The following is a 233,141-nucleotide window of genomic DNA, read 5'->3' as shown; positions in this document are numbered from 1 at the left end:
AGCAAACTCCAGACCTCGCCCTCCCCTTGAACTAAGCCGCTGTAAGACTCTTCCTTTCATTAACGCTGCAAGGATAACAAGGAAAAGAAAATTAGCGTTGGAAAAAAATGCTGTATCTACAGCCTCTAAGCCCAGTTCTGAGGAAATTAATTGGAATCAGGTCATTTAGAGGGGATTTCAGGGCTGCTGGCTGCCCCACCACGGAGTTTGAAAAATAGATTGTCTCTTCTGTTAACCCTTTGGCTGAGTGATTTTTCATTTTCTTAAATGTTTTTTTTCTGAGTAAATCTGACTGCTTTCTACATTGACCAATGAGCATGAATGTGCTGGAATTAATCAAGGTCCAATAGTTGGGTTACATCTGCTCTCCGTTGAAGTTGATCGCTTCTAGGAGTATTTTCCGTGTGTTTCCACTCCTATAGGAACTGTAGTGTTCATTCCCTGCACCAGGAAGAACATGGTCCTAGGAAAAGTGTGCATAGTCATTACTGTTGGTTCAAGTGGGGTGGCAGGAAGGTAAGTTGATTAACATTTAGATTACACATTATGTAAAGAAAACAATGGGCGGTTCAATTTTTTAAAAAATGTTGTTTTATAGCACACTCCCCAATAGCTCACTATGTTTCAATCATGAAACAGTGGAAAACGTAATCTTGGAATCTGAACTAGATTCTACCTTCACCTCTTCTGACCCAAAGTCCTCCTTCATACCAGAAGATGCGATTTTGCAACACTACAGACTCTTAGATAATTGAACTCTTTCCAAGGAAAATAGTCAAAGATAACCAGGTCTTATTTTTTAGCTGCTGTTAAGAGCTGTGGGTAAGAGATGATCTTGGATTATTCTTTCCTTTTGTTTCTTGACAGACTCCATTTCGCATGATTCTTCAAGCACTGTGGTCAGGCTTTCTCCAGAAGTTAATGTAAGAGCCACTTAAGAGACTTTTTTGCAAATCATCTGTCTTATTGTCTTCTGAGGGAAATGTTTTTTTAAAGCATAGAAAGCTACTTTGAAATGCTGTAAGTTATATATGATAATATGTGAAAAGAGGCAGTCCACACATAACATTGATAAATTGTACATTGAGCACGTATGGTGTATTATATTTAATCAAGTGAGGGGGGAAAAGACTGCACTTTGAAAAAAATATTTATCAATATATTAATGAGATGATTTATTTGTTTTAATTTTCACATTTACTCCTTTTTAGTGCAGACTTTAACCAGAAAGCCAGGACACTGCTAAATACCTGTTCAGCTCCAAACACATCCCCAGTGTGGAGTTATTCTCTTACCATACCTGGAACCCTGTTCGTTTCCAATTTCTATTTTTTCAACGCCTGGAGGAAAGAGCTCTCACACACACCTCTTTTCCCCATTAGAGAGATCAGTGACATCTCTTTTATTTTTTTAGTTTTATTTTTTTGTGCAGGAATAATGGAAGCCAACAAGTACTGAAAGATAACACAAAAATGCTTAAAGGGAATTAAACATCAATCATTTAATAGGTTAATGGTGAGGTTATACTTGGAACATTTGAGACAAAACAGTAAGCTGATTTATTTTGTGCTGTCTGACTACCATGCAGCTTACTAAAGGTATCTCATTTTGCATTTGGATAGCTTTAAAGAGAGCAGGGAAAGCATCTTCTTAATACATATCAAGCAAGAAACTGAAGTTTAATTAAATGCATGTTTTATGATGCTTAGCTTACTGTGTTTGGCCTTTCATCTCTCTGCCTTAGTGACTTGCCATGGGGACCAGCAGGGAGCTGGAGAGGAGGAGGTGAACCAACCCATAAATTGGGAATAAACCAGTTTATTCTAAAAAAAATACTTTTCATTTTCTCTTCACTGGGTGCAGTTGTTTTCTACCTACTGCCTAGAGTCATGTGTAGAGAAATAACTCTGGCACAAGTGCCGTGCTTTGTTAGTTTACAGTATACTACGGCAGTGCTATATGCCTGTACCAACAAAGTGTATTTACAAGGATAAAAGGTGAGTGGAAGGGCACATTAATTTGAAGTTTTTTCCTTTCATTAGCTTTTTTTTAATGGAGTTTGTAACAGAAAATCGGGAGGAAGAAAATCTTGCACTCTTAGGTTTGCCAATGGATATACGTCACACATCTCTTACTTCTCCTGCCACCCCACCTACACCCCTACAGTAACTCCCTGCCTTGGCCCACACACTTTCAGATAGGAATTAAGCTGCTTCAAAATTGAATAAGAAGAAAGAATTCTTATTCTTTCCTCTTATTCAATTAATAAGCCTACAGGGAGGCCTACAGGGAGGAGGTCAATCTCCTTACAACATGGTGTGATGACAACAACCTCACCCTCAACGTCAGCAAAACCAAGAAGCTGATTGTTGATTTCAGGAAACTGCAAACCGGACATGCCCCTATCCACATCAACGGGACTGAAATGGAAAGGGTCAGTAACTTTAAATTCCTTGGTGTCCATATCACCGAGGACCTCACATGGTCTCTCAACACCACCTGTCCGATCAAGAAAGCGCAACAGATGCACTACAGAAAGCACACTGACAGGCTGCATCACAGTGTGGTATGGCAACTGCAGTGCTGCTGACCGCAAAGCCCTACAGCGGGTGGTGAAAACTGCCCAGTCCATCACTGGGGTTACCCTCCCATCTATCCAGGACATTTATGACAGACGGTGCTTGAGGAAAGCTCTAAGCATAATCAAAGACCCCACACACCCCAGCTACAGACTTTATGATCTGCTACCATCTGGAAAACGGTACCTGAGCATTCGGGCCCGGACTACCAGACTCAGAGACAGTTTTTACCCCCGCACTATCAAACTGTTAAATTCCCAGCCTCTCTCACTCTCACCTCACCTCTCACCTATGATCTGAACCTCACAGTGCCTTCTTCCTTCCTTTCTTTCTTACCAAAAACCCAAACACACATTGAAAATCTTCCTCTACCATACATGTCAAAAGCTCACTCCCCATAATTTCTATCCCTTTATTTTATTCTGTTGATGCATATGAACTTGAACTTGAACTTGAACTTTATTGCCATATGTAACCGGTACTGGTACAATGGAATTCTTACTTACAGAAAGTCTCTCGTTTGTAAAACAAGTGTAAAAAACAAAACAAAGTGCAAAGAGTGCATCAAGACAATGTACAAACAAACAATAGACAATGTGCAAGTAAACATGCAGACAGTCTGAATGTAAGTAAACATGCAAACAGTTTGAATGTAAGTAAACATGCAGACATTTTTGCACATAACCTGTTACCTTTTTGTTGTTTTGCACATTGCCTGTTGTTTTTTGCACATTGCCTGTTGTTGGTTTTTTGCACATCGTCTGTTGTTGTTTTTTGCACACTGGCTGTTGTCTCTGTCTTTATTTTGCTACACAATTGTATTGTTGTTGTTGTTGTTGTTTTTTCTCTTTGTACTACTTATGTCCGAGAGCTACCTAAATAGCATTTCGTTATACCATAAACTATGTATATAAGTGTAATGACAATAAACTTGAAACTTGAAACTTGAAAACTTGAGAATGTAGTGGTTTGGAGATTCTTAATAGATAAGATACTGGCAAATTGGATGCATACTGTTCTTTTTTTACAAGATCAGCTTTTTTCTTTGGCAGAGAGTTTCTGATTTCCCGTTTGATCTTGGAAGTCAGTGTGAGACAGCTACTTGCAGGGATGAGTCAGTCCTTTGAAAGACAGCTGCCTGCTTTGCTTTCCAGTAGTGTGTGATTGCAATTATAAATATTTACTAGTCCATTCGGTAATTTGTAACAGCAGCTGACGACAAACCTGGTTCTAGACATAATGACGGAGAGCAGGCATGACGATTGTGTTAATGTGTGCAGGAGTGTCTATTTAAAGAAGCACAATAGGGCTTCTGAAATGTACAACAAGACCGCTATTGTCTCTAACATATTTTTGTTTACAGGAGTGGGTGATCAAGAGCGCCCACAGGGTTCTGGGGTGCATAAGGATCTTAAGGTTACAGATGCACAGTCTAAAAGGACCACTATCAGACCCTCTTCTTTAAGTGTAGACTTGGGAAGTGCTGCTTTTTAAGAACTAAAAGCTTGGGTCATGCCAAGTGTCAGCTCTGACTAGGAGTCCATGAGGGGCACTACACAACTTGCATCTGAGCTTTCTCCTGTGTTTTGCCATGTATCTACCTATGTATCTGCAGTGACATCAGTGACACACAAATGCTCCAATTAGCACTAACTCTCCCGTCAGGCACTCTGGAACTTACACTGTGCCAAATCACACATTACTCAAATGCTTCTCTGAAATTCTTCTCTTTGTTTGCTGGAGAGCACAACAGTTAACAGTTTCGCATGGGGTGGATGGAAATTAGAAGATAGATTTTCCCCTCAAAAAAATCCAAATTCAAGCATCGAATGTAACACCTTTTCTGACATCCGAAATTTTATTTTGGATGGTGTAGAAATATACAAAAATTGACATCTCTTCCTGTAGCTACAGCACAACAGCCTACTGTATAAAAGCTAGATTACATCACTGCCCGTGGGTTCAAGCTCTCTCATTCTTGGAAAGGTCAGAGAATCCTAGGCTTGTTATTCAGGGGGCAGGAGTCTAGATGTTGAGAGGTAGGTTTGTATGTGCAGTGAGCTGTTCTGCAGAATCTCTTGGACAGCCCAAGCAGTTTTGAAAGTACAGTAGGTATTGTCTACAAATTAAATATCAATTTCCTAAAATTGCAAAAATCGCAAAATTACATCCGGTAAATCAGATATTTTTAGGACTCACTTGGAGTTTTAAAAAGCCTCACCTAAAGCCTTTGCAACTCAGATTCAAACAGGTCTGAAAAGCATTTAAGTTTTGTCAGAATATGGAGAAACCAGGATAATATGCGATACTCCAATTCTTGGCACAGAAATCATAGTTTTCCTTGAAATATTCTTTTATCTCACGATCATTACCCAGCACCTTATTCATGAAGGACTAATCTGACTTTTTTAATTCACAGGCTGGGGATTTCCAGTGTTGAAGAAAGCAACTTTTGTTCCAGCAAGGTGGAACAGCTTTCTAGCTACATGGAGAATAGGAGAATATTTAATTTCTTCACCAAATGCATTTATTTAACCTGGCTTTAGATCATTAATACTCATGACACATGTTTGATTCATATCTGTTTGTAATATCCAAATATTCTACTACAGTAATTCCCAGAGGTTACAAAATGCTGTTTTGCACTTGTTCGTTTCTCAGTGTGTTAGTCTCTTGCTATTTTCTGCAACATTCTCTTTACCTTTCCAGACCTTCAGAATCAAGCAGAGGAGCTTTTTGCGACTTAGTACAAGGCAACACGTTAGTAGCCCAAAAGGCTCTGAATTACTGAATATAATTTATACTATATCTCTATTACATTATTTGGTATTTATTAGTAACAAAGGAGTTCTTGTTGCTCCTTTGGCTGCATGGTCTTGTAACTGCAGGCAACCAGTCAAAGGAATGCTACAATTTGAAAAAATTGATTTGCTTCAGACTTTCTGTAGGCTAAATTCAGAGGCCTCTTTCTTATCTACATATTATCTTGGTTGGAATCTAATGAGTATAAATTTACTCGATCACTTGGAGCCACATGTTGAAAACCACTAATGAATGGCTGTGTTGCTTGTTTTTGAGGTATGTGATATGGGAGTAGAAAAAAAATAGAAAAAAATGTTGATTGCTGTTGGCAAAGACACATTTATTGGCTGTAAATACCACATACATGCAGACTCCCTGACAACTTGTAAATACATGTTTCCACAGCTGTCAAGAGTGTGTTACAACCAAAGGTTAGATTTTTTCCTTAGCCTTTAAAAATGTTTAAAATTAAATGCTTAAAAATTTAACCTAGATGTTAAAGACACTTAGAAGGTGAGTGGATGACAAATCCTGCTAGCTACTAAAGTTTTGTCTGAAATCAAAAAGTGCAGTTGATAAAATCCAATTCCTAGCTCAGGTCATTCTTCAGCACTGTGAAAATAATATTTATTCATTATTATTACCCCTCTACAATTTCTTGCATTAGGAATTCATCTTTTTGCATACCCCTGCTTGCTCTCCATGAGACACAGACAGGGAGAGAAACTGGGGGTCAAAACACAGTGTCAGCCATTGTACAGCACCCCCAGAGCAGTTGGGGTTAACGGCCTTGCTTAGGGGCCCAACAGAGTAGGATTCCTCTGCTGGCTGTGGGATTTGAACCAGCAACCTCCCAGCCATTGCCACAGATCCTTAGCCACCACTCCGCCCTAACAGAAATAGTTCTGTTCTTAACTATGCCATGTTGTTGTGATCAGGTGAGTACTCTAATCTATCTACTCAGCTAGATGTCTGAAGAAGGCCAGGTCCATTCTCAAGGACCCCAGTCATCCCAGTCACAAACTGTTTTCACTCCTACTGTCTGGTAAACGGTACCAAAGCATTCGGTCCAAGTCCAACAGACTACGGAACAGCTTCTACCTCCAGGCAATAAGACTGCTAAATAGCCAACCTGTACAGTAGCTCCTTTAGCAAATCACCTGTAATGGCTACATGGACACACAGTTTTCACTGTATTCAGTATAACCGCACTACTTGTATATATTGCATACACCATGGACACATAGCAGCTCTACTCATATTGAGTTTTATTCCATTTCTATGACATCTATTATTATGTAACCTTATTTTCATAATCTCAATTTTGTGATTTTTGTGATTCTTGTGATTTCTGTGATTCTTGTGATTTTTGTGAGCTCGCAGAAAAGACATTTCATTGCCAGCAACTACTGCTGCACGCTATATTGTTGTGCATTTGATAAATAAACTTTGATTTGATTTGATTTAATCCTCTTTGAAAATTATTTACTAAGCACTGACATAACAGGCCAAAATAATCATTTTCATGAATTTGCCATTTAGCTCAGCCTTTGTCTGAGAGCGAAATTTCAGAACATTAGTATTAGTATTTTCCGATTAATTATAAATCAGTGGCAATGGGTGACAGAGCATTCAAACAATAATGACGCAAAATAAGAAACAGGAATATTAATTATTTTTCTCACATTTAAAATGATTAATTTGTGTTAGCCAGTTTGAGCTGTGGCTGTACAAACATTAATCCATGAATAAGCTGTTCATCATGGTGAGGGTCACCAACCCATAAAAACATGACACCCCTGGTGGGTGAGCATGTGACTGTTGTCCCACAGGACAGCACCTCCATCCACCCAAGGATCACAAAGAAAGGAAAAATCAAGCTGACAGCAAAAAACCAGAGCACCTGCCAAAACTCTACATAGACAGGTCAAGACCAAACCCAAAAGCTGAGAGGCAGCACTGTTAATAATGTCAAAGCATTAAAGATGCCTCACTTGAAACAAAACTTTTACATTTTATTAAACCTTACATATCACATATGACTTGGGACTTCTCCATATTGTTAATTTATTACTGAAAAAGTAATGCATTTTTATACAGGTAAAAATTAACCATGGGAAACATGAAAATGAATTGCTGCAAAAAACGTAAATTAGTAATATTTCACTAATTGTTCAATGCTTAATCACACTTCATGATACAGCATATATTGATATGCTATGACTTGTAATTATACACCTATATACACTATTAAGATTTGTCATACTTTCTCTTGTTCAGGTTGTCCAGGTTTAATATTTAATAGATTTTCGTTTTTTTTCTTGAGTGTTCCTGCTGAAATATTTCCACTTGTAATTACCTCAGGGTCTGGATTCCATCAGTCTAGAACTGCTGACTTTAAACACACTGTGCCACACATTCTCACTTCTCCTGGACTGCTGTGTGGAACAGTGGCTGGAGCCCCTAAACACAAACGGAAGTCACATTGGATAAAACCATTAGCTTTAATAAGTTAAGAAGGAGTTGTCCTTCAAGGATGTCCACTCCTGTACAGACACGTTTTTCTGCCCTAATGACGAGCAATGACATCTGTAATTCATTTCAAAAGGAACCATGTGAGACATGACTCAGTAGGTTTAATGTAATGCCAGTGCTGATTTTTTTTTCTGTCGCAGATTTTGTAATGAGGCATCATGGTAGCACAGTGGTTAGCATTGCTGCCTCTCAGTGCTGGAGGTGCTATTTGAGTCCAGTTTGTATGGGCTTACTGTGGTTGCATGAGTTTCTTCCAGGTGATTAACACATACTAATGGGCTAATTGGATTCTGGGAAAATTGGTGCTGGTGGGTGTGTCTGTGTGTGTCCTACGATGGACTGGAGTCCCATCCAGGGGGTGTACTCGACTATTGCTGGCCAAAATAGGATCTGGTTCCTCAGTGGCATTCTATTGGATGAAAACGGGATATTGATATAATGGTGGATACTTTGCAACATTCAGCATTGACTGTATTTTTGCAATGACTGAAATTCTCGTATGGCCACTTTGCTACAATACAAATTGTTTTAAAAAATTTCGTGATTAGTCCTGTTCTACTGTGCCACAGTTGAGTAATAACCGTGAAACAGTGAAACAACACATGCAAATCACGAGAATGTTAGAAAGAAAGCACATTTTCTCTTAATCAGTTTATGATTAATGTTGGGAGGTGTCAGAATATAGTAATATAATCACTGTAATCAGATTACAAAACTTCAATAACAGGAAAGTTACTCACATTATAATCCGTAACCAGATTACTGCCACCATGAAAAGTTTAAAGATTATAAATATCACAGGAATTTTGCCAGGGAAATATATATATATATCAAAGATTCAGGAATATGTAGTATTTTACAAAACTATGTTATCCATATGCCTTTGCAACAAGGTGAACCAACAGAAACATTCCAAGTGGCACTCAAAGATGATTGAACACTCATGTCTTTATCCGTGTTATCTCATACCAATATTCACAGTACATCACCATCTTGTAAAGTATTTCAACAAGTTAGAGTGCTTCATTCCTACAACTCTCACAATGTGAAAACTGCATCCCCTCTTCATTGACTAAGCATAAAAAAGCAAAACACATGGGCATCAAGTCTGACACTCAAGAAATATGAACTACAAACCAGTCTGCCAAAACAAAAAAATCCCATGAACCACTTTGATATGTAAACTAAAACAGGTGTAGACAGAAGTCGTATAACATAAAAGTATTATTCATCTGAAATGGTTATTCACACATATCTTAATAAATATTATTATACTATGCTTATCTACAGTATATCTTTTAAACATTTTTAAAACTAACCGATGTTTGTTATTATTATGGTAATGAAACTCAAGAGTTTCTACAGCCAGTAGAAATTGGATATGCTGATTATTTTCTGATGCTTTTTTTGCAGCTCTTACAGGACACATTTCTGGGAGTGAAGTGAAAAACGTACTCAGACATCAAAGGCAGATAAAATAGTTGGCTTCACACTTTCTTGTTGTGATAAGAAGGCCCAACATTCTTTGGTCTACACATTAGTGTCTCATTACTGTCTCCAAACCTGGTTCTGGAGAACCCCAGTTCCACTCTCATAGGTCACCCTAAAATCTCCTGTTTTTCAAGAGGAGAAACATGTAATGTCAAGATAGTCACCAATTAACCAGATTTGTTAATTTAAGGGAATCCTGGTCCTTGAGGGGAATTACTTAATAAAACAATTCACATATTTCACCTACAAATGGCTTGGCACCATTGTTGAATACAAACTAACCTTGGAGGAAAACACAGATGCAATAATGTAGAAAGAGCCAACAATTGTTTTTCCTAAGAAAACTCTGCTTTTTTTAAAGTGTGAAGTTCAAGGGTGACTTTATTTAAAACTTCCACTGAAACTGTCCTTACATTCTCTGTGGTAGCCTAGTTTCGTAACCTTAATACGTGCAATAAAACCAGACTGAGCAGGATTGTGAAGCTAGCCAGCAAAATTAGAGCTGCACAAAAACTACAGCTTCAGACATCTATGTTAAGCAAATAGTGCAGAAGGCCAATGTGATCATTGACTGTTGAGACCACCCCTTGCACAATGTGACCTCCTTCCTTGTGGGCATCGATTTAGACTGCCTAGATTCTGGAGCAATAGAACTAAATGATGTTTTATTCCCACAGAAATTAGCCTGCTTAATTGACTGTATATTTTACTTTATATATATATATTTTCTTTCTCATCTAACAAGTATGGCTCTTAGTTGTTAATGGGTTCATGTTGCGTTAAATGTATTGTGTAATGTGTCACATCTTTACTACCTGCAACCAATTAAAATATTTTAATAGATCACAACCTGTTCCAGATCTCTAGAAATTGATACATTAATGGTGGCCTATAACATCTGAAGGAATGAGGTTCTCCGGACGCAAGGTTGGAGACACCTGCTTTTAACATCAACTGCATCAAGAGCAGTGGAGACCAGCAAAATTGTCCTTTTACAGCGTTCAGTCAGACTCGTTTTTCCTATTAAACTAGAGCAATATAGTATTGTTACACTAAAGCAAGGAGATTTCTCCGAGACCAAATGAGGAAAAAACGACAAAGTGGAAAAAAAAAGGAGCCGCTATTTATCAGTATCCCTTGACAAAAGTGATTAAGCAGGGCTGGTTCACATTCCCTCCTCTTTCAACCACTTCTTGCCTGATCACCGGGGAAGGAGCACATTAAGGCCTGTCACAATAAGAGTTTGCCTTTGTTCCCCCAGCCAAAGAAATAAACGACCCTTTTGTGACATGAATTTATCATCGTCATAATTTATCTTCTTTCACAGTATTGTCCCCTTCCTACTGCTTTCAGGCTGGTCTCGGTTTTCATCTGGCCAAGGACTGTCCTTCAGAGCTGCTCACAGGCGGGGAAGAGAGCTGGGGGCAGGTGAGGCAGGGTGATGAATGATGTCTGCAGGAGACGAGGAAAGACCCACACTGCACAGATGGCAGATGAATAAAGAGGCAGCAGGCAACCTTAGGAGGGAGATATTTTCTACTTGGGTTCTTAACCTCATTGAATGATTGTGCTGGTCGAATGCTGAGTTATCAGGGACTGCTCCTCTGATTTAACAAGCGGGTACTGACATTTACAAGAGAGCTTAGACTGTGACCTGTGATTCTACTGCCCGCCCCAGATCAGATGGTGCTGAACTGGAGAAAGCAGAGCGGTTTATTATGAGTCACTGTGTGAAGCACTCAACCTATTCACATCCATCCAAGTGAATCCTGAATCCCTTCATCCAATACAGGGTTGCAGGGAAAACTGTCTTGGCGAGCAATGGGTGCAAGGCAGGTTACACCCTGGACGGGACACCAGTCCTTTGTAAGGCATACACAGGCACAAACACATTAAAGGTTAATCAATTCATTCATTTTTGGACTGTGGGTGGAAACCAGAGCACCCAAAGGAAACCCATGCAAACATGGGAAGAACATACAAACTCCACACAGACAGCACCGCAGGAATTGAACCCAGGGCCCCAGGTCTTGTGACACAGAAATGCTAACCAATACCACCACGCCACCACAAAGCCATTGTTGAGTCGGTCAATCATTCAGTTAAAATTAGCCAGCTATACCTTTAAAGCTTATTTTCACAGTGAATATTTACTGGAAGAACGCAATATAACAATGTGTTCATTCTCTGGTAGTGTTTTCCTCTGGGAAATGCCACTGTCCTTTCATTAGAAAGCAGCGACAGATGAGAAGTGGCCATTTCCCCCCCGTCTTCCTTGGCTGGTTACTGTGAAATCTTACTAACCTGAGGATTTCATCCAGCCGCTTCTTGAAGGATCTCTGGAAGTCAGGGCTTTAGTTGGCTGCATGGTCCATTCTCCCACAAACCTTATGGGCCCTTTACAAGCCCAAGGCGTGAAAACAATGCAGTCAATACAATTTTGAAAACTCTTGTGCTCTTCATATAATAATGCTTTAGAATTCTAATACTTATATATCCAAGTGCCAGGTTCTTAATTACCACCTCAATCTCAAAAGCAAAGGGCTACAGGCATATTCACACCGAACAAAATATGAACCCAAATATTAAACCTGAGAAGAGCCAGATTGCTCCAGGGAGAGATCGTTTGCTATTCCGTTGTCCCTTTGTGCCATCTTTTACAGTGAGCAGAAACTACTGTACACACCCCAATAGAATGAGCTGTCAACACAAGTGCCATTCAGTTATCAATGACTGATGTTCAGACCCTTTTTAGTTGTGGTGAAAAATTGGTTCAGGAGAAAAAAAATTGAAAAGAAAAGAGGAATGTTCAGTTCAGATAACCGCAACAGGCAGTCCATCTTTGTGAGTTCAGTTCAGCTTTATCTGTGAAAGAAAAACAAAGATGAATGCCTAGTTGCAAACAGAAACAATGGTCGCCACTCTGGGTCTGTGAAGCCTTGATTTGAATGCATCTGTTTTGATTTATGTCTTTGGAAAGCTGCAAGATAATATTAAGGCTTTCTGTTGGTATTGCTGCAATCCATTGTCCTTTTATATACTTCAGCAGACTCTGTCTAACCTTCAAGCAGAAGAATGTGCGGAGAAACTTGTTCATGCACTATTATACCATGGCATAGTTTCATCTTTCTTTTCCACAGCATGTGCTTGAACATCAGGAGGTCCTCTGTTTTATTGATTTTTTTCAATCTGTTAAACTCAGCAAATAGAAATTGTGCGTTAAGATGTGCAGAAATATGTCATGTGTACCTTTGTACCCTCCAGAGACTGTGTTAATTTCTTTTCACTTAAGAGATTCTGTGAAACGTGGGATTTGACCTGTGCCCAAACTTTCGCATCCAACTGTACATGGATAACTTGGTTTGAAACAAAAACCGTCTTCTTGCAGGGTTTTGTTAAGGACATCTTACACTTGCTCTTGTTGTGTTTAAATTGTGTCGGAAGATTTGCCAGGCTACAGCCGATTTGTGATGCGGTGATGCTCATTGCCTGAGGAGAGATGAGGACCCAGTCTTTACAGAAGTGGCGTCTCCACAGAAGTATCTGTTGTCGGAACATATAATCATTTGTACTGATAAGGGCCCATCGGACACTCCTGACGTATCAAGTGGAAGTTCCAGTTACTTTGCTCAACGCCAGCTGTCCAGAAATGAAATGCAGAGCTGGTACATTAAAACCCTGCCCTGGCACATCATCCTAAATGAGTCTTCTTTCCTGCTTATGTATCCTCCACCCATCAATTGAGTTTGTGTGTCAGGAAAGGGCGTAAGGCAACACAGCAGTGAATCCAAAACAATAAGGAGATGAGACATCTCTATACTCATGTCTAGATCTTGAACATACCAAGATTCAATAAGACTCAGACATTGCAATTGTGATCACAATGTTCAGAACCTACTTTAGATTATTATAGGTAATTCCTGAGCTGAGATACAGAGATTTATTCATACAGTATGTGCATAAATACAAAAAAGAGAACATTTTTTAAAAAGTAGAGTCGATTTTATCTAAATGCTGTTTTAGCCTGTGGCACTCTGGCTGGTAATTCACATTTTCTTCATCTAGCTGCTAATCAGAGAGCAATCACATTGACGGTACAGACGATTGCCTTTATTTCCTTAATTTGAGAAAGAAAACAAATTACACAGACGCCTGACTACACTGCTTCAGTTGTACGGCTTTGTGAGAATCCTGGCAAGATATCTGGGAGCACAAAGAAGAAGAAGGTGACAAAGCATAAAACAACCAACAATAAAAGTTACGCGTGGTCCAAAAATGAAATCAGTCACATCGTTTTGTTTTACTTTAAGGGACTTCAAACTTGAGAGGCAGAGAAACTGACTTCTGTTTACTCAGTGCAAACTTCATTCCAGGATTTATTTAGACACAACTTATAAATCAATCCTGTTTAAAGGGGGGAAAAATAAAGAAGCAGAGAAGCAAGTTGAGTTTTTAAAACAGTTTAGAGTTTGAGAACATACCTACAATTCAAGTGGGAACACCTTGTATACCACAAATACATTACATCTTGAGGGGAATTTATTTCAAAGAAAAAAAATGTTCCAGTAAATTTTGGCTGGGTTTCTTGGAATTAGTCATGTTCTTGCTACTGTTGAACAAAAAACAAAGTGCAAATCAGTGCAGAGGTACAGTTTAAGATTGACATTACACTCCCCTCTCATCTAAAACATTAACACACACCTAGGTTACTGACTCATATCCTCAGATTAAATCCGTGAAAGACAGCAAGTCAGGGGCATCATCTAGCTTTGCAATTACTTCTGCTTAGAATGGTTTTCTGAAAACCATTACACAAGGCTGGTGATTCATAGTACTTTAGTATCTCCTAAAGCTGTTTCTTTTGTGCATGCCTTCAAGCATTCCAACTCAAAACACTGCAAGATCAAAGCAGGCCGTGGCAGACAGAAAGACACACAACTGGAAAACTGCAACACAGCAAAGTTGACGACTTTGCAGGCTGAGATCAGAAAATAAATTTCCTATAGAAAAACACACCTGCTAATGCACTCTTCCTCTTCCTTTTCGATTAACTGTCACTTGTCTTATTAAACTACTAATCATTAAAAATGTGATTTTGTTGTAACATATACTATTCTTTTCAGTTAAATGCACGGAGAATGATTTAGAAAAACTTACGTCCAGATATCACTGTATATGGCAATCTGAACCCGAATATCATTCAGAGTGGTACATGATCTTCAGTGGTGCATGAGCCTGTACAAGACATCCTGAGGTCCTGTACTAAAACTTACCAAAGATAATTTTTTGAAACATATGAAAATATCTGCTAATCAATCATACCTTTTTGAGCATGCAAACAGATGTTAATTTGCAATGGGCATTTCTGAGTGCTTAAATTACTTTTAGGTCTAGGTATACCTCTATCACTTGGATATGGCAGACCTGAACGAGCATTTAATGGAATTACAACCACCTGCAAGTTTGCACTTTTGAAATGACAAAGCTGTTGCTTTGTTTTCAGCTTATTGTGTATCGGTGTTCTCTATATGTAGTGAAGAATCTACGAATGTACTCTAAATTCTTCATCAAGTATGAAATGGGAGATTACTAGAATACGCACTTCCCGAATACTATTATATATATGTGGTTCAAGTAGGTAGCTGTGTCAGCATGCGTAGGCTACAAAAGAACAAATCAAAGTTTAATCCATGCTGAAAGAGATCCAAAGAAACACAGCGTTTCGACTGTGGAGTCTGACATCCGCAAAAGGCTCCACAGCCGAAACGTTGTGTTTCTTTTCTTCTCCTTTCAGCATGGAATAAACCTTTATACTTGTTTCTTATATATACTGTATGTGTGTGTATCACTCTGTTACTGAAGAGAGTCTGCGAGGCTCAGAAACAGATCTTAACCTCAGTCAATATATTTGCCATGGCACCCTGCACTAAAGTTTGACACAGATGAGTATTTACAGTTAACAATATAATAGCAGATGACCTTGAGGAAAACAAAAACTTGGGAGAAAATAAATCTCTTGGGGTCCCAGGGCTAATAGTTGCCCAACACCCCCCATCCCTGGCTACTGATTGTAAGAGATCTTGCTCTGTGCAGCCCAGTGTACCCTGCTTTCCTGGGTCTGTCACCATGGATACCTGAGTAATGCAGCAGAGATTTATTGTGTAGGCCATCTTGGTCCAGCGTTCAGGGTTCCAATGTCATGGGCCATGAGAATATGCATATCTGTTTTCTGAATCCCCTTTTTAATGTCTTCATGTCTGTTTTCAGCTGAATTACTTAATGGCTTTGGAAATGGAAAACCCAACAGACCTCTAAATTACTGTATGTATTAAATGTAAGCATTTAACACTGCAATCTCTTTCATTTGCATTTCTTGTGCTTTTAACCCCTTGAGAATAGCCACATTTAAACAAGCTTAAAATACAAACAGACATTTTCTTGGAAGATTTAACATTTTTATTTATCCCAAAGATGAAAAATACAGTTTGGGGCTACACTCAAGAGAATTTCCAAGTATTCTGAACAGATTCAAAATTATGATACGTGGCTAAAATATATATTCCAGTTCAGAAGCTATTTAGGTAAAGAGGACACTCCATCCAAACTCACTCAGGTTGAAATATCTTACAGAAAAATGAACGCTTATTGTTTTCCCAGATCGGGTCAGAAAGCTTAGTGACATTCAAGTCCTGCACAATAGTGACGCCATGTGGTAAAAACGGTCCATACTGATGTTCTTAAATCGGGGTCATCCATTCTCTTGTCGACTCAAGACAAATGTATCAGACCTGTCACAATACTAGACCTACACTGCACTCCTTATATTAATGTTATTACCGTTGTTAACTCTTTCTGCCATATTTTTAAAAAGGTTTTCGGTTTTCAGTTTAGAATCACATAGTATCACAAATCAGCAGAATGTTTGGCAAATAAGAACTGAATCTAATTTACATCATAACTGCAGGTCGTATCTGCGTGGTGCCTATTTTTATATTCTTTAATCAATTGAGCGGCACGTACGAAACTGATCATGCCTTCTTACACCTACCGCTCGCGTGCGTCCAACAGGTGGCTCCGTGGCGCAATGGATAGCGCATTGGACTTCTAGAGGCGTGAAGTGATTCAAAGGTTCCGGGTTCGAGTCCCGGCGGAGTCGAATTTTGACCTTTTGTTTCTGGTAAACTCTCTTTGCTGTTTGCTGTAAACTAAAATATCAGTTCACAGATCAAAACCTTAAATACACTGACTTTTTTTTCATATCGATAAATAAAATCTGTTATTTAAAACAAATCTTAATTGAATGCGCCTGTTTTGCTTTAATCCAGGATGTTTCCGTACAAATAATGAAATAAAACAGTTTCCATATCTGAGAGACCCGTCAGGGAACTGTCCGGTCGCCATTTTTGTTTTTAGAATGAATTAAACAACTACCCAATAGAACTATATTTTCGAAATTAGAACAACTAAATAAATTATCCATCTTGATGTTTTCAAACGATTGCTTAAGTTGTACCAAAGAAACAAACGATTGTTAAATGTCAGCACCCAATCGCGCCTTTCCAGCAAAAATTAACCTACATACAGTATACCTCCCATCCGTCTCTCTCCGGCACTAACGTTTCCCGACGAGAGATGGCAGTATCCAGGCAAAAGACTCATTCATTTAGGACAAACCTTTTTTTTCTATATCGGCACTTGATTGCAGTGGTGCAGACCCCGGTCATTTTAAAGTCCTTATTTACTCGAAAATATGGTTCGGGAAAAAAAAAATCTTGCGTTGCTTGCGATATAACAGTTCGCTGTCTCGCTTCCTTGTTTCTGCGGCAAATGAGGTCCGAAGTCCGTCCTCATCACTGCACCCAGCAGTAACGTCACAGCAGAGGAACGCGCCAGACAGGGATGTGTGCGTTGTTCAGCACAGAAAAGTTACTCAAGTCGCAGTCAGTGCAGCCCTTACTCCACCGTTTGCTCTGTCCGGCACCTCAAGGAGCACGTCCACACCTTCTTTTCGTCAGACACGCACGTGAAACACGAGGAAGGTCCGCCTGGGTGCGAGTTGCTATGACTAAGAGCCAACACCTGGAAGAGAAACACTTTACATAAATCCGGCTACATACCGCCTTTTTCCACCGGAAATACCAAATATAGAACTGCATGCAAACATTAAGTGTAATCATGTCAGAAGAGTACTTTTCCTCTTTAATAATAGCTCACGTCGTGCCAAGAAACAACGGTTTGTAAAGTGTTAAGGATTGATCGAGAGGTGAGCGACGTCGGCGTACAGGTTGAAAAGTATGAGGTGGTTAATTCCACACAGGCAAAAATAACGTTTACGCTGTGAAGCCTTCTCCGCTCTTTCCACTGTTTATTATTCATTAATATGTTTTTTTTTAAACTTATTATAGTCAGAACTGAACCTCCAGAACTCACGGAAGTTATTATTTTATCAGACCTACAGTACAAGGAAATCCAGTTTTCTGCGACAATGGAATCCATTTGCACACTTCTGTGTTAATTGTTCTTCCGTAAATGACGGACTGATGACTTTTTGCAAGAAAGATTGTGTCTGTTTGAGGAGAAATGGGGAACTATTGGTTTGGAGAGATCTTTGATACTCACAGCTCTGACATGTTCCTTAAATGTATTAAAATTCAGACTCTTATTGAAATAACCTATGGATTACACTATTGCCAAAGCATTAATATTTAACTAAACATCGACAAATCTAGTACAATAAATCTACTAAACTAAACTATTTGGAGGTTTATTCCCCAGTAGGATTGATAGCTGTTCTGATTTTGGGGAAGAACTGTATGTTTCTCTACCAGTGTAGCAGCAAGTTTCTTTCCATCTCTGCTTCTCTCTGCCAGCAGTGGAAGCACTAAACATCTTCTTGCACTACGGCTACAATTAACCATTTTATTGCATCTCAATATATAATACAAGAAAAGTCAACCATGCAGGACTCAGACAGGGTGCATGGTTCCATTTAGCATGTTGTGGAAGGAATATTACTGAATGAAAATCCATTGTTTTGCCTCATAATTCATTCATAATATCGACAAAAGCAGGCTATTTCTGGTTAACCTTACCAGATTTTACAGTACAATAAGGGTTTTTCCTTAACTTTTGCATCATACTTTATAAATGCATAATTATCTCATCTGATTGGTACTGTACACATGTGTACAAATTATTTATTTTATTAGCCCATTTAAAATAAAGTTATGGAACTATTTTTTACAGAGAATGATGACAATGTTATGTAATGTATTTTTATTTAATCTTTTATATCAAGCCACATGTCATTGTGCTTGTGCAAATGTCATTTGTTTTAAGGCAATAAATGCCTTAGAACGACAGTTATATGTTTTTAAATGTTTATTTTTTTCTTTTCACTGATTACAAATTCTTTGCACAGTATGTAAAATAAACTTTCAGATGATACTTCAAAGTTGTTCTTTTCTATTTCTCTGTGCATATCCTGCTTCTATACAGTATGTGATTATATCTAATTTCTTTGTAGCCTCTGAGGGATGTTACATTTACCAAAAGGATTTTTGACACTTAATAAAAATGTAAACATATTATATACACCATATTGATCGACATTTTTGAAAACCTACACCTATATTGAGCAGTAGTGCTACATAAAATATTGAGTTCCAACATTTAAACATTGGACTCCTTTAAGCGATACACATAAAAATGAAATATTCCAAAAAGCTGAAAGGTTTAACTACTAAAATAGAATTGTCCAATATACACATCATAGTATTAATATTCAAATATGTTTTCCACGCTGAAAACATCCAGCATCTACACTCATTTTTTGTATCAAGACTGATTTTGCTGGACATTGCAGTTAAATACAAGCAAAGTTAATATTGTGTGAAATCTAAGGTATAGTAACATAATGTTACTTTTTACTCCACTGTGTAATTTGAGCTTTAGAATTCTGAATCCTGCAGTTTTTAGATATTCTAAGTATTGCAGTATGGTTTTAGCTTCACGTGAATTTAATAGTACTGTACTATTTATTATGAATAGTTATGCATTAAGCCTAATTAATACAGCTTCTAAACAACTTAAACAGCTTCCTTACTGGGTATTAATAGTTGAAAGCAAATTTAAAAATATGACACAAAAAAAATAGAATTCGGCAGAACTCAGCTAACCTGTGATTAAGACCTTGGGTTCTTCCAGGACAAGGGAAGACAACCACTCTATTTAGTCAGCTATTGCTGTGCTTTTATATTTGCTGAATATCAGTAGAAGGAAAGAACTCTTGTACTATTTGGATTATGTTCTGGGAAAAGCAGCAGTTTGAGACTCTAGGAAAACCAATCCAACGCTGTGAAAAGCCACAACCTTTTTAATCATACACAGTACCAGTGTAATTAAAAGCAGCACCAAATTGCCTCTTTCAAACTGCTTAATCCATCTAATTAAAATCTGCTTTGAATTTCTCTTGCTTTTAGTCTGCCATGTCTTATATTTTGTATACCTGTAATTACTGTTTTCATTATAGTAGGATATTAACACTCTCCATAAAGAGGCAGCACGTTGCAGCTGTTGATGTGGACTAAAGGAGTGCCGGTCAGATTGAGAGAACCTTCCTCGCTCACAGACATCACTCTTCATCTGTTCATCAAGGCAGTGTTCTTGCACAGACCTGAAGCTATGCGGGGTGGTGCCACTACTCCACTGAGCCCATCACAGTATCCATTCTGGTAGTGATGAGCCCAACTAAGCTTGTGAGAGTCCTGTAGCTACTATATATTCGGCCCAATTACAGAAATATGAACACTTTTAAAAGGTTGAGGTGCACAACTCTAGTCATCAGGAACCACAATGCAACAGATTTTCCAGGCATTCTTAAATCAACAGCTGGAGACCTTGCTGGAGCAGTTATTATCCGAATGTTGAATCCTGCATCATATTTTGAGATGTCTAAAGTCAGAGCATGTTTTGAAGTTGAGAAGGGAAGGGAGTTACACAGCACTAAGATGAAATAATACATCTTGCATACATTAAAATAATCCACTTTATTGAACTTTACCTCTTTTAGATTTACAACACTTAGAACTGTGTCCATGACAGTATCTTCTTGAAGGTTAAAAGAAAAACAAGGCAGTGAAACAGTGTAATAACCACAGTACGTAACGGAAAGGAAAATAAAAACATTTGAGCTTACGATATTTTACACGCTAGTAATATCTTTCAAGGAATCATTCAAATATATTGAGCACACAAAAATATACCATTTCAGAGAATTTCACATCTGATGTTCTATTATTTGGTACATTAGCATGTTCTTGCGAATATCCTTACTGAAAAAGGCCACTTAGAAAAATGCACGTCTTTCAAGTTGAGGCCACAAAACTCATTTCATATTCTGAGGCCCTCTAATAAATATAACAGTTCAAAAAAGGCATATTCACACCAGGTCATTATCTTGTCACTACTATGCCCTAGTTTGAACAGCATATTTTTTGGTCCTGTGCACTTTGTCTTGAGCTTCACAGTTGCATGATGCTGCACAACGCCTAGCTCAATGTTCAGATAAAGGTTCTTGAGACACAAACTACATGAGCCCCCAGCAATCCCCACCCTCTTGGTGGGCAGAAGCTTACTTGCAACTGAAACTGTGAAAATCGGAAGGTAGTCAGAAACTGAGACAGCACTGCATGCTGCAACTGCTTGATATGAACAGAAAAATGAAGATGTGTAGAACAAGCGAAGTTCCAAGTCCTTTTCACTTTTCAATGATAACAAAGCCGCAAAAGAATGAACTGTTTTTGACCCACTGCATGTTGCTTTTGCACCCAAGAGCATCTATTAAGGCCTTGTCATGTACAAGCTTAAGAGGCCACACCACTTTTTCTGTACATCATTCTGACTTTTAATAAAGTCTGTCTTGGGTCAAAAGAGGAAAAGAGGTAAAGCTCTTAATGGGCTGAGTGTTCTCTAGTGAACCGATTGCACTTCAACCCATATTATCACACCTCTTCAAAGCAGGATGACTGACAAACACACTGTGTTCAGTAACATTCCAGTTCTACAAGGCACAAGTCCCTGGGTAAGCCATGCCGATGTAGACTTTATGACAAAAATGTATAAAAAATCCTCTCTAACTATATTGAATTCAATAAATAGAGCTATTGCAATAGTGCCTTTGGACAATTCTTAAATATATTACAAAATGGTACTCTTAACACTCGTGTTGAATTTCCATTACCTGGCATCTCCATAAATACATAAAAAATGGCCGAATGATGTATCTAGAAACCGCCTGAGAAGCAACAGTGGTCATACGTTGCTGTCTTGTAAGAGTGGCTCCTTGGCCTCCCGAGGTGCCAGGGGGTTGTGGGGGTGGCTGTGGGCTGACAGATGCTTCTTCCAGGTGCTGCTCCGCGGGGCCATGTTAGTGTGCTCAGGGATGAACAGCGCCACCAGCAGGGCAAGCAGCACAGCACATGCCCCAAACAGGAACGGAGGACCAGGGATTATTGAACTCTGCGTGGACAGAAATAAATCACAAAGGAACGGTAATTAAAAAGTGCAGAATGAAGCCCGCCAAACCCAGGATTTTTAGGGGTATATATCTTAATCTTGAGACATTCAACGTGCTATGTGAAATGAAATATCCCCTGAAGACGTCTCAGCAGCTGAAATGTTGGATGTACCCCTATTTCAGGCTGGGATTAACCAATACATGTCTCCTTGCAGCTAACACATACCAACGCAGCTACTCACTTGACCACAGTTTAGGCAAGACTGCACAGGGGGACCATGAAAATGTGACCTATACCCATACACTCCACAGACATCACATTTATAACTCTTGATACCAGCTATTAGTTGGCCATCATCAACTGCAAAAAAATGTTAGTGCCTCACTAAAAGTATCTGAAGATCAACAGCAAAATCTGCATCCAAGTGTGTTAACCTAACCATTCTTACAATGTACTGCAAGTCATGAAAGACTCCTCTGGGATACTGGCATGACAGGTAACATGTCCTGCGAAGAATGATATTCCCTTTTATAAGATAGAGACAAGTTCTATGGTTACATAGAAACTGAACATCAAAATCCTACCTGTCTGGTTTCATATTTGTTTCACCATCTCATACCATTTTGACTACATTTCACATTCCAGAGCATAATTCTGAGAGACTGACACCCAAACCTAAAGATGACGAGTTTCAATGACAATTCCATGAAGCTGGACACTGTACGTTACCTGATGATTGTGTTGAGAGTGATGTGATGATTCAGACTCAGCTCCCAGGCCACTGTTACTCACTGGGAGTTCATTAAGCTCCACATGGAATATGTAGAAAATTAACCCGTACAGCGCCGGTCCCAGGCCATTACACAGCCCTCGAATCCCAGTGATCATCCCCTGAACCACACCTATAAGAGAACGAGACCGTCAGCCTTCCACACGCCATTCACAAGACGACTTAGGTAAGCAGAAATCTAGCAGGATCACATGAAGATACGTACAGGACAAACATGTAGAGTACATTTTAGTTTATTTTAAAAAGACTTAACCCCCAATGCTGGCATTTAGCACAGGAGAAGACATGGAACATGACTAAAACTGCACCTAACCTCACTGACTGACTGCAAACATGTTGTGCTTCTCTTCACTGTCTCGCCAGTTCTAATGAGTAGAGAGAGACCAGCTAAGAACGCACAAGCACAGCACAAACATTAGATTAGCTAGTGCAATGATCAAGACAAGATCTTCTGCTCCAGCTCTCAAGGCCAAAAAGATTTCTGGGTTTTAGATCCCTAAAACTCCTAGTTACTGTACTTAACAACTAATTACTAGCTTAAACTAATTTAATTAGTTTCACAGGCCAATCTTTTGACAATCAAGAACCACACTGGATGCCCTCTAATCTAGCCATTACACTTAAGACTACTGAGCTCTCTCTTAGTGGATGGAGCATTGGATATTTATGAGCTTTTCAAACAGAACTGTCAAACCAAATGGGTGAAAGAATAGATCTGTCTGACATCACGACACAGCTTTGTGGCGTAACAGAGAAGTTGCAAGATTACAAGTACAAGAAATACATAGTGCTTTCATTTTCAGATGGATGACAGGAACCAACAGCTGAGTTTCTGTACAAAGTGACTTTTTTCTTGCCCTGGGTACCTTGCTGGTCTGCTTCTGCTTCAGCACTGACTGCTGGGAAGGTATAGCTGCATACAGTAGCTGCAACTGCACCAGCAGCCCACATCATCCTGAGGAGAAACCAAGAAGGAAAACTAGTATCAAACTAGAAATATGCATAAAACAATGACTGTATTTCAGGTTTATAAGATTAAATGTTTGGTTTAATAGTGACAGTACCTGCTTAATAATTTTAAATAACTCAGAATAGGACTGATATTAAAGGTTCACAAATTATGCTTGATGATCTGTGACCTACAGTGTCTGTTAGGAAAAGCTCCTGGGTTTTCTACTCCTACAGAATACAAGGCACATACCAGGGTTCTGATCCAAAGCCGTACCAAGCAAGTTGCAGAATCTGGAAGCCCAGGCCAAGTAAAATAGTGTTCTTGTTCCCAATGGACCGCATCAGTAAACTCAAGACTACAGTCTGTGAAGATAAAGAGGCAAGAAATCAATACTTTTTTACCTTGTTGAGCCACATGTTTGCAGAGGAAACCTCATGTTTTACCTGTGTTTCAGTGCTACTGCTCTGTGAGGAATGCTAAACTGAAGCCATGATTTCATTAAAGGGAACCTCTTATTGCATCCACCCCTGAGAGGGGGGAGAAATACACATTCACTTGTTCTCAGTTTCAGTTTGACGTTTTGGTAGCTAGTGCACTTCCTGTTTTTGGTTGGGTAGAAAGTGTGCCTGGGACAGATTCTAACATAGAACCTGTGACACTGTTCCATTTCAGATCTCTATTCAGGTTTGCTGGTTAACTATTTAGGAGACGACTTCTTTGCCAAAAGCTGGGGGAAGCTTCATCAGCCTCTGCCGTCAAATTGCTCTGTGGCGCACAAGGTGTACAACGTGAAGACTATGCAGCTGCCAGAGGCCAGGCCTTTCCGCATCATGGTGGACCACTCCAAGTGGTGTGTGACGAAGGGTGGGGGTCAGCACTGGACCTGCATCGCGGACACGAACCGAGAGATCAGTCAAACGAGAAGAGGAGGCGGGGCTGTGTGCACAAGCAGGCCTGGAGTGTGGAAGGCCTTCCTCACAGTAGTTGACACATTTGAGGACTGCCAGTAACACGTGGCTGGCAGAAATAGACAAAGGGCTGTTTTTCAAAAGATACTGCATAGTTTTTCCAAGTCAAAGCAAATGGTGGTAAGTAATATGTAAGAAAACTCTGCAGTAGCTCAAGTAGGTACTGCGTCAACACGCATAGGCTGCAAAGGAACAAGTAAAGGTTTATTCCATGCTGAAAAGAGAAGAAAAGAAACTCAATGTTTCAGCTGTAGAGTCTTCTTCAGGTGTCAGTTCTTGTTTCTTTTCTTCTCTTTTCAGCATGGAATAAACCTTTACTTGTTCTTAAACTATTCAGTACTGACCTTAATAGCAAAAGTGAAATGTATTTAGAAAGGATATTTATCATGAGGAAGTCATGCATCTAAAAAAACATTTTTTAAATGAAGTACTGAATTTATGACCCTCACTGTTGCTTAAGATCCAAAAGTCAGGAAACAACTTTGAACCTATACAGTCAAAGCCTAAAGTGGAGGGGGGGGAAAAAGTCCAATTATTTTTGCTGAGGCGATATACAATTATTTCAAATCATAAAAGTACATTCTGTTTGTGTTTCTTTAAAGGCTTGTTTGTAATAAAAGTGCTGGATCTGACCTGCCTTCAATTATTCCTGTGGCCCCATTAGGCAGTTCATATCAAGCACAAAAACTGACACTGACGTTATATTGATACTAGTATTCCTGTTCGGCACATATCTGCGACTTCTGTTTCTGTGGATGCGGCTAAAGGGTTTGTTTATCAGGAGTACTGACATCGCGCAGTTTAATAATGGAATGGTTATGCTGTATTTTGATTTTATGACTCAAATCCGACTCCTTGGAGTTAACAGTATACACCCATGGATAGGTATATCCAACTACACGTGTGTATTAGCTTTCAACGCTACACTTTTCTCAAAATATGGCAAATCCAAGTGATCTCCAGTGTCTTTTAAACATAATCATTCAGTTTGTTTTCACAGCAGTTTTGTAATAAATTAATAGTGTAATGCTGACAACACTTTACACAGAAACCACGCAATGGATGAATGTTAAATATATATTTTTACTAGCTAAATCAATAACACCACAGACTACGTATTGCAAAACACAAGACAGCCTATGCTTTTCAGAACAGGTGGTTAAGGTTAAATAAAAACACTCACCACATCTTCATATACAGTATAGTTACTACATTATTGATCAACTTGAAGCATTGGATTTTATGACTGTTTACTCTGTGGAGCTGTCCACTTTGACTGGCTTTGTTATAGGCCTGTACAGTTTAAAAGAGAGAGTTTATGGTCACATTTCTATAAAGAATAAGGTTACAGTGCCATGCTGGTGTTTCGATCTGGTAAGAATATCTTAATTCTATTAAACCTTCCAGCATTCCTTAATGATTTACTGATTTTTAAGTCAAAGGCCATACGCCTAGCTGAAGTTAAAAAATATCTGAGGAACTTAAACCATTATCAAGATGGCACTTGAAAAAATAGAAATGTCTCTAATGTTGGGTAGTATTGAGTTTCCCCTTGAAGTCTTGATTTTCTGACCTGCTCAATGCCTATGACCTCACAGTGATGTCACTCACAGTCGTGTTCTTCTCCAGTGGGTAATCTCTCTTTATAAGCTCAAAGCATGTCAAGTGGGAAAAGACTCTCTCATGAGTATGTCAGAGGAGTGTGTGCACATTTCCTCACCCTGTTTCAATTGTGTCATTTTAACCTTTGCTAATCCGATAGGTAAATATTAACGCACATATAACCGTGCCCCGGAATGTAGACAGTGGAAACTGAAAAATGAACTTTTCATGGCATAATTTACCATTCTAGACTATTTTAGACAATAGTCTAGTTTTTATATAAATAAAGGTAAATGTAAAGGTGCTTTTTTTCCTGCACGAAACTGTCTTTCATAATGTAATATTATGCTGTGGATTAAAAACAAAAGATTCTTTAAGTATAAGTTGTTATAATTAGATGCCATTGTATGCTATATTCGTTTATAGCAGTGCAGATGGGTAGCTGTGTCAGCATGCGTAGTCTGTAAAGGAACAATAGGTTTATCCCATGCTGAAAAGAGAAGAGAGAAAACACAAAGTTTCGGCTGTGAAGCCTTCTTCAGGTGTGTCTCACAGACCTTAAGAAGGCTTCACAGCCGAAACATCATATTAGTTTATAGCTGTATCTTTAATTTGTAAAAAGACGTTTTTGAGCAAAAAATATGTATTTCTAATATCACACTTAAAGAGGGAGTAGAAACTCCATTGAAACAGATGCCCACAGCCACAATTTAACGGCAGCTGATTGTCAGAGCCACCTGAGAAGTGACAGAGAAAAGCCTAATTTCGCAGGGAAATGGTTGTTCTCTTTGAAAGATTCAATTGAATATATGGAATTAATATTCTGTTTGAATGTATCTCATGAATGCTGTTAAATGATAGTACCTACACAGTACTAACTACATGCTTCAAGACTAACATTGAGCAAATTAAATTCTAGAGGCTAAATACTGTATGCAGTACAGTGGGAAATATTGAATTGTTTTGGGAAATAAAAGACAAATTATATTTACAGTGACTACTGTTCAGGGGATAAAGTGAGCTCCTGAAGTGATTATCCAGAAATAACTAATTTATATACCATAAATATAGTGTTGCCAAAGCAGGACAGTTTAGTCCAAAAACCTACTGTTCCCCCTAGTGGAAATATAATGTTTGTACCGCTTCCCTTGTGCTACAAGAATATTTGCCAGTATTAAATGATCATAATGTATCTCTTCCAGGCTAAAATAAGGTCACTAGTCACTAGTCAGCTAGTAATAATAATAATTAATAATTGCTTATACACTTATATAGTGCTTTTCTGGACACTCCACTCAAAGCACTTTACAGGTAATAGGGACTCCCCTCCACCACCACCAATGTGCAGTATACACCTGGATGATGCGACAGCAGCCATAGTGCGCCAAAACGCTCACCACACATCAGCGGGGAGGAGAGCAGAGTAATGAAGCCATTTCATAGATGGGGATTTATTAGGAGGCCATGATTGGTAAGGGCCAATGGGAACTTTGGCCAGGACGCCAGGGTTACACCCCTACTCTTTTCGAGAAACGCCCTGGGATTTTTAATGACCAGAGAGAGCAAGGACCTCGGTTTTATGTCTCATCCGAAGGACGGTGCCTGTTTACAGTATAGTGTCCCTGCTTAGCTTTAGTGGGTTGCCAGTTGTGAGTTGCAGAGTGATAAAATGGATTGTATGCTCTCTTTTTACTAGGGATGTGAATTTGAAGGACTGTATCCACATCTTCTTGCACCCAGCCTGACCGTGTGGCTCTGCAGATCAATCAGTGAACACAAATTTAGTTAGCAAATTTGATCCCTCTGTCATCCACTGAGTGTTTTTCAGACGTTCCAATCTTTGGCATTTGTATGATGTAATCTTGGTCACAAATCCGAATGCAGATTATGTCCAAAAGAAAGGATAATCCTCTTGCAGCTAAACAGATAAGCAGTATAATTGTTGATGACTGTAATTTTCTTTGCTCTCACACTGCAACAGAAATGAAGAAACTGACCTCTGGTAATTGCAGAGCCCTTCTCCACAGCATTGAATTGGATCAAGTGATTAGACAATGGATGGATAATATTCCATGTGTCATGCTGCTGTGATTGAGAATATTGAGGACAACACCTGTATAACTATAAATGGCTACAATACCATAATTTACCATGATTAAAATTGCATTTCTACACTTCTTTTCCATCCCAAAGGATCCCAAAGTCCGTCACGCATTGTTCACCATTATACCAGCAGTTCCTCGGAGCTACAGATGAAAAGTGGTTGAAAAGTGAGAAATTTCTTTACCAATTATTTTAAGGAAAAACTTTAGGTAGGCCAGATTAAGAATTCCTGAGTGAAATCTAGCCAGAATATAGAGGGGTTAACACACCTATTCATATAATCGGGGATCTTAAATAACCAAGTATGAAATTTAAAGCACGGCATTGCTACCGTACAAATACCTTCAGCCAAACCGAAAACAACCAGAACACATCTGGAGGCTGAGGAATTAGGAACCTCGTGAAATGGCCGTTCCGTTGTGACGTCATCCTACCGTCGCACCCAAAATGATGTCTGTACGTTTTCAATCCCTTTCTGCAGCTACCCAGCTACAGATACCAGCTTACCAATTTAACAGCTTCTTCCTGCATATTAGGTGTCGTTTTAGACATATCTAGAAAAGACACATACAGACACATCAACCGCCAAAAAGCAAGACTGGGCAGAGAGAGGATGTTTTCATCCTTATTTCACCGGTGAAGCCCAACTGAAAGGAACTAGGAGACAGCAGAGTGCAAGAGTAGCATTATAAAACGCTTTAAAAAAAGGGTTTATAAGACTATAAAACCTACTGTATATACAATATACTTCTAAAAGAAATTAAGTCTGAAGGTGAACCGGACCCCTCGTCACATTACGAACACTACAAAAAAGTAGTTATTTTTAGGATATTTTCTGCCATCAGCTCTGCTTGTTTTGGGACGTGTGACCACACAGGTTTGATACCGTGAAGGCTTTGAGTTAGAATGGCGACATTCAAATTAAACTTTAAATCGGACATGGCCTTTTTGTCTGGATTTTCTAATTAAAACCTAATTATAAATATATATATAAAAAACAAGTCCGTCCTGGGACGAATACTGTAGCTTCCCTGCTGCAGCTTTTAATGACGTCTTTACTTAACTTGTACACGCTGGATACGTCAGATAAGGCAACTGCTTTGCAGATCTGACGTTATAATAGACAACATTTTGGTTATACAGTGGTTTATGCTCAAGTCCGTATTATACAAAATAAAGTCTAAACGCTCACGAACACGACGGAATTGTTTTCTCAAAATAGATTAATTGATTAATGAATTAATGGAACGAGATCAGGGTTAAAATGGAGAGAAAGAAACCCGGATCTGGAGCTGTGAGTGTACTATCCATACGTTTAAATATTTGAACTTTTAGGTAGTGAATCGTAAAAAAAATCAGCATTAGTTTAGCTTTAAAATGTAAGGTTTAGTAAAACAGTTAAAACGTACACCTCGTAGTAATATTTCTAATACTGTTTTAAAAGCTCTAGAAGGTAAAATAAATGGAACGTGATTTTAAAATTCCAGCTATGTGTTCTATTTCTGAAATCGTGGGTTAATAATTTATTGTTAACCCTTTCTGTATTTTATGGGAATATACGTACTGTACTTGGGTGAGAATATGCCTTCCCAATCTAAAACTCTAAACAGACTTAGAGAATCAACTCGTTTGTGCAGAAGAAAAAAAAAGAATGTTATGAACTGATTTAGCCCTCTGAACACCCTAGGGTAACTCTTCTTACCTATCTATAAAAAGATATGTCAGGAACCGTGGCCTTTAAATGCAGGGACTGCTTTTAAAAGTTAGTTTTGTAGCTGATTATGCCACCTAGCAATTCTAAAGACCTTTTCCCCCAGCAACAAGTTCTTTTTATCTTCCAGAGCCACTAGTGCATCCACAGACCAGAGAACACAGTCATCCTACATCATTTCCATTTTTATTACAGTACTTTGCAATTCCAGTATCTATTATAGCCTAATCCACAGAACACATATTACAACGTATCCACTAGAGGTACTTACTTACTCACAGAACACATTGCAGACCAGCTCAAGAGCCCCATTTGACCCCAGTTACCAAAACCAGAGTTCCAAAGGAAAAGTCCAGCTGCAAATATTCTCCCAAACCCAGCCCCAGTTGGAGACCTGGTGTGCCTGCTTCTGTCATAGCAAAGAAACTCTGTGTAGTCTTAGGGATCCTCCTCAGTCCTGGCTGAGTCTGTTTTTTAATATGCCCCCCCCATTTGTCTCTGAGTCAATTTTTTGAGTAGAGAGGGGAGGAAGACAATGCTAAAGCCTTCCTCCCTTGCTCACTGTAGAGAGTCCCTGGTGTCCAAACCCTCTCCTGGGTGCTGTGGTACAAATTGGTTATTCCTGTTTCTTCTGTTTTTGTGTGCTCTGTCACTGGGGTTATTAAAGCCCCCCTACCTTTCTTGGGGGGGGGGGGGTTTGATAGTTTTGGGTGTAAGCAGAGCTAACTTCTTGGGGCTCATTGATCAAATGGCTATATACAGATGGCCAGGTGTAAGATTGCTCTAGAACATTCTAGATTTTCTAGAATTGTTATGTTCTAGATCCACCTCCTCAGTCTGAGGCTCGGCTAGGCCAGTTTTGACATGCCATGTGTCTTGTCTGAACTGTGTGGTAATTAACAATGTTTGCAATAGCATCTTTGATCAGTAGGAAGCCCCAGAACAAAGAAAGACACATATTACCACCCTCATTGAAGTCACTGGTCATTCTATACAAACTTCTATGCAAAGTCAACATTGTCCTTGATACCTGCTGTTGCCCCCACACCCATTTTATTTCACTCTGTGAAAGATGAAATCATTTCTGCCATCAGCTCTGCTTGTTTTTTTCTGGCGTTTTGGCTGTGGTTCTGTGAGGTACGATAGCTATGTTCTGTGTTTCAGGGCTGCTACACCATGCTGTATGCACTGCAGGGAGAGCAGCAGCTGTTGGAGAGACCCGTTGGCACTAAACTGCCGTTAATCCCAGGGTCTAAGCCTCAATTTTGCAGGACTGCTCTTTCGGAGAAAGTAAGTGTGACCTAAACTGAAAAGCATTAATACATTTATTCTTATTTAAATCTAAACATTTAAATTGTAAAAAATGACATGTTTATTCATGGTTTTCTTTCTTTTTAGGGGTAAACCAACATGTAAAATTGTATAATATGAAATGATACCTGGGACACATTAACACATTTCTGTGTGTGTTAGTATAATGTGGTTGCTGTAGTGATTAAACTGTAAGCTAACTGTCTTCCCTTGACACCTTTGTGCGTATAACATCAGGAGTAAGGTTATATATTTTTCTAGACGCAGTATATTGATCACATTATTGAAATTCAGCTGTACTGTATGCCTTAAAGCTTATTGTGCTTACTGTCTTTTTGCAATGTAGTCATTTTTAGTTGGCTACAATGACTGAGAAATTGGAATTTGATGTTCAAGAACGTAGGAAAAAATGATAACAGCGATTCTGGAGTAGTCTTCCAAGAAACTGGCGACAGCCTTCGGAGGGGGGAGAAAAAAAATATTCTCATTTTTATGTTCAGAAACATAGGGGGATACATATCTGTGTTTACCTATACATATCATGTTTTAATAAAATACTTACCTTCTATTTCAGCTGCACCAGCCATCTCCTGACTTCACTCTGACTGATCCCCGTGGTTTCCTTTTGGATTCGAAGTACAACAGCCTCCATGACCCCCACCTGCGCACCTATTACCATCGCAAGGGCATGCAGGAGTCTCTGCAGAACAGAGGCTTAATCAATGAGCAGAAGAAAGTAAGGCTGTTTGGAGTTTGTGCAAAGAATGAGGCTTTTTTGGTACGGTGAAGGAGTGAGGTGTTGTCAAAACAAATAGACCAGGTTCTAGCTCATTTAGCTGTAATAGTTTCCAGTAGCGTGATTTAACTCATGTCTGCACTCCAGCATAGATGTATTCGGTGGGCAGGCCTTTGGTTGTAATCAAAGCATGTAATAGTAGATGTAATCAAAGCAGGCCTATGGTTTGTGCTAAAGTCCTTATGCTCAATAAATATTCAAACACAGAGTACTTGACTGTGCTCTAGATTTGTAAAATAAAAATAAAAACATTTAACCTCCTAGACAGTACTTGGAACATGGTTTGTCTGTTTTCAGGTCCTCTGCTCTTTGAAAGAATACAATCAGTATCATAACTACCTTAGCAATGTGAAGTTGCAGTATGACAAAAATTATGTGACTAAACAGGTAAGTGTGATGTTTTTAAACAACCGTCCATCTGATTCTGACTCTTCATCATAGACTTCTGCCTTTATCCAGCCCTAAATCAGTAACGTTTCTGGATGAAGGCTTCCATAAGATCTCTCCATTATGCACTTTTGAATATACTGCTGTCATCATGTCATCTTCAAGGAAGTCTCTACCTTGACTGTGTTTGTATTCTAAGGATCAATTTCAATGTTTTCTTTCAGTTTCTTCTCTAATTGCTATGAAGCTCATTTCTGTTTTAGTGTTTTGACGCTGATGATGTTGTTGCTTATGTTTGTCACTGCTCTAGCCTATTTTAGCTTCTTCTTGTTAGTTCAGCCATACTGTACATCTTTTCATGCTACTTTGTATTGTTTATAGCCCATATAGTCCTTTCTGCATGCAGGATATGGGTTTCATATCATAAGAAAAGTTACGAATGAGAGGAAGCTCTTTAGCCTGTTTGGTAATTACTTGCTAATTGGTCTGTGAGTCTCATCCAGCTGTTTCTTGAAAGAAGTCAGTGTTCAACAAGCAGACTTGACTGTGAGGATTTTGAATATTTGAAACAGGTCGCCTTGTAATCTTCTCTGTTCACGATAACAGAGTTAAAAAAAGATAGTTTTTTTATTCATTGAGGCTGGGCAATATATCTGGATGTTTTTCTTTGTGGTAAACCACTAATTGTACCACCCCAATCGGAGCATTCAATGCTTATCTGTACTGCTCTGTAGACTTTAATCCATTTTCAGTGCAAACAAATGTATTTTTCCAAACACATGTTAATACAGGCAGCTTTTGTGTGTAGTCCAAAACAGAATTTATAAGTCTTCTTTGCCAGACAAGGCTGAAAAACGACTTGAACTTCCATCCATCCCTTTCCATCCACGTCATCTAATCTTACCGCCTCATCTAAGGGCTGCAGGGAGCCGGGGCCTATCCCAGAAAGCAACGGGCTTAAGGCGATATACACTCTTGACCAGAATTTAGTCCATTGCAAGGCACACACAGACACAAATTCACACTAGAACCAATTTTCCTAGAAACCTTTTTTTCTACCAGTATAGTATGGCTTTGGACTGTGGGAGCAAACCAGAGCAAACCGTGAAAAACCCATGTGAATATGGGGAGACCATACAAACTCCACACAGACAAATCACCTCAGGCCCAGAATAGAGCCCCTGGCACCAGTGTTGCGAGATAACAAGGTTAACCACTGTATCCAAGATATACATCTTAAATTGAAATGTTTAGATCAACAAACTACAGTAGCTCAGCCTTCACTCTTATACATATACAAACACATTCTATCTGTGTGAGTTCAAATTAAAAATCTAATGGAAAAAGTCAGTGTTGGTTTTGAAGTGCACACTCGGCTATAATAGTGCTTAGGAGAACCTTGCAATGAAGGGAGTGTGGCACTCTATTAAAAGGCTGTGCTGGCTTTCAGAAAACAATAGTGAAGAAGTTCTTGGAGCTCCAGGAGCAGAACGAGATTCCCAGGGATATCAGCTTCACCGATGTGAGGGAATGGCTCCTGGAGGAAGGATCCAAGAATATTTCAGACCAGTTTATGGCTAACAGAGACAGGTAATAACATACGGAAGCTCCTCACTCTTTAACAGCAAGTTCCTGCCTTTTGGATTCCTGATTTGTTATATTTGTATCACTTTTTTTTTTGCTTCGCTGTAAATATGTGTAAATATTTTACTGTTATGTTTAAACATTAGATGTCAAGAATACAACTGTAAGTAAAGGTTTGCCTTAAGTTAATTAATTGTCCAAGCAAGTGGAAGTCTTGACTGAGTCAAAGTTTTCCAAAAGATGAACATTTGCTCTACGGAAATACCACATTCACAAATTCCTCTGCTGCTGTCTGACATTGCCTTGTGGATTAAGCTTTCTTTGCTGTTTATGAAGGCACCAGGCAGGAGCTCCGAAAACAGAGGAGATATGCAGTGGTGAAATACAGCATATGAAAGGTCTGCAGTACAGCAGACAGGCTGAGGTATGAGAATACAGTTTGATTTATTTTGACCCAGGGCTGCTCCTGGTCATCACCTGGATGGGAGATCTTTAATAGCTGGTTTCCTTCTGCATCTTAAACTGATTAGAGACATTTATATCCACTCTGGCAAGTGACCTTGTGACACCTCTGTAAATACAGCTTGATTGGGGAACAAGCAAAAGATAACAGGATCTCTAGCATAACTGTTTTAAAATATGTTGTGTTTCTGACAAGTAATTAAGCATTTATGTTGCAAAATGCTTATTAAAAAAATTATCTCACCTTATAGTGTATACGCCTCTTCCAGCCGAACAGATTTCTGCAGAGTGGATACCCTTAGTGAATCATGTTACTGTATTGTCACACTTAGACTTCAGACACTTTTCATACGCTTTTATGAATCTTACATTTCACACTGTAGCTTAACTCACTTTTGAAACACATAGTTTATTCACCCCTTTCATTGATTTATCAGCTTTCAGATCACCAGCATTATCAATATACAGTATTTAGCCTCATCAGTTTTCTACATCAGCTTAATCATGTTTCTTGTTTTTTTTTCACATTCTCACTGTACATTGCTGTATGGTATGTTATTTTCCCAGTTATTTTGTCTTTGGGCTTCCCAGACCACATTCAGCTGCTGAATGCTCCTAATATGCTGAAAAATGCCCAAAGGCCTCATTTGCTAGATTGTAAAAAGGGGAGAGATTCAGCTCCACATGATCTAACAGATTCCTCAATATTTAATGTACCACCTATAAGCAGGTGACATATATAAATATAAATGTCTAGTAGCGTAGCTGTTCTGTGCTCAACACAATCTAGCTTTCTGCTGTTTCTCATCGGCTTTGCCTTTTCACTGACGGCTCTACAGATGTGGAAAATCAGAGAAAGGGCTTTACAGATGAGAATAGAGGAAGATGCCCGGAGGGAGGTGCGACAGGCCCAGCTGAAGAATCAGACCAGAGCTAGAAGGCACAAAAAGGTACTGGAGTAATGAATGTTTGGATTCATCCTCTTAAGGTGAACTTTTCTTCATGCAAATTCCCGACTTGACACTGACCTTGCAGCTATATTTTGTTGTATTTCCAAGATGAGCACCTATAGGTTTAAATTAATAACCTAAACTAATACCTTTGGATCCTCGGTGACCACAATGAGCATGGTATGTTGGCACCTCTTATATTGTGCATCTACTCTAGGGTGGTTATGCCAAGATATGCTACAGAAGTGCCAAAACACCATATTCTGGTAGTGTTTGGGGCCTCCAATTCATGGTTATAGCACTGCATCTCCAAAGCCCATGGTTTATCTCCAGCCTTGGGCACCTCCCTGTGTGGCATTTATTCTGCGTGTTGTGGGTTTTAATTCCAAGTAACATCCCAGAGACATGCTGCTTTGCATAATTGGCTGTTCTAAAGTATCCCTCAGGGGTATCTCCCCAAGAGGATCCAAGAGGGTGGTTGATGATCTCTCCTCTTCATTACCTAAGCATTAGAGGAGAGACATTGCTGCTTCAATCTCTTATACCCAGCCTGCAAGGTTCTGAACTACACACAGAGTCTTTCATCCAAGTAATGTCGGACCCAGCCTTTCTTCTTCTGAGCTCTGACCAGACCCAGCTTCCCAGCTTCAGGGTGCTGTAGATTGAGATGAGATTGGAGTCTCCTGTAGTGACCTTATGGACGGGAAGTTTTCTACTAGCAACAAGATGTTCAACAATGAGATGGACCTTTTCATCTTTTGTTGAGAGGCTTTCCTTTTTCATTAAAGAATAGCCACTTGTGAAAGGTTTTCTGTCATTCTCAGGCATTTGAATATTATAAAAGGAAGGTTGCTCTCCAGCAGCAAAAGCTAAATGAGAGTTTACAGGAAAGGAAGGATTTTGAGAGAGAAATGCAAGACCGTATTAAAAGGCAATATTTTAATGAAATACTTCAGTCTGGAAAACAGGGTAAGCTTCTAGATCCAATAATTTGCAGTGGTGCAACTATGATTAAGTTCACAATTTAATGTGTTTTAGTTTGTTGGCTAGAAGGAATGATGCAGGTTGACAACATCTTCAGGTTTACTACTGATTACAGAACTGTAGAATTTGTTTAATAAACACCTACAATTACAAAATTCCAAATCTTTTCAATCATATGGCTGTATGAAAAGAATAATATGTATGTACTGAGATCAAAACTTTTTAAAGGGAAACACGCAATAAGTTGCAGGTATCATAAAATAATACATTAAGAAGGAATCCTTCATTATCTTCAGATTGTTTAATTTCCAGCCACAACATGTACATACATTATATTCAACATTTCTGTAATCCACATTTTGTTATAAAAACATTTACAGTATCTATTGATCTAAACTATCTGAAATAACTATTCAACTAAAAGGATGTTTTCTTTGTGGCACAGCTTCTACTGAGATCATTAGCACGGAGAATAGAGATGTTACCTTTGCTAATGAGAAAAGTTCTAAAATCACCAAAGGTCAGTATTTTCATTTGTTTCTAGAAAAAATAAAGGTTTTGAAAAAAGTTATGTTTTGACAAATATTCCAATGCAGCTGCAGAGAAATTCAGTGGGTGCTGAGATACTGAAAGATATTGTGAAAGACAATGGAACATATAATCCAAAAAATCAGTTTAGTTCAATTCAGTTTTATTTGTATAGCTAATTCAGATAAAAACATGTCAATGATTAATGCACAAGTGTTGGGTTTTGAAAGCTTTGGTAACATCTATTGTTAAGGCTGAAAAAGGTTCCAATTAAGTCTGGGGATCTCTGGGCAGCCATTGTGCCACAGTCTGGTGCAGTAAAAGTGTTGTGAGCTAAGGTGTGAAAATGATTTAAATTATATGGGTAAACAGATAAATAAATCTTAATCAGCATCCTAATTGTATCTATGAATAAATACATGTTTTCTGCCTTTTTTGGATGTTAATTGGATTGATCACTTTTTTATGCATGCCATGAGAATTCTAATGCGACAATAATTCTTTTCTCTTGGGTCAGTTCATATTTCACCTGACTCCACTGAAGAGGTGACTACTGATTCCAAATGGTTTCATGAAGTCCCTCTGATCAGTCAGCTGTCTGATGGGTAAGTCCTACATTCTGCAGTTGTGGTATGTTAAGCATCAGTGCTTACATAAAGTTTTTATTTTAAGCATTTTAAGTATGGTGATACGTAAATGTTTAAAGAGCAACTGTTTTCTATTTTGAGCTCACTTCCCCAGCTGAGTTCGTGAAATTGCTTTTTCTCTCTTTGCGAATGCATGAATCAGTCTGTTAACAGTACAGAACATGTGCATATTTTTGTGTTAGCTCATGTGCATTTTTCCAAATCCTAGATATAGTTTACCATAGACTGACTTTGTTGTAATGACTAGAACATTGACATTGAACACTGAACCTTCGCAAAAATAAACTGTTGTATTGTACTTATGTATAACTCTGATCATACTGCATTACAACAATAATATATTAGTCATATTAAAACAAATTTCTATCATAATAACAATTTGTTGTGGCACCGGTATAAAATGTGAAGTTTTGCTGAAGTATTGACAGTGGGAGAAATGTCTGGTCGTGTTTGAATGGATGTTATGTTTCAATCAACAACCACCAGAGGGCAGTAACAACTAAGTAACACTAAGTCATCAAATGTGTTGGAAACGCATTTTGGGCTTTGTCCTGAATGATGCAGCAACAACATACAGTTGTATGCAAACGTTTGGGCACCTCTGGTCAAACTGCCTGTTTCACAGAATCTTTAAATTCTCTAAGGTCTAATCTCTATGAAGTTAACAGGGTACAAACATAAACATGACATATTTCTGCACATTTCAATGCAGAATTACTATTTATTTTCTGAATTTAACTGTATTTGTCATGTGTCAATTATGAGGTACCCAGTATGAAACTGGTTAGATACATTGCGCCTGACCAAGTAGTTGTTGTTGAAAACACAATGATGTAAATTACCAGTGATCTTGTTTCACATAGGAACACGATTGTACCATACTCGCTAAAGTGTTATGGAACAGTTGCAGTTTGAAGTTTAAGATTTATCATTTCCAATGTGCTATTTTGTTGTGGTGATTTTTATTTTATAAGCCTCTCATATTAAAGTAAAAACCTAAGCAAGTTTTAGACATCCAGTAGGTAAATTGAAAAAGTACGAACACAATCGTGGTTAGGAGGCCATCTTTTTTACACAGGAATATGCTTTAAAATAGATTAATTGTTCTGCAACTAGAAAATATGCCTATATATTGTTAATTAGTCACCATTTTTTAATATTGCAAAATATAGTTCGTATTTTGTCCATGTAGTAGCAATGTCACACTAATTAATTTTTATCATAATGTTTTTTAGTGAAAGGAAGGTGATTGAGAAAAGTTTATATGGACAGGTAAGGTACACTGCTTATCTGAATGTAATGGATGCATTTTATTTTTCCAGATAGCTCCTTGAGGTTAAAATGCACAGTGTCATAACTAAAGAACAAATGTAAAGAAATATGTTAATTTGTTCCTTCAGTACAGTAAATCCTGAAATGTAGTCCACCTAGCTGTTGCTTAGTGGTTCCTTCCCTGACATGTTCAGCTCAGCTCCCACTAGGTTTTGATTGTGGCTGCCCTGGCGTCAGAGCCACATAGCCACTCCTCAGAGCAGAGATATTCCACTATGCCAAAGGTCTGCGCCTCTTTGCCAGAGAATATTAAGCTGTCCAGGTTCTAAGGGGGTGACTTCACTTTCTACCATAGACTCGATGCCAAAAGAACCCTTTGATACTGCCTCCTCTGGAATGAAACAGGGGTCTGCACATTTAATTATTTATAAATTAAGGGATCCACTTAAAATATGCAATACTGACCATTCTATTTCTTTGGTTAGACTGGTATTCTGTTGTTCTTGCTTCATTTATATATTAGAAATACTGTACTGTATATATTTTTCTAGACATACAACAGTATATCTATAATAGAATTTTACTATACTGTATAGACAACAGTATATTTGTATTAGTTGCGTCTGTGCTGGCATTCAAAATTTGGTTGCAAATTTCTAAATGTTAACATGGGAAACAATGAACCCTGACAAGTAAGTAAAAGTAGGTCTTATATTGATAGGTGTACTGTATATTGAACATTTTTCGTGCTCTGTGGTTACTTTTGTACTATTGCTTTAAAACAGATAACAACGGAAGAGCTTAACGAAATGGCGGAGAATATAGTAGTGTGGGTGGCAGCGTCTATCATCAGAGTGCTGCTTCCAGCCATCTCGCTTTACAGTGAAGAGAGGAGCAGGAGCGTGTCTCACTGCTCCTTTGAGTCCCCGGTTTACTTCAGCAGTAGTGAGGAGGCCACCTTGAGTTCTCATTCTCTGCTTGGTACTGAGTCAGGGTCCACATGGCAGTCCCAGAGTAGGAGCAGTAGCTTCTGGTCAACGAGATGCAGGATCTCCACTCCCTTCCCTTCACCCCTCTCGTCCTCGGGTAGTTCAGGAGAAGAAACAGGGAAAAATACACCCTGCTTAAAATCCAGAACACCCTCGAAGGAGATTGTGGTTGCTGATGGAGGAGAAGATGCTGGAAAGCCCCTCTCAGAACCTTTGAAGGACCTTTTTGGAATCACTAAGTCAAGTATAATTACAAAAGCAGAACGTATAGTACAGGATGTCCTTAGCAGAGCCCTCATTGAAGCACAGCTTCCTGCTCAGCTGATGGAACCCCAGTGTTGTGCGTTAGGTGTCTTGATTACCCGCTGCAGATCGAATAACCTTGCCACTGAACTTGTGGATGGTGTTCTTGGACTTGTCATCTCTGCCTTGTCAGAAAATAAGCAAAGAATTCCCACCCCTAAGACTGTGCGTGTTAATCTAGAAGCACAGACAGAATCTGTAGCCTCAGAGGTTGCCAGTGAGATTATACAAGTTGTCTCTGAAAGACTCCAGCCTTTTTTCACAAGCGCTGTTGAGTCAGGGTCAACCTGTAGACTCCTGGGTGGCCATGGTGGTGACCTACATGCCATAGGACAATCCCAGAGACTCCACTCAGAACAATATGATGAGGCGGAGTTAGCTGTCACGGCAACAGAAATAATCAGTACTGTCTTACAAGAAGTCAAGAGTGAATTCTGCAAAGCAAATACTGAAAATAAGATGAGTGACGTGAAAGAAACATATTCAGGCGATAACCAATCAATGAGTGACTTTGTGTCAGCAATTCTGAAAAATTTAGAAACGATTTCACCCTCCTCCAGCTTATCTGTGGAGAAGAACTACCTTCTTCAGAGTCCTGATGCCCTGCAGAATGAGAGAGATGAGACTAAAGTGACTAAGAAAAGAACAAATGGCAGTAGCCCCCCATCTTTCAAATTAAAGTCTCACTCCTCGGAATCAAGTGTGGGAATGAAAAGAGCAAACAGTGATATTGCTTTTGGGATCTCTAAAGCCAAAATCATTGAAATTGCTGAGCAGATAGTATCTCAGATCGTCGAAAAAACAAAGTGGGATTTCACCCCTGTGGGTAACAATTTACATGAGAGTAACTCAAAAGAGTCATTATTGCTGCCAGAAGCTGCAGAAATCTCCATTTTGGAAAACATAAGTCCAAAATCTCAGATTCCCAACAATAGGGTCACTGTTATTGCCAAGGACATTGTAAATTCTGTTTTTGAAAATGTTTTGTTTGCACTGAATTGTATTGAAACAAATAAATATCTGCAAGAATCCAATAAAAATGTTGCTGCTGCTCCTCAAACTTCTAGAGGCAGCACAGAAAGAGGATCCATTGATCATACTTTTGACTTTAGTTCAGTTGCAAAAGGCATCGTAAGGACTATATTTGGAAAGCTCAAATCTTTACTCACCCAGACTAAAGAAGATGTATCTAGTTCCAGTTCTCCTGCTCAAATCAATGCAAAGAGCTCAAGTGTCAGCTCTTCATCAAAAACTTCAGTGTTTTCTGATTCTGTGTCAGATATTTCAGATTTGTGCACCTATACAGTAGAAACTGCTGGAGCCATTTGTGAAGCAATGAAAAAAGAGTTAGACCAGGAGATTTATTGCACAACAGTGGCAAAGAAGGCTTCAGATGAAAGCCTTCTGGCTAGAGAGGTTGTTACTTCAGTTTTGGAGTACCTTGAAGAGCAATATATTTTAGACACCATTAAAAGCCCTTCACCATATCCTAAAGACTGGGAGAGAGATGCTTCTACATTTATAAGAGAGGAGAGTATTCAAGATCAATCAAAATCCCAGATATCTCCTGTTGAAGAAATCATATTATCTGATATTGATAAGGCAACAGGACAAGTCCCTAATCAAATTACAATGGAGATTTGTAGATATCCTCCAAAGGTGGTGTCATCTGAGAACATTTCTTCAAAACAGCAAATTGGGCAAATGGACATGAACTTGGTTGAGGACAATTTGAGTGTTTCCTCTTCTGGAGAGAGCATCATATCAGATGGAGAAGGTGAAGGATCAGAGAAGATGCCGAGGACCTCCAGCTCTGTATTCCATCGTACAGCAACAAGGATAATAAGTGAAATTATTGAAAAAGCAGCTGCAAAATTTATATCTTCTGGACTTGCCCATCTCCCAGAGCAACCAAACAGTACAGCTGATGATGTCTGTAAAACACCCGATGCAATAAAACATGCTCAAGAAGCAATGTCCTCAGACTCTTCTTCTCATGTGCAAACCACTGAACTGGCTTCAGATATTGTTGTTGATGTTTTAGAAAAACTACATTACGCTACATGCTTTGAGAAGATTTCTTTCTCAACAGACTACAAAGATAAATTAGAACGTTCTGATACAGCCCTGTTACCAGGAACATCAGAAATTAAAACTGATACTAGAAGAGCTGAGCACCTTAGGACAATGACTGAGGAACTCTTCAAAACTGTGAAGAACAAACTGAAACACTTTTGGAATCAGAAGAGCCTGTCTTTGTTCAAAGCAAGGAAAGTTTTATCTGCTAAAGAGCAGAGATCAGCAGATTCACTTGAGATGTTTCCTCCTTCAGTCCAGGTTTCACACCTGAGCTTTAGTGAACCACACTTGACTAAGAAAAGCATGTCAGTAACAAACTCGGCAACCCGTAAGCATCTTAGTGAAGATTCAGAACCTTTAGGTGTGTTAATGAACGTTGATTTCTCAAGGCAAAGCAGGACTACTCAGGAAAATCAGGCAAATTTAATCATCTGTGCCAAGGATGTTGGCAGTCAGATATTGCAAACAATCAGGAGTGAAATAAATAGGGGTGATGACAAAGGATGTTGCTCAGGAGCAAGAGCAAAACCCTCAGAAGAAACCCTTCAAGCAAGTGAACTGGTGGATTCTGTTTTATCTACATTTGAAAATCTTAAAGTTTCAGATGTGGTCTTAAAGCCAGATTATGAAACAATGCACCTCTCTGGTGAACAATATGGGAAAGACAGGATGTCTAGTGCAGAAGACACTGTCCATAAAGAATACACTAAAAGTAACCGTAGAGAATATTCTGTTCAACGTTTCCCACCCATAAATGTGCCTGGGATGGTGATTGATTCTTATACAGATGACACAGAAGTTATGACTCGGGACACTCCCTATAGAGCCTTGACTGATGCTTCATCAAAGCTTCAGGATCAACCTACACCTACAGCAGAACAAGAAAATGAATTGACATGTAAAAGCAATCGAGTTCCCCGGTCCCGTGTTTGGAAGAAACCCTCTACTGCAAATGACATGGGACTAGGTGAACAAGAGTTCATGGAACTTCCTTGCAGAAGCAATGTGATAGAAGATTCATTTACAGCTCAAAACAGCTTAAATGCTGCAGAACAAAAGAGAGGCTCAGAGAAAACAACAGTTGACAATGTTGAGGAAGGAGACCAGCCAAGCCCTCTCATTTCACCAAAGCTTGACTTCTCAGCAGAACACATAGCCCGTGCAGAGTGTGCAGTGTCTGACATTGAAATTGTTGCCATGGGTATTGTTGACATTATTATGGGCAAACTTGATGTAACGGTGGGCTCAGATACAAAAAGCAAGTCTAGAGCAAGCCAAAAGAAATCGGAGTGTGCTGCTGGTCTCGTCACTGAGAATATAGCATTTCAAACCCACTCCAATAATGTTAATTTGAACATTGAAAAGCTTTCAGTTGAAGAGGCGTCCTGGGCATCTCAAGTACCAGGAGCCACAGCAAAGCACAATCTCCCCCCACTGCAGACAAGGGTTTCAGACGAGCCTAAGGACCAAGTCAGGACCTCCACAGAGAGTCCTACAATGAGTCCTATTGAAAGGAAAGTGGAACAACTTGTCTCGAGTGGATCTCTGCGTGTATTTTCAGAAGAACTTGTCAAAAATGTTTTCCATTTAATTTTGAAATCGGGAATTGCAGTACAATTGGGCACAGCTCACAAATCTAATTCAGATCCAATTTTAAAGAGCCCCCTAGTAGTTCAGGATTTATCCCATCCAAAGTCCCCGGAGCTTTCTATGCAGTTGTTGTATTCATTTACTGAGAAATCAGTGAAAAGGCTGTTGAAGCAGTGTCTCAGTTTTCCCGATTCTCCAACGTTTGACACAAATGAGAAGGATGTTTCACTTTTTCAAGACTGTGATACAAATACGGAATTGAAGTCTTCCCAAAGGATTTCAGAGAAAGTGTCTCTGACTGTCAAGGATCACAGACCACAGAAAAGTACTGAACCATCAGTGCCCAGTTCACAGATGTACCATGATGCAATTAATCAGCTTTCCAGCTTGCTTGTAAAGTCTGTCATGGATGTTTTGTCTGCTGCATGTGATTTATCAATGGAGTCTGAAGAGAGTGAAAATCAAGGTAAGAAGGAAATCAAATCAAATCATTTAAAAGTGTATTAACATTTTAGTTGCTATGAAGTACAAGTTAAAAACTGTAGTGACTGTATATAAATATACAGTACCTTGATTTTCTATCTGTTGTATCTTTTAAAAGTTTTTGACGTATTTAGACCAATATAGTGTAGGCCATGACTATGAATGAGAGAATGAGTGAATATAGCCATATATTCAGAAGCCATATATAATGTATCTGTGAATATGGCTGCTTCTTTGTAGTTATCTGAGCTCCAAGATGTAATAGTTTTACAGGAACATGAAGCTTTATACTCAAATATTTTGTGATGCCTGTCATTCGTTACTTCTCAATATAATTTAGTTTTTGTTTCATGCTTTCTGATATTTTGCTTCACTATCATTAAATGAAAAGCTCTTTGTTAACATAGGTAATATACCAGCAGCCAGGGTGACATCAGAAATTGAGAAGAGTTCTTCTGAGGAACTGAAAAGAGACTCCCACCTTGAAAACAATTCTGAAATCAAACCACTCAGTGTCCCTGTAGAAATGTTGAATATTGAACCGGTTTCCTCAGTTGGGCTCCAGGAAATTTCTATGGCTAAATCAACAGAATCACTTAATATGACTTTAGTGTGTACTGAGACTGTGGAAAACATCATAACACAGCTGCTATTGCAGATATACCCTACTTTGATAAAAGAGGAAACTTCTACAGAAATCCCAGGGAAGATGTCTGTGTCTTTGCTGAGTCAGATAGCTGTGGACCTCTTTGACAGTGTGTTGCAGGACTTGTCCAAAAACCAGGAGATAACAGTTGTGAAACAGGATAATGATGTGTTTCATGAACCACACAAGATTCAGCAGGTTGCCAGCTCTGTTCACAATGAATTGCTATGTCAGACTGGATCCCAACAGGTTCTACAGAAAGCTGTAGCCACCAGAAATGAGACAGTGGTCAAAACCATAATCAGTTCTATGGTGACCAACATTTCCAAGCTGACACATTCAGCTTCCCAATGTTCATCCCTTTCACCAGAGACCAGTATTAGCAGAGAAGCAAGTGACATCATTGATAAGGTGATGGGTGATATTAAAATAACTAGTGAGCACAACATAAAGGCAACACCCAGTGCTCAGTCTTCTGAAATTTCTCTTGTTTCTTCTGAAATAGTACATGGAGTCACAGATAATCTGCTAAAGAAAATTCAGTGTTCTAATAAGAAAAAAGATTGCTTAGCTTCTGAGACCCCAGAGAAGCCTGGAGATTATCTGGTTCAAAGAGTCCAGGGTCTAGAAGGAGTACAGCAGTGTAAGGCTTCAGGGAAGACAGTTAAGAAGACTAAGAAGAGCTCCTCAAGCCCAGACTGTATGAAAACACAACCTCTGGAGTCCTCTTCGCATGATGTGAAGGTTGATGAACTGATGAGTGATATTAGAATCGCTAGTGAGCACAACAAAGAGGCAACACCCAGTGCTCAGTCTTCTGAAGTTTCCCTTGTTTCTTCTGAAATAGTACATGGAGTCACAGATAATCTGCTAAAGAAAATTCAGCTAAACTGTTCCAGCCCTGAGTCCAGTACTCCTCAAGCTGCCATTGATATGGAAACCCGGAGCACTGAGCAGCTCATGTGCACCAAAATGGACCAGTTAGAACCTTCACCTGTTATTGGTCGAACAGTCAAAAGTAAAAAACTGCAGTCTTCTATGACAAAGTCTCCAAAAGGCTTTTCTCCAACAGTTCCAAGTGGGTTTGAAAACAGTTTCCAGCCAGAAGACACTATGGATAAGCCCTGCTCATCACGTTCCCTAGGAGAAGCTGTTGGTGTGACACCTTGTTCTAATAAGAAAAAAGATTGCTTAGCTTCTGAGACCCCAGAGAAGCCTGGAGATTATCTGGTTCAAAGAGTCCAGGGTCTAGAAGGACTACAGCATTGTAAGGCTTCAGGGAAGACAGTTAAGAAGACTAAAAAGAGCTCCTCAAGCCCAGACTGTATGAAAACACAACCTCTGGAGTCCTCTTCGCATGATGTGAAGGTTGATGAGCTGATGAGTGATATTAGAATTGCTAGAGAGCACAACAAAGAGGCAACACCCAGTGCTCAGTCTTCTGAAGTTTCCCTTGTTTCTTCTGAAATAGTACATGGAGTCACAGAAAGTCTGCTAAAGAAATTTCAGCTAAACTGTTCCAGCCCTGAGTCCAGTACTCCTCAAGCTGCCATTGATATGGAAACCCGGAGCACTGGGCAGCTCATGTGCACCAAAATGGACCAGTTAGAACCTTCACCTGTTATTGGTCGAACAGTCAGAAGTAAAAAACTGCAGTCTTCTATGACAAAGTCTCCAAAAGGATTTTCTCCAACAGTTCCAAGTGGGTTTGATAACAGTTTCCAGCCAGAAGACACTATGGATAAGCCCTGCTCATCACGTTCCCTAGGAGAAGCTGTTGGTGTGACACCTTGTTCTAATAAGAAAAAAGATTGCTTAGCTTCTGAGACCCCAGAGAAGCCTGGAGATTATCTGGTTCAAAGAGTCCAGGGTCTAGAAGGAGTACAGCATTGTAAGGCTTCAGGGAAGACAGTTAAGAAGACTAAGAAGAGCTCCTCAAGCCCAGACTGTATGAAAACACAACCTCTGGAGTCCTCTTCGCATGATGTGAAGGTTGATGAGCTGATGAGTGATATTAGAATTGCTAGAGAGCACAACAAAGAGGCAACACCCAGTGCTCAGTCTTCTGAAGTTTCCCTTGTTTCTTCTGAAATAGTACATGGAGTCACAGATAATCTGCTAAAGAAAATTCAGCTAAACTGTTCCAGCCCTGAGTCCAGTACTCCTCAAGCTGCCATTGATATGGAAACCCGGAGCACTGAGCAGCTCATGTGCACCAAAATGGACCAGTTAGAACCTTCACCTGTTATTGGTCGAACAGTCAGAAGTAAAAAACTGCAGTCTCCTATGACAAAGTCTCCAAAAGGCTTTTCTCCAACAGTTCCAAGTGGGTTTAAAAACAGTTTCCAGCCAGAATACACTATGGATAAGCCCTGCTCATCATGTTCCCTAGGAGAAGCTGTTGGTGTGACACCTTGTTCTAATAAGAGAAAAGATTGCTTAGCTTCTGAGACCCCAGAGAAGCCTGGAGATTATCTGGTTCAAAGAGTCCAGGGTCTAGAAGGAGTACAGCATTGTAATGCTTCAGGGAAGACATTTAAGAAGACTAAGAAGAGCTCCTCAAGCCCAGACTGTATGAAAACACAACCTCTGGAGTCCTCTACGCATGATGTGAAGGTTGATGAGCTGATGAGTTATATTAGAATCGGTAGTGAGCACAACAAAGAGGCAACACCCAGAGCTCAGTCTTCTGAAGTTTCCCTTGTTTCTTCTGAAATAGTACATGGAGTCACAGATAGTCTGCTAAAGAAAATTCAGCTAAACTGTTCCAGCCCTGAGTCCAGTACTCCTCAAGCTGCCATTGATATGGAATCCTGGAGCACTGAGCAGCTCATGTGCACCAAAATGGACCAGTTAGAACCTTCACCTGTTATTGGTCGAACAGTCAGAAGTAAAAAACTGCAGTCTTCTATGACAAAGTCTCCAAAAGGATTTTCTCCAACAGTTCCAAGTGGGTTTGATAACAGTTTCCAGCCAGAAGACACTATGGATAAGCCCTGCTCATCACGTTCCCTAGGAGAAGCTGTTGGTGTGACACCTTGTTCTAATAAGAAAAAAGATTGCTTAGCTTCTGAGACCCCAGAGAAGCCTGGAGATTATCTGGTTCAAAGAGTCCAGGGTCTAGAAGGAGTACAGCATTGTAAGGCTTCAGGGAAGACAGTTAAGAAGACTAAGAAGAGCTCCTCAAGCCCAGACTGTATGAAAACACAACCTCTGGAGTCCTCTTCGCATGATGTGAAGGTTGATGAGCTGATGAGTGATATTAGAATTGCTAGAGAGCACAACAAAGAGGCAACACCCAGTGCTCAGTCTTCTGAAGTTTCCCTTGTTTCTTCTGAAATAGTACATGGAGTCACAGATAATCTGCTAAAGAAAATTCAGCTAAACTGTTCCAGCCCTGAGTCCAGTACTCCTCAAGCTGCCATTGATATGGAAACCCGGAGCACTGAGCAGCTCATGTGCACCAAAATGGACCAGTTAGAACCTTCACCTGTTATTGGTCGAACAGTCAGAAGTAAAAAACTGCAGTCTCCTATGACAAAGTCTCCAAAAGGCTTTTCTCCAACAGTTCCAAGTGGGTTTGATAACAGTTTCCAGCCAGAAGACACTATGGATAAGCCCTGCTCATCACGTTCCCTAGGAGAAGCTGTTGGTGTGACACCTTGTTCTAATAAGAGAAAAGATTGCTTAGCTTCTGAGACCCCTGAGAAGCCTGGAGATTATCTGGTTCAAAGAGTCCAGGGTCTAGAAGGACTACAGCATTGTAAGGCTTCAGGGAAGACAGTAAAGAAGACTAAGAAGAGCTCCTCAAGCCCAGACTGTATGAAAACACAACTTCTGGAGTCCTCGTCGCATGATGTGAAGGTTGATGAGCTGATGAGTGATATTAGAATCGCTAGTGAGCACAACAAAGAGGCAACACCCAGTGCTCAGTCTTCTGAAGTTTCTCTTGTTTCTTCTGAAATAGTACATGGAGTCACAGATAATCTGCTAAAGAAAATTCAGCTAAACTGTTCCAGCCCTGAGTCCAGTGCTGAAGATCTGAAGAGACCTCTGCAAACCTTGAGTGAAATGGTTATAAGTATTACTGAATCTGTGATCATGCAGTTATCAGCTGTTCCAGGAATTACTATAGGCACACCTGACCATGACAGATGCATCTTTATTCAGCCTTCGGATGCAGACCAAATGATTGAAAAAGTGTACAATGACTTGCTGCAAGAAAGTGGCTCCCTTATTGCATTATACGATGCAATAATGTCCAAAAATCAGGAAGTGTCCAATGCCATTATTGTATCTTTGGTTAAAGAGCTCTCAAAGCTCTACTTTTCAACAGCTGAGTCTTCAGCCTTAGGTCCTTCTCCTTCCTTCATTACAAACGAAGCCACTAATGATGTGAACAGCAGTGAAAATGACACCTTTAACCTTGGTTGCCAAGAAAAGGGAATGTCACCTCCAGAGCCCGCTTCTGATATTCAACCACTTTCTGATATTCCCCTACCATATTCAGATATTGTGAAAAAAATTGTAACTAAACTGCTCTTAAGAATTCATCCTATTTCTCCAAAGAGGGAGAAGAAACAAGAACAGATTATGGATAGTTTATCTTGTTGGGAGCTCAGTGAATTTGCTGTGGGCATTATTGACAATGTGCTGAAGAAACTATTTACAGCCCCAGATACCTCAGAATGTAATCCAACAATGGGAAGCAATATCCAATGTGAGCTGGTTTCTGTCAAACAAGTGGCCAGCTGTATTTACAGAGAACTGCTGCAGAGTGCTGGTTCCAAAGACAACTTACAACAAGCAGTAGCAGCCAAGAGTGAGGCCCTGGCCCAAAAGATAGTTGATTCTCTTGTGAGAGAAATTATGAAGTTCCAACATTCAGATATCGAGTCTTCAGATGCTCCTCAAGCTGCCATTGATATGGAAACCCTGAGCACTGAGCAGCTCATGTGCACCAAAATGGTCCAGTTAGAACCTTCACCTGTTATGTGTCAAACAGATGCAGTGAAAAATATCATGGCAAAACTGCTTTTGAAAATTCGCCCTGGATTCCCCAACCCAGAAAATTATTCTGGGGAACTGGAAGAGCTGTCCGAGTCTCAGGTCAGGGACCTGGCACTGAAACTCACCAAAGATGCGCTGAAGGAATTGACAAAGGTTTCCACTCTAACCATCAGTGAACCAAAGGCTGAAGAACATCTTCCATTACAGCAAGCCATCAAGAAAACCGTTAGCTCTGTTTACAGCAAACTGATGGAATCCATTGGCAGCAAGAAAGTATTACAAGTAGGAATTGCCTCACAGAATCCAGAAATGATCAAGGAAGTGGCGTGTTGTGTGGCTAAAGAAACTATTGCAAATTATGGTTTACGAAGCGGGTGTTCAATTCCATCTTCACAATCTCTCATTTCTCAGAAAACCACACAGGACAAAATTGTGGACACAAACGTAACTACAGTCAGAAGTAAAAAACTACAGTCTTCTATGAAAAAGTCTCCAAAGGGCTTTTCTCCAACAGTCCAAAGTGTTTTTGAAAACAGTTTCCAGCCAGAAGACACTATGGATAAGCCCTGCTCATCACGTTCCGTAGGAGAAGCTGTTGGTGTGACACCTTGTTCTAATAAGAAAAAAGGTTGTTCTGCTTCTGAGACCCCAGAGAAGCCTGGAGATTATTTGGCTCAAGGAGTCCAGGATGTAGAAGGAGTACAGCAGTGTAAGGCTTCAGGGAAGACAGTTAAGAAAACTATGAAGAGCTCCTCGAGGCCAGACTGTATGAAAACACGACTTCTGGAGTCCTCTTCGCTTGATGTGGTTGATGAGGTATGACCAACAGTTCCAAACCTGTAAAAATGTCTCTTATCAAAGTAGGATGGACCTGTTCTGTACCTAATTAACAGACATTTGTGTAGAAAGTACTGGAAAATGTAACTCTTATTTTGTAAATATGATGATAGTTTTGTTGTGCATTTTCCTTTACAATAAAACTACAAATCCAGATTTGTTTTCCCTAATACTGTATAACATCTCAGAAATATCCCTATTGTCAGTTCATAGCATACGTACTAAACTCACCTGTCTGTGGATGTCAGTTTTATCACTCAATTAGTACAAGAGCAATCAGGTGAGTTAATGCTACTATGGAGAGACTTGCTCACAGTATTGTCTACATTTCCAAACTGATATCTGCATCATAAAAAAAATTGAGATGCATTATTTTCTATACATGCAATTGTAAACATTCACATTGATTTCTTATTTTATATTTCATTGTCTGCCTTTATTCTAGTGTTAACGTCAGTGCTAAAAACATATACACACCCCATAATCCTTATCTTCTTTTCCGTAAGAGAAGTGTTACTTGTTTTGATTTACTTTTAAAAATGAAACAACAATCACTGAACTGTAACTTTTTCTATTTTTTTGTGACAGGAGTTGCCCGGACACTCATCTTGGTATGTGTACACTCCCAGCCTTAATAAGGACAAAAATCTCAGTCCAGCCCAAAGCAAGAGTGGTCTGCGCATTGACATAGCAAAACATTACATGACCCCAGTGCAACTGACCAAAACATCTGAGAGCGAAGGGCTTCTCTTGCACAGCAACATCCCCTTTGCAGTTAATACACCGGATGAAGATGTGAATGTGAGCCAGAAAGTCAAGAAACATCCTTTGAAAACGTTTGGCTCCATGCTAAAGCATAAGATCATGGGTAATAGGTCAAAAGACGTCAGAATTCAGAATGAAACAAATCCATCTTTGGAAAACTTAAGAGCCCAGGGAACATCCAGTGGACGCGGGAGCTGTGAAAGCTTTGGACCATTTAAAGTGCCTGATGAGTACACCGAGCCTCAAAAACACAAGGTATGGATGAGATACCCAAACTTTAATTATTAATTAATTTGGGCATTATTGTATTTTTAATATTAGCACTACAGAAAGTATTTGAATAGAATGCTCATTTGTACATCAAATAACATTCTAGAAGACATTCCTATTAATTGCAATCAACAAGAATAGCAACTGCTATGTTGGCCAATGCTGAATGTTCTATGTGAATAATGACTACAAATTTATCAAGATCAATACAGTACGTAACAGTTCAAGTATAATACCTGTGGAAGAAATATTCCTAAATTGTTTTCTTTGTGTGCTCATAGTTCTTCAAAAAAGAAGTTTTTAGTTTGGACAGATTCAGTAGGAACAAGCCTCAGAACACTCCAGATGGTGAGTATTTAGTTTGTGACTGTGATTTTATTTTGTGTAGCACATTAGTGACAAGTGTGGTTCAGAATTAGACATTGGATGGAATTTATGTAGAATGGGGGAATTCATCTAAATTTAGAATCCATTAAAAAACAAACTGATTTTTATACAAATTGGCCTTAAACTTCTGCAAACGTCACTTTTTATTGACACTGCTACCTCCATAGGAATGGTGAGGCAGAACTCCAAACACCACTCTGATCAAGTGGTTAACTGTGCACCTCTACTCTTCCCTGATCTCTCTTCTTCTAAATAGTCCATTGTCCAGTGCATCAATCTTTGGCAGTCCTCTTCAACAGTACTCTATTTTCTCCATTTTCAGTGCCCTCCCTCATTCCCTTCTACAGTATCTCTCGGTTTAGTAAATATGACTAAATGTGACTTATATGACAAGATATAAGCTAATACATCTTCTTTTACAAGTAAAGTTATGAAAACCACTTTAGAACTAAACAACAGGATCGCTCATATGAAAATAAGACCCTAGCAGTAGTCAATATGGTTTTAGAAAAGGTCATTCTTCCTTTACCAACTTGTTAAAATTCTTCAAACAAGTCACAGCAGTAAACACACAGAACGTACAAAATTATATGATTAGATTTTAAAGATGCTTTTGGTAATGTTCTTCTTAAATTAAAGGCAATAGGCATTTAGGGAAATTTGTGTATTGAACTGGTTAAGGGACAGGTAATAGTACAGATCAGGGGTGAATAGTCCAATAGAAGATGACAGGAATAATAGTTATGAATGTGATTGAAATGACTGAAAAACAGTTGTCTAATAGCCAAATTACCACACACCTTTAATCAAATAGCTTCTTATTGAATAAACCTGACATTAAGATGCCTCTGGGTAGAACTGTATCCAAAGTCTATCTGACCTGCTGCCATGGAATAAAGAAACTCGAACAGTGACATGTCAAACCACTCTGTGTTTCCAGGGATCCCTGTAATTCCAAACTCCAGGAAGATGCCAAAAAAACCATCTTTGCTGTCGAAGATGTCGACTGCTTTATCCAGAGCCTTTCTGTAATAATCCATCTGCCACCATCAAACATGTTTAACATGGAGGGGAAACTCCTTGCAATGCCAAATCAAAAAAGGAGTTTTAATGATGGGAACTACTGTTTCTGAAATAAAAATAATTGCATTCATGTTTTTGTATAAAGTTGTGTTATTCAAATAGGTGAGCACACTACCACATCCATGACCAGACACTTTTCAACTAAATCACAAAATGGTATGTTAGTTTTAATGTTGTCTGTAAATATCTTATTGGTGTACTACACCATTAAAAAAATAAGACATTCTTAGCCTTCATAATTCTATTCATAGTTATAGCAAGACCTGATTTACTGTAAGCATTCAAAATCCTCAAAGCTACTGACCTAGTGCACTTCATAAGATTGAGTAGTGAAACACGAACTAGGGGAAACTATTTGGATTTTTTAAAAAATATAAGAGGTTTAAATAATCTACCAAACAGGGAAATGCATATTTTTATTCAAAGGGTTTGGGGCCTGGAACAAACATCCCAACTATGATGTGGACGCCGATATCCTGACGTCCTCAAAGAAAGGGTTATAACCTCATAGTTATTGTTTCATTTCAAATCCAATGTGTTGGAAAAGAGCCAAAACAGCAAAAAGTGTGTCACTGTCCAAATACTTATGAACTACACTGTATATTAGTTTTCTTTCTCACCGTACATCAGTTAAATATATAGTGTTTAAATGTCTTGGGTAATGTGTTGTGTCTATAAATGTATTATGTGTTATGTCTTTACCAGCCTGCAAAGCAAATTTCCCATCTGTGATTAAGTAAGAGACAGAAATCAAATTGGTTTCCGTAATGAACAAGTGCATTACTGGGACAAGTAATAGGTTTATTCCATGCTGAAAAGAGAAGAAAGAAAACAACATTTCGACCCTGAAGCCTTCTTTAGGTGTGACTTCAGGTGTGAGCAGGTAGCACCTGAAGAAGGCTCCACGGCCAAAATGTTGTTTTCTTTCTTCTCTTTTCAGCATGGAATAAACCTATTACTTGTTCCTTTGCAGCCTACGCATGCTGACGCAGTTACCCACCTGAACTACTTCCAGTACATTACTGTATGCACAAAAATCTTTCTTTAGAAAATAAAATCATGTTTATTTAACGGTTTATGTATATAGTGCCTTTTTCCCTCCAGTGAATGAGAAAAGAAAAAGATGATCACTTTATGTGGAATGTCTCCTCCGTGAATTTTTGTTTTTCAGTGAAATTAAATGTTCATTTTTGTACCTAAGAGCAAGGCTCCCTGAAATGGCATTAACTTCCATTTTAACAGTAACATTAGCAAATTACAGGACAGCTACTTTCATAGACTTTTTCTGAACAATACAATAATACATCATAATAGCCAAATGAAACATGCTTAATTGAACTAATTATTTCTAGTTTAATTCAATTTCAATATTTCATTCATTTTTAGTTCAATTTAGTTTATTTTAGTTTATTTAAAGAGATCTCTAAAAATGCCTGAGCTGTATCACACAACAGGAGTGAACCTGGCTGAGTGGGGAAGATCCAACCTTTCCAGCGCAGGTTTTGCCAGCAGGTGGCAGTAAGTCACAAGACATGAAAACAATGTTTAACTACAGCAAAACACATTAACAATAGTAATGACAGAAAGACTTAAAACTATTGCTTAGATTCTCTGAGACCCATGATGTGATTTGACTTCATTTGGCTGGTGTCTTAATTTCAAAGTAACAATTTTACATTTCAAAATGAAAAACTAATTGAATACAGATGCAGCCATTCAAAGTTTGCGGTACAAACCCCATACCTCACGCAACTATGCACAAGCCCCCGCGCCGTACCGCGGTACGTGATTGGCTGGCCAAAATGATGACAGGGGCACTCGTGGTGCATTGGTCTGTAGTGAAAAGATTTAATCATTTAATCTCTTTACTATGCACGTTTCAATCCGCTTAGTATTGAATATTTATATGGAATTTTACAACTAAAGGGAAATTTTAGTAGCTGAGCATAAAAAGAATAGGAGCATAACGCATCTGAATGTCATAAACGATATTAATTTAGTAACATAAACATATTATGTAAACTGTATATTGCAGGTATTGGTAGTTTAAAGAAAAAATACACAGCAGTATTCCATTTCTCCCTAAACATTTTAAGCATCAAAGTCTTACATGTGGTTATTTCGGAAATGTTTTTACGTCCTCCTTCTGACCATATTGCTGTGTGTTTATGTACTTTGTGAAAATGGATTGTTTTAACCTTTTCTGAGAATACGCTCGTTTCGGAGTAAACAAAAGCATACTTTTAGAATTTGATTAATAGGGAATATAATATGAAATCGGATAGCTAGCTAAAGAAATTAATGGAGTTTTTAATGAAAGTTTGGGAGGAATGAAGGCAGCCGCGCTCATTCGACACAGCTGCTGCAATTCTCACTAATCCTGCCGTAAGCAACGGGTCTCCATAAATATCAAACGTCACCCTCTCCTCTTCCTCGTTCGTTTTCTGCATCCCTCCTCCACCCCCTCTCTACCTTTGCAGCTACCCAATTGGTCACATGGGGGTCCTATCCTCCCCGTCCAACGGCCGGGAGGTTGGCCCTCAGCCAAGCGGGTCACGCCAAATCTCCACATCACAATAAACAATTCTAATTTCTCCCAAGCTTTCGGCTGCTGTCATTCCTCGTGAAATAATAATATAACTATATTCATGTACTGTTGCACAAACAGTAGTATAAGACTTTCTATTGATATGTGTATGGCTGTTTCAGTACATGATACGTGTCTGTTTCTTTTGCGTGATGGCTGAAGTGACTGGCTTATAAGCCTGAGGGTGAGTGTTCAAATCCAGCTGTTGCCGTGAATTTTCTCTTAACAAATAAACATTTATGAAAAACTAAAATATCAAATATTATGGGCACTATATTGTCTCTGTCTCTATCTCTGTCTGTCTCTCTGTGCTGGCTGTGCCAAATTTCAATCCACAGTCTGAGTCTCTGTGTCTACATTGTTTGTTAACAAACTGGTTTCACAAGTCTTTTCTCAACTTATTCATTTTCAAGGTAGAATAGGGCAAGTCTTCCAATGAAAGACAGTCCACTTTCCCCCCACGGACAGACTGACACATGTTTTCTTAGAAAAATAGATCACAACGTGAACCTCTGTCAGTCTTCTGTGTAAAAAAAAATCGTCTTGAACAACGTGGGTGCTGTTTTTAATAAGCTGCTGAGTAAAGAATAGGAATTTTCCTGCTGTCAGCAGTATTGTGTATATAGCTTTATGTACAGGCTGTGAAAAGTTTCACAAGTAGAGGTCTTTAAAATTACATGGGTTTGCGCCCTACACCCTGCAGTACCACTGTGTACATACTGTACAGTATGAACATGTTGTGATATTTAGAAATATAAAAAAAATCAATATAATGACAATAATATTTGCTATTTTAGTTTTCCAAAGAAATGTTTATTTGTTAAAAGAAAATTCATGTTGACAGCTGGGATCATACCTCCAACCTTAGCCTTATAAGTCAGTTATTAAGCCATCACACCACAGAAAGTGACAGGTCATGCAGTGTAACAGCAATACAGATATCAATGGAAAGTCTTATACTACTTTTTGTGCAACAGTACATTAATATAATTATATCGTTATTAATTTATTTAGATATGCGATTCCATATTCTATTCCCTATTGATCAAATTCTAAAAGTATGCTTTTGTTTACTCAGATAACGAGCTTATTCGCAGAAAAGGTTAAAACGATCAATTTTCACAAAGTATATAAAACTACAATAATATGGTCAGAAGCAGCACATAAAACCGTTTCTGAAATAACCACATGTAAGACTTTGATGCTTAAAATGTTTAGGGAGAAATGGAATACTGGTGTGTATTTGTTCTTTAAACTACCAAGACCAGCCATATACAGTATAGTTTACATACAGTGATCTGTTTATGTTCCTAAATTAGTATCTTTTATGAGCACGTGAAAGGCATAGTGAATCGGTGATTCTCAAGACTTTGTATGATTGAAAACGAATGTGTGATCGGATCAACGAAATGCTGTGGTGTTACTTTTTGTCAATGAAAAAATAAAGTCTTTTCGTTTACAAAGACGATTACAAAGAATGTGGACCAGGGTAATACTTTGAGTTTAAAGCTTGTCCGAAGTCATTCATTATTAATACTATTAGTAATATCTTGGTAAAGACTTTGATTAATAAAATATTTCTGCATAATTAAAATATTTATTATAAAGGTGGTAGGCTGCGTTCTCTTGTCCAACTGACCTATCTTGCTTTCAAAAAATATACCAACTTTTTAATGTCTAATGATTAACATGCTGTAATACACAGTTTAAATTTGAAAGTCTAAAGAGTATACAACTGAAATTCTTAACTGAGTAAAGATTGTCCTTCAGCAGTGAGCAGGATTCGAAACCAGTTTTTTTCTGGTGACAACTCAAATGCTGTACATGAAAGTTTTATTAGCTCCACCTGCCAGTTTTACAAGGTGATTCTGGCTACTATTAACATAATATAATTTGCATACGGTAAAGGGCGGTATGACGCGAAATGACGTGTTATGACGGTATTTGATGCGATATGCCCACCGCGTTGTACCGCAGCGTACCCCGCTCATTTTGAATGGCTGCATCTGTAGTTATATAAATCACCTTTTGTCATGTGCCATAGTCCATTAGGATTGTATTGCCTTTTGAGCACTATTTAATTTTGTTTTACAAAAAGGAACAATAAAAACAAAAAAAAGTTCTGGAGCTCAGTTTTAAAAAAGCAAAATGTTCTATTCTATGAGAACCAATGTAGACAAAAAATATACAAATTAGTCACATTGTGCAATGAAGTTCAGATAGCACTTAGTGATATACTGTATACTGCACATCAAAAGAAAAATATGATAAATTGCATGTTTTAGAAAAAGTGTATAGAATTTGGATATTGAATAAATCTTTTGTATTATCGACTTCAGTGATCATGAGTAACCGTGAACACAGTTGAATCATGGTGACTGCTGCATAACCATTAAGTTGTCTCTATCTGAAAAAAACATATATAAAAGAACCACTGTGTCTAGCTTATGAAATTTATTGACAAGCTGGGCATAATGCCGAAGTACAGAGGCACCTTTGTGTCAGCAGTTTATTGGGAGATGGATTAAGTAAGTGCATTTTAAACTGTAAGTAAACAAAAGGTATCTAACCTGGCAAGATCTTACAGTGAAATGAAGTCCATACAGTGATAGGCTACCATCATGCAGACTATGAGTCACACATCTTGCCAAGAGTTGCTCATCACTATCAACTGTGCTGGTCTGGAGAGGAGTGTCTAGTCACTACAGAACTCCACTTGTAGGAACTGATGCCAGCTTGACTACATGGACATGATACAGCATTGATGAAGTCCTGGCATCACACTTGCTTCCCCTCCAGTGACCTCAATCTGATGCGATCTGTTGTCCTGCTGGAATGTCATGTCCTCGTGCTGCTCAGGGAGCGTCTGTTTTCTCAAGTGCTGGGAATTGGACTGTTATTCTGTGGATGCCTTTCTCCCCAGACCCATGGAGCCCCATGGAACATCTGTGGGATGACTTTAGCATCCATGGCAACAAAGATCAATGAACGGGCACATGCTTTTCCAGGTATTATGTGAGGAATGGGACAAAATCCCACAACACACCACCAGGAGCTGGAGCAAAGCATTGTCTTCAGCTCATTTTGCTTTCAACAGCACCAACACTCCTGTATCCCGAGGCTTAACAGTAGACACCCTGTTGATCAACCCAATTGGTTACAAATATTAAACAGCATAATTTGTAAATCCATAAATTGTCATTTTACTTAATACAGAATTTTTGCAATAACTTTAACATGAAAGTGTACATTCCAAAAAATATATATACAGTCGTTATCTACAACAAAAGCCATGAACATGACAAATGAATATTACAAAGACAACAACCCAGTGGTGTCAGATTCATTACTGTAGTGGGCTAGATTTGATTGATGTGCTTCAAGCAGGTCACACATACAATACATTAATGAAGTACTAGGCACCATTACATTATATTTGTCATGTTTTGTGGTTTTAGTGTTTATACAATGACATACCCACCTTTTAAATCCTATTAGACGTCAGTGTTTGTTACATGCTAATTTAGAAAAAGTTACTCATTCTTCAGGTATGAGTAACTGAAGTTTTTTTAGCTTTATTCACTGTAATTATTTTAAGTGTTAAAGTCATGATAAAGTTTGGTAATTCAGGAGCCTCATTCACAGTGCTTTAGTGTTGAAGTCAACGGTTTCTGTGACATGAAGACATATACAGAGGTTTGTCGTTTCCAGCATTTTTCCTGGAGATGACATGTGGTGAAGATAGATAGATATGACTTTATTGAACCCAAAGGGAAATTGATGTGTTACAGCAGTCCAGCCCAAGACAAGCAAAAACAGACATCAGAATAGTTATAAAACAAAAGACAACAAAATCAATAAATAAAAAATAAATACATAGGTGTGTGCAAAATGTGATGATCATAGTCACTGTAAAAACAATAAAATATGTGCAAAATGTGCATAGGTTTATACAGACTGATTGTCCAAAAAGTACAATGGAGCAAACATGCTGTCCATAGACGAGCAAATGAAGGGCTAACAGTCCTACCCTAGGGCAGCGTTATACACCCTGACAGCCGCCGACCTGCGGAAACGTTCCCTTGAACACCGTAGCTGGAGCAGTCTTTTGCTAAAAGTACTCCGCTTTTAATAACAGTCCCATGAAGCTGATGAGAGGCGTCGTTCATGATGGCTGTGAGCTTGGTCAGCATTCTCCTCTCAGCCACCACCTCCATGGGGTCAAGGCTCATCCCCAACACAGAGCCAGCCTTCTTGATAAGTTGATAAGATCAAGTCAGTTGTGCCTCTTGATGTTATAACTCTACACTGAAGCTCAACCAGGCATATTGTGAGTAAAGGTGTAGTGCTAGGGTGCACAACTACTAGCTGGAGATCCACAGTCCACCTGTTCTTTTTCAGTAGGTCTCTTTAAATCACCACCGAAACACCTGGGCACAGGGGTTAATCTGGTTTGTTTAGGCAAATAATTATGGCAATTTGCTAGTTAGGAAATGAAAGCCTTTAGACATTTCAAACCTTCAAGGCTGGAATTGTGCTCCCCTGGCACTGAAACTTAAGTGTTATAAGGAGAAAATGAAAACAAGCATTTTGAAAAACAAAAAAGGTTCCCTCTTATTTGGATTAATAGTTTCAAATACAAATGTTTTACCTTTGTAGTTTTTAGCCTGATTGAAAACTAGATATTTAGGAAAACATGAGACGTGTTACTGGAGTGCCGGGAATACTCTTTCTCTGGAACAGGCTGCCCTGCCAGATTAATGAGGCTGCTAAGCAAATAAATGCTCTGGGTGGGCCAAATGATTTCCTCATATTTGTGACTTTCCTTACATTGTCCAGAACCTGATGAAAACCATTAACATTTCCTAGGTGCCCAATTCAAAATCTTATTAGCCTGAGTAAAGCATTCTGCATTTAAAAGAGAGAATAGAAGAAAACGTTTTAGCCCAAGAGTCAATACATGTATTACAATGTATTTTTTTAATCAAAGGGTTGCTATAAGAAGAGATCTGTCACAATAGTAAGGTTCTTAAATAACAGTAGGTTTTACATAGTTCTGAATATAGGGATCTATCCTCTTTCTCTATCACAAGTGTGTGTGCAGCCTGGGCATTTTTGTTCCTTTCCATTCCCTAGTCCTTGTTGATGCAGATCCTTAATTCTTTAAGCAGTGAGTTAAAGAGTTAATCAATGGTCAGCTAAGTAAATCAAACAGGATGCAGTTGTTCATCCTTTCTATAGAAAGGAGGGGCACAATAGCTGCAAACCACAGTGATGCTGATAAGTCTTTAACACCTAGTCTTATTGTTAATGAGACCAAAATACCTGTAAATGTAACAAGAACCCACAAAAGAATGCATTAAACAGAAAGGTCTCCAGTTAAAAATGATTTTGCATCAGGTGGTTTCACCCTCAAATGACAGCTTGGAATCACTGGGCTTTGGAGGATCCCTTGGTGGTCTGTGATTAAAACAAAACACAACCACCCAAAACAACAGTCACAAGTGTGCTCTTTACATACCAAACTGCCCCCTGCGTGGGCTGATGGGATTTCATTGCTCATCAGCCCTCCTGTCAGAGAGAGATCCTTTGTGGTGAAGCTCCCTCCCACCCTCTGGGAACCCCTGACCACCTGCAAACACAGCCCACTCACCTGACACCAGGCTGCCTCCTGACTCCCTTTGCCACTGAACGCAATTAACACTCTCCTAATCTCCTGCCTGCTGTATGATTGTGCCTGTCGAACACAATTAGCATCTACAGGTCTTTGTCCTGACCAGAGCTATAAGGCTGGGGGCTTGCTGACAGAGTGTTGTGCTGTCAGGTCGCAGGGACGGTACACATTTCCTCCCCAGCCGATCAGAACCTGGCCGTTTTTCTTCTTGACCTGTTAACAGATTGACGTTATCTGTAGAGGCCCAAACAGAGGAAAAGGTGTAAATGCATTGTGCAGGTTCAGTAATTCACCTGTTAAATCTCAACGAAGTTCACCTTGGCGGATTTATTGTGGTTTTTGCACTTGCACTTTGGTTTTAAATCGTTTTGCTTCTGTTTCCTGTGGTTCTGACAAGGTTTCACAGTGCTTTATTATATTGGTCCATGGTATTACTACAGAGCACATTCCTTAAAAAAGTATACTGTAGCATGGTATTCCCATAGTTCTGTGCAGGAAAGCACCATTCCGCATATTAAAACTACTCCAAAACTATAGTGAAGCCATTATTCTATTACAGCCTCTCTCATTTAATGCTAACCCTCCGCATTATGTCTGAACAATATTTCTTAAAATCAAAGTTTTAGTGAGAACTAATTAACCTTGTTTAATGGTTGCTTCTCTCAGCACTAGACTCACACAGAAGTCAGGAATATTCCTGACAGGAATACAATATTAGGCATAAAATGTATATTGATGGAGTTGTGTTGACGTTGACAGAGCTATGAAAATTATGTTGCGTCCACATGTTGCGGCACATATTGTTTAATCCACTATACAGTATATATATAAAAACATGAATGGAAACAGATACCATTGTGAAATAACTTATGTTTATGTAACATTGTTTATTATACTTTATAAATTAGAGAATAACATTGCTGGAGGTGGAAGGGAACGATGATAATGTGAATGACGGTGACTGGGTGTCTATCTTTCTCTGGCATATAGATGACAGTTGCTAGGGGAAAATTGTATTTGTTTAAAAGTTAGCTAGGACACAACCTGTTATTTTCTGTACCGTCGTGCTGGCACAGAGTAAAAACAAATGGATGCAGTCTCTTTCTCTGTCTGAGGATGCATACTCGAAGTTATTTATCAAGAAGTCCCAATAATGATGTCTCTGAAGTGCTGACTTGTAGAGTAGAAGCAGGGTAGTTCAGATTTTGATCCAGAGGAAGATGAGGGAACATCAGTAAGCCGTGAAGTTAAAACCTTTTCTGGATTCTTCCTTTGCTTGAGGGCTAACCCCCACATTTGTAAATGGTAATATATGAATCTGTGGTGCCCAAAATGTGGGTCGGTCCTTGGTTTAAAGTCTCATCCAAAATACGGCTTCTTCTGCAGCGTTGTACCTTGCAAATCTGTGAAGAAAAGGGTTTGGAATTTCTGAACCAGAAGAGTGCATCACAGTGCATCACACCATCAGCAGTGGTGGATCGATCCCAGTATTGTCTAGTTGGATCCTTGCTTGCTTTAAGAGATCTGAGGATATCTGGCTCTATAACAGAATAAGCTGATGACTACTGTAGTTGTGTGTGATGTCTCCAGGTACACGCATGGTAGAAACATGCTACAGAAACGCCCTCTGCTTGCGATTCTGAAGGTTTTGAGGAAGTGCTTTGAGTCTCCTTCTTTCAGTTGTGTTGAGCAACTGCCTTGTTGTCATGCATGCTTGGGCTTGCTTTCATTTAGAGCTTTGCTTTGAAATCATTTATCCGGTAAATTATTCACCATTATTATAACAGCTTCTCACCTCAGACTGGCGATACAGTAACAGCTGACAATTATACAGTTACAGGAAAGGAGCAGAGGCTCAGAAAATAAAGAATGACGCTTTGCTTCTCGTTTTCCATTCCAGCAGCCGGAGTGGGTGCTTTTGTGAACAGTGGGCCACAGACACAATAGACTGAATGAATTTCACTGCCATTGTGCTTGAGTTGTGTTTCTTTGGTGTTATTGAGGTGTAAAGTTGTAAATGGATATTTTTGGAATGCCACATGAGGGATATGGAAAAAGGGTCTGAAAACAAAGATCTAATTTCAGATCGGTGACTGCTATAGCAATGGATTTGTTTTGATTTTTGCCCCAGAAAAGTAGAGGGGAATTTTCCCCTAGAAAGATACAGTTCCAGGATCAACTTTAAAAGATCACAGTGTCCTTACCACCACATCATGTCGTCCATTTTTGTCTTTTAACAGTTTTTCAGTTATGCCTTTGTGCTATGTTCAGTGAACTGAATTTGAGATAATGATGTCAATATAAATATACTCAACATATTGAATGCATAATGTTATTTTAATTTGTTAATTTAAAAAAGGTGTATTGAAACACCTCTTATTCATATTCATTAATGAAACCCTATACTGACTTTAGAAGACCTTGCCACTCATTTCAGGATACTGTTAAGAAATGCATTTATCTGCATCCCAGCCTGAAGTGGTGAATGGACATTGATGTAAAGCATTTAGACATAATGCCAAAAACAATTGAAGACTTAAGTACTGTATCTAAGTCCTACTGTCATCTGAACTGTGCCATGCTTCTAAGCCTGCAAAACTTTGCACGGGTATGGTAGTTCAGGCTTTGACTCTGTCTGCATTACCTTTGGAATACATCATTCCTGTGAATTTCAATTTCTATGCTGCCCAAGAATGCATTGATCTAATTTGGTGCATTATATTATGCATTATATGCACCAAATAATGATACATGTTCTTCCAACAGTCCTGTTTGTTGTGGTAATTTCCAGGCAATGATTGGCAATCCACCCTGAAGCTTTTTCTATGTATTATTTCGCTTATATATTAGATATAAGCAGTTAGTCCGTTACAGCCAGTGCTAATTAGTGCTTATTTTCACAGATAGAAGCATAAACATCTTAAGTTGTAAACTAGGGCTCAGATTAAGTGAAAGCATTATGTTTGAGACTTGGTGGTCCTAAATTTGTTGTAATCTGCACTCAGTGGTACACAAAATCACTAGACGTAGTTTTAACTAACATTTAAAATTGACATCCCTTAATGTGACCTTTACCGTTGCTGGCGCAACTCGGGTTTTATTTCCACTTCTACCAGCAGGTGGCAGTAGCCATAACAGACAGGAGTGAGATCTGCAGATACCAACTGCAAGGATTCATTGTACCAAGGCAACAGGTATTTCTTTTTTCCGTGTTGTTGTTGTTGTTGTGTGTTCCTTGTGGATGCCTATATTTTTGCTCCTTTATCTACATGTATAGTGATGCTATCCTTTTTGTAATTGTGAGTAGCTATCGGAGTAATTCTGCATTTTTGACGAGCTGACTTTTTTGTCCGTAGTTGCATTGTTTACACGTTTAGGAGTCCCAAAAAAGGAATTATTAGTCTTTGGGCATAATGTAAACGTTCTTTCCTGTGTGCTGACCTCAAACTGCGCCTCTTCAGACGTTTTATCTGTACAGCTGATGATTTCCTGCGGTCTCTGTACCGTCCATCTCTATTTTTGGAATAAGTGTGTGTGGTATTAGTTGAAATGTACAGCTCCAGCATTCAGGTCTAAGCACTAGTGTTAAAAGTCCCTAGAAATAGGGTTTCATTCTTCCTTTTCTTTTCTCCTTTCTTCAGCCTGGACAACGGCTTCCACGTTTTCTCGCAGAGCTGCACACTATGGAACATCCTGTGGTCTACATCGTCGTTGGGAAACACAATTCCGGGATGTTTTAGGACGTTTATGCACTGGTCACACCTGCACTTTACATGAAATCTGTGTTTTTATTTATGTTTTGCATGTATTTCTGCTCGATTTCGTTACGTTTTCTGTGACAATGGAATCTATTCGCACACTTCTGTGTTAATTGTTCTTTCACAAATGGACTGATGACTTTGCAAGCTTTTCATTTTGCTTGCCTTTTGGAAGTTTCTATCTCTGATACATCGAGAAAGACCTTTATTTTTTAACATAAACCAGGAATCTTGTATGCCTACTAAATTCTGTCTCTAATAATTTCTTCCAACGACAGATTCGTTTACAGTGGTTTTCAGGTTTACTGTGTGCAGATAGGTAATGCTCTCCGCCTTCTTTCAGCGTTTATTAAACTTGGCATGTTCATGTACTGTAACATTGTGTTTTACTCACAAGGCGTTGAAAGGCCTTTAATTCATTGTCATACCTTTGTTTTATTTTTCTTCAGACAATATGAGTTTATGCAGGATACAGGAGCATTATCCTTCCTGATGTGAATAATGGTGGTGTGTGTGGAACCTGTTAACCATGCCTGTTGCAATTCTAAATAATTTAAAACAATACACCACTATAGAGCGGTGGCTCTGTGGCTAAGGATCTGCGCCTGTGACCGGAAGGTTGCCGGTTCAAATCCCGCGGCCGGCAGAGGAATCCTACTCCCTTGGGCCCCTGAGCAAGGCCCTTAACCCCAACTGCTCCAGGGGCGCCGTACAATGGCAGACCCTGTGCTCTGACCCCAAGCTTCTCTCCCTGTGTCTGTGTCTCTCCCTGGAGAAAAGCTGGGGTATGCGAAAAGACGCATTCCTAATGCAAGAAATTGTATAGGGCTAATAAAGAAACATTATATAGCCAAGGATCTTGGCTCAGAAAAATTAAGACTGCCCAAAAATATATGCTCCTTTTCATTTGTTTTGTATGTTATGACAGTTTATTAATGCCACTAACCTGCAGGTTTGCAGGAATCCTTTATTTTGTATTTAGTTTCAGTATAATTTAGTTTCAGGCTTTATCATTTGTGGTGTGTTTATTTTTTCTCCTCTGGCTCCTCTTCTTCTTGCCATATTTTACCTATGTAATTTTGCTGACCTTGCCTCTGCTAATTAAATGGCAACCATCTTCAGCATTCTCTCATACAACTGTTGGTCAGGCTTGTATTTTAGAGGTGCTGACATTCAAATTCAAAGTAACAGGGAAATGTTAATTCCATCAAGAAAGGTAAAGAAAAGAAACACAAGGTTTCAGCTGTGGAGCCTTCTTAAGATGTGAGGGAGAGAGGGAAAGTAGCAGATAAATGAGGCGCAGGAGAAAACAAGACAGAGTAGGCACAAAGGGGTAGACAGCTGAGGGAAAATGAGCACAAAGCAGGTGAAAAACAGTGTCCAAACTCAGGTATAACAAGAGGAGATGTGTGGAAAGCCAAAATCTGCAAATTAATAATTTTGGTTTTGGGTATTTTCTGCAATAGAAGTTCTAAAACATAAAACTGAAAGATTGTGTCTGTTTGAGGAGAAATGGGGAACTATTGGTTTGGAGAGATCTTTGATACTCACAGCTCTGACATGTTCCTTAAATGTATTAAAATTCAGACTCTTATTGAAATAACCTATGGATTATACTATTGCCAAAGCATTAATATTTAACTAAACATCGACAAATCTAGTACAATAAATCTACTAAACTAAACTATTTGGAGGTTTATTCCCCAGTAGGATTGATAGCTGTTCTGATTTTGGGGAAGTACTGTATGTTTCTCTACCAGTGTAGCAGCAAGTTTCTCTCCATCTCTGCTTCTCTCTGCCAGCAGTGGGAGCACTAAACATCTTCTTGCACTATGGCTACAATTAACCATTTTATTGCATCTCAATACACAATACAAGAAAAGTCAACCACACAGGACTCAGACAGGGTGTATTGCTCCATTTAGAATGTTGTGGAAGGAATATTACTGAATGAAAATCCATTGTTTTGCCTCATAATTCATTCATAATATAGACAAAAGCAGGCTATTTCTGGTTAACCTTACCAGATTTTACAGTACAATAAGGGTTTTTCCTTAACTTTTGCATCATACTTTGTAAATGCATAATTATCTCATCTGATTGGTACTGTACATGTGTACAAATTATTTATTTTATTAGCCTATTTAAAGTAAAAAAAAAGTTATGAAACATTTTTACAGAGAATGATGACAATGTTATGTAATGTATTTTTATTTAATCTTTTATATCAAGCCACAAAAATGTCATTTATTTTAAGGCAATAAATGCCTTAGAAAGACAGTTATATGTTTTTTTTCCTGTTAACTGATTACAAATTCTTTGCACAGTATGTAAAATAAACTTTCAGATGATAATTCAAAGTTGTTCTTTTCTATTTCTCTGTGAATATCCTGCTTCTATATGTGATTATATCTAATTTCTTTGTAGCCTGAGGGATGTGTTACATTTACCAAAAGGATTTTTGACACTTAATAAAAATGTAAATATATTATATACACCATATTGATCTACATTTTTGAAAACCTACACCTATATTGAGCAGTAGTGCTTCATAAAATATTGAGTTCCAACATTTAAACATTGGACTCCTTTAAACGATACACGTAAAAATGAAATATTCCAAAAAGCTGAAAGGTTTAACTACTAAAATAGAATTGTCCAATATGCACATCATAGTATTAATATTCAAATATTTTTTCCATGCTGAAAACATCCAGCATCTACACTCATTTTTTGTATCAAGACTGATTTTGCTGGACATTGCAGTTAAATACAAGCAAAGTTAATATTGTGTGAAATCTAAGGTATAGTAACATAATGTTACTTTTTACTCCACTGTGTAATTTGAGCTTTAGAATTCTGAATCCTGCAGTTTTTAGATATTCTAAGTATTGCAGTATGGTTTTAGCTTCACGTGAATTTAATAGTACTGTACTATTTATTATGAATAGTTATGCATTAAGCCTAATTAATACAGCTTCTAAACAACTTAAACAGCTTCCTTACTGGGTATTAATAGTTGAAAGCAAATTTAAAAATATGACACAAAAAAAATAGAATTCAGCAGAACTCAGCTAACCTATGATTAAGACCTTGGATTCTTCCAGGACAACGGAAGACAACCACTCTATTTAGTCAGCTATTGCTGTGCTTTTATATTTGCTGAATATCAGTAGAAGGAAAGAACTCTTGTACTATTTGGATTACGTTCTGGGAAAAGCAGCAGTTTGAGACTCTAGGAAAACCAATCCAACGCTGTGAAAAGCCACAACCTTTTTAATCATACACAGTACCAGTGTAATTAAAAGCAGCACCAAATTGCCTCTTTCAAACTGCTTAATCCATCTAATTAAAATCTGCTTTGAATTTCTCTTGCTTTTAGTCTGCCATGTCTTATATTTTGTATACCTGTAATTACTGTTTTCATTATAGTAGGATATTAACACTCTCCATAAAGAGGCAGCAGGTTGCAGTTGTTGATGTGGACTAAAGGAGTGCCGGTCAGATTGAGAGAACCTTCCTCGCTCACAGACATCACTCTTCATCTGTTCATCAAGGCAGTGTTCTTGCACAGACCTGAAGCTATGCGGGGTGGTGCCACTACTCCACTGAGCCCATCACAGTATCCATTCTGGTAGTGATGAGCCCAACTAAGCTTGTGAGAGTCCTGTAGCTACTATATATTCGGCCCAATTACAGAAATATGAACACTTTTAAAAGGTTGAGGTGCACAACTCTAGTCATCAGGAACCACAATGCAACACATTTTCCAGGCATTCTTAAATCAACAGCTGGAGACCTTGCTGGAGCAGTTATTATCCGAATGTTGAATCCTGCATCATATTTTGAGATGTCTAAAGTCAGAGCATGTTTTGAAGTTAAGAAGGGAAGGGAGTTACACAGTACTAAGATGAAATAATACATCTTGCATACATTAAAATAATCCACTTTATTGAACTTTACCTCTTTTATATTTACAACACTTAGAACTGTGTCCATGACAGTATCTTCTTGAAGGTTAAAAGAAAAACAAGGCAGTGAAGCAGTGTAATAACCACAGTACGTAACGGAAAGGAAAATAAAAACATTTGAGCTTACGATATTTTACACGCTAGTAATATCTTTCAAGAAATCATTCAAATATATTGAGCACACAAAAATATACAATTTCAGAGAATTTCACATCTGATGTTCTATTATTTGGTACATTAGCATGTTCTTGCGAATATCCTTACTGAAAAAGGCCACTTAGAAAAATGCACGTCTTTCAAGTTGAGGCCACAAAACTCATTTCATATTCTGAGGCCCTCTAATAAATATAACAGTTCAAAAAAGGCATATTCACACCAGGTCATTATCTTGTCACTACTATGCCCTAGTTTGAACAGCATATTTGTTGGTCCTGTGCACTTTGTCTTGAGCTTCACAGTTGCATGATGCTGCACAACGCCTAGCTCTATGTTCAGATAAAGGTTCTTGAGACACAAACTACATGAGCCCCCAGCAATCCCCACCCTCTTGGTGGGCAGAAGCTTACTTGCAACTGAAACTGTGAAAATGGGAAGGTAGTCAGAAACTGAGACAGCACAGCATGCTGCAACTGCTTGATATGAACAGAAAAATGAAGATGTGTAGAACAAGCGAAGTTCTAAGTCCTTTTCACTTTTCAATGATAAAGCCGCAAAAGAATGAACTGTTCTTGACCCACTGCATGTTGCTTTTGCACCCAAGAGCATCTATTAAGGCTTTGTCATGTACAAGCTTAAGAGGCCACACCACTTTTTCTGTACATCATTCTGACTTTTAATAAAGTCTGTCTTGGGTCAAAAGAGGAAAAGAGGTAAAGCTCTTAATGGGCTGAGTGTTCTGTAGTGAACCGATTGCACTTCAACCCATATTATCACACCTCTTCAAAGCAGGATGACTGACAAACACACTGTGTTCAGTAACATTCCAGTTCTACAAGGCACAAGTCCCTGGGTAAGCCATGCCGATGTAGAATTTATGACAAAAATGTATAAAAAATCCTCTCTAACTATATTGAATTCAATAAATAGAGCTATTGCAATAGTGCCTTTGGACAATTTTTAAATATATTACAAAATGGTACTCTTAACACTCGTGTTGAATTTCCATTACCTGGCATCTCCATAAATACATAAAAAATGGCCAAATGATGTATCTAGAAACCGCCTGAGAAGCAACAGCGGTCATACGTTGCTGTCTTGTAAGAGTGGCTCCTTGGCCTCCCCAGGTGCCTGGGGGCTGTGGGGGTGGCTGTGGGCTGACAGATGCTTCTTCCAGGTGCTGCTCCGTGGGGCCATGTTAGTGTGCTCAGGGATGAACAGCGCCACCAGCAGGGCGAGCAGCACAGCACATGCCCCAAACAGGAACGGAGGACCAGGGATTATTGAACTCTGCGTGGACAGAAATAAATCACAAAGGGACGGTAATTAAAAAGTGCAGAATGAAGCCCGCCAAACCCAGGATTTTTAGGGGTATTATATATCTTAATCTTGAGACATTCAATGTGCTATGTGAAATTAAATATCCCCTGAAGACGTCTCAGCAGCTGAAACGTTGGATTTACCCCTATTTTTCAGGCTGGGATTAACCAATACATGTCTCCTTGCAGCTAACACATACCAACGCAGCTACTCACTTGACCACAGTTTAGGTAAGACTGCAGAGGGGGACCATGAGAGTGTGACCTGTACCCATACACAAAGTATCTGAAGATCAACAGCAAAATCTGCATCCAAGTGTGTTTACCTAACCATTCTTACAATGTACTGCAAGTCATGAAAGACTCCTCTGGGATACTGGCATGACAGGTAACATGTCCTGCGAAGAATGATATTCCCTTTTATAAGATAGAGACAAGTTCTATGGTTACATAGAAACTGAACATCAAAATCCTACCTGTCTGGTTTCATATTTGTTTCACCATCTCATACCATTTTGACTACATTTCACATTCCAGAGCATAATTCTGAGAGACTGACACCCAAACCTAAAGATGATGAGTTTCAATGACAATTCCATGAAGCTGGACACTGTACGTTACCTGATGATTGTGTTGAGAGTGATGTGATGATTCAGACTCAGCTCCCAGGCCACTGTTACTCACTGGGAGTTCATTAAGCTCCACATGGAATATGTAGAAAATGAACCCGTACAGCGCCGGTCCCAGGCCATTACACAGCCCTCGAATCCCAGTGATCATCCCCTGAACCACACCTATAAGAGAACGAGACCGTCAGCCTTCCACACACCATTCACAAGAAGACTTAGGTAAGCAGAAATCTAGCAGGATCACATGAAGATACGTACAGGACAAACATGTAGAGTACATTTTAGTTTATTTTAAAAAGACTTAACCCCCAATGCTGGCATTTAGCACAGGAGAAGACATGGAACATGACTAAAACTGCACCTAACCTCACTGACTGACTGCAAACATGTTGTGCTTCTCTTCACTGTCTCACCAGTTCTAATGAGTAGGGAGAGCTAAGAACGCACAAGCACAGCACAAACATTAGATTAGCTAGTGCAACGATCAAGACAAGATCTTCTGCTCCAGCTCTCAAGGCCAAAAAGATTTCTGGGTTTTAGATCCCTAAAACTCCTAGTTACTGTACTTAACTAATTACTAGCTTAAACTAATTTAATTAGTTTCACAGGCCAATCTTTTGACAATCAAGAACCACACTGGATGCCCTCTAATCTAGCCATTACACTTAAGACTACTGAGCTCTCTCTTAGTGGATGGAGCATTGGATATTTATGAGCTTTTCAAACAGAACTGTCAAACCAAATGGGTGAAAGAATAGATCTGTCTGACTTCACGACACAGCTTTGTGGCGTAACAGAAAAGTTGCAAGATTACAAGTACAAGAAATACATAGCGCTTTCATTTTCAGATGGATGACAGAAACCAACAGCTGAGTTTCTGTACAAAGCGACTTTTTTCTTGCCCTGGGTACCTTGCTGGTCTGCTTCAGCTGTCCTGGACACAAGAGCACTGACTGCTGGGAAGGTAATACTGGACATAGCTGCAACTGCACCAGCAGCCCACATCATCCTGGGGAGAAACCAAGAAGGAAAACTAGTATCAAACTAGAAATATGCATAAAACAGCGACTGTATTTCAGGTTTATAAGATTAAATGTTTGGTTTAATAGTGACAGTACCTGCTTACTAATTTTAAATAACTCAGAATAGGACTGATATTAAAGGTTCACAAATTATACTTGATGATCTGTGACCTACAGTGTCTGCTAGGAAAAGCTCCTAGGTTTTCTACTCCTACAGAATACAAGGCACATACCAGGGTTCTGATCCAAAGCCGTACCAAGCAAGTTGCAGAATCTGGAAGCCCAGGCCAAGTAAAATAGTGTTCTTGTTCCCAATGGACCGCATCAGTAAACTCAAGACTACAGTCTGTGAAGATAGAGAGGCAAGAAATCAATACTTTTTTACCTTATTGAGCCACATGTTTGCAGAGGAAACCTCATGTTTCACCTGTGTTTCAGTGCTACTGCTCTGTGAGGAATGCTAAACTGAAGCCATGATTTCATTAAAGGGAACTTCTTATTGCATCCACCCCTGCTCCTCATACAAACCCCCAATCTCAACAGCACTTATCCTCACCAGGAAGCTGTTGAAATGTCAGACTCAAATGATTTTGATGTCCAACATACTTCACGCAAAATACTCACTTGTATCTGAAATGCTTCTACTCAATCTTTAAGATTCTACTTGATTCTGAGACTTTCCCCTAAAAATGAGTTTTAAAGTTGTTTAAAAGTCCAAAGTTGGTTTATAGTCTACAGCTGCATTCTGGGATTATTCTGTGTCAAGTTAAATTGCAAATCTGTATGTATGGATATTGCCATCCTCCATTCTGAAACTATTTTTAGGTGTTTTTCATATATGTGTATTTTTGAATTGACATGCAGTATTTTGCAAAACCACGTTTTCTGTTTCTTAGACTTCAATTAAAACTGAACTGTAATCACACATAATGTAACCAGCCACAAGACTGGAAACAGACCCCATTTACCTTTGATACCAATTATTTGTACTAAGTTAGCTAGTTATGCGCGTCAAATTCACATAGATCTTAAAGTGGCAAAGACACAATAAAAAAATAAAACCACATGGATTTAAAATACACCAGCTGATGGTCAGCAATTTCAACAAATGTGAAGAAATATGTGAATTAAAGCCACTTTACCCTGGCCTCCTATAACTGTACATAGACTCAAAATGTTAAGCTTTTTAAAAGTCTAGTATTGTTATGAAAACAATGAACAACAGAATACTAACTTGTGCAATAATAGAGAGTAATCCCAGCACAGCTATAAATGCAGCAACACTTTCTGGTGAAAATCCCATCATCTGAAACAAGACAATAACAAGAAATAAAAATCACTGAAAAAATAACTTAGGTATGCATACTTAAATTTAAGGAAAACAACAGTTTAATTTTTATATCAATAGCTCTCTATGCACACAAAAGGTTATATACATTTGAAATTGTGAGAACATAGTGAAGTTGCTTGAGATGCCCTTTTCCTAAAAAGTCCTGGGCTCATGTCATGTAATTATACAAAAACTTCTAGGTTCACAGAGTTTGTCGTTTAATTTGAGTTAAAATTGTAAAATGCGTTTGCTCATTTACGTTACTCACTATGCATCTGTATCAACAGCCATCCATTACTTATTGCCAAAATGACAATATTAATTAATGCCTCAAAACAGCAAAAGATACAACTGTCTGAGTAATGAAGATCTCATGGCTGCTATCAGCATGACTGACTGGCAGTCTGTCTGTGACAGATGTTGGCCATGGAAGGAGATGTTCTGCTTTAACAATCAACAGGCTAGTCCAGGGTAACTGGGCAACTAGCTCTGCGAGTTCTTTGAGCTCTGTGAGAGACAGGCCATGTCCTGGAAGACATGGGGTCATTACAGAGGCTAATGACCACTGCTTAACCTTAGCCAGCTGGCTGCAGTTACACAGTACAAGTGGGCTGATCAGGTTTATACTGTATGTCAACGCTGCCAAGATTCTGTTAATGCCCAGGGAGATCATACTAGATAAATTTTCAATGGTTTCATTTTTACTGTATGTCACATTACAGATTCAATATTTATTTATGATTTATTCTTTCATCTGTATTTTTATTCACATTTTCTGCAATCTTGTTTGATTAGATCAAGTGTTGCATTGCACTTGCGCATCACTATATAAAACATGCTAAAACATTAACTAGATATAAAATGATCCGGGGCTTTGTAACAGTTCTCGTTAATTCTTCTACTAAACACTTAATTGTGAAACGTGATACTTGTTCCTTAATGATTATTACTGCGATGTTACTTGTCACTTTACTCTAACTATAGATTACATTAACTGTATGTTGTTATGAGCAGCCTGGGTCGATGAGCAAGGCAACAATTGGACTTACCTGTCGGAGGTACAGGAAAAAGCTGGAGTACTGGCCAGCTTCAGGGAGGTAGGAGAGGAACACCGTTATACAGATCAGCAGCACTGTAGAGTCCTGGCCCACCTTTTTCAGAGACTAGAGAGAGAAAGAGATATCTACAGTCATTTCAGATACAACACTTAGGGCTTTCGACTGAAATGCTTGAGGTGTGCCTGGTACAATCACTTATTTGGCTCTGGAATAAGTGCTTAACATATTTTACCAATCCATCCATCCACTTTTAGTCAATACAAAATCACGGGGGAGCCAGAGCCTATCTCAGCAAGCAAAGAAGGCAATGTAGGACTCCGGTGTTTCCAACATTTTACAAAATTAAAAGGTTGAAATAATCTGGTTGTGTGTTGTCTAGACAAAAGGGAAAAACAATGGATGAGATTTAGATCCAACATGATTTAGCCAGGATACTAGTTTAGGATCACAATAAACAGCACTGGCTAGTTTCAGTATGAAGAAAGTTCCTCTTCTTCCTTAAGTCTTAGTCTTAGTCTTAAAACCCACACACAAGCTTTTCTTTGTTTAAAGAGCTTGCTAAAAAAAGCAAACAGGTATATGCTGTAGGATTTGAAAACAGTTTTGCAAGCAGATAACTCATCTGATGTTGCAGCAGGTACATGCAAAATACCAGAATGTGTCCAGACATGCAACCGAAAGTTGTCTTGCTAGCTCATCATTAGAGAACTGCTGTTCTTCAGCATCCCAAAAATGGAAACGCTGTGGGTCCTGCTTTCCTTATCTCTCACTGCAGTACGTGCTTCAGAAGTGATTTCACATCTCAGCTTTTATTATTTTTGACCATCATTTATAATGCTTCTTTGTAGGCGTGTTTTGGAATGTCAGTGGAGACCTGAATACATCAGATGTGCAGATGAACCCGACTAGCAAGTCAGACTTGCTACTGAAAAGACTGCTCAGCACTTTAAGGGAAAATCTACAAGCAAGAGATTCAGAACAGAACTGCAGCGTCAGAGCCGCAGGAAACAGAGAGCCAGATACGGACACTGTCAGCAGATCTGCAGGTGTCTGTCAGAATGGCAGCACAATGCCTGTTGGTCACACTGGGCCATATGGAGCATGCAGATGAAGAGCCCACTTTGTCATGGTGCGGATATCATTATGATACAGTAGGCACTCACTGAATTTGAGACACAGATGCACGACTCATCCACACACACTGGCACCGACACCCAAAAATTTAAACTCTGGTTTGGACAGCCCCACTGTACAAATCCAATATTCTACATCATTTTTGATTATTCTTAATCAAGATTTTAGCATGCTGCAATGGCTATTTCAGAACACTCTGAACTTTCTCTATGCGTGTTTCAGAGAGATCTCAAAGTAAATTCGGAATTTCACCTAAGCCCCGATAAGCCTTCAATACCAGAGGAGGTGCAATTAACCCATTAAATTTCTTTTAAATGACATGACTGGCAGAATCTGTATAAACCAAGTGGAGAAATGGTTCTGTGCAATCATTCTCCAGTATTATGGCCATTAACTCAAACAAATGCATATTAAGTGGCCAGTGACAAAAATGGCATCCCTTCTAGTGTACCCACTAGGGCGCCATTCAGACGTATTCCAACATCTTCCATACAGACTGACCCGAGTCAGCATCTAAATCAGTCAGAGCTCCGTGGCCACTGCAGACTCAGTACTCACTGCAAATGGGTCAGCCTGCTCCCAGGAGATGGGGGCTCCCCAGGACGCCGGCCTCATCTTCTCCGGGAGGGACTCCGGCACGGCCACCAGGATAAAGCAGATGTCCAGCAGTGCAATGGCCGTGGCCAGTACCACCACCAGACTGTCTCCATACACTCTCCCAAGGTAGGCTCCAATTGCCGGGCTGGTCACCAGGCTGGCCGCAAAAGTTGCTGAAACCTTCAATTACAGAACAAAAGAAAATATCCAATGACCCAGAATAAACTGGACACAAGTTAATGTTGTTGTTTTTTCGCCGAAGCCATCCTTTTCTATTTTTAATGAGACACACAGTGTCACACTCGACTCCTTCTGGCACCTAATATCATTCTTACACAGCACATTTCAAGGTACGCAAAAGTGAGTCAAAGGTACTTTTATACAAAATGAATATGAAACAACTGTACAGAAAGCAGAAGAGATACAAACTTAAAAAGGCATCCTTCCTTTTAATACAACCACACACAAACCAAAATAATCACAAACCATGCCAGAAAAGCTGAAGGTTAGATCAAACGAATAGATCTCCTTGTCCTGAGTGCCTTTGAAAAGTACTTAGACTTAGTGTGAAAACTGACACTGGAGCTGGCTTGTCTACAAGAAGGGTTGAGTGTGACACTGAGGTGTGCTATAGCTTTAACTCGTTTTGTCAGGAGCTCTGAAGGAGGGTGTGCTTCAGCACTTTGTGAAACAGGAAGAGCTCATGCTGGCCATTCTGCTTTAAACTACTGACTGGTAAAGACCTCCAAGGCAGGTTGCACAGCTAGTGATGACACTGAAAAACCTCCTTTACAAATTAGTTCACATGATACCAATTTCTACAATTAACAGATAATGTTTGTACAGTAATTAAAAGTAAAACAGTCTCTGCTGGTCCTTGTACTGTGTTACAATATGTTTATGGAAGCTTGGTCACTATCAAGATCAATTCTGAATTCAGAGACCACACCTGCTGTTGTTTCTCAACGACCAAGTTAATGGAGTACTTCATTAAGAGTCTAATTAAGCAGATACAAAAGCTCTTTTGAGCAACCTCATCCATCATCAGCAGTGCTAAATGACAACACTGAGAGGCACCCTTATCACTTCTGCGCACCACAGATGCCAAAATGCTAAACCTTTCCTTCCTTTTGGAAAGTGGTAAAAAAAAAGTGACATCTGGACAGGACAGGTATTAAAACGTCCAACTTCTGTTACATTTCTTGTCAGATTCTCTAACAACTTGTTTGCTATTCACAATAGGGATGTTTGTTTGTAGTAATGCAACTCTATTTATGCCATAATCAGTATTTAGTTTGACGATCATCTGCATAGGTTGTTCTATAGGCATTTGTACCCAGCCTGCAACGGTTAATAACAGTGGAGAAGACAAAGATAAATAATGCAACTACGATATTTCCTTTGAGTGGCCTGTGCGCTGCTTGTCCCGTTTGAGCTATCCTAATCATCTCACCTTATTCATTTGAACTTACCATACCTGCACAACTGTTTAATTGTATTTACAAATAAATATTTTCACTGTAGGTTATCCTACATAAGGGTGGCTGATAAGCATAGAAATAATTATAAATTAATTACATTGAAAAGTTAGGCTTGGTTGAAATAGATGAGGAAGTCTGAGCCCTTGTACAATAAACCATAGGGCTCCTTTGGGTTTAGAGCGGGGTGTTAGCCTGATGAATGCTGGGAAAGAACAGTCCAATACCTGTACTTCTATCCCAGAGAGCCTGTGACTGCTGGGAGCTGGGTTGCCAATTATTCGTTATTAACTCTTGGTTATTCAAATGTGACACAACAGAAGCAGGCTACTGCGGAATTCATGAGGGAATTCTGCATGATAATTTTTGTTTTTTATTTAAAGTCCATCTAAATAGCGATGATATTCAAACTTCTTTGAATCCTGACTATTGGAATGAAGCTTTTCTGGAATGATGTTTCTTCCTCACACAAAAACCTCATTCTTGCTGGTGCCTAGACAGAGCCCTGTCTTCTCTTGGTGCTGGAGCAACCCATTTCTCTGGTTTGAAAAAAAAGCCTTAATACAGGGAAACTGAAGAGGAAAAGAACTTCAGGCCACTCCTCTTGCTTGTACTCTGCATCAGATTGTCATTATTTACTGGAGCCAATTCAGCTGCTAACCTCATTGTTTTGCAACTATATTCAATGGGAAAGGGATTTTAATTTGCCAAAACTAAGCATTTTTAGCCACACTGGAAAAACTATAAGCCACACCAAAAAAGTTAAATGGTAACTATGGATTTCATGTGAAATAGATATTTTAATAACAAACATTCTTAATCCATCCACCCCTCAATTCTACAATTATTTTTTCAGTTCTGAGCTGAGTCAGTGTATTTGTGTTTACATAGCTGAGTAAACAATACAGAAAACAGACCTTTTTAGTCTCCTGTCGCACACAAACTTGCTTTGGTTGAACTATGAAATGAGACTGGAGTGCTTTCACTGGGCTAAGTAAAATGGAGGAAAGGAAACATGTCCTGTCAAGTTCATTGAAATCATCCTGCCTCTTTCACAAGGCTTTAACGCCAGCCAGGTGAAAACATGGTGAGCTGTAGAACAGAACTGGTCACCCATGGCGCTGTGGCCAACAGTCAGTGGGAATGTGGAGCTTTACAAGCATGAAAGTTTCCATTCTGCATAGATAGTGCACTTCAGAAGCCCACACCAATGTCCCCTGTGAAGGCCAGAATTGGTTTATCCATTTTTAAAGACACTAACCTGCTGGAGGAAAACAAATGTAAATACTAGGTTGTCCTCTTTTCAAATACGTACCAATCCATACGCCATACTCCTCTCATGTTCCTGGGTTATGTCGGCCACATAAGCAAATACCACAGAGAAAGTTACAGCAAATACCCCAGACACAGAAATTACTGCAAAGTACCACCTGAAAGACAAACATGGGAAAACGTGTCAGAATTGAGGATGCCTAACAACTTGATGAAGTCCACAGCCGCAAATCGCTGTCAACAACCCCATCCTACGTGTATCCTGATAAGTAGGTCGAGTTACGGATCTCCAAATCAAGCATAAGACTGAAAAAACACATTCTGTGTGCTCATACTTAAAAGTGCAAGTATGTTCTGTGCTTACTTTGCACAGAATCATAGGTAAAGACAAGACCCAACCCAATGACATAACTGTGTGCAGTCATTTTCTCCCCAAGACAATAAGCTATCAGTCTATGGTAAATAGATGCAAACTTCACAGGTGATAGTATATGAATATGATGCTTTCTCTTCCTAACACCCGTATCTTCTCATTCGTGATTTTATAGTTGCTATTGGTGATGTGAAAGTTGTTTCACAGGTGTTAACAAAATCAGAGAAACAACTGAACTGAACTACCAAGAGCCTTGCAGGGACGTTTTGAATAGTGAAGTTTTGCTTTGCCGCCCAACAGCAGATGAAGAAAGACCAACCTACCAAGGGCTGATCTTCATGAGAGGAATGGGAGCACAGGTAAAGAAGACCGTTAGCAGCAGGAAGGACTTGCGTCCCCAGACATCTGACAGGGCACCAATTAGGGGAGCACTCAGGAATGAGAGCAGACCCTTCAGATAAAATATAACCCATGATAAACAACAGTAACATTGCAAAGGGCGTTCTTCTTATGAACTGTGATGAACTTTACACAGCTAAATAACAACGCAAAATGGGATGCAGGTAAGCCATTACAGAGTCATGCAAATAAATTCAAGCCATTTACAAGACATACTTAGAGAAAGCAGTAAAAATCTGAGGAAAATAAAATTCTTAATCTTTCATGTCTACCTGTTTTTCTATTATAAAAGCTTGAAATTACCTGCACACTTTATCTCAGTAAAAATGATGCATTTATAAACATAAAAGTAACAGTTAAGGATTTGATTCACAAGATATGTCGGTTAAGTCAGGAGGATTTAAAGACTTAATCAAGCAAGATTTAATTAAGCGTGCATAATCAACAACACCGACAACTTGTTTCACAACACAAGTCACACACAGATAGGCAGATTTATGTTTATGAATATGTTTTGGATTTGCAAAGCCGAGTACAAATGTGAATTTTTGTAGAATGTTTCTCACCTTTACTCCCTGAATCAAGCCATTCATCAAAAACGTATGTTTTGGGAATGTCTCGTGCAAAACCTTTAAGAAGAAAAAAAACCCCTGAAACCCACCATTTTCTGAGAAATAAACCATTACCAAAGATATAACTACATAAGGTTAAGTTAAGTTCAACACATTTGCCTAATTGAACAGAAAAACACATTAAGCTTTTTTACCAGTAATCCTTCAGTTAAAGAAATTACAGGCATACAGTACAACAGAATTAAGCTACAGTTTACAATGAGATATTTGTAACAGGCTTAACATTCAATTTTTTCTTAAAGACTTCAGTTTTTCTTAAAGACTTGTATTTTCTTCTATTACGTATCTACAAGTCTTGATTTGACCCAAGACATCTTTCAGAACATTTATTACCTATTTCTTTTTTTTTTCAGCGTAACAAACCATAAAGACTGGAAATGCACTGATATCTTTCAGATACTATAACTGCACATACAACAAATGGCATGGTTACAATACCTCCAGACAATATTGCACTAAATGAGGGATTGGCTTGGAATTAGTCTTCAAAATCCTATATGACTAAACACCATCTAAATGAATCCACTGGATTATTTGAGGCGCAACCATGAAATAAAGACCTTTGGGCATAGGTGAAAAACTACTAGGAAGTGTAACAGACAAAAATAAAAGGGTGTCACTTTGTAAAAAGAGTTGTTTGTGCCTGCAAACAAAGCAAATAAGTTGTAAAAGCCCAGACTTTGTGATCCTGCAAGTCTGTGGGAGATCTGTAGTCAGATAGTGATACCCAAAAACAAGCAGGATGAGCAGAAAAGCCTCCTCTCACATTCCTGTTCCTATGCTCAATCTGTGTATACCACAAAAGGAACAAGTAGAGCTACATTCCATGCCGAAAAGTAAAAAAGGAGAGAAAAATAACATCTCAGCTGCATAGTCCTCTTCAGAAGTTACACAACTTTTTCCATACACCTCAAGAAGGCCCACTATCTTCTGAGATATGACTGAAACAGCTAACATGCTTAGAAAACATTGCAACTGCAGCTTCCCACTTAGTCATATAACCTGTGCATCTGTCTGCTATTTTTAGCACCCAGGGAGTTGAGGGGAACACAGTGTGCTGAATCATACAGTCGTAGTAAAAGGCTGAACTGTGCAGAGATGACAACAGTGCCATTTAAGTGATACAGTCTGTATGGTTCTTGGAAGGGAAAAGACAACTACTCGCAAGATAAGAATGGGGTCCTAGTGGGATTCAAGCTACAGAAGAAATGTACAGATTCCCGTGATTGCCCAACAAAAGGTGTTTCATTTAAAACGAGAAGCGAATTTCTGCAGATGTGGCTGTCAGGTTTTGTTCTCACGAAATCCAGAACCACCCATCACTGGGACATGAAATTGCACTGAATCAAAATATTGAGGATACACTGGGGAATGTTTCATAAAGCCTTTCAAGATGGCAGCCTGCAAAAGCGGATTTAATAAAAACTGGGAAAATCATACTCTTACAACCACCTGAAATGGTAAGGTATTTCAGCAGAAAATACCCCATTCAGTTTTGAAGCGTGCACAAAGCAGGAAGAAGGCACCTATGATATTTTGTCCTTCACCTCAACCAGAGACCAATCAAAGCTACTTTTCCAATGATGATATTTTGGTCAGTCACTCACAAACTCTCCTCAGAAGCACTGTTGAGTAAGTCAATAATTATTATGGCTGGAGGAAACTGTCAGGAAATAACACACGGCATTCGTTTTACAATGTCCTTCTACCCCGAAATCAGGAAAACCTCATCCTTACCACTAGGGTGGGAGCAGTCAGAAGACCCCAGGCAAAGAACTCCAGGAATATCACGATCACTGCATGGTACACGCTGGGAGATCCTATTCCCTGTGGCTGTGACAAGGGGAAAAAATACAATTAGGAAAAGTGAGTGCTTTTCTTTAGCACCCCAGAGCGCAGATGGACTATTGAGAGAGAATAGAGACACACGCGTCCAGGCATTGTCCTGCCTCCTGTCATCGCCACACGCTCGTTTATCACGCTGATAAGCTCCCGCGACCTGGCAAGGTCTGTGCTTCGCCTTTATTTTCATCCCCCATCTACGAACAGACGAGCAGCGCGATGACAAGGCCAGCTCTTTGCTTACTGTCTGCAAAATCGCTGCGGCGCATCCAGCGCTGTCTCGCTTATTTCGTCATCAAAACACTCCGGGGCGGAAAGTCCAGAACGCCAACGCGAACACTCACTCCGAATAAAAAAAAAACACTTCAATACTCCCACTGCTGCCCTGAGATGTTATTTAACATCGGGTCTTCCACTGTACTCCATCAAAAGACCGTCGCATTCTGCACGGCCGCATAAGCGATCCTCATGTCCAACATGACAGATGGACACATTTTCTTATAAAGAATCGGATAAACGACAAGGAGAAGGAATGGGGGGAGAACGTGGCGCAAAAACACATCGCATCTCCCCGGAACAGCTAAAACGATGCAGCGACAGGAGCCAGCCCGGCCGCTCAGGTGTGATCAGCAAGCGGATTTCAGGCGTGACACCGCCTCGGATACACGCAGCGGAAGACCCAGATCAAGAGTCTCCAAGCAGCTGGTCGACAAAACACACAGTTCAGGCCGTTAAACATTAAATAAGCTCTCCCCATAAAGTTATACGCTAAATTACAGCAATAAAATGCTCATTTACAAGTTTACAAGAAATCCGCTCACCGTTCCTCCATCCTTAATGATGATCTTCTTCGCCAGCATAATACTGCGGTTCGTCCGCTTTTTCTTCTTGGCCTGTGTCATATTGCCATTCTAATGCTTCTTCTTAAAAAAAGAAATGGTAACTAACTAAAACAAACAGAAAAGAAGACAAACACGAGAGCAAAAAACTGTTAAAATACCACCATCAACTTTCTACAGTAGCGAGACAACCCCATTCATCTCACTGCCGCCATCTTGACACAACAAACACCAGCAGCCCGCGGTGACGTCACATCGCACGATTCCGAATGTTTGGCTACGTCAGATGACCCCCCCTCCCCTTTGTGACGTTTACGACTGAAAAGCAACCCTAGAATTCAGACCGTAGTCTTGTCACAAATTGCATCGCTTTCACCATTAAGACAGAACTTCACCACTCAAAAATGCCATATCAGGTTTCCATAGCCGTAGTGGAACCACTAAACCAACCACACTGGTATTTCATCAGACATCTGTAGCGTTATAAAATTGTTGTGCCCTGTACGGTAATTAAACAGCAATATCAATACAGCTGAGTTCAGTTTATTGTGCTATGCACAAGTGCAATGTATGCTCCAATACAAAAAGACATTAAAGGAATCTTCAAAAACAGAAACACAAAACAGCAGTAGCAGCAACAAGTTAAATAACGTACAACTTAAAAAAGAAAAAAAAAAACATAAGTGTGAGCCAGTGGTAGGGGTAAAGTTCAGTAATCTGACAGCTTGTGGGAAGATCCTGTCTCTGAATTTGGAAGTTTGTGCCTTTATGCTCCTATAATGCTTACCAGAGGGAAGGGGGGAGAAAATACCAGAATGACTGGTGTCCTTAGCGATACTTCCAGCCTTCCTGAGACAGCGAGCTGTAAAAATGTCCACAATAGAGGGGAGCTGTACCCCAGGGATGGGCTTGGCTGACCTGATCACCCCCTGTAATGCCTTCTGGTCAGACAATGGCCAACACTTTTTGCGCTTACAGTAAAGGTTTAGCATTCCTTTTACACAATAAAATATTTAAACTGTAGGCAACCTATAAACACTTTAATTCCAGACTAATAATTAATTCCAGAACCCAATATTTTAATGGTACCTTTAATGTTTCCGAATCGTATACCTTTTCCGGATTCTTATACCTTATGCCCATAGAAAACTCAGACTCAGGCAGGTGTTTTTAGTATTGTAGTTGGAGGATGGGTTGAAATTTCAATTTAATGTCCGACTCCTTATGTTAAATTATTATGTTCTGATGCTCTGAGCATCACTACACTGTGGACATTAGAGTGATAACACAGAAACCAAGAGAACTAGAGCAGGAAACCCATTAAATGACATTGGTTGGGGTTTTTGGAGGGCTTCATGGCCTTTCTGTCTTTTTAACTAACTTCATTGATCCTATTACAGCACTGATTCACCCAAAATGAATACTTTTCCAAAAGCTTTGAAAGGTGGCAATTTATAACACAACTGGGTCACATCAGTGAAATCTAGTGGCTCATCAGAGAGTTTTTGTTAGGTGCTGTAACATTCAGTAGGCAAAAGGATGCTCACCCGAATAGTGCAATGCTGGTACTCATTTCCAGATACTGTAGATGGGCATCAGAAATGGGGCAAGATACCTTGCTCACCTTGCTTGGAGATGCCACAGCACTGTCTTCAATAACAACACAAACCTAAAACTCTCCTTCTGTTCAGGATGCCACGGGCCTAAGCTCTGCATTGCCCCTAGTTAATTCAAACAGGGCTGAACATCCATACACCCATTTTCTAACCATTTCATCCAAATCAGGGTCGCGGGGAAGCCAGAGCCTATCCCAGCAGGCAATGTGTGCAAGGAGAGATGCCAGTCCATCGTACTGCAAACACTCACAGGGTGGGCCAATTTTCCCAGAAGCCAATTAACTTACATGGGGAGAATGTACAAACTCCACGCAGAGAGCACCCCAGGAATTGAACCCAGGGCCTCAGTGCTACGAGGCAGCAATGCTAACCATTGTGCCCCCTATGCCACGCATCAGTGCTGAACATTAGGGAAAAAAATCTGAAAAGGATGAATGTGCCCATGTAAATGTGTGACTGTACAGCAAAACCGACAAGCTTATATTGAAGTAATCTGCATTAAAAAACTATAAAACCTCATTTGTGATATGATCCTCATTTTTGGTTACAGTTGTTAAAGAGGTTTTCGCTGATCTGGACCAAAAAACAACCAGTGTGAAAGTCTTTCCATGTCTCAAAGAAATGTCACACAGAGGCATTTTAAAGGACCTTAACCTCTTTAGTCTTAAAAGAAGGCAGTGAAGGGATATGGTTCATTATTTTAATGCCTCTAAAGTAAACACAACCCAAGGAACTAGTTTTAACATAGCTGTGAATCCAGGACAAGGATAAGCTGAGGTAAATGTTTATTCCATGCTGGGAGGGAAAGAAAAGAGACAACAGGTGTGTTTCTTTGCAGCCTACGCATGCTGACACAACTACCTACTTGAATCAGAGAGTAGCTGCTTTCAGATGAAAATGGGGGGCAACTTTTTCAATATCCCTTGACTGCTTTGTGCCTGTCTGCAATTTGTCATTTACAGGGCTGGATGGTACTGTTGATTAAACCTGAACTGAGAAATGCATCTAATAAAATTTTGCAGACACAATTTTGTACCTGTAAAAAAGCAAATGTCATTTTAATATGCCTGTCTTATCTGTTTAACAAGTTTACAGTTGTCAGATTTCTCAGGACAACACTGTTTGCAAGTCTTGGATAAAGGAGAATCAAATACTCTTCTTAGTCATCAGTAATTGAAATGAGAATAGAACAACACTTTTGAATACAGCATCTGGTTATACGTATAGTCCCTCTGTTTTCTCTGGGATATTGCATTTTAGCTTTCCAATTGCCTATTAGCAATAACCAGTCGTTACCTGTACCGTAGTTGTGAACCCAAACGTTAAGAATCCGGCCAAAAGAAAAACATCACAGCAAGCCCAATCTCTCTCATCCATAGTACATTCAAGCAAGACCTACAGTACAGTATGGGGGTGAGGAGAAACAAGCAGGCACTTTTTAGGACGAATAATGCAGAAAAACAAATACAAACCTTAATTCCTACAAATGAAGTCACCACGGAAAATAAGAATACCTGATTGCACGGTACGCTCTGTTAACTTCAGTTTGTTTTTAAATTATACCGGGGTGTCCGGCTGCAGCGATACTTCGTTTTGTCACACTTTCTCTTTCGTTTTTCACCCATTCCTCAACCAGAAACTCGAACGCACTTAAAATTTCAGTACCGTTTTTCCCCATCTTGTGGAAAACGTGATATTACATAATTTGAAAGCCAAACCAAAGAAGGAGTTAAACACTGGGAGAAATAAGAAGTAATGTCTTTGGTTGTGATGCATTTACGAAATTTGCGTAGCTGTCTATTCCATATTGAATTCATATCCTACTTGAAATGTATTAATATTGCATTCATTTAAAATTTAGAAGTCTTTATTTTACGAAATACAATATAAGCACTTAGACCAGAATTGGTCAAGAAGGCTTTTTGCAGGGGGGAGTGACAGTGAAACGCGTGGTCGACTCTCATTGGCCGAGAGTGTACAGCCCTTAGATTCGTCTAGATGTCTGATTGGCTGTAGCCGTTGCGCCAGCCTCTCAGAGCCTTCAGCCAATGGGAAGCAGACATCTGTTGTGAGCAGAGAGGAGATTCCTTGCTTCTGTGCAGAGCTGCCGGGCAGGAATCTGAAGGCAGGCGTGACGGTAAACTGCCCGAGCATATACATTTTAAGGGTTATTTATATAAATAAAAACTGTATATGCTTAATAGAAAATTGAATTAAAACGCTAGCTATTTAATCATTATGAAGGTGTTAGTATTGGCTGCTTTTTTTGCCCTGGCTTGTGCTGAACCCATTGTATATTTTCGGGAGCAGTTTGAGGATGGGGGTAAGTTAAAATGATTAAGAAGTATGCCTTTCTTTTTTATTTTGGATTGTTTATTATTTGCATGCAAGATAAGTTGAAGTTCTTCGTGTGTCAGTTTAAATGCCTCTGTGTTGATTGATCAGTGGGGGAGGGGTGGTTAATTTTAAGGTATGACATTTAAATTCCTAAAATGTCGGGATAACTAAAAGCATCTGTATATTTGTTATTGTTATTTGAATTGTATTGCGGGGATTTAATTAAGATGCATACATGCCATGTGTTTGGCATCGGTTAGGATCTGTCATTAGAAATGCAGCTGTTATTTTTATATACTTTTCATAATTGGGTTCTGTGATATTAAATGCCAATACCGAGGAGCAGTTTTTATTCTGAGGCCTGAAGATAATGAAAATTGTTAAAAGGTGGGAATAACTATATGAGAGAATTCAAGTGATACTTGGGGATCACGTAAGTGGTAATTAACGTGTTAAAAGTAACGCTGAATCTTTAAATTCCATTGAATTATCCCGTTTTAATTCAATGGAATGCTAGCATGAGCTAAAAGTGTTCTCTTTGTTAGACCTTGAAAGTCTGCTCTAAAAATGTAGTTCTCAGTAAGCCGGCGTTACCGATTTGCAATCTAGGTTGTTATTTTTATCACTAGTACTTTTTTTAAAATTAATTTTAAAATGTACTTTACTTTCCCCGTTGGAGTTCCCCCAGTCAAAACAGTATCCTTGTACAAACGAAGTTGTTCCAGCACGCCCCGCAAGGTGATGAGGTCTTTCAATGAACTGAGGAATAATGGTGGTGTTACCTGAGATGTACCGTCTGTGCCTTTAGGTTTCTTATCACAACTATCTTTCAATCTATGATACAAGCCGGGTCATTTGTGAACCACCAATGAAGGCAGGCTTCTGCAGTTCTTCATAGAGAACCCACATTACTGCTTGCACTGACGCTTGTTACAACGTTAGCAGTAACGTTGAATTTCCCTCGACAGATGCCTGGAAGAGCCGATGGGTGGAATCAAAGCACAAGTCAGACTACGGGAAGTTTGTTCTGACAGCTGGGAAGTTCTACGGAGATGCGGAGAAAGACAAAGGTGAGGAGAGCTCGGGTTTAGCTACTGGGAAGCTTCCAGAAGACCTTACTGGGGCTGCTGGTATTGCTTATGCTGAAATGTGTAGAAACCACAGAGCTTTCTAGATTTGGTATTGGTGTCTTCCACCTGAGCAACTAGTGTTCTGTGCTTTCTGACCCTGTACAGGTAGTGCGAGAGCCAAAATCTATAATCTCTCGCAAATTTGCAATGAGTAATATTTGACTGAGCTAGGGAAAAGCACCAGTCCTATAATGTTATTCCACCAAAAATACACTGGGCCTCCTAAAAAATGTCACAGGGATTAAGTTTATTGTGCCCATAAAGAAAGCAGGGGCACAATGAAGTAAGACATTATCTCTGCTGCCTCTCCAATTCTTATTAATCCTTGAATTGGAGTCCTAAGTGTATTACGGAAGTAATCTCATTGCATTAAACGAACACATCGTTCAATCTGTCATCTAGAATTTAAATGTTAAATGTGCTTGAAAGTGAAGTATTTGCTGCTGTCTAAACAAATAAGCTTGTGTATCTCTTAAATAAAACTATTGTAAACAAGCAACTGCTTAGTATTTAGAGTATGTGCCTTATGAATATGGGTATTCAAGGCATCAGGGTGCTGTATTTGAAGAAGGTGCTGAATGAAATCAATCAAAAACCTTCTTCAAGATCTGGGTTTGTTGGAGCCTGATTTTGCTCAGTTTCAAAAAAGGCAATTTGTAATTAATCTTCAGTGACAAAGTTTTTTTATTCAAGAGGAGCTTCATACTGTAAAGAGAATTGTCACAAATAGTTTATATGTGTTTGGGAGGAAAAACGCATTCAGTGGCAAAAACTGGATTTAAAATGCTGTCGCTGCAGATGAATGCCAGCATTTCTTTTTTTACATGCTTTTTCAAAGTTTGGTTTATTTAAAAAGTTGATTTAGACAGCAAGCACAACCTATCTAACTATTTTACTACTGCATTTTGATGTACATTAAAGCGAATTAAAAAGCAAAGGGATAAAAAAAACTTGCATAAATATGCCATGATTATTTTTCTCCCATGGAATCTAAAGCAGTGTATTTCTGGAAACTAGACCAAAGCTTTTGTTTCCAAGAGCAGGGTTCTGTATATACTTTTTTCTCCCCATTCCTGTGAATTATAGGTCTTCAGAATTGATTTATCAGATTTTAAACTGGAAAGAACATTCCCGCGAGCTGTGACAGTCTGGTGAGGAAGTGCTGCCTTAGCAACTTGAAGAGTTTGTGGTGCTGTTGATGGGAAACATGTCCGAGCAGTCATTGTGTGCCGTAGTGACACAAGTGGGAATTTATAGTGAGAAGCCTTGCTATGCTGCAATAGCTGAGCTACTTTTAGGAGAAGGCAGGCTTATTTCTGCTGACTCGCCGAAACATTTCCAATTATCTCCTTTGTATTAAAAGGTAAATGGGACAAAAAGACAATCTTGAAACTGCTGATTCATGTTCGTCTATTAAGGCTTAATTAAAAGGGATCAACTAATTGGGAGCTAACTAATGATGTTTTTCGTAATGTTTTTGAAAAGCAGTTGGCTTCCATATAGTTCGTTCTGACAAGAAGCTGGTGGCTGGCAGTGCATTGTAATAATGCACCAAGGTGGTAGGATCATATTGCAGTATTGCCTAACGTTACAGGCCTCTTGCATACAGGCCTGAAGTAGGAAGTATTTTGCCATACCTGACAGGGGGTTATATTACACATTCGGCTAAATCACGTAGCTTACACCTGTGATCTTATTACATGATCACAAAGAACAGGATGTGAAAATACAGGAGTAGAGCTTTCACATTCCACCTGCTCTGATCTTTTGTGAATTAATTCAAGTCAATGAGATCATCACCCTTAACTTGTCATTGTAGTTTACTTCATTCCTTTTTCTACGTGATTGAGCTGGGTCGCAGTCTTGATTGATCTAGTGCAGTTCAGTTAAATCTTTGTCTCCAGTGTTAAAGGTATCTAGCCATTTCAAATCTGAAAAATTTAAAATAACTTGAGTAAATTATTTCACTGAAAGTGTTGCAGCACTGAGAGTCTGCATTATGCTGACTGGCTCAGTTTTGGGCAACATCTTGAATTGAAGCCAACTACCGGAACAGTCCCCTCATCTGAAACAGCTCCTTCTATGAATCAGGATTTGGGAGGCACACACAGCCTGACATGCTTTTTGTTTTCATTGTATTCATACACCTTTGCCATTTGAGAACTACTGCTGTAATGTGGTGCATGCTGAAGTGTTGCCCTTTGATTGTTTGTCGTGTGAGCACGTCGGTTGCCAGCACTGGCTTTGGCACTGAATTAAAAAAGACGTTTTTAGGAAAGCGAAAGTTTGCTGACGTTTGAATTGCTCTTGTATACCTGTCAAACGACGAACCCCTCCCGCATTCTCAGGGCTGTGGAATTTCTTCATATTTTCACATCTCTGAAATCGTAAATGAAAACTTTTATTAAAAAAAACAAGACGTTCCCAAAGCATCTTTAAGGTGTTCATTGGAATTGGAATTGTATCTTGGGTTTGGAGGGGCCTCAATGCCAGGGAAGTCATTCCTGGGGTTTGAGCTCTTCCTCTCTGTTCCTCCCAGGCCTACAGACAAGCCAGGATGCCAGGTTCTACTCCCTGTCTTCCCGGTTTGAGCCCTTCAGCAACGAAGGCCAGACCCTGGTCGTCCAGTTCAGCGTGAAGCACGAGCAGAACATCGACTGTGGTGGCGGCTACATCAAACTCTTCCCAGCCGACCTCAACCAGGAAGACATGCACGGGGACTCCGCCTACAACCTCATGTTTGGTAGGTCTCCCAGTCTGTGTGCCATTAGCACACATGGGAAAAGTCTGTTTTTCTGTTTGTTTTCAATAGTAAAAAAGTATAACTAGATCACTTTCTATAACTTGGTTACCTTATGAATGCCCTTGAATTTGAATGTGAAAAGAGTGCTTTCATAGTCAGTGATGACAGCAGTATAGCGATTCAAGTGAAATGTTTGATTATTTCTTATTGAGAACTGTGACAGGAGTACTTTTATATATTGCATCTGCAGAAAACAGTGGAAAGAGTCCTGTGGTTTCAATTGGCGAGTTAAGTCAGTGGCTCTGACCCGTTCTTTTGCTTCGGCCATGCTCTAAATCGCAGAGAAGTTTGGGATCTATTTTTAAGTTTGCTTTCACCACTTAAAAGCTCAAATGTGATTTGTAATTGGTACCAATTCCAGATTTTCAGAATTCCTTCATTTCAGGTGTTTTGCATAAAATGGAACCAAATGGACTTCTGCAGAAGGAAAACGCACTACTTTATGAGAGTTAGAGCTTTCCATGGACATGCATGCCACTCTAGGCCATTCTGGTCCCCGTCTGCCCACTGTAAATATTCCAAGTGGGTTTAGTCAGAAATAAGGGTAGTTGGGAAGAGACAGTCTTTGTGTTCTGAAGATGTGGGAAATTGTATACCAATAATAATAATAATAATAATAATAAAGAGTGTTGAAATTCAGGTCTGCAGTGTAAAAACATGCCAATTAGCCCCAGTGATTTGGAATGAAAGCTGGAATGAAAAATAGCAGACACAGTGGTCCTGTAGGACCAGGGTTGGGAACCGCAGGGAGGAAGTCCTACAGGGTTCCAGGATAATACTTTTTCGGTGATGTGTTGAAAGTGTGAAACACCAGGGTAGAGTCTCTTACATCACATTACCACTTGACATAAGTAGAAGGTATTCCAATCTGCACCGTGTTTGACCTTAGTAAGGTTCTGGGTGACTTTTGAAAACGGATATCGCTTTTAAACTAACTTACAGTTCCACCTGCCATGTATTGCTCGTGTTCAACTACACAGTGCATGCCGTCAGATGACCCTTTAAAAATTTGCAGTTAATTTGTTCTTCATGAGGAGCGCGACAGTAAGAACATGATTCACAACCCAGTGGCAGTGATGCAAGTGTTTTGTATTTTGTGTTTCGGTACTGGCTTAAATGATTTTGGGGGGGGCAGTGAACCACAGAAAGGATTGTACCTTCTATATTTAAAAAAAATATATTTTATAAAATCATTTTAAATGCATTGAATTGTGTCCCAGTATGGATTGATGGCGACACAATGGTCTTTTGTTTGTTCCTGATATTGGTTTCCTGCATCTTACAGGGCCTGATATCTGTGGTCCAGGGACCAAAAAAGTCCACGTCATATTTAATTACAAGGGAAAGAACCACCTTATTAACAAAGACATCCGTTGCAAGGTATGTTAAATAACGTTTTTGCTGTGAGGTGATCTTAAGGCTTGTTTCCACTGGATTCAGTCAGCCCAAGGGTTGGGAAGTTGATTTTGTAAATGATGCTAAATATTTATGAAAACTTGTAACAACAATGTGGAAAGTTAATGTTTCCTGCAACTTTCCCAAGAATGTTCAGTTTTGACATCAAGAGCAGTTTGATTTAATTTGTCAAGAAACATGATTTGGATCCAGCAGCTTTTTTAGGACTGTGAAGGTTTCAAGCTGCAGTTTTAAGTGGATGTCTGTCTTGTGTCAGGATGATGAGTACACTCACCTGTACACCCTGATCGTCCGCCCTGACAACACCTATGAGGTAAAGATGGACAACAAGAAGGTGGAGTCGGGGAGTCTGGAAGAGGACTGGGACTTCCTGCCACCCAAGAAGATCAAGGACCCTGAGGCCAAAAAGCCTGAGGACTGGGATGAGCGGGAGAAGATCGATGATCCCGAGGACACAAAGCCTGAGGTGGGTGTGTGATGTGGGTCCTCACAACACTTTGACTCCATGTAAATAGTACTGTAGATCTCGTATTGAAGAACCATCCTCAGGTGGGTTTGAAATTATGAGTCCCTATAACACTTTGTCTCCTTGAGGAAGTAAATGTCTTTCTGGAAGAACTACTTCTAAATAGGATTGAGTTCAGTCTTTTTTACCTGGTCATGCTCTGAATGTCTTGGTAGTCCTTTCCACATTTCATTGCCATGTGTGTGATCTCCTTGCCGGGCACTTTTGCACTCACAGTGGTTTTGAAATTCTCAGCACAATGCCATCATACCACAAATAATTGCTCAGTTTTCATAATTGCAAGTCTTTCTTGAATGTATTTTAATGTTCAGAGGAAAATCTCAAGCCTGGTCCTGTCAGTTTGGTCTGTGGAAGGGGCTCTTGATTTGTTCATGTATGCACCAGATCAATGATGATCAATAATGTCAATGTATTTAATAGGCATTATTCTAACTGAGGCTGTGAGTTTACAAGATTGTAGTTTACAGCGTAAGTGAGCTTACTGTTCCCACGCCTGCTTATCTATTTTTCATGGTCCCTGAAAAGTAATAGAAATCAACTTTATGTAATGGTACAAGTAATGGGTTTATTCCCTGCTGAATAAACAGAGAAGAAAGAAAACACAACCTTTTCGGTCTTTATTATTTTCAAAGGACTGGGACAAGCCTGAGCACATTCCTGACCCTGATGCCAAGAAGCCGGAGGACTGGGATGACGAGATGGACGGCGAATGGGAGCCTCCCATGATCACAAACCCTGAGTACAAGGTACCGTTATCTCCTTGCTGGGTAGCCAGGGCCCAGCTCTGGGTTCCTCAAGTTGTGTCAAGATACAAGTTCCTCAAGAGTTCAGTTGAACTCTTTGCCCTGCCTGTGCATTGACTTCATCCAAATTGCTCTTGGCCAGGAGCAAAAGCAGAAAACATGCCCTTAAATAAATAAGAACATAAGTTATAAATAAGAGGAGGCTATTTGTCCCACGTTCCTTGTTTGGACAGTTAATAAATCAATTGATTTTTTTCATGGGGGAAAAAAGCTGGGGAATCCGCTTCAACCATGTGGCTGGTTGTTCCATACTCCCACCACTCTCTGGGGAAAGTTCCTCCGGTGGTTCATGTTAAATTAACTTCCATATAGTTTTCACGTGTGCCCTCTGTAATCTTCTGCGTAAAGCCTCAGTTCCTAGAGCAGTGGTTCTGTCAGGAGCAGGGTTGTGAGGGTGCTGTCGTGTTTTGGGGGAACCAGAGTTCAACCATCAGCACAGGTGATGACAGGCCACCCTTTAATCTTTCAGGGTGAATGGAAACCCCGCAAGATTGATAACCCCAACTACAAAGGCAAGTGGGTGCACCCTGAAATCGACAATCCAGAGTACACTCCCGATGCTGAAATCTACAAGTATGACAGCGCTGGTGTCATTGGTCTTGACCTGTGGCAGGTAGGCAAAATTGACTTCTGCATAGTTTATGTAAAAGCTTATGTAAAACCTTTAGTGAATGTCTACACACTTACTGTAGGTTTAAGGCAGTTTTTTAAGGCTTAATGTTTATTCTTTGTCCATCTTTTGTGACGAGTTAAATGCTTTATGTTAGAAGAGAATCTCTTATATAAGGTATTGGAGTCAGGACTTTATGGTAGGTTGTGGGGCGATAAAATGCAGATGCTATGTGAGAGCATGTTGAATGTCCATCATTAAAAAAATATTGGATGGAAAATGTACACAGTATTTTCTGTGCTGAACTGTGACTGATCCCACCTCCCCCTTTTCTTGCAGGTGAAATCGGGCACAATTTTTGATAACTTCCTGATCACAAACGACGAAAAGTTTGCAGAAGAGGTGGGCAATGAAACATGGGGTTTAACTAAGGTATGTTATCACAGTCCTGAACAAAGCATTTCTACACCTGTTTGGGTGCAAGTTCCTGCACAAAGCACTTAGGCAGCTGACTGGAAGAAGTGGTCAAGATAAAGATGTTTTCATGAGGTCAGGTTGCGCCAATGCTGACTAGGATTACCAAAGTATGAAGGACCTCTAACTCACCTTACCTTTGTGCACAGGACCCAGAGAAGAAGATGAAGGAGAGCCAGGAAGAGGAGGAGAGGAAGAAGCGTGAGGAGGATGAGAAGAAGCTGAAGGAAGAAACAAAGGAGGAGGAAGATGAAGACGAGGAGGAGGACGAAGAGAAGGAGGAGGAGGAGGACGATGAGGAAGAGGAGGAAGAAACGGACTCTAACCTCAAGGATGAGCTGTAAAAAAAAAAAGAAAAAAAACAGGCAGTGAGAAAGATACCCTGCCGAACTGGAGCCACTCTGGGGAATAACCCTGTAGGACTTTCATTTTCCAATTCAGGCAGGTCTAGGGTGTGTGTGGGGGGCTCTGGTCTCATCACAAAGGGAGAAATCTGAACAGCCTTAGGAAATGCCTTTTTTCATAACTACATAGCCTCCCTTTCTGAACTCTTTCACAACTAACAAACACAAGACAGCCCAGCTGGGGGTTTAATCCTTGCCAGTAGCTACAGGTATCTTGTGTACCTAACATTAATGTTAGCCTGGACCAAACCCAAGCTGTCCTGGGCCAGAGAGCCTGGGGGAGGGGAACTCCCCTTTCCTTGGGGGAAATGGTTTCCTGTGGTGATGGTGGGGTGGGGAGGGTTGAAAGGAAATCTTTGTTTTTTTGTTTTTAGACTAGTTGTTAATGTAAACTTTTTTTAAGTTATGGTGTCCTGTAAGGGCCATTCTTTTCAGAAACCCATTGTGTGCTTTAATGTGACAAGTCAAATGTAATGGATCCACTTTCTATAGATAGATCACATACTGTATCTCAGTATCTGGTTTGTTTCAGTAGAATTTCAAAATGCTGCACCTTTTTTTTGTTAAGACTCTTTGAGAAGACATTTCATCATTTTGTTTTTCTTTGTAAAGCCCCCTTGTCTTCATTAGTCTTGCTGCATTTCCAGTGAATGTTGTGCGCCGTCCTTTGTAAACCTGTGCTGCTATTCCTAATGGGCTCATTTTGCACCTCTGTCAATGTTGAGGCCCCTGTCAAATAAATCCATGTGGTCACAGTTTCTAAACTAGTATCCTTGGCCTCATTTGAAAGAGTTGAAATTACCAAACAAATAGATCCCTTGTAAAAAATATGGTGTTTGTTCATATGCAACAGTATAGTGTTTTACATTCTGCAGAATTATTTAGAACACCAGTTTTATAGGCTTATAAAAACAGACTATAACAGGCTTTTCTGGGTTAAATAACATGTTTGAATTTTGGGGCAGCTTTTTTTCCCTGTTACCAAAGCCAGGTGATAACCATCCTTGAATTATTTAGCACATTTATCAAACACTGGTAGTTATTTTTATTTCTGTTCAAAGGACATCTGACATGCTGTTTCAGGTCTGTGGCTCTAATCGTCACCTGCTGTAGATTTGTCTCCTGTTTTAAGAGCACCATTTCATTTCTTCTGTTTCGTTTGTGAAATGGGGTTTACAATTTCTGTTGCAAAGTCTTCATTTACTTATAAAAAAAAAGTGAAAAAACGCTATTTCCCCCACATTCCTGTGAAATACATTTGTTCTGTATTTCCCATCTCCCTTGTTTTTAACAAGGATTTTAGGATATCCCATCTGTAACTACTGGTGAAGGGACTGTGCTTTTAAAATCCATCCAGTTCCTTCAGTTCATTGTAGGAACATGGAGAAAATCTGAATTGTTTGAGAGTGCTGGTATGTGTTGTTCAACAGCCCCAGTGCCCTGCCTTGCCCTTAGGAACTGCCCATATTACAAAAAGACCGGTAAGCCGAACCAGAGTGGTTTAAATCATGCAGAGTGAATGTTAGTTTGTCCCGTTTTAGAATCTTTATTAGCATCGAATTGGAAATAATGTGAATTGCACTGCTGTACATTCAATCTGAAACTTACCTGACCGGTGACCGGTTTTGGTTTATGTTCCTTTTTTATATTTTTTGTATTTGTTTATGGGGTTTTGGGGGGGAGGGGGAAGGGGATGGAGTAAGAAGATTGTCCTGCCGAAGATCTGGTTATGTGAGTTCCTGTACAGTAATAAACTAATTTAAAAGAGTCTCTGTTCTTTCCCTTGAAATATCAGGGTGTTCTGGTTAAAACTTGACCTGCTCCTCAGAATGTCAAGAACTAAACCATTAGACTTGAGAAAATGAAGGATGATGGGAGTACAGTAAATGCACAACATTGTCAGGTATGTGTAACAAGACAATTCATGGATCTTTTGTTTTCTAGCAGTCTTAAATGGTGATAGCCTGGACTTAAATGATCAGTAAATTGGTGATACTGAATGGGTCTGCTGGGAATAGAAGTTGAATACCAAAAACTTGCTGGCATGAGCTGCCATGCATATTGGACAATAAAGCATAAAGCGCTCAAATCCAGTTTTGAATGTGGTGGAAGTTGGTACTGTGTTGAGTGAAGATTCCAACCTTGTCCTGCAGTTCAGTCCTTAAAGATGGACCAGGTGTGCAGGACTCGAGTCCTGAAGAGACAATTTTAGCTGTTACCAGAGCCCTTAATGACCTAATTAAACTCTACAGTTGAATCTTATCATTGACCTTGAGGACCAGAGGTGGGCATCCCCCACCTAGGTGGATCCAGACGGATCTGGAGCCAGAAAGGGATTGCTATAGTGTAGAGTAGTGAATCCCAGACCTGTTCCTAGAGGAAGAGGGCCTCTCCTGGTTTTTGCTCCCGCCAAGTTCTGAATGACAGGCTATCTGCATTTAAATTTACCAATTTTAATTATTTCAATTTTCTGTTTGGGCCATATTTGTACATCTGCTTTTCGGCTCTTGGGAGGTCAAATGGAATTTGTATTTGGTACCATCAGCTTCAATTTCTGAGTTTCAGAACCGAACGCAATCGGAGTTGAGAACTACTCGTTCGGAGTAGGCACCTGAAATGTAACTAGAGCTGTGCAGAAAGAAGAAAACTCATTCGACCCTGTGTTCTTCATCCACTGATCTACAAGTCATGGCTGTTCAGTCAGAAATACCAGCAAGCAAATGGAGGAGAGGGGCAGTAAGGCGTTAAAGTGGTTACCAGTGCTGGGGCCCTGGGTTTAATTCGAGAAACTGTGATATGATCTGGGTGGAGTTCATATGTTCTTACTGCGTTTGGGAGGGTTTCCTCCCGGGACACTGGTTACCTCCCACCGTCCAAAGCCATGCTGGTAGATTAACTGGCTTCTGTGAAAACTGGCCCTGCTGTGAGTGTGTGCATATTTGTGTCTGTGTTATAACCTGTGTGTCTCATCCAGGGTGTGCCCTGGAAGTTGATGGAAAATGGATGAATTTTCAGCACTGTTTGAATTAACTAGGGGCAATGCTGAGGTTAGGCCTGTGGCCTCTGTAACCAGGGGCGAGTTAAGGGTTTATGTCCTCAGTACCCTTGAAGTTGTATTTTGTTACACTTAAGACTGGCTGAACAATCAGGTTAAACAAACAAGCTAATGATGTCATCAACTGGTACTACAATGAAAACCAGCAATGTTTCTCAGGACCAGGCTGGGGGACCACTGGTGAAGAGGGCTTCAAGAAACCATACCTAAGGGACAGCAAATGACTCCTTCAAACAGATGATGAGCCTTTTAAAACTGATTCAGGTTCCAAATGCCATTATAGTATCAGGTAGAATGATTACCAATTGAATGAATGGAACAAAATGACAGATTTAGAGACAGGCTCATGAACTAATATGTAAAGCAGAGTTTCCGCTTATGCATTTGCATAGGCACCGCAGTCCACAGTGGATATGTTTTTTGGTGTTCTCGCGTTAACGCTTTTGCATTTTGTGATCCTAATGCTTTAAAGTACTTTAGGAAAATGTCGAGAGCTGTTTATGTCTGTCCCTCGGGCAAGCCTATTTATCCCAGTCACTTAAGCGAGTGAAAGGCGAAAAGTACTGCGGCAGGGCTACAACTGAGTCTCGTGGCGAGAGGCAAGTGTAAGAAAATGAAAATGAAATGAGTGAAAAGCCTCATTTCGGCAGCCAGGGAATAAACTGCAAATGTTTTCCTAGATAAATTCAAAACAATTGAACGGGTGCAACCGGTACAGAATGACAAGAATTCTAGTGTGGTTCTTCGTTCCTAAAAATAGTCATATATTTTGGGGAAGTCATAGACTTTCTATGTTAATACACTTGAATGACCTTTTATAGACAGGTGGTTCTGAAAGAGAACGGTAGGCATAGTTTAGTTTCTGCGGCCACCGGATCCTTTCAAAAGAGCACTATCACTTGCACAAGTAGATGATTTAGGGAAAACAAGGTTTATTACAATAAACTTACGCTGTTCAATTTGTGCAAATTCTCAGATCCACATACAAAAGGGATATCGGTTGTGGAAGAAAACGGAAAAAGGGACCACGCCATCTTAACAAGTTAGATTGTTTTGGATTTATCTGGGAAACGTTTGCACTTTATTTTCTTAGCGGTGTTTTAGTGTCCGTGAAAGAAACCACTCGGCTAATGCGCTGTCTGAAATTTAAAAGATTAAAACAGTACATAAATGACATAATACTCTATTGCAATGACAAAAAATACCGAGATGCACAACTTCAAAATAGATTAAGAAAAAAATGTTTAGGGCAATCAGCAATTCGCCTCTAAATCCAATCCACTAATAAATTCAGTCACGTCCCCTGCAAAATCTAATTTCCTCACCTTACTGTCACTGAGCGAAGTAACTCACTCAGGCTAACTGTTGTTAAAAGTCGAGACGTGTTTAAATTAGCATAAATATAATTTGGTTAAAACCATCAGGCAATGAAAAACTTCTGAACCAGATGGATAATTTATGTAACAGCTCCCCCTATTGGAATTGTTAGATACGCTGTTTACTTGCTAATATTTAGTGTCATTTGTTGAAGTGGGGTGTGAAGCTTAGCTGGATAATTCATATTATCTTTATGTAACAAACACGTTTTTCTTTTAAAGATATGTTTATAAAGACTCTCATGATTTTTTTTGTTTTCAAAGTGTTCTTCTACTCTTAATTTACCGTGACCCCTTTCTAATGAAATTGTGAGAGTACAAGAACTCGTAATTTGAACTATTTTTAAACCAGTCCTGTATAACAGAAACATGTGTTCCGATAAATGTGAATGTATGAAAAAAAACAAGCTTAGGTTGATTAGTTTACAGAACGGGATACTTCGACAAGTATGAATGGGTACAACAGATTATCACTTGGCATATTTTTAAACTTGTTTTTTTGTTTTTTGTATTTAATATTTACAAATGGGTTAAACGTTTGTCCTTCGTTGCCTAATACAGTGATGCTCCAACTGCATACGGACACAAAACAAGACAGTGTGCTGCCAACCCGAATCACCGCCTTTAACAAAGTTAAAATACAGTAGTTTGCAAAACTCCTCCGGAGCCGAGCTGGTTTGTCACGCCAGTGCCACGTTTTGCAGACAGCCGCATCCAGTTCGATCGGGGCTCCTGTTCCTGGTTTCCTCGCCTCCCCTATATTGCCCAGTGCAACGCAGGATGGGCTAATGGGAAGAGAAACATTATGGCTGCCAGTCTCTCTCTGACTCAGGTAACTCTGCCTTTTCAACAGAATTACCGCGATTAACATTCCTTCAGCTGCATGTTTTAGACGTTGGACTGTGTGGGGCGATGAGGAAGTTAGAGCAGGGCTGTGAAAAGGAGGCTACACACATGTTTGTGTGATTTTCTAGAAGTTTGTGAATTGGGGAAAAAGTTTCTGTTTTTAATCTCTTTGGGGACTGCGTAAGGGCGTAGTTTGTGTCAATTTGGGGGTGGGGCTTTTGTTTTTTAAATATTTTAAACTAGTACTCTGTTACATCAGCTAAACACGTTATTCCCAAGACGCGATGTTGATCGCTTTGTTTCCAACGTGTTTTGCTGCTTAGTTTTGTAGTGTCAAGATATCTGTTGGGTGGCGAGATAAAATGGATTACCCGCTGCTGTAGTGTGCAGTACATCGAAAGTTTGAGTTTGGGAAGAAATCGAACACACATGTATTACGTGCTGGAAAATAATAACTGGATTTTGCCCGTCAGTTTGCGAAGCAAATAAGACTTTCGACGTTTATAGTGAGTCATTTACTGACTATTAATTGCAGCTGTCTTTCGAAAAAAGTATATGCAAAGCACGTTTATAAATTTTGGAAGTACAGGCATTCGTTGTAACGTGCCTAGTTGAGTTAAGCACTATATCATGTCTTTCTGTAGTGATCTGCTGTAGTGTAAGTCTGTTGTCATAACCATTTCGTTGCTCATATTCTCTGTCCTCTTATCTTGAGCTGCCTCTTATGCTTCTGCTGTTATCTCGCGAATTTTAAACACTGTTCATCAGACTTAGCTGCTCGATTGACAATCCAGTGTTAACCAACGCCTTCATCCGTGTTTTTATTCTCCTGCCGGCCTGGGTGTCATAGGCAGTTTGTCTGTTAGTACGATACTGCGGTATATCCGTCTTTTACACTTCCAGTCGGAGCATCTTGATGCATGATTTTAACAGCGCCTTTTACGTCAGTAATGATTAAATTACAGTAAGGAATGAGCATGTGTTTTTCTAAATACTTGTTACGCTTGTAACCGTTTTGCAAAGTTAGTGTAGGGTTGTCTCGCAGCGCTGCAATTTAGTTTTAAAACGAAATGAAATCTATGCAGCTAGACGAGCGCAAAATCTGTTTTATATTTTAAAGTTGAAACAACACATTATGCATGGGTAAAGTCCCGAAACATTTTTAAGTTGTATTTCAGTCTATGAGAACACACCTTTTAGCTGGAATGCTCCATAGAGCTCATGCTGTTTTCTATAGGAAGCACAGAAAGGAAAGGTTATTTTTGCGTCTGCAAAACTAGCTTTAAGACAGCTGTAGTTATTAGAGCTACTTGGATTCAGTTATTTAGGGCCCAGACTAAACACAGACTTCGATTGGCTCTTCCTGTATAGTGTTGCCAAAGAAGAACTTGTCATTACAATGGCAGTCTGGCCAACAGGTATTGGGAGATCTGGGAGTGACTGATGAGTGATCTTAGATTATTCTTAAAACTTCCCGTGGTGAAGTGCCTATGCAAGCATAGGCCGTCCTGTGTATTGGCCTAGTTGTAAGGCATTTACAAATTAACATTTTGGCTGATTAATTAAAAATGAAGTTGTATTGATTTCTTCTCTACAAGTTCATCATTTACATTTGCCCAGCCCCAGTATTGTAGCGTTTTGAGGTTGGGGGTTCATTGTAAGATTCGGGAGGTCGGTACGCTCACCTGACGGTTGTCAGAGTCCTGGAGGCCAGACGGGTGAAGATGAGAGGCTGGTGCTATATAGTTCTCTTTATAACTCGCCTTCCCAGAGGGTGTGAAGGGAATGGTGAAAGGAGGTGCCCACTTGATGAGCCCTATAGAGTGTCCTGACTGTTTCACTCTGGACAGTCGTCAAACTACCGCTTGAAACTGGCTGATCGTTTGAGGGAAGTGTTTTTGCTTCTGGCATCAACAGCAAGGCCAGAGTTAAAGTGCCCAAAGGAAGGGAAGCACCAAGGTCACGTTAAGATCCTGACTTCACTGTAACCTAATGTGGATGACAGCTAATTATAGGAGTACGAACAGAAGAAAATCTCCTGCTCTGTACTAACATCGCCTTTAATAAAGAGACAGGTATAATTAACTCCATTATAGTTCAAGTAGGTAACTGCGTTAGCGTGCATAGGCTGCAAAGGAACAGGTTAAAGTTTTATTCCATGCTGAAAAGAGAAGAAAGGAAACGCAACGTTTCGGCTGTGGAGCCTTCACACTCAAAGAAGGCTCCACGGCTGACACGTTGTTAACTTTCTTCTCTTTTCAGCATGGCCTAACTCAGTTATCGCAGAAAGGTGTTGCCGTACTTAGGGGATTTTAATGCTGGTGCATTTCTTTTTGATGATAATTTGAAAATGTGAAGTGAGTGACAGGTCAGGTCTTAACGGACATTATTGTGAAGTTATTCGTAGTAATTTATGTTTAGAGCATCGCTTCATTTGTTTGTCACAGAGTAAAGTGGGTAGGTTAAGATATATCACACAACCTTTCTGTTTCCTGTTTGTTTCTGATTGTGCAATGGATCTACCTAGATTGCTTTGGATTACGTAGTGTGCAGTCTCTTTCCATTAAAGTTTATGTTTGAATCTGAGCTCATTTATTTTTGCACTGCCCAGAAAAAGCTTTTACCAGGCCATTTGGCTTTTCATACATATTTCATGTCATCGTCTGCCAATGTTATCTGTCTGCTAATTTCCCCTATTGGTTTTGGCAGTTCCCTGCAAATTCAGATGAGAGAATCATCCACTATTAAAAATGGGTCTTGCAGTACTGTAATTATTGGAACAATTCAACTGCAAATAGGATGGGGGGGTCGGCCAATATAGTGTCACAGCAAAACAGGAGTTGCAGGAGCAAGACATTTTAGTTTGGGTTCACCAAGGCATGGGTTATTGGATGGCAGATGTTATTCTGAGGAGAATGTGCAGAGCAGTTTTTTATTGTCTGGTGGAGGTAAAATATAGTTTGAGATCCCTTTAAACGAATACATAATTATAGCAGGAAGCCTGCATTCATTTTGCCTAGCCTGTGGAGAGGACCAAGTGGCCAGAGCAAGTATACAGTATACAGCGAGTATTAAGTGACCAGGAGATAATGACTTGGGTGAATACATGCTAAGGGCTTAAGGAGAGAGCTATCTCTTGTTTGGTAAGGATGTCTCTTCTGGGGAAAAAAGCCAAGCTCTGGCAAAGCACAAGAGGTGTAATACTTTTCTCTCATTTTATTTTTTTTGTTATGGCAGTGTTGCATCGAGTGGACCAGATCAGCAATTCTCATCTACCGTATGGTCTGGCAGTGTTTTCTGTTATAATCGGCTTTGCCTGGAATACTCCCCTAAACATGCAAAGATCTTAAGATGAAGGGATCGCTTTCAGCAAATATGAATAAACAGCATGATAATGTGTAAGCCTGTGTATATTAATGGTTTTAGTTATTTTTTAGGCTTAATACAATCCAGAGCAAAATCTTCTGTCTTGGGAATCCTAGGGATTCGTCACAATCTCCGTTTTGACTGGTGCTTGCCATCTGCTGTGAAATACTGTACGGTTGGTGTCTAATTTAATCCTTACAAACACGATTTGCATGTAAAAGGCTCTTACTGCTGAAACTCCAGGTCAGCCCTGTTTTGAACCACCTAGCAACTGTCACCTGAAGAGATTCATCTGACCAGCACTACTCACGTAGGCATGCGCAACGCTGGTGAACTTCCCCAGGTCACTTCCTGACATTAAAATGAGTCGGCATTTATAGATGGTGTTTTTTTCTGCAATACCTTTGGGCCCCAGTCAGATAACATTAAAGTGCCATCTCACCAGTTTCAAACTTGCTGTTTGCTTGTAAGCAGGTTCTTGTTTCTTTCCTGTGAAACACCCAACTAAGTCTGTAATCTGGGATCAGGGGGTGCACTGAAGCTTTGTTTTAAAACTGCCTGTCGTTGGCATGGGAAACGAACCTGAGGCTGGAACTGAAATATAGAAAAGAGATCATGGTAACAATAACAGGAAGAAATAATTCAGATAAGAGCACAATAGAGAAGTGTTTAGTGACAGGATTTGTTTAAAGCCTAGTTGTGTTTTTAGGAATCCTAACTACGCATGTATTCAAAGATCGTTATCGGAGGGGAACTGCAAGGGTCACAATGAGGCAATCGCAAGATGGGAGAAATGCTCGTACTGTTTGATGACATGCTCACATCCTTATTCAGGGATAATAAGAACTACAATAAAAAAGAGCTAGTCATGGAGAAGGCGTTTAACAGTTCCAGTACTTTACTTTCTTTTTCAGTGTTTCTGCCTTAGGTGCTGCTGGTTATGTTGTCTGAAAATGTCCCGTTACTTTCAGTAAACTATTTTTAAACACAAAATATTTATTGCAAATGGGGGGGCATTTGGCTTTTCTAACTCATTTGGTTATTAAGCCCAGCAGGTATCTGAGAAATTTTAGAAAGCCACATACTATAGACCAACACGTAGAGATTAATTTCACACTGAAAAGGAGAAAAGAAAGCTGCGTGTTTTCTTCAGTTTTTCAGGTACTGTATGTGAAAGAATGAAGGAAAGTTGACGTTTTCCTGGTCCTTGCTGCTCATACCCGAAGAAGGCTCCACAGCGAAAACATTTTCTCCTTTCTTTCTGCTGTGTTCCTTTTGCAGCTGGCATGCTGACACAGCTCCCCAGTCGCACATCCTAGAGAGTTCAGCTCATGAGACGGGACAAATTGTGCTGAGCGTTGTTTCATGTTCCTCTTTTAGTATCGGATATGACGAATGAATAAAAAGTCTTGAGTTAATTCAAAGGTGGTTATGTGTAAGTTGTTAAAGTCTTCAGTTGTTGAAGCCAAGTGCTGATATAAAATTGAAAAGTAAATACCATTTACATTTTCATTTAATTTAAACTTTGTTAGAGGATTGTTATATTGTCTTTTAGTTAATATTAGTCCATTTGGTGCTCTTTTCTCCATTTTTCATTTTTCTAATGTTTTTCCAAAAGCATTCAGTCGATTTAAATGTTATTTAATGGTTGGCATTTTAACTACAATAATAGAGTGAAAGGGATTAAACTCTGTTCTTAGTAATAAGGGGGATTAATTTCAATTACATTTTCCTTGATCTGTGCAGCTATTTAATCCTGTATTATTGGATCAGTGTCTGTGTATTAAACTCAGTCTGGTTCGTATTAGAAGAGATATTCTGATGGGCACTGATAGGTATTGAAAAGCTGCTTAGTTTGAAGAGCAACTAAATGCTGGGACGCCTCCTCTTGCAGTGAGTGTCTTAATGGCCGGTCAGAAGAAATGATTTGCTCCAAACGTGAGGGAGGGGTAATCTAGAAATAAATGGCTGTGATTGCACTGCCGGCTTTTATAGAACACGTGGATGATTCTGTGGCAGGGCTTTGGATATTCTGTGTTGGTTGCTCTTGAAATGTTGGCGTTTCAGAATGTGCTGTAGGATAATATGTAGGAAATCTCTGGGGGAATGGGGGCATCGTGCAGCACAATGACCGTAGCTGCCTGTTTCAGAATGATTAGAAACTTAGGACAGCGTAACACTGATGTGTGTCCCTCCCCCCATTTCCTCTTATTCCACTCTGGGCAGGTTTTTGGCAGAAGTACTAGACATGACTGAATAGAGACCCCCGCAGAAATAACAGACCGTCGTAGTTATAGATCACATTTAGCAGTTATTAAAATGCATTGATTAAAATGACAAGTGGAGGTTTATTCCGTACTGGAAAGAGAAGAGAAACACAACGTTTCGGCTGCGGAGCCTTCTTCAGGTGTCCGGGTGTCCAGGTGTTGTTAAAAAGAAATCTATCCACTTAGGTTCTATATGCGCATCTCATTTGTTTTCTATATGCGCATCACAGGCTGCTTGAGGAATCCCTGGCCACTGTCCACTAGTGGGATGGCCCGGCAATGAGCTAGCAGTCCGGCTCATGAAGCTCGATGTCATCGTTGAACAACATCCAGGTGGATGCTGCACATTGGTGGTGGTGGAGGGGACTCCCCATTACCTGTAAAGCGCTTTGCGTGGAGTGTCCAGAAAAGCGCTATATAAGTGTAAGCACTTATAATTATTATTTATTATCATTCAGGAGCCCCATGACATTCAATTTTACAGAATCACCCTGAGCCCCTTGAAAGCATTGAGGATTTGTGTAGCTTTGATTTTATCAGGACATTGAAACAGCAGATTGCTTCAAGCTGTTGCTGTGCATCTTGCTATACTGTAGGCATTGGTTCCTTTGTGATTAAGTACTAATGGTCGAGTTTGGATGGTTGTTTAAGAAATGTACAGTGCAAAACTAAAGAATTATTAAAGTCACAGCCAGAAAAGGCTGAGATGGGCTCCTTTTTTTTAATCTCCGCCCTCTTTTTTTCTTCCTGCACGTAGCTAGTCACATCAAGTATAACGTGTTCTAGGACTAATGTCACCCCTTTCGATCTCCCCATTGATATGTAGGAAAAATATTAATGGATACTATTACAGTTAAAGAATAGACTTGGAAAGCATAACTGTCTGATCCTGGCTCTTCTATTTTAAGACATCTTTCTGAACGTCATCGTAATGTCCGAACATTGAGCTGTGCAGAGACAAACAAGTACATGCATGTGGAAGGGATGGTTATATCAGATAAAGCATCAAAATTGAGCTTTTTTTTTGAATGAGCATTTTACATATGGTAATAACTGCTGCATAAAGGGAAGATGGGTTTGATGCACGTTCCTTTTTATATTCTGAATAGTTAAAAGATTTTCATGAGTTGTTTTTTATTGGTTCAGACATCAGTGGTGGGAATCAGCTCAATATGAAATCATATTTTAACCTCTTGACTTCTAAGGACAGCACACGCATAACCATTTGTATCTGTATTTGATATGGATATTGCTTTGTGGAATTGGTGTAATCTATCTTGAGTTCATTATACAACAATAAAATTGTTACAACAGTGTTGATATTTCAATAAATATATATACATTTCTATTTCTCACGTCCATTTATGGATTTAAACAAAGAAGGAAAAAAGATTTTTAGTTTTTTTTCCTTAAAGAAAGCTTGGGCAAATGTTAGTATGCCTGTGGGGATCCTTGTTCTTATCCATCTAGGATGACAGGACACCAGTCCATGGCAGGGCACACACAGACATGCACATACATTCACACTAGGGCCAGTCTTCCCAGAAACCAGTTTACCTGCTGTACCAGTATGTTTTTGGGCTGCAGGAGTAAACTCGCTTGAACACGGAGAGAACAAACTCCATGCAGGTAGCACTACAGGTTTGGAATTGAACCAAGGGCCCCAGTATTGCAAGGCAGTGATGCTAACCACTATACCATCCCTGCTGCCCTGTAGTTCCTATTTCTCTTTAAATTTAATTGCATGTGTACCATTTATTAAAATTGTGGCAGTTCCCTTTAGCATATTCATGTCTTTTAATCACCAAAATAAAAGCAAAACCAGATACCGGATAAAACTGGGTACTGTTTACTTGCTTTTGTGATCTCTGACATCGGATTGTCTCCTTTTTGAGCCTGCTCACCCTTCTTGCGGCTTTTAATTTCATTGTCGGCAGGAAGAGAGGCGTCTGTTTGCAAAGCCATCGCTGACACTGGCGTATGAGCTCATAGGCTATCGGCACAGGGAACGGTAGAGCTCAAGTGATTGAACAGGGTGCTGTGAAACAAGAACTGAACCAAATTCGTTCTCTGCCCCATTTAAGGACAACAACTCCTGCACTGAACAGAATGTCACAAAAAATGAATTGGGCTTTCTGAGGAAAATGTCCAGGTGACTAGTATATGTGAGCAGGATTGTTCAGCTCTGCCCTTTCTAAAATCTCCAGACTTCGGTTTGGTCGGGTCAGATTTATTTTTTTCTTTTCTAAAGTGTAATAGTTAACCCAAGAAGCCAGTCATTAGTATTTGCTCTTGGCGGCTGGCAGCCATCATATTGCAGATTTGATGTGACGGATCTTTGCAGTTTTAACAAGCTGGGGCCCTGTGATGCCATGGTTTTTCCATTCTTCGCTCACTGTTGTGCGGACACAGAGCGCACACGCCCGCCCCAAAAGAGACAGCAGCCGCGATGCCGGCTTCAATCCAGCGCAGAGAATGGCTGTTTACTGCTGTACTGTTAAACACACAAAGCCTCTCAGTGTTCTGCTAATAAGCAGTTCCAGGCACACAATTGTTACCAAAGGAATAAGAGGGAGGAGGGAGCAGCAGAAGTTGTCCAAAATGTCAAGAAAAAAAAATGCTATGTGTTTTTTCAGAGAGCTTGGGAATACAATCTGGGGGGGTCCCGTTCCTGTGATGGAATAAGACTGCACTTGCACAGCAGGGTGGATCTGTTCCGGGATTGTTTTTTCACTTCTAATAAAACCCTAGATCATGACTTCTGTTGCAGTTGTTAGGATGAGTAAGCAAAAGTCAAATTGTGTTCGAGTTGCTTCCTAGGCCTAAAAGTAGCCTGCCTAAATGGCTGTCTATTTCATTTGTGTACCCTTCAATATGATCATAACACTCCATTATATGAAGCATAATCACTTTAAGTCTCCTTAAAGTTGTGTGCTAAATTAATAACAGGATGAAAATGACAGTGCTCCATGGAAGCTGTTAGATCACTATAGTCCTTTTCCTGGACTGAGTTAATTCAGTCTGATTTCTGAGGGCTGAGTGACTCATTTCGTTTCTATTAATGTCTCGGAGAACATTAATTTGAATGAAGTTGTTTGTGACTGATATGGTTTAGGCAAACACCATACCATTTTGAGTTGTGAAAAGTTCAGAATGTGTGTAATGTTGTTATGAAGTGAGTCTAGATAAAGTGAGGAACACCTGGGTAGTGTAAACATTTACAGGTTCAGATCAGAGGAGAATGTTTGCCGAGATGTAGTGGTCCCAGATTCAGCAATCTATTCAGTTGGTCAATAATTAAATGTCAATCAGTAGTCTTCCTCTTTTAAGCTTTGTTCATGGACAACTAGAGAAAGGAGAGAAGGGGGGAAAAACAGGGAGAGAACTGAGGAAGGAAAAGGCAAGAGAGAGGAATGGAGCTCCTTGTTCCAGATCACCTGGAAAGACCAGATAGGAGCTACGTATTTGAGCCTTGCTAAGAGAGCCTGCTATTCTGTGGTTTTAATGGAAATATGATTTCCTGTTTAAAGAATCCCTCAGTTAAAAATGGCTTTTCCTGGTTAGGGGGTGCATATTTAGAACAGGGATATAGGCATCCAGGTTTGCAGAGGTAGAGATTTAACTGCTGGTTGTGTTCTGTTTGGTTTAGAAGGTTGCTTATTTTGGCCTTTTGTAAGATTTTGATAAGATTTTGAATACTTGATAACAGTCTATGAGTGGTTAGGATGCTGGGTTATGATTATTTTGCTTGGCCATTTCCTGGTGTTTGTTATTTTTGTAACTCCCGATTTATAAATGTATCAATCTAAAATGTTGTGGGACATCAGACCATGGATATAAAACCTCTAAAAGTACTGTTTGAATTTCTGAGTCTTCAGTATATGCTCTGTGCCAATTACTGCATTTTTATTAAACATGCTGTAATATGTTTATCCTGGTCATGTGTCAGGCTTGTTGTCTTTGACTTTAACATTAATAGATTTAATTGTTAATAGAAAAACATCAGGGTTCTCTTCTAAAGCAAATTATTTTCATTTTCTTCCCGTGGTGTAAAAAAATCTGAAGGTAATTTTCATCAATGATTAATCTTTAAATTCTGTCCAGTAAAAACAGTTATTTTGTTTTTCATGTAGACTTGAAACTCATCTTGTTCACTTGGTCATGATTGTATCAGATGCATAATTTGTGGAGGTCTTCTGTAGATTTCAGGCTGTTTTTTAAGCTCAATCAGAACTCAAGATTTCAGTTCGAGATGCTGCTCGTTCTTCCAGGAAGTCCAGCAGGCAGGGAGATAAGAGCATGCAACACGGTATCCGGCCTCTCTCCTTGTCCAGTGGGGCTCCATTTTGGAGATCTAGGGCCTCCTGTTTATTCAGCAGGAACTGAAAAGGAAATAGATTGCTGGCCACATCCTTTACAGATGGATTCACTTCAGCGGAAGCGATAGGATTGTCAGAGTGCTGCAACTGCTTCTTTTATTGCTCTTTTCTGTCTTGTGCGAGAGCTTAGCCATTCACTGCAGCTTCCTCCTGTGATGTGATCTGACCCCTACCTGCTCGCCAGGTTTGTTGCTTCTTTGAAACCGAGAGCCTCTTTCCTGCTGCAGCCGAGATTAATTCGATCACAGGAAACAAATAACTGGTTCTCATTTCACAGCTGTCAGACCATGCATATAACATGTGTATAATCCAGAACTGGAGAGGTTTGAGTGAGTAACTCTGAGAAGATCAGTAGAGAAAGAGAGAGAGAGCGTTGTAGTTGAATGTTGAAAATCAGGACATCTGAATGTTGACAGGTCAGGCAGCAGGTATGGTAAGAAGTGGATTCTGTATCTGTTTCCAAAACAAAACATTGTTCTGAATATGATTAATATTTCCAGGCAAACCAGCTCTGTCAACAAGGAATAAAAATTAAGAGGAGAAAAAAAAGATCAGGGAGACCTCTTTAAATGCTAATTTTAGGAGGAGACAATGCACTATAGCTGGGATCCCCTTTTTTAAGACTTATCAAGAGTATTATCTTATTGGAAAAGCTCTAAAGGTGGTTTGTACAAAAGGTGAACGACCATTACCTTGCTCTGTTGAGAGATTAATCTCCTTTAGACAGTTATGTGAGTGGTGTAATAGCTTTATATATCCTAGGTTAAAAAATCGGCAAAAAATGCTGGATCACAGAAATGCTCAGTTAAATGCTTTTCTGTCTTTGAATAGACACAGCTACTGGATTAAAAAAATACATCTCATCCCACACTTATCAGCTATGCAAATGTGGCCGGAAATCTGATTTTTCAGTTCCCAGTTCCTGCTCAGTTCTCCTGCTGTGCATAATTAAAGAAGACAGTTGCGTAAGGTTCCGATGGCAGATGAAAGGTCAAGAAGTGATAATAAGGAAAGCATTTGCTAATCCTGGAACTTCCTGGTCCATAGAAGTCACGATAAGGACCTATCAGTGGAGCCAGCACTGCGAAGAAGCCCTTGTTGAATTGTACCTGAACTTGGCTGGGCTCATCTATTGCATGATTCTGATTTTTTTTTAAACTGAGCAGAAAAATGATGGTGACGGCACATGTTAATGACTAAGCTGGTGGGGCTGGGGCAGACCTGTTCAATCAGGCTTGAGTGAAACCCTGTGTTTTATATCCGCAGGAAGTCTGCATGTACAGTAGGTGCAGTGAGTGCACACTTGACCCTGCTGGTATTTCCACCCCGTTGAGAGAGAGAGGTTGATATTGGAGGCTTAGCTCCTTTAACTCTGCAGCTCTGTCATGAGCTGCTGTAAATGTGAATGGGTGACCAGCAAACCACAAAGCACTGAACAGGAAGTAATGGCCAAGTGCTAAATACTCTTCAGTCTAAAAGGTTTCTGGTCGAGCATCTGTGGAGCTCATCCCCCAGAGACTCTAATTTTATCGGTGGGAAGACATGAATGAACTGAGACCACGATGATGTCAGGGCAGTGCTGCAGTGCTTCAGCTTGTGAAGCTTTTTCTCATGGGGAGGTTTTGTTAGTTCACAATATCCTTGGTTAACAGGACTTATTTCTGAATTTTACATCTGGCTGTGAGGATTAAAGGATAAAAAGCAATTTTGTAATCATTAGGAAAGAAGGTTTGGTACACATTTCCGGTTGTTTTTTTGGCGCATTTACCTTGACTTCCTTGCAGTAGGAAGTTTGAGAGGTGCCTGTGCTTTTGATAAGGTGGCTCTCTAACTCATGGTACATCAACAGCCTACAGAAGGCCCTGTGACCACGTCAACCCAGTTCTGACACTGGCTCCCCATTACTTAGCGTATTCAGTTCAAAATTTGATTTTTAACTTTTAAAGCCCTACACACCAGATCCCCACAACACTTAGCACGCTTACGTTCTACTGAGGTACACCTCTTACTAGTACTTTCTTCTGGGTACAAGCATCTCGGGGCGCGTGCTTTCAGCCACCTTTCTCCACAACTCTGGAACTCCCTTGGAAGTAAGATAAGATCGCTTTATTAGCCATATACAGTTTCTTGCATAAGGAATTTGTCTTTTTGCATACCCCAGCTTGCCCTCCATGAGGCACACAGACAGGGAGAGAAGGTTGTGGTCTGAGCGCAGGGTCAGCCATTGTACAACACCTCTGGAGCAGCTGGAGTTAACCAATGATTCCTCTGCCAGCTGTGGGATTTGAACCGGCAACCTTCCAGCCACAGGCGCAGATCCTTAGCCACAGAGCCACCGCTTAGCCCATCAACAAGTGCCACTATTTGATAGTTTTTAAATCCAGAATAAATACTTATGGACTTACCTTTAGTCAGACTTTTATTAAATGATTGCTTTTATTCCTTTCTCCACATTTTTTTCCTTTATCTTTATTTCTGCAAAATGTAATTTTGATTTATTTATCCCTTTTTGTTTTTGTTTTGCCCTGTAACAAGCCCCAAACACTGTTGGTGTACAGTATATACAGTATACTGTCAATGTGGACGGTTGTCCTCTATCTCTTGTGCAGTCAGAGCAGTGGATGTTGTGGTCTGTCTAGCTTGGAGATTTTTTTTTCTAGAAATGATTGAACCATTCAGGTTGCTAGATATTTGTGTATAGATTTAATTCAGTTATCTTGAATTATACCTGGAAGTAGACAAAGTATAAATAGGGTAGGGAGCTGTGTCAGTGTGCAGTGCTGGCTGCGAGAGAGCAAGTCGGGTAATTCCAGGTTGTCAAGTCAAAAGGAGAACCTGAGGTGGACTCCATCGGTGATACTGGTCATTAGGCATTTATTAGTAGCTTTTATTTAGGTTGGCTAATAGGCCAGAGGGTGAACTGCACGGAGTCATTCAGAACAGGTTTTCATGCTAAACATCACTATTCCAAGAGGTCAAGAAACATACCTGGGAGAAAGGGAGTGAGTCAGAGAAAAGCAGGGTCCGAACTCAGACCTCAGATATTTTCCATAACCTTTGAGCCTGAAATTCAAACTCCTTTCTGTATGATAAATGTGTTTTTTTCTGTCTCAACAGCTTTCAAGTGGAAATCCTGTCTATGACAAATATTATCGGCAGGTAAGGGTCAATTTTGGGCGCCATGCTTCTTTTGTGATTAGTGCCTTTATATCCTCACGTACCATATATCAGATGAGCAGCAGAGGTTTCGCTGAGGAGTCTTGACTTGTTTGAGTCATGCAGTGCTTCTGTGCACATGGAACCTTCTTATGAATTAATAATAACCCTCCTCTCATCTTCCTGTATGTCTTGAAATCAAGGGAGAGAAGGAAATTATTGATAACCTCTAGTAACAAACATCTGAGTTTATTCCACCAGGCATTATGCCCCCCTCTTGTTGAATGCTAATTGAATTTAATTAAACCAGTTACATGCCCACAAGTGTGAAATAGCTGTGTGAAAAATGGATATCAACAGTTGCCTTAAATACTTTCCCAATTATGACAATTTTTCTTCATTTTTAAAATATTTTCCTGGTTGTGCAAGCTCATGAAGGTGCCAATTCATTGACTTTGTTTCTGCAGTTCCAGTGTTTAGAAGCTTATGGATTATGCATTTAAAGAGTACAATCAATATAATCCGGACAGGACTCCAAAGTGGTTATTTTATACATTTTGCTTCCATTCATCCATTTAACTGCTTTATGTAATACATTGTCTCAGGTGTGCTGGAGCCTATTGATTTTTCGAAACTGAGCAGATAAATGATGGTGATGAGACATGTTAATGACTAGCTGTTGGGGCTGGGGCAGACCTGTTCAATCAGGCTTGAGTGAAGCCATGTTGCCTGTCCATGCAACAGGTGTAAGGCACTCTACGGATGTGTCCTACGTCTGCTCTGGTACATTGCTGGGATACACTACAAAGACACAACCAGGCACACAACAGGGCCGGTTTTCTCAAAAGTCAGTTAAACTACCAGGATGTCTTTGGACTATGGAAGAAAACCAAACCCAAGGAGCATGCCAGGAATTGAGCCCAGGGCCCCAGTTCTGCAAAGGAACAAGTAAAGGTTTATGCCATGCTAAAAACAGGAAAAAAAATAAACACGGTGTTTCGGCTGTGGAGCCTTCTTCAGGTGTGTTAATTTTCTTCTCTTTTCAGCACAGAATAATACTAGCGCTTGGCCACTATGCCACTGGTGCCCAAGCTTTTTGCTCCCATTTTACGGAATTGATTTATTCATTGCAAATGTAGCAAGTGACCTTATAGATGCAGAAAAAGCAAATTGGATGCTTTTTTTTTTCTTTATCATAACTCTGAGAGTTAACTAAATTACCGTCAGTCTTTCTCTGTAGCTGAAAGCTTTGGAAGATCTTTTGCATTGAGCATGTAAAAGATTCTCCACGTTTCCATGCTGTCCCTCGGATGTCATACATCAAGAAGCATGTGCATGTACGGACGAGAAGGAGCGACAAATGAGTCCGTGTCATCTGGTCTGGCCACCCCCACTTTCATGTGGACCAGTCTGGGCTGGTGGGCTGATGTTGCCAAGCTGCTGAGAGGGCAGCTGTTGAGCAGGTGGTGCTGGGAGAGCAGAGGGCAGGGCCTTCGGTTTTCCCCACCAGGGTCACCCATGGAGAATGAAATTCTTCCAGAGTGCTTTTGCGCTTCTCAAGTTACAGTATGTGCTTCCTCTGATGAACACTGCTACAACGTTGTGACCTAGGGTTGAGCAGATCTGTCTCCTTACAGTATAAACTGCTCTTCTCCTGTGATAAGTTTTAAATTAATCTAATTATAGTTTGACTAGACCCTAGACCTTCTCCTCAGCCATTGACAACTTGAGACCTAGAAATGGAGCTGTAGATCATCTGCTGACTCCTGAGTTGGTAACCCCTGAATTAACCCTTCAGGGAGGAAGGAAGGGAAGATAGTAGTGCTCCATAATTCATAGCTTCTTTTTATATCTGCAGTAATATCTGCAGTTTTTATTATTTAACAGGAAAGTAAGTTGAGAAACAAATACATTTACTGTGATGACCTGAAAAATGCCTGTTTACAAAGAAGACTTGCCCAGAGATGTGCTTTTAGTGTAGAATTTGAAGCCCCATTCTGGACTCCCTAACCACTACTCCTTGCCATAGCCGCAAGCAAGAGGACTGTGCCTTTTAATGAACTTTAATAAACGTTCTACACTTTCTCTTACCATTACTGGCTCTGATCTACCTCACACAGGAGTGATCCTGTCCAACAGCTGCTCCTTCTCCTCATGGCACCCCTCTTTTTTTTCCTCAGGTAGACCCAGCTGGCAGTGGGCGTGTGGCAGCCACAGATGCTGCCCTGTTTCTGAAGAGGTCCGGCCTGGCTGATCTGGTGTTGGGGAAGGTAGGACCTGCTCCCTTAAATTTCTAGACTGGATCCATACGCCTAGCTGGTTAAATGGCCATTCGTTCCAGGTGTTTAACATTTGACAATACAGAAAGAGCTTCGACGTCAGTTCAACCTGTGGCTCTCCAGAAAAGGCATTTGCCACCTTTCACTCTGAGAAAAGTCATATGGGTGCCTGCCTTTGTTATTCTTGCAACATTTGTGTTGTATATTCAGTTAGTATTGAGCCTTTTCATGGGAGAGTTTGTGGAGTCTCAGTTTGTGTGAAGATAAGACAGTGGTTGCTTGGTTGTCTGTGAAGACTTGGTTAATTCTAGGCTTTTCCTGCAATAGAGGACCACTGGCTTTTCTGTGTGCACTGGTTATAATGTTCTGGAGGATGGGATTTGAGCAGACTGTCCTTACATGAAATTAAGTTAAAACTACAGGTATTGCAACCTTTATGGAAACTTTTCCTCATGGTTATCCTTGCAGGAATGTTTGATACCCATGCTGATTACTACCAAGAAGTATGTTACAGTTGAATGCCTCAGTGAGATTTGTGCCATTATGGAAAAACCGCTCAGTAGTTCTGCCGTTTATTATTTTTGGTTTGTGATTTCGGTTTTGATTCTTAAAGTAGAGCTTACTGTAAAATGTTCTTTTTTCCCCTTCTAGATATGGGATTTAGCAGATGCAGAACGAAAAGGCTTTCTAAACAAGCAGGTGTGTATTCACTTCTCACTTGTGTTTTCCAGGTATTTTTTTCACTTTTAGAAGATAAGCTGATCAATCTGTTACACTCTGCTGTCAGATGGGTTTCAGCCACTAAAATGGACTCCTGTTTGTTTCCCCCAAACAATAATTGAATGAATGAGTTCCTTAGATGTTAAAGAGATAAGAGAGAATTATCCAAGGGGCAATTTGTTTTACAACAGCAGACAATATAAAGAAAACCCAAAAACTACCAATACATATGTACATACATGAAAAGAATAAGTTGTTTAGCAAGCTTTTAGCCATAGGTATAAATGAAAACCCCAACATGTTCGCTCTTAAATTGCATTCTGAGGGGAGTAATTGGAATTTACTAAACAAAAGGTTGTGAAGGGTCCTCTAGGAATATGTTTTATACAAAATGCGTAACTGATAGACGTTGGCATAGGGCCGAAAGGTCAGCACCAATTACTTTCGGGACAGTCTGACCATACTCCCCAATTTGTTCTGACTCCTCAGATTCAGATTTACAAATCGGGGTAAACATTTAGGTAGATTCAATAAGACTTGATAAAACACGATCAACAACAAATTAACAACCTTAAAATTTTTAAGCTTCCTTAAGGAAAATTGACACCTTTGCCATTTTTTTTGAAAATCAAATCAATGTATGCCTCAAAATTAACTCGCCATCCTGAACAGCAAGTTATATTTGTATGACATTTGTATGAATCACCCCGATGTGGGTTTGAGTGGGGGTCTGAGTGTTCTTCCTTAAATTAGTTGCCATGCCTTTCGTCTTGGAGACATTCAACTTAAGATAATTCTCTTCATACGAGGCGGCAAACTCATCTACAGCTGGCCCATGGTCCCGCTCATCTGCATACAACAAACTAACAATTACTGAGTCAGCAGATCTGATTATGTGTATTGAAAGGTGATAACTATCTGATTATCTAAAGACAGATGTCTAGTAATATAAAGTAAATTCCTCTATTTCTCCAAGGTCCCCACATGGTTTAATCTGACTTTTTCCCCAGAAATCGCATAAGATCGCAGCTGTCAGGCATGTCCCAGGGGTTGCTAGTGCTTGGCAATCTGAAGGAACTTGTATTTGACCTGCCTGAATCTCGGCGACACTCAGCCAGTTGAGTGCTGTCACTTCTGGAATCTCTGCTAGAGTCCACTATTGAACTGACCAAGACCTGGACCAGCAATTGCCTATGGTTGAGGATTCAACCTGTGTGAGAGTACACACCTCTTTTGATTAATGTGCTTAACAGCCCTCCAGCCCTTAAAGGGCTTAAAGCACATATACCTGTTTGTTGACAGCATTTGCCTTATTGACACAGGTGGAATATTGCCCTGCACCAAAGTAACACTGCATATTTGTGAGTTGCGATGCTCAGTGCTGAGTATGACTTAACCACACCAACCATTTAGATACCCAGGATCTTGAACTAATTGGATCTTCCTCTGCACAGCAATTCTTCGTCGCCCTGCGGCTGGTGGCCTGTGCTCAGAATGGCCTGGAAGTGGCACTCAAAAGCCTCAGTGTGGCTGTACCTTCACCCAAGTTTGTGAGTTGAGCACTTTTTTGTCTTGCAGAATAAGTTATGTGAATGTAAAATAAACAATACAACAATACATTAAAATGTGGCCTTTAAACAAATACATGATTAAATGTGATAGATATATTTTTGTGATGCACCAAGCGCCAGTCTAAAACTCAGGAATTAGAAGAGCAAATAATTTCAGCAATCATAAACTGGAAGAGGACGAGTAAATATTAGATTACTGTAATGAATTAACATTATCATACAAACTCTTGGAATAATAATTCTTAAGTGTTAAAATGTGAGTACTAAATATTATACACCCTTTGGAGTTAACATACTTGGTTAGGTGATTGTTTCCTTGTGAGATTTGAAAGTCTTAACAAAGCTGGACTGCAACTGGTCGTTATTCGCCATCTTAGATATATTTCCCACAGCACAATGTTAAATACTTGGTTGGGAAGATGACTGGAAAGTCCACTTGCCATTAGTTTATACCTGCTATGCTGAATATGCAATATATAATATTTGGTATGATATGTTAAAAAATGTACCTGTACTAGTAATTTGGGAATTGTGAAAGATCATAGTTGGGAGTATCCCAGAATTCCTCTAGTTCCAAATGCATTTTGGGCAGGATTTTCTTTTACACGGGCCCAGCGGCTTCTTTCGGTTAAACGTTATGTACCTTAGAGGCTGGGCGTGAACAGCAAGTGTTTGCAGTCACATGAAGAGTTTTTGGTCAAGTTGCCTGATCTTGCAGGAACTCTGCAGCACTGAATGTTGTATGGCGGCTATAAAGGCACATGGTGATTATTGATTAAGAGTGGCATCATCAGGTATACTTGCAAAACCACTTGATGTATTCCTTAATGGGTGGGTCACTCTGACCTTGTGAGTGGATTCATGACAAGTGATGTCCAGCTGTGCTTTCGTCCTGGAACTCTACATTGAGAGGCACGAATCTGTATGTTGTATCTGTATAGGGCTTCAGGGCAACCCAATTTTTTGTAAGCCTGGTTTAGGAGGTAGAGAACCATTGTGTCCTTGTTAAGAATCCTACTACAGGAAAATCCAAAGAGTACAGTTGACTAGTTCCCGGATTTATTTTCAAAGAAAGAGATTGTTCAAGAGAGATTATTACACTTAATTCTAGGCTTGGCCAATACCGTGCTGCTCAAACCTGGATAGATTCGGATTTTCACACTTTGTGTGCAACTTTCGCTAGAAGCAAATAGCAATAAAAAGATTGAGTAGGAGGAAATGAGATGCTTGCTTAAAATCCCCATGGTCCATGTTTAAAATCTTTTCTCTGCTCACAATAGTTAATCAAAACTGTGCCTCTTCTTTACTGAGCAGCATTAGAAGTGCATCAGGCAGGGACAGATCTCTGATTATCTACATGTGCATATAGACTTTAGCTGTGAACTTTAAGTCATCTCATCAGTAAGCGGTTTGGAAAAGTAACAATCCTTTTCAGCACTGCGACAACAATTTTTCTAAAAATCCTGAAATGTTTTCAAACTAAACAAATTCAAGAAGCCACAATCTAGTTGTTATTTGGTTAATTTACAAATAGAATATACCCTAAATAATATCTACGTATATAAGAATGCTAATAGAGTCTAGCACCAGTGCTTGATAAAAGTAACATAAGTGGATGTATTGTGAATAAATTTGGAGTACAAATGCGCTTTGTGGTCTTGGTATTTTATGACTGCAGTACCTGGAGGAAGTAGCTCATGGACTGAATTGGGTCTTTTGTTAAGGGTGTTTTAAACAGTCCTTGCTACTTTTAAGTTCTGTCAATTGTTCTTTGCAGCATGACACCAGCAGTCCCCTGCTGCCTCCTGGAGTGGTGCCTATTGACAGTCCGTGGGCAGTCAAGGTGAGAATGCTGACCAACGTGTTGGGCACTTAAGCAGCAGGAGTCTTTTGTGTGCTAAATTAGTGTTTCAGCAGCAGGGGTCCTTGCAGTTCTTGGGTTTGATATTCTAAAGAGGGTTACTAGCCATGAAGTCCTGGGTCTGCATAACTTTCCATAGTTGACAAATTCCCTCTTAGAGTCAGAGATGCTTTTACTCAAAAGCATGAAAATACTTGCAGAAAAAGGATAAAATTAAATTTAGCTTGATTTAAGGAACTTAGAAATGAAGGAATGTTAATTATTTACATTCTTAAACTTCTTTACATTCTTGAATGTAAAAATTGAATTTCTTGATGCATCTTGTCCTAACTTGGGATACACAACAATAAGGTTTTGGCAAGCCTTCTGGAGACGCACTTTGGATAACCCTGAACAAAGGGAAGAAGATATTCAGGAAAGGAAACGCACAAGTTAGTTAATTTGGAACAACCGATTGTGTGTTTCACATCTTGACTCGGCCATCGCAGACAACACGGCCCTGTACCAGGGGTTCGAAACCGATTGGAGAAAAGGTGCCTTTCTCCCAGGCAGCCCCGCATGCCTCCCAGCACCCTGAGACACCCGGGAGACGGACAGCCCTCCCCCTGGCACTGCTCCGTCAGTTCTGCACCGCTGCTTGGGGACTTCCAGTCACAGTCGGCTAGTGACATGAACCCCGCTCCAACACATGAACTCAAACTTGGGGCGCCCGCAGTGCCCTGGATTTAATGAGCATGTGATCTCCCTCCCTACCCACACACTCTCCCCTGTTGTCCCCATACTCAGCGGCCTCAGTTTATGTGCTGGGACATTTTGGGTGGCAAAGAATGTCTTTCAAATAATACAAGTCTTTTGGTTACTTTTTAAGTGCTTAATTGACTTGTTTCTAAAATCGTACTGTGGTTAATGAAAGGCTGAAAAGGGAACTGGGAAAATGTTGCGGTGTTTCCCACTGGTGAGAGGCTGTTTTTTTTTCCAGCTGAAGTGTTAACCATGCTGTGATGAAACCTGCATTTCTGTGCCTCAATGACAGACGGCCAGCTGTCTTTTTGGCATAGGGGAAGGAAGTGATAGACAGTGGGAGGGGTTGGGCCTGTATTCACAAAACATTAAGGACCACCTAACAGACTTGTTTAATTGTTTGAAATTATACTGTACATCTTGTACCACTCCTGGGTATCTTTTCGCATATCACAATACATCCTAGGGAGTGTTACTGTATCAGAAAGCTGCTGTATGTGTAGGTATTATTTAATTTTTTTATTCTGTGTTAAATCTTTGGTGTTAGCGCCAAGTACTGTAATAAAAATGCTACATAGTTAGACTTAATAGTCCTGCTCATTTAACTAACCTGGAGCTGACTCATTTAATTGACCCTGACACTTGTCCAAATGTGAAAAGAAATTATACAGGTTGTATTATGTAATGTAGCATGTCATTAAAAAATGTGTTTTGCAGAGCCAACGTTCAGATCGTTTAGATAGATTCCCAGGTTGAATTAAAACTTTGTGCCTCACAGTGCAGCTAATTAACAGAACATCCTTTTGGTATTATTCTGACATTTGATGGTCTCTGAGGGGAAAAATGTATAGGATGTCTTTTGAGTATCACAGTAACAGTCCAAAGGTTTATTGAATGAAATAAGATGAATGTTTAAATCTTGGACAAGCCATAAATAAAAGGGGAAAAATAAGTACCTCAAATGTACTTCAGTTTGCCTTTTCTGTTTTTTATGATTAAACCGGTTCCTGGATTGTTCCAGGTGTCAGTGATTTACAGACTGAAGTGCGTGTTATTCTGCACTGCATGCCAGCGCATAACATCTCTGCATTCTGTTTTCTAGCCGGAGGAGAAGCTGAAGTATGATGCCATCTTTGACAGCCTTTCCCCAGTGAATGGCATGCTTTCAGGGGAGAAAGTCAAACCAGTTCTTCTGAATTCCAAATTGCCTGTGGATGTTTTGGGGAGGGTAAGGGAGAAAGCCATTTCTTTTTGAGTGCTAGTTTGAATTTATTAAAAGAAACAACCTCCCATTCTCAAATGTTCTAGGAATTGATGTAATTTCTTGCTTCTTGACACTTATCACTTTTAAAAGCTGTTTTTTTTTAAATTTGGTAACATTAAAAAAATATATAATAATTGTAATAAATTAATAAGTCTTTAGAGCCTTTCAGTTAGGCTAATGCTTGTATAAAAGTAGCATTTGGCTCCTGTTCCTTTTAGAAGCAGCCTGAAGTTTGAGGTTGAGTGATTTTTCAAAAGGTCTGATTGGTATAGGAAGCAGTCTTGCTTTTGAAGGGCAGTTGTGAGAAATCCTTCAAAGTGTGATGTAGGAGGCTGAGCTACATTGGGTGAGAGAGTGATAGCAAAATATTTGTTTGTGTTTCAGTCATTTACCAGGCCAGTGTATTTGGAGTTACTGAATCTTTTGTGTATCAAAGTGTATTAAAAGAGCTGCTTCAAAGTGAACTAGAAATTACTGTTTTATTAAGCAGTTTTGGGGAAAACACCTTTTTTTCTGGTGTATTTCCAGAATTCCAGGCAGCCCTGGTCACCAGGTATTAATACGTAATATGGGTTTAGCTTCACGCCGTTACTGCTTGCGGAGATTAGCTAAATATAGTTTTATGTTAGGCGGAAGTGGACTCATTTATGTCAAGCTAAAGAAAAGAAAATCTCCTTTTGTGTCTCAACTTTTAATTCAGTCAATTTTACCAAATCTTGATGATGCCTTTTGAGGTACAGTAACAAAGTTTTTAGCCCTTTATGGTTGTTTGCTTGCTGATCATGGTTTTTCGTCAAGAAAGTTTGTGAAGCTTAATTTGTTTCCTGCTGCTGAATGACGGTGCAGTTGCCTTTGGTTTTCCAGAGGAGGGTGCTCTTTTGCCAGGCTACATATTGCTCCGTGCTTCAGAATCTCTCTTAAGAAGTACTTGTATTACTAACATCTTACACCGAAAGCATAGCACATTCCACAAGAAATATCTATTGAGATAAGCTGAACATATATGAGATATGTTCTTAAAAACTAGGTTCAGTATTGCATTTATACAGTTCAATATTTTTTCAGAGTGTAGTTTTCTGTATATTCTTAGCTATTCCGTTTTCCCTTTTCCCTTGCAGTGTTAAAGTCTTCTGTTTGGGAAAAAGTGTAATACATTTTTTCAGGATTTATTCTAAATTATTTTCAACTAATTGTCATCTACTTGGACTATAGTTTTGTCCTTTCTTGCTAATATCTAACTTATAGCCATAATTAGTCCATATTATTTTTAAATGAAGGGTAGGATCAGTCAATAGTTTATCCTAGGATTTTTCTAAGGTTTCTCTTGCAGTGGAAAGATTAGGCTAAGTTTCATTTCAGATCTTGATTATCGTGGTGGAAAAGAGCTTGGGTGTGGAAATTTTCAACCATTGTCTTACAGTGCCTTGCGAAAGTATTCGGCCCCCTTGAACTTTTCAACCTTTTGCCACATTTCAGGCTTCAAACATAAAGATATACATTTTTTATTTTATGTGAAGAATCACCAACAAGTGGGACACAATTGTGAAGTGGAACGAAATCTATTGGATTTTTGAAACTTTTTTAACTAATAAAAAAATGAAAAGTGGGGCGTGCAAAATTATTCGGCCCCTTTACTTTCAGTGCAGCAAACTCACTCCAGAAGTTCAGCGAGGATCTCTGAATGATCCAATGTTGTCCTAAATGACTGATGGTGATAAATAGAATCCACCTGTGTGTAATCAAGTCTCTGTATAAATGCACCTGCTCTGTGATAGTCTCAAGGTTCTGTTGAAAGCGCAGAGAGCATCATGAAGACCAAGGAACACACCAGGCAGGTCCGTAATACTGTTGTGGAGAAGTTTAAAGCCGGATTTGGATACAAAAAGATTTCCCAAGCTTCAAACATCCCAAGGAGCACTGTGCAAGCGATCATCTTGAAATGGAAGGAGTATCAGACCACTGCAAATCTACCAAGACCTGGCCGTCCCTCTAAACTTTCAGCTCAGACAAGGAGAAGACTGATCAGAGATGCAGCCAAGAGGCCCATGATCACTCTGGATGAACTGCAGAGAACTACAGCTGAGGTGGGAGAGTCTGTCCATAGGACAACAATCAGTCTTACACTGCACAAATCTGGCCTTTATGGAAGAGTGGCAAGAAGAAAGCCATTTCTCAAAGATATCCATAAAAAGTCTCGTCTAAAGTTTGCCACAAGCCACCTGGGAGACACCCCAAACATGTGGAAGAAGGTGCTCTGGTCAGATGAAACCAAAATCGGAACTTTTTGGCCACAATGCAAAACGATATGTTTGGCGTAAAAGCAACACAGCTCATCACCCTCAACACACCATCCCCACTGTCAAACATGGTGGTGGCAGCATCATGGTTTGGGCCTGCTTTTCTTCAGCAGGGACAGGGAAGATGGTTAAAATTGAGGGGAAGATGGATGCAGCCAAATACAGGACCATTCTGGATGAAAACCTGTTGGAGTCTGCAAAAGACCTGAAACTGGGACGGAGATTTATCTTCCAACAAGACAATGATCCCAAACATACAGCAAAATCTACAAAGGAATGGTTCACAAATAAACGTATCCAGGTGTTTGAATGGCCAAGTCAAAGTCCAGACCTGAATCCAATCGAGAATCTGTGGAAAGAGCTGAAAACTGCTGTTAACAAACGCTCTCCATCCAACCTCACTGAGCTCGAGCTGTTTTGCAAGGAAGAATGGGCAAGAATTTCAGTCTCTCGATGTGCAAAACTGATAGAGACATACCCCAAGCGACTTGCAGTTGTAGTCGCAGCAAAAGGTGGCTCTACAAAGTATTAACGCAAGGGGGCCGAATAATTTTGCACGCCCCACTTTTCATTTTTTTATTAGTTAAAAAAGTTTCAAAAATCCAATAGATTTCGTTCCACTTCACAATTGTGTCCCACTTGTTGGTGATTCTTCACATAAAATAAAAAATTTATATCTTTATGTTTGAAGCCTGAAATGTGGCAAAAGGTTGAAAAGTTCAAGGGGGCCGAATACTTTCGCAAGGCACTGTAAATGTCTAATACAGGTTTCAGGCTGCCTTCAGTTCATTAGAATGGCATGTGCACTGAACAGAACTCTAATAGACTGTGTACAAACTGATTCTCCAGTCTTGCCCTGCATTTCAAGCAGTTTGTTGAGTTTTCTGAAATCTAAATTAGTTTTAAACCATCTAAACATACATTTCAAGGGCAAGAAATTTTCCATATTATGAGGTTCTAAAATGTTTGTCTGCTCTTGGTTTGCTCTAATTCATATGGTTATTTAGAGCAAAATTTCAAAATTTTATGATTAGGAAAGTTTTTATGCAGTACTAAAGTTTGTGGATTGATAGACACTCTTCTGATTTATAAAGGGTAGGATTTGGAGGTGGCTGTGCTCTCCCGTGAAGATGGAGTGGCTTTAAACCAGTCAGACCTGGAATAAGAGATCTTTCCACATATAGTGGCTAGCAAAAGTATTCTTCCCCCTTGAACTTTTTCACAATTTTTGGTCTCATCAGGAGGAGGATCTGGCGAGTTTTGTTTTCACTTTGACATTATATAATGTTGTGTGTCAATCAATGGCAAAAAAATCCCTTTTAAATAAATTTTCATCTTGTATCACAATAAAATATGGAAAGTCCAAGAGGAGTAAATACATTTGATAGCCACTGTACACGGGTTCTCGTTACAACCCTAAGACAACTTCAAATTTCACCTTTTATTTAAGTATTTAATAAAGTGATTTCATTCTGTTCAAACTTTCCTTAGCTAGTAAATCCTAGTGAGCAGGAAGCAGGAATCCCGTTTTGATTTTTTTAGTTATGGTTTTGTGATTAACACCCTACTTTGGCAAGAAATGTACCACAGTACTTTTACTACTTTATTGTGAGATGTGACCTCAGGTTAACATTGACATGATAAATCACACTATCTTCCAGTGCCCTTCATTTCCATGCTTGGGGTTGGGTTGGGAAACTGTAGGACTGCAGATTAAACCTAAAGAGCCACCTACTGGTCCTCTAGCATTACTGTATATACTGCAGGAACATGCTTTTCTTTGATTGGTTTGATGTTGTGACTACCAGCGTGGCTTCACATCACAGGTCCATCGAGATCAGGTTTTTAGGTTGTATAAATTCTGCTTCCTATACCTGGATTAAATTCCACACACCTGCCAGATCAAGTCTTATGTTTGTAACTTGTGAGGACTATTTCCTATTCATTGGACACTAGTACTGTGTCAGGCTCTGGGACTGGCAAGTATTGGTTTCAGGCTGGCCCTGATAAATACAGCAGTGTAGGATAGTGAAACGTAGCAAAGCACAGTGAAATTGCCAAGAGAGTCTGGAAGAGCAGAAAATGGTAAAGCATTGCTGTGGAAAATGTAAGAATGGTGCACTTTCACAGAGATAAACTTGTCACAGATGTTGATTCACCTTTCCTGTCCTGTTTCAGGTGTGGGAGCTCAGCGACATTGACAGAGATGGGATGTTGGACCGGGATGAATTTGCAGTGGTAAGGAAATTACAGTTTCTTTGAAAAGGAGACTTTCTCTTTTTTTCTTATGGAGTTACACAAAGCAGTGTATATATAACGTGTTGGTGGATAATGAAAAGGTACAAAAGGGGCAAAAGCTCTCCCACAACATCTAGCAAGAGTTAGTCTACCACACCATAAAAATCAACATAAATTTGCCAAATAACAAAAGAGCATAACAGAAAATAAAGTACTGCACAGTTTTCCAGGAAACTTGGAAATAAAAGCAATATCATGAAAGTAAACATAAAGCATGCATTTTCAAGAAGATGTGATGAAGCAGGTGTGATATTATGTTGTGTAACGTGGAGGAAAATCAAGGAGCACATTTTGGACTGGGCCTCGGCGGTAGTCTGAGAAGCTTTGGGCCTCAGAGGATATTCTAGAAGCTTCAGGAGGGACTCTCGTGCTAGACTCATCCTAACAACTCGAGTATGCAGAGCCGCAGATGAGAAGCAGTGGCTGTGTATACTGTAAATGTACGTTTTCTCTTTATCCGTCCAAAGGAAAGGCACCACAAAATTCTAAAATTCCTGACTAATGAGGCAGGAGTTGGCCACGCTGAAGAGTGTGCAAAAAATATAATTGTCTGTAGTTCACAACTTGACTGTGACCGACTTTTCCCAAGTGGTCGAGATCTTCATGGATTGAGCCGGGTATTATTAGCCTTTGGCTTTCTGGTGAGCAGCGGCTTCCCTGACTTGCCACCGGCCCGCGGGCACTGTGGTGGCATAGCTGAGACGTGAGCCAGTCTTCCAAGCAGTGCCAGCTCTCCTGTCTGGTACTGTGGATCCAGCAGTGTGTCCAGTGACTGCTGGTCCACATCTCATTCCCTTCCACTCCAGGGACAGAGTACAATCTTCAAACAGTCCTTTTACTGTTTAATTGTGAGATATGACATCAGGTTAACATTTACATGAAAAACTGCGCCACCTGCAGTCCAGTGCCCTTCATTTCCATGCTTGGGATTTGGAAACTGCAGGACTGCAGACTGAACCTTAAAGTGCCACCTACTGGTCCTCCAGCATTACTGCACATACTGCAGGAACATGCTTTTCCCAGTTGGATTCCATTGAGATCAGGTTTTTCAAATGTAAAGTTTCTGGTTTTAAAATTAAAGTTGGCTTTTAAATTAAGAGACTGTTAATAAGTTACCAATGCAATCCTTATTTTCTTTTATGTTTTTTTTTCCAACTACATGCCCTTACGTAAACCATAATGATGCTTTTTTAAAGCTTTCTGCATCACAATTAAGAGAATTATATAACTATGCACATTTTGCACATATTTTATTGTTTTTACAGTGACTATGATCATATTTTGCACACAACTATGTATTTTTATTTATTTTATTTTATATTTATTCTGTATTACTGTAGGTATTCTATTTTTTATCTATCCTGATGTCTGTTTTTTTTTTGCTTGTCTTGGGCTGCTGTAACACATCAATTTCCTTTCGGGATCAATAAAGTCTTATCTATCTAAGTCAGCTGGGTTATAGACAGTTCCTAAAAATCAGTGATATCGCTGAATAGTGTCATGTACATAGCTGTTTCGTGCTGAAATAATACAGTATTTAATAGTAGATTTTTTTTGTTCAGCAAGTAGTAGAAATGACTAGTTCCATAAGATGGAAAAAAATGTTCTTCAGTAAATGGAGGAAAGCGACTCAACTCAGGTTCATGGATGAATGATCTACATTACTGGTCATCTGTGTTTCAAATATAGATAAGGAAATGATCGGTGGTACAATCAAGATGAAGATCAGAAAAGCTAACCATGTGTTGTGGTTCAACTAATTCCCCATAGAATTTAAAGAGGCATTGTGCGATGGAAACTTGAACACCAAAAACCAGACGCCCCATGTGTTTGTTTTCAGTATTGCAGAGGAAAAAGGTGTTCAGTGTTAATTAATGTATCTGGTAAAATACATTGACTTAATCTCCCATAACAAGCAAAGGTTTAGTGCTAGATGGTTTTAAACCATTCTTCACACAGGTGTTTATGTGGGGTTGTGGTCTAGGTGGAGGAAATGCAGCTGTTTTAATTTGCAGTGCTGCTTTGCTCTTTCTGACCAAAAGCTGTGAAATTTAATATTTGCTTACAACTTTCAAAGTTGAAATGCCACATTTAGTTTTTACTTGACTTTGCTGCTGCACAGCACTTCTGAGTGAAGGATTTGAGTCAGTTGGTTTATAATGGTGATTAAGTGATGTTGCAGTTGCCGCTGTAATCACACTCCGGTGAGGCTAACAGGGTTAACACTAATATTTTTTGTCAAGGGCTAGTTCTATAGAACAGCTTGGAAATTGAGCAAGTTTATTTTTGTGGGATATTGCACATTTTAGAGTAAGGTTCTTCACTCAGCTTTAGTAAAATGCCTGTCACTATAAATGGGTTTATTGGGATAAATGCACTTGCTAACTTTTGTTTATATTTACGGACTCTTTGTGAAGAGTATTGACACTTTGATTTGTGACATTGAACAGGGCTTATCTTAATATGTTCCCACATCAACCAAATAGGAGCCCTTAAAAAATATGGCTCTTTTTATTAATTCATAAATGGCAACAGTCCTTGTCCATGTTGGAAGTAGTGTGGTCACTTTGATTTAAGTGTTTGATTCTTGATTGTCATCTCTGTTGTCAGAGACCTAAGTAAATATAGGCAAACAAAATCAGGCACCGATGTCACAGCAGGAGACAGGAATAGTGTTTGTCTGAGCAGAGGTAAGACAATCTGATTTTAAAAGCTCTTTGTGGTACGTGCAGACAATAGACATGCTCTATGAAAAATTGTTGGTAGCATTTAATAGCAGTCTGTAGTAATTACTGCAGTAATTCTTCAAGAGAAATTTATAGTGTGGCAGGGTTTTTTTGCTTGCATAAAGTCTTTAAACCCCAGTATAGTTCTGTACTTATGAAGGAAGCTGGGTTTTGACCGGAGACGGGAATACTATTACAATGTGGCTGATGTTTTCATCCAAAGCAGCTTACATTTTTATCTGTTCATAGTTAAAATATTTTACTGAAGTATCTTGCTTAACAGTGCCCCACCTGGGATTTGAACCTGCATCCTTCCAGTTACAAGTGCCGATCCTTTACATAAAATCACTACTTCACTGAGCACATTGGGTAATGCAGACTTGTTTGTAGGTGTGTAATTAATTAATATCTGATACTTGAGCTACAGCATTGTCTAAATAGGAAACCCTAATTATTTTCAATAACAATTAGTGAGAATCAAAGTGTCAGTCCTCAAGAAAAGACACTCGTTAATTTCATCAGTTGAATTTTTTGCATTGATGAAATTTGATACAGATTACCCGAGATTGTGAAGTATTCCCTTTGTCTTGTTGATAATACATAAGAGGTGGATCAGGTTTTTAAAAAATCATATCACTGGATAACTGTGGAGAGTGTTGGACCAAGTCAGGTTTGAGAATCTGGAGACTGCTTTGACTATGAGAGAGGTTACAAACGAGACCATTTGGTTGCTTTGTTATTACTGTTTCCACATGTGGCTATGGATGTTGTATAAAACTTACCCTGGGACACTTAACTCTAGCACTGGTTTGTGCCTTGACAGGCCATGTACCTGGTGTATCGAGCGCTGGAGAAGGAACCTGTGCCAATGTCCCTTCCTGCCCCCTTGGTGCCGCCGTCCAAAAGAAAGAAACCAGCTGTGCCTCCTGTGGTGCCCCTGCTGCCCTCGCCTCCCTCCGTCAAAGACAGTCGCCACTCCATGACAGGGCCCAAGACTCTGCCCCCTAAGGCCCCCACTGTACAGGTGCCCTCCAGCTTTGTGCTTAGGCATTGTCCTGTCTTTCCTGTCTCATTGCTGCTGCGTACTGGAGAGAGCAGCGCTTGCCCATCAATTAGTACTTAAAGAATGGCTGCAAAACATTTCAGCAAAGGATCAGGACTACCTGTGAAGAAACGAGGAATGGGTTCTATTGCGTGAACTCAAGTGTTTCAAGTTTTATTTTACAATGTTCCAATGACTTAAACTAAAATCTTAGTTGTTAATATTTACTTGATACACGGGTGAAATAACATGGCAGCTGAGATGCATCCAAATCATCCAAACCTGAATTCTTTCCAGTTCATCATGTAAACTACTTAATCATCTGTTGAAAAATTATTTTAGCAACTCTTGTTAATTATATAGTCTTGTTTCCACTCCATTTCCACTGAGGTCCACTGAGTTAAGATGCTGTTCCATTTCTGTTCCTTGGCAGTGGGTTGTGTCACCAGCAGATAAAGCCAAGTACGATGACACATTTATGAAGACTGACAAGGACAAGGATGGGCTGGTTTCTGGCCCTGAGGTGCGCGATATCTTTCTGAAGACTGGTCTGCCCTCTGCCACCCTTGCAAAAATTTGGTGAGACCTGTTTCTAATCTCTTATCTTTAATCTGAGGGATGTTTCTTCTTGATACCCCCTTGTTGTCCTTTAATTTTAAAAGGGAGTTAATGCATACATTCTTATGCATTGGGAGGGTTTTGGACTATTAATATAAGTACTCAGGAACTCTGAGCCATTATCAGCTTGCAAGCAACTCATCAAAAGTGTTAGAGGATAGAGGATATTTGCTACTCTTGATAACTCTGCAGACACACTACATGCCTTGGGCCTTGTGCTCCCTGGCAGGATACTTCAGTCCTCTTAGCCATGGCAGGGCTACGGGAGTCCCGGTTGAGGTTGGTTAATGAGAAAGCCCATATATTGCCAGGTGATCTCTGGACTTAAGGGCCCAACTGACCACAGGCCTGTATTCATGGAGCCAGTGGGTATTGCATATGCCTGCCTTTTCACCAGCACTGTTTTGGATCTGAGCAGAGTATCTACAGTGGAAGGAGAACACTGGAAAATTTCAGTTTGATCCTATAGTCTAGAAACACGAGGACTGAGACTGTGTCTGCAGTAACCACGACAGACTCCTGAAGAGGATCTGTTGGAGGATCTGTTGGAAGAATGGTAATCTCTTTCTGAGATGAGCTTTAAGCAATTTAGTAATAAATAAATTTGACTTATGGGGAGGCAATAGTCGTACACTTTTAGTGTTTCTGCTGTGAAAAGGAATTAGTGTCATAAGGCATTTTACACGACTGAATTTACATATAATATGAAGAGTGGCAGAAAGGAGGAACTCAAGTCGGTGTTTTTATATTCTGTCCAGGGAGCTGTGTGACACCAGTGATGCGGGGAAGCTGAACAAAGAGCAGTTCGCTCTGGCGTTGTACCTGATCAACCAGAAACTTGCCAAGGGGATCGACCCTCCCCAGGCCTTGACTCCTGAAATGCTTCCTCCATCGGACAGACTTTTGCAGCAGGTAAACCAGCAGAGCTCTACTCTGCCATCCCAGGGCCAGCTAGCTCTATCTAGAGGAATGGGGCACTGCAGGAACAGAACCCTTCACTTATGTAAGCTTCATACAATCAGAGTGCTTTCTGTTCTCTGGAAATATCCCAATGTTGTTAAAAGCTGAAGCCAAATCAAAAAAAGGTGTGTGGAGTCATCTTTTATTTCTGGTTTTCAGATTGTCTCAAGAAGTCAGATGAAGAAACTGGTTTTCAATCTACAGAAATACCACATAGTTTGTATAATGGGGGGTATAGTTAAAGTGTCTCACTTTACCATTTCCAGAAAAATGCATTACACTTAAAATTTAAATTTTGGTTTGTATGATCACTTTGTAAGGGGATTTAAAAGATTTAAAAACAATTGGGGAAAATGTGTGTACCAGACTCCTTCAGGTGTTTTTTGTTAATTAAATTGTACACCGTTCAAAATCTTACCATGTGCATGGTTATGCTAGCAGATGACCCAGCCAGTTTCAAGGTCAGTGACTGCAACATAGTTTTAGCACTTCATCTCCTTATAACAGTAATGGGCTTTTTTAGTAGTAATCTTTCAGCACCTCGACCTGGTGCATGGTGTGCGTCTTCTCTGTAAGCTGAAGCACAAGAATGCAGAATGAGGTACAGACTTCACCCATGGAGGCTGCTTTTTGCTGGATACTCCTGCACTCTTCCTTGAGGGTGGTGATGAGCTTCAGACTGGCTATCGGAGGTTTTGCCACAAAATCGTGCATCTTCCAGAAGATTCTGGAGCATACGTAGCATTGTTGCGTTCAAGTGATCTGGCAGACTAATATTGCACTTTCACCTGCAAAGAAAGCTGTCGTCCAGGCAAGCGCAGTGAGGTCAGGCATAATTACCCACAGCAGCAAAGTATGGACTACTGATGGCTGAAACCACTGAAGTCTGGATAGATGGATGTCACCCATTTATACAGTCTCTATCAAAGACTTGATGATAACTTGCTAATAAGGATCATTTTTCCGCATGTCTTTGGGCATCAGTGTGAACAGTATTAAGTGTCATCAAAAAGCAACAGTGCTGTGTTATTCAGTGGTCTGAATTGCTTTGAGTAAGCATTACTGTGAATTTCACTTTTTGTCAAGTAGTCAGACTTCAAGTCGTTTGGAGTCTGTTGAATAAGCAGTGGACAAGCAGTGTATGCAGGCAGTTTTTCTACAATAAGGCTCCATATCATGCAAGATGATGTATCGCTTTTGAGGACCACTTGCTGCTGTGGTATACTGTCTACTTGACATTTGCTTGCCAAATGTTACCAGAATCTTCACAGTACGCCTCGCTCTGATACCAAGTTCATATGCCACTTTGAATAAGCACATTTCTGATTTTTTTAAAACGAAGTCTGTAGGTGTTTCCATGCAATATCTTGCTGCCCAGTGGATCACAAACAGAGTGTGGGTCTCTTGAATGATTTGGAAATGTGTGAAGATCTCTTATGATGATTGAAATGGTCTTATTGTGTCTTTTGCTGTGATGCTCATACTGAGGCTACCATTCCACTCTTTCTGCAGGGCACATTGAGTAGCCTGGCAGCTGACTTCTCTGCCATCAAAGAGCTGGACTCTTTGAGCAATGAGATCATCGACCTCCAGAGGTGAGTGAGCCAGGAACTTTTTGGGGGGAGCAAGGGAATTAGGGTATGACTGTTCCACATTGCTCTTAAAAACATCACAGGCCTCTCTTATGGTTTTGCCAAGTTTCTAAATTTATTTAGCAAAAGCTTCCATTTGCTATAATGCAAATAGAAAAATTGTTCCTACTGTAACAGCTGATAAACATTAACAGTTTTCCACAGGTGGTTGTCTGCTTCTGGGTAGCTGAATTCTCCCTGAAGCTGAATTTATAGTCCTTTCTGTAATAATTAAGAAACTGAGGACACCTGCTGGTTAATGATTCTCAGTTGAAAATAACAGTGCTTGTTTCTGATGTCCTTAGATTATAGATTTCTTAAAACCCTGCTGGTAAATCTTAGCAAGACAGCTATTTCCGTGTTTCCCTAAATTGTTATTTAAAAATGCCTTTAATTAGGAGGACATTTTGTTTTTTTGTAAGTGTATCTGCATTACCAAACTAGAACTCCTTTTTCATTCCAGTTTTTATACTTGTTTGTCTCTAGTATGAATGAATGATAACTTATCCCATTCCATCCTGTTTCCAGTGTGGCATGCACACTGTCTAACACTGATGTATTAGTCTCTCAATTTCTGTCTATGCTGCCCACATTTACGTTGTGTATTGGATGTATTCTCTAGATGGTTTAAAATGTCCAAATCTATTATTCAAAGACACTTTGGTGTCTTTGTGGAGCTGCTTTTTTGCGACAGACAAAAATGTTCTTTTAGTATTTTTACCGTTCCCAGATGCCCAAAAAATAATATTTGAATAAAATTTAAGATGATTCTACCTTTGTTTGCAAGCAACCAAAATCAACAAAGGGCATGCCGCTGTCTCTGCTAATAAGAGTTAGGGGCAATTTAGTGTAGCTGCAGATCGCCTTTTCTGGTGAAAGAAAAACAAATCGGCTGCTGCTTTTTGTTCCAGTGAGCAGTGACACACCCCTGTTCTGGAGGAAGAAAGGGCTAGTTTCTGTCGGTCGTATACAGTTTCGAAAACTCCTTCATCTGACCTCTGTGTGTCGGACGTTGTATGCTTGCTATTTATACTCGGCCTTCTCGCCATGGTGATGAGATTTGGAGGGGGGCACTCCAGAGACTCTTGCTCTCAGTGTAGTAAGTGTATGTGGTGATGGAGGAGGTGTGTTGTCAGCAACTACAGGACACAGGTGCACTGTAGCACATTGTTAGAGATACTGTACACAAATGTGTGTCCTCAGAAGCTCGCGTAGGAACATATTAGTAATGTGATCCTTTTCACATTTCTCATACCCAGTCTTAATGTTTTTGTTTTTTTTTTACACTGTGTGATAGTTTTGAGGTTTATAACTAATGAAGAAAAAGGATTTCAAACCCCTGTATTCATTACCTGCGTGGTCTACCAGTTCATTTTTGTTAATTGCCTGTCTTGTTCTCCGATTTGCTTTATTACTGTATTTTGAACACGCACCCCAAGAGCTTTCTGTTCTGTTCTTTGTAGTTTACAATCTCTAGGTGAGAAATATTTTGCTTTCTAGTTCTTAGGAAGTAAGTATCTGGAAAAGTGATTCGATTTGCTGTAATCGCAAATTTGACAGCTAATAAAAAGTCTGGTAAGCCAAAATATTGAATTCTTATCAAAGCAAGATGGAGTGTGTGAAACAGAGAAAAATACATAATATTTTGTTGTAAAAGTAACACATTGGAAAACTCAGGTTTAAATTTCTAGCAAGTCCAATCAAATGTAGCCAGCACACAAACTAGCTTAGTAGAGGATGTGTGGTCGGTAATCCAGAGGGAAGACCCGGCACTTCAAATGCCTTGCATGGAATAAGCCTTGCAAGCAGGGTATAAAAACCTGACGTGATGTTTCAGCACTCTCGCCTCGGCGAGGAATGGGCTGTGCAGTAACGCGTGTCAAGGAGTCCCTCAGAGCAGAGAGAGGAGGAACCGGGGCAAACGGACTTCCGGACTCTCGGGGACCAGCAGCCCGGTCAGAACTAGAAGCTGCTTTTTTTTCTTCCTCAATCGGAGAGGAAAAAAAAAAGGCAGAGAGCGAGCAAAGCGTCTCTCCAGAGGTTGGCTTTCTCCACGTGATAGATGCTGCTGCCTCAAGGCTAGAGGAGGGAGGGAGGAGGTTGGGAGGGTAGTAGAAGGGGAGAGCTCATTTACAGGCAGTTAAGGTTTTTTTTTTCCACTTCTCTGAGGGAGACTCTCTTTGGCATTACCTTCTTCTTACTGGGCTCCTCCACCTTGAGTCGAAACCTGCCTTCTGAGCAGAACAGTGGATCCTTGAAGTGTGAGGAGGGGAAGTTCAGTTATTTCTCCTTTTTTTTTGTTGTGCTGAGGGGGAAGTGGGTTTTCGGTGTTGAGTGTCCTGACTGTGGAGCTCAGAAATAGAGACAGGGAGAGTAAAGGGAGAGAGGGTGGAATGCCGAGTTAGGATGGGGGACTGTGTGCCGCAAAGATGATGCGTGTGGTGAGGGACTGCTTAAAATCTCCACGGCAACGGGCTCCCTCCAGTGAAAGGTAAGTGCTCCCCTGCTTCTATCTGATCACTTAGACCCAGCTGCAAGGTGAAGGAAGTGAATTTGCACGTTGGCACAAACCACGCTTTCTAAATCAGGGACATGCATCATATATTTTAATTGGAGATGTCTGGTCTTATGCAGTTTTTTTTTATCAGTAGATTCAGTCCAATGGGTTAAGGGGAGCCTGGTTCATGAAGGACCTTGAACCAGAGTGTGAGAGTTGTCTGAATATTTTTGTCTATCTTATTTCTCACCTTGATTCTCTTTCCTTCTCACCTCTGCTTTTTTTCCCCTCTTAACTGTGAAACCTCTGAAGCAGCTGTCATTTCTGTAGTTTTTTTTGCAGATGAAAAGAGGTGCAATGTTCTGTGATCTCAATGTTTTCTCGAGAGGAGTCACTCCATCCTTGTCAAGTCTCAGCACTTTTAGAATTCTCAGAAAAGTAGTGGCGCTGGAAGAGAAGATGGATGGAGGTGCTATTTGTACACATGATTTTAGCTACAGATATTTTCTTAGAACTCTTAAGACACTGGAAAATCCAAGCACTGAACTGTTTTTTTTTAAGTGTGAAGTACAGCAGCCATGTTTTACCTACATATCAAATGCCAGCTAAAGGTGTGTTCTGTGTCTTCTATAGATGTCCCTTATTTTTAGAAAGAAAAACATCTGTTGTTAAATTATATCTTTCTAATGAGGGGAAGGGTGTTAAAACTGATTATTTTTGTGATTCTGAAATGTTAAAGATCTCAAGATCTAAACGGTGCAAAAGATGTGCTAGATGGATATGTCACAATTGATGTGGTCTTCATAGGAACAGATGTTTTGTCCTCTCTGAAGGTTTGGTAAACATTACACTTCAGGGTGTATTCTGGGTGAGATGCTTTGATGCATTGATCAACACTTGCTTTAAGGGATGACCTGATTCACTTGCTAGCTTTCACAGGATCACACTTTCTGCAGTTTAATTCAGGCCAAACTGGACTTTTTAGGGAGATGCATCATAGCTAGTTAATAATCTGTTTTTCATACAACTAGTAGAGTAGCAGTGACCTGCCTAGAAGTCAGATTAAAAGGGGGACTGCTGTCACAGTTTCTTAGACCAGTTATTAAATCGTGGTAAAATAAATTCTTTGATGTTATAGAAGACTTTTACAAATATCGAGATAAGCACAAAATCATGACATTTGTGAAAGTATTGAATAGTTACCATGTTGTTGCAAACCTGGTCTCGCCACAGGCAAGAATGAGAGTTTGCATGAATTGTAAGTTGATGTGACTCACTAGTCACTATAATGACTGAATCGCGGAACATAGCATTTCGCATACTGTCCCTGGAAATTCTATCTATTTTGTAAAGTAAATTGGAGCTTTTGCACATTACTGTGTACGTTTTACCTTTATTGTGGTTTGAAATGCGCTCATCACAGCTGATTCTTTTTAACCCTGAAATATAAAAATATTGCTGCAGTTCCTCTTTAGTGGAATCTACACTGCAGTTCTCCTTTGCTGGTTTGCTATAAAGCTCTTGAGTTACTTTAGAGATAATACACCTGCTGCACATCCCCTTACTCTCCTACTGTGAAGCTTGCGAGACTGCCACAGCAAATAGAACAGTACAATACTTGGTTATACAAGACACAGCACTGTAGTTCTCGCCATGTGTAATGTTTTCAGTGCAAAGTTGGCATCCAGGAAAGGCTCAAAGCCTCAAAGAGAGATTAGACACAAGGGCATCAATTTCCTTGATAATTTGGCAAGACTAGAGAATCATTCTAAAGAAGAAACATGAAATGTACAGGTTTGCCAGAGAACCTGTTTTGACCTTGGCATTGGTGATCAATGAGGGAAGTAGGTATAGTTTAAGCAGTGGTATATTCGAGGTGAAAGTGAGAGAATACAACCTGTGGCAGAAGAGCAGTACTCTTTCATTTTGTATTTTACTCTGGTGTGTGTACAGTATGTCCCAGCAGAGGTGTTACCATCTTTGCCAGGTCAAAATCTGAGAGAGGACCCTCACCAAGAGAGTACTGTACGTCCTGAGAAATATTTGTTGTGAGGACCTCCTCAGAAGGAGGCAAATTTCTACAAAGTAGACAATGTAAGTGTCTGTGGTTTCTGCATAAAAAATGTAGCTGAATCTCAGAGACTTTCCCCAACCTTCTCTCCACTTCTTTCAGTTAATACTGTACCTCCAGATCCTTGTACAGATTTATTTAAATAAGGAAGCACACATAAAGTAAAAAAGAAAAAATTGAATTGATGTTATGGACATCCTCAAGATCCTGCAGCTTACCTTTTAAATTTCATCTGTTATGAAATGAGTCTTTGTATCATTGCATATATTGTCTGTTCAATTGCATTTTTGTTGGGCTGTTTCACCGTTGCTCTGTGATCGACTGGTGTCCTGTCTAAGGTGTATCCCTCCTTGCGCCCGTTTCTTGCCAGGCTTCACCGTGATCCTGATTTGGAAGAAGTGGTTAGAAAATGGAAGGATGGATAGATGTTTCTCTTTTATATGGCAAAACTCTTGCTTTATGTGCTATTTGGTAATACGGTTAAGTCCTTGAACTATAAATCCTCCACAGCCTAAGGTTAATGAAAGCATGGTGTAAAAACAAGTCTTTTATAGTGTCTCACAGAAGTAGGAAGCAGTTTTGTGAAGTTGTATTATGTACAGTATTTGACTTTTACATTTGAAATTGGTCTGCACTGTGATGCCTGAACCAGTAAACCTAATGTGATATGTGATGTATGCTTGTGGTGTGAGCAGAACTGATTATTTAGGGGTTCAAAGAAAGAAGAGTTAAACTTAATTTCATGAAGGATTTTCTGGCATTCATTACTGTTTGAGTACCAGATACTGCTGCAGTCCTGATGCATGTACAGCTTAATCTATCCAACCTTTTCTTAACTGCTTTTTCCAGAACTGGACACCAGTCCATCACAGTATAAACATAGACGTGCACACACTCACACCAGGGCCAGTTAACCTACCAGTTTGTCTTTGGACAGATACTGTAGCACCCCAGAATTGAACCCAGACCTCAGTGCTGTGAGAAAGCAGTACTAACTCTGCCACTGTGCTGCTTTTATGGTCTAATAAATGTGGGAAATACCTCACTTATATTGTGAATCCATTTATAATGTGCAAAATCTTCAAAACCTGAAAGAAGCTGATGTTTGTGTGCTAGGCTAGTTCAGTCACATTTCTGTGCTTTCTGGCTCTTTCAAGAGAAGCAAAGTTTGTTTTCTTTGGCTCCAGCCTTAAGTGGAGAGAAGTGGGTTTCAGTGAGAAATGGAAATGATTTTTACATTTTGATATACAGTATTTGCAAGTAGATTCCACTCTTTCCTTTCTCACACCCCTCACGTTGTTCTTGCTTGATAAAGTCTTCTCAACAATCAATGAACATCACCGATGTCCATTTGATTATCTGCCATAATTTTGTCTTGGATACAGACAAAATAAATTATTTTCTTAGATAAAGACATTCTGAGTTTCAGTCTTCCTGTCCTGCATGTTAGAATATGGTGTGTCCCTGGTGTAATGTGATTTTAATGGCAAGTATAAACTGTTTACCCCATAATTTAACTCTGTCACTATCCTTGCCCTGACAGCCAACTGTTAAACATATGCTAAAATATATGGCAGTGTTATGGCAATTTCCTCCCCACGCGCTGTGTGCCATGTTAAGAAGTTCTTAAAATGTTATTAAGTTCACATTTATCATCTTCTTAACTTGTCAACTTGCGCATTATTCAAGTGTATTTAAATATTCTCTAGCCTCGCGCCATTATATCAGATAGCAAAGGTACGGTACTGTTAGGAGGAGACTGGATTTTAACACTTTCTTTGCAGAGCTGCCATTTTCTGGCTGAACATTTATGGAAACATTTCTGATTAGGTAAACTTCTGAAATGCTCTTAGAAATCGATTATATGTGCCCAAGGCAGAGAGTAGCCAGCGTACACATGAGCAGCAATAAACTGTTACTGCAATAAAATTGGCATCAATGTAAACATCTTTGAATATACCAGTGATCTTATTGCTACTTTGTTTCAAAGAGTGTAGTGCCAGGGAGATGCATCTCATAGCCTTATCTTATAGGAAGGACTCGAGCTGTTAAGTTAAATAACAGAGCTATCAATGAAGCCCTCAATTACACTGCACTGTCTCTCTGTGTCAGATGGTGTTTCATTGTGGTGTTAATGTCATCTCCTGAGACTGCTGTCATTAACTTATTTTTCAGTTTCCCAAAATGGATTTATGGATTCACAGTTTGGAAAGCTTCACAAATAGTGTTTAATTGAGTAATGTTAGGAAATAAATGTCCTTCATTCTTCTAAGATGTGGCTAGGGAGTTGCCGCTGCCTTTCTTGTTTTAAACTGGCCTTGCAGTTCAGTAGTATCTGGCTCGGATCTCCTCAGAGCTTTTAAGAACTGCACTAATTACTTTTCATGCAACTTTCCTGAAAGTAATAAAAGCCATATCAATTCTGGGATGGGTGTTCGGCAAATCTGAAGAGATCTGTGTGCTCACTCTGCAGCATGGTAGCTTTCTTTGTGTTACTGGGCAATACAGTCTCTTATTGTTGAACAATTTGGACATGCACGTCTGTGCTCTTTGACCTGACTCACGCGATCAGTCACATTTGGTGTATCATTGTATTCAGAGCTGTATCGCAACAACAGTTTGTGAAGCTCAATTATATAAAAGTATGGATTTTGTCCTTCAGCTACCTGTGTAGACTCCTTCTATATTAAAAAATCCCCAACATGCACACAGAGCAACTACCATAGACAAACGCTAAAAACTATGGAGCTCTCCAGTTCTTCCACATCTTTTAAGCATTTTGCTCTGCAAATTGCAGAGATATGTGTATTTGATGATTGCTATTGTCTTTTCCAAAGCCCCCATCAGAGGTTACTTTCAATATTGCAGAAATATTTATATATAATATGCCATAAAATGTGCCATATGTCAACTGATCACACTTCTAGCAGTAAATTGTATTTTACAATATGCTTTTTTTCCATCAGCCTGCATTTATGCTAAGCAGACTGTTAGCTGCTTTAAACAATGGTGGTTCACAGGCAGAGTAGGTCTCATCTGTAGTGGAGAACTTTACATACATGTGTGCATTCCTGTCTGATATTTTCATTTATTCACACTTTTAGGTTTGTTAGGGTTCAGTTTATATTAAGGTACATGGGGTTACTGTGTTTTGCGATTGGAAAATGTTTTTTTATGTACATTTACAGGCAGGCCTGCAGGGTGCTGTACATTTTATGCTAGTTTGACATCAAATCTGGAAAACCTACTTCTTACTGATGTACATCCTTCTTTTCTTATATAGAAGCCAAGTATAATACTATAACTTTTTACAAATTGTATCCCAGGATTGTGATATATGATTTTGAATCATTTTTTTTTCTTGAGTGGGTTTTCTGAATATCGCAGAAATGTCAAGTAAAGATGTGTTTGCTGCGGCGTGTGAAGGGTTAAGCAAACCCGTTTCCCTCACGCTGCAGTCCTGGCTTCCTTGTGCTTCGTTCTAGCTCTCCAGACTCGATTAGCCCCTGACTCCATAGCGACAGTGTCTGGGAGGCAGGTGGGGGAGTAGGGAGATGCTGAGGAACAGCTGTGTCACCCCTGCCTGCTCCACTCAGCGCCTCTGAGCCGTTTCTGTGGCTGGGAGGAGGTGGAACAGACTGAAGGAGACGGGAAGGGAGGAGCGAGGGGCAGAGAGAAGGAGGGAGGGTTTCCTCTCGTCTTTCCCAACCCCCCCCCCCCTCCTGTCTGTGACTTCTCTCTGTCTCTCAGTGCTCTGCACACGCGCACTCTCTCCTGTGTAGTCCAGACCCTGAACCCCCCTAACTCGGGTTCCTGCTGCCAAGAGCCCCTTTTCACAGCAGACGGGCAATGATTGTAAAGAGCGAGCCATCAGGAGCAGGAGGCTGGCTGCCTATGGTGCCCTCTGTCTCGGATGTTATTAAATACTCCTGCCTCCTGTGCTGGTCTTCCAGGGAGAAAACCACTGTGGAACAGGAGATCAAGGAGAAGGAGGAGAGCATCAAACAGAAGACCAGTGAAGTACAGGTAAGGCTGTGTGTGTGTATGTGTGTGTTTGAAGGGGCAGGTGCAGGTTCCGGATATACAGATTTTAATTGCAGGAAATGTTTAAAAAGCCTGATTTCAGGTCGCTCCATGCCAGTTGAGGCTACAGGCTGCTCAATGCGTCTGCTGGTTTGGTGGCGTCATTTTTTATTGCTTTACTGTATGACTGTTTTTTTTGTTCATCATTGTCATTTACAGTATATCAAGGCTGCTATTCCTTTCCTTCTGTGTCTTGCTGAGTGACGCAGACATTATTTGTCAGATTTGTCTGGGACATTAATGCTATTTCTCGAAATTCCTTCACTGTCATGCTTGTCTGCGTGTTTGTTTTCACGCACCCTGCACTGACCTCGTGACACGTGCTGGCAGATTGACAAGTTCAGAGTCCCAGAGCCCCCTTGTGCGTGTGCTTTTGATTCAAATCTGTATTTATTTTTAGCTTTGTGTCTGTCTTCGTTTCGGCTACAACGTTAGCAACGCTGCAAAGATGTTATCATTTGATACACCTGTGTTTAAGTGTATGATGAACATATGATGATTTCTTGAACTGTCCTATGTATAATCTTTGTGTTATCATTCCACCCCAGCAGGGGTGGGGTGGAATGTTTCTCCTTATTTTGCAAGAGAACCCAGTACAGGCCTCTGCAGGGAGCAGAAGTGCAGATTCCCGGAAAATTCTGGCAAGGGCATTTGATTCAGGACTGGAGAACACTGCTTTAAAATTTTAACAATCAGTTCAATGGTTCAAATGGTCTCCTTTCTCCATTTACCTGTTTTGCTATTGGCAGAATGGCTGATTTGGTGTAATGGGATGCTAAAATTGGGAGTTGCAAATCTATCTTTCCTACTGCACATTTTAGACTTGCGTTAACTAATAACACTTTTGGAATGTTATAATTGATGTCACAGTGATGGTTCTCTGGGTGCACTTTCAATCTTTGAGGACTGATATTCATCAGAATTTTGTATTTGTTGGATTATTGGGTGGTACTACGAGGGTCCAGTAGTCCAACAGCCAGAGTTAACTAAATGAGCCAGATGTGTCGAATACCCTCCCAGACTTTGCTTCCTTTCTTACGTTCTGAATTCTTGCTGATTTCCTCATTAAAGTTGATTTAAACGCTGGATTTAGGTACATAACATTGCAGCTCCCTTTCCCTGTTGTACTAAGCTAGATTTTAAGTGCGTCCCACATGCAGAAGGCTCATTTAAACATCAGCTTTGAATCCAGCTGAGCTCATTATAGCATTGCCCAACATTTTTGCATGAAGCTGCATCAACAATGCATTTTGCTTTAATATTACAGAGGAAACAATGTCAATTTTACACTGGCCTTTTTATATGTACCAGGAACTCTGTGATCTCAAATTTAGAACTAAGTGAACGGGGTTCAGCTTGGCCCAAGCACAGAGGGATAACATATGTATATAATTGTATTAACTAATCAGTTATTGAAAAAAGCTGGTGGCGCCAAAAACCTTCAAAGACATTAAATTTTACACTGCATGTCATTATGTCACATTGTTAGCAGTGCAACACGCTGATCTCTATGCTTAAAGCCTAATAAAAGTCGGATGGAAGAACCCCCATATATACTTGGGGAGTAGAGCACTGAGCTCCAAGGAAGGTCGAAAAGAAATGCTTAAGATCTACAGCATTGCGACCATGGAACCTTCAGCAGGGGTTTTTTTATTTAAGCGTTTTAATTATTAAGATGTTTTGCAGGGATGTAGTCTGTGCTATTGTGATGGTTATTCTTAATACACTTAAACCTTTGCTGAAGCAAGCCCAAGGGGGTCTTGTTTAAAATTCTAGGCAATACCTGTAGTTAATTATTAATCTACAAAACTGGCTTGGGTCCCTTAACTTCAATCACAGTACCAAGGCAGTTGAATTGAACATTATTTACAGGCTACAGTCACACTCATTTATTAGCATAAGCCATCAGGCAGCTAAATATAGCTCTCAGTTGGGCCATTCGGCAGTGGCAGTACTGATGGGGGGAAAAAGCTGGGTTGGATCTGTGGAAGCATGTACAGAAGCATTGGCTCGAGTGCAGCATGTAGTCAGGAACCAAATGAATTGCAGAATCACAGAAACAGGAAAGGCAGAGCTGAATACAGAATACAGTATTGAATACAGAGCTCCATTGCCCTGCAGTGTTCCCTCTAAGCTGTGCGCGCGTACACAGGTTATGAAATCTGCGCACATAGGAAATTGAACTGCGCACAAAAAATTAAATTCCCAAAAAAGTATGACAATAATAAACCCAACATAGTCGTCAATTGAAAAATGCTAAAATGACCACGAGACTGGCTGCGAGAGGCTCAGCTTGGCTGTGTGCATTATTACTGCTACTCGATAGTCTATGCTCTTGTCGTCTCGTACCTCACTGCTCATGCTTTCTGGTTTTCATTTGTGTGTTTTCTCAGTTACATAATTGAGCTGATAGTCACAACTGGACTTTTTTTTTTCTTCAAAGATTTTGTGTTTTTGTTTAAAACAATTGTTCTTGAATAAGTTTGGAGACCTGAGGAGTGCTGATACATTTCTCAGTTGATTGCACATACTATAAGACAGACTTTGCTTGGAACAAATACCACAAGACATTGGGGCCTCCAGGAGAGTCCTTTGTATTAATACCTGGCAGTTTGTACATGAGATGGACTGCAGTTGGTTCTCTGGGTATTGAAATTAACCACTTTTTAAAAAATATTCCCCCGGTAGCTATATTTATTCAATTTTTAATAAAGGACTTATGATTACGATCAAATCTTCTTTAAAATTTTTCCTACTGGTCAGGAGGAAGGCAGCAGGGCTGTGGAATAAGATGACAGTGATCTGAAAGTTTGTAGTGATTTCCAGAAGACAGTTCATCACAGATATGGTTAGACTCAGTGTTCGACACCAATATTACACTCAGTGTTAAAACATTCCCTGCTTTTAAAATGTTATTTAGGTCATGCAAATTGCTTAAGAAATTTTCAGTTTTGCTGCAATCAGAAATTTCCAGCATTTCCCTTTGTAAATTAAAACATTTTTCATGTGATGCTACGTGAAAATGTGGTTTAACGTTTTGTTTTCCATTTCCATACATGAGGGTTTGTTTTCTGCCTTCACTTGAACTGACCACTGCTATGAAAAGTGCCTTTTTGATTCTTTCATTTTAAGCTTGTGTTAGCTTGTTTGTTTGACAGGAATCCATGAATATACTTTAGTCAGTTCAACACACCAAACGAAGGTCGTGTAAAAGAAATGTAAACGAGTTTGTTTCCTCTGCAGCTCCATTTCTTTGGCGATTTGTTATAAGTAATAACTTGTGAGGGAAAAGAATTTGCTCTGCTCTAAACTGAAATGTATGGGCTAATAATACAAATTGTGGAATTTCCACCTTTCACCTCTGATTTGCTGCAGTAATAGGTCGTCTGCATCAAGCTCTGTTGCCCACGAGTTCAAGTTAGCAATTATGCTGTTTCATGCCTTGTGTTGTCTCCCAGTAATACAAATTCCCTTTAACATTTACCACAGGCTTTAAACTGCATTACAGAGCTTTCTGCGCGCTCCTATTAGCTGACGAAGCTGAGTTTCCACACTGTGTTGCCTAGTTTCCTGTGCTGTCTTGAGTCATTGTCGCAGAATTGAGTGAACTGTAAATTTGAGAAGGTGCGGTTTTGTAAGTGCTTCTATTCAGAGCTGTGTCAGAGCACCGCTGGTTGGTTATGGTGGTGGTGGGGGAGTTACAATGAATGCATCACTGCAGTTTCCCGGGAAGAGCTTCAGCAGAGATATTAGGCTCTGGTTCATTTCACTGTAAGTAAATTGGTTTTTAAAACCAATTTAATTTGCACTACTCTAACCACAAGCAGTAGGAAAAATAAAGGGGAGGAAAAATGATTACTCCTGGCATAGGTGTATATACACTGAATTTGTGAAAACTGCAATAAACTGCATTAATGAATGATACATTCTCTCCAGATAAAATTGTATGGATTTCCCGGGTACCATCCCGTTATTTACAGAATCCTGATTTTTTTTTCTTTTCCCGCACTCACACCTGCACGGGCTTGAGGAATAAGCTATGCAGATAAAACCAGAAAGCCCTTTGTCTCAGCCGTTGTACAGCTTTTCGGCATGATGAATGGCTTCTATTTTAGTACCTGACAGCTGAGTGCGAAGCAAGACTAATTTGGAAAGATTTGCGTGGTTTCTTTATTAGAAATTACAATGGCACCCATCAGAATCCAATTAGAAAAGTCATTTTTTCTTTGTTCACTTATTAATTTTTAATTTAGTCTCCTTCGCCTCTGCCTCCCTCAGAGTCCTTGGCTGTGCTAAGTGAAAGGTTCATCCTTGGGAGGTTTCGACTTCTTGCTTCATTTCCTGGAATGAGATGCTTCAAGGCTTATTTGTGAAACCTTGGTAGTGCTTGTCAGGATTTATGACTGCTCAGCTCTGATTATGGCCTCATTATGGAAAGGTAGCCTTTTGTTTTACCTCAGTTAAAAAAAATTGCAGACTGCTTAGAGGATCCAGTTTGTTTAGTGTTCTCTGTGTAAAACCTAATTGGAATTAATTAGGATTGGAAGGGAAATATGGGTTTTTATTACCTTTCTAAATGGGGATTGCAAATATGATCGTTGATTGATGGGATGGGGGAGGTGGAGCCATGTTTTCTTTAAAAAACTTTCTTTCCACCTTCTGTTTTTTTGTTTTTTTTTCTTATACACTGGGGACAGTTTAAAAAACTCCAGTTGCTCCATTTCTTTTGATTTAACTCTTTTATACCCGAGTTCCCCCACTGGCCTAATGGTTTCAGGCTTGAAGCTGGCCAGTATGGGATATCAGCCTATATGGATATTTTGGGTAAAAGTGGAATAGCCATTGTTATTCAGATTTGGGTGCTGTTGGATTCAGGGTAAAGGTGCCCAAAGGTGAATGAAGCACCCTAGCGTGACTGTCTGTTCTGGTTATCCCACCCAGTGGTCCTGAATGTAAGCATGACCATGGCACCTCTATGGCAGCCAACTGCAAGGTGTGTGTGGGTTACCACCTGAGAGTGTTCTGTTTATTTTATGTGTTATACCTACCTGCTGTGTTATTCAATCTGCTACAAACCCAGGATGAGTAAGTGTAGGTGAACTAGCCAACAGTGGAGCCAAGAGTGGCTCATCCTTCAAGGTCAGCACTGCAGGCATCACTGAGAGATTCCTGAGTGACTAATCCTACCCTGCGCTCAGCATTGCTCAGCCAATCATCCTTAGAGGCTCCGGCCTTGAACCCACACCAATAGAGCTTAGCCAGGCTTCAGGCTGCCTTTCCTGAGTGAGACACTCCAGATGCCCAGCTTCGGACAATTGCAATGTATTGTTTTTAGTACAACAGCATAGCCAACCTGCATTCCCTTCAAATCACCTGATGCAAAGCCAGCGGAATGATTTTTTTTAAAGTACAAGAATTTCATGATCTATAAGTATCGTGCACATGTAAGACGGAGCAGCTTTTTTTCCCACTGCCTCTGCCATTTGTGGTGAACTGTTAACGGAGACCTGAGATGTGTATTTTAAGAATCGGCATAAATCTGTGACTTCAAGAACTGTTTCTTTGTTGCCACGAAATGGCTTCATGGCTGTTAATGGTCCACCAGTTTGTAAGCTGTGATCTGAAGGAATAAAAGCAGGAATAAAAAGTATAAATGTTGAGACTCTGTGGTAATTCTGTGTTCTTTAATTGTTGTGACACTGTTGGAATCATTGCCCTTTACATAGAGTATTTTGAAACCAAGGACCAGTTACAGGCATCAGTTAGCACTTATGATTTAGTGTCCATTTGGAGCTGTTACAACTTGCAATGAGGCAACTTGTTTGTTCAATTGCAGCTTGAATAAGGTAATCAAGTTGGGCTATAATGAAAACAAGCTGGTGCATGGGACTCAGGGACCAGGATTGGGATCCCTGACCTAACTAACTCTTTAAAATGCTTTGAAGCTCTTGAATACTGGTGCAGTGCATCTTCTTGGAAATTCAAAAGGATCTTACTAAGCCTCCGATGACATAAAGAGAGATGAAGCAACGGTTTTTAATACCAAAACAAATGACATTTTAGTATTTCTAAATGTTTTAGTTTTTCCACATTTCACAAATGTAGGCTTTTTTTCCTCATGTGATAATATTAGGTACCAGGGAACAGGTCCGATCATCTTCTCTGCATTAGACCAGTGTCTACAGAGAGTTTCTTGCTAGTGGGCTGAAGTTGATCCTCTTGGCAGTGTAATAAGCTTTCAGTAATAAATAGTTTTGTTTTAATAAGCACTGTTGAAGGCTGTACTGCTCTGACTTTGGCAGTGAGGTGCAGTTCTCTGCTGATAAGGGCACTAGTGTCTCTGTGCAAGTACTAAAGCCAGTGTCTTTGGCAGCATTCAGAATGGTGTTGATATTGACTTCCCTGGAACTCTTTCAGACTCTCTACTGAGATTTCTGTCTGTGGCATGGCCTTGAAGCCTCTATGACCTTCCCAGGGTAATGGTAATAAGTGTTTTGAGAGTTACAATGTTTTAGGTTTATGTTTCTCAGCTGTAGCCAGAGAAACACGATGAATGCTGATGATAGGATTTCTCCTGCACAGGCTGCAGCCCCCATCCCAGTGTTGATGCATTGCGTGCGGCTCTCTCCCGTTCTTCCCTAGGACTTGCAGGATGAAGTGCAGCGGGAAAGTGGGGAGCTACAGAAGTTGCAGGCCCAGCGGCAGGAGATCCAGGAGGTGCTGGGTAAGCTGGACCAGCAGAAAGAAGCTCTGGAAGAGCAGCTGGGGAAGATCCGCCAGCAGTGCACGCAGGAGAGCGAGCTGGTAAGAGAGGACAGCCACATTACACTTAGCCTAGTACAAACAGGCCCCTGCCTCTGGTGTAAACCCGCGTACTTTTATACAGGTAGATGTTTTCTGTTTATTTATTTGAGCACATTGATCATCCTCATTTCATGGCCACTTTTGTTTCCAGATGAACATTTCTGACATCTGGCAGTGGAGACACTAGTTAGATATTTAAGGTTCAAACACTCTCAGTCCTTGCAGTGTATCACTTGAATGGTGTTGATAGTGTTACAAATTGGGGGGGGGGGGACGGGTTAAAATGTACCCAAACAGCAGGTAAGAATTTAAGGCACCTGAGAAATCGCACTTGAGTTCTACATATTCTCTGACACAGCTTTGTCAAACAAATATCAACCCATCAATAATGCACCTGCACCGTGTATACCACATTACACAATTACACATCTACAAATCTATGCATTTCCGAGGCCTACATTCCATGCAGAATTTTTCCCCTGTAATCTGAAATAGAATGGAAGCTAAACCTAAAGGGAAATAAAAATAGAAGAATATGATTCAGAACTAAATCTCCCTTCCGTGGGAATCAATCTCCCTGCTCTAAAAATGCATCACCAACTAGGAGTGAACGTCTATAGTCTGAGGATTCCACAATAAAGGAAATAAGAATTTCCTAAAATAAAAAGGACAGCATTTTTTTTTAATGATCAGATTATTGAGTCTCCAAGACAGACCAGAGCAAGGTCCTCTGACATGGCACAAGCTTAGAGAAAGAGGAGGGATTTCCTTCTCTTTCCCTTTATGGTGTGTTCTATGTTGAACGCTCTGATGATTAACCATGAAATTAATTAACCAGCGTAATTCACTAGAAAAGCCTCTTTGATAATCTGAACTAACCTGCAGCTAGGAAAATGCCTCACACCATCCTCAATATTTTTAGTTTTCTGAGTAAGGTCTTGAATAGTGTAGTCAGAACGTGAACTGCAAATGACATACACCCTCAGCTCATAACAACAATAAAAAAAGTCTCACATCAAGTATGTTTTGTCTGTAACACAAGCTTAACGGTAACATCCATTCATCCATAAATAGTTTTCTAATGGCTCTGTCCAGTACAAAATCGTGGGGGGACCAGAGCCTATCTTGGCAAGCAACTGATGCAAGGCAGAGTACACCCTGGATGGGATGCCAGTCCATTGTATTGCAGACAAACACATATACACCAGGGCCAGTTTTCCCACAAGCCAGTTAACCTACCAGTCTTTGGATTGTGGGAGGAAACTGGACCACCCAGAGGGAAACCTGATTTGAACATATAAGTACTGATAACCCACCTCTGGATTAAATGGATATTGGTTAAAAAAAAAAAGATAGCCGTGTCTAGGGCTTGAATCTTAATCGTAATGCTAGGGTTCTTTACACCGTTTAATTTTTTTAGTTTATCATTTTTAGAAGGGATTCTGAATTAGAAGCATTCGGTCATAACCCTAGAGCTCAAAACTTTGTAGCTTTGCATTATTGGGTCCTCAGCCAAGCACTGACACTAAATTTGCTTCAAAAAAAGCTTAAAGATTAACGAAAAGCATCCCTGAACTGGAGGTGAATTGTATAATCTGTTCATTCTTCAAATCTTCCTCCTTCAACTCTCTCTTTCCCCCCCCCCCGCCCAGATCTCCAAACTGCAAACGGAGCGTGTGGATCAGGAGAGGAAGATCTCTCGATACGAGGAGGAGCTGGCCCAGGCGCACGAGCAGCTGCGACAGCTGCAGCTGGAGACGGCGCAGCTGGAGGAGAAAGTGGAGGCCAGCAAGGCCCAGCTCAGCCCCCTGGAGGAGTCGCTCCACAGCTCGCAGCAGGAAGTCTCCAAGGTACTGTACCGGACCTCCTGCAATTTCCGCATGACACCATGGCTCTGCTCTCCTCCCCACCGATAGCTGGTGTGAGGTGAGTACTGGAGAACTATGGCTGCCGTCACATCATCCAGGTGGGTGCTGCACATTGGCGGTGGTGGAAGGGGAGTCCCTTTTATTTGTCAAGGTCTTTGAGTGGACTCGGTGTCCAGAAAAGTGCTATATAAGTGCAAGGAATTACTATTATTATGACACATTCAGGCCTTACAGAAGTGTAACAAAACATTAAATCCCATCTGCACATCTCCCTTCTTTTTTTTTGTGCCTTTGCATTTAGTTCTCTGTATAAAAAGGTTAATGTAGTCTAGCTCAATTTCATATTTTTTATGTTTATTCTTAATTAAAATACATCCAGAAGACGTAAAAGTCTCCTTTAAGTGGGCGATTGATTATAATGACTCAACAAAACGTGGAATTCCAGTCATTGGTTATGTAAATATGCTGTGAAAATGCAAATGCACAAAATGACACCAAATTAAAAAAGATTGGCAAACACTGTAGAATATGTAATACCTCATTTTGAACACTTTTGGTCACTGCATAATAGAACAGAGATTGCTGATTTGGAATCAATCCAGAGATAACCAGCCAGATGCTTTCTAGGGCTTATTATCCTGTCCTATACTGATGGGCTGAAGGAACTGAACCTTTTTACTTTTACAAACTCAAAGGCATCCCAGTGGATTTCTTCATAATGAAGCACGAACCAGGGGGTATCACTAGAATCTATGTGGAAGTGCTTTTAAAACCAAGAATAGGAGGGTTGTGTTTATATAGCAAGGCTTTGAGAGTATGTAACAAGCTGTCCAGTCATTGTATTGAAGCCAGTACCTTGGCTTCTGTCAAGAAACGGCAGAACCTTCTATCAATAAACTACTCGCTACTTAACTGTTTAGATCAGCAAAATGGTTTCCTGTCTTTGTAGCCTTTATTCGTCTTTATTTTCTTACTCCATATTCACAACATTCAATAATTTTTCTTAGATACAAGGGAGTATAAAATACTAGGAAATATCCACTGGGTCAGAGAAGACTGCAAAGCATTGCAATGCAACGTTGTTTCATAAAACTATAGCAAAATGTCACTGGAGCTCAAGTACGATCTGATGATTTATATGTAAAGAAAGAAATTGAACAACACAGCTAACAAAACAGCTTCAGATATATTATACAAAGCTGATTTCTTCGTTTAATCGACAATACAGTCTAGAATATCGGAGTACAATTAGGAATTAGCAATTAAACCAACTCTGGAGGAAGACTGTGAGAAAACTTCGCCAGTATTGTAATTTATGTCATTTCCTGTATGCTGATACTTGTAGCACCAATCAGTTGCTAGCTGTGCAGCTGCCAGTAAAGCTCTTGTTAATTTCAAGCCGTCAAATCAGTGTACAAGTTGAATAATGAGCTGACCTGAGGACAGGCTTTGTGACTTGATTATCTTTTGACAAAAGCAAGCTCTTTTGCCTCTCACAGAGCCTACTGACTTTGGAAGTGATTTATTTATTCTTTTCTGCTCAGTCATGTGGACTGGCAGCTTTTGCGTTCGAAAAACTGACCCGTCATCAGTTTTTTAAACCTTTTTTCATAAAAGTCCAGCCATTCAAGAATACTGTTAATGGAATGCTTTATAGTTCGGGCCCTTTGTTTTAATTTTAGTTTTTTTCTTGTCAGTTTAACTACTGTAAGATTTACAGCCAGTACTGTCTTTTTAAAGGAAGTGAAAGGGAAACTTCTCTTTTGACCCTCGCTAATAAATTCTTTGGCACACATAAACGTTTTTCCTGTAAGGTCTTTTTTTCTTAATCCTGTTGAGCTAGATAATTGCATTGTTTCAATTGCTTCAACAGTGTACATCAGGGAGGTAGAATTATCACTTCCCATACTTAATTTTAAGGCAAATTTATGGCACAGCATGTTTACTGATGGCTGGAAACTGATACACTGTAAGTTGATATTGGCGTTTTGACCATCTAAAGAAAAAGTACTGAATTGAATTGAATTACCCCTAAGGGTAAAAACAAAGAGACAATTAGCTTGTAAAGAGTCTAAAAACAACATCAATAATAATATCTCTACCTGCAAACATTTTTTCATTATTTGGTGATGGACTGTTTTTAGTTATAAAGGAAGTAAAAGCTCTCTTGTGTTCATACAGGGGATCTGGTACCTCCTCCATGACGGTTGGAAAGTATATTCTAAAAAGAGTGGATGGGAGGGGGTCATCTAAGATTTTATGTGCAATGTGTCTCCATTAGATATGATGCTGATGTTGCACATTGAAAGGTTGAATAAGCAAGGCAGAAAGTAGTACCTTGATTGCGGAAAGCTGAGCTGACTTTCACTGGCTTTATGGTGAAACCTTGCTTTTCTCATTCTTTGACAATATGAAACGGCCATTAACCACATGGCTCATGTCTTGATGCTTCTTTTCTGAAGTCTTTTAGAGATGTTAGATTTGGGTACAGCATGTGTGCGCAGGCTCCAAAGGAACATACTGAAAAGCAAAAAAGGAAACTTAATGCTTTACCTACAGGTCCATCTCAATTGTTAGTGTCAAATGAGGTAGTCAACATTAATTAAGGACACCAGTGCCGTTTACTTAACTTTTACCAGATCATTCCAATATTTGTTTCTTCGATTTCATTTTATGAGTTTATGATGAACAAATCAGTACACATTTTCTATCTTTTAATCAAAATAATGCTACACAGACATCAAAAAGTGTACTGTATTGAGCACTTTGTGTCTCTGCAACCCTCTGTCTCTGTGGTAGAATGGCAAGAAAATGGTGGAAAGCTGAGCTTCATCTTTCTATTTCTGGAAAACATCCTTCAGTTCTGTGGCAGATTTATGATTTCTACCTATGTTTATGCATAGCAAAAAATATAGGATTCTTTTCCTGGTTTTATTTTTGATTTTGCTGTTACTGTTGTATTTTGTTTCCCATGTATGCAATTTCAGTATTGACTATACACATAGTGGTGCCCATTGGAAAACAGGCTTGAATATTAATGTGACTATGAAGTGTGTTGGGAAGCTGTACACGAGTTTAGGGTCTTAACTGTTCAGGCTTAACCTTTAATGTGTTATTGGAAAGGACTAAAATAAGGTCACAATATTGATTTATTGATAAATGTGGATATCTGGGGCACTTTGTCTTCCCTTTACTGACCTTAAGGCTGAAAAGTAAAGAGTGCTTGGTTTTCAAATTACACCTTTCCTTGTAGCAAAGAAAAGCACTTGGTAGAAAACAAAGAAGTTGCAATGCACATTTCAGTTAAGGGGTACATTGCACTCCCCAAACTGAAGAGTAAATCATACCTTTCTGAACAGTTGACGTTCTGACAATTTTCTACATTTTTGCTGTATGGTTGCGTCTACCCTACAATAACTGGATTGCAGTTGCTTTAAAATGGTACATAATTCCAGTGTCAGTTTTCATTAGAGCTCTTGTTTGTTTTTTGCTCCACTTAAAAATTTTTCTTTCCTCTTTTGTTTAACTGAGCCTTTTTGGTTCAGCTGCTAACTTGAACTCATGTTACCATATAAGCGGAGAACACATAAAGTATAGTATTTAGTAGCTATAATATTCATGCTGTTTGTTTAGATAGGCTCCCTCAGCCATGCTTTTGTGGTGTGTTGTAGGTGTAATGGTTGTGTTAGTAGGACAGGACTCATTGTGGCTTCACCTCATTAGAACTCACAGTACTGTGAAGCTACTATGAAGCTTTGGTGCCTCCAAGACAGGAGAATATAAAATCCCAGCTGGGCACACTCAGGGTACTGATTGGTTGACAGGACAGCATGCATTTGTTTTAGCTGAGCTTCAAACGGAGGCAGACCTGGTGTTTAGATGATACCATTAAATCCATAAGAAACAAGCAGTAGTAGAAATATTGCAACATCAATATTATATATTGTATTAAACAGCTTATAGAGTCAGTACTGCTTTGCCTTAGGATCCAAACTATTGATCGCCTGGGACTGTTGAATTTTTCTAACAGTTTGATTTTGCCCTCCCCATTTGGCAGTGCACTTTAATATAAATGGGTTGTGACAGGCTCAGTTAATTTGTCCCTTGTGTGCTGCTTGGAATTGAGAATATATCACTTACAGTACAATGACAACATTTGGAACACTTTCAAATGTTCTGTAATGTGGTTGTGTTATTTTTCAGTTGCAATCTTTTTTTGTTGTCACCTGTTATCAGTTTAGTATCTTAGTTATAGGGAGTGACTTCAAGCGCCCCAGTCTGTTCCAGGCTCCATTCAGACTGAAATGTTTGTGCAGACGTTTGTCAGTTGTGTCATGCTACACCTTTCTGGAACGTGCTGCTAGGCTGGTGTGGCACTGATTGGCTGTGCTCTGCAGGTTCAGCAGAAACTGTTGGAGCTAAAGGAGATGGAGAGGGACTCCAGGAGCCAGACAAGCTGGAGACGGCATCTGGTGGGGCCACTGGTAAATGGCACGTCGGAGGAGGAGGTGCCGAAGACCCCTGAGGAGGACCCCGAAACAGCAGTCCTTGAGGACATCTACAGCAGCATCCCCAGTACCTTGAAGCAGGACACTCCGGTGAGTCAATCCAGCTATTGTCATTGGGGAAGAAATAAAGAGGTGCTGAAGAATATGATTATTATCCAAAGCTGCATATCTTTGTACAATTTTGTACCACCTGACATTTTACTGAAGCGCTCTTGAGTGAAGCACCTCGCTTAAGGGTACAACAGCAGTCTGGGTTGAAGAAGTTTAAGTAGGCAACTGCGTTGGCATGCATAGACTGCAAAGGAAGAAGTAAAGGATTATTCCATGCTGAAAAGAAGAAACGAAGCACAACATTTCGGCTGTGGTGTTGTTTCTTTTCTTCTCTTTTCAGCATGGAATAATCCTTTACTTCTTCCTTTGCAACAGCAGTCTGGGACAAGATTCCACAACCTGTCGGTTATGGGTTTTTTGCCTCAACCACTCCTCCAGCCTTATGTTTTCTACCACGCTTAGTACTACTTCACACTTCTGTGAGTGTTACGGAAAATGAAAAGGAAAGTGCCTACAAGGCAAGAGCATTTAGAAAAAGTTTGGTAGTAGGCTGCAAGTTCATTGCAATGTTTTATTTATAGAATGTAACTGTACAGTATATACATTGTGGTGCAGCAGATATATTGAAAAGGGTTTAGATCTTAGAGATTTGCTTCTGTGTTACACTTTTTTGGAGTTTTTGGGAACATTTCAGAGCGAGTGCTTTCAAAGACTTAAGAGCTGCAGCGTAGGATGAAATTCAGTTCTATTTGTTCAATTGCCTCAGCACAGGATGATGCTTTTCTCAGTCTGTTCTAGCTGATTTGAACTAGAGTGAGAGGTTTACTTTTTTATCATCAAATATATTTTCAGCCAGCAGCCATATCACCTTGCAACTCACAACTGGTAACCCACTGAAGTTCAGCGGGTGTTAGCCTGGTCAGAACCAGGATGGGAGACCTCCTGGGAAAAACTAAGGTTGCTGCTGGAAGAGGTGTTAGTGGGGCCAGCAGGGGGTGCTCACCCTGCGGTCCATGTGGGTCCTAATGCCTCAGTATAGTGACAGGGGCACTATACTGTAAACAGGCGCCGTCCTTCAGATGAGACGTAAAACCGAGGTCCTGACTCTCTGTGGTCATTAAAAATCCCAGGGCGTTTCTCGAAAAGAGCAGGGGTGTAACCCCGGCGTCCTGGCCAAATTTCCCATTGGCCCTCCCAATCATGGCCTCCTAATAATCCCCATCTATGAATTGGCTACATTACTCTGCTCTCCTCCCCACTGATAGCTGATGTGTGGTAAGCATTCTAGCGCACTATGGCTGCCGTCACATCATCCAGGTGGGGCTGCACATTGGTGGTGGTGGAGGGGTCCCCATTACCTGTAAAGCGCTTTGAGTGGAATGTCCAGAAAAGCGCTATATAAGTGTAAGCAATTATTATTATTATTATTATTATTATTATTATTATTATTATTATATATGGAGGCATTTTCATGTCTCTTAGCAATTTACTGTCCTGTTTCTCCTCATTTCTGGTGTTCTGTAGGAAAGGAGCAGCCCTTTCTCGTTGGCTGAAAACACAACAGAAGAAAAAGAGGAACTCCCAGAGGACAGTCCTCCCAAGCCACAGGTTCGCTGCCTTCCTGCTGCTGGAATTCTCTAATCTTAACACTTGTCTCTGCCAGCGCAACTGGACCCTTTGAGGAAAGTGACGAAGGCTCTCCAGGGCTCTGCAGGAATGAAGATATGCCAATCTCTTTCGACACACTGTGTGTCGTGCATTGTTTCACTTGTCATATTGTGACACTGCTGTTGTGAAACACTGTCCTTTGGATGAGACAATCAAAAAAAGGTCCTGGCTAAATTCCTTTCTGGGATCTCGTAATCTGGCCTATTCAGCGCTCTTCCTTAATGCAACTGGGGGATGTGTTTTTTACTGGTCCACCTGTTCTGTCCTAGTGGGGCAGCTGGTGCAGAATGACTGTCATAGGTCACCCAGGTAGCTGCTGTACAACATTGGTGGATGAAGTGAGTCCTTCCTACAGTATGTAGCAAGCACTGTGGTTCCTTTGGGCTGAAAATCGCTTTATAGATGTAAGGAGTAATCAAGTCATTTGTAGTTCAGGTGGGTAGCTGCGTCAGCATGCGTAGGCTGCAAAGGAACAAGTAATAGGTTTATTCCATGCTAAAAAGAGAAGAAAGAAAATGCAGTGTTTCAGCCGTTGAGCCTTCTTCAGGTGTGAAGAACTAATTTGGTTTTGAGAGCCCTGGGAAGCATTGCATTAAAAATAATATTCCCTGATAAAAGAATATGGGAGAAATTGGCTTTGAGAGAAAATGTATGTTTGGAAACACCTTCTGTCAGGGGTTGCAAATTTTATGTATAACTTATTTCTAACCTGCAGTATATCAATGAGCAAGTGATTAACTGCATGTTTGTTACTAAAGGTGACCTCATTTCTAAATCGTTTACTGATGTATAGTTGGATATTCATCATTTGTAAAGTTTGCAACTTCTGAAATAACAAGTTAGTTTTCTTTGGCAAATCTGGCATTGTGACATCTGAAAGCTGCTAATGGGAATGTCCTTTTTAGTAGGAGGACAGTGTGTTTCTAGTCCGTGTAGAGTTTGTAGTTTCCACCTGGCAATTTATAAAAGGCTAAAGATTAATCCTTTACTCGCTGGGGCTGTAAGAATATAGTAAGGTGGCTCCTAGTCACAGCTAGGGTCAGTCCAGTGCTCTTGAGAATCTTTTCCGAAATTTCTCTGCGACATCCCGTTTTCTTTCGTATTATTGAAAGGAAAATGTTTGGAACAGCTAAAGCATCTTTTCCTCAGGCACTACAAACCAAGAGAGGTCCCCACTGTCCTTTCTGCACTCTGTGTGGCTGCTCAGTAGATTAAAATGCTCTTATTTGAAGTGTTTGTCTTTTGCAAATGTGTCTGAACATCTATGCAGGAGGAATCTCCTGAAGTAGAGAAAAGGCCAGAGCCCTCACAGTCCAACCCCTCCACCGAGAGCGGACTGGACTTCTTCCAGTCGGATCCCTTCACGGACAGTAAGTGCCCTGAGCTCCAGTCCTCTCTCCGGAGTATTTTTTCAATCACACATGACTTCATTCTGTTTGACTCCATTGGATAATCAATACAAGATGCAGAAACAAAAAATAACGGCTTCAAACCTTGGATAAGTACGGGAAGAAAACATGGGAATCGGTCATTGAAACCAGCCTGTTTCGTTTTGCTGGTTGGCTTTAATCAGGTTATGGATAGGTGTAAAATGGACAGTATTTCCCTTTTATTAAAATACATTATTTTAAATTTAATATACAGTAGTTGTCTCCCTATATACAAGTGCCGGTCCATGGGCAGGCCAACGCATTAATTCACAAGATTTAGAAATAAGTTACATAAAATATTGGTCTCTTAGAAAATAACATTAAATTGCAAGCATGTTGTGTAAAGATTTGGCTAATTCTCCATCTGCCACCAACAATTACTTTTTGACATTTTTATTTATTTTAGATGACCCATTCAAAGATGATCCATTTACAAAGGTGGACGTTTCAGGTAAATTGAAAGGTGGACGTTTCAAATATTCTTTTGTTAAAAAAGCAGGATAGAATATGCAAATACATTATTTAGGGGATTTCAGTTCAACAAGTTGTTCTGAATTTGAATTGTGGGTGGCATCCTAGGCTATATAAAACCCACATACTGTGACCTATTTTACATGAATGGGTTTTCAATGGGGGAGTGTTTTCAGAGCTGTGTATTAATAGTGGTAAACTGTTCATATGTTGTGTAGCTGTGTTGTCGAGTTAGAGGCTCCAAAATGGTTTTAATTGTGCCATTTGGTAAACAGTGAAACTTTATCATATTCAAATATAGAGATTTCTTTAGGATATAAAAAGCCATTGTACATGATCACAAATGGCCTTAGCAGACTGAAAGAAGGGATTTAGCAGAAAAAAATAAAATAAAATAATGGCTATCAAGACAAAGTTAAGCCATTGGTGCCCTAATTATGTTGCTGGATCTTCTAGTGTCCTGTCCTTCTGATAAGGCACACCAGACTATAGACTGTTTCTCAGTGACTCTGCCGCAGTAGGTGTTAATACAGTATAACACAGCCCCCGTTAAGCTCATGTGTGCTGAGAGATTGTGAATGTAGTAATGCTTTTGTGTCCGTCAGACCCATTCGGTGAAGACCCATTCAAAGGCACGGACCCCTTCGCTGCAGACTCCTTCTTCAAGCAGCCGTCGGCTGACCCCTTTGCCACGGCCGACCCGTTCAGTGGGGCCCCAGGCAACCCCCCCGAGGCCGATCCCTTCAGCTCCAAGATGAGCAGCACCGCAGAAGCCGACCCCTTCACGAGCTCCACCGGCGGTCCAGAGCTGGCCAAGGTCAGTCCTGCAGTGCTCAGGTTTTCAGCGAGGTGGCCTGATGACTTTTTTTTCTTGCCGTTAGGGAGTTTGCAAGCACTTGACAACGCTGGCTCCATACAAAACCAAGGATGATTTATACGTTTAGCATATTTAAAAATGATTTTTTTCTGTCCACCCTGAGCAGTACAGTGCACTGAACCTGTCCGCACCAGTCTAGTTGTCGGATTTGATTGGGTGACTTAGATTTTGTGAGGAAACTAATTTTGAGAACCTACTGGCCTGTGTATTTTATGTAGCTAAGATACTGTATGGACTTGATGTGTGGGAAGCAGTGGTGTATGTGTGGGTATGTATTTCCTGTCACTTTTGCAAAAAAAAATGTTTGAGGTTCTATAACATTTTTGAGGTTCTTTGAAATTCAAACATGCTACAAAATGTATATTTTGGGCTGTTTTTCACCCACCTGAGAAATGGAGTTCAATTTTTATGAGATTGTGGAACAGTAATGACAAAAGACTCAATAGCAAGTATTAGACAAAGCAAAGACAGCAGTACAAATGTGTGAAGAGTCTGGCAGTAACAGTTCCTGGTTCTTCTCAGATGGAGACAACCCTGGTCAATGACCCCTTTGCTCCAGGAGGCACTGCAGTAACCACAGGTTCTGACCCAGGTGAGTCTCCCCCTGTTTGTGCACAGAGGGATTGAAGGCTGGGCTGATTTTCTCAGGAAGTTTAAAATTACCTATTAAGGTTTCTTGCACCTTACTCTAAAACTTACATAAGCACAAGGGATAGGAACAGTTTAGAGACACCACTTAATCTAACCAGCAGGTCTCTGGGACGTGGGAGAAAGCACACGCAGTCATAGGTCAAATCATTATTGCTTCATAATCATGTTTTAATTATTTTCAATACTAAATCTTGTCCCAGAAGTGGCTGTGTGTAGTTTAAGTTGGCATTATGGAGGGTACCACTAGCACAATGTCACCTCTGTTAGTGTGTAATCTTCTCTGTGTTTCCCTCACAGACCCATTTGCCTCTGTGTTTGGCAGTGACACTTTTGGAGGTGGATTTGCTGATTTTAGCAACCTGTCAAAGGTAAATGACAATTCACACTGTTATGTCCGTGATCCCTTCCACAGGTATTTGTAGACTAAAAGAAAACAGGTTATGATTGAGCTGGTTAAAAGACGAAGTTTTGTTTTTTCAAATATGAAAAGCAGTTGTCAAACTTAACATTCAACATAAAAGCAAATTTTGTTCTTGGATAAAATGGTTAATAATCATATCAATCTGTCAATAAATAATCATTGTAATGTTACTAATGTGACTCTTAAATGGCGCAATGTGGAGTTGTTTAGTCTTTGGGAATGTGACCATTTTCTACACTGTTCACCACCTGCCACTTACAAGCCTTCCCTTCACAGTTGACATGGAATTCAAAATATCCACAAGCATTTATTAAAACATTAAAACTACGTCTTATATAAATGAAAGCATGTAATTGTTTTTATTTGGGAGTTCAACCCTCAGATTGAGACTGAACCCACAACACATCCCCCCCTGTTTGCATGCATTCCTATGGGGGATTGTTTTTGTGTTTTTTAATGACATGGCATTTTTCAGGAATGCATCCCCCTGTGATTGATTTAGTTGTTTTTTCTACACTAAAATAAGCTGTATCACTCCTGTGTGGCTCAGTGAGTAAAGGTGCAGGCACTAGCCCAGTTTGAGTTCTATGATCCGGGTGTTGAGAGCAAGAGTCTGGATCAGGTTACTAGCCGACTGAGACTTCCCAAGTGATGGAGCACAATTGTCTGAACACCACTGAGGGTGGGGTGGGATCTGTTGTCTGAACACCACTGAGGGTGGGGTGGGATCTGTTGTCTTAACAGCACTGAGAGTGGGGTGGGATCTGTTGCGAAGCCCCCCTCAGCTCCTGATGGTACATCAGCCCCTGAGACTTCCTGGGCACCCGCAAACTATCAGTGCTATTGGTGAAATATGCACCTCTTCTTCAATGAGTGTTGCAGTAAAACACAAATGGTTGGAAGATGGGCAAGATGGAAGAGTCTTCTTACACTTCTTTATAGTCCTGCGTCTGGTTGTGGAGTTTGTATCTATTTTTAAGGTAGCTTGTGCTAATCTGTACAAAGTTGAATAACTTCTAACCTCTGTTTGCTTCATAGTCCAATGGCTCAGATCCTTTCAGCTCTGACGTCTTGAGCAGTAAGAACCTATTTCAGGAGGACAGAATGACGAGTCCAGATGTGCCGCCTGCCCTGCCCCCCAAGACGGGGACCCCCACCAGGCCCCCGCCGCCTCCGCCAGGTAACAGTGGTTTGTGGAGTGGGGCAGAATGGAGCTGCTCCCAGTCCGGCTGTCTTGGCAGCTCACACGAACAACAAGCCAGCTGGGCAAGCCTGCCTGTTGGCCTCACTGCCCTGCTCTCTGATGGACATGAGCGCTTGGTCCCCAAGGTCCCGCCTAGGTTACAACAGGTCACTCTATTCTAGCAGTGAGGTTTTCATTTAGTGACCCGACTAAACCTGCTCTTTGGCTCCAGCGATAGGGCAGTCCTGCCTCCTGGTTTGCCTTCTGCAGTTCGACTGTATATATAATGAAAGATGGCTGCCTGTGCACTTCTTTAGTTTTGTCTGAAAACGCCGAACTCTTGTTTATGCTGCCTGCCTTATTGGGAAAACTGGACACATTTGCTGTCCAAGTGGCCTTGTTCAGGTGTGTTTTTCCAGTAGAGGTTTTAGCCCGTGCCTGAACTGTGAAAGCTTGTATCTGTGCTTTAATAACACACACTTTAATAACAACAGGACACACCGAGCAATTAATAGCAAAGTGGAAAATGACCAGTTTTCCGACCGCTGCGGTTTCCCAGAGCATGGAAATTTTCAGAGACCCCTTGCCCCCTTTTCCTGTGTTCGCCAAGCGTGGCTGCTGTAAGTGTTGTTGTGATGTTGTGTCTGCGCAGGGAAGCGGTCCTCCATTTCCAGATCTGAGTCCTCGGACTCCTTCCATCGGAAAGGTTCCTTCCTGTCTCGGGGATCCGGAGACAGCTCTCGGTCCCAGGAGGAGAAATTGCAGGACCCTTTCTCCCCGTCCTCTCCCAGACAGACTCTGAAGGACCCTGACAGCTTCGCCAGCTTTGACAAAGTGAGCACCTCCCTGCCTGCTAGAGACCCTGCCAGACAGACTCAAGCTTGAGCTTATCTTTCCATCTCCAGCCAAAGAGGAACCCAAAAACCAGATAGGAAATAAGTTATGGCAACTGACGTGGAACTAAATAAGGAGGTTAAAATTAAGTAATGGATTATTAACATTGTAAAATGAGTCATTCATTTTACAATTATTAATGTGCGTGCTCTTTACAGCTGCTGCAGACTGTTTCCTTTCTGCGCTAAGACAGTATTTCCCATACTCTTCAGGCTTATCCCTGAATGGAGCTGTTCTATTGGTTGCTCATATGCCTTTTTGCTTTGGCTGAAAGGAAAGGATGTTGGAGAAAGCAAGGATAAAAGAGCTCATACTCTTCAATAGAAGATAAGGATTGCCATTTGATGTGCTTAGATCAAATTCCAGAAGTAAAATGTATAATCCAATGTAGTATACTAAAACAATTCTTATGCAGGTTTTTGGATTGATATTAATTAGTGCCAGCGCTCTGGTTGGTGCACTGTCAGTGCTTAGATTGACCTTGTTCAAATTTGGCTGTGGATGGAGAAGCTGGACTGTTGTTAGTGACCACGTCTTTTTATGGCGACTTCCTAAAAGAGACTAAAAGAGCACCCAGTCAGAGTCTTCATTTTACTGCATCCCTCCATCAGGACGCCAAGTCCGGCACACTCTTAACTAGCATTTTGGTGTCCCATTTCTCCCTGGCCTTGTCACTGTAACTCCTCCTGAATGTGCCCCCTCGTGTGAGAGACCATGCATTGACTTCTTTTTCATCATCGCTTGGAATCGTTTGCCTGCAAGAGCTCATTAATCACCCCCTCCTCCTTCTCCTTGGAATATCATTGTGATCGCATATACTTTAGAAGCACCACAAACTTTCTTTTGCATGAAGATCAGCAGATACATTGTATGAAGTGCAGCATGTTGTCTTCTTCTGTTGGAACCATTAACACTGGTTTAATTTTCTCGCTTATCACAGTTTGCAATGTTTCTGCAAATATGTGACTGCTGTTAATCATTTTGGTCTGTTTTTTTCTCTTCTCTCCTCTGCTTTATCATATTTCTCTAACTTCAAACCTAGCTGCATGTTCATCAGGCCTGGCGTCATTGTTCAGTGCACTCCACACATGCCCAGTAGGCACAGGGGATTACAGGTGTATAAGCCGTGTTTGCAGTAAATGTTTCCCTTCCTTTCTGGTGCCCTTCAAGAGTGATGGACTGAGCTGTGAGCTCGCCCTGATTGGCCGTGGGCTGCCAGCACTAGGTGGTTTCGGAGTTGGTTTCCAAGGCTTCTTGCCCAGCAGGTCCACATTAACCTGCAGTGTCTGCAGTGACATCTAATGCCTTAGCTCAGCTGTTTTTACTCCTGTAAAAAGAAATGGCTGGCTTGTTTGTCCCGCAAAATTCTTTTTTTCCATATTGTCCTTAAGTATCTCCTGATGGTATGGGGGTTGTAGAGGTGTTCAAGCCAAATGGGCTACAAATCTACATTTCCATTCTGGGGTATATACACTAACCTCAAAACAAAATTTGCATTCCCCACCAGTCTGGATGAAAAGCTTGTGTTTATGCATTTAAAAACCGGCACCTGCGAAGATTCAGTGGGTTGCCAGCAGCTATATCAATCTACAACTCACAACTGGCAGCCCACTGAAGCTAAGCAGATGTGAACTTGGCTAGTAGCTGGATAGGAGACCTCCTGGGAAAAGCTCAGGCTGCTGCTGGAAGAGGTGTTAGTGGGGCCAGCAGGGGGCACTCACCCTACAGTCTGTGTGAGTCCTAATGCCACAGTATAGCGACGGGAGCACTATATTGTAAAAAATAGCCGTTCTTCGGATGAGACGTAAAACGGAGGTCCTGACTCTCTGTGGTCATTAAAAATCCCAGGGTGTTTCTTGAAAAGAATAGGGGTGTAACCCCAGCCTCCTGGCTGCCGTCACATCATCTAGGTGGGAGCTGTACGTTGATGGTGGTGGAGGGGAGTCCCCATTAAATGTAAATAGCTTTGAGTGGAGTGTTCATATATAAGTGTAAGGAATTATTGTTATAAAAGGGCCTGGAAAAACTCAGGACTTTCAGCTGGTTAAACTGTATCGCCATGTATAACTGTGTGTACCACAGCTTTATTTTGAACTGAACAGCTACTACAAACCGCTGCCCATGACCACATTCTGGAATGTCCTCCTGCCATCATTTATTAGCATGCAGACACCATAAAAACCTCTAGGACTCTGTATGAAAATTATAAAAAATAAGACTTGACTGTTTAAAATCTTGGATGTGGTTCTATTTGGGAAACATCTAATTTCTTAAAAATGTCAATTTTATCTTGAAAATGTTATTGTGGAAGTGGATCTAAACTTCCTGAGTGGGTGCACTCTTGAACGGTCCAGTGCCTTTTGACCACTCTGGACAGGGTGTATTCCATAGCGTTTATATCGTACAAGTTTCCGTAATGCTTTCTGTCAGGCAGTATGTGGGAGTGCAACAGAAATTGTGTGCCAGCGCTCTTTCCCAATAAACCGCTGTCGGCTAATGACTCGTCTTTCACTTGCTCTGTACTGGCTGGCCCATCCCTAAAAGCATGTGCTCTGGTTTTCTTTTTCCATTTCCTATATGACAGTCCCATTAACTGACCACTGTGCAACTTAACATCCAGCACATAAAAACACCCATTGCGGAATTGTTTTTTGAACTGGGCTTTGAAATATCTGATTTTTTCTTAATTCAGCCAAAAGGCTGCTGGTAATCCAGGACTCTCAAGGTAATTTTAATGTTTAGTGTGTTCACAGTATTGTCTATAGGACAGCTGAGATTCACATTCATGCTCTTTATTTGTCTTCTTCCATCCTTACTGTGTGGTTTATTATTAGGAGGTGGTAGATTAAATGTTTAGATTAAACTTTTTTTTTCTGTAGTAAAAATTCCAGCACAGTGTCCCTTGGCCCTTGGGCATTCGAGTGGAAATTCTTGATCAGTGGGAAGAATGTCACCTGTTACTTTAGTACCATTCCAAGCAGCAGGAAATCTGAACTCCCTTCCTTCTCGGTACTGGCCAGGCCCAGCCTTGTTTAGTAATCTGAAAAGATCAGGTTACGAGGTGATATTTCTGTCTGCTGTTTCCACTAATCCTATTGTGTGTTAATTTCTTTTTAGACCTAATTCTTATAATCAGCAAGATTCCAATAAATGGTTTTCGCTCCATATGTTTTTTGTAAAATATAATAGAAATTCTTCTAATTAAACATTTTTGTTTTAAATGCTGTTATGTCTGCTATGTGCAGTAAGGTATTGAACATTAAAGTTTTGTCAATTAACTTATATCAGATTAGTTATTAAAATGTGCTCTATTGTGTAATGCAGTTCTTCTTGTGAAAAAAGAAAGGACATAAACTTGAGTAAATCTGTTCCCTAGTTAACATGTTTCAACTTTATGGGCAAAAATATACTTTAAACTGATGTCAGCTGAATATCTGTAGGTTTCTGGAAAAGGAAAGTGCACAAAGCTAGAAAACCTAATTGGAAGATTTCTTCAGTTCCATTGTTTTAACAGTAAAATCGTAGTAAAAATGAGCCAAAAACAATGGCCTACGGTATGATTATGTGTAATAAATCAGTGTGTAGTTTTAATCACCCTGGTGATTAGTTAAATGAACTAAAACACTAAGACAACGTCTTCTCTTATCATGAGAATCATAAGACCTGCTTGAAGTGAAAGTCTTGTTCATTACGACTAGGAAGCTTTTCATAAATTGTTGCTTGTTTAGATAAAATGATGTTTTATCATGCAACTAGTAGACCCTCATTGCCTTTTAAATGTTTGAAGTGCTGTTTATCAGCTGTCGGTTTCTTGAAGAAGATGAATATGTGCAGTGTATTTGCAAAAAAAGAGGTGATTTGCCCATAAAGATTATCTGTTGTAAACCAACATAAACAGGGCCCAGAAATCAAGTTTAATACAGTCTGTTAGGAATTGTATTCCCAGAGCTTTTTTTTGTTTGTTTCTTTGAGATCTTCCATTGGTCTCTTTGACTGTCTGTTTGTGCTTATTTAAGTATAAATTTAAATCTAGGTTTATGGGAAGAATGCCATCATTTTAATTGCAACGGTTCTTTTGTAACACAAATCAAGAATTGGAATGAGTTGTGTACCGATTTCAAATCTAATGTGGCATCACTAGAGGGCAGTATGACCACATGATGTCCTTCACCTGCAGTTGTGGGTGAAAAGCCCTTTTTATATTGCAGAAACACCAAAGAGCCTGCAGTGTGACGAAGCGACTACAGAACATTTGTACTCTGTTGCTGCAATGAACAGTGAACAGAGTTGGAAACAATTAATGATTCCATATTGTAAACCTTGGGGGGAAAAAAGGGAAATTGCGATTGTGATTAGAATTATAATGAAGAGTACAGCAGGGCACTATGTAATGAGACAGCTGTAAAGGCTGTCCATAGCAAGAAACTTAATGTTAATATAAGTGAAGTCAAGCTTCTGAAAAGGGGTGCCGATCGGTTGATGGTAGTTCCTGCTGGTGTACTGCAGGTGTCAGTGGGAAACAGTGTGCAGCTGCTGGTGTCCCTGTGCTCTGACGGCCTGCGGTGTCTGTGTGTGTGCTTGCTTGTGCAGTATCCCACGGAGGAGGACATGATTGAGTGGGTGAAGCGGGAAAGCGAGAGGGAGGAGAAGGAGCGCCTGGCCCGGCTGACCCAACAGGAGCAGGAGGACCTGGAGCTGGCCATCGCACTCAGCAAGTCGGAGCTTTCCTGAGGGGGGGGGGGACCCCCGATCCCACCTGCTAACCAACCCCCCCCCCCGCCATGGGCCCGGCCGGAAAAGATTTTAAAAGAAGAAGGCAAAGATACTTGGCGCCACCTCAGCACGGAGAGATTTCAGATCCCCTGGGGTTTATTGTGTCTGGATTTATTTTCTTTTGGTTTGACGTGTACCAACCTCCTTGTCGGTGGGAGACGAGAGACAGGCTGGGGGGGAGGTCAGTTAATTTTTAGGCCAGTTTGGAGATGGTAAGGTTCCCTGCATTATGGCCTGACACAGACAATCCATTTCCTCACAGAACCCTAGTGTGTGTATATATCATATATATACCCACATATATAAAAGCTATTTTTGTGTTTCTGAGGGCGGGTGGACACCTCCAGAGGGAATTCGCATTTTGACGGCCCTCTCTCCCCCTTTGCAGTCTTGGAGCAGCGGGTGAAAATTGTTTCGTCTTCTGAAACTTAGAGCCACAAACTTCAGATTACACAAAACTACAGAGATACAGTATCTGCATAAGCACCATTATATCTCCTTTTGCCTGCCAGTGTCTGATGTGCACCCACAAATCTTCTGTAACTATAACGGAAGCTAATTTTTCCTCTGCATTTGTATTAAATCTCAACTAAGCAGTTTTGAACCCTGTGCATCATTCAATTGGCAGTTTTAGAAAAACCCATTTACAGCTATTTCCAGATACAGCTTCCTTTCTTTTTGTTTAAACTCTCAAGCCTACGACTAGGATTTTGTGCTGAATCTGTTTTTTTCTTCTAACCTATGGAGGGGGATCAACCTTTTAGACCTCTTACTCTTGTCAACTTAATATTCATGTCTACCTATTGTATCTAATGTACTGTGGATGAACTTGCTCAATGATTGGGTGCTAAAATGATGATTGTTGGCCAATAGCAGGGTGAGGATGTGAGGCTCTGTGGCCAGTGAATGAATGCTGGAGAGTTTCAGCCAATACAGTGGGACTCTGTAGAAGGGATTAGCACCAATATCTTACATGAGTATAACTCCAGCCATCGCTACGGTGTTCTGGGATCTCATGAGACTTTTTAGACTGGAAAAACTTGATCATTACAATGGAGAAAAATGCATTCCTTTCCAGTGCATGTGAAAGCCAGTTAACATAAGGCTACTTTCTGGCTGCTGCTCATGAAGCATATACCCTGAAGTGGCAATATGAAGTTTCCTCCAATACCCAGATGTAACCTCACACTGCCCTTATTAAAACATCTTTGTATATAATCACGTGCTTCATGAATGTCTGGATGTTTTTTATTATGTTTTTGATATTGGTTGCCATCAAAAGACTTATTGATTAAAGGGAGCCTCAGGATGATGGTGTGATAGTTTTTTAGGGCACATCTAAAAAACAGATAACTGTCACCTGGGAAGTCACCATTTAATAAACTGAGCTTCTAATTTTACATGGGAACCTTGTTCTCCTACAAGTATAAGCACACTACAGTAGAGCTTCCCCTAACGTATCTTGAGGCAGGCTTCATCTTGCCTTTGTTTGTTAAATTAATGGGTTAGAAAGCCCTTGATAAAAAAAAGATAAAGATTTCTGGGTGTGAGTGTGGTTGGTATGATGGCAAAGGGTGTGACTTCTGTTTCATGCTTTATGAATTTGGTGCTTCGATGCATTTTGATGGGAAAACAATGTATCCACTATTCTGTGCATATGGAAAAAAAAAATTAATTCCACTTGATTTTAAGTTTTGGTACAAATTGTAGCAAGATGCTCATCTTTTGACAGTTGCTTTCTCTCTCTGCTGCTAGGGTTTACAGTGCCTGTCGTGTACAAGCTGAGTAATGCGCCAGAATGGTACACTGATGGTGGAGCACAGAGAGCTCATGCATGATCAATAGGAGTCCCTTTTTCAGCCTGGCCACTTCTTTTAATATCTGTTGAATTATGTGTTCTGTACTTTGAGGAGAAGAATGTGTGTATGAAGGGAAAATGCCCTTTTATTTTTCATTTACATAAAGCACTTCAAAATGCACAATATCGATGGCTATTTTTACATGCAAAGAAAGGACTAATGGAACAGAGTGGGGAATTGACAATACGAGTCCACGTAAAGAGCAGTCAGAGCCGTTTCAGGGTTCATACATGCTGCAAGCTTGTGTTTATAATGTATATTTTTTAACTTTAGAACTTCCAAGCACAGGGACTGGATAATTCAGGATTCTCCGTTATTGCCTATTTCCAAAGGAGTTCGGGCTGCAGTCTGTCTCTTGTGGCATGTGATTCCAAGAGACCCGAAGGGCAACGCTTTGAGATGCTTTTTTTTTAGCTGTGCTAGCTTTTACAATATTTAATAGTCCAATTTAAGTAAATTAAAGACAAGCGGCAGTAGAAGTAGCCCCTTGCTTGTTTAGCCGCTTCTGCTCAGCTCAGATGCAAGACGTTGTGACCCAAGTGAAAAGCTGCTGTAGGTCTGCTGTGAACTGTGTTTGGAGGGGGACGGAGGTAACTCACTTTCTTCATCTCTGCAGTCATTTCTCCTGAGCCCTGCAATGGCTTCTTTGGGTTTTTCACCATTAGTTTCTTCTTGCCTTTCACTGCAAGCAATGTTCTGCATCCACTAAACAACGTTTTACTGTCTTGTTGTTGTTCTACATAATGGAGAGGTTACTGGCTCTAGACACAGTTCGTGTGTCTCTACTTTGTAGGGTTGGCAATTTATCTACAGTATGTGGCTCTCTGTAACTTCCCTCTTTATAACCTGCTTTGGTAACCATAGTAATAACAGACCTATCAGTGGAATGCTCTGAGGTGTGGTTTTGAAAACATGACATCCCAAAAAAATTTTTAGAAGATTTTGTAAAGACCTAAATGGCTTTACTTTCAATTATTTTTTTTATTTAAATGTAACACTGAATGTAAGGTTCAAAACTGGAAACAGATTTAGGAATCAAGGATGTTTTAGATTTTGGTAGGATCGAAGGATGGTGGTTAGTTGGGGGTTATTTTTTCTGAAATTGTCAGCTTTTTGTTCATGCATGCCTCACTCTTGGGTTTTGTTTTCTGTGCCAACATTGTATTCCAACAAAATGGCGGCTCCTGAGAAGACTTCTTAAAGTTGACTTAGAGGGGAAATGGAAATTTCATTGATTTCTGCCACAGGACAGAATTAACCACCTGTTATTGACAGCAGGTGTTGCTAATTTATTTAAGAATTTTCTTTGCCAATACTTTGTTGTTCTCAGTTTGTGTTTATAGTGGTTTTCTGAAATACTGTTTTCTGAACCTGCATGCCAAACAACCTGAACAATGCAGTGTACAGTACGGAGCAAGAAAAAAATGCAGGAAAATAATCAAATTCAAGGACTTGAATACAGTGTTATGAGATGAATGGTAGCATCCATTATCAGCCTTTCAATTTTCAGGAGTTTACCACATTTTTGTGTTTATCGGGGGGAAAAAAATGTGATGCCCTCATCTTTACTTTTGAGAAGTGCAATAATACATTGCTAAGCCTTATTAAATGTCTCATTTCACATCAACACTTAATACAATTTCTTCAATTCAAATGTAGACATGATTGGAAAGTTCTGAAGCAATTTTTATCTGATTTCTTCCTCATTGTAAAATGCTGTCCCTACGATTTCTATAGATTGAGTGTTTGCAGTCAAAAAAAATGAGAAGGTTGTGATTTTAAGACGTGGAGAAAGGGCTGGCGAAAGGAGTTGTATTGCAGTATATTCAGCACTGGACTGCTCTGTAGAGGCTTCAGCTGTGAAGCTAATATAAGAGAAAATCCAGCAGTAACTATTCAAACCTGTACATGAAAAGTAATTTATCACTACACTAAAATCAATCCTGAATGAACCCTAAAGCCCAGCTTAAGTTCTCAAGCTCTTCTGTGGCGTCCTCCAAATCAATCCTCATTGTAAATACCACAGAACTGCTTTCTCCATTTAAAGACAGTTCTTTCCTTCAGCTCATCTTGTTAAAGTCTCTTGTTACTATTGCTCATGTGAATTGTATAGGCTCCTCACTCATTTAAAACCACTGATATATGTTAAATAGGCTATCAATAGACTTTTTAAAACTGTCATTTTGTTTTTCTTAATGGAAATATCTTCAGCTGTTCAAATATGCCGATTATAACCTGTAATTAATTAAAATAAATATAAATCTTAAACAGAACTTGGTTCCTGTCTTATTGTGTGCAGGGTGCCTCAGACATAGATTTTGTATGTTTTATTCAACAAACCAGAATTGAAAGAACGTTCTAATGTGTAGGAGCTGCCCATGCCAAGACCCATTGATATTTATAGAGGAAAACATGCAAGGGATCGATTTCAGAGATGAAATGCAAAACGCTGGAACTGGTTCGGTTCAGGTTTTATTCATTTTGGGACTCTTTTCTTCACAGGATGTGCTCACTCATGCAGCCAAAAAGCAGTGTCATGAAAGTGTAGTTTATTTCAGATTCTGAGGTTTTCATGCAAGTTTGCCATTGTATTTGATGTATTGCAATGGAGATGAGCTACTATTTATTCTCCATTTACCGCTACCTCCCCTGCCCAGCATTAGATTATTAATGTGAATTTTTAGTGTTAACTTCTGACTTGCAAGGTGACGATACTGTACTGTACCTCGATACAATCAAGGCTACCCCACTTGATTAATTGTTTCCTCTGGCATAAGACTAAAGATTCTTAAGACTATAGACTCCAAGTGTGATTGTGAGTATGTTCTAAGAGACTTCCCAGCACTGGAAGGGGAAAAACTATGACCAAGCGTAGCAATGCCAGATTTTCTAAAGCATTTTATCCGATAGAGGGTCGCAGGAGATCCACAACCTATCCTGGCAAACAACAGGCATGATGTGGGATACACACTAAATGGGATGCCAGTCTATCATGGAGAGAAACACACACACAATCACATTGGGGCCAATTTTCCCAGAAGCCAGTTAACCTACCAGTATGTCTATAGACTGAGGAAAAACAATGCTTCTGAAATGGTAAGGGTTACCCTTGTATTATATGAGAATACTGTAGATAACCCTCAGTCTGCTCTGGATAAAAGCTTCTGCCTAATGAGTTCGAAATATAAGCCAGGTCTCTGGAATCTGTGATATTTATTACTGTTTACCTTGAATTGTGTCACACATGGCTGTCAAAGCTGGGTGGTGAGGCTCTTGGGCACAGTGCAGGACTCGCAGAGTAAATCCCTTGGTGTTTGCTCAGTTTCTTTGCCATGTGTGTCTTCAATCAGACAAGAGTCAGGTACAGTATATGAAGTTTGTACATTCCAGTTTCAAAGAAGAAAAGTGTTTCGCACTTTATGTAGCAATGTATTTCTCGAATGTCATCTGAGAACGTTTCTTTTTCTGTGTTAAAGAGTCACTCAGCCCCGTCATAATGTTTATAAATCTAAATAATAACACTTGCCATTCTGTCTCTTTATTAGTATCAATATTGTGTGTTGCACCTGTAGGTTCTGCTTTGCCACGTTCAGGAAAGTTGATAATGATGCGAAGGACTGCAGTTTCAGTATAAATGAAATGTTTGTAATGTTTATACACTATATTCCAGAACAACAGATAAAGGCAATAAAAGAGCATGGGAACCAATAGCATATGCCAAAGTGTTTGATGCGAATGGAATTAATGATACAGGATTCCATGGGATGCTATTAGCCTTCAATGATCCTGGGTTTGTATTTACAGTACTGGGATTTCAGGGAATCGCATCAATATGTCCTGGGGTTTTAATTACAGTAGATGGACTACAGAAGTCTATTACAGAGGAGGGGTTTTATTAGCAGTTTAATGTCCCACACAAAGGTATTTTTACAGAACAGCAGTTTGGTAACAGGCAGTTGGGTTAGTACAGGAAGGGTCCGAAATTCATGAGGCTCTTTAAGGCAGGAGCTTAGGGGAAAAGGAAGAAGTCTAAATTTTGTTGTATATCTATGCCAGGGGTTTCATTAGGAACACTTCTATAAAATATTCTATAGGTTTATTTTCGAAATAATCACATCATGAACTCATGCAAAAAGGAAGCAAGTCAAGTCTAATGGATTCAGTCAAATGCAATAGGGTATATATATAGATGGCAGTTATTTTAAGTTAAAGTACATTATACATGATTATTGGGTACTTGTCATATCTTTTACAGTAAATCATTATTCTGTTTCACATACTGATATGCAACAAAAGCAAAGAAAATGTGAGGGAAAACACAGATGGTAAATTTGCGGTATGAAATGAAATCATTGCAAAGCTACGCATTGACAGACCTGACAAGTCTGTATGCTGTGGGTTTTTCACGTCTAAATTCCTGACAAGCTGAAAAACACGAAAAATAAGGTTTCTCATATTGGCATTTACTTCTAACAGTTGCTAAACTTTTTACGTCACTCACACGAAAGACATCATCATTAAAATGTTGTATTTTTAGCAAGAGGATGTGTTGGTATTTAAAAAGCTTTATGACACTCCCGCTCCCCGTTGTCCGCATTCCTCACAGCTCAGGTTAACCTACGTGTCAGGAATTTTGTGCACTTATGCTTAAAGCTGAATATCTGGGACTCTGGAGCCTGTGGAAATACATGAAAATGATATGTAAATTATAATAAAACAGGGGTCAGTTTTAATTCGGAAGGCTTTAAGACCCAGAAAATAGCAGATACACATTCCACAGCTCACTTCTGAAAAAACAAAAACCCATTTACTGTACCACGGTGGAGTTCTACACACCTTTTCGTTTCAGGAAGAGAGGAGGTTACCTGGGTATTGCATTTCTGGAATGCACAGGTCTTCGTCGCTGGTTAGTATACCTGAGCTCAGGTAAAACACGCATGTTTTGGACTTTACATTTTTAGACGCGGCACGAAACAGTCGCTGGAACCTGCAGTTGTGCCGTTGTCCTCTGGCTATTTAAATGAGTTTTGCAGCTTTGAGACGCACTTTGAAGAGGAATGCCAGCAAAAGGTAAGACCTCTTTTCACTTTCGATGACGAGGCTCATCGAAAAGGTAGAAACTTTCATTTTTTAAATAAGACTTTATTTTTGAACGAGATATAGACTACACAACTTTTTAAAATCTTTTAAAATGAACTTTACATGCACCACACTCTATCTGTGTCCATTTGTTCCCCCCCCCCCCCCCCAGTATTGCCTATCTTTCTGCTTTGAAGTTTGCAACAAGCAAATTTAGGTTCTGAGTGGACATCACTTCAGCCCAGGCAATGTAACCAAGTGACGTTCTTGTGTTCCGTCTAAGCGAAAGGAAAATAGTTTAGAAGTCTTGGCGTTCAATAAAGGAGAAAATTATTTTTATTTTGAAAGTAACATTTCACATTCCAACTGTCAGATGGTTATCAACACACTTCTACAGATTATTTATGGTTGTGTTGTGTCATAGAATTGTGGCTTTACAACTCTGCTTTGACAGGAAGTGTCTAATCCTCCTAAAGAGCTGCTGTCTTCCAGGTTTTAGAAATCACCATTAACATCTTAATTACCAAAAACCCTTATCAATTACCAAAGACCTCCATGGCCCATGATTTGTTAATTTAGTTGATTTAGTTAATTATCATCTACAGTATAATGATTTACAGTAGAAATCATTATAAACAAATTTGAGTCCTCAGGAATCGGTTTTCTTAAATGACCAGTGTATTTTCTTAATGAATCCATCATATACAGTACAAGTGGGCACAAAACATAGGAAATAATTATTTACAATGATATGGATTAGAAACCCGAACCTGGGTTGGAGCACCATTTTGCTATTCCTTCCTAGAGCTTTACAAAGAGAGAAACAGCTTGTTGCTATGTTTACTATTCTGAGGTCACTGAGACTGAGAAGTGTTCTTCCTTCTCATTCACGTCTTCACCTAGTGTTTAATCAGAGGCAAACAATTAAATGCAAAGGTGTCAGACACTGCTTCATTATGCTCTTGGGTTCTTCCCTAAAAAAGTGAAAATTCATTTGTTTTGAGTGGCAGAAATGCAAAGAAAAATACTTCAAGATCCATTATGAACTGATGCAGATGAATGCTTTTATTTACATTTTGGAAGCATTGATTAATTTATGAACAAGCATCAGCAGGGCAGAATGCTTTTTTTAACAGCCCTTCATGAAAGAAATAAAAGTGTGGGGGGAAATGTATTTCTGCTTGGGATGAATTAAAAAAAAAATAGGCTAACAAAAAAAGCAGGCTACTAGAAACGTAAGGCAGGTGCTCAAGGTAAAGAGGTGTCGAAATAAGAAGTTACTTGTTGGAAAGAAAACTAGTGATGTGGCAGTGCAGGGGTGTCTGAGAACCCATTGTGACATTTAAATTGGTATGGACATGAAAGTAAACAAAAGGGTCAAGCCTGGTTTTCATCTGGCACTGACCAGCCTGTTTTCACCTTTGCATGTGGGCCTTAATTAACTGCTGCAGGTTTTTGACCTGTTTCCAGATTTTGGGCAAAAAGAACAAGTAATGATTTATTCTGTCTTGGCACTGCTCCCTTTTTGTCACCTCTTCAGAAATCCTGTGCCGCGATCTATGTCTGGGCCCACGTTCCAAAAGAAATGGACTCTTCCATTACCTCTTGCACTTGGCCTGGGGTTCACTAAGTGAAGACCCTTATTTGTCAGCCAAAATTGCCAGGCTGTTTTAGAATTACAGGCAATCACAATTTCAATTTCCAGTTAACCATTAAAAGCTTATGGGATTTTTATTTTACCTGTTATTATGTCTCTGTGAATGAAGAACAGTGGTTTCAACATAGATGTAGTTATAAAATATACTATCCTTTAAGGCCATCCCAGGAGAATATTACAAATAAAAGTCTGTTTTATCTTTATTTTCCATCTTATTGGCTGCCTTGTCTGTTCATATTCATTTGTAAAATAAAATAATGTTGTACTCAGTTTAAATTGAACTTTTCTGTACCCTTGTTTTGTATATTGTTGACTAAAACAGCCATAAACAATTTTAGATAACCACAGAAAAAAAGAAAAATCAAATAAGTTGCTATTCAAGGACAAATTGCCAGTATACCTTTTTACCACAAGACCTTAGTGGCACAAGGGTGAAATACTGTACAACAGAATACTGTTTTGAGAGCTGCATGTACCACTTTTATACATGCAGATAAGAAGCCGGTAAAGTGAATTTCCTCCATTGCAAAGACAACCCTGATCTGAAGGTAAAAACATTTTAAAGTAATGTAAATTAAGCCATAGTTATTTTGATGGATCCCTTCAGATCTAAAACAAACAAACAAAAAAAAAAGTTTCTTTGAGATCCTTATGTGAATAATAAGCAATTTAGTGCTTGCACACATCTAAAGCATTTTACATGATTGTTTTACAGGGAAATAGACTGTTACATTATTTAGTGTTTTACATGATTAGCTAGCTTTCTGCTTAGGTTGTCCCAGGCTTAGCAAAAAGAGGTATACAGTAGCTGACATTATAAGACATGACACAGGTGAGAGTGCCATTGTTTCACACCATGATTTTAAATCCTTGTGCACTACCAGGTGGCTGGTTTTGTGAAACCACTTCAGAGGCTATTTATAGCACTATAATTAACATTGCAAATAATGTCCTAAACAGAAACGAATTCAGCACGTACTTCTATAATAGGATTAGCAAACGTATTGACAATGTCAGGTTACAATATATTTACTGTCCCATTGATTGTTTACTTATAAATGGATTTTTAAAATCCAATTGAAATTGAAAGTTTGTGAGGGAACCTTTGCATAATATACAAATATTTTAAACAAGCACAGAGATGTTGTCTTGTGTGTCATGGCAATACATTTAAATTTTATATATACATGGTTTTAATCATGTTATTCCATCAGTGCTGTGAGAATGACACATACATTTTGTCAAGCTTATCACTGACCATATAACTCTTAGAACCTGAACTCTTTTCTTTGCGAAGATGTTTTAAAGGTTTTCAACCTAACATGATATGAGACCTTGCATTTTCATTAGACAACCAATTCCTCACATACTCAGAACCCCTCACTAAAATTGGTCTTTAAATAGGTTTAGTCAGTCTCCTTCATTCTGCTGTAGCTATAGCACTGGGGGAGATTAACGTTGCTTTTAAGGCTGGAGGAAAATATTTTTTTTAAGTTCTTGACAACTGGGTGTAGCGTGCCTTCTCACAAAACAAAATCTGTGATCTGTGTAGCTGCAGCAGTCTATGACTTAAGAGGTTTAGCTGCCTCTACCAGAAGGGCTGGTTCTTCAGCATTTTGCACTGAAAACACTGCACTGACTGATTGGCATGGCTGTCAAATAAAGTAAGTCTTTCATCATCGGAAGTGATACGACCCTGTTTCATGTAGATCTTTATTTTCGATCACGAGCAAGATGGTCACTAATCTGAACAGTACCCAGAGTTTAAGGAGAAGTGTCTGCTCCTTATTTAAATTATTTTTAATGTGCCGTAGTGCTCCAAAACAAGTATTCACACTCAGTGTATTACAGTGATTTAATTCCTTTAAACATTTAACTGGGTTGAAAGAATGTTCAATAAACTTGAAAATATTTGTCAGGTAAGTATAGAAAATAAAGAGGTGATGGATCTAGGACTTAAAACAGAAAGGAATTCTTTACACAATAAAGAAGGCCGTGGGGTTTAGCTGTTCAGCAATGTTGTTGAAGCAGATGGACAAAGTCCATAAATGAATGAACTAGTAACAAGCAAATCAGTAAGGTGGCCTGAATAATCTCCTGTCACTTGTCAGCCCTTTTGTGTTCTTACTATTTCTTACACTTAATAAATTAGTGCATAGTGTATTATTGATTGACGTGTGGTGTCCCAATGTTCAATATGTATTCAACTTTTTCAGTTGGTTTATATCAAGTCCAACTGGAAACCTATAACAATTCGTGCCATATGCTCTTGTATGGCCGGTGCTTGTTCAGCCTAACATATTGAATGGATTTATATTTGCAGTGAATATAACATATTTTTTTAAAGGGACTGATTTCCTTGGTGCTGATATTAAGTAGGCCAGGCTGCATATCTGAAACTAATTAATCTCTGCCTAGATGTCAGATAAATATAGTTCAACTATGCTAGTGGTTTCAGATTAAGCTGATCAGATGTGCATGCTATAAATATGGGTCACAATGGTCTACAGTCTCCTTTGATGAAGCTTTTCTCAGTGATTTTCTTAATAGACTTCAGATTTCTTGTTATACATAGACACAATCTTCACTAATAAGAGGAAGCAAATTAGCCCATCAAGCTCATTTGATTCAGTTTGCCGTCAGTCCCATAGCCAACACAGATTGTACTGAAAACACTCTCCAAGCATTCATTTCCATCTATTCATTCATCTCCTAACCACTTGACCCAATTCAGGGTCATGGGGGAGCTGGAGACTGTCTGGCAAGCTACCTGGCAAAGCGCAAGGCAGTTTACACCATGGATGGGACCCCAGACCATCACAGGGTACTCATAGCCACACACATGCACACACTCACATTAGGAAACCAAAGCACCCAGAGGAATCCCACACAAACACATGGAGAACTTTCAAACTCCATGCAGCAAGCGACTCAGGTCCAGAAGAGGACTAACCTCTGCTAACCTCTGTGCCACCCACTGACAGGATCCTGGCCAGTTAATTCCAAGCCTCCTTTGGCAGTGTACCTACCAGTGCGCCACTGCTTGGTGATTCCTTCTTACAAACACACTGTCGTGTGTCACACTTTCTTGTTTTCTTAGGCTCTTCAATGCTATTATTTAGTTTTTCTTGTAACAATGCAGTAGGATGAGTCTGTGGAAACATCCGGTGTTCATCTGTGGGAAAGTGACATTTTTATCACTCCTTTTCTCTTTGCTGTCAAAAGACACATCCCTTCTACAGATTGTGTACTAAGGTATTGTGATATTGTAACATTCATTGATGAATCACAATGACATGCGAATGCAATGAAACTGGTGGATTAATTCGGGGCAGGTGTACAGGGAAGAACAGATAAGCTGGTGCCTGGACTTTAGCCTCCTAGAGGAAACCTAAAACAAAGAGATATGTTAAAAGGCTGCTTTGTCTTGGTTCCCAGCGAATAAAGTTATTCATTTTGTAGCGCAGGTTGAACCCTAGAGTTCAGATGTCACTGGTTTGAGTCTGAGATCTTAGTCCCCAAGCCACTGTGCACAATTGGCTGAGCATTGCTGGTATTGGAATGGCTTGTGTCAGCTAGGGTGTCTTCAATACTACTGGACGTGCTGGGTTCTTGCATGCTTTGAATGTGGGACATCACTTCTGTAGCACAATTGTGCTGTGCAGGTTTTAGAGCATTAATATAATTGTGATTATTATATTTTTCTATTTTTTTTGTTTCTTGTTTTCTACTCACCCAGTTGGGATTCTCCAATTGTTTCTTTACATGCTGGCTGTTAGCAATGATTTCTCTTCTGTACAGAGAGGATAAGAATGGGCAGACAAGCTCCTCTGAGCTGCTCACACATCTGGCCTCTTGTGTTTTCACTTCATGCTTTTCAGCGCACTCCTGGAGGGTGAGCGCTACTAGAGAAGTGACACATCTCTCACTGACCTCACAACAAGCCTGCTGGTGCCCAGGAAATTACAGTGATTGCTGTTTGCTTGACTTCTGAGAGCTCTGGGAGACTAATCCTAAACGTTTCTTTTTGATTTTTGTGTAATTTGTACTGTGTTGAAAACATACATAAACATTGTTATTATTATTTACTCATTACTTACTCACTTATAGCTCCATCTCTGTGGCTATGCTGTTATACACGTAAAGAAATGATAACAATAGTTTTGTTATTGTTCAGAACTTGCTGTACTGTATTCTAAGATTGATCAAAGACTCCAGCATAGCGCTGCTTCTTGAAAGATCACAGTGTTCTTGGGTGCAGATGCTTGCCGTGACAACACCGTTTCAAGCATTTAGGACTCTGTTTATAAAAAGTGATTCCTTATGTCAGTATTTTACTACTGTGTTATGCTTTGCACAGTATTATAGTAATTTTAGTGAGTTTCTATCTCATTACGCTACCAGTTGCATTAACCTTGAAATAAGAACTATGAACTCTCTGAGAGTGACCAAAGTATTCAATGAGACAGTGACAGGTTATATACATTACAAAGGCTATAGGTCAGTTGCACCAAGGAAATTTGCTTAAATTGCCATAGAAGTACATACATTCAATAGACTGTTTTAAGCTGCTTGAAACATGAATTGTATTGTCCAGTTACCTTTTTATAGTTCTGTATTAGGTATGGATATGAAAAATGGGTTTTCATCTGGGAAAATAGGTTTAGCCAAGCTAAGGCCAGCAGTGCTCCTTAGCTCTTTTGAATTCATATAAGAAGAACTAGAAAAAAGATAACAAATGACACCTTGAAAAGCCCTGTTCCTTATATCTGGATTACATTGTTCACTTCACCACTCACATTTTGACTATTTTACAGAAACTGATTTCTGATCTGCCTGCTTTTGTTCAAAACATCTGGGCCTGGCGTCAGTGACATTTACCCACACTGGGAACTAATTAAATGCAAATTCAATTGTCTGGTCATTTGTCTGAACAAATACAGTTTAATAGGGAGAATGTCACCAGCAGGGTAGCATTTCTGTTTCACTTTTAGGCATTTGGTACAACTTGGTAAAAGATGGGCCTGGTCTTCCAGGTACTTTTAATTTGTAGCTTGCAATTACACTACAGTTTAAGGTGATATTAATAGAATTATGAATACTATTGAAATATTTTGAGGTATTCATCCTTTTTGTATGTATTCATACGTTACTGTAAAAGTGAAATGTAAAGAAAATATAAAGAAAATAATGTTAGTATATTTATTTCATTTAATGATCAGATGCTTGTATTTCTGCTGTCTTTGCATGTGTAGTCCAACACTTAATCAGGTTAATCTTAAATTACAATTTTTTTCAGAGCTTTATGTGTGTACTATTGTATATTATTACTGTTGTGAAATATAAAAATAAGGCGTGCAAAAACTATTTCCCATTATTTGGCAGTGAATAGGTTGTTCCAAAGATAAGATCACTTTATTGGCCATATACAGTACAATTTCTTGCATTAGGAATTTGTCTTTTCACATACCCCAGCTTGCTCTCCATGAGACACACAGACAGAGAGAGAGAAGTTTGAGGTCAGAGCACAGGGTCAGCCATTTATACAGCACCCCTGGATCAGTTGGGGTTAAGGCCCTTGCTCAGGGGCCCATCTGAGTAGGATTCCTCTGCCTTCCATGGGATTTGAACTGGCAACCTTCCAGCCACAGGTGTAGATCCTTAGCCACAGTGCCACTGCTCCACCCAGTGATGATCTTTACTCTGAAGTGCTGAGTCATCACAATTGCCTTGATGTTCACATAAAGGTGACACACTATGTCACAGAAAACAGCCCAGATAATGTATTATCTAAATAATACAGCGTGTAAATAATAAACTGTAACATGGAAGATACAATTTTTCCATTGGGTCAAGTGAACAACATTTCACCAGCCTTCTCATCCACCCATAGTATTGGATGAAAAAGTCTAAAGTAATTTGCGTAGGGTATATTTTAATTTGAGGGATGAAATTTGTCAACTGACAGTTCTCTTATATTTTAGGTCTCCAGCCCCTGATGGCAACAATCCTGACACTGGATCCCCCCATATCATGTAAGTTTGTCATTATGCACAGTAGATGTATTTCAGATAAAATGCACACCAACAATTTTTCTTTTTCTGTTGAATTCACAGATTACAGATGTCCCTCTGTGTGTCTTTTATTTTATTTACATCTCAGAGTGATCCTCTGTGGTTTTGTTGCCTAACCTACATCTTTCTGTTAAGAGACTCCAACAGACAGCCTTAATTTCTTGCTTCTGTTTCAGGTTACATCTAACAAATGACTATGAGTCAGAAACAACTATTACTACAATTGAGCAGTAGTTTCTGTTACATACAGCGTGTTTTGTTTTTCTTTAGTTACCCTGGAAAGGACATTTATGCATTGATGTTTGTGCAACAGGTTATTCTGTCTTACATATGAATTGCTGGTCAGGAACAAGAAGATAAGACCTGTCCATTTTCTGAGAACATCCAACTGACTAAATTACTGATGGAATAACTTACTGTATTTCAGACTCCCAGAACAAGTGTGACATGTGATGTTTTGTTGATGTCTTTTCTCTTTATTTGAAAGTACAAAAGACCCAGAAGATTTGGGGATCGCAGTCCTCTACTTCTGCAGACCTGTTTTTCTGCATCTCGATCTGTGCTTGTTTTTATTGTTCTTTTTGAAGCTATTATGGTTTGGGAACAGTACACCACATTCAGGGAACTGCAGTGGCATTGGTTTTCTGACTGCTCCCTATCCCTCTTGTTGTTCTATTGTCTTATTTTCTGTATATTGTGTTAAACCTCAAAGCACGGAGATGCTAAGGTAGTATTTAAATGCAACCTAGTGAAATGTGACCTGTTTCCAGGAAATAGAGCTGGATTTATTGGGGACCTTAGCCACCCTTTTGACAAAACTAAATGAAACCATGCTGTCTCTGCACTGATGTCTTGCTGTGCAAAGCAATTAAAACCCTAACAGTCAGGTAGGGAGCATTGCTTCTGCTTCAATAGTCTAGAATGCAGACAGTAAATTATTTACACCAAAACCCCATGTGCCCAGGTCTCAGCTTCTTTGAGTCTTGCAAATGAACGGAAAAGCCTTTTTCTCCTGGGCATTGTGTACCTGGAGTCCACATGAGCTGGTCTGTAGATGGACTGATTGTTCAGGCAGGAATTCCAATCCCTGGCAGAATCTCGGGCTGGTCCATACACCCGTAAGATCCGCTGCAGAGACACACCAGTAAGGCCTGTTAGGTTTCTAGGAATTTGCAGCCTGAACCCCCCTAAGTCCTTTATACTGGCCCTTAATTCCACATTAGGATTTAGAAATATACTGTACAAGATTGGACAAAAGTACTTGCCTACCCCTACAAACTCTGCCAATCGAGAAATGTTCAGCACCGTGACTTACAGATGTGTGTCTATATCAGTTTTAATGCGCTATATCGTTTTTTGCAATGTAGTAATCACTATAAAAATACCCCTATTTATCTTTGAGTTTAACAAACTTTGTTATAGGTTGACCCTTATTACACTCTTTTGTCTTTGTTTTGCTTAACATAGGGGACCATTGTCCTTCTCTATGCATAGAGCAGAGACTTCCAGTATGGCTTTGTTAGATGATGAATCTGCAGCACAAGGCCTGGTCCTCTCACTGACTTTCAGTATGGCATACGTCCTGTGGTGATTTTTCTCTGCACCTGTACAATTAGAGACGAAAAGAGCTCCTAATCAACAAGCCCCTTTGATCTCTGCTTGACGTCTGCAGCTCATTCTTGTTTAATTGAAACCCCACGAGCTTGACCCAGAGAAGAGACACACTTTGACAACCAGGAAAACAGGGTCAAACACAGGATGTCCTTCCTTGACAAATCACGGTAGCCCTAATGCTGATACTTTAAATTCTTAAAAACAGAGGATTAACTGAAATGGAGAAATTTGACAATTGAAATATTTTCATAATTTCCAGTACCCTGATAAAAAGCTGCATCCTTTTAATAATAACTACACATCTTTCACACAAGTGATTCTTTGTGAAATTCATTCACGTCCTCTATTAAACTACTATCTATATTGATGTGTAGGCATTCAATATATACTGTAGCTTGCATCTCTTTAATTTTACTTACTGTATATTTTCTCTGGTACTTGCTGAATGTCCTATCTGATTTCTCTTGATTTTGCTTAAAATAGTACAGAATAGTAATACTGTATCTCTGAAAAGAATTGCAAAATAACTTTACTTACTACAGTTTATTAACATAACCAACGGGATCCCAGTGAATTGGTTTCTCCTAAGCACCCACATCTCTCTCTCAATTTCTTTTTTATTCTTGCACTTATCTTGAACTGCACTTGAAGGAGTAAATACATGAATATTAGCATTTTGTTTTTAGATCATAAATGGACAAATTCTTGTTTTAGACAAATAAATACTTAATAGACATTTCCCAAATTTGTTGAAGCTGTAAGAGGGCATATACAGGTTGCAGGAAAATGCCCAGAAATAGAAGCCAAGTTCTCAGATTGTCTTTTGATATAGTGATAAACATATGCCAGTAATAATAGGTTTTGAATGGCGGCGAATCTTGGCAGTTGTCTTTTTTTGTGGTTTTACAACTAGAAGGAACAAGATTGTGTGTTGCTGTTGCCCAGCACCTTTCCTGTAGAAATAAAAAATCTTCTATTCAGAATGTTGGAGAGGGCATTGAGTGTTATGCAAGTGTGAGAGGAGAGCTGACATGTTATTCTTTATAGGAGGGATTTGGAAAAGTCCTTTGAGAAAGACTGCTTGATTGCTGAATCCACAATAAAGGTAACCGCAATTGGTATAACAGGAAATGCAAAAAAACACTAATTATATTACCCATCAATAAAGCATTTTGCAGCCTACAATTTTACAAAGTAAACCTATTGAAAATTCAGAAGACTGTGAGTTGTCTATGACTGTGATGAAACCAGGAACTTTTAGAAGACTCGTAATGTGATCATGCACTGAGTTTTATTAAATGTCACATCATATTTTAAATAGTACCCCTTAAGTCCATGCAAATCTATACTGTTGCTAGCCTCTTTGTGACTAACATATGAAAATGAAAGGTCAATGCACCAAAGACTATCTTTTTGAAAAAATTAAATTTTGCACACATGAATATAATACTGGATTTCACAAGTATGTGATGCTGTCAGACCAGATACTCAACTAAAATATTCAAGATTATCCAGGGTTATCCAGGCAGTGGCCTAGTATATGTCTGCATTTACTGCCACATCCTGGCAATGGGGCAGAAGCACTAAGCTGTTAACAGACTCAGTCAGTTTAAGAACAAGTAAAGGTTTATTCCATGCTGAAAAGAGAAGAAAGGAAACACAATGTTTCGGCTGCTATGAAGCCTTCTCCGGGTGTGAGAAAGACAGGGGAGTCAGCAGAGATTATATAGCATAGGAGAACAAAAAAAAGGGAGTGTAGAGGAGGTGGGAGGCCTGCGCAGGCTGATGCAGCTACCTTCTTGAACTCGTTCAGTTTAAGATCACCTTCAGTTTCATATGAAATTTTTAATTGGTTTCATGGGCTTTAATTTCAGATCCTCCAGAAATGAACTCTTGCAACAGTTCTTTGTCTGTTATGTGATGCTAATAAAAAAGGGGATTTGGAAATATACAACTTAAGCCCAGCTTTGTTAACTCCTGTCAACATGCCTTAATGCTCCCATTGGTAACCACATTAAAGACAATGAGAATAATGAGACTGTCTCCATCATAACATAATTGCTTCATCTCAGTGGTTTCCTGAAATAACACCTGCAGAGTCAGTGCTATTCAGTATACTGGAGATATTGTAAATATTTCAGCTGTTGGAAGTAAATGTGACTTCACTGAACACAGCAAAAAGCAGACAGATCTCTTGCAGCTGTTCTAAGCATGTAGATTTGGTATAGTATTCATATCTGCAAAAAATAATACTAACAGAAAGAATTTTCCCTTTAAGATAATTTTTTATACAAATAAATTTCTTTTCGTTCAGGTGAATATTGTTTTTTCAGTTGGAGTGAAAAGAGGCTTGTTACCCAGTCTACTGTGACTTGCAGTTGCCATGGTTATACGTACCGTGCATTATTTTAAAGAATCTGGTCCAAAGAAAAATTAGTTTAAGAATAAACCCACAGGCTCTTTCCCCTTTGCCTGATTTAGAAGGAAATGTACCTGCTATTTGTACAACATTTTCTGATTACCCTTAACTACATTGTATTAAGAACATTTCATGTGGTGAAAATGGTGGAGTTTTGCTTTAATGCAGTTTGAAGAGCAAGATGATGATGATGTTGGGAATATATCATATTACAGTATATACTCCCAGCATAACCAAACATTGGAGAACACAACACTAATTTATTTTCAGTTTTACAGACCTGCCTTATTTTTATGTATCTTTGCATGAAAGGTATTTAATAAAATCAAGATAATAAAGAGAATGATGATGATTTGTGAAACAAATTTGTTTTCACACCTCTTTGGTGATGCCAGGAATGATTTGTTTGTGACCTGGCTTTGTACTTGACAGTCAAGCACAATAGGTTACTATTATGGCCCAACTAAGTAGATTCTGAAAACACTTCTCTGAACTTCCAAAAAGTGTGTGGGGGACTATTGAAGAATCTATGTTTCCCCATGAAATACATCTTCATCACATTGCATCTTGATTGATTCTGAAAAGTCTTTTCATTTTTGTTTCTGAAACTTTGAGAAGAAATAAAAATGTATTTTGAATGCATTTACCTGTTATACTGGTATTTCCTGGGATAGAGTTACAGTATGTCTAATATATCAAGTAACAGCTGACTGACTTTGGACAGGAAGCAGAAAACAATTAGGTGAAAATTGGAGCAAAGGATTTAAAGAATGGGCACTGCTGGTGCATTTCAGATATTTGTTGAGTTCAAGTTCAAGTTCAAGTTTATTGTCATTATACTCATATACAGGTGTATGATATAATGAAATGCTATTTAGCTAGCTCTCAGACGATAACGTGGTACAAAAAAAACAACAATACAATTGTAAAATAAAAGAAAGACAGAGACAACAGGCAGTGTGCAAAAAACAACATCAGGCAATGTGCAAAACAACAAAAAGGTAACAGGTAATCAACATCAGATGTGCAAAAACATGCATCAACAGAATGAAATAAAAGGATAGAAATTATGGGGATTTAGCTTTTTGACATGTAAGGTAGAGGTAGATTTCAATGTGTGAGTTTTTGGTAAGAAAGAAGGCACTGTGAGGTTCAGATCATAGGTGAGAGGTGAGGTGAGAGTGAGAGAGGCTGGGAGTTTAATAGTTTGATAGTGCGGGGGTAAAAACTGTCTCTGAGTCTGGTAGTCCGGGCCCGAATAGTCTGGTACCGTTTTCTAGATGGTAGAGGGTCATACAGTCTGTATCTGGAATGTGTGGGGTCTTTGATGATGCTTAGAGCTTTCCTCAAGCACCGTCTGTCATAAATGTCCTGTAAAGATGAGAGGGCAACCCCAGTGATGGACTGGGTAGTTTTCACCACCTGCTGTAGGGCTTTGCGGTCAGCAATACTGCAGTTGCCATACAACACTGTGATGCAACCTGTCAGTGTGCTTTATGTAGTGCATCTGTAAAAGTTAGTGAGGATCTGGGGACATATCTTAGCCTTCTTCAACCGTCTTAGGAAGTACAGGCGCTGTTGCGCTTTCTTGATCTGGCAGGTGGCATTGAGAGACCATGTGAGGTCCTCGGTGATATGGACGCCAAGGAATTTAAAGTTACTGACCCTTTCCACTTCAGTCCCGTTGATGTGGATAGGGCCAGGTCCGTTTTGCAGTTTCCTGAAATCAACGATCAATTCCTTGGTTTTGCTGACGTTGAGGGTGAGGTTGTTGTCTTCACACCACGTTGTAAGGAGATTGACCTCCTCCCTGTAGGCCCTCTCATCATTGTCTGTGATCAGACATACAACTGTGGTGTCATCACCAAACTTGGTGATGGGGTTGGTGTTGTGTTTGGCCTTACAGTCATGGGTGTCGAGAGAGTAGAGCAATGGACTAAGCACACACCCCTGGGGGACCCCAGTGTTCAGAGTTAGTGTGCTGGAGGTGTGGTTTCCAAGCCTGACAGCCTAAGTACTTTATCCCAAAAGATAGGAATAGTAATATAGGGATTAAAATGGCATCTCCATCTTTACACCTTCATTAGCATGGCTTGATAATTAAGCAGTGATGCTTAATATCTGTCAGTGCTTTTCCTGCCTTTAAAAAATTGATCAATCAAATCGCTTCAATTTTTTCAATACGCACACTGTTTCAGGAGTGTTTGTTGCTATACTGCCATGTGAAGATTTATTTAAACTGTACAGGAGCCTAAAAGTGGCATAAACTAAACCAGCCTTATAAATGAACATGGCTACAAGCACCACAGGTATACTGAGTGCTCCTTTCTTTTTCTGTTTTTTTCACTAGGGCAGTGCTCAATACATTTCCTGTGAGTTTCTTTTAAGTCGCTTTAAGTGACATTTTAGTTCAAAGAGGGTTACATTTTTAAATTGCTGCTGTACCTGTCATCTCCTGAATACTTTTAAATCGAAGTTCAAGTGTTTCAAGCCACTGAATGATAACAGGGTATGTTTCATGCTGATGTGGTTTCACACGTGGCTTTGAAATCAATCCACAAATAGACAGCAAGGCTTGTACCCTTTTTGACATTTTGTATTTGTGCTGCACACAAAGTACTGTATTAAAACACATTTTAGTCAAGCTCATTTTTTTTCCTGTAGCAAACAAACAAAGAAGGAAGATGAAAATAAAGTTTCTGACATGACTTAAAATAGCTCAGATTTGAGTATCTAATGGAAGGAAACTCCATAAACTGAGGACGGAACAAATAAGGCTCCAGTTCCAGGTCTGCCTGTTTTCCTGTGGTTTTTATTGGTACAACCAGTGAGTCCAGGTTTATGGATTTCCAAGGACATACTGGAATACTGAGTTCCTGGAGGTATAAGGCACCTTGACTGTGGAAGGCTTTATGTGTTAAAATAGCCCTTTGTAAAGTCCATTCCATTTTTCAAAATGTAATCATTTTACAAGTGGTGTTAGAATGTTACATATGTACTGTGAAAAGTATCAGATCTGCTTCCTGAACAAGCTGAAACCTAATTTTTAAAGTTGTTTAAGTTGTCTTAAGTTGACACCTACAGTAAATACTTTCTCAGTGTGGTCAGGGGTTGAGATGCTTATCTGTAAAGGGATAACTCCTGATTGATTAGCTGTATTTGTTTGCATATGTGTATTTCAGAATGATTAATTCTGAAAATAAAGCTGATTCAGTCCACCTAATTTTACTGCAGTAGGTAAAGAGAATTAATGTATCGTGGCTGGTTATGGGTGAAGGATATATATTACATTTTTGTTCAGGTTTGGGAAGTTAAACAGGTAAAATAAATCAAATTAGCACATTAACACAATGACTATAAAATAAAATGTTGGGTGTTCTCTGAAGGTAGCTATAATTTTGCTCGAGGCAAAATTTTAAATGACAAAAACGAAGCCTAATTATAAAAACGACTTTGAGGAGAAAGTAAATCATATGAGCCTGTCCTTTTAGCTTGGTAATCAAGAAACATGCCTACAGTACCTTGGTGTGTCGAGTGCCTGAATTTTACAAAGAAGTCTAATTCCAACATTAGCCCAACATCACTGTATTAGAAACTATTGACATCAAATCAGGCCTATAAAAACAAGGAGCCTGATAAAATACTGAAAGACAGACTGAAGTTACTTGGTTTTCCTAACCATAGGGATATTTGGTTTCTGAAGAAAAATATTGCTTTAATTGGATCTGCTAATTTTATCCTAATCCATTCAGTGGAAATCAAAAAGAACCATGGATCAACTGAGGAATTATGTTGATGAAATGTAGATACAAACTGGAGCCTCTTATAACAAATTGTTTTATTCCAACATTTTCCTTAAAGACCAAAAGGAATTTCTAAAATGCATTTAGCAGAAAGCAATGTACTTCTTTTCAATGGAATTCACCTTCAGCAGAACAGAAGCTTCTCAGATATTATCTCTGATATCAAGTACTCGACTACTAATCACTCTTGTTCTGAAGATCATTTGACCTCAGTTTCTTACTAGTGCAAATGGCTAAGTAATCGAATCATATTCCAATTAAAGCACATATACAATTTTTAGGTTTTACAAACTACAGGGTCATGTGCAAAAGAGAAGTATACTACAAATTCATAGCATGTCTGCTTCTGTGATTTGAAACAGAATAATCTTGTGTGTGACACCAGCAACTGCCTCATATTGCCTTATACTGTATATTGCCTTATATGAACACCTCTGTTAATTCATGATATCTTGAATTCATGACCATGTCTTTTGATGAAGCTCCTTGACAAAACAAATCTTTGGCTTCTGAAACTACTTAGAACAGTGCTTTGCAGACCAAACGTATTAACCTGTGACTGATGCACTAGAATATGACTTTTATGGAGAGTGCCATAAACCCTTTAACAAACATAATGTTTACATACTGTATCAGCAATTCTTTAAGACAGTACCTAGCGGTAGCTTGTTTTTGTCCAGAGAGAAGAATTTCTCTCGTTTCCCCCTAGAAGTCTCCCATTCCTGCTTTACTGTAAGATCTGACGAGGTCAAGCAGCAAGCCCGTGCATCTGGTGATTAACTTAGAAGTCCAGAACTAAATCACCAGAAAACACTTCTAAATTAGCCTTTTGTGTCAGGCAGCTCTCATGATAGAATTAGGTTTTTCTGACTGTTCATTACACAGTAAGACTATAATAATCAGACTGATTATGTGTATTATATACTGTTTCCCGTTAATGCTGCATGCACTGTTACAAAACTGTTGCAAAGTGCTGCTTTATTAGAAATCCCAATAGCAGTCCCACTGCAGAAAGAAAATGACGGCAATTGTTCTGATCAAATTCAGACTGTAAACTATCAAATTGCAATGGTTTCCTTTAACAAATGCAGTTCAATAATAATCCATTAATAAACTAGCTACCCCTAGGGATGGATATTAATCAGTGCAACACATGGTGTCTGGCAAAACGAATGGGAAACTTCTAGGTTTTTGACAGTAAATGCAAGGACTGCCTGTATCCCAGGAGAGAGAGTCATCGTGTGTCTAATTGGTTTCTCCTGATTCTGTACCACACATTAGAATTCAGAGTTCTGGGATAATCATTATGTGCTACTGTTACAGAGCAGACTTCTGTAAGCCACATTTTCACTAAACCTTCTTTATGAGCGTCTGTGTCAAGCCCTGTTAGATACAAAAGGCCAAAAGACACCTTATACTTCTGGACTACATGTTGACTTTATGTCAAGGCTGCTTATATGAAGATGACTGGACACTGTTTAGGGTTCTCTCATCATTTTGCATTTCATTTCCCATTTCTTCCACAGAGATTAAAAAGCATGAAACATACATTTTGTTACTAAAAAGTGAAAAAACACATTGCTGGAATTCTAGGAAAATCCTATAAAGAGCAAAATAATATAGAAGAGAACTTTTTGTTACAGATTTTGGAACTTGTATCTAAGGAAATGCATTTTTTAGGTACTTTTCATACAGAAAAGGGTATTTTTGGGATCACTGTTTTGCAAACACCAAATTTTACAATGTGCTGCATATTCCTGAAGTATGTGTTTATGTCCATGGAATCAGTCTGTGAGCGAGTACGTGAATGTGACTGTTTCTAAATAAATCTAATAGTTCATACTTCCACAGAACTCCATTGAGGGAGGAGAGTAGCTTGTTTTTGTGACCTTTGTTTGTACACATACTGTATATAACAGTATATGGCAACGATTGATCGGAAGACTTAAGACTCAGATGGTATGTTTGTAATACAAATCACAGATCACAAGGACATTTGTTTCCCTTGGTTGCCTTTCACTCTAAGTGCAAAGGCAAGATGTGTATAAATAGATACAATATACGTCATTGTGACTGTACGTTAGTTGTGTTCTCAAATTTACAAGCTTTGAGAAAATAGCCTCATTCACATTTCAGTTTTCTGGCAGCTTTCTGGGAGTCGAGTTGCTGCAGTCAGTGAAGTGGAAATCTGCAATATTTAGTATTTATTTTTCCATCATAATTAAGAGGACTTATACTCCAACAGCTCGCTGCCAGGGTTAATCAGAGTTACCAAAGGGATGTGCTGCCACAGGAGTCACTATCTCCAATGAATATCTGGCTCAGATTTTTATTTGACTCCAGTCCTACTGCCTAGTCACTAGTGCATCACCCAATCAGTAAGCACTATCCTCTGCAGTGAGCGCTGTGTAAGTGCAATGGTGGGGAGAGCACAGAGCAGACTGAGGGAAGGGGGGGGGCCTGAGATTGCATATGCTTAGTTTCCCAGTGTGATAGTCATCCCAATCTTATTAGACTGTGTTCTTCCCCTCCTGCGTGCTTGCCTCTCAGGCCAACTGGGAAATCCTTCTCATTTAGAAGGGCCTGCGATCTTCAGCGAGCTGTAGAAAACTGCCTGTTGTGAAAGGGGCAGACTCCGCTCTCTCCACCTCTGCCAGATGAAAATGTCAGGGGAAGCAGAGACTCTCTCCAACGGGTAAGAGTGCAGGTACCACTGGATCCATCCGTGTGAAAACGTGCACAGATGTTTCTGTGCCCTTGTGTCTCGTTAATGCTCCCTCTGGATACAAAAAATTCAACTTAAACGTATTCAACGTATTCTTTTTCGGGTTTAGTTTGGCTTCGGAGGGGTTAGTGCAACGATGCAGTGATCTTTATCGTGTGCATGTGCTTAAAAAAGTGCGCCAGTCTGCGTGGCTTTTGTGTGTTTTCTTCATTCAAAAAATGTTCCGATGACAATAACATGATTACACAGTATCACTGCCGAAGCCGGGATAAAGAAGGCTGTGTGTCAGAGGAATGATCTTACTGTTTTTGCAAATTGCCCTTTAGAGATTTGAAAATTTCAGAGAACTGCTGACTTTTGTTTTGCAATGTAATGTGATATACAGTATGGTGCTACTCAGTACAGTACAGTACAGTACAAAGAAGTCTGTTGTGGGCATCATTGTAGCATTATTTTCAAAACCTACTTAAACCCTTGGATTTATTCTGCCTGGCAGTTAATTCAGAATGACCCTCCCTATATTCTAAAATGATTGTAACAGCACAACTACTGCGAATAATGTGACCACATTCACTACACTCATAACCAGTGTTACACTGAATACGTTAAAAATGCATTGTGCTGGACTGAAATAAAATGCATGCAGCCCATCTTCATTGAGATTTGTTTCGATTTATACTGGTCAAATTCTGTGGAAAAGGTACCCATTTAGAAAAGTTGGAAGCTGGCTGAGAAGGAATAAAGAAGTTAAAAAATCAAAGCAGCAAGAAAGATTGTCTCATCTCTGTGAAGCTCCCTGAGGAGGAGCTTGTCAGAAAATCACTGGATTTCTTCTGGGAGAAATGGGCTAATGTGCAAAAGGACGAAACAGTCACTTCTTTCTTCAGTGGCCCTCAATAGAATTAGGATTTGTTGGTTTATAAAATAATGTTCTCGTTGTGCACGCAGCTTATATGAATGATATGTATTTGGTGAAATATGGATTCTGTATGCACCAGGGACTGTGCTGGGTACTCTGCTCAGTGTCGTTGTCTGTAGTGATCTTCTGATTAACTGTCCAGGCCTTCTCTGTACACGGTCTGTATTCTCCCTTACAACCAGCTGCTAGTAATTGAGCTAATTTGAAGCGAATGTGACGCAGCTGCTGAACTCATAGTGATCATTAATCACTTTGAAAGCTGCACAATAATTGAGCATTTGTGACATCCTTGCTTTACACCTCACAGAAGCTGCAGTTTATTTATCAGTGTAATAATTCCATGCAATGCTCAAGTCCTCCCATGATAGTTATAGATCATAGCAATGAGCCAGAGAAGCAGAAATGTTATGTTGACGAAAAGGTTTCAACTTCCTTCAGAGAAAAGGCCTGTTTATATGAAACATAGGCTTTGTCTGTTGTCCGACTAAGGTTATAAACTGATTTAATTTGGCATTTTTGTCAAAAACTGTATGGATTAGTCAAATTATACCAAGTGTGCATCATTTAGTCATTGTATAATACAGACAGCCAGGGGATAATGGAGAAAAAGCTGCTTATCTCTTTTTTTATTTCACTACGTTTTCAATTCAGGTACATGGAAAAGGTGGAGTCTTTGGGTATCTAAATAAAACTCTAAAACTTTATGTTCTGACATATAGTACTTCAAAGAAGAAAACAGAGCATTAAAAGTGAAATTGAGGACTAGACTCTGTAACAAGAAAAAAATCTCACTGACACTTGTGACATTAGAAGTGCGGTGACAACCAGTTGCAATACCAGCATGTGTTATTGCAAGGTTTTGCGACCATGTTAATTCTGATCTCAACTGGCCTGAGCTCCTTTGCTATTGTAAAGATGTACAAATTGTGATCTATGGTGAAGTAGTACCTAGCACACTTCATACATACAGTTCACACATAACTGACTCAAAAACTGCCCAAATTGCCCTACTATCTTCCATCAAAGCTTTTAATTGTTGGGAGAGCAAAGTTAGTGAATATCTGAACACCTACTGTGTTCATGTAGACATTGGTGTGTACTATACCATGGTGTGTGCTGAGCATAAAAAAATTCCTTGAGACTTGTGTGCAAGAACTTTAATCCTCCATTCTATATTCAAACAAGAGTTGTCTTTGCTATTGCTGGTGTCCTTAATGCAGCAAATGACTACTGTACGAATGCTGTGCTAGGACTGTAGAAGATGGAGGAGAATATATCCTAATCACATGCATTAAATACCTCCATGCTGATGCCGTTCTTGTTTTCCAGGTCACAGAAGTCGGACCTGTCAGTTGCACTGGAAGACTGTATGGGTGCTCTGGACCTTTTCCTAAGAAACGACTTTGAGGAGGCATTAACTCGGCTTCAGTCCAAGTAAGGAGGGAGGGGGGCATCATGTGTTTTTTATCATTTGCATGAAATCTTTATCTTTGGATTAGTCCTCACAAATTCCCTTACGTGTTTTGTCAAATTACGGGGTTGTGGCAGTGTTGTCTTTTGGGTGTTGTCTTTTTTGAAACTCTAGGCACATCGCTGAAATTTCATCCATCTATTGTCTAACTGCTTCAGTCAATACAGGGCCGCATGGAAGCCATAGCAACCAACGGGAGCAAGGCAGGATACACCCTGGGCGGAATACCAGTCCATCACAGGGCAGACATACCGACACAAATACACAAACACTCACACCAGGGCCAGGTTTCCCAGAATACAATTAACATACCAGTATGTGCTTGGACTTTGGGAGAAAATCAGAGCAGCCAGAGGAAATCCCCCCAAACAAAGGGAGTACAGTACATACAGATCCACACAGATACAGTAGCCTCCGAGGAATTGAACCCAGGGACCCAGGTCTGCAGGACATCAATGCTAACCACTGTGCCACAGTGCCGCCCACCTTGATGAAACTCTTGTGCTTAATAGCTCCTAATGCTGGCAGGATACACCCTGGAAGGGATGCCAGTCCATCGCAGGACAGAGACAAACAAGCACACACTCACTCACAGCAGGGCTGATTTTCCCAGAAGCCAATTAACCTAGCACTATGTCTATGAGACAGTATGACTGTGAGAGGAAACCCAATGCAAATACAGGGAGAACATACAAACTCCAGCAGATAGTACCCCAGATCTAGAACTGAACCCAGGAACCCAGTTCTGCAGCTCTGCAGGGCATCAATGCTAACCACTGTGCATCCCACCTTGATGAAAATCTTGTGCTTAATAGTTCTTAATGCTGCCACCCTTTTTAGTAAAAAACCCCAAGGCATCTCTGAGTATAGCATGAGCCCCGTGTTTATAGTGAAATACTGTAGTTGTGAGATTTTCGAACATGCCGATCTCCCACAAATCCAGTACAACACTTTTGTTTGTAGCCCAAAGAATGAGCCCAAGCTCATAAAATGTGTTAAATTAAATTTGTCTTAAATTCCATCTGTGAGCTTTTTACAAGGAACAACACTATGATTAGTGCCTTAAAACAGTTTTTGTTGTGCTGAGATTGGCTAAGCAAAGAATTTTGTCTACATGGCCCAGTATGCACATTGCCCCAGTTTGCTTCCTTTTCAAGCCCGCACATTGGCAGATCTAAGGTGTTATTGGTCATTCCTCATTCTTACACAATGACTGCCCAAGAGGACTGTCTGTCAGGAATCACATTACACCAAGTTACATTTCATTATGCCCAATATACTGTATCAAATCTGAGTTTTTCCTAAAGCTGTAGCAGTAAAAGTGTCCATTTCTTTTTTTGTCTCCCTGTTTTTTTGCCTCTCTCGCTTACTGACACCCATTCACACTCATTACCAGCAGAAAAGTAAAGGATTTATTTAAAACTCTCTCAGGTCGGTTTATATACTTGCAACGGAATAAGTAGGATTTGTCACACTCCAGGAGAGTTTGGAATGTGTTGAAGTTGTTTTTTGTTTAGTGGTTAAGTTACACAGTAAATCAAGCGAGAAACAAAATCAGATTTTTGTATATTTCTGAGCCCCTAACAATAATTGTATAGTACAGCACATTGTATTAATTATATGTGACTCACATTTAGTTATAATATCACACATGTATATGTCTACCTGGTAGTTAAAGTTAGCTTTACAGTGTAATAAAGTAATACAAGGTCAAGGATAGAGGACCAAGGATAAACGTTATGAATATACTGCGTGTAGCTTTACAGTACTGTTTTTTGCCTATATTGTTTCCAGCATAAAATGTTTCTTCATTGATGTTTGAAGTGTTTTCACAGATGCAAGAAGGGCCATAACATATCAGTACAGTCCCTTTCCTTTCTTGTGCTACAGCTTCTTTGAGGCATCTTTAGTGACTCCGAAGGCTATATTGAGAGGACAGAGTTTAGGGAATTTGGCAGTATGGAGATGTTTTGGTGTATAAAATGATCATGCAATGATATATCACGTTCTGAACTGCAGTGTGGTAGAGATTGTTATAGGTTGGTTCCCTTTAGACTTACAATTTTTCGTTTAAGATGAAAATCACTAGATGATGAAACACTTAGAAAGTTTTTTTTTAGACCTGTGCTTTAGACCTTTTGTTGTTTGCTTGTAGTGTATGGGTAAAAAAGGATCAAATACATAACAATGTGGCTAGAATGTTCTGCTCGATAGAAGTACAAAGAAGACCCTAATTTCTATAAGTTATAATTAATAATAATAATTGCTTACACTTATATAGCGCTTTTCTGGACATTCCACTCAAAGCGCTTTACAGGTAATGGGGACTCCCCTCCACCACCACCAATGTGCAGCATCCACCTGGATGATGCGACGGCAGCCATAGTGCGCCAGAACGCTCACCAAACATCAGCTATCAGTGGGGAGGAGAGCAGAGTAATGTAGCCAATTCATAGATTCAAGTTAGAGCACAATGATGTAGTCTTTAGGGGACTAGCTACAGTATTTAAGGTATCTGATATTAGAATGGTGGAGTTCTGTCTGGTTATTTTTATATAGGACATATAGCTCATATAGGACATGCAGTATACCTGTATATAAACACAAGTTGCACAAATTCTGCCAACAAGATAGATGAGACACAGCTTGTGCAGTGAGTGGGTATTGCCTTACTGCTGACTGTTCAGACTTGCAGCTTGACAGCCCGTGACTTTGCTTATTTTTTTGTTCTAAATTACAGTGTGGCCCCACCCCATTCCCAGCTTTGCTGCATAGACAGGGTGGGGAGCTGTTCTCAAGGGCTGTGTTATATAAGGAGAGGGGCTGTCTGTGAAGCTGAACGAGGTTGACAGAGAAGCTGTTCAGACACCTGGGATGGCTGGGGGCTGTGTTTGTCCTGATGTTCAGTTCTCAAGGAGAATAAAGTTGATATGACATGGTTCATTTTCAAAACCAGATGATATAGGAATCTGAATATGGACTGCAATGAGGTGTATGTACAATGAGTCTAGAAAATAGTCACTTGTTTTAACTGTTTAACTTGATTTGTCTCTGAGGATGTTACATTAATGCCACATGTATTTCCAATGTTTATTCTGAGAAGGTTAATGCACCACTTGTGTATTTGTTGTTTAAAGGTGGCAATTATTTAAACGCTTCTCCAGAGGTTACTTATCCTAAATTCTTTTTCCAGAATGGATATAAAATTTTAATTTCAAAAGGTTTTCATAAAGCAAACAAACTATTATGTAGAATTTCATATGTGTATATCTTATCCTGAATCACGAAGCAAATAATGGCTTAATAATGATAGTTTTTTTCATATTAAAAAGTTACTAACAAGAAGGAGCTTTTCACACAAATTTATTTTGCATTCATTCAAGAACTTTCCATGGCTGTTTCTTAAAGCTGTTCAATAAAACACATCCCACAGCTGAGATGTGACATACACCCGAGTGCGGTCACAAATTTGTCTTCTTGCTTATTATTTTACTTTCTTGTTCTCTTGTGTTATGAGTTGAGAGTGAAAACATCCACTTGGACTTTCACTAGTTCTTTTCAAATAAGTTGAAAATCTCTTTTGACAGGCCCTACAAGTTACTGCAAGAAAAGAATTATCATGCATCACTAAGTTAGTAAAGGTAGTTGGATATGCAATCAAACCAAGAGGCCAAGGATTTATTGTGATCAAATTTGTTTATTTGCTTTGCACAACTGAAAACAAAATATATAGCTATTCATCTCCGTCCCTTTGATGGCCACAGTAGGCATATCACCAGATCGAATTGTTTTGTAAGGATAGCTTTTTGTAGTGTGGTTGTGTTGAGCTACATTTTTATGGCATTTATCAGGTACTACTGTCTACTGCAAAAATTACCTGATGACAAAGATAGTGATTGGTGAGTCATGTGATCTTGCTGTGGTTCCCTACCGTGCAAAGAAAAAGCTTGTGACCCTTAAATACTGTATAATTATGGCAATTTTATCGTTCTGCCATGGTTTGAATCTAGTGTGTCTTGCTGTAGATTCTCAGTGTCGCTAAGAGAGCACTTTCAAAGCCATATGGATGCCACTGGCAGTCCAGAAGAACCTCCTTTACTTTTCTGTTTGTTCCCTTCTCACGTACTCATCCAGCCTGAGCTGGCAGTGCCACAGCATACTGTCATGTGGAACTATAGTGTCTCCAGAGCAACTATCAGATGTTCCTCCACACAAAGAGCTCTGTTTCCTTTATAAGCGATAATCAAAGTATTGCTGGGCAAACAAAAGGAAAAGATGAACCCCCCCCCCTAGCCTGCACACAGTTCATGGAAAAGTATCATTTTGCATGCAGATGGAGCAATACCTATTGAGAAAGAAGAAACAACCAGAATTAATTTTCTTTCACCCAGCGTGTACTGTACAGTATTTAGAAGGATCGTTCTGGATAGAAATAGTAATTAGCATTGCTGCTCTGCAGCACTGTTTCCCTGGGCACAATTCTGGACCTGTGGTGCTATCTACATAGAATATGTTCTCCTTGTGTTCATGTGGGCTTTCTCTAGATGCTCCAGTTGCCTCCCATAGTCTAAAAATATACAGGTAGACTACCTAGCTTCTGGGAAAATTGGCCCTGTAGTGTCTGTGTATGCCCTATGATAGACTGGTATCCTCTCCAGTGTATATCCTGTTTTGCACCAGTTGCTGGCTGGGATAGGATCTGGCTCCCCTGCTCCCCTGTTAGAAAATGGATGGATGGTCTGTATAGAAACTTATAATTCTAATACATGCTTTCAGAGTGATTGGAATATCTTAATGACCAATGGGCTTATACTGTATCTGAGTGACAGTTAGCACTGCTGACTCATTTATGGGACTCATGCTCTTGGGTACAGGGTTTTAATTCTGGCTTGGAATACCTTCTGTTTGGGTTTGCTCTGTGGAAACGAGCTCTGTGAGTCAGATGAACATTTCCACATAAGTTTTGTCTTGTTGCTCCAGTTTCCTCCTATGACCCAAAGACTTGCTGGCTAGATTCACCGGGATCTCTAAAGACGTCCAGCATGTGTGTATGCCCTGTGATTGAGTGGCATCTTGTACAGAGTGTAGGCACTCCTTCAGCCCTGTGATGGATTGCTGCTACCTTTGCCAAAAAGAGTGACTTTCCAATAATAGTTGGATGGATGGGCACACACATACAGTATATAAAGTCTGGATATGGATTCCCATTGCAATAAACACATACGGTGACAAGTTAGTAATGTCATGATATAAATAAAACAACTTCCCTAAATTTTTGTTTTACCATCATCATAAATTTGACTCTGATGACAAATAAACATGCTGTAATCACTGTGCGTTCCAAGTAGCCTTGCACTTTGTTTAAATACACAAAAGTCGATGTTTTCAATGTTGATAATGATTTGAAAATCATTAAGTGTTTGTCAGAGTAATTATTAGCTACTGAAGATTCCACATGGCCTAGCTCGTCTTCTAGGTGGGTCTTCTGCCAACTCTGTCTTCAGAATACAAATTTTGAACTTGTAGTTAGTTAAAAATATATTCATGTAGATTTTTCTATCTTACTAACTCTGCATTTAGCCTAATAGACAAAAGTATATGAAGTGCAATAGAGATCTAAAAGCCAACAAGAGGGGAACTGACAAGGAGTAAAAGGAGTATAGTACAAGCTTTGTATGTGAGAAAGGTGGATTCAGATGAACACTAGAGCAAGAACAGCAAGTTTCCTTTAAAATGGGTGTTAAGTTACTGAGAACCCATGTAAGTTTAAAAATTAAACTTTGTTACTACTTTGACATTTTGAAATATCATCAAACCTGGAAACACATTTTTATTTTCAGTTGGAAGACCATGAAATCTTGTTGTCTGCTGTTATCATGTGCTTTTTGAATTGCTCCTCCAGTACATACAGAAAATGTAAGTTGCTTTCTCAAAGTACATTCAGGTTTGTTTAGGCTTGTTCAGGTAAAGGTTCTGAAGATCTTCTGGAACTACTAGGATGAACAGACGCTGAAGCTTTTCCAGCTGATAAGATTTGAGTGGCAGCACTTCTCAAAACATTCCATGATTCTTAATGTTTTTTGTCTCATCCTAAACTTGTAATTGTTATTCACATTCTCAAACTGATGAAACCTACAGTACAATTTTAAATGATTTTTTTCAACAGACTTCCTTCTTTCCTTACTGACACAAGCAAGAAATTATGTAAATACATTTTCAATCAAACAAAATCCATGTGCATACCCACTGAGTTTATTAATGAATGAGAGAGGTCAACTTCAAGTCTGGAATTTTTTAAGACTGTTTGTTTCTAAGAGACAAACAAAATCTAATGTAACCAAGTGGTGCTGAAATTGAAAAATTCAATCATAAAAGCAAAAATAGCCCCTTTTCTTCAGAACAATAATCTTGTTTGCGTATCTTATTTATAAACTGCTGGCTTTGACTTCATATTCTACTGGTTTATACTTTTTTGACTGGCAGGATAAATACGAGAGTGAAAAAAGTTTGGAATTTATTATAATTTTGATTACTAACTGTTCTGAAATTGTTACATTAGCACTTGTAGCAAGGCCATTTAAACTGTTTTCCTCATGTACAGCTGGAGTGCAAACCACAAAACATAAACAGTAGTGCTTTGCTTAAACATCACTTTCAGCTCTGCCATCAGACTGTTCCACTCGTATAAACCTGCTGAAGACTAGTGCTGCTGGCAGCTGTTGTTGAATGTTATGCATGATTGTTTAATTCTCTTACAGTAATATGTAGAACTAGTTCAGCACCTATGAGCTGTGCTTAACCCAAACATATTTTAAGAACACCTATTTGTTATCACTGCAAACTGTTTTATTAATGCTGATTTACATTTCCATATGGTTTTTGTTTCACTTTGTAAGCAGTTTATTTTACCTATGCAGCAATTCTGACAGACCACACAAAAGCGAAATACATAACAATTTCACTTTATGCAGCTACCAAACACCAATTGTAGAAGTAAGAGTTGCCATAGCAACTTCACAAGATTCAATGAGCATTGTACACCTGTTTCAAAAGAATCATGAGTATGTGGGTCATGATCTGTCTTAGCAGCAGCTGCATTAATGCTAATGCTAATGCTTACTACTCTGAATTGTCAGATTGAGAGATTATTTAACGACTAATCAATTTTATTTTATGAAAAATAAGACTGAATAGAGTTGTGGTTTAGTTCAAATTAGGCATTCTACCTCCATATTCTGGAACTTAATCCGAAATTCTCTGAACAACTCAAATATGTTACTTCCATATCTCACAGATTTTGTGTGGAATCAGTGGAATAATTTAGTTAGGAATGTTTTAGCAACGGTTCATTTATTTTCCTTGCTTCCTCAACAAAAGACATGTGATCGACCCGAATACATAAAGACAGGTTGAAATGTTACAGAGTTTGATATTGCACACTGGTCTGGTTCAGGATCGAGCATATTGACCATTTAAATTTATTGCTGTGCATTCAAGGCACTAGAGCTGGATTCATCAGGCTACTTAAGAACTAGGAAATGAGAGTTTTTACTAGTTCACTAAATAATTAACTGCTGATTATCAAGACATCAGCTAGATAAATAAAATTGAGAGGTTCTATGGCTCATATGAGCAAAATGTTAACATGTAGTGTTGAAACTAAATGCTCTGTCAATAGTATTATTTTGCGGGGCACCCAGACACAGCATGAAATAGGAGATTTAATCTTAATTTTGCTCACAGAATAGGATATATCTGGAAGACTGATATACGCACAAACTACAAGGATAGCATGTGACATTGTTGTAGAAATGTATTTAATTTGCTTTTAATTTGCTTGATTCAGCAGCAGTTTCCACAAGTGCCCTGGTTAATATACAGTACAGTAAGTGACTGTGGGGGTAGTAATTTGATTTGTTATTGAGTGCAATTCAATAGAGATTTTCAACCCAACACAACAGAATCTTAAAATAGGAAAGGAGTAGAATATAATATAGCAGTGTAGTTCACAAGTTCTGTATATCCCCCCCAGTTTCAGTTTCTCTGAGCCATGTGATCGGAGATTGAAATATTATTGCTTCTACAAGCTTGTGGCATGATTGGGAATAGGTTGTTCAAATCCCAACAACAAAAAATGACAAGTCAGACAGCCCCAAACAGGACCAAAGAAGTGCCTTTTATTGTATTTGTTTGTCAGTTTGCGTTATAAAATGTGTTTTTGTCAATTTCATTGTGATGAGAGTGACTCCCAGAGAAACTGACTCAACAAAAGCTTGTTTTGTTTTCTGGATATAGACACTGCAGAGACAGGCCTCTCAAAAAGGTACAAAGAGGTGATTCCAAAATAGCTGTTCTAGATAATGGAACAGAAATGGCTTTATACAGCAGTAAAAAAAAACATTAATGTGCTTTTTTCTTCCCTTTTCTCTTTCAGAACCAAAGAAAGCATGTACCATTCCCTCACATATGCCACAATATTACAGATGCAGGCAATGATGACTTTTGATCCTCAGAACATACTAGAAGCAGGAAACACCATGAAAGATGCCCAGGCAGTGTGCCAAAGGTATGAAGGCAGATATCTGTGTGCTGTACAATATCAGCCTAATATGTATAGTTTTAATAAATCATTACGTGTTCAGGAGTTTACATTATTTTGTTGATTGGATTTTTAATCACATTGACTTTTGTAAATAATGCCAGGTAAGGTAAATGGTAAACACTCCATATCAGAACTGTCTTCTTTTTCAACTACAATTATTTTCATTTGAAATTTTCAGTCATTTTTGCGTATATAATTACCTAATTTGTAATTGAAATTTGTTGATCAGGTAGGCATTCCACTGTGACCCAAGTGGACCAATTTATGGAGGCTTTAAGAAATGAGGATCTGCACACACTTTACTCCCCAGCTGTCAGAGCCAGTCGCTGTTTGACACTGTGAGCTCTGAAGCACCAGCTGGTAAATGTCAGGATGAAGACAGCATGACTAAATCGGGTCCATCCAATCGCTGTAGCACTCATGATGCTTGGAGGATCTTGGTTAAATGGATAATAAAATGGGACAACACTTTCTTTACTGTAAGGCTCAGCCTGAGCTACTAGTTAGCACCTCAACTGATTGAACTACTTAAGACCGAATTTTATATAACGCTTAGCTAGTATTATTTATAGAAGGATCTTGTCAAACTTCTTTCTGAAGAAGCCCAATTGAGTAAGTTTCTACAGCATGGTTAGACAGATTACTCTAAAGGTCCACAGGATAGACAGGTGAATCACTGCTACTACACATATCTAGTGAATCAACACCCCATAATGCATAATGACAGGTCTCTCTTTCTCCTGGCATCCTATGAGGTGCATTTGGCAGGTTTACAGTATGTATCCCAGTGGATGGGGCTGAGCCATTTTTATCCTCAGGAATTGTCATGGGCTCCACCTCTATCATATCCCTATCCTCATGGGAACTTGAAGGAAAACTCTAGTTGCTGTTTAATCTCTCTGTCTATGACAAGCAGTGCTCTAAATGCTGATTTCCAGGTAGAATCACAATACTTGTCAGCTTGGGCATAGATGGGAAGACCTAGTAAGCATCAGACGATGGAGGTGCAATCAAATGAAAATAACTGTATAGAAGGGAGACAGTATAGATGTGAATAGGCTGTGGCAGGCTCTGTTTCAGAGGCTTGTAGTAGGGTACAGATGAGTATCAGAGACAAAGCAGGAGCTGACATGAGGCAGACAGTAGGAGGGGTTGGACTTAGCAGCAGTTTGAGGGAGGTTGTGTGTGGGTGTGTAAACAGAGAGTGGAACACGGTGGAATGAAATAAAGTTAGATACTGTATACTGTATAAACCAGACCTGTGTAATGTAAATGTAATCATTAGTAAAGTCAGCCTACTGGTCTGCTACAAAGAATATTCAGACTGTAAACTATCGAACTGTTGCTTAAATTAAAAGATAAGATCACTTTATTAGCCATATACAATTTCTTGCATTAGGAATTTGACTTTTCGCATACCCCAGCTAGCTCTCCATGAGACATACAGATACACAGACGGGGAGAGAGAAGCTTGTGGTCAGAGCGCAGGGTCATCCATTTATAAGGCTCCCCTGGAGCAGTTGGAGTTAAAGGCCTTGCTCAGGGGCCCAATGGCAGAGTTCCTCTGCCGGCCGCGGGATTTGAACCGGGAACCTTCCAGCCACAGGTGCAGATCTGAAAGAGTTAAAGTTGAAGCACAGATATAAGAAAGTAAAATCAAATGGTCATTTGGTCCTTTTATCCTGTTTGGTTGTAGGCAGTCAGTTAATCCAAGGTGCTCATCTGGCTGTTGCTTGAGAAAAACCAGGGTTCCACAACCCTTGAAATAAAGAAATGCCTCTTTTTTGCAGGATTAAATGTTCTTCAAAGTAGTTTCCGATTCTGTTGTCTGTTCCATGCTTTTCTGTTAACCTTAGTTTAAGTACGTTTTTACAAGTACTCTGTTTTTAATACAATTCAGTGACAATAACTGAAGTGTAAAAGAATATCAACTAAATTAGAATTGTCCAGAAAAGCACTATATAAGTGTAAAGCTTATTATTATTATTACCTGACACTTTACAAATGCGAACAATTGTGTTGTTGCACTACTTTAATATAACCACTACCAAAATTTTGTCTGCAAGTTTTCTAGGGCTCTTTAAAGCACCAGCACCTGAAGAGCTACGAGAAGGTTACATTTGTCCAGTTAAGCCAACAACAAGCAGATGTATGAGCTGGAATTAACACCTGCAAACACATTAACCTTCTAGGGCTAGGATGGGATAGCCATGCCCAAGCCTGTTACAAAATTTTGCTTAAAGACCAGTAGGTATCTACATTTACAGTAAATGAGAAAGTCTGCAGGGACCCAGGTTTTAAAGTAAGAATGGTTCCAAATAAGAGGAGGCCAATCAGCCCATTCCTTATACAGTATAGCACTTTTCTGGACACTCCACTCAAGGCACTTTACAGTTAATGGGGACTTCCCTGTGCTGCATCCACCTAATGATGCAACGGCAGCTATTGTGCGCACAGTACGCCGCTCACCACACATCAGCTGTCAGTGAGGAGGAAAACAGAGTGATGAAGCCAATTGATAGATGGGGATTATTAGGAGGCCATGATTTTTAAAGGCCAATGGGGAATTTGGCTAGGATGCCAGAGTAATACCCCTGCTCCTTCTGAGAAACTCCCTGGGATTTATAATGAACGCAGAGAGCCAGGACCTTGGTTTTACATCTCATCTGAAGGACAGCACCTTTTTACAGTATAGTGTCCCTGTCACTATACTTGGGCATTAGGACCCACACAGACAGCAGGGAGAGCATCCCCTACTGGCCCCACTAACACCACTTTCAGCAGCAGCCTTCGCTTTCCCAGGTCTCCCATCCAGGTACAGTTCTAGCCAGGTTCACATCTGCTAAGCTTCAGTGAGTTCCCAGTTGTGAATTGGAGGGTGGTATAGATACTGGCAAATACCCTTCAAACATCCAACAACAACTTTAATTGAACTTCAGTATATAGGAATATTTTGCACATCCAGCAATGTTGCCATGTAAGTCAATCAGAAATGTCACCATACTACTGAAGGTCCAGCTGAAACTTAAGGCTTATGTAATTTTACTCATAGCCTTAATTTGCACCCATACATACTCATTAATTAGTCAAATTAACTGTGAATTTCCAGTTGCAAATACTGTACATGTTTGTTTACTGAGCACTGTCAAACACGTTCCAATTTCGCCTTGACTTCAAGAAAAAGATGTGACAAGCTATGCCAACTCGATTGTGTAGAAATTCCCCTTGGTTTTGCATCTATTCAGTGTTTGCCTTAGGGAGAAGAGACAGTCAAGGGGTGGTATTGTAACATGAAGTCACATGTTTTGTTGTGATGTCTGTTCACATGACCTTTTTTAAATCAATTAGACTTTTTCTTCCTCATTTCCTGCTCTGCTGAATGTAGGCTGGGCTAGATTGCGGGGAAAAGGCTTCAATTGTATCTGCAGGGGAATTGTATAAGAGAAAGCTGCAGTACTGTACTGTTCCAGAGCTATGCTTTTCTTATTTCAGCGCCACTCAGCAATAGAGTGTAGAAGGTGTTCTTATTAGGTCCAGTACAAGACACTATTGCCCTCCCCCAAAAAAACTTTGCCCCCCATCATAAAATGAGGGTGGACATACTGAGAACCCAGAAATTAAAAAGAGGGTCAAGACAGCAAAAAAGTGAAGATGTACTCTTTCTTTGTACCTCCCATCAAAAGGCTGTCAGACACATAATCTAGCACTGACCCTGGTTTTCAAATTCTATTATACATCACTTTCTGTTGCCCCACCAGTATTTTAAAATACTATAACCTGTACAGAAGACGTATAGCTGTTTAAAAAACATAGCTGAAACATTCATGTAAATGAAAGCCAATCTATTTATTTAGTGTGATTGTATTTAGGCCTTCTTGCGGTGAATGTGTGCTTGGATTCCTGACTATCTGTGAAGGCTCTCCCAGATACAGTATCCCCACATACCAGTGGGTAAACCCATGCATTGTGCTGCCAATGATAGTTGCTTCCTTACTATTTCAGAAATGCAGGGACAGGGGTCAGTGGGATGGTTCATGTCGCAAAGGCCCTTACTTTGTGTGCACTGTGTCTTATAGCATTGAAGTCATAGTATCAGACCTGCTGACTGCTTCAGTCCAAACTCCTTGCTCAATGTGCAGGTTTTCCAAAATATTTTTGTGTTTTCACTTTCTCTAGGTTAATTAAAAAAGGTCCATTGGTATGCTGGGATGAAAATGAACTGCTGACATTGAAGTGTAGAAGTATTTTATAAATACAGAGAAGTGGAGTTTCAGAAAGCACTCATTCAGTTTTTTTCTTCTGAGAGGGATTTGAGATTGAAGCTTGCTGAGATTTGTACGTCTTTAAAAAATAAAGTTCTGTCCAGTGGGAGGAAATGAAACTGATTCACCTAGCAAGTGAGATGAAAGAAATTTTACTACCATGCCTGTTTCAAATATTCTTTACTCACATTTTTTAATTAAAATAGAATTTATCACCTGACCTCTTCATTGAAAAATATAGCAAGTAATACACAGAATTATCATTACTTCAGTTTCTCCACAATCCATCATTTACAGAGAAACTACATTTACAACTGTATATCACTCAGATGGTTTGCTGCTCCCCTTGGTCACAGAAATAAAAAATTACAGGCTGTAACATTGTTTGTAGCCAAGACATGTTTAGATTCTTGGACCCTGTACTTTCAAGGTAAAGACCCTTACAAAAAAAGTTACTATTGTACCAATATCGCTTGCATTGTTCATTTTCATAAAAGGCTTGAAATAGTTTCAAGGAATTACAAAATATGTAATACCCTATTACTAAGCAATCCTATCAGTTTCAAAGACCAGTGATACATAATTAAAGCTGTTCTGTTACTTGGACAACACATATACATTGTATGTATTTCAGAAAGCAAAAATTAATTTCTAAATCTCTAAGCAATATTCTTACTTCACAATGACTCTATAAGACTGAGGAGGACAGCGTAATTTGGATAATATGTTAAAATGGTTTTATAAGGCGAGGACAGAAGCCCTCTGAATCTGGCTTTTCCTGATCAGTTTTTGGCTGAATCTTACTGCTTTCTGTTATTTCAATGTGTGCCATTCACACTGAGTCTGAGTGCTTGAGTCTGTCTCAGGTTTCACTTGGTTTTACCCCTTGAACCAAAATCAGACTAACTTTGAGAAGAACACAGGTGCTACACAGTCTTTGAGCTTGCTGTACAGTACCTGTGGCTGAACTCACAGCTTTATTATACAGTGGAAATCCCACATTGATAAAGAGAATTCCCCTGTCTCTGCCACATACAATGCTCAGTTTGTTGAAGAATCAGCAAGTTTCCTCAGGAAATTTCCCCTAACCCTAATAACAGCATATTTGAATTAGTCTTAGTGCAAGGACAAAATGTACTCTTATCCAGAAATTCTGAGAGTCATTCTTGTTGGATTCATTAAAATTCCACTTACAACATTAGTGTTAAGATGATAACATCCTACCCGGACAGGGATGATCTCATGGAATACTAGTACCGAACAATAAAGGTCAAATTCTCATTTAAAAAAATTAAAATGTTTTCTGGAAAAGAGTCAGCATTTTATATTTATAAATATTTTGTAACATTTTATATATCAATTTAATTAATTATATGTTTTAGTGACGTAAAGGGCAAAAAGCCAAACAGAAAACTGTAGACTGCCCTTTGGTGTTTGGGAAATTGGAGTTTTTTTTTACATTTAGTCATTTACATTTAATCACAATTATGGAGGAGAGAAAGGAAAGAAACTGGATTTGAGGATTTTGAAGAAAAGTTTTAAGATTATTCAACATCAAAGACATGCTTTTTTCAACTCACTCACTCTGCTGTGAATGCTGTGAAACATTCTAGACAGAATAAAGGACAAACAGTGTAAACTGCTAACTGATACTGTCTGAGAAGGACAAAAGGCAGTTTAGTTTTTATCACAAAACCCTTTCTTCAGGATGTTTTTTTCTTGATTCTCTCAGGGATTAGAAATATGGAAGTGGAATGATTATTTGAAAGCTGACAGAAAATCAGTTTTAACTGGTGTGAAATTCAGTACAAGGCCTTAACCTTAAAGATAATGTTACTCAAAGGGTTGCTTGTTTCTTTTGAGAACATTAAGGGGACCTTCTCAATATTTTCTTTGTGTCCACTGGCATGTTTTTCACTTTCTAGTAATCATCACATCCATCCATTTTCTAACCACTTCTTCCAATTCAGGGTCACAGGGGAGCTGGAGCCTATCCCAGCAAGCAACAGGCGCAAAGTGGGATACATTCTGGTTGCGCTGCCAGTCCATCACAGGGCAAACACACATACACACATTCACTCCTAGCAGGGCCAATTTACATACCAGCATGTCTTTGGACTGTGGGAGGAAATCAGAGCACCTAGAGGAAACCCACGCAAACACAGAGAGAATTTACAAACTCCACTCAGATAGCAACCCAGGTCCAGTGTTAAACCCAGGACCCCAGCGCTATGAGGCAGTAATGCTAAATATTATACCACCATGCCACCCTTAAGCATCACAGTGACGTCAAATATGACTGCAAGGCCATATTTGAGTTTTAATTTATGTTGCTAGGTGGGTGTAAACGTTTTGTTAATGCATGTAATGTATTTTCCACTGCAGTAGGTGGTTGTCAGATTGCAGATCCCAATTGCACTTCTGAGAGAAGAAACCTTTTGTGAATGTGTTGCTGGTTAAGCACAAGGAGTGGTGTGGTTAATTATGAGACAAATTAGTTGTCAACAATGTTTGAGAAATCAGAAATTACCATACCATATGCTTCTTCTAGGCATGGTGAGTATTCTTTTCTTGTGGCTCAGAATTATAGATTCAATGGAATTAGAATTTGGTTTGTGTTTGTGTTTATTTCTTCTCAGTCTTTGCGTGCCTAAAGCAAATGTTGGTTGGTTAAAAGAATCAAGGCATACAAGATCTGTTTCTTCAAGCAGACAGTGTAATTGTGTAAGGCAGGATATTGACATACTCTTTTTCTAACCCATTGGATTCACATTTGGAAAGGAGCTTTACATTCGTCACACTGAAATAGATTCTCTCTCCTCTTTTACTTGTGCAGCTTAGCACAGATCAGCCTACTTTCCACAAAGATCTGTTAAGATTGTTGCATTGTTAATTTGGGAGTGCAAATGACCATTTTATAGACTCTTCCTGTATTCACAGTCCGTGTCGGGTTTTGTTGTAGATCCTATGCGATGTGGTAAGAGTTGGAGAAAACAGGAGGTGTGGTGTGGAAGAACACACAGGGGTTTAATGGTGCACAGAATAACAGCGACAGTCCATGAGACAGTGAGCAGGGGTGACAAAGAATGGCATCCAAATCAGAGCAGGTCCAAAGGCAGGTCATGGCACAGTCCAAGAGTCCATCAACAATAAATCCGTCCTCTGTCACGACAAGGTTAAAATCCCCGGGAAGGAGGAAAACACGAAGACATGGAAAACATGGAGGTCCTAGGATGACGGGGAGAGTTCCTCCAGACCCCGGGCTCAGGAAACGGGAGGTGTCGGGGATGAGGCCTATGCCCTCAGGAGACGGATGTTGGGTATCCTGGTGCTAGGCGGGCCTCGCAACATCCGTACCCTAATGTTGAGCCCCCGAGGACTGGAGGAACTAGAATTTAAATAACATTGCACATAACAGGGTGTACCTAGTGAACATAGCAACAATCACCGGACTAATGACAGGAGTAGTGGAGCGCCCTCTAGGGGAGGACTGTCGGGCGTGACAGTCCTTAAGACAAGGTGTAAACCTGAGGTTGAATTTTAATAAACTTCAACAAGAGTAGCTGATGCATAGCTCACTCACAAGAGACTACAAGTCACTTTAGATGGCAGCTTGTGCTCACCTACTTAATATTATTGATCAGAGTCTATAGCTTGGATAAATATACCCATTACATTAAAACAGTCAATCACAAAAATTGCTTCCAGCTCTCTCAGGAGGAGGAGATGGCTTCCCAGAAATATTACCTGTCTTGCCACATTAAGCAGATCAGCCACTCGTAGGAGAATCCAGTTCTTTGTCATGTGGGAGTGAGAGAAGTGACATTTGTGTGAACAGTGCCAGGGCTTCAACAGTTCTCTCAGGCTTGTAGATAGCATTTTCTGACACATTGTGTTTCTATTTCAGATTCCGCAAAAAACCTTCCTTCAACAGCCTCATGAACAAGCAGTTCACCGAAGGTCAGTGGATGAAGGACATTTTTCTAAAATGATTTATTATTGAGATGATACACAAGTGCGATGATACACCTGCCTGCTACTCTTAATCTCCTGTTTAATGAGACTCTGTTTTCTCTTTTTAATATTTCATGAAACTCTTAAAACTTTTTTTAATAAATTAAAAGTAATTTATGACATTTTTTTTATTTGATTTACATTAACTGAAGTTGACACCACACAGCCAACACAATCCTTGATTACCATGAAGAGAAAGCTTTGAATTCCCAAAAAAGGCTTATCATACATACATGCTATATATGACTATCAAAGCTTTTGCACCCCATTTAAAAGTGTATTTCTTTCTCAATTTATCAAGTAGAATCCAGGGAAAAATCCTCACATTTTTTAAAGTGTTGTTCCCACAGCTATTCTGTCCTTTCATAGAGCTTCAGCTGGAAGTTTATAATTCCGGTGCCAGTTTTGCCTGGGAAAAAACTCAGTCAATCAGCAGGACAGAGCAAAAAGTGATATGCTTGCATTGCCTTCAGCCCTTGAGCTTTTTCTGTCTCTTTTTGTCCAATGCTAAGATTCTACAGAAAAGTGTGATTGGATTTGTCTGTGCATGGGAAGACATTAAGAGCACATTGTTTAATCAGTAGCTCTCAAGGGCTTTTTTATATACATTGTTTATTTGATTCCTGTAAAAAAACCCACAGAAACGCTACAGAAGAGCACACTTCTCAGTGTGTTGCTGTGAAGTGCGCTTTTTAAACATGTCATCTGTGGCTGTTGACTGTTTTGTTTTTCAGCTTTTAAGTGTCTGCATGACATTATGTGACCTCAGTCAAAAGCAATGAGTCAATGTTCAGTGTAACAAAACCTTATTTTTGAAATATGTAAGGAACTAAATTGATATAGATGTAAATTTGGCATTGTAGTAATTGTTAACAAATGCTTTTTTCTGTGATTTATTGTACGTTACCTTTGGCAGCACAAGCGTAGGCCCTGATTAAATCAAAACTTCAGTCCACCCAGCAGCTGCAAATTGCAAACCTGGCAGGGGAAATAGATTCAAACTTTATTTAAACCTTCATTTTAGTACCAGGCTATTCAAGTTTACTGTGCTCATTTTATTTATGCAAAAACCAAAAAAGGTTTTGTATAAAGAATTACAAGTATAGCATTGAAAATGGTAACCAGCTGCCAATTAGTGAACAGCATAATGATGTGAAGAATGTAATAAAGAATGTAAGGTTGTATTAATGAGCCAAATACGAGTAGGGGAGGTAATAGTGTTCTCCCATGTGTCCCAGAGGAGATCCATGCAGAGCTGTGCTATGCAGAGTGTCTCCTGCAGAGAGCAGCACTCACTTTCCTCCAGGTAAGCAGCCTGTGTTTTCTCTGTCTCTGATGTCTTTGTTTTTTATGCTTTGTCACTTCTTTTTAGACAAGACATTCCCCACCACAAGCTTACTTTCCTTTCTGTCTATAAGATTGAAATGGTGTTAAATTTCGGAAAACATGTGGAATAAGCAGGCATGCAAATCAAGCATTGTGTAATCATTTGCTTTTGTCAATTTATTTCATTTCATTTTTCTCCTGCACAAAAGATTTCTTGAATTAATGATTCTTGATTGTTTATCTGATTATTTTCCTTACAGAACCAATTAGAATACTAGAACTGAACTAGAATATTGACTTGCCTGTTTGCTTACATGCAACATGGACTATGAATAACTTCACCAGCAGTGTCTCCTGCTGTTTTCGTCTCTCTTAGGATCAGAGTCTTTCCATCATATTATCCTTGTTTACAGTTAGTCTTTATACACCCATATCAAGAATGAAAGATCAGTGCACATACGTGCAGAGACAAACCCAATTGGAAAACAAATTTGAAGCCTGTTAAATGAATCTCAGAAGCCTTCTGTCTTGCAAATCTGCATCTGTTTAATGACAGGTGCACTACATCACATCAGGAAAGCTACATGCATTTAAAAAAGTACATGTTCCTGATTGGAAATCAGTCTCGGAATTCGAATCCAACTTAGGCCTGTGTGTCTTTCAGGATGAAAACATGATCAGTTTCATCAAAGGGGGAATCAAAGTGAGGAGCAGTTACCAGACCTATAAGTAAGAGCTTCTCCTCTCTGTTTCACAACATTTAAAGTACTTTTCAAGAACTGTGCTTTAGTGGCCAATTATGTAAAATCTAAAATGCGAATGACACTTTTAATCTCGCTTCTTTTTCGTGCCTTATACAATGCATTATCTGGTTATCTGCACAGACATTGGGGCATGGGAGGAGATCACTCTCTTTAAACCTATGGTAAATATTGTAACGCTTACGGCTGACAGGCACTGTGTAAGAGCCGGCGTACCAGAGCAGGTGATGTCACCGCCCTTCCCTGTGATAGCAGGACTACAGCTACTGGACTGTAGGGAGATCTCTCTTTGGCTCACCAGGCTGGGTCGCTGCAGAGAGACGTGGGAGTCCTGGGTTCAAGCCCCTGCTGGTGGGGGGCCGACCTAATGCGGCAAGTGCGCCCGCCTGAGCCCCCGTTGCGTTACATTGATGTCAGCAGTGGGATGGGATAGCCCTTCGCTGGGGACGGTAATTTAAGCGGGGGAGAGTGTAACGCTTACGGCCGACAGGCACTGTGTAAGAGCCGGCGTACCAGAGCAGGTGACATCACCGCCCTTCCCTGTGATAGCAGGACTACAGCTACTGGGCTGTAGGGAGATCTCTCTTTAGCTCACGGGGCTGGGTCACTGCAGAGTGACACGGGAGTCCCGGGTTCGAGCCCCCAACGGTGGGGGCCGACCTAATGCGACAAGGGCGCCCGCCTGATCCCCCGTTGCGTTACAATATAAAATTACCACTTCAGTTTTAAACAATCCTGATGGTTACAGAGCGCAGCATGGTGGTTAGTACTGCTACAGTGCTGGGGTCCTGGATTCAGTTCTGGACCTGGGGTGCTATCTGAATGGAGTTTCTATGTTCTCCCTGTGTTCACATGATTTTCATCAAGGTGCTCTGATTTCCTCCCACAGTCTGAAAACATAGCTTAAGTTAACTGGCGTCTGGGAAAGTTGTCTCTGGCGTGAGAGTGTGTGTTTGTGTCTGTGTGTGCCCTGTCATGGATGCCTTGTTCCCATTACTGGCTGAGATAGGCTCCGGCTTCCCCAAGACCCCAAATTGGATGAAGCAGCTCAAAAATGGATGGATGAATGATGGTTACGATAATTATTCTGCACTGTTGCAAATACCTGTGTTTATCCAGTCTGTTTGTGATGCAGATCCCTTTGTCTTTCAAAAAAACATCTGGATTAGATACTTGGATCAATAACTTGTGTACAACCAAATGAGCAACAGCCAAATGAGCAAATTGATTGAATGATCAATTTACTCTTCTTTTTGGGTTACTGGAATGTAAAAGATATTAGATTTATCTAAAGGGGAAAAGTGCCATTATATTTGTAAAAAACACATTTGTTAAAGCTGTTTGAATCATTTGACATATTGTAATATCCCAAATCAGTAGGAGTGTGAAAGGTCCTAGATCAGTAAGTTGATCCTATTCTGTGTTTCAGGGAACTTCACACCATTTTACAGTCATCTAACTACACTCAGGGGGAGAATCACAGTCACTTTGAAGCTGGTGCCAAACTTGGGGTTGGAGCCTTTAATCTGGTGAGCAGAGTATTCGTTGTTAATCTTGATATACCTATGTTTTAACTTTTTACACTTTATATTGAGGAGATCCTAAAAGGTCCGCTACTACTGTTACATTTCAGTAATTTTCCATTGATGTCATGAACCTCAAATTTAATTTTAAAATATTACTTTATTGGCAAGAGCCGAATAATATTTCTTCAACTTCAAAAACATTAAAAAGGTTATTTTCTTATCAATAAAGTATGAACCGCTTTGCCAGACAACCAAATGCAGATATTAATTCTAATTCAACAATGTGAAAAGAAATTAAGAACATGTGTGTAAAAACAATTGATTTTCATGGGAGACTTCATTTTTCCTCACATAAAAGCCTGGGAAAAAACAGTTGGCATGTCAGCAGCCAAAACTGAAATAGTAGATATGCTTAATTCAATACAAGCTTTATTGTCCCCTGAGGGAAATTTGTTGAGACCAACACAACAATACAACAAAAATACAGTCACCAACACAGAGCTCAGGACAGTAGTATTTCAGAAATGTTTGTTTTAGAATTAAATTGTCAACAAAAAAGATTTTGCTGTCATAGAAGTAAAGCAACCAGATACATCCCTGGGCTTGGCCTACACTGACAGGCTAAAATAAGTAAACCTTGAATGCAGAAGATTAGGTGTCTTGATTCAAGTATTCAGAATCCTTGAATTCAGATCCACCCATTGGACTTATTCAACTCAACAATGAAATACAAATGGTACCATTCAATTACAGTGAAAAACATTTTAAACTGAGAGAATTCTGGCATTTTGTACGCAGAGTAATGTGGGAGTATAGCCTGATTTCTTCCAAGACAAGGCTGGGAGGTATAGTATCTGCAGATCGATTAGGCTCAATCAATCAAACAGGCTCAATAAGCAGAATGGCCTCCACTCATTTCTCATCTTTCTTGTGTAACACTCTTCTTTCCATTGTTTTCCCTTCTTACCATTTAGACTCTCTCCATGCTACCCACAAGAATACTAAGGCTGCTAGAATTTGTGGGATTTTCTGGCAACAAGGTAAATTTTTTTCAGCGTGATTTCACAGATAAATATAGTTCCAGTTTTCTTTCCTGCTGCTTTTGCTGTCACATTCGTTTACTGAAGTGAATATGGTGGGTTTGTGAAATAACATGACAGAGTGCCATGGCGGCTGTTGTATTTTTCACAGTTTTAGAGTGAAAATTGAATACAGTCTGTTCTCCCGGCACGCACCTCTCCTGATGCCGTTTCAGTGTCTCGCGTAAGAGCTGACACAGGACATGCCTAGGGAAGCCCTTGTCAGAGTGGTTATCTTGGTCTCATTTTAAATGCACTTATAAATGCACTACTTGTTTTTCAATATCAAGATACACTCACCTTTTTCTATTTTAAATGAACCTGTAATTTGTTAAAAACCAAAGTTAGACAATTAGTGCATGGATATTTTACCCAGCCATTTTATAACAAGGATCTGTTATCCCTATGTGGCCGTGTGTGGTTTGTGTTCGAAGGGCAATGACGGGTGTAGAGGAAGCAGTGTTTCAGGAAGTGAGCTTCAGGTTGGAACCTCACTGCTGCATGTTGTGTTCTGTTCTGTTTTCAGGAGCATGGGTTACAGCAGCTCCAGGAGGGAGCCTCAACTAACACCTTTAGGGCCTTTTTGTGCACTATGCTGCTGCTCTGCTACCACACCTTCATGAGCTTCATTCTTGGTGAGACCCTCTGTATGCTGTATCACACTATTCTGTTCTGGAGTGCACACTGTGCACTGTATTGTTCTGTTCTCAACTGCACACTATCCCCTGCTCTGTTCTAATCTGGACAGTACACTGACCATTTCTCCTTGGCTACAGTAGTGTGCCAGCACTCAAATGAGATTTTTACATAATATATTTAAAAATATTATGTATGTAAAAAAAATCCCTTAACAAATTTTGACGTCAATCTAACTCTGTCTCCAACATCTGTATTTGTGTTAACAGGGACAGGGGACGGAGATGTAGAGGATGCAGAAAAGCTTTTGCAACCATACCTCAGGCAGTATCCTAAGGTGAGAAAAGTACAGAACTTATTAATTTTTTATTAAAATAAATTCACTAATATTAACCGTTGCTAAACCACATTTCCTAATAATTCAATCCTAACAGCTCCCTTGTGTTGTCTTTCTTTGTTGTAGGGAGCTATCTTCCTGTTTTTTGCTGGACGAATTGAAGAGTTAAAAGGAAACTTGGACACTGTAAGTATCAAGTGCACTGCAGACTGGGTTTTGCATTTGCATTGCATTTGACTTAGCAAATTCATGTGCTATGTACAGAAGTCCATACCTGTATCTCACTTTATAATTGTAAATACAAAATAGAATACACTATATAGATAAAATTATTAAATCAGCATTATTGCATTTTGGAACTTTCTACTTTGTTATCTTTCTGCCTGGTGGGTTTGCCAGTCCATGTGTGATTATTGTCACTGGAAGAATTTTAGACACACTTTCACACATTTTGTACAAAATATTACCAAGACAAGCCGACTGCGAACAGACAAATCCATATTAAGGAAAGGCGGGTTTATAGTTAAGTGTAAAAAAGAAACTTTACTAGGAAAACGTGTGCTTTTATATATATATAGCACTATTATTTCCTTTACAGGTTTCACAGATTAGTCATCTGAATAGAAAACACAATTGTCTTCCACTAGATTTCATTCCATGTGAGACAGACACATCCAGGAACCTTGAATAACCTTAGCCCTTTGTCCTTTTAGCAAATCCTGCCAGTTGATTATAATGGCATGTGTGTCTACTGTAAGTCTCATGTGGTTGTCTTTCTGCCTCTTAGGCTATAAAACGGTTTGAGGAATGCTGCGAAGCCCAGCAGCTTTGGAAGCAGTTTCACCACATGTGTTACTGGGAGCTGATGTGGTGCTTCACCTACAAGAAGCAGTGGAAGATGGCCTACTTCTATGCAGACCTGCTGAGCAAAGAGAGTGCCTGGTCCAAAGTGAGAATCCATAGGACATACCACTGGTCAGCACTGAGCCTTGAGTCCTGAGCACCAGGCATAGAAGGCACATTTTCTAATCTCCACCATTTCATCAATCCCTGCCTTTTTTGCTGTATTTAAGAACTTAACAATTGCTGTTCTATTTCTCACTCTGAATTGTTTAACTGAGAAAATGTGCGAATAAACATCTATTTAAAAGAGCAATGTTCAAATGGAGGTAATACGATTGTGACAAAATACCAAGCGGAAAATAGAGCAGGCACCAACACCACAGTAGTTGTTACCATGGCTTCTTGGGGCCTGCAGCAGACAGACCTACTGGAATATTCTGGTTTTGTTAGGGTGTGCTCATTTTAATTTCTGTGTATATAGTCCTGAACCAAGATGTAGCCAAATTAAAGTAAGAAAGAGACAAGTCACCTAGATATAGTCTTCAGGTTGGCTTTGGAGGGGTCGGTATTTTGTCTGTGTGAAAAACAGTCCTAAGGTTATAACATTATGTTTGTTTTTTAAACAGGCCACATATGCTTACATGAAGGGTGCGTACCTCAGCATGCTGAGCAAAGAGGAGTGCAAACCTTTTGGTGAGAGTGAGGTGGAGCTTTTCAGGTAGGACTTTGGGATGTGCAGATAAACATTAATACAATTAACAATAGAATCCATTTCCATGTTTCAATAAATATCCTGCACCAATTTACTTTACAGTTTAACACACAGCATTATACTATACAGTACATAAACATTGTTCTATTGAATTCCAAATTTTTCTAATGTTCAGAAGGCTACACATGGTATTTCACCTGAAAACATGATAATATACAATTTCAGCATTTACACAAGGAAAATAAAGATTTCTGTGCTTTTGGTATTTAATCAGATGTCTTCTTCGACTAATGTTAACTGATCGTTACTGTTTCATTCTCAATTGTTTTTTTATTTAATGTTAAAAAACAATCAGTTTTGACAAATACTATCTAAACCTAAAAATGGGGCTTTTCATTAATATTTCTTTTTTGTGTTCGTCCTTTTCCAGACAGGTCCCAGGACTGAAACAGAAAATAGCAGGGAAATCTTTACCCACTGAGAAATTTGCAATCCGTAAAGCCAGACGGTACCTCGCTGAGAACCACACTCCTCTGCCTGCCCCTCCCTTGGTCAGTCCCTGACCTAAACAGTCTGGCTTCAACAACACCCCCACAGACCATACTCTGCTAGGAGTCTGTTGCAGGAGTGCCCCTGTGCCAGATGTACAGTACATAAAAATGTTTCAGTTTGCTATCAGTGATTATACTTCCTGGACCACTAACCTGGGATGGACTAGGTTATATATATTTAGGGTTTTTTCCATGAAGTACATGCTGTGATGTTTACAGCTTTCTCTAATAAGTACAATATATTATCACTTCAATCTTTCTGAAGGCTATCTAAAGGGGCCCTATAGGCTTTATATGTCTTTATGTGTATTTGTTGCTGTAGGAGCTCTTCCTGTCCTCCCTCAAAATTTCCCCTTTCTATGCAGGAAATGATGTACATCTGGAATGGGTTCACAGTGATTGGAAAGCACCGAGACCTGACAGAAGGGATGTTAAAGACTCTGGACGAAGCACAGAAGAAGATGGAACCTAACTCAAGTAATGCCCTGCATTATAATAAATGTACTGCTTGGCTGAGAAGCATTGTTTAAAAACTCCTGATAAATTGTTACTAATAGGGGGCTAAGAAAATAGAGAATTACAGAAATAGACCAAGCGGGATAATCAGTTAGTAATTAAATAATCATAGCCACTAAATTGTAATGATATGCCAAAAATGTACCTGAGCTGTTGTTATAATTAGAGGCACCTACTGTGTTTTTTGTCACAGCTTTGTAGAAGGAGTAATAAATTACAGGCAAGCTGGGATAAACACCTGTTTATTAATAATGACAATGACAGAACACAACATACAACACACAAGTTACTCTATTTACAAACAAGGAGTCGCAGAAGCCTACTGTACATCCTACCTAGAAAAACCTAGACTGCTGTCAAGTATTCAAAAACCCTATATAACATCTGAACAGGCCCACAAGAGAGCTAAACCTGCCTTCTAAATAAAACAGTATGCAAGCTAGAGTTGGATCTCTCTCTCTGTAAATCCAAATGCTACAAATGAATGAAATCCTCTTCCTATTCTACAAAATGCAGTCACTAACCAGGCGATACTATTTTATGAACCTAGGGAGTCTTTATACAGGAAATTAGTTTCCTCACAAACAACAGAATTACAATTTTGTTTTTCTAGACCTTTGATAATGCTTAGTTATTTACCCAGAGCTTAATATTTTCTAAAGTAATCCAAGGTAAACCTGACATATTTTTTTTGTCTCAGGCCCCCTATTTTTTTTCTTGTTTTGAAACTTCTGATAAATGAAGATGTTTACACTGGAGTTGAATCTAGTGTTTAACCATGACAATTTTGACTCGTGTTTGACCATTATTTCTAAATCCAGAGACACCTCAGATAGCCACTTCCATCGCTGTAACAGGATGATTGTCTTCCCCTTAAGTTGTCCCAGTACTGGATAGCGAGTTGTCAATCAAACCACTTTTTCTCTGTAACCAAGCTCTCCTGCCTCTGCTCTATTGGTTGACTGAACTAAAAATGCGATCCAGGAGCTTAGCTCAGTGAATGGTGTCACAGGAAAAGCTACTGCTTTTACTGGCAAAGCTTAGTACCAGAAAAAGAGAACAGCACAATGATATGGTCCCACAGACATGTACTGTGCTGTAGGTCTTATCTTTAATTGACTCTAAGCAGTCCCTTCCCTTACCAGTATTGTCTATGAAACCACAGACAAATAGAACCAAATTAACACAATGGGCTGAAAAGCCTCCTCTCATTTGTGGCCATCCTGATGTCTTGATGCAGTGGTGTGTGATAAGCTGAGGAATGTTCCAGATGACTTCACAAGGCGCAGCCAGGAATATGAATAGTGCAAAGTGTTTTTTTCAGGGTGGATCTGCCTTGGCTGAACTTGAGTCTCAATCTTGTCCTTGTAGCATCAGATTACACAATAGATGACCAGTGTCTGATGAGCCTTCTGAAAGGCCTGTGTCTGAAGCACCTTGGGTACCATGAGGAAGCAGAACATTACTTTACCCTTGTCCTCTGCAAGTATGTATTTCTGATTGCACTTCCTTTGTGCTGATTCAAGTACTTCTTTTGTAAGTTGACTCTTTAAATTTTGTCAGTGTCAGTTTCAACCCGTAATATATTAACACTTTAAACCTTGTAATTTCATCTCCTTGCAGTGAAACACAAATCAGATATGACCACTATTTAGTGCCAAATGCCCTGCTGGAACACGGGCTTTTGTGCATGGAGCTGGGGAGGAAGGAAGAGGGGATCAAACTCCTGGAAACAGCAAAGTAAGTCAGAGTATATGATAATGAGTATATCCCATCCTGTATGAAAGACTTCTGATGAATTGCAGAAATTAACTATGGGAATGGAGTTTGTTCACCCTACAGATTCATAGGACAATACCTGAATGGGCATACTAAACATTTTTATGGGAGAAAAATGTTATTTCTCAGCAAAAATGAAAAATTAAAACTCCAGAGGTTAAATAAGAGTTTGTTTTCTCAAATCTTTACATGACCTGAATCTTACATAAGTCAGAAGCAACCTTTTCTTAGCCATTGTGTGTATCCATATAGAAAAGCACCATTCACAACATTGCAGTGATCCGTCCTTATTTGCCCTAGCTGTGTCTGTCAGCAAGGAAGGGAGTAGAGTAGAATTGAAAGCTCACCAGGATGTATTGTCCTTTAATGGTTAACAGCTGTGTGTGCTGATCACAGAGAGGGTAGAGAGAAAGAGAGAGAAAATGTAGCAGCAGCTAGCAGCCGATGAGGTGGAGAGAAAAATAAACTACCCTGTTTACAAAGTTTGAGAGGAAAGAAATAAGGATGAATGAAAACAAATACAACTGTACAGGTAGAATAAACCACAAATATAATGTACACTTAAAATACACAATAAAGTTAAGAAGTCAGAATTGCCTTTTAATGAGTTTATTAAAACTGTACATTTCTTTACCATACACTACTCTTTAAATAATTCAACACAAAATAAAATACATCATAAATAATAAAAATAATAAAATCACTTAGGTGTTCCCCTGACGTGATTGCAGTTTGAATTGCTCACAATTTTCAAAAATCAGTTACCACACGCCTGAAGGAAGGTGAGACTTGACCTGTAAAAAATAGCCCTGATGAACATGAAAATTGTATTGTGCAACCCACAAAAGATTTTAGACATATTTTCTTTACATATTTGCATAAGTATTCAGCCCCTTTGCTATGGCAAACCAAGATTCAGGTGTACAAATCTGATTAGATACTGTATGTCACACAATGTTTTTTAGTATGGCTTTTGGCTGTGTGTAATAGTGGGTCAGCTAATTTCAGGATAAATATACATATCTCTGTACTCATATAGTGAATTTCAGGAAAAGTTTCAACCATGAAGTTTCAACTCAGGGATAAACTTGTAGAAAGGTACATCAGTACCATAAATAGGAAAGTTGATCATTAAGAAGTCAGATGTGTATTACTCAGACACTGTCTGGATCATGTGGTCCCTATGACCTGAACGGTAGGCCAAGGAAGAAACTGGTTAGTAATGCTACCATTAGGCTAACACTGACTTTGAAAGAGATAGAGAGTTCAGTGGCTAAGATGGGAGAAAATGTACATGTGTCAACAATATTCTGACTACTCCACAATGCTGAACCACAGTATTGTTGACCATTTAAAAAATTCAGAACAGATCGTTTTATTAGCCATATACAATTTCTTGCATTAGGAATTTGTCTTTTCACATACCCTAGCTTGCTCTCTATGAGACACACAGGCAGGGAGAGAGAAGCCTGGGGTCAGAGCACAGGGTCAGCCATTTATATGGCACCCCTGGAGCAGTTAGGGTTAATGGCCTTGCTCAGGGGCCCAACAGAGTAGGATTCTTCTGCCAGCCACAGGATTTGAACCAGCAACCTTCCAGTCATAGGTGCAGATTCTTAGCCACAGTGCCACCACTCCATGCCCTTTTTTTTGCCACAAACATGTGGTGAAAAAGAGACTCAAACGTTGGTGTCATGAGAGTCAAAATTGAAGCTGTTTAATGTTAATGCAAACACAGCACATCTCCCACCATCCTTAGTGTCAAGCATGGTGGTGATCAAATTATGTTACCAGGTTACTTCTCATCAGCCGTGACTGGTAAATTGGAAAAAAAACAGTGTTTGGTGGAAAACCTCCCTCAGTCTTCTAAAACTGACACAAAAAGTAACCTTTCAGCTGGACAATGACCTCAGCCATGCCAATAAGGCCAAAGATAGATTTAACGAGATGATGTTTAAAGTCCTTGAGTGCCTGAGTCCAGACTTGAATTCAATAGAAAATCTATGGTGAGGTTTTGAAATTACTGTTCATCAGTAAAGAACGGGTAAAAATTACACCATTCAGATTAACAAAGTTGGTAGAGACCGAAAAAGAATGACAGCTGTTATTGATGCTAAAGGGCTTCCATGAAGAATTACCTCAGGAAGGTGAGTTCTTGCAGCCCACTTGACATTAAACTTTTTAATTTTTCTTAGATATATACTATATATACTATAAAAATAGTTTTTTTCACCCATAATAGTTGAATTTTAGCTTTCCAGTTTTAATTAAACATATTTGCATTATATGTGCATATACCATACTTGTAAACCAACAAAAAGGAATGTCATTGGAAAGGGGGTATACCTACGCAAGACGCTGAATTTTCTGTTTAAGCTCAAGTGGAACACAGTACTAGAGGGAAATGCGTGTTTTTTTACAGTCTGCAGTCTGTGCCACTAAGAATAACAATCTTACTCTTATTAATAGCACATGATTTTGAAAACTTTGTTGTCCAAAGAGTCACACAGAGAATGTGTACATTACACAGCAAATATCATTGTATTGAAAAACTGTCTTCTGGCAGTTCAAAAGAATGAACATAGGGTTCTAACTTGTTATTTATGCCCCCATCTATGCATTCAAATGTGGCCCTTGTTTTTCTTAGTGGCCTATTCACCTGTCTAATTCACATAATATTGAATGGGACCTGTGTTCAGGGAATTTCCCTTTTTTGTATGTGTTGCAGGCAGAATTACAAGAATTACTCAATGGAGTCCAGGACGCATTTCCGAATCCAGGCTGCACTACAGAAGGCGAGGTTGACAGTGGAAAACGGAGTCCATTCTGTGCCTTGCACTCCATAGCTACAGGAATGAAGTAGGGCCGGGGTCTGCCTGCCCTAAGGATAGAGTCCGGAGCATTTGGGTGTCATCAAAGGAGCAGGAACGAAAACAGCACCTTTTAGACCAGGAAGGCCTAGGATCCATCATCACCAGTTCTGAGAGTACTCCTGCTGAAGGCCTGTCTGGGTTAATTCCCATTGGTTTGCTTCAACTCTGCAGAGTTAACGGCAGAAAAAACACTGCACAACCTCTGAAAATATCACACTACGAGCAATCCCATGCCAAATTAAAACATGGCTCTTGTGTTATTTGCTTTTATAGCTTAGTAGTCATATTTTAAAGCTAGGTCAGAACCCTCTCAAAAGTAACACTAGTACCAGTGTAAGCCTTTTGAAAAGTACAGTGCAAGTTGTGATTATTTCCTTTCCCACTGCTGTTTCAGCGGTGAAGCACCAAACCTTTGTTCTTCTGATGACTCGACCTCACAACCTACTGTAGTTTTCAGTCACCTTCCTGTTCTAAATTATTTGTCTTATTTCAGTGACCAAAACTGAGAAATGTCCAAATTTTAATACCCAGGTCCCAGCAAGCCTCAGACTAATTACAATTTATAATTGTTATGAAGACTGTAAAGGTATATCAATCATCTCTTCCCAGGCAACTGGTCATTGAGTCCCACTGGATGATTTGGGAGGTTTCACAGAGCTCCTGGGCCTTTGGAAATGGTTAATACTAGCACTGATCGATGGTGAAAGAGCTACAAAAGCATTGTGAAAACACATTTGTTAGTGTTATCGTGGTTCTCATTTCTTATTTATTCCCCAATGTATAATGTCCTAAAGATGTTTCACAATGTATTATGTTTTGATAAAATAGTGTCCTTCTTAGTTTATATTTTGTCAGTGTATTTGAGGGGAAATCTAAAATCTCAAGACAGGTTTTAAAAATCTATTAATATGCCTAAACTCGAGGTGCGGTAAGAATCAATAGATCGGGGATGTCCACTCCTGGTTCTAGTGACCTCCAAATCCAGAAAGAGTTAACCGTCACCCTAACTCTCTTGTTCTTAAGGAAAGGAAACACTTGTACGTTATTGATCAAATAAGCAAGTCACTTAGTCAAGACCTTTAATCCTTGAACAATGTATTGCGTTCAGGTTTTGTTTTAAATGCTAAAATAATCTCTTTAAATTTCACGTAGTTCAATTACTACCTTTCTTTTGCAATTGACAGTTAAATAGTTACCAGCAATGCATGCTAGACTGTAACTCTCCAGGACCAGACGTGGATATCCCTGCTCTTCAATGCCTTGCTTCATGGTTTATAACAGGTCTTTCTAATCCTGTTTTATGTGTGAAGGAACACTTCAGTTCTTGTGATATTAGTCTTTTATGGCCAGTAAAAAAATAATAACATAAAGGCAGGGCTACAGCACTTGCAGTCGTTACGATACATCACTGTTTAGACATTTGCTATAATCGTCTCCCTAATTATGTAATTAATTGTTGGGGGGGGGGGGGGTCGATATAACAATTACTGTTTTGGCTATAAGGAGGTCCACTAACAGAACAGATTGAAAGGGCTCCAAATGAAAACCTACTGCTGTAACTTGGCAGGATTAATAAATGCCACTTGTGTTATCACAAATGTTAACATACTGTAACAAATGCTACATAACAAGATGTTACTAAGGAGCAAAATGTTCCTAACTTAATATTTTTTAATACAGTATGTTTCATGGTACATGAATAACTTTATTTAGGATTTATACAAACATGATGAATGAACCTCATTTTTTAATATGCAGTACAATTGACAGTACACGAATATGAGGTATAATGCATAGAGCTCACATCTGTTGTTAGAACAGACAATCTAACCTAGTGTAGGCATCCTGCTAGAATGATTGAACTTATTCTAGTCAGTTTATTCTAATTTACATGGATGAGCTTTGAGAAAAAGCAAACGTTCAATCCAGAATATAAGTAATTTACTTGTGTGTGTGTACATAGCATATATACAAACATAAGTTATATACAATGTCCTGTAAGAGGTTTCACAAAAAGTATCTGTTAATTGGCTGAAGTAGTTCAAGTACAGTAGGTACTATAGCTGTGTCAGCATGCGTAGGCTGCAAAGGAACAAGTAAAAGGTTTATTCCATGCTGAAAAGAAACAACACAAAGAAACACAAAGGAAACACAACATTTCGGCTCACACTCAAAGAAGGCTCCACAGCCGAAACGTTGTGTTTCCTTTCTTCTCTTTTCAGTATGTTATAAACCTTTCACTTGTTCTGTTAATTGGTGTTTGTTTTAATTTAGGGAACGACAGAATCCTCCTTATATAGTATATAGCAAGCATGTTAGTTCCCTAATGCATAATTGATTCATGGAAATAAGTAGCCTACCCACAAAATGAGAGCAGGATACCATAAAATCATATTTACTTCTGTTTAGACTTCATGATTATGTTCCTAAGACTGAAAGAAAGGTCCCAAAATCTTCTGCACTTGCAAAAGAACACGAGAGGGAGAGGGAGCAATGCAAATGCTGTGTGTTTTAGTTTAGTTTCTAATAAGAAGCGGAAAAGAAATTTTTGCACAGACTTTGTCAATGAGGGAGATACTGTATATCTATGTACCCATTGCCTTTATCAAATTAGTGTATGTTACCATTGTAACCCCAGCGTCCTGGCCAAATTTAAGAGATTTAAGAGAAATGCATCAAGCCCCCATCCTTCAGAATCTAATGGACAACACATATATTATTATCAATTTGTCTTCTTGGCATATTTAGTTTACAATTTGTGTGATTCATTGTTGCATATGCAGTTTTGTTAACTATATTGGTAACAGGCGCTTTCCCCCACTGATACATTTTTGGTTGGTTATTCAGTCTTGAAATTGGTTTAGAAAATTGGTGTTAACAGTTCTGCCTAATCCAGCTGGCACAAAGGAACATATTTCCTTTGTCTTTAAATATATAAACTAGGTTGTTTTGTAAAATTAATTCATTTCCATTTTGTGAATGGGAAAGTATTTGTGAAAGTAACGAAACAAAAAATAGCAAACATAGTTTGGAGATCATAAACATCTGTAGACAGTAAATGAAGTATTGAAGGTTTTCAGAAATTTTGTGTAACATGGCCTATTTTTATCTCTTTATCATAAAATATAGGAATGTGATGTTTGCTTCCTACTGATTTCCTAGTTTTGGCCTGTGGTCTTACTGTGATTTGTAATAGGTTTGCACATAAATTCACCAAGCTTTGTCTGGCTTGGGTGTAGTCTGCTCTCCTCTAAAATAAGCCATCAGTGACCTGCAAAAAGCATAGAGTCAGCTTCAAGAGAAAATGGAGTGTGAGTATTTTCACTGTGTTCACTGTAAATAGTGCTGTTAGCAACTTCCTAGTACACCACCAATACAATTTAAAATCATTAAAAAAATCAAATTAAACAAATGTAAAATATTTTTAATGCTTCAGTGTTGTACGCAAATACACCCTTTTTCTTAATGAAATGAGGGCTAAAGTTAAATTTCTGCACTCTGACATCTTACCTTGGGTACTTCCCATGTTCTGCCTTAACGTTGTTGTGCATTAACACTGGATATTATTAATTAACCCATTCATGTTTTATGCACTCATAGGAGGATGGGTCAAAACTAGTACAAACACAGGCAGCCTTTACTAATAAAGGTGATACCCTCAAGTTTCACAATCTATAATTATTGTGTACAGGATTACCACATATTCTGAATTTGGCTGCATTTGTTTTGTGTTTGCTATAATTTATTGTTTCTAAAATAATATCTACAGTGCCTATCTTACCTTTTCTGCATTACCATATCATACAAGGATGTGATTTCCCTCTGATAGAAAAGCAATAGAAAACTATGAAATCCTAAACATTTATTCATATTCATAACTATTTGAAATATTTTTCAGTTTCTCTGCATAGGATAAAAGCTATTCTTGCCAACCTTTTTCACCATTGGGTGTCAGTGTAAGGCTACATTCGAAGGTGTAACGGAATTCAGGATAGCAGATTGGTAGGACACTATGAAAATAATGTAGTGTAAATGCAGGTGAAAACTACAAATTACATGAAACACTTACACATTTTGATCATTAATCTTCATGTTATTGTTAGTAATATGCAGTAGTAGAGTATTAGGGTATTTAATTAAACTTAAATCAAAATTGGATTGTATTACATGTGCCTTATCATCCTATTGTTACTATTCTTGCTTTGTATGTGCCTTTCCCTTCTGCCTTTCAATTGCTCATGGTGTTACACATAAGAAGTGTCTCATGTCTGTTTCTGACATCTGATGACTGACAAATGACACATACAGCACAGATAAATTGCTTTAAAGATTACAGGTGACATGAAGGAAGTAGCTCTCATCTTTGCTCATTAGCTTAAAAACTGCTATCTTCATCTGACCATTGTCTTCTTGAGTAGCACATCTCCTGGAAGAGTTCACTTTCAAGTTCTCTCATAACTTCATAGAGCACAATGGACAGACAAAGGAAGGTGGCAGAGTACCAAGGCCCCAACAAAAGAGAAGGATGGACTTTTTGAAGTCCTTTGCTCTATCATTGCTTGAGGTCTATATCCTATAGCAATCTCTGTTCCCATTATCTGAAAGTTCTAGAAAAGACTCCAGAAGTGCTTTAGAATCAACATGGGTTGCAGATGGTGCCAGAAAATGTTAGAACAAAGACTTAGAAGTTCTTCAAGGTTTTTTTCCTCCACAAAGATCAATTGATTGATTGTACAGTGATTTTCGAACTGTCCAGAGAGTTGTCAAGGCTTTGAAGGTGTTCAGCGGTACAGCAGAGTCTATCATTCAATAATTAAATGACCATTTAACCAGTCTTTGTTTCATATTGTCTTTGTCTTCGTCTCACAGTATCAGAAATTGTGCCCTGATACTAAGACTCATTCAGATTCATCCCTAAAGTAGAATGTGGGTTTGATGTTCACTTATTTCTGAAAATTATCCTTTCATAAACAAAAGTTATTCCTATCAGTGTTATTTACAACATATTTTAACTCCTGTTTTATTTATTGTCTATTGTTCTAAATACTGTGTTTTCAGAAAATGAAACCTTCAGCTTTTGGGATTGATTTTTGACCACTGTCTGGCATCAATAAGTAGATCATGATAGTTCACGATTTCCTTGACCTTTCTCATGTAATGTTTTATTTCCTAGTGGAATATGACAGATTAAGGGAGTGAGAGCAAGAAATCTGTGATTTTCAGAAATAAGTGTCACTCCACAATGTATGACAGAATACAAGACTTACAAATGAAAGTGTGTTATTTGGTATGAAAAAGCTCTTCCTCAAAGATCAAGGAAAAGTCCATAGAAGCCACTAAATTGTAATATTACATTTTAGTGTTTATCAATTTATATGTATCTGTCTTATTTATATAGTGTCTTTGGGTATCTTGCTAATGGGAAACCAAATATTCTGTTGGGGACATCAATAATATGACACAAGAACAAAGGATTCTCTGGATCTTAAAGAGCCTTTAATTTTCATTCCATCTTAAATCTTCACTATTTAATATACTTAACTGTTCTCGTAACTGAGCCAATTTCATTCTTCTTACTAATTCTGCTTCCTAAGCCTGAAAGAGGTTACATTAGAGCTGTCTGAATGTGCTGGCCCTTAAGGACTAGCATCAAGGGACTCTGTTTCTGAAAACCCATTTTGTTCCTAGACTGCCTCCACACGGTTCAGCCGACCGTTAAAGGATTGTCCAGGTTCTGATGTCATAGTCATGTGTGGTATTTCAGAAGATTTCCATGTCACATTGCTTGTACATTGTACATTGCTTTTCACTTTCACTGCATTTTCTGTAATCCACACCAAGCTTGCAGAATTAAAAAATTAGCATTTTAGCTAAATTGGTGTACATCAGAGAGCTCTCAAAATAATCCACAGTTCTTTTCCATGCGAGCACCTGTATGACAGTCACATATCTTTCATTGTCATAAAAGATGTTCTCCTTGGATTTACGTTTGTCTATGAAACATGGACAGTAGAGACATACTGTATCTATACCATTCTGTGATTGATTTTACTGGCATTAGCATTGTGTATGCAAATAGGGGGATTTCTGAAGGCTAAAATATTACATTACTTTGACCACAACATTGGAAAAACGGAAATAGTCACTGTTTGGTGTCAAATAATTGGCCATAAACACTGGTTATAGTTTCTAATGCACCTAAACTTTCTTTGTTGTATTATTCAAAAATGGGAATAATCTCTTAATAGCAAAAATACAGGGTAAAGAGTTAATCCATAGAAAATCATTCTGAAGGCACTGTGAGTTTAAAACACTTTGCACCTTGGGGTATGGCTACTGGGCAGTTTTACATTCCTGTAAATAAATTTGATTTTGTAATGAAGGGTAATTAATAAAATAAATATCTTAGTGTTTTCCCTTGTTTGTCTATTTATTAACTGGCATGAATGTCTTATTGAAGTTATGATGTTAGAGACTTCACACAGATGATAAAAATAAATCGTAATTTGATGGTTTTGACATGACTCTCAAAAGACTCAGAGATCCCACAGACAGGTGTAACTGATGACATCCTCTGTGACACCCAAACTTTGTCTTCCAGAATGAGAGAACTACAGGGCCGCAGTAATTATGCATTTCAAATTGAATACGGTATATTTTGTCTCTATGGCTTATAGACTGATAGAAACATCTAGATCTTATGTAAACATCTAAATAGAATTAAAAATGAAAAGCAAGATTGAGAAACAATGTCCAAGTAATATCAAAATTATTACTCACAAATCATTAAAATATATAATCTCACAACTCCTATATAGTAATTAACATACTCTCTCCTAACAAGCACATAACAATTTCTGCATTTTACAAATTTCACAAAATGTTAAGACACAAGCAACGTTTTACATTATTTAGAGTACCTTTCAAAAGTATGCAATGACTCTTGCGATGGTGTCCCATTTTCACAAATTCTAAAGGGATGCATATACACATTTTTTAAATTCATGTTTATTTCAAAACCTGAATGCTCAAACTGAAAGACTTACAGTCAATATCAGGATAAATCATTAAAGAGAAAAAAATAAAATATATGATCGTATAAGTATTCAGATCCGTGAACTCAATATTGAATAGAAGTACCTCTGGCAACAATTATAGCTGTGTGTATTTTTGGGTAAGTCTGTGCCGACTTCGTACACCAGCTTGCTACACCTTTTGTCCATTCTTCTTGGCAGATTTGCTCAAGCTTTTGCAAGTTGCTTGAAGGATTGTTTATGAACAACAGTTTTCAACTCTTTCCACAATTTCTCAGTAGGATTCTGGTCAGAACTTTTGACTGGATCACTCAAGACATTCACTTTATGAGTACTTACTGTACTTCTCCATTGTAGCTTTGGC

The 233,141-nt window shown here is 39.5% G+C and overlaps 4 protein-coding genes and 1 non-coding gene across 8 annotated transcripts; 4 read left to right on the top strand and 1 right to left on the bottom strand.

Moving 5' to 3' along the window:
- Positions 1–16,477: 16,477 nt before the first annotated feature.
- trnar-ucu (transfer RNA arginine (anticodon UCU)) lies at positions 16,478–16,563 on the top strand. Its single transcript is given in 2 exon segments — positions 16,478–16,514; positions 16,528–16,563. It is a non-coding gene; the product is annotated as a tRNA-Arg (tRNA).
- A 52,800-nt stretch (positions 16,564–69,363) lies between these two features.
- On the bottom strand, positions 69,364–83,757 carry LOC102684944 (hippocampus abundant transcript 1 protein). The gene is made up of 12 exons (XM_006635038.3): positions 83,467–83,757; positions 82,541–82,636; positions 80,738–80,800; positions 80,096–80,223; positions 79,443–79,557; positions 76,611–76,829; positions 74,910–75,023; positions 73,765–73,836; positions 72,764–72,876; positions 72,420–72,517; positions 71,501–71,673; positions 69,364–70,850 (listed from the first exon to the last, which is right to left on the bottom strand). Exons 1-12 carry the CDS (start codon positions 83,545–83,547, stop codon positions 70,644–70,646), a joined length of 1,479 nt encoding a protein of 492 aa, XP_006635101.2. The 5' UTR covers positions 83,548–83,757; the 3' UTR covers positions 69,364–70,643.
- A 3,429-nt stretch (positions 83,758–87,186) lies between these two features.
- calr (calreticulin) lies at positions 87,187–96,367 on the top strand. Its single transcript, XM_015356729.2, has 9 exons — positions 87,187–87,423; positions 88,406–88,507; positions 91,107–91,310; positions 92,656–92,750; positions 93,043–93,252; positions 93,945–94,058; positions 94,585–94,728; positions 95,065–95,157; positions 95,349–96,367. Exons 1-9 carry the CDS (start codon positions 87,339–87,341, stop codon positions 95,541–95,543), a joined length of 1,242 nt encoding a protein of 413 aa, XP_015212215.1. The 5' UTR covers positions 87,187–87,338; the 3' UTR covers positions 95,544–96,367.
- Positions 96,368–100,794: 4,427 nt separating this feature from the next.
- eps15 (epidermal growth factor receptor pathway substrate 15) lies at positions 100,795–172,438 on the top strand. 2 transcript variants are annotated; one of them, XM_069194322.1, is made up of 25 exons: positions 100,795–100,866; positions 114,010–114,051; positions 116,229–116,318; positions 116,979–117,026; positions 118,502–118,597; positions 120,396–120,461; positions 122,323–122,448; positions 126,960–127,019; positions 130,629–130,829; positions 131,281–131,426; positions 132,224–132,377; positions 133,938–134,020; positions 142,578–142,650; positions 149,350–149,511; positions 151,164–151,361; positions 155,777–155,977; positions 157,463–157,546; positions 158,877–158,976; positions 159,443–159,487; positions 160,113–160,324; positions 160,907–160,976; positions 161,333–161,403; positions 162,495–162,636; positions 163,292–163,473; positions 168,124–172,438. In XM_069194322.1, the coding sequence occupies exons 1-25, from the start codon at positions 100,840–100,842 to the stop codon at positions 168,262–168,264; spliced, it is 2,820 nt and encodes a 939-aa protein (XP_069050423.1). In that variant the 5' UTR covers positions 100,795–100,839; the 3' UTR covers positions 168,265–172,438. The 2 variants fall into 2 exon arrangements, with proteins under 2 accessions (XP_069050423.1, XP_069050424.1); XM_069194323.1 differs by lacking the exon at positions 163,292–163,473 and having other exon boundaries at positions 168,124–168,235.
- A 2,426-nt stretch (positions 172,439–174,864) lies between these two features.
- On the top strand, positions 174,865–232,157 carry ttc39a (tetratricopeptide repeat domain 39A). Of its 3 annotated transcripts, none has more exons than XM_015356773.2 (19): positions 174,865–175,071; positions 182,886–182,936; positions 195,785–195,889; positions 204,361–204,492; positions 212,698–212,750; positions 214,043–214,110; positions 214,795–214,859; positions 216,321–216,420; positions 217,392–217,457; positions 218,023–218,131; positions 218,402–218,469; positions 218,596–218,655; positions 219,257–219,418; positions 219,939–220,030; positions 220,455–220,575; positions 220,941–221,052; positions 222,463–222,577; positions 222,715–222,831; positions 225,599–232,157. In XM_015356773.2, coding segments are annotated over exons 2-19 (1,665 nt in total). In that variant the 5' UTR covers positions 174,865–175,071; positions 182,886–182,934; the 3' UTR covers positions 225,717–232,157. The 3 variants fall into 3 exon arrangements, with proteins under 3 accessions (XP_015212259.1, XP_015212258.1, XP_006635100.2); XM_015356772.2 differs by having other exon boundaries at positions 174,865–175,235; XM_006635037.3 differs by lacking the exons at positions 174,865–175,071; positions 182,886–182,936 and adding an exon at positions 193,287–193,506.
- The last annotated feature ends 984 nt before the right edge of the window (positions 232,158–233,141 follow it).

Source organism: Lepisosteus oculatus, chromosome 9, assembly GCF_040954835.1.
Source record: "Lepisosteus oculatus isolate fLepOcu1 chromosome 9, fLepOcu1.hap2, whole genome shotgun sequence".
NCBI lineage: Eukaryota > Metazoa > Chordata > Actinopteri > Semionotiformes > Lepisosteidae > Lepisosteus > Lepisosteus oculatus.
Note: the sequence above shows the minus strand (reverse complement) of the source record. Positions and strands in the feature narration are given on the sequence as shown.

Excerpts from the sequence above, each read along its gene's own strand:
- LOC102684944 (XM_006635038.3), bottom strand. The coding sequence starts at position 83,547 with ATGACACAGGCCAAGAAGAAAAAGCGGACGAACCGCAGTATTATGCTG. Across the intron at positions 82,637-83,466 it reads TCATTAAGGATGGAGGAACG|CCACAGGGAATAGGATCTCC; the intron begins GTGAGCGGATTT and ends CCCTTGTCACAG. Across the intron at positions 72,877-73,764 it reads TACTCTCTATTATTGCACAA|ACTGTAGTCTTGAGTTTACT; the intron begins GTTAGTATTCTG and ends CTATCTTCACAG.
- calr (XM_015356729.2), top strand. The coding sequence starts at position 87,339 with ATGAAGGTGTTAGTATTGGCTGCTTTTTTTGCCCTGGCTTGTGCTGAA. Across the intron at positions 94,059-94,584 it reads TCACAAACCCTGAGTACAAG|GGTGAATGGAAACCCCGCAA; the intron begins GTACCGTTATCT and ends TTAATCTTTCAG. Across the intron at positions 95,158-95,348 it reads AAACATGGGGTTTAACTAAG|GACCCAGAGAAGAAGATGAA; the intron begins GTATGTTATCAC and ends CTTTGTGCACAG.
- eps15 (XM_069194322.1), top strand. The coding sequence starts at position 100,840 with ATGGCTGCCAGTCTCTCTCTGACTCAG. Across the intron at positions 118,598-120,395 it reads CTGTACCTTCACCCAAGTTT|CATGACACCAGCAGTCCCCT; the intron begins GTGAGTTGAGCA and ends TGTTCTTTGCAG. Across the intron at positions 120,462-122,322 it reads ACAGTCCGTGGGCAGTCAAG|CCGGAGGAGAAGCTGAAGTA; the intron begins GTGAGAATGCTG and ends TCTGTTTTCTAG.
- ttc39a (XM_015356772.2), top strand. The coding sequence starts at position 175,186 with ATGAGTTTTGCAGCTTTGAGACGCACTTTGAAGAGGAATGCCAGCAAA. Across the intron at positions 216,421-217,391 it reads GGGTTGGAGCCTTTAATCTG|ACTCTCTCCATGCTACCCAC; the intron begins GTGAGCAGAGTA and ends CTTACCATTTAG. Across the intron at positions 220,576-220,940 it reads CTCTGCCTGCCCCTCCCTTG|GAAATGATGTACATCTGGAA; the intron begins GTCAGTCCCTGA and ends CTTTCTATGCAG.